This window comes from Haemorhous mexicanus, chromosome 21, assembly GCF_027477595.1.
Source record: "Haemorhous mexicanus isolate bHaeMex1 chromosome 21, bHaeMex1.pri, whole genome shotgun sequence".
NCBI classification, from domain to species: Eukaryota; Metazoa; Chordata; class Aves; order Passeriformes; family Fringillidae; genus Haemorhous; species Haemorhous mexicanus.
Window position 1 is genome coordinate 3,730,934 of NC_082361.1, and position 223,996 is coordinate 3,954,929.

The 223,996-nt window shown below is 50.7% G+C and overlaps 17 protein-coding genes and 4 non-coding genes across 32 annotated transcripts; 9 read left to right on the top strand and 12 right to left on the bottom strand.

The window, feature by feature from the left end:
* Positions 1-1,639: 1,639 nt before the first annotated feature.
* On the top strand, positions 1,640-8,937 carry MYMK (myomaker, myoblast fusion factor). The gene is made up of 5 exons (XM_059865352.1): positions 1,640-1,774; positions 4,103-4,217; positions 6,701-6,849; positions 7,646-7,762; positions 8,767-8,937. The coding sequence occupies exons 1-5, from the start codon at positions 1,640-1,642 to the stop codon at positions 8,911-8,913; spliced, it is 663 nt and encodes a 220-aa protein (XP_059721335.1). The 3' UTR covers positions 8,914-8,937.
* A 20,591-nt stretch (positions 8,938-29,528) lies between these two features.
* On the top strand, positions 29,529-34,428 carry SLC2A6 (solute carrier family 2 member 6). The gene is made up of 10 exons (XM_059865218.1): positions 29,529-29,704; positions 30,230-30,392; positions 30,704-30,910; positions 31,504-31,603; positions 32,138-32,349; positions 32,486-32,638; positions 32,926-33,034; positions 33,274-33,447; positions 33,687-33,832; positions 33,916-34,428. Exons 1-10 carry the CDS (start codon positions 29,604-29,606, stop codon positions 34,069-34,071), a joined length of 1,521 nt encoding a protein of 506 aa, XP_059721201.1. The 5' UTR covers positions 29,529-29,603; the 3' UTR covers positions 34,072-34,428.
* Positions 34,429-34,567: 139 nt separating this feature from the next.
* On the bottom strand, positions 34,568-45,206 carry CACFD1 (calcium channel flower domain containing 1). The gene is made up of 5 exons (XM_059864945.1): positions 44,834-45,206; positions 40,270-40,342; positions 39,736-39,861; positions 39,520-39,627; positions 34,568-39,149 (listed from the first exon to the last, which is right to left on the bottom strand). Exons 1-5 carry the CDS (start codon positions 44,961-44,963, stop codon positions 39,056-39,058), a joined length of 531 nt encoding a protein of 176 aa, XP_059720928.1. The 5' UTR covers positions 44,964-45,206; the 3' UTR covers positions 34,568-39,055.
* A 1,844-nt stretch (positions 45,207-47,050) lies between these two features.
* On the bottom strand, positions 47,051-64,921 carry ADAMTS13 (ADAM metallopeptidase with thrombospondin type 1 motif 13). Of its 3 annotated transcripts, none has more exons than XM_059864989.1 (29): positions 64,707-64,921; positions 64,345-64,411; positions 63,270-63,553; positions 62,984-63,125; positions 62,505-62,641; positions 61,813-61,896; positions 61,611-61,735; positions 61,203-61,349; positions 60,732-60,866; positions 60,070-60,220; positions 59,347-59,451; positions 58,777-58,928; positions 58,613-58,676; positions 57,974-58,100; positions 57,474-57,622; positions 56,011-56,131; positions 55,323-55,403; positions 54,882-55,063; positions 54,338-54,473; positions 52,628-52,757; positions 51,841-52,030; positions 51,503-51,620; positions 51,068-51,197; positions 50,015-50,219; positions 49,240-49,537; positions 48,627-48,773; positions 47,985-48,161; positions 47,483-47,667; positions 47,051-47,228 (listed from the first exon to the last, which is right to left on the bottom strand). In XM_059864989.1, exons 1-29 carry the CDS (start codon positions 64,770-64,772, stop codon positions 47,070-47,072), a joined length of 4,194 nt encoding a protein of 1,397 aa, XP_059720972.1. In that variant the 5' UTR covers positions 64,773-64,921; the 3' UTR covers positions 47,051-47,069. The 3 variants fall into 3 exon arrangements, with proteins under 3 accessions (XP_059720972.1, XP_059720973.1, XP_059720971.1); XM_059864990.1 differs by having other exon boundaries at positions 51,503-51,617; positions 62,505-62,644; XM_059864988.1 differs by having other exon boundaries at positions 62,505-62,644.
* A 188-nt stretch (positions 64,922-65,109) lies between these two features.
* On the top strand, positions 65,110-70,153 carry REXO4 (REX4 homolog, 3'-5' exonuclease). Its single transcript, XM_059864991.1, has 8 exons — positions 65,110-65,443; positions 65,870-66,228; positions 66,509-66,661; positions 67,396-67,589; positions 68,035-68,123; positions 68,394-68,468; positions 68,727-68,801; positions 69,393-70,153. Exons 1-8 carry the CDS (start codon positions 65,249-65,251, stop codon positions 69,492-69,494), a joined length of 1,242 nt encoding a protein of 413 aa, XP_059720974.1. The 5' UTR covers positions 65,110-65,248; the 3' UTR covers positions 69,495-70,153.
* Positions 70,006-81,490, bottom strand: STKLD1 (serine/threonine kinase like domain containing 1). Its single transcript, XM_059865531.1, has 18 exons — positions 81,311-81,490; positions 80,833-80,877; positions 79,468-79,542; positions 78,746-78,850; positions 78,489-78,559; positions 77,772-77,887; positions 77,293-77,405; positions 77,039-77,199; positions 76,472-76,602; positions 75,748-75,831; positions 74,967-75,083; positions 74,290-74,424; positions 73,274-73,402; positions 72,338-72,475; positions 71,690-71,818; positions 71,278-71,415; positions 70,886-70,965; positions 70,006-70,068 (listed from the first exon to the last, which is right to left on the bottom strand). Exons 1-18 carry the CDS (start codon positions 81,488-81,490, stop codon positions 70,006-70,008), a joined length of 2,010 nt encoding a protein of 669 aa, XP_059721514.1.
* An 824-nt stretch (positions 81,491-82,314) lies between these two features.
* SURF4 (surfeit 4) lies at positions 82,315-95,500 on the top strand. 2 transcript variants are annotated; one of them, XM_059865540.1, is made up of 7 exons: positions 82,342-82,453; positions 83,509-83,585; positions 89,450-89,636; positions 90,513-90,589; positions 91,178-91,221; positions 92,147-92,333; positions 92,621-95,500. In XM_059865540.1, exons 2-7 carry the CDS (start codon positions 83,559-83,561, stop codon positions 92,885-92,887), a joined length of 789 nt encoding a protein of 262 aa, XP_059721523.1. In that variant the 5' UTR covers positions 82,342-82,453; positions 83,509-83,558; the 3' UTR covers positions 92,888-95,500. The 2 variants fall into 2 exon arrangements, with proteins under 2 accessions (XP_059721522.1, XP_059721523.1); XM_059865539.1 differs by lacking the exon at positions 83,509-83,585 and having other exon boundaries at positions 82,315-82,453.
* Positions 95,501-95,762: 262 nt separating this feature from the next.
* On the bottom strand, positions 95,763-98,838 carry SURF2 (surfeit 2). Its single transcript, XM_059865541.1, has 6 exons — positions 98,706-98,838; positions 98,123-98,277; positions 97,799-97,902; positions 97,202-97,393; positions 96,495-96,646; positions 95,763-95,866 (listed from the first exon to the last, which is right to left on the bottom strand). Exons 1-6 carry the CDS (start codon positions 98,811-98,813, stop codon positions 95,783-95,785), a joined length of 795 nt encoding a protein of 264 aa, XP_059721524.1. The 5' UTR covers positions 98,814-98,838; the 3' UTR covers positions 95,763-95,782.
* A 29-nt stretch (positions 98,839-98,867) lies between these two features.
* LOC132337212 (surfeit locus protein 1) lies at positions 98,868-103,864 on the top strand. Of its 2 annotated transcripts, none has more exons than XM_059865544.1 (9): positions 98,868-98,975; positions 99,733-99,811; positions 99,931-100,058; positions 100,403-100,485; positions 101,254-101,445; positions 101,950-102,022; positions 102,399-102,561; positions 103,119-103,241; positions 103,402-103,864. In XM_059865544.1, the coding sequence occupies exons 1-8, from the start codon at positions 98,889-98,891 to the stop codon at positions 103,202-103,204; spliced, it is 891 nt and encodes a 296-aa protein (XP_059721527.1). In that variant the 5' UTR covers positions 98,868-98,888; the 3' UTR covers positions 103,205-103,241; positions 103,402-103,864. The 2 variants fall into 2 exon arrangements, with proteins under 2 accessions (XP_059721527.1, XP_059721526.1); XM_059865543.1 differs by having other exon boundaries at positions 103,119-103,200.
* Positions 103,865-104,449: 585 nt separating this feature from the next.
* On the bottom strand, positions 104,450-108,305 carry RPL7A (ribosomal protein L7a). Its single transcript, XM_059865545.1, has 8 exons — positions 108,235-108,305; positions 107,582-107,702; positions 107,170-107,319; positions 106,312-106,452; positions 105,914-105,993; positions 105,478-105,608; positions 105,047-105,116; positions 104,450-104,608 (listed from the first exon to the last, which is right to left on the bottom strand). Exons 1-8 carry the CDS (start codon positions 108,235-108,237, stop codon positions 104,504-104,506), a joined length of 801 nt encoding a protein of 266 aa, XP_059721528.1. The 5' UTR covers positions 108,238-108,305; the 3' UTR covers positions 104,450-104,503.
* On the bottom strand, positions 105,683-105,756 carry LOC132337228 (small nucleolar RNA SNORD36). The gene has a single exon (XR_009489103.1). It is a non-coding gene; the product is annotated as a small nucleolar RNA SNORD36 (small nucleolar RNA).
* On the bottom strand, positions 106,152-106,229 carry LOC132337234 (small nucleolar RNA SNORD36). Its single transcript, XR_009489110.1, has one exon. It is a non-coding gene; the product is annotated as a small nucleolar RNA SNORD36 (small nucleolar RNA).
* On the bottom strand, positions 106,524-106,589 carry LOC132337236 (small nucleolar RNA SNORD24). Its single transcript, XR_009489112.1, has one exon. It is a non-coding gene; the product is annotated as a small nucleolar RNA SNORD24 (small nucleolar RNA).
* Positions 107,388-107,460, bottom strand: LOC132337235 (small nucleolar RNA SNORD24). The gene has a single exon (XR_009489111.1). It is a non-coding gene; the product is annotated as a small nucleolar RNA SNORD24 (small nucleolar RNA).
* A 15-nt stretch (positions 108,306-108,320) lies between the features above and the next one.
* Positions 108,321-114,309, top strand: MED22 (mediator complex subunit 22). Of its 2 annotated transcripts, none has more exons than XM_059865546.1 (4): positions 108,321-108,487; positions 108,966-109,046; positions 109,317-109,525; positions 112,997-114,309. In XM_059865546.1, exons 1-4 carry the CDS (start codon positions 108,365-108,367, stop codon positions 113,193-113,195), a joined length of 612 nt encoding a protein of 203 aa, XP_059721529.1. In that variant the 5' UTR covers positions 108,321-108,364; the 3' UTR covers positions 113,196-114,309. The 2 variants fall into 2 exon arrangements, with proteins under 2 accessions (XP_059721529.1, XP_059721530.1); XM_059865547.1 differs by having other exon boundaries at positions 113,003-114,309.
* Positions 114,310-114,740: 431 nt separating this feature from the next.
* Positions 114,741-117,486, top strand: SURF6 (surfeit 6). Its single transcript, XM_059865160.1, has 4 exons — positions 114,741-114,939; positions 115,338-115,553; positions 116,127-116,218; positions 116,674-117,486. Exons 1-4 carry the CDS (start codon positions 114,846-114,848, stop codon positions 117,343-117,345), a joined length of 1,074 nt encoding a protein of 357 aa, XP_059721143.1. The 5' UTR covers positions 114,741-114,845; the 3' UTR covers positions 117,346-117,486.
* A 3,988-nt stretch (positions 117,487-121,474) lies between these two features.
* On the top strand, positions 121,475-129,179 carry GBGT1 (globoside alpha-1,3-N-acetylgalactosaminyltransferase 1 (FORS blood group)). 3 transcript variants are annotated; one of them, XM_059865203.1, is made up of 7 exons: positions 121,475-121,542; positions 121,929-122,044; positions 122,824-122,886; positions 124,082-124,132; positions 124,232-124,267; positions 126,226-126,360; positions 127,610-129,179. In XM_059865203.1, exons 2-7 carry the CDS (start codon positions 121,980-121,982, stop codon positions 128,292-128,294), a joined length of 1,035 nt encoding a protein of 344 aa, XP_059721186.1. In that variant the 5' UTR covers positions 121,475-121,542; positions 121,929-121,979; the 3' UTR covers positions 128,295-129,179. The 3 variants fall into 3 exon arrangements, with proteins under 3 accessions (XP_059721186.1, XP_059721185.1, XP_059721184.1); XM_059865202.1 differs by lacking the exon at positions 121,475-121,542 and adding an exon at positions 121,553-121,743; XM_059865201.1 differs by lacking the exon at positions 121,475-121,542 and adding an exon at positions 121,556-121,634.
* A 4,421-nt stretch (positions 129,180-133,600) lies between these two features.
* Positions 133,601-187,347, top strand: RALGDS (ral guanine nucleotide dissociation stimulator). 5 transcript variants are annotated; one of them, XM_059865504.1, is made up of 18 exons: positions 133,601-133,745; positions 179,355-179,465; positions 179,874-180,067; positions 180,428-180,502; positions 180,648-180,841; positions 181,163-181,284; positions 181,418-181,633; positions 181,751-181,854; positions 182,183-182,267; positions 182,929-183,006; positions 183,093-183,179; positions 183,468-183,500; positions 183,657-183,778; positions 183,930-184,025; positions 184,159-184,360; positions 184,573-184,932; positions 185,053-185,167; positions 185,339-187,347. In XM_059865504.1, the coding sequence occupies exons 1-18, from the start codon at positions 133,728-133,730 to the stop codon at positions 185,512-185,514; spliced, it is 2,388 nt and encodes a 795-aa protein (XP_059721487.1). In that variant the 5' UTR covers positions 133,601-133,727; the 3' UTR covers positions 185,515-187,347. The 5 variants fall into 5 exon arrangements, with proteins under 5 accessions (XP_059721487.1, XP_059721484.1, XP_059721482.1 ...); XM_059865501.1 differs by lacking the exon at positions 133,601-133,745 and adding an exon at positions 145,914-146,190; XM_059865499.1 differs by lacking the exon at positions 133,601-133,745 and adding an exon at positions 163,462-163,874.
* A 383-nt stretch (positions 187,348-187,730) lies between these two features.
* GTF3C5 (general transcription factor IIIC subunit 5) lies at positions 187,731-195,529 on the bottom strand. Its single transcript, XM_059865505.1, has 11 exons — positions 195,362-195,529; positions 194,506-194,728; positions 194,078-194,276; positions 193,112-193,307; positions 192,471-192,575; positions 191,714-191,828; positions 190,969-191,049; positions 190,368-190,465; positions 189,648-189,730; positions 189,211-189,353; positions 187,731-188,608 (listed from the first exon to the last, which is right to left on the bottom strand). Exons 1-11 carry the CDS (start codon positions 195,509-195,511, stop codon positions 188,451-188,453), a joined length of 1,551 nt encoding a protein of 516 aa, XP_059721488.1. The 5' UTR covers positions 195,512-195,529; the 3' UTR covers positions 187,731-188,450.
* A 548-nt stretch (positions 195,530-196,077) lies between these two features.
* On the bottom strand, positions 196,078-200,584 carry CEL (carboxyl ester lipase). Its single transcript, XM_059865249.1, has 11 exons — positions 200,458-200,584; positions 200,031-200,181; positions 199,668-199,790; positions 199,134-199,331; positions 198,905-199,035; positions 198,382-198,489; positions 198,026-198,143; positions 197,566-197,752; positions 197,117-197,320; positions 196,683-196,880; positions 196,078-196,329 (listed from the first exon to the last, which is right to left on the bottom strand). Exons 1-11 carry the CDS (start codon positions 200,521-200,523, stop codon positions 196,125-196,127), a joined length of 1,689 nt encoding a protein of 562 aa, XP_059721232.1. The 5' UTR covers positions 200,524-200,584; the 3' UTR covers positions 196,078-196,124.
* An 8,813-nt stretch (positions 200,585-209,397) lies between these two features.
* GFI1B (growth factor independent 1B transcriptional repressor) lies at positions 209,398-220,656 on the bottom strand. The gene is made up of 7 exons (XM_059865257.1): positions 220,450-220,656; positions 215,452-215,580; positions 213,985-214,131; positions 213,174-213,436; positions 212,771-212,908; positions 212,156-212,321; positions 209,398-211,722 (listed from the first exon to the last, which is right to left on the bottom strand). The coding sequence occupies exons 2-7, from the start codon at positions 215,564-215,566 to the stop codon at positions 211,544-211,546; spliced, it is 1,008 nt and encodes a 335-aa protein (XP_059721240.1). The 5' UTR covers positions 215,567-215,580; positions 220,450-220,656; the 3' UTR covers positions 209,398-211,543.
* Between the last annotated feature and the right edge of the window lie 3,340 nt (positions 220,657-223,996).

The window sequence follows — 223,996 nt, forward strand, 5'->3', positions numbered from 1 at the left end:
GGGCTGGACACCTGGGGAGCATCAGGGTATTTATGTGCTGGCTTGGAGGGATTCATTTTCACAGCAAATAGGGGCACCAGGGTTTTTTTCTATATTTATTGGTCAAGATTCAGTTTTGCAGAGTTTTGTGGTAAGTTTATAGCCTGCCCAGGCAGGAGGGCGGCTGGAGATGTGGTGTGGGCAGCATCCCACGGAGGGATGATGCCTGCAGCCAGCCAGGGAATGTGGATGGTTCCTGCAGTATCAGCTAAAAACGGGAGCCCTACCCAGCTCATCTGAGCCCCGGGGAAGGCTCTCGGCACAGAGTCAATGCTTTAATGCTCTGTGCCATTCCCTACACACACACACACCCCTCACTCCCCCTCCAGAGCCCTTCCCAACGTCCTGCAGTGGTTTAAAGAGGATTTTTTTATCCGTGCGTGCCTGTCTTTGCTTCAGACCCCCTCCCGGGGGACAGGCGAGCCCGTCCTATCAGCCCTGGAGCTGGTGGCTGCTATCAGAGCTCCCACCCTCCTCCCCAAAGCCGCAGCCACAAAGGCGCTTGCTCAAGCGGAGCATTCCTGCTCCCCGCGTCCCGGGAACAGCTGTGCCGAAAGGATGCCGAGAATCCCTGCGAGGCTCCAAGGAAAAGATATTAACGCAGGGGGGGAGCAGCAGCGATATAATAAAAAGTCATAATAAAAGAGAGAACCACTGAGTGGATTAGCAGCCCAAACGCCGCTTGGCTTTTGGTTTCCTCTCCTCCAGCTTTTCTGCGCCGCACGACAATCCGCTCGAATTCCTCCAGCCCGGAGACGCTCGGCTCCTGAATTTCAGACAGAACTCCTGGAGGTGGCCAGGCTGCAAAGGCTGAGGGCATGGCTGGGAAATGTGACTGCACTGAACTGCACGGAGGGCACGTAGGCACTGGCAGCAGGCGTTGGGTGCTCTGTCGCATCAGCTCCCCCCCCCATGTCTGCACCCACCCAGGTGTGCTCCCGTGGGGAAATCAAAGGCAGGTTTGGAGCTTGGTGTGTGTTTCTCAAGTGCACAAAGGTCATAGGATACATCCCGCTGTTTAAAAACCCTAGTGCCTGCCACATAACAGTTCTTCCTTCGTGGAAATGCAGAGCAGAGAATAATAAAATAATGCAAGGGATCTACAGGGATCACGGAGTTCAGCTCCTGACCCAGCACAGGACAGTCCCAGGTCCTATTCCTGGCCGACAGAGAGGACAGACCAGTGTCCCTCCCCTTTGTGAGGAAAGAAGATGAATTTTCCCTGCTGGACTGCCCCAGCAGCTCTGAGCAGAATGCAGGGTTGGGATGTCCCCATGAGGAGCCAGCAAACCCAGAGTCTGAGCTCACCCACCATGTACCCAGATCCAACACCCAGCACAAGGCGTGCAAGGACAACATTCCCTTTTCCTCCTTTAGAAACACCCAGGACAGTTCTGGGGGCTCAGAGCATCTGCTGCCCGGAGCCACCGGCTGTGTCAAGAATTCGGGATGAGACAGCAGCGAGGGCTGGGGCGGTGGCAGCTGTTCCCTGCCCGCAGCCCTCCTGCCACCAGGGCATTTAAATTTTAAAGCACACTCCCCACTCCTTCCTCCACCATTCCTGCCCAGCTCACAGGAGCTGCTGGCCCACCAGGCACCCATGGGTTCGCTGGTGGCCAAGCTCCTTCTGCCCACCCTCAGCTCCTTGGTCTTCCTCCCCACCATCAGCATCGCGGCCAAGCGACGTTTCCACATGGAAGCCATGGTTTACTTCTTCACCATGTTCTTTGTGGCGGTAAGAAGTTCTCAATTCCCCCTCTCCCTGCATGTTTTATCCTCCCTAATGCCCCCCATAGCACTGAGAAGCTGATTCACCCAAGAGCAGCCAGCACAACCCCTAAAATATCCTTTTTCAGTGATTTCCCACCGTGTGTGGTGCTGAGCAGCTGATTCTCCAGTTTAGGATGTCCTACAGTGTGGCCTTACAGAGATTTAGTGATGTTTTATGACTGAGATTAGGGAGAAGGTCTGGGTGCAAAGAGCCTTGACTGATTTGCAATGCTTTGGAGCTGGCTTTTCTCTTTGTTTTACAGCTGCTAAGTGGCCATGCTGAATTTAGGCTTTAAATTGCCTCCAGAATCTCTTGCTCTGCCTCTGTCATTGTAGCCAAAAGCACATAGTAGTCAAATTATTGATTTTGCAATTGCCAGCTGGGGATGGGAGCAATGCTGGAGTCAGGGGAGTTTCTGCACTGGGAAAGGAGAGACTAAAACAGGCTGAAATAGAATAATTATTAACCCTTTGTGGGTTGAAATGTGTCTTTTACCAGGCTCTGATTCCCTGGCCTTCCTATGTGTGGAAATAACTAGTGAAGAAATGTCTGTACCTATATAAAATATTCCTATTCCTGCTCCCAGCCATGTGCTGCCCTGGGCTTTGTATGCCTGCTAAGTGACTCCATACAGACAGCAGCTGAGCACCCAAAGCAGCATTCCCACTGGAAAAAATATCTCCTGTTTGACAACATTTCAATGATCTGCTAAAGAATATGAAGGAAACAGCTCAGCAACCCAGCTGATGTTGCATTTCCCACTAATCCCCATCCGTCTCGAGGCATCTCATGAGGGCTGCCAGGTTCCTTGTAGAGAGAAACTGAGGCAGGGAGTAGATAAAGGATCTTCCCAGTGAGAAAAGCTCTTCCACATGGCTCAGAATCAGGCTGGTCTCCTATTAAGGGAGACAGAAAATCCTTGACCATTTGAGCTGATTAAAGCACAAGGCAGGGGGAGAAATTCTGCCAGTTCTATAAAAACTACAGGAGCAGTTAATATGAAAACACCCCTGAGCCCCCTGCCCCAGCTCCCCAGGGAAGCCAGACATCTACAATTTCATTTTGCACTGGGTCTGTGTCTGCTCCACCTCCCCAAGAAGTCAGTAGGAAAATTGGCACAGGTTTCGATGGGAGGTGGAACAGGTCCTCTCCGAAGAGACTGAAGAAGCAAAATCTCCCTGAGTGGGGAAGGGAACGAAGGGAAAGGAGGAGAGGCAGCTGCCAGCATGGTGGGGAGGGGGTTGGAAGGGCAGCAGCTGCTGCTGTTGCATTTTTTGTAGCATCCCACTCCTCCTCCAGCAGGAGAGCTGAACAGAGCAGTGAAAGCACATGGCCATGGCAGACAAGTGCCAGGAACACGCTCTGCCTTCCACCCTTTCTTCTCCCCGGGCTCCAGACTCCCCAAGCCCAATCTCAAGCAGCGAGAAGAATTACAGCCATGGTGCAATCTTTTCTAGAAGCTGCAGCCAGCCAGAGGGCTCACAGCAATTCCCATTATAAATTATATCAGCATCCCCACCGGGCCGTGACAGCGAGCAGCGTTCCAAGGGCGCCCGGCCAAGCAGAGCAGGGACTTCTTCAGAAACAGCAGAGCTCCCTGGTGCTGCCACTGCAAAACCTGCAGGGCTGAGGGCTGGCAGGAAAGGGAGAGAGCCAGGCAAGCACTGGGAGCGTTCCTCTGATTGCACTGGAAAAGGTCTCTTGGAGTGGTCTCCATTTATGTTGCATGACAATGGGGTTTTTTGCAAATAACTTAATCAATGAGTTAATGGGCAGGAACTGGTGGTTTTTAAGGGAATGCACTAATGAGTGAATTCCCCAGTATTCAGAGTCTGGCCATATAAACCCTGTTTAGCCTGGACAGTGACCTGGCATCCATACACATTTCATCAGGACACTCATTCTGAATTGTTTTACAAGAATCTTTCGCAATTAAAACCACAACCCCAGAGTCCTCCTTCTGCTGGAGAGGCCGTCCCCCAGCGCCCAGCTCAAAGCAGCTTGGTCATCAGATTGCAAATTCTGGCCAAGAGGCAAATTAAAGCCTGTCTTAGTTTGTACTAAGAGAGAAGAATGCTGATTCTTGGGCAATTTGCAACCGGGAATGATGACATTATCACTCAAATATATTCGTTACTGCATATCAGTGTTCCTGCTGTAGCTGACACTGTTCTGGCCTGGCTGGCCATCCTCTCAGCAGCTACACTATTTCAAACCAGTTGATAAAGCTTTTACCTTACTGGTAAGTGGGTAAGAAACTGGTTTTCTGATAATTTTTTTCTTTTTGAATAGTTTTACCACGTTTGTGACGGCCCTGGGTTATCAGTGCTGTGCTTTATGCGCTACGACATCCTGGAGTACTTCAGCATCTATGGAACAGCCCTGTCCATCTGGGTGTCCCTGATGGGTAAGAACTGGTCTGTTGTGGCTCCTGAAAGCTGCACCAGTGGCAGGAAGGGCTGGATTTGTCAGGATGGCTGATGGGACAGTCACTGGGGACATTCCCAGAAATGCTGCTCGCTCTGAGCTCCACCTGAACTGCCACTGAGACTGTCCTTTGGGGAAGTCAGTCTGTGCTCTGGATTAATCTGGTTTTGTATCATTAACACCTTGGAAAGTCTTTGCAATTGGTGGGGTCCAGACATGGAACTGTCCTGAGTGGTGGCTAGGGACATTTTGCTCCAGGAGATGAAGAGCTGTGGCACCTGCTGGTGCTGTTGGTCAGGTGCTCCTCTGTCTGCACCAGCTCTCACGCATGTCCTCTGCTTCAAATGACAGTAACACACTGGCAGCCTTGTGCTGCAGTTCAAGGCAGGACAAGACTTTGAGATGACTGACTCTGAAACCTCATATACCAGGGAATTTCTCATTTCCCCTCATTTTCCCCATACCAGGCCCATCAGCTTGTCTTGCCTCACTTAGGGGCATTAAGAAATGCAGAATCTCCCACTTCCCTTGGTACATGAGAATCAAAGTGGTTTAGTCAAAACAAATATAACTTCCTGGTTTATCAAAAGCCTGGTCTGGGCTGATGGGAATATTAGATCTGCTTAGAAAAAGCAAAAATTTATTTCACTTCCTTTTTACTATAAATCTTACCCTTTGCCCTGTTATTCAGTTTTCCTTTTCCCCACATTTGCTTCACTCTCTTTTTCCTCATTTTGTTCCTTTTTTGCCAGCAAAACAAAATATCATAGAAACGGAAAAAAATACAAGGAAGACGAAAAGTTCAAACTATCATTTTCCCATTTTGTCACCATGAGTTTTGGAAAGATCTGAGTATTGATGGCAGGAGAAGACAGCAGGGTCAGGGGAGAGAGATGTTTCAACAAAGGTTTTGCTCGAAAATTTGGACCATTTCTAACCAGTGCCACTCCAGACAGAGTTCCCATTTCTCCCCATGATAATCTGAAGTCAGCACCCCAATTTTCAGCCCCAAAATGGTCACAGGATTTTCCCCTCTGCCCCCACCAGGGATGGTACAGGACCTCCAGCAGGAATGGGGTTCCTGCAGCCTCAGAGCCCAGCACAAGCAGGGCTAACACCCCTCAGCTGGCCAAATTCATCCTGTGGGGATGCAGGAGCACCCCCCCTTTGAGGGCATGCAATAGGATAAATTTATCACTCAGGGAAAAATATGTGGAGAAAATATTACCCTTAGAAATGGCTCTGTCCCATCAAAATGTGAGTCCCAAGGGGGCTCCCCCTCTGCCCGGGGCACCTCAGCGCTCTCTCTGCTCAGCTAGAAAAGGCAACGAGGCAAATGATTTCCAAAGGGCATTTTCAGTGGATAACAGCAGTGTCAGGGTAGGTCAGAGCTGATCCAGACACTTTGGCTCCTTGCAGCAAAATTCAACTTGATTGCTTCATTACTGCGTTCAGAAACCTTGCAAAAAAATACAAATCCTGGACTAGGAGGTTTAAAATATTGACCCTCTGGGAAACAACAGAGATTAACATGCGGACATTATCCCTTAGCCAAACTCCCTATAAAAGCACGATCCAAGGACATGGAAGGTGTGGTGACTGAAGCCCAGGGAAGCCTCTCACTGTGGCTTGTAAAGCCCCAGTGCACATGTACGGACGCAGACCCTCGGGCAAACTTCCCGGAATGCAAATCCAGGACAGCCATAACACAGCTGTGCAAGCTGGAAAAGCATGGAGCCCACTGGGATCCATAACTTTTATCAGTTATTACCCCATTCTGTGCTAAACAAAAGCCTCTAATAATTTACTCACACTGGCCACTTCCAGCTTGCAAACCCCGGGCAGGTGCCGGGGTGGCCGGGCAGCAGGGACCCCATGGCATCAGTGGGGGAGTTCCACTGCTCTGGGGTGGTGGAGCCTGTGCCAGAGTGAGCTGGCAATTTTGGGAAGGCTGGAGATGCAGGATGAACCCAAGAGCTGATTGTGGTATTGCAGGGCATGAGGGTTTTTGCAATCACCTCTGAATTCTGGGGCAAGGAAAAGGGAAATCATAGAGGGGTTTAAAGTGGGAAGGGATTTTAAAGATCATCTTGTTCCAGCTCCTGCCATGGACAGGGACACCTTCCACTGTGCCAGGTTGATCCAAGCCCCATCCAACCTGGCCTGGAACACTTCCAGGGATGGGGCAGCCATAGCTCCTCTGGGTAGGGAATCTCCTTTATGCTCCTCCATGCAACACTGAAATAAAACCTCAACAATCATCTCCTGGGCCCACCACTCAGATGCCTCAGGATGGTTTGCTTTGCCCCATGTGCCTCAGTTTCCCTAGCAGTGTGACATGAGGAGAGCAAACCAGACACAGACGCAACCCCGGGGTGGGGAGGAGAGACCCCAGGAAGGCTTTGGGGGAGCAGCTGAAAAAGGGGAGCTGTGACCTGGTGCTCCCTCTTCTTTGTCCCTCAGCCCTGGCAGAGTTTGACGAGCCCAAGAGATCAACCTTCATCATGTTTGGTGTCCTCACCATCGCCGTGAGGATCTACCACGACCGCTGGGGCTACGGCGTCTACTCGGGCCCCATCGGGACGGCCGTGCTGGTGATCACGGTCAGATGGGTACGTGGGGCAGGATGGGCTCTGTGGGGTGCTCCTGCTGGGCAAAGGGCTGAACCCATGCCAGTGATTTCCTCCTCAAGATGCAGCTCTCAGTCTCACAGTGATTCCTCCTTTAACCTGAGCAGAAGGCAGACAGCAGCCTCTGTGATAAATGCCAGATTCGATCGGTCTGAGCAATCTACCACATCTGCTGTCCCTGCATTTCTAATCAGGAGGAACGTATTTATGGAGTTTTTACAGCTACTCAGGGGCAGAGGGATCTGGTAAAGTGCCCCAGATCCGGGGAAGATGTGGATAAAACCATGGTGATAAAGTGGGGAGGAATCTGTCTGCAGTCTGCCTGAATCCAGCTGGGACAGTCGGGCACAACGCTGCAGTCTGTGCCCCACTGTGCTGTGGACCCAGCTGGGAATGAGGTGGGGAAGCCACTGCAGGAGTGGGCAAGGAGTGATGGGATAAAAATTGCAGAAAGATGATGCCAAACATCGTGGAAATACAGTGGGGCAAGCCCCAATTATAAACTGTCACTAAGCCAGCAGCTAAAAGCAAGTGGCCACCATGGGGAGGGGTTGGGCAAGGAGGAGACCAAGGCATGGGAGCACCCTGCATCCTGCAGCCTGCAGATGCTGTGCTGGGATCTGCTCTCCCACAGCTGGGTTTGTGAGGAGGGCACACACTCCCTGAGCCGGCTTTGGGGCTGAATATTTAAAAAAGCTGTGTTACTACAAGGAATGAGGGTGGAGCAGCCAGCTAAATCCAGGTGAATCCACTTGGTGTGCTCTCTCCTTCCTCCCAGCTGCAGAAGATGAAGGAGAAGAAAGGGCTCTATCCCGATAAGAGTGTCTACACCCAACAGATCGGTCCTGGCTTCTGTTTTGGGGCGCTGGCGCTGATGCTGAGGTTCTTCTTTGAGGTACCTGTGTGACACTCACCCTCCCTGACTCTACAAGGTGTGAGGGACATCACCAAGAGAGGGACAGCCCCACTCACACCACTGGGCTGCATCCAGCCCTGCAAAAACCCAGCTCAGGCATGAGGCTCCAGGGGTGGCGTGCTGGGGACAAGGGTCCCTCCGTGCTTTTCCCCATCCCCTGATCCATTCAGAGCAGGTGTGACAGCAAGTGGCACACGGGGTGATGCTCTGTCTCTTTTCCCTCCTTCAGTGAGTGACAAGGACAGGGGATGTGCTTTCCTCAGGCACACGTAGTCCTCAGAATGGCTTTGTCAAGTGCGAGCAGGGATTTTTGGAAACTGGGCACGGGTGACTTAAGGACACCTCACAGCGACGCGGCAGGGACTGGATCCAGCCCAGGCATGGCCGGATCCAGAGCTGGCTCACGCCAAAGAAAAGACTCTCAGTGACTCCCAGGGGCACTTGATGCTGTGTTTATATCCTTCTCCTCCTGCTGCTGGCCAGTCCCCCCATCCTGCTCGGAAGGGTCCCGCCGGGCAGGCGATAACCCCCCGACACAGCTGCCGGCCGTGCCTGCGCTCAGCCCCGCCGTTACGGCTGCTCTGTGCTTTGGGAGCTGCGAGATACAACCTCACAGGCATCCCCAAGGATTATTTTTCAAAGCATTTAGTAATTGCAAATTCTAGCAGAACATAAAAATGTCACTTAGCAGAAGCCGCCTCCCCGTGCGCCCCGGCCTCGCCGCCGCGTCCTTTGCGGGGTAATGAAACACTTCATTCAAGAATCGGGAAATGTGCAAATTAGAACGTGTTAAATCCCCTTTGCTTTAGGGTTCTTTTTTCACTGGAAATCCTTTCTTCTCTGACAGCAAAGGGAGGCAGAAGGTTCAGGAGTATTTTTTATCCCCTTCCTTTTGGCTACTTGTAGAAATTTAATGTCGCGCGCCTGGCGCGAGCCCCCGGCCCTGCTGCTCCCGCTTCTCACGGCGCTCTCCCTGCCCACAGGAGTGGGATTACACCTACGTGCACAGCTTCTACCACTGTGCCCTGGCCATGGCCCTCGTGCTGCTGCTGCCCAAGGAGAACAAGAAGGCTGGGAGCGCCGGGACCCCCGCCAGGCTGGACTGCTCCACGCTCTGCTGCTGCGTCTGAGCCCCCGGGCAGGCCGGGCACACGTGTTCCTGCCCCTGGATGATGGAGGGCTGCAACCAAGAGGAAAATGCCTGCCTGCTGGGTTTTCCTCTGGCATCTTTTCCCACCAGCTCTGTGCCCGCTCTGGGATTTTCTCTCCTGGGAAGTTTCCTGGGTAACCTGGTCTAGTGGAAGGTGTCCCTGCCCATGGCAGGGGCGTTGAAACAAGGTGGGCTTTAAGGTCCCTCCCAAACCATCCTGTGATTCACCTTTCCACCATCAGCCCTAGCAAAGCTTGCACTTCCAGTTTGGTACATATCCATATTCTCCGTGGAGGAGCACTCAGCTGGGCTGTGACCTGTCCCCTGCCCCAGGAGACCCCCGCCCTCCCAGGCCATGTCACCCTCTCCTGGGCTGTCCCATGCACTGACCTGGCAGGACCCAAGTTGTCCCCTCCGTGCAGGTTTGCCCAGCCCATGCACACAAAGCTTGGTTTGCAACATCCAATTAACAGAACCTGTATTTTTTGTGAGATATTAACTATTTTATTTATGCATTCTCTTGATGTAAATAATATATACTAACAAAGACCTTGCCAGTGTGCAATGCCAGCATTTCTTCAGCAGGGTGGGAAACTTTCCAGCTCCACTCAGCTCAGTCGAGGGCAGATGCCAATTCCACAGCAGAGCTCTGGGCACGGCCACCACAGCCCCTCAAACCTGGAGGGACCTGCAACACTGGGCACTTTGTCCTTGCAGACCTGCAGGCACAGGCAGCAGGTGCCTCATTGGTATGGAAAGTACATGGAAAATGAGAGGCAGAGAAAAGAAGATCCTGGAGGGAGGGGGGAGGGCTGTAAGCCTATAACATCTCCTCTAACAGACTATTTACTATAGCAGAAGTGTATGATTTATTTAGACTGTCTGGGAAAAAGGCCAAGACTATATGTCATGGACAATTAGAGCAGTATTGATATACAGAGATGTCCACAGAAAGCCCACATTAAGCCTGGGTTCCTCTGGAAGAGAAATCCACCCCAGTCATTCATCAGAGCAACTTCCTGCGACGGGGCAACAACCAAAACTGAATGAGCTTCCAACAAAAATAGAAATGAATTATGAACCCCCAAGCATCCAAGAGTCACTGGCAATCGGTGGCACAGCTGATGCAGCTGCATGCAGAGGCTGAGCTAGCAGAGAGCTTTCAAAGTGTTCCCCAGCACCTAAACCACACAGCTCCATCCCTTCCCAGCATCCAGCCCCCAGGATGTTTACAAGATGCTCTCAGGGTTTGCGTGCAAGGCTTTCCTCGTTGCTTGCACGCTACTGGAGCTCTCTGCCATGCGAGGGCTGCTCAGGGTGGCCCCAAAAATCAGGCCCAAGTGCTCTGATTTGGAGTGAAAGAAATAGCTCAGCACTGCCTGCAAGAGATGCTTCTGAGGGTGCACAGCAGCTTCCTGAGGGGTCACCCCCATGGGCATCCCATGGCCCCGCTGGCTTTTCTGGGTGTTTGTCACCAAAATGCAAATACTCAACACTGACCCCTCCCAGAATCCTGCCCAGCAGTGCCAGCAGCCTCCCTCTCTACCTGCAGCCACTGATCAGAGCCTCCTTCACCCCAGCAGCTCCTTTTGGGACTGTTTGGTCCCTCCTGGGCTGCAGTGACAGGCACAGCCCTGCAGCAAGCCCTGGGGACATGAGCACTGTGGGCATGGGGGGATCCAGTGCTGGGAGGAGGGCACTGGGTGACCATGACACCCAACTGGAGCATGAGGGACCAAAGGTTGGCAAACCCCATGCAAACACGGAGGGCACATTACCTGAGGAGCAACTGAGTGGATAAAACCTCCTGCTCCCACCTGCCACATATTCTGCTGCAAAACCAAAAAACCCAAATTTTCTTGCACACAGCAAAATGTTTGCTTTGTCCCCTCTTCTCCCTGCTGACGCCTCAGGGTGATGCTCCAGCTCTGCCAACCATCCATCCCTTCAGCCAGCACCCAGCCTTGGGGCTGACACACACCTGGGCACACCCACAGGGTCCCTGCCCTGGCACCAGCCCCGAGCTGATGGCAGCACCTGGCACCCCAACACCAGAAGAAGGTGCAGGGCTGGATCCACTACCCCGGGCAGGATATCCCCTGCAGCACCAATGCAGGGAAATATTATAAACATCTACAGCAACGTAGACAAAACAGTCTCTTGTAACCTTTTAGCGCTGCCGAGAGCTTTGCCTGTAAGAGCTCTTGAGTCCCTGCCAAAAATTCTGGCTGTTTTCATAAGAGTAGGTGTTTTCGTCTAAGGTGCAGTCTGAGTGCTGTGACCTTTGTCATGTCTGCTACTGAAATTTCCTGCTTCTCTGTTATTCTCTTCTTTGGTAAGACGATATGAAACCCAAAACTTTTATTGCCCCTTTTAAAGTGTCTTTATAGCTCCCCGTCTACTTCATATACTGTCTTACTCTTCAATGCTGGGATATTACTTATGGGATCCGGGCTTGATGCTGCAAAAGGCATTTGGGTTTCACAAAGCCCAAACCGCCAGGGCTTTTTTAAGATCAGCCAGAGGGGGGGGAAGAAAAAAAAGGCAGAAAAAAGGAAAAAAAGGAATGAGAGGGGAGGGACTGGGCTTTCCGCTCCGGAGGCATCGGCATCTGCTACCAGCGCCGTCTCCCCCGCCTCTGCCAGGCCTCCCCGGGCACAAAACCCAAAATTTGCTTTGTGTCTGGGTCAGCATGGGGTGCCCACGGGGCCCGTGGGGATGGCATTGCACAGCATCTCTTCCCCTGCCAGCTGTGCCCTGGAGCTGGCAGCTCAGATGTGGCCGGACAGCACAGCTGGTGCCAAACCCGGTGTGCAGCAGCTGGGGCACATCTGCCCTGGAGCTGGCATTGGGGGAGGCCAGCCCTGCTTGGGGGGCTCCCTTGCACCCCATTTCCCAGCCCAGTTCTGCTATCAGAGCAGACACATGAAGGATGTGCCCCTAGGGAAGGGTCGTGGGTGCCAAGGCTCCGTGCTCCCAATCCCGTCCCTCAGGGTGTGGATTGTCCCTGTCATCCTGGTGACAGAAATCCCTTGGGATCTCATCTGCACGCTCCCCGGCATCCCCACTGCAGTGGGAGCAGGGACCTGGTGTGCCAGAGGGGAGAGGGCTGTGGAACTGTCCCCTCCAGGGGACATTCCCCCACACTTGCCTAGGGCAGGGCTGGCGCGGGAGGGAATCAGAACCTACTCCTGCTGGAGAGGAGGCTTCCAGAGATGTCTAGTCAGGCTCAGCGCCAGCTAATCTTCCAGGCAAACTTTATCCAGATCCTTTTGGCTGCAGAAAGTGAAAAACCAGCCAGACCCAAACATAAAAGCCTGGTTTCTGCTGCCAGCTGCATGGGGCACTCCAGAAAAGGCCTTATCACCATGTGATTTTGAGAAACTGCTTTGGGTTTTCTTCCTCATGCTGCTCTTCCCTCCTCACCCTCCCATCGCCTTTCCTCCATGCATTTTCAAGTGTTGAAAGCACCCAGGTTAATGCAGATGGTGGGGCCAAGGTTTTTTCCTCGTGCCCACTTAGAAGCTGTCAGGCCCCAGTGACACCACCCCAATTCAGAGAGTGGTGTTGCTCCATCCTGAGGCACCAGGAGCTCACTGGGAGCAGCCATCTCCCTGGAATTGCCAAAGGAACCAAAGTTTCCCCTGGAAATCCAAGAGTGGTGGTGGGGGCAGGAGCTCTGTGGGGAGTCCAAGGGAGAACTCCTGCCCTGGGGTCTTCCATCACCCCCCAGCTCTGATGAGCCTGTGCCCTGGGAGAGGGATAAATCAGGTCTGCAGGGGCAAAAGGAAGTCAGCAGCCATGTCCTACACAGCTCTGGGCTTCACAGCCCCAGGACATGGTGCAGATGCTCTGTGAGAACCCAGCCTTGTCCATCAGCCTGGAAAAAAGGGAGGTGGAGCAACTGAAGCACCTATTTGGGACCACTTGGTATCTCTCAGCTTTGCTCCAGCTATCCCAGCCCCAATGAACAGCCTTTTTGGATGTAAAAAGAAGATCTCCTGCGCTGCTGAGCAGTCAGAAGGCACACAGGAACAGCAGGATGGAGTTAGGGCAGAGGCAACCACAGGAATCAGTGAAGTGGCACCTCCTGTGAGGGTGCAAACCTGCCTAACCCAGCATTTATGGGAGAAAAAACACATTAATGCATCGGGATTCTGCTTAAAATGCCACACTGTGGTCCAGCACATTTCTCTTCCCTCCTCTTTCCTCTCAGCAAGATTCCCAACCCAACCTCCCAGCCCAGCTGGTGCGTGCAGGGAGCCCCATCCAGTGCCACTTGCAGCACTGGGGTAATTTTGGGGCACTGCAGACTGAGCCACTCAGCTCTGGGGTGTTTTGGGGCACAGAGGAGCTCAGCTGCAGCACCACAGCCAGCCTGGGGTCCTGCAGGGAGCCCCTCACACTCTCCCAGGTGCCTTTTTCCCCTGCAGCACCAGACATGGACATGGCTGCGGACTCAACCCAAGGCACCAAACCCCGGGGCAGGGCAGATGTGACACAGGGATGCTTCCCCAGCTGCAACACCCCTCTCCAAGCCCAGGTTTGGTGTCTCCAGCCTCCCCACTCCTCCAGCAGAGCAGTGCCAGGTCCAAGGCTTTCGGTTTAGGCCAATCTCCCAGAAATTCTGTCATCATGCAGTGCATCACGCACACTGCCGGATCCGCATTACACAGAGCGTGGCTCTGCTCCAGCCCCTCTTAAAGGCAGTGGAAAAACCCTCCCTCCTACAATGGGAGCTGGCTCGGGCCCTGATCTGACAGATAGGAGTTGTTCTAAGCTGGGAATATCTGGTGGCCCCTAAGTTTCTCCTGGAAAGGGACAGGGCAGGGGGTCTGCAGAGCGGGTGCTCCCGACCCCGCAGCCGCCTTCCAATGAGCGTTTAATGAGCCGTCGTTATCTGATCCACGCGCTCCAAACGCAAGGAAAACGCTCAGGTTTCCAACTGCACACATCACCTGATGCTCATAAAACGAGCTGATGTGTCTGGGAAGCCCCAGACCCAAAGACACATTATTTAAATGGAGGGGAAAAAAAGTCAATTATGCTTTAAAAGCACCCGTGTGGGCAGACAGGGATGGTGGCTGCTCTCCCCTGCTTTCCTCTGGTTTTCCAGCGAAGCAAACGTTCACTGATAAAACTCACAATCTCCTTATAAAGGCAGGATCGTTTTGCCTGTAAAAGGGAAGGTTTGGGGGAAGTTTTACACACGTCTCTCCTCTCTTTATGTCTTTATTTGCATTTTCATTTCCACAGTAGAGGAGCTAATCTGAATGGAGCAGGAGTGAGGGTCCAGGTTATAACCAAAGTATCAGGTAGCACCCTCACATCTGGAAGGGATTTTGACACAACTTCTCCCAGACTGTTACAGACAGTTTAAAAGCAAAATCTGATAAATAGCAAATGTTTAACAAGTCAATAGGAAGCTGCATTTGCAAGAACATGTGGCTCTAGCCGGCCTAGCACCGCCGCACTGCCAAGGCCCTCCAAACGCATCCGCACACATCCCTGCAGCACACAGTGAGGGGCTGCCGGGCTCTGCCCCGGCCAGGCTCAGTTACAGGGGAAGGATTAAACACAGATGTGTCTTTGTATGGCCAGACATCTCCAGCTTCAAAGCCTGAGAGGGTCCCGAGCCTCCCTGCTCTGGTGGCAGGGACTGGATTCTCCTTCCCAGCCTAAACTGAGCCCTGCTGGTTTCCATGAGCCCCCAGCCTGGTGTTTATGGTGGGAGGGGGACAAAGGGAGCTGAAGGGCCCAGGAAAACAGCACAGAACCCGTTGTCACAAACCTCCTGATGTGCTGCCCCTGCCACAGGAGGTTTTGGGGCCGATGAGGCCCCACTGGGGTCACTGCACTGATGGTCACAAGCACACAAGGTCTCAGCACCATTTTGCACAGCTTGGCATCCCAATCCACAAGGCAGAGGTGGATCACACCCATTTTATACCAATTTACACCTTTAAAACTCCTTTTCCAACCCTTGGGAGCAACAGCCTCCCCAGGACAGAGGTCACTGGGCACACAGGCAATGCTCTCCTGAGAAAAAGTGCCACAGGACACAAAATCCTTTTCAGTGTTGCAACCCTGCCCGGTTTGGGGAGACATCATTCCCAAAATGTGGGAAGAGGCATTAAAAGGGAGAGAATTATGCAAGGAGGGGGGTGCAGAGGGGGAGACAGAGGAATAAGAAGTGACCAGGAAAACCACCAGAAACCCTCCAGGATGCCTGCCTATATTTAAAGATAATATGTCCAGCCCTCTTGCCAAGTCCCACTCATTTGGAGCCGTGCTCATGTTTTGGATTAATTTTAAGGCAGTTCCTAAAGCATCTCACTCGCACAAGGAAGAATTTTTGCCTCCTTGGCCAAGGTGACCTTTTAAAAAATCTCACTCACTATTTTTCAGCCTCTCACTCATTTAAAATGATCATTGCCCGGCTGCTGCGGGGCACTCAGTGCAGACAGTTTGTGTTCTGGCACCCTCCAGCCCCACAGAGCATCCTGGGTGTGAGGATGGGGAGCCAGGGAAGGATTTCTGAGCAAATCAGAGCCCTTCCCTCAGCTGTGAGCATCACTCAACCAAGCACTGAGAGCAGAAATAGCCCCTCCTGTACACCCACATCTCCCCAGGCCCCCACCGTGGGCTGCTCGACAGTTTTCCCTTTAAACTCTTCCAGATATTGGGGTTTTTGAACTAAAATATTGTGTGGACACATGAAGGTGCTTTTTGTCTGAGGAATGTTGTCCCCAAATGGTGACTGTCCTGTGGCACAGGGGTTTTCTGCTCTGAGCCTCCCCAGAAGGAGCCACCTCAAGCTGTGCCCCAGCTGCTCAGCCTCTGCTGGGAGGATTCATCCCAGAGGTGTCATTCCCATCTCCCAGCCACAACACTGAGACAGTTTTGGAGCAGAAACATGAGAAGAGCCATTCCCCAAACCCCCACCCAGCCCACCTTCTCACCCAGGCATCTGCAGCATCCAAAGCATCCCGGAATCCAAAGTGTCCACGCAGGGATTTCAGATGCTTCCCATTCAGCTCCAACATTTGCAAAATGCTCAGCCACTGACTCACAGAGGGCCAGGACAGCCACAGCCCTCACTGCACCATGGCAGGACTCAGTACACCCGCCCAGAGGGGTTTTTGACCAAAAAAAAGGGATTTTGGGGAGCCAAGAGACCCCAGGTACCACACAGGTTTCCCAGCACACCCAGGGTGTGGGGCATGGAAGATGCTCATTTTTGGTGATCCCAGATGCCACACTGGGGTTTTGAGGGAGTGATTGGAGCAGTGGAGGGGAAAAGCACCATCTGTGAGGGATTGGGAAGGGGGAGAGCTCAGTGTGGGGGTGCAGAAGGTGCAGGAAGGGAATCCAGAGGCTGCAGGATGTCACTCAGCTGCTGCTTGGGCTTTTGGGAGCCAAACAGGTAGGGCCAGACACTTTCTTCACCTCACACCTTGAGCCCTAAAGATCAAGAGACAACAGCAGTGATCGGAAATTGTCCCTTTGGCTGGAAAAAACCCCATAAATCACAAGATCTCGCTGTTCCCCGAGTCCAAAGGCACCAAAAGCAGCATGAGGACATACTTCCCACAGCAGCTCTGCTGCATGAGCATCCCTCAGGCCCTGGGGGAGCCCAGACACAGCCACAAAAATGAGACAGATATTTGGGGTTTCAGCTAAGCACGACCAGCAAGAAAAGTTGAGCTTGGGTTTAACTGGATTTGGGAGATGAAGTTTTAGGGCAGCTTCATGGTTTTATTTAAAGCAGCTCAACCATAACCTCACCCCTGGAGGGAAATGCAGAAATTCAAGGTGCTTCTTGTGCAATAGATGCTGCTCCCTGCTCAGGCAGGTCTGGGATAGTGCTCAGAGTTTTGCTACATCCCTGTCCAGGCTAAAGGAGAGACCACACACAAAACGTTTTCAGGATGCCAGCAGCTGTGCACAAAGCATTTGGTTTACATTAATTATGTCTGGACAAAAAAAATAAAAGGGGGAGAGAAGGAGAGCGAGCGAGTGGAGGGCAGGAGGGATGCAGGGAGGCTTCTGCATGGTGCTGATAAGATCTGCTCTGATCCCACCTGGAGGCCACAGCACATGCTGGGTGTCTTAACACCTCCTGCCACCCAGAGCAGCCCTGTGAACACCTCGGGGAGTGCCAAGCACAAACAGAGCCCTTACACTCTGAAAGACTTTGTGGGACCCTGTCCCCTGAGCTTTGCTCCCCTTTCTGTTTCCTTCTTTCTCCTTCTCTGAGCAGAAATGTTCCCAAGAAAGCCCAAGGAAGGTAAAGCAAATTCTTCTTCTGGCAGCTGCCAGGGGGGAAAGCAGCACATGAGGGAGGAAGAGATGGATGGGAAGAGGAATCATTAAAACCAGGAAAATCCCCTTTGTTCCACAGCTGTGCAGAAAGCCCAGCAGGGGCTGAGCAAAGCCCTTCCCCACCTTCTCTCCAGGGAGCAGTGGGGACTCTGCAGGGCCAGGACCTGCCACCCCCCTGTACCAGACCAGACCTGTGTCCCCCTGTCCCCTCCCCAAGGGCAAAGGAGCCTGGTGAGGTGTAGGCTGAGCCTGCCTTGCCCTGGGCAAAAAGACTGGATGATCAGATCCCCACAAAGTAAAAGATCCCCACCATGAAAGGTCCATGGTGCTGCTCACTGGGGGAGAGGGGAAGTGCTGCTCTCACCTCAGGCTGCACCAGCATCACCCCACAGACCCAACTCCCCACAGAGGATGCCTGCTTACAGGGACTGGGCTGAGGGGCCACAAGAAGCTGCCTGTGACCTCCAGCAACTGCACCCCTGCCATGCCCTGCACATCTTCCTGCCCCCCATCCCCATCCCATGCATCGCCCCTGGGCTCTGTGTGCCCACTGGCACCCCAGCAAGTCCCTGAGCAAGGAGCTTGCTGTGACAGGCGCTGCACAAATCCTAAATCCATTCCCATCCCCCAGCAGCCACCCAGCCAGGTCCTGCTCCAAAACAAGTGATGTCAGGTGGCAGCACTGCCAGGCACAGGCAGCTGCAAGAGCTGTGCTGCCATCCCAGAGGACTGCAGTGGTCAAACCCCTCCCTGCCAGCAGCTGCCCCCTCCCAAAACCCGCTGCTCTCGCTGCTTGATGAATTTTGGCGTTGCAGCGGCAGCAGCAGCGTCTCAGGGGGCCCAGGCTGCGCACGCCAGAGCTGGACTGACCCATGTCAGAGGTGATTAATTTATCAGGCTTTTGGCACCCACCTCTCCCAGCCAGAAAAACAATATCCCAAATTCCAGGCCCTCCCGCCCAGCAGATGTGTCTGCGGCCAGGGCGGCCGGGCCAGCCCCGCTCCAGGAGCCGCTGCGGGGATGCAGCGCCCGGGGCTCCCGGTGCCGGCTGCTTCCTGTGAGAAACAACTGCTCCCTTCGAAAATGTAAAGAGGTTTATTAGACCTTAACGAAAATACAACAAAGGACTGAGTAAGGAAAAAGCTGCAGCGCTGGGAGCTGCCCCTCGTGCACACCACGTGGCTGGGTCGTCTTCAAGATGGATGCTCAGGCTTTTATACCCCTGGGGGTTGCATCAGCCAGCCCTGGCCCTTCCCAAAGTCTGTCAGGCAGCTCTTCTTTGCCATTTATCAGTGCAAACTGCTTTATTGCAACTGGATTGGAGGTTAGGTGTTGCCATGCCCACCCCCTGAGCACCAAGCTTTTCCATTCCCAGCTGCCCCATGCAAGGGACACCTGTGCAGCTTCTTTGTACCTGTCCTAGACAGCCCAGGCTGTCTGATGGCAACAGTACAGGGTGGGTAAAGGGAACTGTGGGGAGAACAGAGAACATCTAAACCACAATAACATTACTAAAGCTTTTCCTAATATTCACACAATAGTTACCTTTTAATTGTGAGAGCCAATCATCTCATTATCCATCCATAACATTTCCCATCCCTGTAGGGAACCCAGGGCACAGCCTCCTCTGGGAGCAAAACCCAGGGGGATTTGTGCTGGGCTGGCACCCCCTGGGCCCAGCCTCTCCCCCTGAGGAGGAGCAGGATGATGGGGTGTCACCTCACCCAGCCCTCCAGCCCAGGATGAGCAGCAGCAAAGTGTCACAGCACTCAGCAGCCCTTGGAGCATGTCTGGGTTTGAAGAAAGCAAGCATTGATTCAGGCCTAATTAAATTAGCATTAATCTGTTATCATCAGGAAAACACGCCAGGCCTTGAAGGGACAGATTAACAAAGTTGTTGTCGTTAGTGGAGAGGGTCAGAGGATGGGGATGGGGCACAGCATCACTGGGGGTGCTGCTTGAGCCCTGAACTCTCCATCCCTGCCTCTAGCAGGGTTTAAAGCAGGAAATCAAGAGGGCAGTGACATCACTCAGATGTTGCAGAGCACTTGGATGTCAGGCAACCAAGAAATGGGAGATTTTTCATCCTCTCCCCCCACTCTGCTGCCTCCCCCTGGGACTCCAAGGAGGGATGAGAGCCCCTTTGGAGCACAGGAGCAGCCAGTCCTGCCTCCCAGCACTGGCCATGGGGAGACCTGCTCCTGGCCCAGCTCTGAGCTCTCCCTGACGTCAGGGTGAGGGGTAGAGAGCGAGGACACGGGCAAACAACCCATCATTTATCCCCAAAAGGTCACCAAGCACCTTGGAAGGGGCTGGAGCTGGATCCCCACGGCCCAGAGGGGACCAGTGTCTCCTCGAAGGAGAGGTTTCACAATTCATCCCATTTGCTCGCTGTGGCATTTTCATCACGGTAGTCCGACTTATGCAATTACATAAAAAACATCTAATGAAATCTCGGTGACACAAAACATGAACGTTTATATTGGCCTCCCCGTGCCGCGGAGTTGATTTTGGCCGGGCCGTCCAGACAGACATTCTGCATTCTTCAGAGATTAAGCACTGAAACGCTCCGGAGAAACCCAGCTGCCCGCTCCCCCTGCAGCCGCGCCGCTAATTCCAACCACATGCTCGGGAAAAGGGAATGAATCCCTTCCAAACACACGGGCACCGCCGGGACCCGGCACCCCGGGCACCCCCCGAGGGCATCCCGGCCCTGAGCACCCGTGGATGCTCCTGAATAAACAGCGCGGTGGGGCTGAGAGCTCGGAGGGAGCGGGGATGAAGCAGATCCTGCAGTGGGATTGTTGTGGAATTAAAGGAGGAATGGGTAAGCCTGCCTGTGCCACACCTCGCTGGGTTATCAACCAGCTTCCAGAAGAAATCGATGAGCCCCAGAGGCTCTGGGCAATGGAACCTTCATCCCGGCTTTGGTTGCCACCTCCCCACTTTAAAAGTTCTTCTGCCTCCCATGAAAACTGAGCTGATCTTTAAAATGAAGGGGAAAGAAGCAGAGGATGAGGCGTGGAGGGCAGGGAGTTTGTCCTCAGCTGTGCACAGAAAGCTGAGCAAGGAGTGACAGCCCTTGGGGAGCAGACACCCCATCCTGATATTGCCACATCACCCCCGAGATGTGAGTGAGCCCCGAGTGCCCCAGAGCACAAACACTGGGTGATGCTTCTTGAGGATGGCCACAGCACTGAGGAGCAGCCACCCTGCTGTCCCCAGCCACCACAAATCCCTGCTGCCCCCATGGCCATTCCTGGGTTTTAAGTCTCAGAGCAGTGATTCCACTGCAAATCCCCATCTCTGTGCCTGTTGCATCCTGAGGAATGCAGCTCATCTGTGGATGGGCTGTCCAGAAAGGCACCTGTCACACCAGGTGACACCACCAGAGCAAAAGCCAGTGCAGCAGTGTTTGCAGAGCTCCAAACCCTGCACAAACTGGTGCAGGACACCTCACTGGTGGCCCAGGACAAAGCAGGGCAGATCCCAGCTCACACCACCAGCAATTCCTCCAAGTATTGGTCAGCTCAGGCACAGGGACCAGCACTGCCTCATTCAGACGTGGCCACCAGGCTCTTGCCCCACACCTCTGACCACATCTGGAGCTCTTGGAAAGCCCCAAACTCTTTTGTGACGACAGAGGGTCTGAAGCACAAAACCCACCAGCCCCAGTCCCTCAACCAGCACGCTCATCTTAAGGGCAGAAAATTTTGACACGGGCAAAACAAGATGTGAGGGCTGAAACTGCTGCTGGCACTGACCCTGCAACAACAAGGGGGGCTCAGTGAGCAGCAGCCCTCTCCCTTGGGCTGTAGCCCCCTCCCTTGGGCTGTAGCCCCCTCCCCTCTGGCCCCACAGGGTCTGCCCACACGGGATATCTGCAAAGGCTCTGGCTTTATCGCCCTGCACAGGAGGAGGAGGAAAGGCTGGAGGGGGGAAGAGGGAGAGGAAAAATAGCCCCTTATTCCACTTTCATCAAGGAAGCATCCAGCCATCCAAAAAATTTAATGTCATATTTTAGCAAGAAAAACAGCTGTTGTGGTACTTTAAGGCCCAGCATATTTTGGCCAGAGCTGCATGTTGTGGATATTGGCTGAGTCAAGGTTAGCTGTTAAAAGGCAGAAATTCTAGACCCATATGAAGAAACATCGCGTTCCTCTATATTCAGATAATATTTACTTCCAAGCCTGTTTTGTTTTGTTTTCTTCTCCCTCCTGGAGCGAGGCCTGGCCCTGGGGCTGTGGCTGCCCTTGGCATTGCTGCTCCCTGGGCAGGACAGAGCAGTTTGGGGGCGATGGGAAAAGCAAGGGAGGCTCAGCCTGGCACCTCATCCTTGAGCTTCACCCTCTGATTTTCAGGCCTGCCAGGCTTTGTTTGAGCCATGCCTGGTGCAGAGGGACAGAGAGAGGGACAGGAGCTGGGATGGAGGTGGTGGGTCCATCCCAGCAGCACAGGCACTGACAGGGGGTCAGTCACGTCCCCATGGTGCCACAGCAAGGATGGGGACAGAGGAGATGCCACTGGTGCTATGGCACAGCAGCCACAGGCCTTTCACCACTCAGCTTGAGTCAAATTTCATTCCTCCCAAAAGGGGAAGATGCCAACAAATCCATGGCAGGAAAAGGGGGAGCAAGGTCCCATGCCATCAGTCCTCAGCTCCCCAGGAAGGGTAGCTCTACCCTGGATAAGGTGCCAATTTTAACCCTACAAAACTTTAGTGTAGTTTTAACAGAGTGTTTTGCAGCTTAATCTTTTTATAACTTTATTCTGTCAGAGCAAATCTATTTCCAAGTTGTCACCCTTTTCAACACCAGTACCCAGTGCTGTCCCCAAACTGGCCATGCCCAGGCTGTCAGGGGACAGGCAGGGTACAAAAGTCTTTGTGAGGCAGCTCCTTCCAGCTCCCACCTGTGCTGTGAGAGCAAACAGAGCTCCTGGGGTGACCAAGGTGGGGCAGGGATGAATTTCTACTGGAAATGAAACCCCAAAACCCCAAAGAGAGGGGCCATGGAGTCCCCAGGTCCCCAGACCCGTGCGAGCACTGTGCCACCCAGGCTGGAAGTGACTCATCTTCTCGTAAAGCTGGTTTGCTAAGGAAGAAAGAAAAGCTTTTGCCACGAAACAATTCCTCAGTGCCTGCCAAGCTCAGCAGGAGCAATCCATGCTGTCTCTGCTTCCCTGGAGCACCCCACTGTGGTGCCACCTTCGGAGCTGGACCCTCATCTCCCTGCAGCACCAGGGTTTTCCCCTCCACTCCCCACCCCATCCACGCCAAACCCTCACCACAGAGCCACTGAACACAGCCCCACATGGATCACTAAACCCAGACACTTGGAGAGGAAAGGCTGCAGGTGAAAAAAAAAAAAAAGGAAAAAAGAAAAAAAAAAAAAAGGATTAAAAAAAAAAAGTCCAAGGTGGAACCGCAATGTTTATAAAATGGGTCACTGAATTATACATAAAAATATTTTCCTTGTGGATGCAATTACTTCCTGGACTTGTTATTCCACAGATGCTTAAGTTTGCCTCAAGCAGCTCCAATAAATGCTTTACAGTCTGCAAGATCAACAGTAGCAGCGCTGGAGCGGATTGAGCAGCGCTGGTTCAAATTTGTCAGAAAACCACACAGTGTTTTCATGCGCACGTTTTAGAAACCCAAACAAAACCATTCCCAACCGTTGTGCTCCCTTTCCTCACGCTCCTTAATGGCTTTCACATGAGCTCCTCCAGACATGGGCACAGCCCCAGGGGCTGCAAACACCCAAAAGCTCCAGGGAGCTGCCGGGAGGGGACAGGGACCGAGGAGGGGTGACACCTGCCATCCCTGCTCCTGGATTTTCACATCCCATCCTCCTGCACGGTCTGGCTCACCCGTTAGGGACCCGGGGGGCAGTGGGATGTGCAAGGGGCTTAGGAGGCTTTCCCAAGGGAAATGAGTTTTGGGGTCAGCCCTACCTGCAGGGTGACCAAGAGTTCAGGGGCTGCAGGGCACAGGAGGCCTGTGGGGTTTAAAAGTGCAGGGACAGCATCCCAAAGGAGCTGCAGCAAAGCTGGTGGGAAGGGAAAGGAGCTCTGTGGCACGGGCACATGGCTCTGAGTTAACTCCCATGGCAAGGACACGTTTTTGGGGTTTTTTCTCCTCTATCCAGTCACAAAATTGAGAGAAACTCAAAGTTGTGAAGGTGCCTGAGGATTTTTCTTAATATATGTAGGGCTCACCCTAAAGGCCCCGGAATAAAATCCTGGTGCACCATGAGCTTCCAAAACCTCCAATCCACTTTGGTTTAAGTGAAGATATTTAGTGTCACTTTCAGTGATATCAAATGGGAAAGCAATTGAGGGCTGGGGTGTTGGGAACAACCCAGGATCACAGGACAGGACACTGTTATGCCATTAAAATAATGTAATATCTGCCCAGAAATCCTCAAGGGTCACTGCAGGACTAACAGGTGGCTGTAACAAGATTATCCTATTTACAGATCTGCAGCAGGGCAGAAATGTGCTTTCAAGTCTCTGCTTTCACTCCAAATTTAATCCACGAGATTTTCTGACAGCAGGATAAACAGGTTAAAAGGTGCCTGTGAGAATGGGCTTATCAGAAGCTCCTGATTCTTCTGCTTTGAGGGTGCAGCTGCCTCCCACTGGCCCTTGTATGGGAATCCCAGCCCATCCTGGCCTTTTTGTAGGATACTGCAGCAGAGGGAGAGAGTATCAGGTCTGCCCAAAATCCCAAATTAGCCACAAAATCAATAAAAATAAATTAACATTCCTGCCCTGGATCCCAGCCAGGGGATGGAGCAATTCAGAAGATGGGGGTGCAGTCACCAGCAAACGGGTGCAGGCTCTGTGGGTCCCAGTGCAAAACCCCAAGGAAATGGATGTGGCCAAAGGTGGGAAAAGCAGGGACCCTGCCCCTTGCTCCTGGGTGTGGCCCTGACAGGCTTCTAAATGCCAAGAGCATTTTCCTTCCCGGGGCAAAGCAGCTGGGGAACACCACACAAAATGTGCCCCGCAGGGTGTGGGATTTCACAGGGGCTGGCTCCCCCCAGCTCCAGCTCCCTGAGCCAGCAGTGCCCGGGCTGGAGGGGTCAGACCTGCCTCAAGGTGTGACTGGGGGCCATGGGCAGGACAGGGCAGGGACAGGGCCCTGGGGACAGCCCAGAGAGCATCCCTGGCACCCTTGGCCAGCCCCTCAGCACCTCAGGTGTCCCCAGCTGCCGGCGTCCCCTGGGCTCAGCACCCCTGGCTGGAAATGGAGCACCCCTGACCACACAGCTCCTGTGAGCTCTCCCTGGCTGCTGGCACACTGCAGTCCCTCTGTCCCTTGCCCTGGCACCCTCCACCCTCCCAAGCCCTCCTGATTTTGCCATTTGGAGCGGCGGGCAGGCTCCAATGTGTTCCTCATTAGGAGGAGCAGACAGCCCAGCGAGTCTGAGCCCTAATCTCCTTTCCAGTTGGTGTCCCTCAGCAGATGTACAACAAGTGCTGGGATATTTTAGTGGGCATGTGTGGGACAGAGCCACTGGGGTTTTTTTTTCCAGCCAAGGGGGATGGATAAAACGCTGTGGCTCCAGGCTGTGATGGACAGCAGGTCCAGGGAAGGCAGCTCTGCTGTGGTTTATTTTACCAAGGGCTTTGCTGGAAGAAGTGGTGATGAAGTTAACAGCCTGCAAGCCATAATTGGCTCACATTAAAGCAAGGAAATGATATGTTTTGTTTTCCTCTTTTTTTTTTTTTTTTTTAATCATATTAAACAGGCAAAACCCACACAGAGCCAAAGAAGGAGCAGGCAGCAGCACTCAGGAATTTAGGGGGGAGAATTTTTTTGTCCCAAGTGTAAAGAAATCCAGTCCTTGCCATCAAAGAAAAAGTAATTTCAACTTCAAAATACCCAGCAGAAGTGGGCAAGGGAAGGGGGATCCAAAAAATTCAGGTTGTGGCATCACAACAGGCACTGCTCCAAAGCCTGGCCCAGCAGCTCCAAAGGGACACAGGAAAAAAAAAAATACAAAAGGTGTACTTAAAATTCTTCTTCAAATACTTTTATTTATCCTGCCACCTGCCAGCAAACACAGGGTGTCAAAAACCTTGCTGGTGCCTCTGGGTGTGCAGGATATTTCCTGCATTTGTTCTTAAAATTCAATTTTTAGCCCCTGTGGCTGCATCCTGATGTGGGCTGAGCCTGGCAGTGGCAGAATCCCCATCCCAAGGTCACAGGTCACCATCAGCCTCTCAAGCCTGCCCTGGAGACATCCCTGCAGGGATCCCCATGGATGTGCAGCCCTGTGCTCACCAAGTTCTCACCCAGCACCCAAATCCTGTCCTGGCTCAGCACCAGGGCACTGAGAGCCACCAGGCCCCATCCCAGCTCATCCTGCCCAGCACTGGATTTTGGGGAAAACCCAACAGCTCAGCAGCCCTGGGGACACCCAGCCCTGCATTTGTCACTGCACAGGTGACCCCAGTCACAGCAACCTTGCAAGGCAGGACAGATCCAAGGGGTGCAAGGACACCCAGGGATCCCTCCCTCTCTCAGGAGCCACCACAGCCCTGGGGACATTCAGGATCCAGAAAAGTGCCCTGCCCTGACACTGTTCACAGCCAAAGCTGTCACTGAAGTCACAGTGAGTGACAAAGTCACCACATGGCACAGGAAGGGCTGGAAACCCAGAACCTTTCCCCACGTCCCCTTTTTATGCAGTGTCCCAGTTTCACTTGTACCCACAGCCACTGGAATTTGTGGGTCACAAGGTTTCATGTGACATCAAAAAAAGTCCCCCAAGCAGGTTAAAATATCCCACTTTTGGTACATTCCCCACCCAGCTGAAGGGCACACACACATCTTCCAGCTCATCCCAGCTCCTCAGGTAGCCAGGCTGGAAGTGGACACTAAAACCCCTCACTCCAAGCATGAGGACATGAACAACTCTTCCATTTGCATGGCAATAAAGAAATCCCTTAAATTCAGCCATTTTCCAACTTATAAACAACAAAAAAACCCCAGATAACCTCAATGGGAAATTCTAACTTTGTTTGGAAATGTCATTTCCAAATGGCACATGAGAAATCACACTCGGACCCAGCCCTGCTGACAGGCAAATATTTATCCCCACAAAATTTCCACATAAACCCATCACTTTTGTCAGTAGGTCTGGACACTGGGAGCAGAGTGGGAAGGCAGGGAAAGGGAAGCCAGGAGGCACAGGAGCACCAACCCTGCCCAGCAGGTCAGAACCACAGCGAGTCCCTCTTAGGTCACTGCAAGCTCCTCCAGCCTCATTCCGAGGCAAGATGCAGCTTTTTCCAATGCATTCACAGCAAAGATTTAATAGGATTTCCAAGCTATTTGCACCTTTTTTCCAATACATGCAGCCCATGCCAGCCTCCCTTCCCAAAACCTGCAGCACTCCATCATTCAGCTCCGTGTTGGAGCGGGGAGGATCCTGTCCCACACACATTTCTCAGTCTATCAGGCAGAGTTATTCCTCTGCTCTGTGTTTGGATACTCACAAAGCCATTACCATCCTTCTCATGCACATCCATCATCAGGCCTTCAAACTCCAGAAAGCCCTAAAAAACTATTTTCCACTCACCATGCAGCCTGCCAGGCTCTGCTCTTCTACTCTGCGTTCCTTCATCCATCGAGAGACGTTTCAGCAAGTTCAGAGTCCGACCAAATAAACAGATGGCAGCCTGAAAGGTGGTGATTTTCTGCTCTGGGGGGGGACTGGGCTGAGGGATTCAGCCAGGGAAGAGCTGAGCTCTGTCTGCCTGGTTGGAAAAGCTAACCTGGGTTCCAGGTGCTGATGCCCATGGGGAGCTGGGGGTGCAGACGTTATTTTCCAAAGCCGTGGGGTTTTGGAAAGCTGTGGGAGGAGCAGCTGGAGCTGCTTCCTGAGCTGGGAGTCCCCCAGTTGCACCTCCCAGGGGTGTATCCAACACCAGGCCAGACCCCAACAAGCACCCACCTTCACCCCACGTGTCCCCAGCAGCCACCAGCCACCTCCTGTATGGCTCTGCCAACCCAGCACACGCTGATGTGCAAGGAATTATTTCATAATTTCACCTCTGCACCACCCTGATGGCTCCTCAGCAGGAACCACACTCCCCAAAATCACCCACCAAACAGCACCATGCTGCAAAACCCCAGCTCTGCCCCAGCCTCAGGATGTGGGGGATGCAGAGAGAACCATTCCTGCCCCAGCCCAGGGCAAACCAGCCCAGGGACTGCCCCAACCCAGCACAGACACCAGGCGTTCTTCCATCCTGATCCAGCACTCACCAGCTCAGACTCACAGCAAGATTTATGAAAGGATGTGGCCAGATGAGCGATAGAGATGGATAGCCCTGAGGAGTGACTGATTTCTCCCTTACAAGAGGGATAGAAATTAATTTATGAATTGGGTTAGTTGAGTTGCCAAGTGGCTTTGATGCTGGTTATTTTTTTGCATATGTTCGTGATCTATCTCCCAGCTGTTTGGGGGGGAGGAAGGTCCTGGGGAGCTGGAGCAATGCATCACTGAGCCGAGGCAGCCAACAGCTCTCAACAAAACCAGATTGCCCTTTAATCAGCCAGGGGTTGCTCTGCTTTCCCAAAGTGGGCACCTCAGCCCTCCCCAGTTCACCCTGGAGCTGTTCTTGGCTGCAGACGAGCAGGAGCCACTGCCATGTGAGGATGGCCAGGCACAGCCCACCAGAGACAACCCTGCCCCTGAGTCTGCTCTCACCTCACCCACCCCTTGTCTGTCTTGGAAGGACCCACAGCAGGTCAGGGAGATCTGGGGCAAGGTGGTGGATCCTTTACTCTTCACCAAAAATGCACTTTTAGGAAAAAAAAAAAACCCACTGGGCAGAGGAAGGATGTGGAGCAAGGAGTTGTTCCACCACACCCGAGGGACCTCTTCCCTCAGGGGACACTCAGGGACAGACCAGCCCAGGGGCTCAGCCCCGAGCCAAGAGCAGCACAGACAGCGGCTCCCCCCGAGCAGCTCCCTTCCCAGAGTTACAGGTGCTTGGAGAGTTTTCAAGACACAAAGTAATTTCCTGCTTGAAGCAGTTGACAAATCTGCAGAGAAACTGGAGAACCCTCTGTGTTTCAGGGATGGCTGCTGCAAAATCATGTAGTGGAAGCCAGCCCAAATTCATGGAGAAAAGTGCAAGGAAGGGAGGAAACTGCTGGTGCCTGCTGATGGAAGGGCACAGGGACCAGCTCCATGTCTGTTGTGACCTCCCTGCTCAGACTAACACAGAGCTGAAAATTTTTTGGATGAGCTGTCCTGCCCACCCCTCTGTCCCACCAATCCATGACCTTTCTTCCTATGGGGAAATCAGAGCCCTGAGTGCCTGAGTCAGCTGTAAATCCCCTGCAGGATCAGACAGCAAAGGCAGCTCTTGGTGGCTGCAGAAGCAGAACCAGTTTGCACAGAGGGAAGACACAGCAGCTCCTGAGGTGTCACTGCAGCCCCCACACGGGCTTGGGGTGCAAAAACCATCCACATGTTCCAGGGGCCAAGGGAAATGATGGAAACAGGAGGTGCACTGTGGTAGTTTGGGGAAATGGAGCTCTTGCTAATTAAATCCAAGTGGCTCTGGGTTCAGAGCTAGCAAGACACCAAGACACAGACGAAGCCCTTTCCTACAGCATGAGTTTGGACCTGCAGATGTCCCAGCACAACAGTGCCCACAGAGCCCTGTGGGGTTGGGGGAGCAGGGTGAGAGGGCAAATCCCCCCATGGGCAGCCCGGGTGGCAGAGGTGCTGCTCTCCCATTTCCATCCTCATCACTTCCCTTCATCCCCATCCCCTGCTCCTGAGCCCACTCCACGTTCACCTCCCTCTGCTTTCCTCTCCTGCCTCTTCCCCACCTCTGTTCCACACTGGAAACCCTTTCCCAGGGTGGCTCTGGAGGCTCCCACAAATGGAATTTTCCCTTGGAAACAGAGGCAGCACTGGGCTGGACTGACTGGTACCAGTTCCTCAATGGGAGAGACGTGGCCTTAGCAAGGGGACACTTCTGCTGGTGATCCCAGCTCTGTGAGAACCATCCCTGCAAGAGTCACTGCAGTGGGAGGGTTTGGTGTCTGTGGGGCTGGGCAGGGTGAAGACTGCAGGACACCTCTGTCATTGTCACCCTGTGGCTCTCCTCCTGATGGTTTTCCGGCCCCCCCAGTTTCCTGCTGAGGGGCAGCTGGATGTAAGCCCACGAGGCACAGATTTCTGTGATTAGGCAACGCCAGGCAGCCTCTCCCCTTTCGCTTTCAGTGCTTCTTCTTCCCCTTCCCGTGGGCAGCCCCAGCATTCACCCCGAGCGCAGCAGCAGAGCCCCGGGGCTGTGTCTTGCACGGCCATGGAGCACAGGGACCGTGAGCCCCTGGTGAGGAAAACGAGCTCCTCGTACCACACCTTCCCCGAGGGCACTGCCAGGAGGCTTGACAAGGAGTACCTGAGGTGAGGAGCAGGCTGGGACCACAGGGTGGGCAGAGGTTGGGCTGTGCCTCCTATCTTGAGGGCAGTGGGCTGGGGGAAGCTGGGGGAAAGAGCTGTTCCATATTCCTGCCGTTGCTGAGCTGCTTTGAGATGGGATCTCATCCTGCCTGAGGTGGCTGGATGAGCCCACTTGGAAGCCTGATGGGTTTGTGAGACTCCTATGGGGGCAAGAGGTCCTGCTGGGGGCACAGGGGCTTGGAAAGAACATTTTCCCTGCTCTCCTGGGATGAACCGGCTGCTGCTGAGTCTGTGGTGCCACCCAGCTCCATCTTCTGCTTTTCTTGCTTTGTTGAACCCCCTGAAAACACCCTGGCACAGAGAGAAGCACTAGCACAGAGAAACCCCACCGGCATGGGGCTGTGCAGAGCCATTCCCCAGGAAAATCCCTCTGTGTGTGTCGCCAGAGCCTCGGCAAAGGCTGGGGGAAGCAGGGTTTAAGTTTCTGCTGGCACCCAACACGTCCTTGTCTCTCCGTGCCTCCCTCAGGAGCCTCCACAACAAGCGGCTCTACCTGGCTGTGTTTGCCGCTGTCCTGGGCAACTTCAGCTTCGGCTTCGCCCTGGTTTATCCTTCCCCCGTCATCCCTGCCCTGGAGGCTCATCCCAGCCCTGCGCTGCGGCTGGACCAGCACACAGCGCCCTGGTTCGGGGTAAGGAGCTGGGGAGCAGGATGGGGCAGAGCCGGGGGGATGCTCGGTGCGATGCCAGGCTCACACAGCGCCCTGGTTCGGGGTAAGGAGCGGGATTATCCCTGCCAGGGTGCGGGCAGAGCCGGGGAATGCCAGGCTCACTCTGCGCCCTGGATATAAGGAGCTAGAGGACAGGATGGGAGCAGAGCAGGGGGGATGCTCGGGGGGATGCCAGGCTCGCACAGAAGGGGTTATAAGGAGCTGGGGGTCAGGACGGGGCAGACCCGGGGGATGCCAGGCTCACACAGCCCCTCTCTCCGCATGCCCCGCAGTCGGTGTTCACGCTGGGAGCGGCGGCGGGCGGGCTCAGCACGATGCTGCTCAACGACTGCCTGGGCCGCAAGCTGAGCATCATGTTCTCGGCTCTGCCCTCGGCGCTGGGATACGCGCTGCTGGCCGGAGCCCAGGGCCTCTGGATGCTGCTGCTGGGCCGGGTGCTGACAGGCTACGCCGGCGGAGTGACCTCCGCCTCCATCCCGGTAATGCGCGGGGGGAATGCGGGGCAGAGGGTGCTGTGGATGGGCAGGGGGTTGCAGGGCAGCGGGTGCTGTGGTGCCCTGGATGAGCTGGGGGATGATGCTGGGGCACCCCGCTGCTTTTCGGAGGAATCGGCAGAGCCCCAGGGCTGTGTCTGGGCGAGCGGCGATGGGGAGGATGCAGCACCAGGGGTGGGGAGGGTGTACCCGCTGTTGGTGCTGGATTTCCTCGCCCGCAGGAAAGACAAGGCAGGTCCTCGGCCCCTGCTCCTCCCAGCAGTTATTTCCTCCCAAACAGCAGGCTCGTGTTTCACAGAGAGGCGAAGGCAGGAGTTGAGTAACACCAGGGCACCTCTTTCCAGTGACGGAGTCACTGCAGCACTTCTCTCACACCGCGGGGAGGAGGGAAGTGGTGCTGCCGGCCGGGCTGTCCTCTCCTCTGGCCAGAAGCAGCGGGACCCACCGGGTCCCCACCCCGAAAGGGCAATTCCCCAGCAATCTGGGTTTCCTCTGGTCATAGGGTGCGACAGAAGGCAGGAGCAGCGGGTGACAAGGGGACGTTGCAGCTCTGTGAAGTGTGTGTTGTCCCTGTGCAGGTTTACATCTCGGAGATCTCCCACCCGGGGGTCAGGGGGATGCTGGGTGCCTGTCCCCAGATCATGGCAGTGCTGGGCTCCCTCGTCCTGTACGCACTGGGTAAGAATCTCCGTGGTGTCCCAGTGTCCAGGCAACACTCTGGGGAGGGGGCAGCTTAAAATAAACAACCTTCTCAGCAGGTGAGGGCTTGTTCCCCTCGTACCCACCACCACAGCTGTGCTGAGGGGGCTGGACAGGTCCTTCATGCCCCTTGCCCCGGTGTGTGTGCTCTGAGGGATGAATTCATAGCCCACGTGGACCTGTGGCCATCACTGTGTCCGCAGATCCAGGTCCTGATGAGGTTTTGCCAGGGCTCAAGGGCAGCACACAATGATATCCCAGTGCATCACCTCCAGCACATGCCCTGGTCGCAGCAGGACCTTGTTGGATACTCTCAGATTTGCTGGAATTTCCCCATATCCTACTGCTGGAAATGCTGCTGTAATAGAGGAGAATACATTTGACATATATTTTTTTATTATTACTATTTTTCCTGCTGGGTTTACTAAATGAAATAACTGGGTTGCCCAGGTGGAGGCAAGGCCAGGACACCCATTCCTGAGTGGTTTTCCCCTAACTGTGCTGCTCTGGCAGGGCTGATCCTGGACTGGCGCTGGCTGGCCGTGGCTGGGGAGGTGCCAGTGCTTGCCATGGTCCTCCTGCTCTGCTTCATGCCCAACTCGCCCCGGTTCCTGCTCTCCCAGGGCAAGGAGGAGGAGGCCCTGAGCTCCTTGTGCTGGCTGAGGGGTGAGGACACAGATTATGCCCGGGAGTACGAGCAGATCAAGGACAGCGTGAGGAAGCAGGTGAGGAAGTTCAGCATGGGCAGAAGTAACGTGAAAACTGCAAAATCCATCCCCTGGGCAACTCCTGAGCCATCCTCTGGATGCCACATGGCTCCTAGAGGTGTTCTCACTTTGTTTCTGCCTTTGTCCCCCCCAGAGCCGTCGGGTTTCCTGTGCTGAGCTCAAGGACCCCTTCCTTTACAAGCCCATCCTGATTTCGGGAGTGATGAGGTTCCTGCAGCAGCTCTCGGGGGTCACCTGCATCCTCGTGTACCTGCAGCCAATATTCAAGAAAACATCTGTCATCCTGGTGAGCCCCGGGCTTCAGCTCCTGCTCAGGCTGCCTGAGCCTTCAGTGAGGGTTGCTCAATGCTCCCACTTCCCTACAGACATAAAACCCTTTTTTAAAGGATCTGCCTTGCAAAACGCTGAGGAGGATAGGGAGCAGGACTGGCCCCACTGTGTCCCCATTCCTCCTCTGAGTTCAGGCTCATCATCTCCAGTCTCCTACTGGGAGAACAGCCTTGGCCAAGCCATCAGCAGCTGTAGGCACCTGCCCCTTCCCCCAGCTCAGCTTCCCCCCCTGGTTTTTTGCAGAAAGCAGAGTACGATGCAGCTCTGGTTGGCCTGGTGCGTCTGTCTGCGGTGACCATCGCTGCTGTGTCCATGGACAAAGCTGGCAGGAAGATTCTCCTGTTTGTATCAGGTATGGCTCTCTCCACTTCTCCCACTGTGTTCCCAAGGGAAGCTCTTATTGAAGGATTTTCAGGAGCTCTTCAAGTGTGCAGGAGTGGAAATTTCAGCCCTACAGGGCTCAGGAAGGGAGGCCGGGAGGTCTCTTTCCCTTGGTGGTGTTTCAGCTCCTTAGCAGGGGCATTCCCAGGAGCTTGGCATGGGGAAATCACTCACCCCTCATTCTCACTGTGCTGCTGCCTCTCTCCACAGCTGCTGTCATGTTGGTCTCCAACCTGACCATGGGGCTCTACATCCACTTTGAGCCAGCTTCCCACAATGGCACCGTGGCCAACACCACCCTGATGAGCTCTGCCAACCTCCCTGCTGAGCCAACAAACTACATCACCCTCATCCCCCTCCTGGCAACCATGTTCTTCATCATGGGTAGGTGCAGAGAGCACAGGACTGGCCACCAGCCAGGGGAGGGTGTTTCTCATCCAAGGCAGGGTGATGTGGAGCAAGGAGATTGGGTTTGAGGGTGGAAGGAAGGCAGACATCCCTGGAGGAGCAAGAAAGGTGGCATGAGGAATGACACAAATGGGAGGGATGATGACTGCTCAGGGTTCTTCTGCACTCCTCAGTGACCTGCAAGGCCTGACCCACCCTCCTCTCCTCCCCTGCAGGTTATGCCATGGGCTGGGGCCCCATCACTTGGCTGCTGATGTCAGAGATCCTCCCTCTCAAAGCCCGTGGGGTTGCCTCAGGCCTCTGTGTGCTTGTGAGCTGGCTGACAGCCTTCACCCTGACCCAGTTCTTCCTCCCAGTCGTGGTGGGTACTGCCTGGGGCTGTCCAGCAGCCCCTCCCCAGCCCCTCTCTTCACCAGCTCACAGCTGCTTTCTGCCCCTTTCCAGAATGCCTTCGGCCTCGAGGTGCCCTTCCTGTTCTTTGCTGTCATCAGTGCTGGGAACATCTTATTCACAGGCTGCTGTGTCCCTGAAACCAAAGGCAGGTCCCTGGAGCAGATTGAGGCCTTTTTCAGGACTGGCAGGAGGTCCTTCCTGAGGTAGGAGCTGCCCTTGCTCAGGCTGAGAGCAAAGCAAATTCGTGCTGCTGGAAGTGGAGGCTGGAGCTCCCTGCGGGAGAGGAAGGGGCAGCAATGATCATCTTGCTCTGGCTGTAGAAGTTGCCAGCTGGAACTTTACCTTCTCCTCCTGTCAACCCTTGGGATGGGAGCAGGTCATCAGCAGGGCCAGGCTGGAGATCAAGGTGTCCTGGAAGAATAACAGTGTGGACAGGAGGCTGTGGTTGCCCTTTGCTCAGCAGCCTGAGGGTCTGAGGGCTTGGCTGGGGCTGAGTCTACAGCTGGAGCTGCTCTGGCAAGAGCTCATCATGTAGCTGCAAGAATAAAACAGTTTTGTCTCCAACTGCAAGACATTGTCTTGATTTGCAGAGAAGGGAGGGATGGGAGAGGCAGAGCAGGACTGTGGCAAGGGGACCACAGCAGCCTGCAGCTCCCCAGAGGAGTCTCAGGCACTCAAGGACCGTGAAAGAGGCAAAGCCAGATTATTTGTATAAAAAGCTGCCATGTTTTATTGCTCTAAAACCACACATTACACTAGAAGCCTAATGAATAAGACCAAATACAGTTCACAAAGAAAATCCAGGACAAAAGAATAGGAACAGACAAACATCCAGCTGTAGTGCAAGTGGTTCCCCATGGGAAAGACACAGTGAGTACTGACAACACTTTGTGCTGGGGTGGGTCCTTCCCACCCTGGGGTTTGACCCACCCCCAAAGAGGGAGGTGGATGTGCCTCCACCTCCATCACTTTGAGATTTCAACTGCATAGTTAGTAGCAAATCAGTCTTACCCCTTTCCTGTGTGTCCTGCAAGATTAAGAACCTTTTACAATTATTTTTTAGAGCTAACCCGAGGTAAAACACGGCTGCAGGAGGTGGTTATGGCTGTGAGGAACAAATGGCCTTGCTCAGTCCAACCTGACTGCTCCCAAAAGGGCAGAGGCACAAAGGCTGAGCTGGGACATGATGTGCCCAAGCATTGCTCCTGAAATGCACTTGGCACCCTGAGGGCTCTTCCTGGGACATTCAGCCTGCTGTCCCGAGGAAGCAGGGGGTAAAACAGCATGTTTGAGCCAGCCCTCCAGATGTGCCAGCTGCCATTCTGACCTCCTGCAGCAGGAGATGAGAAATCACCTAAGAGAAGATGTGCTTTATCACAGCATTAATTTGAAACAGCCTAGGACAGAGGGAGAGTGCTGGGCCAAAATGAAAAACACAGAAAACATTCAGTATTAAACCTACCCTTTGCTGCTGAGACCCTTTTCCAGAAAGATGTTCAGCCCTGGCTGGAACACAACTTTTTCTAAGCATGGCCTGACTACAAGAGGTCTCAAGAGCCTCTGGTTTCCACTGACTTTCTGAAGATCAGGATTTCTGGCAGCCCTGTGCTCGAGCATTCTCTTTCTCACATGGCTATGGACCAGCTCTTGATATCTTCACTTCAGTGAAACCCTTCCCTGAAGACAGTGGATGTTTTTTCCTGAGGAAAAAAATGACAGAGACGAATTGAGCTTCCCAGGGCTCAGCCTAAGGAGGAAATGCCCCACTAGGAAATGAGGTTGGACTCCAGCTCCTGAGAGAACCTCACTGGAGGAGCATTTTCTGAGTGACCTCCTTCCTCCAGCTCAGCGAGTCCCAGGGCTTCTGCTACAACGTTTGGAGCGTGAGAAATCACAGTGGCTCTTTCCAGAGGTAGAATGGTGTTTTTATTCACTGCACACACAGAGAATCGATGGGTGTTACAGAAGCAGCTCCTGCCCAGAGCAGCGAGCTCTGCCCTGCTCTTCACACTCCCTGGGCAGCCCCAGGGGACAAGAGCTGCCACACACGAGTGACAGAGGCATGGAAGGGTGGCACAGTGCATAAACCTGCCCTGGTGACTGGTGTGTGACAGGCCACTGCTCCCCAGGGGTCCTTCCACTCTCGGTGCCAGCAGCTCGCTGTCCTCAGCGTGTCACCCCTGAGCCCTCACATCATCTCATCTTTCCAAGACCTGGGGAGATCTTTCCAAGATCTGGAGCAGATCCTGCTCCACAGAGCCCCTCTGGATCAGCCATCCCACCTGGATGCCCTCAGCAGGGGTTGGGTTGAGCCTGTGAAACCTCCAGAGCAGGGTTTGAACTTCATTTGTCCTCACACAGCTCCAAGCACCCCGAGGGTGCCTCTAAACACAACGAACAACCACCATGCACTGGCATTTAACTACTGTGATGCTACTCTACTCTAAAGCTCCTTCCTATCTCCACCAAACAGGCCCACATGGGGGTGAGACCATCCACTGGTGTCACTACAGCTCTTCCAAGCCACGGGTGCTGTCACCAAGCCTGTCTGCAATGCTGGCAGCAGTTGGCTTGGTTCCAGCTGCACCAGAGAGCCAAAATTCCCCAGGGTTCCCACTCCAGAAGGTCCCTCCAGGAGTCACCACCCTTGGAGCATGGATCTGAGACACCTCCAGTGGTGACAGGCACAGACACTTCAAGCACTGAGGCCAAAGGCTCCAGCTCAGCTCTTTCAGGGGAGTCCCTGAGGCCCATTTTCAGCTCGGGGCTGAGCTTTGCCACCCGCTCATGGTGGCAGATTGATGTGGATTTCTCCCTTGCCTCAGCCCCAGGGTCAGACCCTGCTGCCACAAAACACTGTGACAGCACTGCTGGGGCTTCTGCCTCAGTGCCAAGGAGCAGAGTGGACCCTGCAGGTGCCCTGGAGCAGCACCCACCTGCCCCAGCCCCAGGGACCATGGCAGGAGGAGTGGCAGATGAGGGTCTCACCAGCTCTGTGCTCCCTTGGAGCACCCTGGAAGTCTCAGCCCTTGAGCTCTGCTTTGCCTTTGGCCTCCTGACACTAAAGCTACTGCAGAACTACTCACAGAGCAAAGCTGTCACTACCAGAGACATTGACATGCATCAGTCTGCAACATTCCTCTACTAAACACTACAGCACTCCCCACACCCCCCTGAAATCAAAGCCTGTGCCCATTCCTGAGGCAGGGCTCTGCCCTCACAGCACCCAGAGGTTATTCCCTCTGAAGTACCCCCCATTCCTCCTGCATGGCCCCTGCATTGCATCCAGCACCAGGGATCAGCCAAGGCCTGGGGGCTCCAAACCAGCACAGCTTTGAGGGAAAAAAGCTGCCTTTATGGAAAAAACCCAGGCTGGTGGTGCCTGCTCTGCACCCCAGACAAGGGTGTCGGAGCAATCCCAGTTCAAAGGTGGGGGGAAAGGGGCTTTGCACAAAAAGGGTGCCCACATCCAGGAAATCCTGGCTGGTGGGAATCCTCACAGCTCCTGAGCTCCAGGGAAGAAGCAGCAGCTCACAGGAGCCAGCAGCTTGAGGAAGAGTAGGGTTTAAGGAGAGTTTTCAGCACGGACAGACTCCTCTGTCAGACAGACAGCGCTCAGCCTCCAGCAGCATTTCTCAGAGCACAGCACAAGCCCTCTGTACCCAAGGATTCGAACAGGGACACACAGTGCTGGTGGCTGTCCCAGTCCAGCAGTTACAGCCCAGTTTTCCTCCCTTCTCTCTCCCAGAAGAGGGGGAAAACACAGTTTGTCAAGCTTGTGGCCCAGAAGAAGACAGAGGGGTCAAAGGACAACACACTTTTCCTGAAGAATCTGAGAAACTCTGAAGGCTGAAACTGGATTTTGCAGCAGCCAGGGCTGTCCCTGGGTTCAGAGAGCCCTGGTGAAATGAGGCAGCCCTGTGAAGGACAGGAAACAGAGCACTCCTTTCTCCTATATCCAGAGAAAATGAGTCCCATTAAAGTACTTAAATAACTACAAATAAATTATTCCCCTTTTTCCTAATCAAAACAAAAAGCAACCATATAAAAATCAAATAAATTAAAATCCCCAGGACAAACTGGGATGAGAAGAGGGGGATCTGGACTTAGTGAGCAGTTTTGTACTGCATGGTACAAAGCAAACAGAAATTACAATGTGAAAACCACAGAAAGAGCCTGGAATAGCAAAGTAAAACATCCCAGCTGTCCACACTGAAATGCTGCAGCCTCCTCTCTGTTTGCACAGGGAAGATGTGCCACCTTCCCATACAAAACCAGCTCAGGATGGATGCAAAAAAAACCACAATCCCAAAGACAAAGGCTGTACCGGGCAAGCAGAGCAGGTCCCTGCACAGAGGGATGGAGAGTCCCAGGCTCACAAGGCAGGAATGCTCCTGCACATCAGTGACCCTCATACCAGCAAAAAATCCCACTTGGCTCAAGAAACAACATCCTTTTCAGCTGAGGTACAGCAAAATATTGTTTCCCTTCTGCCCCAGGAAAAGAGTGAAGCTTGAGAAAAGTGCCCTTATTAAGACAAGTTCTCATAATTCAAGTAAATAGCAGTCACTGCCTGTAGGTGTATCCAGAGGAAGCAGGGACTGTGCTTTGGAGGTCCCAGGATCTGCCCAGCAGCTCTGGCACTCCCTTGAAGAGATGGATTTTATCTTCAGATGGATTTTTGCTGGAAATCCTTTCCTGTGCAGTGATGCCTCCAGTCCTTGGTCCCATAATTAAAACAGTGGAAGACCAAGGTTAAGCACCAGGGGGTTTTAGGTGTTGTACCTGGGAAGGGCCATCCCAGGGAGTGTTCCTAAACACGTGGAACCTGCACTGGCAGGTCCTCTGTCCTCCTCAACCATCCAGAGGGCAGTCCAAAATAAAAAAAGAAAGGCTGGGAAGCAGCACTCAGAGAGCCAGCACCTCTGCAGCAAAAAGAGAAGAAAATATTAAAAAATAGGGGCACTGTGTGGGTTGAGGTTTGAGGAGAGAAGGAAAGACGTGCTGAGGTCTGGCTGCTGGTGTGAGGAGAGGACACAGCCTGCCCCAGCCCCTGAGATTTCCAGTTGCTGCAGTGTCCAGGGAAATCGTGGTGTAGCAGGGAGTGGAGAGGACGGAGGGAAGGGCAGAGCAGACTTCCACATCTTCACCACCTCAGTGTCCAGGAGATGCCACCCAGAGCTCGTGTCCTTCAGAGAGCCTGTCCCTCCAGGCTCCCCGTGAGCTTCTCTTCATCCATCTGCTTCTGCTGCTGGTGGATGCGGGCGTAGGAGATGGCATCTCCCCTGTGGAGAGAAGGGACAGCATGGGGTTGGCAGGGACTGTCCCAGCTGGGGCCTGCCTCTCCGTGCCAAGGGATTCCAGGGGTCAAACCACACTTGCTGGCCCTCCCCAGCCCCCAAAAGCTGGGCCCATCCACCCAAGAGCTGCAGAAAGAAGAGTGGGACCCTCAGAACTCCCAAAACTCAGAGCTTCAGCAGCCCCCGGGGCCTTCCCTCACAGGGCCCTGAGGTGAGGGAGATTTTCTCTGAGATGAGGGGGGATGTGGAATGATCCACATTCACACCTCAGCACGGTTTGTGCACGAGGAAAGCAGAGCTTTGGAGCTCCATCCCCCCCTTCCCTGCCCCTCACGAGCAGCTGGACCTCTCTTACTTCTTCCCAAGGGCCGACATTCCGTAGAGCACGCCGGTGGCGAAGGCGATGGCGTTGCCCAGGAGCGTGGTCAGCGTCAGGCTGAGCATGACGGGGAACACAGCCATCCTGCAAGACAGGGGCAGCCCTCAGAGCAGGGCCCCGCTCCCCACGGGCTGCAGGGGGGTTCTTTCCCCAGGGTGTGCCCACCATGAGTCCCCCCAGGAGCTTCCTCACCCGCAGTAGAAGGCTGCTTTCTGCCAGGCCCGCAGCCGGTCGGCCCTGGCGGCCACGGCGTTGGCGAACTCGATGAACTGGCAGCAGAAAGGGGCCTCGCACAGGAACAGGACGAAGGCGTTGAGCCTCCAGAGAGAGCAAAGCAGAGTTAATCCTGATTTTAGTCACCAGAGTTTGGGTCAGCAATGCCCCCCAGGCCCACAGAGAGCGGATATTCCATGCTCTGTGCAGGTGGAGGGAATGGTGAGGCTGGGCCCTGCTCTGCTCCCCCCTCAGTTCTGGATAATTTCCAAATTTCCAAGCCCTGCTGCCCCAGATTTATTTTGGACAAGAGTATCTCAGTATTTACCTAAAAATGCATAAATAAGCCCAACATCTCAAGCTGCCTGATGGAGCAAGACCTGGCAATTCCCAGAGCCTGATGGATGTTTCACTCCCATCCACTGCCCAAGCAGGGCAGCTTTGCCCCCCTCAGTGGGGTCTGCTCAACAAAACCTCCCTCCCAGCAGGAAAAGGAAAATAAACCCTGCTCACATCATCCACACGCCGGCTGCAATGTTCAGAGGGTTGATGGTGACACAGTTCCAGAGACCAGCAAAGGCACAGGCTGGAAAGAAAGAGGTTTTCAGTGACCACCGTGACCAACCCTGAATGCCCTTGGCCAGCACCTGTGGGCACTGCAGGGCAGCACAGGATGGTGGGTGGAAAGGTCTGGTGGCCCAAAAGGAGCCTGGAAGGCAATGAAGAGCCCTCCTCTGGGCTAATTTTTCTCTGAGTGCTGTTCCAACAATTATTTCCCTTGTGTAGAACAACATTTGCCTCCACATGGAGTCCAGGACGTGCACCTGGATTTTATGTGCCAAGGTAGACAAGCAGTGCAGCAGGTTCTCCCTCTGAGCAGCACAGGGCAAGTTCAGCAGAAACATGGCTTGACACAGGAAAATAATAAATACAGCAGAGGTGAACCCAGCCTCTGCCACTCACTGCTGGTTCTGTGCAGCTTCACCAGAGATGGGCAGAAAAGAGCCGAGTTGGGGTCTCTGCTAATACAAAAGGAAATGAATAAAGCCCAAAATAACCCCAGTGCTCCTGGTTCTGTAACTCAGGAGAGGAACCAGGCAGCAGTGACTGAGCTGAGCTGCATCCACCTCCCTGCTGCCTCATTAAACTTGCAGAGTGTTCCTGGCACCTGATATGGGCCCTTCCCTCTGCCAGGGCCAGAGCTGGCACCAGGAACTCGAGATCAGCTGGGAGGGCAGGAGACACACCTCAGCAAACATCATCACACTTCAAAACTCCAGCTGAAATGGATTCCATAGCCTTTAAAGGCTGTCTTGGGGATGATGGAGAGCAGCAGAGCCCCTCTCTGAGGATGAGACCAGCCCTGGATCGAGGATTTTGGGTGTGTGCTGAGGGGATCCCTGAGCAGAGCTGCTGTGAGCAGCCCTGACCTTCAAAAGCCTGGCACATGCTTGCAAGGTTTCTTTTAAGCAGTCACTGCTGAATCCTCAAAGTTCCTTTAAAAATAGTTATCCTTGTTTACCAGGCTGGGAGGCAGAACTGCAGGCAATGACAGGACAGACTTAAGGTCATCCCATGAGCAAATGACCTCCTGGTCTTAGGAAATACCAAAAAAATGTTATTTTTTAACACTTCCTAGACCTAAGTGCACAGGACCCAAACTCTTTTGGAGAGTCCTGCAAGAACAAGATCAGCTAGCAGAGGGGATATTCCAGAGAATGTGCTAATATCTGTGCTCCAAGGGCACTTCTCATCCTCCCATCCCACAGGTTCCATTGTCACTGTCCCCACACTGCAGGGGAAACTGAGGCACGGGGGTGGGGTGATCTGTTCATGGTCACACATGCAAACAGCTGGAGAGGAGCAATGGCAAGCAGGATTCCTGGGAGCTGTGGGCAGCATGGAGAGCAGGGCCCAAACCAGGGGGTTCCAATTCCCTGTGACCACCAAACTCTTGGATGCTGATGGAAGAAAAGCTTGGGGGAAGCACCCCAGGCTCATGGCACTCATTGTCCCCCAGGAAAGGACATTCCTGACAATAATGCTGAGTGACTTTCTGGCATTTTATAATTAGCAGAGCAGCAAAACCTCTCAGCTATCCCCAAAACACAGCCAGGGCTGGGGCAGGACCCCATAGCAGAGCACAGAGGTCCAGGCAGTTCCCAGCAGGTCTCCACCACACAACAAACCAAGGGAAGCAGAATGTTCTTTTCCAAGCAAGTTTTTTTTCCTAATCAAACCAACCAGGGGGTTGTTTGGCCAGGTTTCTGGTTTGGTTTTGTCCCCAAACACTCCAAAACAACCCGGCAGCCCCGTATCCCTGTAGCACTCCTGGCTCAGCAACCAGCCTGGTTGCCAGAGGACTAATGACCCAGGAAGCAGAGCTGAGCAAGCCCCACGTCAGCAGGAGCAGCAGGAAAGGAGTCAAAGGTTTGGGATCACAGGAGCACTGCTCCCAGAGCTGCTGCCAACAGCCACAGAACGACTCAGTGACCTTGGGTCTCCTTTGCAGAGCTGCTTGTCCCACACAGCCTGGTACATGCTTGGCCCACCAGGGCAGGAGCTGATCCCACCCCTGCCAAGCCAAAAATTTATTTTAAAATATTTTCTTTTTGAACAGAGGCCTCCCAACAGGGTTAAAACACAGACAATGCTCCGTGGCACGTAAACTATGGGAGACAGACAGTTCTGCCATTTGTTTAACTGCTGTCCCATCTTGAATCCCTGAGGAAGCACAAATAACTGGGAGCTAAAATGAGGGGGGAAGGACACCCTTCCCTACAAAGGCTCTATTCATTTCCAGCAGCTGGTCACTGTCCTCAACACAAGCCTATTTTTGCTCCTAGAGTGTTTTACAAAAGCCACAGACTCTCCTCATCCCATTACAAACAGGAACACAAGGAGAGAAGGGACTTGGCCAAGGTCACCAAGCCAGCATATGCAGGAGCCAGAAAGAGATCCTGAACCTTGTCTGTCTGGTTCTTGCTCCAGCCCTTGGATTTTTCTGGCTGAAGCAAGCTGTGGCTGCAGGTGTTTGCATGTGGCAGATGTTGTCTGCTGGTCTCACCTCCACTAACGAAGTTTCTCATCCTTTCTGAGGGAATTTTTCCTTCTGTAAGAAATAATCCAGCCCTGTAGCAGCATTACAATCCAGTTGCTCACAATCCTTATAAATTAGTGCTGTTCTTTCACAGCAAGCTCTGAGAACATCAGCAAAGTCCAGCCTTGCTGGTTTATTCATCACCTCTTCTCCAAACCATCCACCTTCAACAAGGTGATGCTGAACAAGCAGCATTTTGAAGAGGAATGTTGGTAGCACGGGGCACTGGTTGCTTTTTCCATAATCCCCCTTTTCCCTGTTCATAAGGAGAGTTTGTGCCTCCTTCTCTGACTGATAAAGAGACAGTCAGGGCTCCAGAGCCAGATGTCACTCCCCAAATCTTTGGCAAACCCTGTTAAGAACCTGGCTCTTCTTCCAAAAGCTTCTCCCAGACTCACCCAAAGACATAAAACTCTCATCTTTCCTGTAAAAACAAGCCACGAGGTCGCAGAGCTGTGAACAAAAGGTTGGGAAAATAATCCAAGTATAATTCAGCTGCTTTGAAACACAAAGACAGAAAGGGAAAAAGAAGAAATTTGCACTTTCAAGCCACTCAGGAGCTGCTGTAGCACGAGGCTGGCAGTGCCATCAGCATGACCCACCAGCTCTTCACCCTCCATCCACATCACCCTGAGCTCTGCATGGAATAAAACTGCAAGAAAAGTGCTGAGGCTCCTGCTACAGCCACAGCCCGTGGGAAAGAAGCTGCTCCTCTGAACCCCCACCTGGGACCTGCTCCACAGACACTTCCCAGCTGGTTCTCCTGGCTGCTGGCCGGGCCAGGAGTGCGGGGGCCTCCGGCAGGGCACAGGGTGTTCAGAGCAGTCCCTCCAAATCCTGTCACACCTCCAGAATTTCAGCACCTAGCACATGGAACGGTGAGAGCAGCACATGTTTTACCAGCCTGGCCAAAAAGGGCTTTCAGGAGCCTGCCCAGTGATACCACAGGGTGCAAATGTCAGCTCCAAAAACATCATGGCCCCAAGGCAAAAGGCAGGCATGGGAAGGGGCAGGAAGGGGGAAAGTGTGATCAGACACAAAGCTCCAGCTGATGGAATAAATCAGGGCTGATTGCACTGGCTGAGAAACCTTCTTGTTTAACTTGAAGTCGTGGACCTGAAGCAGGAGAAATTCTCCATCCTGTGCTCTGCAGGAGATCAGACTAAGCGGTCATAACAGTCCCTCCTGCTTTTAAGAGCTATTAATCTCTCCACAGAATGTAGCAAAACAGCACTCCAGGACAGGCTGATTTCTGGCAAAGTTGCTGAGACTCTTTCCCTGGGAAAATTTTTTTCAGCAGCAGGTAATTCTGAGCTCAGCCAACTCACTCTGCGTCTGCAGCTCCGTTCTCTGTGTCCTACCAAAGCCCTTAAAAGCACACAGCACAAACCAAAACCATTCTTCACCTTCAGTAAAACCCACGGACAGGCCTTCTGCAATCAGCAACAGGAGCAATGGGAAACATGCTCTGACAGTAAGGATGGGGGGAAAAAAACAACTTGTAGGAACATATAAACACCCAAAAGTCAAATAGGATAAACCAAACCCTGTGGCCACTCTTCCAGCCCTGACTTGACCCCCATGAGCCTGGTGCTCATAGTAAAACCATCTAAATTGCCTGCCAGGCACCAGGGCTCAGCTGCTGCTCCCATCACTGCCAGGGAGTGCCACAGCCAAGAAGAACCTTGGGGATTTGCAGATTGCCCCGTGATGTCCCCACTGCCAGGTGCCAAAGTTCAGCAGGCTCAGTGAGCACAGAGCCCATCCCTCGTGTGCAGCTGAACCCACCCTGCCGCAGGCACAGCCACCGCTCTCCCTTCTGCCCCAAACACAGCAAACCAGCACCCAGAGCTGGCACCAACCCATCACCCCAAAACCCTCCATGGCACAGCCAGCATGACCCCCAAAACGGGGTCAGGACCCCGACACGAGCTCTGTCATGCAGGAGGGGGCACACAGAGGGGAGGGGATACTCACACATGCCCCCGATGACCCCGGCAATCCTGCAGAGCCACCTGTACCACCAGGTCATGCCCTCATCGGCCGCTGCTGCCTCGGGGGCTGCTGCTGCTGCTGCTGCTGGGAACTGCTCATCCTGCGAGCTCATCTCCCCCTGCTGCCGGGGGCTCAGCGCCCTGCTACCCACCTGAGCCCCCAGGTGTCACCCCCTCCTCCAGCCAGCCCAGGGGACAGCCCCTAAAGGCAAGCCTGGGCCTGTGCCCGTGTCCCCATGCAGGGCTGGCCCCCCAGGGCTGACAATGGAGGGTGGCTGGCTGCAGAGCGGTGATGCCAGCGGGCCTGGAGCTGCTCCACGGCTGTCTCGAGCTGCATTGTGGGTCCCCCCCGGCAGCAGGCAGGGCTTTGCCTTTGATGTCACTCGCATTAAAAGGCTGTGGGCAGAGCTCTGCTGCTCATATTCATCAGCACAGGCACAGCCACACACCTCACACCAGCTCTGGGTGCCCCCGGGAACAACTGGGTGTTGTTATCCAAGCAAGCCAGTGTTTGCTTTTCCAGAAAGGGAAACAGGAATCCTCACACTGACGGGAACTGAATGCTGTTGCAAAATTCTGCTCTCCAGATAAGAGGGTTGCACTCCCCTTATCTGACTGGAATCAGGTTTGCTCCCTAAAAATGGGAGCAAAAGTAGCACTTTGCAAGTGGATGCCCCAGCTGGCAACCTGGTGGTGTCCAAATGGGGCAGGGGAACACCCTGAACTCTCCTAAATGATGAAGGCAACAGCTGCATTTTGTGCAGATGAACGTGGAACACAAGCAGAGCCCAGCTCTGCACAGTCAATCTGGAACAGCAAATAGCAGTGAGACTTGGGATCCAGAGCAGAGCGGGAAGACAGATCCCATCTGCTAAAAGGTTACAAAAAAGGGATTAAGGAAAGGATGTCTTTTCATTACCATCTCCTGTCAGACAGGAAATGAAGGCCCAGGGCCTGCATCACCCACGCACTGCAGAGGGATAGCTGATGTATCCAGCTCCTCGAGGATCTCACTTCAGGAATCTATTTTCTGGCTCCTCCAGGAAAGGAACGTAAATCTGGAGGCTGGCAAGCAAAAACCTCCAGGTTTAACCAGCAAAAAAACAGCTATTAATTAAGAAGAGTATTTGTGGTTGTAGAAGGATGTCAGAGAATCCAACTGAGAGAAAGCAGGAGCAGGGTTAAAACTGCCCAGGCAGAGCCACTTATTGCATCCAACATGAAGAGCAAGTGCAGATGTGTCCAGCCAGGCTCCAGGTGCAGAAAAGACCCTTTAAGCAGTATATTGTGATTTTGAGGAGGATGACAGATTTGGACCAAAGCACAGTCCAATGTTCAAGAAGCTAAAAAAGAGAAATAACCTAAAAAATTCATTTAAATGAAACTTGTGTATTTGCCACTGCTCTAAAATCCCTCTTCCTGCCACAGCTTGTCCATGCAGCCTCAATCAGAGCTCTTGTCAAATGAAGATACAGATTGATAGCACAGCTACTGTTCTTATCTAAGTCAGACCTGGCATCAAACCTGGCATTAATTCTTTTCTTTTCTCACAAAAGAACTGGTGGTATCACTGTCAGATATCCAACAGCAGAACCACAGGAAGGGTGGCTGGGGAGGGACCTCAGGATGTCATTTAGTCCTCCCACATAAAGCCAGCTGTCACCAGGGCTTGCCCAGCAGTGCCTCGGTTCAGCTGATTTCTGAAAACATTCAAGCTTTGAGTGACCTGTCCTAGGGTGGCACTGCCTACCCCACACACATATCCTTGTGCTGGCAGTTTATCCTCATACACATCTCTGCCTTCTTCATTCCATTCCAGAACTTCACTGTGCCTCAGTTATGAGGGGCATTTACACTGCAAGAGAGTGAATTTAATGGTGTACAGAGGTTTATACTGGAACAGCAAGAAATCAAATGACTCTCCTAAAAGGCCCCACCACATTACAGAGGCAGGACCCTGACACACTCCTGTGCCCAAGTCACCTCCTGCAGACTTGTAAAGTGCATTAATGCCAACCAAATCAGACAGAAAATCCATATGAGGAAGATTTGCTAAATATTTGGGGGTTACATGCCTTTTGTATGATCTTTATCAAGACTGAGATCCCAAAGGAATCAGCAGACATTGCTCTTACTCAACAGATGAGGAAGCAAGAAGATTAAATGTGTGCTGTGGGCAGGCAGCAGTGACCAACTGGGCTTTTCTCAGGGCAGTGCTTTTATTTAGGCTCAATAGCATGATATTCAGCCCAGAAATGGGTTCTGTGATCCTTAACATTCTCATGGAATTCAATTTCAGCTTGGCTTCCTGTTGACTGCCACAGGAACTGCTTCTTCCCGTGGAACACCACTGTCCTCATGGTGCTGACATCTCGGACCTGCAGCAAGAAAAACCAAACCATTTTATCTCAGCAGGCCAGACATGAAATAAGTAAGAATACAGTAGATAGCAGAAACTCTCATTAGAAGAAATACAGTAAATAGCAGAAACTCTCATTGCCATCAGAGATGGGAACCCAACAGAGATCCGAGCCCCTGATTTGTGACTGAACTGTGCATCTGGGTGGCAATCTTTAATGCAGATGGGTTTGTTCCCATCCCAATCATCCCACTGGGGTTCCTGCCTCCTTACCAGGATGTAGTTGAAGTGAGTCTGGTTGCCCTCAGGGCCCAGGTCAGCATTGAGGGCACGGATGGAAATGCGCTGCCGCGGAGCCACCGTGATGAAAGTCCGGCACACCACCCCCTGCCTCTCAGCAGGAAACTGCCCAGGATTCACTATTTCACCCTGGGGGCCAAACAGCTGCTGGTCACAGTCTGAGAGGGCAAAGAGAGAAGAAAAGATGGCTTAGAGAAGTATCCAGCACCTCCAAGGAAGAAATCATTTAAATGAAACACAGGCAGAACAGTTTCTTTAGGGATTTTCAGCTGGAGACTTTCAAGCATCACCAAATACCTGTGGGGGGCTTGCTTCAAAACAAAGGGGGAGTCCACAATTAATACTGAATCCAACATTCCTCAATGTTAGCTGCTAAAAATGAAGCAAGGTTTCCATAGATTTCCATAGTCAACAACCATTCGTGGAACTCTGTGGGCCTTAATCTAAAACAAGAGCAAAGCTTTCAGTACAGTACCTTGGTAATATTTTTTGGTTGCAGTTCTGCTGTTGTACTGCAGAATGACCCCATTTCCTGGCAGCACAACACGCTGTTTCACAATCAGTGTGTTGGTTCTGGAATTTATCAGTGACAGAGGGAGCTTCCTGCAGCCTGTCCTCCACATCATTCGCCCAGAAAACAGCACGACCTCACCTGGAACGGATGAGCACAGAGCCTAGAAACACTCTTCTTTCAAGTAAAAGCCAAAGTCTCTTTTAGACAGGTCTGGAATTAAGTAATTTCTGCATCTTGTTTCTATCTTATCAAAATCTGTCATGAGAACAGGCCAGTTAACTAATCTAACTGCTGATTCCAGCTAGAGGGTACATTAGTTTTATAACAGGCCAAAACAAGCAGCTTTTTAACCCCATAAGCTCCTTTCATCTCATATCTACCAACAAAATAGGTAAGAAACCACTATGTGAGGGGAGGACAAGCAGCATCTTCATTTTGGTCCATCTGGCACCAACTTGGTGTTACAGAAAAACTCAGTAAAATGGTTTCAGAGATTACAGAGGCTCTGAGGCAACCAAAGGTTCTCAAGGCACCAGAAAAGGTGCAGCCTGAGATGCAGCTTTGCCAAAGGGCCAGGCTGGAGCCCAGAGCTCCAGGCAGTACCTGCAGTGCAGTTGAGGGAGCTCTCCAGGATGGTGACCGAGATCTCCTCCCTCAGGGGACGCCCGATGGTCACCGTGCAGTCCCTGCTCTCCACGCCTGTCATGTTGATGATGCCAGAGGCATTGAGAAACAGGTTTCCACAGACACCTGGACAGCAGAGGCAGGTGAGAAACACACCCAGAAGGAAATACAGGAAAACAACTCCCTTTGTGGCACAATGAGCAGAAAAGGTCACATATTCTGGGTAAAGCACAGGAAGAGACACAGAATCCCAGAACATCCTGAATTGGAAAGGACCCACAAGGGTCATGGAGTCCAACTCCTGGCCCTGCACAGGACTATCCCAGGAATCACACCAGGTGCCTGAGAGTGTTGTCTAAACACTCCCTGAAGCCTTGAGCTGCTGTCCCACAGGCTCCCAAGTCAGAAGAGTTTTGGGAAGCATGGGGAAGCGAGTCATTGTTCCTAGCTCAGGTAACATGGACGTGCTGGAACAGCAGGTTTTCCCTCCCAGCCAGATGTCTTCCCTCCCATGCTCCTGTCCCTGTCTGGCAGCAGGATCCCCACAGCCCAGCTGCACACAAGAAGCTCCTTTTGGCTGTGTCCTCCTCACCTCCACTGGGCTTTGTCTGCTCCCGGGGCCCAGCAGACAGAGGCACACCCAGGTCCTTGTGTCTGTGCTCTGGGGCAGCTGCAGCTGTTGGCAGGTGTGTGGCTGGTTTCACAGGCTGCAGCTGTGCCCCAGGGGACTGGGTCCCCTCCTGCTCAGGACAGGGCCCTGCAGAGCAGCCACGCAGCACGATGGCCTTGGGGAAGTGCCGGCAGAAAAGGGGGTTCACAGGCTTGTGGGTCAGAGAGCTGAGACAGAAATCCTGCCTGGTCTGAATGCCATTCCCACAGGATGTTGAACACTGCAGAAGAACAAACCCACAGGCTTTTATCACTTCATTCCAGGTGGTCTTTGGAAATAAATGCATTGATAAGCTCATACATGATCTGGGGGGGGGTTCACTGATGCCTTTCTACCATTTGCCCTGTCAGTGCTCTTGTTCCATCAGCTATAAGATGTCCCACCTTCCAGGGAACCTTCCAAACTATATATTTAAATTGCAGAACCACTTCCTAAAAAAATCCCAAAATATCTGCATTCCAGGAGAAAACATGACAAAACCATTCCTAAGCTGCAGCCAAAACTTGAGCTGAGGAAGGTGGGAAGCAAACCTACGGCTGCTAAACACAGGGCAGTGGAAAGGATTGAAAACACCCCTGAAACAGTTTGGCATTTCTGTGGGAAGCCAACAGACAAGACAAAAGTTGTTATTTCTCCCCTGCAGCCTCCAGGGAAGAGCAGAGCTGGAAAACTTCTGCATCTGAAGGGGATCAGGTACCTCTGACCACTCGCTGAAGCTCCACTCGTAAGAGCACGTGCGGATGACACAGGGGACAGTGGTGAGGGGCTTCTCTGCCACAGGGCACAAATGTTCCTCCTGCAAGACCTCCTGGCCATGGAGGGTCTGCACACAGGTGACCAGCTGCACTGCCAAGCCCAGCCCACAGCTGGAGGAGCAGGGCCCAGCTGGGCTTACCTTCCACCTGACAGGGCAGAGAGGACAAAAAGTGAGTTAGTGATGAATCCCCACCCTGTCTCTCCCTGCAGAAAAGGCACTGCAACTTCCTCACCCTTCCTCCTTCTTCATCCTCTGCTTCTCATGGTCTGTGGTGCTTGGAATGCAGCCTGGAGCTTTGGAGTTGGATATACAGGGCATTCTCATTTTGCCAGGAGCCCACAGATTTCAAATGCATGCTGAATCTTACTCTGTGTCTATCACTGCCCTCCCCAGAGTGACACACACAGAGGCTTAACTGCAGAAACAATCTTATCTCCCTCCAAAACACACACACCACTGAACTCTCAGATCAGGATCAGACCCAGAGGCCCTGGGAGTGGCATCCTGTAAGAAAAGTTGCAGTAGCTTTCCAGTCCCACTGCAAATAGGGCAGGGCAAGCTCACCACAAATCCTAAGGAAAGTGCAATACATTTCCTTCAGTTTTCAGAGTAGCTGTTCCAGATTCTGAGAGTATTTAATTCTTGCTACTTTCCTTCATGCTCTGTGGAAACTGAACAGCTGGCAAACATGTCACCACCTTTTGCAACTAACTGATTTGTTCCTGCTTCCCCAGAGAAACAAGGGATTGAGAGGTTTTCAGTTTTTTTCTCTGGACTCAGACTCTGAGGACTACACTGATTTCTGCCTGAGATGTACCAGCCCAGGAAAGACTCTGAGTTTGCTGAGTATGGAGTAGTGCTACAGTTTTTGCAGCTGGCTGTGCTTCCAAAGAAGGAAAGAGTAGCTTGACCCTTCCTTTACCACGTCCCTGCAGACAGAGAGAGAAAGGAAAGACCCCTCACTGTCTTATTGTCTCTTGGTAACTGCTTTACCTTGGTGGGCAGGGGTTGAGATCACAGACTTCCACCCTGCTCTCTGGCTTTGGCACTGGCTGACAGTTTTCCTCCTGGGTTTCTTCTTTGGTGTCAAAAGCCACACAAACATAGTGCAGCTGAGTCTTACCTAGGAAGGGAAGCAGTCTGACTGTGTGGTTTGGATTCAAGGGTTGAAAATAGGTCAGAAGTGTCACATCTGCATGTACAAAACAAGCAAACTCTGCCCAAGCCATGGCACTCTTCCTGCACTCATCCCCCCAGCTCTGAAGCACAGCCAGACCACCCTCCAATTATTCTGTTCCAAAAAAACCGTGATCACAGCCACTCTTAGAACTGTAGAGGGGGAAAGACCAGCTGGGCCCCGAGGTTCCCAGGCACTGAACTCACACCTACAGCAAAGCAACATTTCCCTGCAGCACAGAAAGGCCTCACCTCTACCACAGGAGACAGAACACTCCCCAGCTACAGGGCTCCAGACATACACAGTCTGATTTTCCAGATGGACATGCCCAAGTGGCTCCAGAGGCTGAAGTAAGTGTGCATCTTCCTCCTCAGAACAGAGCAAAAAACACCATGATGAACTGAGGGATCCAGCAGCATAATTAAAGAGGGATGGAGCTGCCTGAAGTGACAGGATGAGCTTTTAACTCGGCAGAGCAGTGGTGTAAATCACCCTCCTGGCTCCAGGAGTAAGCTGGTGGTTCTTAACTGGTGGATGAAAGTGCAAAGCTCCCAGTGAGGTTCCTGAAAAGCCAAGCCAGCAAACTCACTTTGTCCCAGCCCAAAGGGCAGACATTGACCACACATGGCACAAGGGAGAGGGGCTTTTCTTCTGCTGGGCACAGGCTGTCATCCACCACAGTCTCCAGGCCATCATGGAACTGCACACAGGTCAGGTTCTGCTGGGCAACTCCAGTCCCACAGACAGCAGAGCATTCATCTCTCTGAGACATCTTCCACCTAAATGGGAGGCAGCTGCATCACCCCATTTCCCATCTGCATCAGGGAGGTTTATTACTCAGGACACTGCTTACAGAAATGGGTCATGCAGAATATTCAGCTTCTCTGTTTCAAAAGCCTTGTCTGGATGTGACTGAGAGGACAATTTAAGTCTTTTCAAGGACTAAAAGCACCTAAGCTATAGGCTAGAGTTCACAGTGCAGTCACTTTTCATTGAGCACTAAAAGGTCTCTGAGGGCAACGCCTGGGCAGGCTTGGCCCTTGGTCCTCCTTCCCAAACAATCAACACAAGGGTTAACCCTCTCTGCTGGCACCATCTTGGAAAGGATGTGAGAGGCATCTCCTTAAATATCTTCATTTAGCAGATTACTGTAAAACACTGAAGGACTATTTCCCATTCCTTCAGCTGACATCTCAATTATCTCACAGGACCAGGAATGACAGAACATGGTTTGGGATCTGCTACAAAAAACCAACTTCCTACTTCTCTTTTTTTCTTTTTTTCTTTTTTTTTTTGACCTTGACAACACAAATACAGAGCCTGGGTTAAGTGGCAGAGCAAGGCAGGAATTGAGCTGAGCTCCCAGGAACACCAACCTGTAGAGGCATGGCTCCATGACACAGGGCTTGTGCTCTGGGAGTGGCTGTGGCAGCTCCAGACACCTCTGATCCTCTGTTACTTCATTCTTGGTCTGATCAAAGCACACATGAGCCACTGGCTGTACCCCTGGGACACAAAAAGAAGAGAAATTGAAGTGATAACCAAAGTGAACAGCTCCCCTCTGTTATGGAAGGAAGATGCAGAGATTTTGCTTTACTTGATCACCTGGGTAAGAAAATGGGCTCTGTGGGAATTCAGACTTCCTGTAAACACACAAACCCCTTCTTTGTGATATAACCTCCCTCAAGAGTTTTAAAGTGATTTTCCAAGGTGAGCACCCCAGCAGAGGAGAAGTTTGATTGATAACCCACTGCCAAAATGGAAAGGTTGCTCTAAACTGGCTGTTTGAAAGAACAAAGATATCAATCATAATTTGGAACAAATTACTTCTAATGATCTGAGTGATGAGGACAGCAAAATAAGCTCTAGGAGGGAGCTGGTTTTAAATGCCATTGGGCAGAAGTGACCAGGTAATATCATCACACAGCCCTCGTGCTCAAACAGCACCAACCTCCTCAAAGGCATCAGCAGCAGCCAAAACCAGAGGCACTGGGAGAGAAACTGGAGAATTCCAGTGCCTGCAGCAGGCAAGGAATGAAATATTCATAAGCTACAGCTATAGAGAAGATTTTTAATAATAATGAACATAAAAAGCAAAGCAGGTGAAAAGTCAAACTCCAAGAAATTACAAGCAAAGCTAAAAGGAGTCTCCTTTCAGTGAATGGGCCACAAGGAGAGCCAGGCATTCCTGAATCTCAAGCAGCATGACCCTGAGCACCAAATGTCCAGAATTCATCAGCAGCCTTATCTTTGCTCTACCTTCCTTGTTTTCAAATAATGACTATTGCTGAGGAGGGCCTGTGCACCACTTTCAGCTCTCAAGGTGCAATTTAAGCCCAGATTCCCAAGTTTCTGTTATTTTAAGTCCCAAGTTTCTCATTCTTTTTTCTGTTTGTGGCTGCATTAGCTAGAGGCTCTGGAGCATTTTGAGCTCTTTACTTCAGGGTTTCAGCAATCACTTCATCTGGGGGATTTGCTGGAGAAAAGCTCTCCAGGCATAACTAGTTGTGTAGACTGACTTCCATAAATATTCATTAATGCATTTTCTAAATCCTTGTCACAGAAGTCTTGAGAGGCCTGACAGTGTCATCTGAATTATCTGGTAAACAAGATGTCAGGCCATCTATCAGAGTGAGCTGTAACAATCTGCATTATGATTCCTTTAGGGAGGCAGAAAGGATTAGCCATGGCACAGGAATAGAATTCAAAGAAGGAAGTTTCATAATTAGCTCTGAGGCTTTAGTAAGACACCAGATACCCCTTTGGTCTCAGACTTCTGATGTTTAGCCAACTTCAAATTACAGTCTTCAGTAACTTTGAAAAATCTGAGAAAATTATTTAGTCTTAAAACCAAGAGTGCAGTTAAAACCTATTTTAAAATCCTCTCAATGATCAAACATTTTCAGTATCATTTTGATGATTCAGCTCATTTGCTGATTAGTTAATTTAATTCAAAAGCTCCAGCACTTTTTTTTTTTTGGTTTAGTTGAACACTAGCAATCATTTCCAGCAATCTGCTTTGAAATCCAGCTCAGACCAAAGGAGAAGTCTCCATAAAAAGTCAAGACTGAGTCCTGCTGCCTCACCTTCCCCACAGGTCACTGAACATGGGCCTGGCTGAGGAATCCACACATGGGTCAGGCTCTCCCTGGGGACAAAGTAGCTGAAGGTGATGTCTGGGTTGGTGGCATTGCCATATTTTTTTGTGTACCTCCTGTAGACCTGGGAAAGGAAAAACTGTGGTCAGTGCAGAAGAAAACTTGGATTTATTTCTTAGGATGGAGGAAGGAGAAGTCAGTCTCCCTTCCTTCCACCCAATCCTGAGCCTCACTGCAGTGCCTCAGTCCCAGCCAGATGCAATCAGAGCACCCACCCTGTGAATTCTGGGCACTGAAAGTGAATAAGCCAAGCAGAAGGTTTAACTCAGTGTGGTTTTCCCCACACAATCACCCCCAGTGCCAACCCCCAGCCATTCCCAAGAACAGCAATCCCATCACTCTTCAGTGAACACCATCACCCCTGGCCTTGGACACTGAGTCACCTGAATCCACCACACCTGGATTCTTCAGCAAAGCCACCCAAACCAGGCCACTTCTGACAGCCCCTTCCAACTCTGCTGCTTTAATTCACCTGTATTTCAATTTCTTCCTGTGTTGGCCCATCCACATGGATTTCCTCCAGGCTTGGCAGGTTGTCCTGGGTGAGAAACACTTGGTATTTGATCTGGTTGTCCTCCAGAACTGACGGGTAGGTGACATTCAGTGAGATTTTTCCTTTTCCAGCCACCACGTACTCTCCTTTAACCTTCACAGCTGGAGAAGCCAGAGGAGCAGTGAGGTTAAGAGACATGATATGATCACCAGGATCCCCTGGTGCTGGCAGCTGCTGGCTGCCCACTTGGTAGGAACCAGTTTGATCCACATTTGGCATCCCATGGAGCATGGCTCCTATAGATTCCCACGGGAGAGCATCCCACAAGCAAAATGCAGCACCAAAAATTCCATTTCTTTGTTTGCACAAAGTCCTTTCAGCCCTGCCTGTATGCCCTCCTCTCCTTTTCATTCCACTCACCCAGGTGTGTGAAGAGAGGCTTCCTGTTGGTGACATGGACTGAGGTGGTGTTGTAGGGCAGGGACAGAAATGTCACATACTCTGGAAAGGTGGAGAGGAGAAAGATGTGGTCACCTTCCAGCACTGAAACTCAGTGGGAAAGGATGGGGGCTGCAGCTCAACTTCTTAATTCACCCTGACCCTGCTCCTAGCCTTGAACACAGTGATGGTGACACAGCAAACACAGCTGAGCTGCATCCTGTGTCCTGTTCTCACATTTCTTTGGTTCTTTTTAGGTTCTCTGCTAAGATCTCTACATGAGACTGCAAGAGCCAGACCAGTTCCCAAATTTAACAAATCAGGAAGCATGGACAACCCTCTCAAGGACATGGTGGGATTGGTGGGCAGGGCCAGGAGCTGGACCCAATGATCCTTGTGGATCCCTTGGGATATTTATGGTTCTGTGATCTGATATCACCCCCAGCTCCCATCAATTTATGGGACTTCCCAAACAGTTACATTTCTGACCCACATCCAGAGAATTATGACAAAAAAAGGCATTCTGCCCACCTCCCTCAGCACTGACCACCCAAAATCCATCTCCATACCCTCCATAAAATAAAACCAAGCAGAAGGGAGAAGTCATATAGAGAAGATTTGGAACACAAACAGCACCATGATGCAGAGCCTCAGGGGGAGGACCACACACCTTCAGCTTTCCCTTCTGTGTAGGATCCACTCACTTTGGTGCAGGTGGAGTTGTCACCCCCACAGACCTTGCAGGGATCCATGGCCTTCCTGGAGCCCATCTGGCCATCACACCCAAATGCCTGAGCAGAGGGGAGAGTCTGTCAGCCTGGCCTATTCTGAGAAAACAAGTGAGCAAAAGCAACATTCCTGAGCTCCTGAAAGTGCCCCTTCCATTTGGAATCTGGATTTAGGAACACAACAAAGGAAAAGATGTGTTTGTACCTAGAGCTGCCACTGGGCAGCAGCCTGCAAAGCCAGGGACTGGCAGATCTTAGCTGAGAGCACAACTCTCAGTAACTGTGACATTTTCTTTCCCATAAGAAGCAGCCCAAAAAATCTCTCCTGTGACCTAAACCCAAAGCTCTGTGCTCTCTTCTATGAACTCTTTCTGGAGGGAGGGAGGAAGGGAGGAAAAAAACAAAAGCCCAAGAGGACAGTAAACATGAATGGCAGGTTCTAAAGGAATCTTTAGCTCCCCAGACTCCAAAGCCAAACCTAGCTCACATCACTCCAGTCCCATGGAACTCAGAAGAGAGATTCTATCCCCATTCCCACGAACAAGACTAATTTACACAAAGCTACAGGAGGATCTCAGCAGGCTTAACAGCAAAACATGTGCAACTGCTGAATTTATGCTGCAGCCACTGATCCCAGGCTTTGGAAGCTGCCATAACATGCATATTTATCACTGCTGCCAATGAAAGAGCCAAAATCAGAACAGGTTGTGCCTACACCCTCTGCTGTTCATGGGGGGAAACACTTCACAAAACATGGTGAGCACGAGGATAATGAGAAAAACATAAAATTTACAAGGAGTATTCTGGGAATGTAAAGAAACAACAGAAAACATCCAGCCGGGTCAGCACTGAGCAGTTCCTAAAATGCAGACAGCGCGGGGGAGTTGGATCCAAGGTCATCAGGAAAGAATGCCTTCCTCAGGTCCAATCCAGGAAAAAACTCCAGAAATTAGACTTCAGTTTTGATCAGCAATACTCCAAAAAGCAATCTGTTGACTTGTGATGCCCAGGTTTTGCTCCTTACCTTGCCACCAACTCAGTGATTCAAGTCATGGATCTTCCCTCCAAGACAGTCAGCATTTTATGGGCTAATTACAGCAGGCAAGCTGAGCAGCTAATGATGTCTCCTCTACCAACACATAAACCAATTGCTTCTTGGATTAGGGATGAATAGCCCTGTGTGTTTACTGCATAATTAGCAGAATGTCTTATCTAGAGGGCATTGGATGCACAGACAGAACAGTAGATTTTTGGACTCCATCCAACACACCAAGAACAAAACTCTCTTCTGAGAAGAGCTCACTCTCTTGTTTGGGACACTTTGTTTTTTCCTAGGAGGATTTCCCCTGGTTCCTGTGGTGCAGATCACCCATCAGGGGCTCACCTGGACTTCCCAGTCACTTACTTTGCATCTCCCCGTGACACACAGATGGAGATCCCCGTGGTGCTCTGTGTCATCCTGCTCACACCTGGTTCCATCCAGGAAATTGTCCCCACGGCTCACCATGAACTCCTTGCCCACAGCCCTGCACATGTGCTTGCAGAGCAGGTCCCCTGGAGCAGGCAGGCACAAGGAAGGAGTTATTCTTTCAGGAAGGCATGTGGCTGCTCAAGCAAGCCCATCAAGCAATGGGAAAAAACCCAGAGAGATTGTGGACTCCCATCCCTGGAAGTGTCCAAGGCCAGGTTGGACAGGGCTTGGAGCAACCTGGGATAGTGGAAGGTGTCCCTGCCATGGTGGGATGAGTTTTAAGGTCCCTCCCAACCCAGATCATTCTGGAATTCTATGATCTCTCAGAAAGCACCCAGGTTTCATGTGAAAACTAAACCACTCAGTGAAATAGCCTTTTCATTCCAAAGTACAGAGGTCCATGAGCACAAACTGAGGTTCCAGACATTCCTTACCTTTGGCAAAGCCAACAGCAGAGGTCCAGGTATAAAAGGATGGTGTTTCTACATCAAGGTACAGCGGCTTTAAATTTGTTGCTGCACATTGTTCAGCCATGAAGTCCTGCTGGGTGATCAGACAGGCCTGGATCCCAGAGAGATAATTGTGTAAGGAAAGGAAGTGACTGAGCACTGACATTCAACCCTCTAGCTAAAGGCAAAATGCAGTGCCTGGTGATTAAAACACCCAAACAACTGCAAAGAACGAAAACCATTTTAAAGGAAGGCTGCAGGACATGCAGAGAATTGTGCTTGGAAGCTGATATCTTTGCAATTTATACAAAATAAATAGATAAGAAAAACAGGAACAATACAAGAAAGTCCATCTGAAGAAAACCATCATTGTGAGTCACTATTTTCTCAGCATCTGTCCTGCTATGGGGCATAGAGAAAATGCTTCATTACATGTGAACAAAGCTATTAAATAATCCTGCTGCCTTCCATGGCACAAATACCTCTCCTGCTGTCAGACAGATGGAGCCTGTACACCAGATCTTTACCAGAGCAGTCAGCTGTGGGAAGGACAGTCACAAAACACCCAGCCCTCAAAAGACTCAACAGTGTGACATAAGTTCAGATGCTGCTGAGCTCCATTACCTGAGTATTGCACATCTCTGCTTGCATGCTGGCACCGTGGCACTTCTGCCCCCCAAAAGCAGGCCTGGAAATGACAGAATTCCTCAACAGAGGCAGGTTTGTCCCAAGCAAAGAGGAAGACTCAGCCCCGAGGCCCTGAGCACAGGCAGGTGCCCACATCTCACCTGGGGTTGTTACAGAAGCGCTGCCTCAGCACCACCCCCCCGCCGCAGCTGCGGGAGCAGGGGGAGAGGGGGCTCCAGGCAGACCAGTGCCCATGGACCACAGCCATGGGGTTCAGTTCCTCCAGAGAGCTGCACTGACCCTTGGAGCACCACTAGGACCAAGAACACACAGAACTGGCAGCAGTGAACACAGCAGGGCTGGGATCTAAAAGGCTGGCACAAGTGCCCACCTTTGGCAGGCCAGTAACAGAGAGTCCTGAGGTGAATGAGGCACCTTCTGACAAGGGGCTGAAGAGTCCCCTTCCTAATTAGGGTCTAACATCAGGCTGGGGTCAAAGCAAAGAGCACACAAGTAGAAGGAGGGCTCAGATATCAGGCTATAGAACTGCAAAGCAACTCCAGAGATAAAGACAAGGTGGAAAGACCAAGATCAGGACATAAGGGTACCAGTTTAGGACTGGTTTCAGCCCTTGGCCAAGGGGCAGCGCCAGGTACCTTCCAGACACTGACAGAGCTTTGCTGTCTGAGCTCCACAGCCCCCACACCCAGTCCTGGTGGGAGCCTCCTTACCTTGTTGATCCCACACTCAGTTCCATCCAGGAGGGGCACCAGAAGCCGAGTACAGCTGGATTTGTCTGCTGGCTGTACATGGCATGAGAGAACTTTACAGATGTCCTGGTGTGACAAGAAAATCAGGGAGTTCAGGGAGTCAGGCTCAACAACACAGTCCCAAAAGTCTAAAGAGGGCATGTCCCAGGTTTTCTCCCAGACACCCAACAATGCAAATCCCTTCATTTTTCCTGCTATTGGGCAAAAGCTGTGGGCAAGTCAAAAGATCCTCACTGTAGTGATCACCAGCTGTAATGCTGGAAGATGATCAACTGAAGCAATTAAAGTTTCACCCACCTTAGTGTTTCCTCATTAACAAAACAGGTCCAGATGGCAGCTATTAAACACACTGTGCTTCCCAGACAAAGGGATTTGAGCCATGGCAGGGAAGCTGGAGGAATCCAGTGAACAAAAATTCCCCAAGGCAGGACCCTGAGTGGGTGCACCCAGCACTGCCAGCTGTGCACAACAGCACCCAACTGTGCAAACCTTACAGGAGATTTATGTGGAGGAAGGAGGTGATGAAGAGAAGGGAAACATTTTGAAAGCTTTGCCAAGAAATCTGTGGCAGAAAAGCACCTTCAATCCCTTCAGAATAAAAATGCTGCCAGCCAGTTCTCCCGAATTTTGGCTCCTGAACATTTCCCAGCCGCCCTTAGCAAGACAAACAAACTTTCTACCTACAACATTGGTGTCAGCAAAGCTGCAAGCTGTGGCCACACTCCCAAAGGCAATTTTACACTGCTCATCTGCTCCGTAGTACAAGCCAGGCTTCCACCCCGGGATGCTGCCGTCCATGTCCGGCAGGTCATTCAAGCAGTTTGTTTGGCCTGTACTGATAGAAACATGAGGAATAACACTTTCCCAGCTGTGGGTAGTGAGGACAAGGACATGTTTGCAGACTTGTGCTGAGTTTCACTCTGGGAGTTGGCTGCTGCTTTCCCAGACAACACATGCTCGCTGTGGGCTGGGATGGATTTAGTTGCAGCAGCTGCCTGGAGATGCTCACAGATGCTTCCCTGCTGCTGGAGTTTTATCCCATTCCTGTCCTGCACCCAGCCAGCACAGCCTGCAGTGCCTGAATGCTCTGATGTTGTAAATAAAATGTGCAGGCTGAGCCAGTGTCTGAGAAATCCAATCCAGCCCAGGCACATCAGGCACCAAAAAAAGCCACTTCCAGCAATGTGAAGCAAAACCTGGGTTTAACCTCAGCAACAAGTGCTAAGAAATAAACAAACCCCAAGCTTTTCACTGTTCCTCATTTTTCAATAAACTTTTTTATTCTTTGAGTTTTTCTCTCCTGAGCTGCCAGCACAGGGAACTGAAGAACTCAACCATTCCCTTACCTGGCAAGGGCCAGGAACTGCTCCCGGCTGCACGGAGACCAGGTGAGGTCGATGCTGTTGTGGTTTCCTGCTGAGCCCATGATGTAACCACTGCTGCTGCACAGATTCCCCTCTCCATCGTGGGCAATGCCAAGGCTGTAACAGAAGCAGCACAAAGCCCTGAGAAGAAACCCAGAGGCTGGAGCCTCCCTTCTCTAAGCAAGGACTGAGCTCCCTCTGCAGCCCTTCGTTCTCCTGTTGTCACAAAGGGTTTCTCTCCTCTTTGCAGCTTCTAATTGTCACAGGATGTGCAGGAATGAAAGAAATGCAAGGAACTCTTTCCAAAACAAGCCATGATGATGACCAAAAGGCTTTGAATAATCCATGGGTAATTCCCTTTTATGTCAGAGGTCCTTTTGCTTCTTTCCTAAACTGGAGGATGTTTTTATCTGAATAAAACCTGCTGGGCTGCTCTGGCAGTTTCCTACTGACCTGTGCCCAATCTCATGGGCTATGGTGACTCCAAGGTCAAAGCCTGTGTCCTGGGTAATGACACAGCTCCAGAAGGAGGAGCAGACTCCCCCTAACTGAGTCACTCCACGAAGCTCCTTGTTCCCATCAGGCAACTCCAGGTCAAATCTAAAGTAAGGGAGACATAAAGAAGAAAGAGCAAAGAACCCCCAGAATTAAAAAAGACAGGTCTAGACATTCAGCTGAATTTATCTGAGCTTTCCTGGTCTAGCTTTGCCAGCCATCTAACATTTCTATTGACTCAAGTGCCCACTGCTCAAATTTTATGATGATTCCACATCAAAAAAGCCTAACGTCCTCAGAAAGCAGAACTGGATAAAACAACCTAATCCTGTTTCCCAGTCCCTCCCAGGGCAGGGAGCTCAGCACCTGGTGATGTAGAGGACAATGTCAGCATGCTGGGGGTCAGAGTCGTTCTGGGGGTTCACCTTCTTGCTCCACTCACAGACACTGATGAGGGAGGAGGTGATGTTGGTGGTGATGTTCACCTCTGCCTGGAGGGAAGGCACATGTTGGCACATTCCAAACAGCTTGGAGCTTGGGCAAGCCTCAAACACAGCTCTCCCCTTACCTCTGGCTCTCTCAAAACCAGCATTTGCATGAGGTGAACTCTGAAATGAGCCCCCAGTGAGGCATCTCTGAGCAGCTCTGCTCCCTGAGAAGAGACAGAAAGGATTCAATAAACAAGGGGCCTTGGGGACTCCTGCTACATGTTTCCCTGTTTCTCATTGCAAAGGTAGCCACAACACTAATATATGCATTACAAATGTTAAAAAATCTGTCAAGAGATAAGAAGTGGTTGGATTTGTCAGATACTATGAAGCAGAGAGAAGAATCTGCATGAAAAGTCTCATAGGGTAGAGTGAGTGCTAAAGACTTTTCTGCAGTACACACACAGAAAAATTCTTAATAGCAAAAAGAGACATGAAAATTCTGTAATAGAAATAAAAGTGAAATGTAAAATATAAGATGGAGTCAGTGGATTTAGCTCAATCCCACTGAAAGCAACAAGGTGAGAAAACTCTTTACCTGAGCCGCAACATTAGTAATGAAATTAAGAGCTACATTTTCAATGTGGGTTTTAAATCCTCTAAGATCTCCTTTTACTCCTTGTACAAGGGAATTTGGGGGGTTTCATGTCCAGGGAAGCACAGAGGAATGCCCTGCACATGAGCTTTGTACCAGGGACTGGTGACCCCAACCACCCTGAGGCCCTGTCTGGGGCACAGTCTGGGACAGGATCCCAAGCACAGAGGCACTCACAATGTTCAGGTTGGCCAGGACATAACGCTCTGTGTCCTCTCTGTGGTACAAGTAAACATCTGGCCCTGCCACCACCATCAGCTCCAGATGTTTCACAGCTGCCTCAGCCCTCTTGTGCAGGCGAGGAGGAGCCCACCCTGCTGGACAGCACAGAGGGACACCAGAAGGTTCAAATGCACCATAAGAGGTCCTAAAGATCCACTCCCTCTCCCCAAAGGCTGCAACAACTCAGCTGCAAATCCACTTCTCCAGGGGCTTGCTCAGCTTCCCCACTTCAGGTGGTGTCTTTCACCTGCCAGCAGCTTTAGCAACACACCTGTGCCATCAAAATAGCAACCAGCCACATCAGACACGCTGGGCACACCTCGGCGAGGTGAGGAACCTTTTCAGGTCTACTCCTGTATTTGTAAACACCAATTTTTCCTCTGAGCTCATGGAAGCAATGCTCCAGGAGACAGCTTTTCCAGCAGGGCTGTTACCTCTGGCTGGCTTTGCCTCTCTTGCAGCACTTTTGAAGAGGATGTGGGGGCTGGAGAAGCCGAGGTCCTTCAGCAGAGCCACATCTTTGCTCCTGACTGGCCTGATGTGAATCTTCTCCTCGCCCACGGTGACCACTCCTTGCTGAAGCAGATAAAAATCCACCTCTGAGTTATTCCTAAGATATTTGCTATCCATGGGGATGGCAAGGATTTATTCAGTGGATGGCTCACACATGTTTGGTGCAGGAAGCTGCAACCCCCAGAGGCTGTTCTGGCTCATACTCACCAGCTGCCCTTCACAGTAAGTGACTCTGCTCCTGGCCCCAGGAGGCTGCAGGGCTTTTCCACCTGCAAAGCAGCTCCCTGGGAATCTCTTCAGTAAAATAAAGGAAGAGTTCACCACCTGGCTGCTCACAAAGGAGGAGGAAAGGAGGGCATGGTCCTCTAGGAATTCAAAGGCATAGAGCTGCCCCCAGGCCTGGATGGAGCACTGCTGGACCCGACAGAGCCTCAGCCCAAAATGTTCTTCTTGACAAGGGCAAGCTGGCTCAGCCACAACAAACTCAGGTACTGAAAGAAATGAAACAAGACCAGAACAAGGGGAGCAGTTATGAGAAAGGATGATACACAAAAAACCCAGTGTAAGGTCTATTTCCCCAGGAAAAATACCCTAAAAATCACAACTGTGGCCTCTTGGGCTCATGGTGCCAACAACCAGAGAATTTCTGAGCTTTTTTGTATTCCAAAGTGAGGATAATCTGACTGGGAACACACAACAGAAACTGGCACCGAATTTATTGGAGCTTTTTCTCTCAATAAGGAGAACAGTTTATCTAAAAAAGGCTGAGACAGGTTTGTTCCTGCAGATTTTAACTATTACTGAGGGGGAATTACCACAATGCAGACAAAGACACTGGGACGAGCACTAGGTGAACTCACAAGGAGACAACACCCTTTCTTTAAGGATTTGAGACTTCAAAACATCTTTATTCTGAACTATCATCAATCCAGACCCAGAATTCAAATCTCTTTGTGCATTTATTAAAAATAATAATAATTAACAAGTATTTAAAGTTACCCTTAGTCTAAAGCTTTTGTCAGAAGAAAAACACCAACGCAGAGAATGGGGACTGAGCACAAACGTGCAAAAAGAGGTTGAACACATCTCCTTGAGCAGATCTGAAGCTCTGACACATCTCACACCGAAACCCAGATTGTCTCACTTGCACTGGGACTCAGAAACACCAAATGCTGCTCAGAGCAGAGGTTGTTAATCAGTGTTCTCTGCTCTGCCAGCCACACAGGGGTAGAACCCAGCGGCCAGACGTGCTCTAAACCGAGGGACACTGAGCCCTGCATACCATCAGCCACTGAGCTGGTTCCAAAGTAAGACAGAACATCTCCCGCATCCAGAGCGCCCAGGAATTTCTGCAAGAGGAAGAAGAAGAGCAAAAACAAATGGACACGAGGCTCTCCCTTCGCTGGAGCCGAGCTGGAAGGAACGCCAGCCAAAAGCTCAGCAGTCCCAGTGCCAAACCCTCATGGCTCTGCTCCGCGCTGAGCAAGGGAACAGCTTTATCTTCGTGATTAGCGAGCTCGGACGGAGTTTGGCTTAGAATCGCGTCGTCTCCTCTTCTTTTTCTTTTTTTTTTTTTCATTTTTTTTAGCTTTTCTTAGAAGCCCGGCAGCGTTCCTGGAAGGGCCGTTCCGAGGTCAGACTCACCTCAGGGAGCCAGCACAGCCCCAGCGGGAGCACGGCGAGCGCCCGCAGCGCCAAGCTGACGGTCATGCCGGACGAGCCGAGCTCTCCCAGCCGAGCACCGAGAGATTTCGGCCCGAGGCATCACGTGGAGCGGAAGGGAAGAGCAGAAGCAGCCTCTGAGCAAACAGCCCCTGAGCAAACACGCTGCGAGCGGGCCCGCGGGGAACGCGGCCGCGCCGGCCGCTGGAGCGCGGCTGCCCTTGCGCAATGGCCGCGGCTTCTCCAGCTTGTGCGCCAGCCCCGGCGGGCCAAGGGGCGGCTCGGGGGCCGTGTGGCCCTGGGGACACACCCGTGTGGGGTGGGGGTCACCCCGCGACCACCAGCCCCGGAACCACGGAACCGCCCCCCCCCCCGCCCCGGAACCCAAGCGCGGGCCGGCGTTCCCCGCCGGGGCGGTGCGGCGCTGTGCCGGTCCCCCTGCGGTAGCGCCGGCCCAGTTGGGACTCGCTGTCCCCTGATCCCGGCCCCGGTCCCTGTCCCGGTCCCACCCCGCTGACCCCCGCATGGCCAAGCAGAGCCCTGCGGAGCCGCAGGCGGCGGGGCCGAGCGGCGCGGCCCGCGGGAAGAGCAAGAAAAGGAGGAAGAAGAGGAAGGCCCTCGGGGAAGCGGCGGCCGCGTCCAAAGGCCCCGGCATGGCGGCTGTGGGTCCCCCCCGCGACCCGCAGGAGTTCTCCTCCAACTGGAAGGCGCTGCAGGAGGTGAGGGGGACCGGGGGATGCGGTGGGGGCAGCCCCGGGGAGATGGGACAGGGAAGCAGCGGGGCCGTGCTGGCAGCGCCTGAATGCAGCTCCGCGGTGGAAGGGACACCTCCCACTGTCCCAGCAAACCCCGTCCAGCCCGGCCTTGGGCACTGCCAGGGATCCAGGGGCGGCCTCAGCTGCTCTGCACACCCTGCGCCAGGCCCTGCCCACTCTCACCGAGAAGAATTCCCAAAATCCATCTAACACTGCTTGAACTCATTCTCTGTGTGCTGTCACTCCAGGCTCTTGTGAATAGCCCCTCTCCCCCTTTCCTGAAGGTCCCTTTTAGGTACTGGAAGGACACAGTTAGGTCACTCTAAAGTCTCTTTTCTAGGCTCTTTTCCTTTATCTTTCAATTTATTATTTTTTTTAATGTCATTTTAGCTGCTGAAACAAAAGGCAAATAACTCCAAGAAGCCCATCTCCACGGGTCAAACAGACACCAAAAAGAAGCAGCCACTCAAAGCAGCCAAAAGCCCAGAAGTCCCAGCAGTCAATGGGAATGGGAATGTGGTAAAGGCCAAATCCACAAATAAAATGGACAATGGTGCTGCTAAAGCCAGTCCTTCTTTGGCCAAGCCAGAATCCAAGGGGGTTACAGCAAATAAGAATTTAAATAGCACCAAAAGCAATGGGAAAGGCAGCAAAGAAAAAAAGAAAAATGGCATTGTTGTGAAGGAGAAGGATGAGCTGAAACATAAGAGGAGGAAAACTGAGGAACACGAGGAGCAGCAGCCCAAAGAGTGAGTATTTCAGGCAGCAGCCCTGGATGTGAATATTTATTGTGGGAGGAGCACAGAGAGGTACATTCCAAACAGCTGCAGTTTTCCAGACTAAATTCTGAAAGAAATAAGGAACATTTTGCCCCAACTCCTCAGACATAAGAAACCTGTAGAGGTGCCAGTCATAGACTTAATTTTTCACAGGGTTTATCTCTTGGTTTTAAAAACCATCACACTTTTTGTACAACAGACACCAGATTGTTTTGAGACTGTTAAATGTAATTAAATCTGTTCTTCCCAGGGCTGACATCTGGTTTGATGATGTTGATCCCAAAGATATTGAAGCAGCACTGGGACCTGAAGCAGCAAAAATTGCCAGAAGGAACCTGGGACTTGAAACAGAGCAGTGCCAGTCTGTGGAGAAGGTGCTGGTTAAGGAAAAGGCTTTTGATGGGTGAGTGACATTGCAGGGGGAAGGTTGGCATCAGAGTGTGAGGAATGGGAAGATAGAAACTTCCAGAGACAGTGAAAGGTTTGATCTGCAGCCTTAAAAGAAGCTTAGATTGATAAAAATAAAGTACACAGACATTAAGCAGAAAAACCATAAACTCATGTTCCTGTAGTTGTAAGTGAGAATATGCCTTAAGTAAGTAAAAAACTGTATTGATAAGATAGTGAAGGGTTTATAATGTCAGGGTGTAATTGTACAGAGTAAGCTAAGAGTTTTGGAGTTATAATAGAAACGTGTGTGTGTACATGTGATAATAGCCCATTAGATAAAAGTATACACAGTGCAGTGGAAATAAGCAATAGAAAAGCAAAATAAACTTTGTAGCAACTGTCTGTTAGATTAGAAAGTTATGAATTGTCTTGTAATGAAAAACTTACAATTACTCTTGAGCTATAACCCCTTACCCTCACCCTCATAAATCTCACAGCCCCTGAGAGTAATGCTTATCTGAACAGTAAATTGTTTTTACCCTGACTGTAGTCCCATCCCTTCAATTAAAAAACAATAATAATAATATCAGAGCTATCAGACTGGCTTCTGATAACTGACCTGCACAGTGAGCTGACATCTCCCTGCCTCTGCTGCCAGGCCTTGCCCTGCTCACATCAAGGTGTGACCCTTGTCAGCTCCAGCTGGGCCCTGCAGAGGTGTCCCCAAGGTGTCCCTTTGCCTTCCAGGCTGACCAGGGCCGTGGCCATGGACTGTGAGATGGTGGGGGTGGGCCCCAAGGGCGAGGACAGCATCTTGGCTCGGGTGTCCATCGTCAACCAGTTTGGCAAGTGTGTTTATGACAAGTATGTCAAGCCCACGGAGAAGGTGACAGACTACAGGACAGCTGTCAGTGGCATCCGGCCTCAGAATATAAACTCAGGTACCAGGGGTTCCCCCAAAGAGGGAGGATTCAGTGGGTTGTCACAGAAGCCTCATTGGCTGAGCTTGGAACAGTTTGAGACCTAATTTGGGAAAACAAAATGCTGAGATTTGAGTTAAACAATGCTAAGAAAAATTGTGGGAAGAAGTGTTTTTATACAGTGATCACCAACACCTTTAAAGGAATTAACTGGTGGAATATGGTGTAAAAAAAAAATTTCCTTTTCATGCTGTGCCCTTTAGAGAATTCTCTACACCCTTGAAGGAATTAACTGGTGGAATAAAGTATTAAAAAAAAATTTCTTTTCTCTTTATGGAATTCTTAATGTTCTAGCAAGCAGAGATTTATTGTACTGTACAGTAACTACAGTCCCAAGCCTCAGTTATTTCCCAGAAGAGATGCAGTGGTTGCTCATTGAAAGTGTTTCCTTGTGTGGCATTTTTAGGTGAAGACTTTAAAACAGTTCAGAAGGAGGTGGCTGAGATCCTGCAGGGAAGGATTTTAGTTGGACACGCCTTACGGAATGACCTAAAGGTACATTGAAAATGAACTTTCTGATCCATTGTTCTGCACCAAGGGACACTAAAAATGAAGTTTTTATACATCATTCTGGATCAAAGGAACACCCCTGAGCTCCTGGAAACTCCTGAATCCAGCCCTGCCTCTATGAGCTGGGTCTTGTCCTTTCATGGCTTTAAAGTGTCTCTTACAGTGGATGGGAGGAAACAATGGGCAGCTGCACATTCAGCTCTGTAAAGTTTCATGCAATAACACATTTTAGACTGAAAATGTGATTTCTTCTAGGTCCTACTTCTTGATCACCCTCACAAGAAGATCAGGGACACACAGAGATACAAACCTTTCAAACAGAGAGTCAAGGTAAGAGACTGCTGGGAAGGTGCTCAATTAACAGACTCCAGAGCTGCTGACCCACTCCTGTGCTTGCTTTTACCTGACCCTGTTCCTGCTTTCCTACCTATGCACACACATATCTCCTAATTAATTAATTATTCCTGGTATTTCACCAGCAGAGGCTAAGGGCTAAGATGTGCTATATTTAGAGGAGCATAACATTTTTATTATGTATTATTTCAAGTCCTGTGAGACAGCATGGTTTGTGATCTGTTCTGTCCCTAGAGTTCCAGGCCATCCCTGAAGCTGCTCTGTGAGAAGCTGCTCAATGTTCAGGTGCAGACAGCAGAGCACTGCTCGGTAGGTACCTGCTCAGAAGAGCCAGCTCTGGCTTCTGGTTCAGTCCCCAGAGCTGTGCCTCCATCCCAGTGGAACTCAGCAAGCTCTGCTTGGACTGCAGCAGCAGTGATTGTCATCTAAGCTTGCTCACCGTTCACTCATTTCATAAACAGCTGCACAAGTCAACTTCTTAGCTCTGAATTCTTGTTACTTTAAAATTCCCAGGGGGAAAGGTAATGACCAAGATCTGTTTACCCTGAAAGCAATATTCTGCACTGTGGCAGGATGGATAAACAGTGGGAGAGGCTACACCTGAACCACAGCAGATCCTTTATTTCAGTGGGCAGGAGGCATGAACTGGGGAAACAAAACTGGGAGGGGAGCTCATAGATACCGTATCAATGACAAAATTCTCTTAGGACTTTGCAAGTAACAATTAGAAATGCAGAGCCTTGTGGTGGGCCCTGGACTCTAAATACACCATTTATCCCTTTCCCTAGACACTGAGCCTAAATTTAAAAAGAGATCATGAAATGTTAAATGGAAAGATGTATTAAAACTATGGAAGATCTGGCTGCTGATTATCTCACATCCTTGTCTGTTCTCTTTCAGATCCAGGATGCACAAGCAGCTATGAGACTTTACACCCTGGAGAAAAAGAAATGGGAAGCTGCTGTTAAGAACAAAGCTAACAAGAAAAATTGTAAAACTTAAAAATTCATCTGCAGCATTTGCTGGTATGATGTCACATTCCAAATTTAGAGATAAATCAGAACTGTCAGCAGCTACTTCATAAAATCAATCCAAAGACAATGCTACAATAACCTGGAAGTACAGGAATGCTGCTGGTATCCCTGTGCCTGATGCCTGCTGCTGTGCTCAAACACCTTTGTAACAAATGCCTGCAGTTGGGAAGAACTTCATCAGTTAAATTTCTTCAACAGAAATAGACACTGAATAAGTTAAAAAATTTAAATTATGATAGATGAAGGAAGAAACTCCAAGGATTAAAATCTTTATTTCAAGTATGTTGAGGCCCATAAGGTGAGGTCTACTGCAAGGTGAATTCTTAATTATTGCTGTTAGTTACACGGTTGTGGTACCCAAACCATCAATAAATACCTGTTTGTATATTATTCATAGCCCAATATTCTTTCTTCTGGTGAGAAGAATCCTCTAATGGAGGACCCAGGCTTTTGTATCCAGCAGTGGCCAAGTCTTGTTCTCAGACAAAGCATTTTTCCTTCCTCAGTTTCGAAAGTGTTGCATCCACCAGGGTCTGAATCTCCTGGAGGGAAATGTGAGAATTGTCAGATTACCTTGTTGCTTCACTTATTTTTGTATTCCTTTATTAATAAAAACAATGTGTCTAACATAGGTCTTTGAAGTGGCTGCTGTTACAACAGGAGAGGGAGCTTTCTCCCCTTCTGTGATTATTTTTTTCTGTGCTACCTTGTGGCTGCAGTGTTCACTGAAGGGGTGCAGGCAATGCCTGCAGGAGAACAGTTTGTGACTCTCTTTGAAAACAATTCTGTAAATACATTACTAAAATCAGCAAAACTAAGACTAACCAGTTCTATTGGCTTGATGAACAAACCTAATTATTGGTTTCTTGCCAGCAAGCCATTGCAAAAGAAATATCAGTGTAACACATTAAATAGCTCTGCTAACTTTGCTGGTTTTTGTTTTTTTCAGTGTGACTGCTTAGTGAAATTTAATGTAAATTAAATCTTCCCACAAACTGTCAGAGAGTTTTTATTGGATTTTTTTTTTATTTGTTAAAGATGCCATTTCCAAACCAAAAATAAATTGGATGTAATGTACTTATGGCTTTATTCCTGTAAACTTCAGCCTGGTTTAGCATGAAGACTGTAATAAATTAATGTAATGTTGCAAGAGACCAGAACAGAATTTTTTAAAATTTCAGCAGTAGCAGCAACAAGAAAAACAACTTTCAACCACTTGTTCTCAGTAATTAGAACTATCCTTACAAACTCACTCTTCATTCCACATGCAGCTAATCTCTAAATTTCTGCACTATGATCAAATCCCTCACCAGAAATAATATACAAATATACTTTATTATCACAGAGACTTCTCCATACCGTGCTAAATGGAAACTGGAATTTTATTTCAGACAGCAGCTTTTCCATTTTCTGGGACCTCATATTCAGCATAACCTCATCTGCAGAGCCAATGAACAAGAAAATTTATGTTATAGCACAACTGCCTGTGGAGCAGGAGCTAAAGGAGAACAGGGAGAAGACAGAGCTACACAAGGAAGAGGCAAGATAAGACGAAGTTGAAATGTTTCACCATCAGAGTGGTATTTGTTTGGAACAAGTGGACTGAATTCTCAGGAGGATGAATTGGAGCTTTCTCAGATACAGAGAAAGCAGCTAACATGTCCCTGAGAGCTGCTGTTGTGATTTTACTGATTTTGGGGCTGGGAGAGAGGAGGAGACTCAACAAGTGGCAGCAGCAGCAGCCATCTCACCATACTGAACCATCTCGTTCATCAGCAGGCACAGAGCCTCTGCCACCCCTGGCTCGTGGGAGTGAAGGTGATATTCCTCTTTGATCAGCTCTGTTCCACTGCCCTTTGAATCCAGCAGAATTGCCAAAGCTGCAGTTTCTGCAAGGAAGACAAACACTGCTGGGCTCCTTGTAGCTGCAAACTGCAGGATCTGCTTCCCATCCCCTCACCAGCTGGCTCATGCCATGTTTTCAGGAAGCTGTGCCCATTATTTTCAGTCTTCCTAACAACTATTCTGAAGCATATTTGGGGACAAGTAGAAGACCAGATAGGCAGCTGACACTGTCATGCAGAGCAGAAGTGATTTTAATGATTGTTTTCATGTTGATGGAGCTGATTGGGAATTAATAAAAGCAGAACTGTTGAATGTTACCTGAGAGCCTCACAAGGCTGGCTAAAGCCAGGCAGCCATTCTTCACCAGCACTGCTCTTTCTGGGTTCATCCTGAGTGCATCCAGCAAAAGTGCTGCTGTGGGCTCATAGTCACTGTCAGTTAAGCAACCTTTAAAGAAAAAAAAAAAAAAAAACATACAGAAAAGCCCAAAATTTCAGTATCCTTCAGGCCAAAAGAATAGAGTCCTGAATACTCAACTTATTCTACTGATGGGGAATAGAAATATGATTGCTGAGCGTGTTTTGCTCAGCTCTTCCCAGTGGAATGATGGCACAAGGGCAGGCAGTGGGTAAATGTGACAATAGTGCAAATGATAATGAAAGGTTTTTTCTTTTTTAACATGAAATACTGTTCTAAATCAACCAAGCAAATTAGCTGCCCACCAGTGGACTCCCCATTTTCAGTATCTGGTGATTTAATTGCTATAGCTCATCAAAAATGGCTTCATGAGGGAGCCACAGAGCAAGTGCAGGGAAGAGCAACCAAGAGAGGATGCAAGTTCCTCACTCTGCTGCCATCTGCAGAGCCTCTCCAGCCCAGCAGCCTGGGTTGCAGATCACCACTGACACACAGACATCCCAGCCTTTTCCATGCCCAAGGGACAACAGGGAGACTGGGATCACACACCTTGGAGTGCCAGTGCCCACAGAGCTGAGCAGGCAGCCTCTGCAACGACTCCATTCTGGAGGTGTTCCTGCAGCACTGCTGAGGTGGCAGGGAGAGCACTTGCCAGCACTGCTTGGTCTGCATTATCCTCTGAATTACCTTAGCAGAAAGGAAATGCACCAGGCAGAGTTATTTAATGAAGTAATGGTATCATTTTATGTCAAATTATATCAGTAAAACCTTAATGGGTGCTGGCATTGGAATAATGCAACATTGTTTTAGTCTGGAGGGCAGCAGAGGGAAGGAATCAAAAATGTACAGAACCAAACCAAGTGCTACAGAACTAATAAATAATTCTGTTTATTGGAGAAAGCTGAACTTCTGCAGGAACTAGTGTTCTTTGTCATTTAAATTATGCATAGGGATCACAGCAAGAAGCCTCCAGAAATAACCACAGTTTTGACAGAATCCAGGCTGCAGGATGGAAATTCAGCTGTCCCATAAATCCAACGGGTAATTTGCTGCACAGAGGGAATAAAACACACCAGGTGAAACTGTGCACAAGCTGTGCTTCCAGCCTTGCATGATGATCAGAACACCACACACCTCCACAAGAACACATCACAAACAAATCGGTAAATATGAAATCAGGTCACATCTTGGCCTGAACGGCTCAAATTTGACACCTTATCACATAAAGGGTTGCTAAAAAACTCTGCATTAATTTTTGTTGTTATCTAATTTAACTCTGGATCACAAAGTGATGGTAGCAGTGCTGTGGAAACAACTCTCCAGAATCACAAAATCAGATTGGTTTGGGTTGGAAGGAATCTTAAAGATCATCTCATCCCATCTTCCTGGAACAAGAATGAGAGAAAATCTGAACTCAATTAGGCTCAGTACCTGCTGCTCTTCAGTCACATGGGTGCAGGCACAATACTCCTGTGTTCTACTCACCACTGACAGCCAAGCTCCAGAGAACGGCACAGCAAGAGAAGCAGATCTTGTCATTATGAAGAAAACGTCTTAAAATTGACAGAAGGTCTGGAATGATTCCAACTTTCCTTAGGTTCTCCGCAGCTACTTCTGAAAACCACAGAAATTCTATAGAATCTGGGCTTTTTGTCCCACCCACTGGCCTCGAAACAGGCAGCCCTAACGTGTTTAAACTGAGATAACAGAGCCGTAACATGAGCCCATCAGCTGGACAAAAGGAAGCCAGAGAACAGACCGAATTCTTTAACAAGATGCATTTAACACATCTGATCCTTTCAAATGCATTCCTGGCCATCTTTTCTTCCTCACAGACTTGGAATTCACAGAGCAGGAAAGGAACTGAGAGGGTGTAAATTACAATTTTTTACCTATTTCCATTGTAACCATTCAAACTAAGCTTCAGAATTAGGAAACGCTGGGTAAAAATAGTTCAGTCTTAGACACGACGCTTTGTAATAATTTTTTTGAAGATTTCCCCCTTGCTGCTAAATCCTACTGTAACCATTTCTAAAAACAGTCTTTGATGACTGTTGAACTGACACTGAAAACAACTAAAAGTATTATAAATATTTAGCAATTACAAGTTCAGAAGAAAAGAGAACAAAGCAGAGAAGTTAGGGAGAATGGTTTCAATTCATCATGGTAGAGTCCAAAATAGAATTCAGGTTCTATGCCCTCATTTTCCCAAGCACTGCTATTTGCAGAGCTTGTACTTGTTTCCAAACCAAGCAGAAATACAGAACTGGATCTGTTAGAGTGGTCCTGTAAATCCCTGAAGCCTCAGCATTGTATCTTAAACTTTCAGGGCTGTTATCAATATCTGATCAATCTTACCAATATTACCACTATTAAATTAATAATTACCCACAGACATCCACAGCTCTCAGTGAAATCACAAGTTCTGCATTATATCTTGAATTTGTTGCAAAAAGTAAAAATATATTAAGATTCCCCAAAGAATGAGCAAGGTGACCCACCACTGGCTGAAACCATCATCAATAATGTGCAGAGCATTGAAAGGAACTCTTCATTTTCAGAATGTTTCCTCACTGTGTGTAACAGGCAGCTGGCCACACTCATATCCAGGGCCATCATCACCCCCTTTTCCAGAGCTGTCACCACAAACATTGGAATAGAGCAAAGATTTCAGTGGTTTTGAATGAAATCTGAACCCCCCTGCCCTGCAATCAGCATAGCAAAACATTCAATTAACAGCATTTCTTCACATAAAATAAGCCAAAGTTACTTTAAACTTTCATTTGATGAAACTCAATTCTTAGAATTTTTAAGCTCATGTCATCAGGTGGTTTTGGGGTAAATTGCCATGAAAGTGACAGCAGGGACCACACAAGAGACCCAAAACCACTTCTATGGTTTAAAATTTAAACACCAAAACAACAAGAGTCTTATTTATGCCTTCTAGCACACTCAACATGAAAACAACCTTGGTTGGACAAGATCAGCACCAATATTTAAAATTAACTCTTAACACAGAATTGCTGTGTGCCAGTCCTAAAGGAAGGCCATGAGAATTCAGAAAGCTGCTTAAATTCCTTTAGCCCCTTAAATTCATCCCCTAAAATTGTTCATTGAGCAGCTAATGGGTTCAGTAATCTTTACAAGACCCAGCAGAAGGAGGAAGTCTCAATTGTACCTTGACTAAGAATTTCAAGCAATAAAGTGCAGCCTTCTACTTGTAAATCCAGAGAATCTGTGTGAACCTTCATGGCAAGAGTGATCACTTCTGTGCATGTTAGCAGATGGGGGAATGCTGTGGGGGAAAAGAAATTCTTTGAGAAAGGTTCTTGAATCAAAGAGAACAAAACAGAGTGAATTGTTTTAATCTGTGTGGGAAATGTCTCCTATCAATTAAAGCTAAGAAAAACCCTGAATTTTAACATCATAAGCCAATGCCAGCATTAAAGTGCTGTCAAAGGACAGAGCATTTTATAACTGATTTAACACTGTGCTTTGAATTATGAACCTTGCTCTGAAAGCTTCTTTTGAAAAATGTGCAGCTTCTGGGAGGAAATACACAGCTTTCACCCTCACAGCTTTACAGACACAGGAATTAGCCATGTGTAGCTTCCTTTTGCTCTACCAGCCTTGCAGCCCCAGGAACTACCCCCAGGTCATTCCAGGGCTTGTGGAAATTACCTTCCTCAAATGTCAGTTTGTTGCCAATTCAAATATCCCAGGGGTTTTTTCCCCCAGTGCCCATTTTGATTATCCAGTAAAACCCCTCTGCTGGTTAACAAAAGCATGTACAGAACAGGTACTAACACAATCCCATCACTACTGGCCTGCAGAAACAGGAAGAGAGCAATCTCATTCTCATTTATGGGCACTAGAAATGTTTTCCTCTTCCTATTATCTCAAAATGTAAGGAAGGAGCAGAATAAATAAATAAATAAATAGATCAAGTAGTGCCTTACCAGTTTTATCCTCTACAAAGCTGGCAAGGTATTGAATGCCTTCAGCCTGGACTTCTTCAACATCCCAGGAAGCCTGCATGAAGTCTGAGAAACCAAGGAAGTTCTTCCAACCATTCCACACAAACACTTACACAAAGTACTCGAATTGTCTCTGTTTTGTGCAAGATGTGAATTCATATGAATGGAAATAATGAAATTTGGGATTGTTGAAAAGAGAGAAACTTTCCCCCCCAGCTCATTAAACATTTCAATATTTCCAAGTGTTATGATTCACAATGTATTTGGCATTACATATATATATATATATATATATATTTGGGGACCTGTTGGAATATTAAATCAGAGCAGGGATAGGAGCTTTAAATGCATTATTCCAATAGACTTTTCAGATTAAAATAATATCTTCATTACTTAGAAGGAAAATAATGGAGCAGATCCCTTGTGGCATGAATCAGCAAACATGTTACAAAGCAAACAAAATAAGTGGAGCTCCCAAGTTTTCTGAGGAATGACCTCTGACCCTGTTTAACTTTTGCAGCAGGAATGGCTGAGAACCTTAGGAATTTAGAGGGAAAGTTGCATAGTGATCCTTGCTCAGAGTATCCCATTTTATTGCAGGTAAAATGAGTGGCCAAGAATTTATTTCCAATTAGAATACATCCTGACTGGAAGGGTCTATTTCCTGTGAAAATCACCTTTACATTAATCTTATTCTCCTTATTACCTAGAACACTTTCAACTCCTCCCTGCAAGAGCTCATCTGTAATTGTGGGAGGCAGAGACTTCTTCAGTTTTATTGAGGTCTCACCAGCAAAAATCAGGCATTTCCCAACAAATGGATCAGTGACCAGATCCCTGGAATTTTGAGAGACAAAAGCAGCACCAGTGAGTTAGGACTGGTAAGTTAGAAAAGAAAAAATCTACAGGCATTGTTTCATTTTGATATAAAAAAATCGAATATTACTTCTAGACTAGATTATTTTTGACAGAAATTAAACAATTTACTTCCAGACAGCTCAAGAAAGAGCTCACATTGCACAAGCCATGTTTAGGTGTCAAGTTCAGACTCATAAAATTTTGCATAACGTGAATTTATAATATAAATGCAAAAAGGGACACCTGTTCATCTCAGTGTCCCCTCTGAAGGAACATCAAGTCTTTAATAAATCAGTTTGTTGAGGCAGGAGGATAAGCAATGTAAACCCTTTCCAACAGCAGTGAACATTCCCAGTTTGTGGAGGTAGGAGGGGTTTAGAACAAAATAAATCAAGGGAAGGCAGCCAGAACTCACCTTGCTGTGGGTCTCATGCTGGGCTCAATCTGTAACATCATCAATAAAAGTGGAAAGAAAGGCAAATAGTTTCTTTCTCCATCCTGCATCAGGGTCAGGACTCCCTCAAGGCAGCTGCTGTCCCCTCTGATACCCTGCAGTAAGGATTTTATCTCTTCTGCCTGGGAAGAGCACAGTGTCAGAGAGCCCCACACACTCAGATATCCTGATGAGCCCAGCACCCTTTAAATCCCTAATAAATCACTCTTACACACATTCAGAACAAAGCAGCTCATCATATCAAGGAGGACACAGCCCAAGGACCAGATGTCAGATTTCTCAGTGAAAGAAAACCCAAATGTTTCTGGAGCCATCCAAGACTTGCTTTCTGTAGAAAGAGGAATCATGTGGTGACATTGCTGACATGGTGCTTCCAAAAACTACAAAACACACTGTAACTAATGAACATTTCTCTAAGATGTTCCTGAGGACAAAGCTGAAAAGGATTCCAACTGTATTCATTGCAGAGACTCTCACACATATCTACATTTTTCACTTGTGAACACAATTAATGCTGCAGACAGCAGCCTATGAAAATCCTATTTGGAAGGCAAATAATTTAATGCAGAGAAAGGAGAGGGAAGATAAATTCTTCCTCTTTCCTAATTTTTCTCTGAGGAATAAAAATATTTGCCACAACTGAAACCTCTTAAAAATACAGTAGAAAAGAAAAAATAGCAAAACAAATATCTACCTTCTTCCACTCTGATTTTCCATTTCAGCTCATCATTCATAAGTGTTTCAGTGCTGAAGTCACTCAGCATGAAGGATGGCTCACCAGTCACCAGGATATTTGATGGCTTCAGATTTCTGCAACACAAATATTTCTGTCAGCCTGTGAAATTAGAGTCTAATTACATGTAATTACAAATTCCCTGCATCTTTAGCCCTCAGAAGGTTTGGGTTGGTTTTTTGGGGGGTGGGGAATTGGTTTGGAAAATTTTTGTTTGTGTTTTGTTGTGGTTTTGTTTGTTTTGGTTTTTTTTTTAATATACAAGTGAAAATCAACGAAAATACAATTATTTTCCTCTCTAAATGTTTTAAAATTTGTGCTTGGGACACAAATTGATCCGAGCATAGAATGCAAGGGCTGTCTCTTATTCAGATACACAAACTTTGTCCATCACAGCCACCAAACTGTGAGCATTTACAGAGATGGACAATTTTTTAAATATTAAAAAAAAAAAAAAAACAAAAAAACCAGGAGATAATACCTCAATCAAATGAGTATTCCAGACAAAACTCAGGAAACAGGTAACTTCAGAAGTAAAAAAAACTAATCTACAGTCTGGAACTTCTACCCCCTTCTTCTCCTTTTGGAATAGTAAAAGTCCCTGCCTCTGAGCACTGCTGAACCAACACTGCAAAGAACAGGAGCCTGTCAGACAAAGAAAATGAGATTTCTTCTCACCTGTGCCAAATATTTTGTTTGTGTATGTAAAACAAAGCATCCACCATCTGTCCCAGGAACTTCTGAACCACCTGTGGAGGGAAAGAGACATGAAAGTGTAACACAAACAGAGGAACTTTCAAATATCTTTCAGAAGTGAGCTTCCAAAACCACCCTCCTGTGCTTTGAAGGCTTTAGGGAGGATTTTCAGAAAGAAGGAATACCATAAAAGCAACAAGTCTCTCAGTTCAAACAGGTGCCTCTTCTGTACTTTTTACCATGTTTGATATCTTTTCTGACTTCTGCCTCTTTTCCCTGATTAGAGCTGAGAGATCTCCTTGGCCTGAGTGCTGCATTACCAGGCAGAGGAACAGAGATGAGACCTGCAATAAAACATTGCCCCAAAATTGCTGAATTTTTTGCAGGTAACAGAGACAAAACCAAACTGGTGGGTGTGATGTTCACAGTACAAAAGGGTTCTGAGATGATTATTCTCTCACAGAAGAGACAACATTTAATTTCTTTCATTAAAAATACAGCATGCTCATTGTTTTAGCAAATAAAACAAACCACCACTATCAAGCATCTTATCTGAAGCTGCATAGGATGATTCAAATCAAATTATACATCCATAAAATCATCCAAGGTTCTGTCCAAGCACTGAAGAAAATCTGCCAATAAGTAAGTCAAGGCTTTCAGCTTCTTATGGTCCCCTATAGAAGGGTTTTCATGCAGGCATGAAAATCAGAATTGCACACTAATTCCCATCAGAACATGGGAGTCTGCCACGTGATGGACTCCAATCCATACATATTCACAGCTTTTTAGTGTGTGTATTCAGGAGCCGAAAAAAGAAAAAAAACCCAGGCTTGTTTCAAATCAAAAAACCTTCTTTTTTAGCATCTCACCCCAATGACCCCAAATTTAAATCTCTGAATTGGCTCTGTGCCTAGAACATAAGCCACACATTCCAGTTTAACTAATCCTGTTCCATTCTCACCTCATCATTCCAAGTCAGAAACAATTCTGTGTAAGTACAGATGTTAGAATGGCAGAGTTTTAGCAAATCCATTGCCTGCACAAAAGAAGATAAAATAGAGAGAGCTTTCTATAGCTACACAGTCCTTCCCTCTAACAGGGCCTTAAATAACACCCAAAGCCAGTTCCTCACTTGTTCATGTCACATTTCTGATCCAACTCTCCCAAAGTGCCAGCTCTGTGAAATATTTGCATACACAAATGTGGAAAGAAGGAAAATATTTCACCCAGTGCTGCAACAGCCTTGTGAGATTCAGAGATACAAAGTGATCCACAGGGAGATGATGTGTGAACCACCCCCTTCTTCAGTTCCTAGCATCCTAACCTGAAAACATTTCTTAGAATCTAAGTCAGGATGATTTTTCAAGTGCAGCCATTATTTCCTGTAACCTCCATGCAAGCTTGAACCTCAGCAAATACAATGGCACGAGAGATTTTTATCTCCTTGAAGGTGGTTTCTGTGCAGGGCTCTAACAAATCCTAACCACTTCAGCAAATTTGCTGATTATGTGGAAGATAAAAAGAATTCAGGTCACTCTCCTATAATTGTGTTTGTGGCTGTGCAGGCACAAGGGAAAAAGCTAAAAAGAGCCAGGCTCCCAAATGGCATAACTGCATTTATTTTAATATCAATATTTATTTCAATAGAAAAATTAGAACAAGTTTTACAGGTAATGCAATATTTGGTAGAGAAAGAAGTCAGAAAGGTCTGACCAGGATAAAATATCTGCACAGGCATTTATTCTCCTTCTTTTCCAACTCCAAATGCTGTGCATACTGGACACTGGGAGACTCATCCATCATGTGCTACTGCACTATTTTATTGAAACCATTTTTGGTCTTTTAAGAGTATTTCTGATACTTCATCCTCAAGGCATTATGAGAAAGTTTGCACGAAAAAAAAAGGGTACAACAAAGGGAGAAAATAATTCACAATAAAATGTTCAACTCTGAGAAATTAGCATATCATGAAATATGTTATCTAGACATCGAGTTATTAATAATAAACTACAAACAGACCAAGGTTCTCCTTCAGCTTAAAGGCCAAAAGGATGAGTTTTGCCCTTTGCCTTCACAAAACAAATAAAAAGTCTGAGAAGGAACTATCCTCTGAGAAGAGCTGTCCATTGGAGTTTACATATCCATAAATAACAACAATTAATACAAACTCTGGCCTGAGCCCAAGCAGAGGGCAGAAAGCACACCCCACAAATAGTCCTACCTGATTCACTTATTTACTCAGCTAATCCTTGTAGATAAAAGACTTGGTTCTACCAAGACTTTGGTCTTTTTAAGTGAAGTAGTAAAGAAAAGACTGCACCAATACCTCCTTCAAGGCCACATTTGCTTGGTGTTGGTCAATGCATTCAACCTGCACCAAACAAAAGACAGGGCTGAGACTGTAACAGAAACACCAGGGAACTTCGAGCCAGAACACTCTTACCAAGGTGCAAATGACATCAATTTTCAATGATAGGTCAAATCTCTCATGTTTGGGGCAGTTTTGGTGTCAGGAGATGGGTAAAACAGAGCTGAAAATTCATGTGTGACAGACAGTGTTTCTGTATTGTTAGGGCAGCACTGAGGGGACTTCACTAGGCTGCTGCCCTTTCCCCACTTGGAGCCTCAACATTCCACTAAACTGATGTGAACCTCCCATTTTCCCAAAAAGCAGCACTATAAAAAGCAAGCCCACTCTTACCCAGCAGCTCAGCTGCCCAGCATGGGTCTCTTGCTACTATCACAGTGCCCCTGGAGACAACAAACATGCCACACTCTTGTTTTCACAGCAGCCACCTGCTCACCTGCTTTATTGCATATTTCTTCTGGGTACCCTGGTCTGTTTTCAGCTGAGCCACCAGCACTGTGCCCAGTGCCCCGGGCTGGAGCTGCTCCAGCACCTGCACAGGACACACCCAGAGCACCTGCTCAGCCAGGGCAGAACAACCCAGGCAAAAAAACCCTTCTGTAGAAACCTTCCACATGGAAAACACCTGCAGCTCCCCAGGGCAGGACTGGGGACATCTTCAGCCAGCTCCTGAAAGGAGCACAGGCCTTGGGACACCCCACCTTGGACAGGCCCACCTTCACTCGGTCCCTGAGAGGAGCACAGGCCTTGGGACAACCCCACCTTCACCCAGCCCTTGAGAGGAGCACAGGCCTTCCCTTCCCTCCCCTTCAGGGCATTCCCCATGCTAAAAACACCCCCAGACCCCCCCACACTCCCTCCAGGACCATGGAACACCCCTGAGCCGCTCAACCCCCACCTCCTATGGTCCTGCGCTGCTCCAAGGGTCCCCACACCATCCCCGAGGCCATGGACCCCCCATAAATCACTCCAGCGCCACCTCACCCACTCAGAGCCACCCACACCATGTCCCCAAGGGTGCCCACAGTGCCTGCCCTGGTCACAGGCCCTCCATAAACCCCTCAGCATCACTTTACCCAGTCAGAGCCACCCGCACCATGTCCCCAAGGACACCCACAGCCCCTGCCCTGGTCACAGACCCCCCCCTCAGGGCCATGTACCACACAGGGACCCCTCCAGCACCACCGACACCCCCACAATGCTGCTTATTGCCGGGTAGAGCTCGACCCTGAGGGCAGCACCTCATATTTTTCCATGGCGGGGGCACAGCCCGGCCTCCCACCCGGGACCGCGGGGCAGCGGCCCTGGGGGGGCGTGAGACACTTCCCCCCCGAGAGCGGCGGGGGTGCGGCCTCTTTAAGAGTGCTGAGGGGCGTGTCTGGGGGCGTGTCACGGCGGGGAGGCTCCGCCCCTCGCGCGCCGGCGCGGCGGCGCCTTCAAGGCCCGGCCCGTCCGACGTGGCAGCGCCTGCACCGAGCGCGGCCCGGCCCCGCCACCGCCCCGCCCGCCCCGAGCCAGCCCGGGCCCCGCCATGGGCCACAACGACATTATGAACACCGCCGAGGACTTCGCCGACCAGGTGCGTGCCCGCCCGCCTTTCCCCCCCGCGCCCGCCCGGCGGCCTTTGTGCGCCGGGGCCACGCTGAGGGGCCCGGCTGAGGCAGGCCGGGATGGCGGCGGGGTCGCTGCCGCCTCGGGGCCGCGCTGCGGCGGGGCGGTGGGTTTATGGAATTATAGAGCCATGGAGTGGTTTGGGCTGGGAGGGATCCTAAAGATCGTCTCGTTCAAGCCCTGCCATGGGCAGGGACACCTTCCGCTGGCCCAGCCTGCTCTAAGCACCGTCCAGCCTGGCCTTGGGCACTACCAGGGATCCAGGGGCAGCCACAGCTGCTCTGTGCCAGGGCCTCATAGAGAAGAATTCCTTCCCAAAGCCCAGCCTAAGTTTCCTCTCTATCAATTTGTAGCCGGTCTACTTTGCCTTCTCACTACCTGTTTCTGTTACCATCTTGCCTGTAAGTTTCCTGTAAGTTGTCTCCGAGGGCACCCCGGGCCCGGCTCCCACCGCCGCAAGCCCAGCGGCCGCCCCTGCCCTCGGGTGAGCGCCCGAGCCTCTCGGACAGCGAGTTCTCCTTGGGGACAGCGCTTCTCTCGGGAGAGATTAAATGGAAGGAGAGCAGGAGCCGAGCCGGCTGGTGAAGAGGGCACAGAGGGGTGTGGGGGACTGGTGTGAGCTGGCAGGGGTGGGAGAGTGACCGGGCTATCCAACCTGACAGGGTTAGATGGGATATTAGGGAGAAATTCCTCCCTGTGAGGTTGGGGAGGCCCTGCACAGGCTGCCCAGAGAAGCTGTGGCTGCCCCTGGATCCCTGGAAGAGTTCAAGGCCAGGCTGGACCAGGCTTGGAGCAACCTGGGCTGGTGGAAGGTGTCCCTGCCCATGGCCAGGGTTTGGAACAAAATGAGCTTTAGGGTCTTTCCAACCCAAACCATTCTGTGATTTCATGAAACCCTGATGTATTTCTGGAAGCCCAAACTGGAAAAGGTTGGTCAACACCGTGGTGCTGTGCTCAGGTTTGGGGCAAAAGGAAAGCAAACAAGCTGATGTTGTCTTGTAAACATTCTTACGTTTATTTCAGTGGAGACCCGAGTGATTTCTCTGTTAAATAGAAGTTTGTGATCTCTTACAATGTCTGACAACAGGATTATTTTGAGTGTAAGTAGTTGCTCTGCTGGGGATGGTGTTGCAAAGATCTTCACAGTCATGGTGATTCATCTAATCGACAATGAGAAGCAGCAAGTAATCATATTCAGCAAATTGGCTGGAAAATCTGATTCTGCCTGGTTCTACAACCACTGTGGTTTAGTGTGAGTTGTGTGGTGCACAATAACACGTCACAGCTCTGAGGGGGCTGTGCTGCCTCTGTCTTTCACTGATTTCACTGGGAAAACCTGTTCTGCACTTCCTCCCCACCCCCAGATGGAAGAAGGAAAACTTGATTTAGAGTTTTAGATTAAAGCTTTTTGTAGTGTGTGGAATACTCAGTTTAAGGGATATCTGGATTATCTTGGTCATTCTCTGTTTACCTTGTCCTCTTGCTCTTTTTAGAGAAGAAAGTAAACCATCACTGCAGTGTTCACCTTACTTGCCAAAATTTGCAGTGCTTAACCTGACCTTTTTATAACACCTCTCTATTTATTCCTGTGGGGTTATTTCTAGATGTCCTTAACACCCCTTTTTTCACTCTGCTGAAAGCTCTTTTGTCCAGCTTAAATGTAGTTTGCCTCCTCCTGAAGTGAGTTTTAAATGGCACAAATTCACTTGTGCTTGGCCACATCCTGTTTAAAGATGAGTCTTGCCTTAAGCTGCAGAATTTAGAGTTTTGCTCCTCTTACCAGCAGATTGCAAAAGAATTTTTATGGTGTTCTGAGTAATAACCCCTGTGATAATTCTGCCTGGTAGCACAATCAGAACCTTTCAGTGCTGTCTGTGCTGCTAAAGCTCAGTGTCACACCAATGTAGGAGTGACTTGCTAAACACTAACCTTTGGTATATATTGTGAAGTTAACACTTGGCATTACAGGAGCTGTTAGTTCATCTTGGATTAAAAAAAGTACTTGGAATGTTTGGACTGAAATTGTGTTGAAACTCCCCTGGTGGAGGCTGGACAATGGCTGTTCTGGGAGCTGTATGCATTCTCAGTGATGTTCTTGCTTTTTCCACTCTCTGTACTAGTGCTCAACACATAATGAGTCTTAATTTCTGTAGCATAAAACCCCTGTGGGAGAATGTTCGAGTTAATTCCATGGCTTAACAGGAAATCCTGAATGTCTCTTACAAAAGCAAGAATAATCTGTTCCTTAAATTCAAACAGTAAAGCTTAGCTTTTCTCAGATACTGTAATTTCCCTTGGAATTACCAAATTATGCCCTAGATGCCAAGATACTCAGCAGTAGTAAGTGGCTGTTAATCCAGAGGTGAACTGTGCACTGTCTCACAGGCTGCTAAGCTTGCCAGACAGCCAGTTGTCAGTGAAAGGGCTTGTCCTACTTCTCCCAAGGCTACATTCCCCTTTTCTCTCTCACCAGCACTTTTATCATTGAACTGGGGAGCTGAACTGGCAGGAGAAAAATTTGAGGATTTTTTTTTTCCCACTTGGTTCATTTATCTCCATGTTTAGGTCGAGTGAGGCAATACTGAGGGTAAGATTGCTGGTAATAGGCTGCTCTGAGCTGTTAGGAATTGCAGTGAGAGGACACTAACACCAGCCCAGTGTTACTAACTCAGTAATTTACATACTCAGAAATTAAGCCCATTTTTAGTGATTTTTATTAAAATATTACTTGGCAACCTCTTCAGTGGAGCATCCAAGTACTGAAAATAGCTGTATCTGGGGCCTGCAGAGAGTGTTTAGGATTGTCTCTCCTTTGTAATCCCTTCCTAAGAGGGAGCAGATCTCAGGCAACTTTCCTAGTGTCTGTAATAATCTGTAGGAATAAATCCTTAGGAATGTGGGTGCTTGGTATTTCTGCTGTTCAAAAAAAAAAAAGGGATTGGTGAACAAAAATGCAAGGAGACTCTTGAGTCATTGCACAGCAGGGAGAGGGCTGCAGGGAGAGCCAGACTGGGGGAGTTTATTTAATTTTCCAGGATAAATGCTGATCTATCTTGTCCAGATAATTCTGATATAGAATCACAGAACCATTTGGGTTGGAAGGGACCTTAAAGCCCATCTTGTTCTGCTCCTTGCCATGGGCAGAGACCTTCCACTCTCCTAGGTTGCTCCAAGCCCTGTCTAACCTGGCCTTGGGCACTGCCAGGGATGGAGCAGCCACAGCTTCTCTGGGCACCCTGTGCCAGGGCCTCCCTACCCTCACAGGGAGGAATTTCTCCCTAATTTCCAGCTTACATTTTAGTTTGAACCCATTATTTCTTGGCCTCAGTATCCTATTTTGCAGAAAATGGAAGGAAGAAGAAAACATTTTATTCTTAGTCTGAACTTTGACAGTTAGATTAAAAAAACTGAATTTGGAAATATTCTCTAGAACTTTGTCATGGCAGTGCACTGATTGTTTATCATTATAAGCCAAGTTGCCTGTTCTGGTTAGGCTGAGGAAAAATTTTCCCATGAAGAATGATAGTAAAATGCAATAAATTACTAAAAGTACCATTTTAAAGGTTTCATTAATAAATAGCCTTTTGGAAAAGGGAATTGGTATAAAGCACACTTCGGAAGGGAAAAGCATTGAGAAATCTTCCTGCAATTAAAAACCTAATTAATATTGCTGGCAATGCTCTAGTGGGTCAGAGCCCTCTTCCTGCCTTTGGAAATAAATGGGAAAGCCTGTTCCCAGTTTTTTACAGTACTTTCTAGGCACTGGGCTAATGATTGTGATGGGTTTTGCTGTCCCTGTCATTGTGGGGTGGGATCTCTTTGAGTGAATGTATCCAAGCTGGTAAAAGAAAGTGATTTTTTTTATTTTTTTTTTCTCTGTGGATTGAGCATCCTTTTCCAGGAATGATCAGTGGTGTCCCAGGCTGCTGGAGAAATTTGTTCTCCCAGAACAAAGCAATCCCTTAGAAGTGTTCAAGATATTTGGGATATGCCTTATCAGAAGCTCTAGACTAATAATGCTGTGCAGCTCAGGAGGGTTTCTGTATAGATGAGCAGGGTGCTGTTCCTCACCATAATCAGAGCTTTCCTGATCCATGAATACACAGGAAAGGGCTTTGTGCCTGGACAGAGCACACCTGCAAAAATTCCTAACTCATGGCCATTTATTGGACTTGAAATACCTGTAATTGTACCATGGTATATGGACTTTTATCAAAACAGAGTGGACTTTCAGCAAATTTGAAACTGTTGGAGGTTGGGTCCAAATGAATCACTTTATTGCCTCTCTTTTGGTCAGGCCTTTATGGGTTTGAAAATTTCAGTCCCCCTTTAGAAAAATGGGGGGTTGAGCAGAGCTTTGATTAAGGGATCCCTGGATCTTCTTGTACATCTTTGGTTGTTAAACTTAAAGGAGCATTTAAATCTATCTTTGCCTTTCTAATCCCATTAGAGGGGGAAGTGGCAACACAAAGCCCCTCTGGCATATGTCATTGACTTGGCTGCCAACACAGAACCAGCTGTTCTTCTTTAAAATAGTTTTATTTAGCATTTTCTTGTCTTTTCTCACGATGTTTCACCTCTTCCAAGGAGACAGGACATGTGGAGAGCAGTTGCTGCAAAGCCCAGAGCACAAAAAGCCCTGCAGTTTTTTAATATTGTGAGTTTAATGCTGCCACCTCCATCGGTGGATTTGGATTTGGATGTGTTTCAGGGTGTGTTTCTGGTCCCATTTCTTAGCTGCACATATCCAACTGCAGTTTTCCCATGTGTGCCACTCTATCTGTGTGAATCTTAAAGGAAGCGGGCTCAGGGTGCAGCTTTTGAGCCACACAGTGCTGGTGCTGTGCAGGGCCAGACCCAGGGTGACTGGTGCTATTCACTGAGTCCCACTGCTGGAGCTCTCATGTTTCTTGTCATTTATTCCATCTTTAGTTAAATTACTCGAGTGATTTACACCCAGATCCTCTAATTGTGAGATCACTGGATGCCTGTTACATTCTCTTCCTGTAGTTGTGGTGTAGTTGTTCTCTTCCTTTCTCTCTGGATCTCCTGGTTCCTTTGGCTTGGCTTTTTGTTCCCACAGGCTGTTTCTGAAGCTTATTTGAGCTTGCTGTGTGCAAGGGGTTCAATTTGAGTGCAGCTCCAGGAGCTGTGGGTGCCCAGGGCTGATGTGTGTGCTCTGAGGTTGCCTAGCACTGGAGCAGCCATGGGCTGCACTCTCTGACTTGTCTGGAGCCCATTGGATGTGTGCACTGGTGTTTAATGGCCAGTGTTAAATTCCCTCTGTGTGCCAAGAGAACAGGTAAATGTTAAATGTCTTCTTGGATCCTTCACCTGTGCTCTTCATGGTTCAAGGGCAGGGGAGAATGAGGTCAACTCCCACTTCAAAACAGCAACGATGAGGCCTGGAGGAAGATATTCTCTATTTGCTGCTTTTTTCAGCCTTTCTACAGCACTGTTTTTATCCTTTCCTTACAGATCCCCAGCACTTGTCTTCTTTCATTTCTTTCTAGACCAAAGTTGCTCATGTTCTGTATCTTACAAATGACTTCTGGTTTGTAAGAACTTTATTCTTAGTATTCCTCAGCAAGTTTCCTCGACCTCACAGTGAAACCCAGGAGGGAGGAAAGCTGTAAACCAAGATGTGTGTCCCATTCAGTGAGTGACAAAGATCAGAAATTCTCTTCTGACTCATTCATCCAACTGTTGACATGGCTTAAAAAAGCCTGAAGTGGCAGCCTTCAGGAGGCAGAGTACAGCTGCACTTAAAATGCACTTGATTAAGGTGAATTTTGACCCTTAGACTCTGGATTCAGGTGGTACAACAGTGCAGTTTGTACCAATATTAACTATTTAATTGACCATTAAGAATGTTTGCTGATTTTTTTTCTTGTGATAATCTGTAATTGCACAGTGAGCTAGGCTTGTCATTTGCATAGCTTTTAGTATTGACTGATTGCTGCTGGCAGGAATAAACTGTCAGAAGTGGCTTTTGTCTCCTTCCTGCTGGAAGTCTCAATTAAGTAATAACCAGTGCTGCCTAGAAAATGGGTTGACAATTAGACACCTCTCCTAAACCAGAGGCAGTAAGCTTTCCTGTGCACCCCAGAGCCCTATAGAGCACAACCCTCTAGACTCTGGCAAGTTTGTATTTATTCCTTTAATTGTTGTAATTGCAGAGCAAACTGATCCAGGAGCCTGCAAGATGAAGGGGGCCCAGATACATCTTCCATTCCCAAAAACTAAAGCTCAGCATCTGTTGCATGATGATATCATTTCCTTTTAACCACTGCACTGAACTGTGGCTATAAACCTCTGTTTCCTTTCACAGGAGCAGAGGATGCTCCTTTGAATGGAAATAAAAACCTGCCTAGAGGACAGAGGGTGCAGTTCCATGCAGTGGTTACATGGAGCTAAGATCTGCTGCTGCTCAAGTACATGTGCTTTGTTTGCACTGAGCTGTTGGAGGGAATGAGTTTGGCAAACAATTTAGTAATCTTTTTTAATATGTACAGAACTTCTATCAGCCTGGCTCCCTGAATCTGGGTTGTTGCAGGGTGGTGAGTGCTTGAGCACATGGGTGAGAGCAGGATTGCCCTTTCAGCTCCGGGCTGTCTGATAGCTGAGCTGTAACATGAAACCCTGAGATAGAGAAACTAAAACCAAGGTCAGCCTTCATTAGCGAGAACTCCATCAAAGCACAGTTCCTGTCACACAGAAATGTGCTGCTGGATTCTGCTTTTTTCCAAGTCCTGGTCCAGTGGAGAATAACAACAGGTTTTCCCTGCTGCTCCCAGTGGGTGAAGAAGCATTTCATTAAACCCAAGTCCCAGTTTCTCTCTGGATGTTGGTGACCCTGAGTGCATGAGAACTGCTGATCTCAGTGTGCAGAGAGCAGGGCTGTGTTATCCCTGCAGTGTCCCTTTCCCTGCCTTCCCTGCTAATGCCCTGTGTGTCCCTGCAGTTCCTGAGGGTGACCAAGCAGTACCTGCCCCACGTGGCCCGGCTGTGCCTGATCAGCACCTTCCTGGAGGATGGCATCCGCATGTGGTTCCAGTGGAGTGAACAGAGGGACTACATCGATGGCACGTGGAACTGTGGCTACTTCCTGGCCTCCATCTTTGTGATCCTAAACCTCTTTGGGCAGCTGAGTAAGTGGCTCTGGGGCTGTTCAGGTGCAGGCAGAGCACTCCAGCGTGGCTGCAGTCCTGTTAATCATGGCAGCGTGGGATGCCTCGCTGATTTCCTGATAGCTCCTGACAGCTCAGAAATGATAGTACTACATGGGCTGAATGAATTGAAAGGAACTCTGAATTGACCTGCTTCAGCCTTTCCTGGAAGCAGTCATAGAGATTTCCTTGTGACACACTGCCTCTGAGTCAGAGATGCCAAGAATCCATCAGGACAATCTGGTTTCAGTTCTGTACATGCATCCATGTAAGCCACACCCAGAGTTCTCTAAATTAAATGCTCCTGTTCTTTTAAAGAGGGCAATGTTGAGACTTTGTCAGCCTCCTCTTTTTATGGGCATTCCTCTCCAAGGCAAAGTCTTACCTTGAAGAGGGTACATTTAAGCCTGAGTGAGGTGCTTTTGTCAGAAATTTTTCCAAAGCCCAGGAATCAAGATAATCCCAGAAGGAGTGCACTGCTGTGTGTGTGCTGGGTGGGTTCAGGCTGTCAGAAATGGAGAGAGGAAAAATTCTTTTCTCTTTATATTATGTCCTTGATTTACTGTTCCTGATTGCCAATTTCTTATCTTGTGTCTTGATTTAGATTTTTTGCCCTCACTGTTTTTTGTAGCGTCACCTTAATTAATTGCAGTTGCCAGTCCTCATGTTAACGTGACAGAGGCTGTTGGTGCTTTCTGATGGAAGTTTTGAGAAAGGTTTTGTGTTTTATCCTTTTAAGGAAAAGGAATACAGCATGATGGGCCTAACAGTTATCTCACAAAAGAAAAAGGAAAATCCAAATTAGCACTCCTGCAGGAGCTTTTCCAAGTATAACTGTGTTCAATTTCCCCATCTCAGGTGGCTGTATCCTGGTGCTGAGTAGGAACTTTGTGCAATATGCCTGCTTTGGACTGTTTGGAATTATAGCATTACAGGTAGGAGGCTTAAATCTTCATCCCTTCTAAACTCTACCTTTCAAATCTCTCTTAGTCCCAGTACTCCCAACATGTTTAAATAGAACTTGCAACCCTGGAATTTTTCTCCACCCTGGCTTATTGCCAGTCCTTGATGGCATTGAACTATTTTGCTGCTTCTGTTCTCCTCATTTGCCCAATAGATGTAATTGCAATTACTCAGCTTGGAGACATTCATTCAATACTTGACCTTGACCAATTTAGCAGAAGTAACTGGCAATTCACCTGGATGTCAGTTAATGAGCCAAATGTGGAACTTGCAGTTGCTTTGGCCTTCAGCTGTGTTCCCATCACAAAGGATCCTATCTAGTAGCATTCTTCCCCTTCAAAACCAGGGAATTTTGGGGGCCCTAAAGCACAAATCAAATTCTGGCTTCCCTTCCCTTACATGGACTCATTACCACACTGATGTAATTACCTTGTTTCCCTCACTGTATTGTATTTATAATCAAATTCTGCTGTGGCTGATACCGACTTGAGATTGTAACAGAAATTCAGAACTTCAGTGTCATGTATATGGTCTTTTAACCTGTTTTATTCTTTGCCTAGACTATTGCATACAGCATTCTATGGGACCTGAAGTTCTTGATGAGGTATGCCTGCTTCTGGAAGTTGTTATGGAAACAGAATGAAAACTAACACTTGGGGGCAGAGGAAGTGACATTTGTACATAATATTTACTAGGAAGATTTTACAAGTGATGCATTTATATTAAAGAAGAAATTTAAGCTCCTGGAAAATCAGGAGAGTCTGTGTTAAACTGTAGGCAGCAGGCTCAGGAAGGGAAAGAATAATTCTAACCCACTAGGAACCAAGTGCTTCTGCTGCTAACCTGGCTGAGAGCTCAACCAGCTGTCTACACTTGATCACAGTTGCCTTTATTTCCTAAATGGCTAAAATAGCAACTCTGCTTCTACATTACTAAAGCCATTTTCTGAGAAAACTACAGCATGTGGTCACTGCAGTGGTTTCTGGGATTTTAAACCTCTTAACACCTTCCCTAAGGAGAAGACAAGAATATAAACCTGAGCTTTCCTGTCAGGCCCTGGGTGACGGCTGGCTGTTGCCTTTGCACCCCTCTGAGGGGAGGCCAGCACAAGAGCTACACTCTGGGCTTACTACAGCCCTGTCAATGTGTAACTTTTCAGCAGTGCTGCTGCTCTGTTTTCTCAAAGCAACCTCTGAACTACTTTGGCATATATGGCTAAACCTGAGCTACAGAATAACTTGAACATAACAAAATTTGTGTTGTAACAGCCCCTGAAGCAACTGTGCCTGGATGGTGGGTGCTGGACTTCCCTGGCAGGCTGTGTTCCCACAAATCCTGGGTGTGCTCAGTGCTGTTGGTGCTGGGAAGTCTAACACAGACCAACACATCCCACAGTGCAGAGCAAGTCACTCCTCACTCTCACACAGATCCTTACTGAAATTGTCAGATAAGACTTTACAGATATAGATCAGTGCAAGCTGTACTAAACTGCCTTTTTCTTTTTTTTCTTTTTTCCCCCATTTGTGTAGGAATCTTGCCCTTGGGGGAGGCTTGCTGCTGCTTCTGGCTGAGTCCCGCTCAGAGGGGAAGAGCATGTTTGCTGGTGTCCCCACCATGAGGGAGAGCTCCCCAAAGCAGTACATGCAGCTGGGGGGACGTGTGCTGCTCGTCCTCATGTTCATGACACTGCTGCACTTTGACCTGGACTTCTTTTCTGTAAGTATCTCAGCATTAAAGTATGAATTGAGCAACTAGAATGTAGCACCAGTGCCCAGGTGGGCTGCAGGATCTGCTCAATGCTTATTGAAATCTATAAGTGAAATTAATAGTTTAGAAAATGTTATTAGGTTATCTTGCCATGACAACTGAACTTATCCAAGCTCTGCTCTGGTGTATCTATTTAAAAACTCTGCTTTGGTGTGTCTATTTTATTTTGATGTTGGTGTATCTGTTTAAGAACTGTGTAAGTAAATGGCTTTTTTTCATGGCTTTTTTCCTTGCAGATTCTGCAGAACATTGTGGGCACAGCCCTGATTATCTTGGTGGCAATTGGCTTCAAGACTAAGCTGGCTGCCTTGACTCTGGTCATCTGGCTCTTTGGCATCAACATCTACTTCAATGCCTTCTGGACCGTCCCAGCCTACAAGCCCATGCACGACTTCCTCAAATACGATTTCTTCCAGACCATGTCTGTCATTGGAGGGCTCCTCCTCGTGGTTGCACTGGGTCCTGGTGGAGTCTCCATGGATGAGAAGAAAAAAGAGTGGTAACAGGAATAGCAACACTTCTTGGGACATACTGTACTAAGTCCAGAACTGATTCTCTATGGATTCAACAAAAACTGCCAGCATTTTACACGTACATGCCCCCTTCCTATAAAAGGCACAGATGTTTCGAATTTGATTTACTGTGGCACCAGTAATACAATAGATAAAATCCTATTTCTTCAAGGAATGTTGCCTAGGCTTATTCTAACTTCCTAGATTTGGAACTAACCCAAGGAACCTGCATTTTGCTGATGCTTCAGTGAATTGCAGTAGAACAGTTGCTGTCTGGAATGTCAGCAATGTCTTAAAATTTGCAGAAAGGTGAGCAGATACAGCTGGATCATTCAGTGTGGTGTTGGGTTGTAGCTATAACTAAAAAAGTGGATCCCCTTTCTTGCCCTTATCAAAACTGTCTTGTGCATAAGGAGTTCCATGGCTGGTTATAGCATTGCTTATCAAGGTGAAAAGCAGCATCAAAGAAAACCTAGAAAATCACTGTTATTTTGCTGCTCAGAGGCCTGTAATTCCCTTTTGTTCAGCAGGGAAGGGTCTTTCCTGCTCCTGAACAGAAGGCAAAAAGAAAACCCTGGAAGTAGTTGTATTCCTTTCTGGGTAAGAAAAGGGAGAGGGTTTTCTAACATGTCCCAGTTCTGCCCTTGAGGGGAACAAGGGGAAATCCTGTATTGTTAATCATGAATCCTGTATTGCTAATCAGATTTAAAGGAAGTGGAGGAGATAATCCTGAAGAGACAGAACGTTAGATTCTGTGAAAATTCTGTGCCAAAAGAGTTCTTTATTCTACGTTCTTTCCCCAAAAGTTGCCCCTCCTGAATTCCCAAGAAGGGAGCCAAGTTGTGCTGCAAGTTCCATAATAAAAGCTCCTTTCTGCTATTAACCAGCTTCCATCCATATATACCCCAAATTCATATTTGAATTGCAGGTTAATGGTGAAAATGTCTTGAGAATTACAGAAACTCCCCTTTTCTGTGCACTCAGTACTTGCCAGATGAGAGCAGTCAATCTCCTAATCTGTAGTCTTTGCTTCTTAGAGTCACTTCTGTCAGTCTCTTGGCTGCAAGAGTCCCAGCTGACTGAAGAGCTGGGCTGCTGAGCTCTCCAGGACAGTCCCTCCTCCTCTGCCACCTCAGAGCACCCTGAGCTGTGCAGGGTGGAAGTGTGGAAGTGGCCCCTGTTCCCAACTCTGCAGACGGTTATAGCTGAGCAATGTGAGTGAAGAGCCTGGGCAGTGGAGAAGCAGCCAGGGGTGGACCTTCCCTGGGAGGAGCTCAAGAGGGTGAGGAGAGGAAGGCCCTGTTTGGCTTCTCAGTGCCACGACCTCTGTGCCATGACCATGCTTAGTGCTGCTCAGGGGAGGCCTTGTGTCCTCTCTTAGTCAACTAGGTGTGAACCTGTTTCACTAGATTGTGGAGGAATTCTAGACAGCATGAGCCCTACCAACTTCCTGCCATTACACTGATTCCTTGCTCTGTTGCCTCTCCTGAGGAAGGTGCTCAGCTCTTTGTTCAAGGAGGAATTCAGCTGAACATCTCCAGTGGGAGCTGTTCCCCAAGGTCTCCTGATAAGGACACTCACCTGGACAGTTCAGTTAAACAGTTGCTTTTTAGGAGAGAAAACTGGGCTGAAAGAACTAATGAAGAATAAAAGAGCACTGTTGAAAGTTAACCCAGTGATTTTATCATCTTAAGGGGATAATAGCCTCTGTAAGGGCAAGATGTGCTGCTGCTGGAGGAAGCCAGTTGCTATCCCAGAATAGTTAGGGTTGGAAGGGACCTCTGGAGATCATCTAGTCCAACCCCCATGTCCAGATTGATGGGAGGGAAATTCAGCATTAAGGTCAGGTCACTGATGGCTTTCTTTTCCAGGAAGTTTTCACCTCAGTGTTCTGTGTTCCTGACTCTTCCTGGCTAAACAAACTGATCCTTTCAGTGCCAGATCTGCAGCACAGGAGGCTTTCACTGCTCCACTGCAGGTCTTACAACGGTTCTAGACTGATCAAGGCAGCCACTCAGATACCTGAACTGCTGTTGATGTTCTTAGTATTTATAAATGACAGAAACTACTCCTGCAAGTAGCCCCTTAACTTCCTTGTGTCCTGTCTAAGGAGCTGGATGACAGACTAGTCTGAAATATTGACCAGTTTCCTCTGCAAAAATCAAGTCCCCTTTCCAACAAAAGACCCTAGAAAAGGAACTGTTGCTGTCCCCTGCAGCAGGAATACCTCAGTATTTCAGGGGCACATTTAGGTGGAGGGCATTATCAAATACTTCTAGGCAGCACAATGTGCAGACTTATTAACTGTGAGTCCTGATGCAGAAGATTCTGGTTCCCTACATACACTGCTGTACTTGTGCATCTCCCAGAAATTCAGTGACCTTTCCCCGTGGCTGAGAAGCTCTCACAAGCAGGATGTCAGCTACCAATTGGCTCTGCAAAGTGTTCTGGAATTCATTCTGAATATATTTTTGCTTTCTATGTGGAAAAAAAAAAAAGAAGTATAAATTCTCATTTTATGCTGTATTTTGTACCTTAGTTGTGTTTGAAAATGTTTTGATTTTTGAAAACAATCAAAATAAAACAATGGCATCTTTGTATCCACTTGGGGTGTGTGGCTGGTGATGCTCCACCGCTGAGCTGCTGTGCTTTCCTGCCCAAGAAAAACCAGCTTTCTGTAAAAAACTGAGGTGTCTGGACTTGACTGCAGCAGCCATCCTTCCCTTGGTGTGGGGCTGGCTTGAAGCTCTTGGAATGCAACTTAATTCCAGCCCATTATTCCCCTCCACACCTGTAACAGTGAACTGGAATGGGCAGACACTTCGTCCTGTGCTCCCACTGGAATTACTACACAACAGGCTTCAGGCCAGGTATTTATCATAAAATTTATTTCCCATTGGTTGCTTTCTTGAAGTTTTTGGGTTTTCGATGATGGCTCTTGAATTTCTTCTTTAAAGGGCCTGTCTGTTTCTGTAGAGAGAAAAAAGTTAATCAGCTTATTTCCAACATCCAAATCAAGCCTTGCCTGAGACAGCTGAAACAGAAATTGAGTGTGATCTCCTTCAACAGCCAGAATGAGCCCAAGTCTGCTCCTGGAGCCAGGATCCTGCAGTTCAGCAGCCCTTTGTGATGGTTTCATTAGGTACAAACTGTCAGGCTCCCTGCAGCAATGAATCCTAACTTTATCCAGCCCTAACTTTCTACTTTGACACATTTATAGAGTAAGGCAGTGGCAGAAAAATGGTCTAGAGGGACTCTGTGACTGCAAAACAGTTTAATTTTTAGTGTATTCGGAGAAAATTCCAGAACCCACAGGACACACATCAACTTTCCTTCCACGATGGTGCAGGGCAGGATCCCACCCAAGATGAGCTCTTTGTACAGGCAGGAACATGCCTCACTACCCCAGCCAGGATAAATATTGCCTGGCAGGAATTCACACCTCGGGATGCAAGTCACTGTCTGGCACACAGGGAAAAATCTATTCTCAACAGCTTTGCACCTTCTGCTGGTTCCTAGACAGGAATAGCTGGCACACCTACGGGCTGGGATCCCAGCTCCACAGCCCCTGCTGCTGCAGGCAGTGGATGACTCCCACCTTTCCTCTCTTGCCAGCTGCTCTGCTGCTGTCCCTCCTTGCCCCGTGCTCTCCGTTCTGCTTGGCGCCGTCGTCCTCGCTGTCTGTCACAAAGTCATCGCTGCCCTTTGTGGTCTCTGCAGCTGGTGGGTTTTTTTCTGGGAAGAGTGCAGCTAAAAAAAGATTAAGCTCAAAATCAGTTCCCTGTGCACACAGGCTCTACCTCCCCTCACTTTGCTTTAAAGCTGTTTACAGTCACCACGAGTCACTACTGAAATACTTAAGAAATAAACATGCTGGTGTTTTATTGGAAATGTCCCTTGGTGCTCTTTCTATTCCCATTCTGGGAATGTCAGCACAGGTGGTGCCATGTGTTACACGCCTGCTCCTGCAGCAAAATGGATTTGCACCTCCACATCTAAGTCAGCAGAACAGCCTGACCACCTTCTGTCGAGGATTTGCTGAGAAACATGGAAAGTGGAGATTCCTAAACCAGTAAATCCCAGTGGATCTTGTATCCCTTCCCTCACACCTTGCACGATCCAACTTGTTATTAGCATTAACTATTATTTGGTGGAGGTAAGCTTTTCCAAAAGCCAAGGACTCCCAACTGGATGAAGTCAGGTGCCTCTGGCATACCAGCATCAGGCAGCAGTGTAAAGAAACCAGGAGACAATTAACCAAGCAACTCCCTTGAGGACATGGATGACACCAAGGTTCTCACTCACGTGGGTACAGGTCACTCATGCTGTCGTCTGTGTCCTCTCCATCCTCCTCGCTGGACTTTGGCTCCCAGAACTCTTCTTTCCTGTGAGACTGCCTGCTCCCATTTGTTTGGTCATCAGGGTGCTGTGCCCGCTGCTTCTTCTGTCTCAGGCAGGCAGGGACGTACTCCACTCCTTCCCTCTGGCATTCCTCATCTAAGAGAGAGGGTCAGGCAGCCCTGATCAGCTGCCCAGGCCCTGAGTCTTCCCATTCCCAGCTCAAGCTCATAGGAAAAGCAACTCCAAAGTCCAGCATGCTCCAAATATACATCTACAGTGACACTATGGACCAGGGAAGATGTTAACACAGATTGTGCTGGACACATAAATCACACTTCCTGGGGGAGTTTCAGAGCTGATCCTCTTACGCAAGGATGTTCCAAGGTATTTGCTAGAAGCCAATTGCTCCCTATGTCTGAGCCCTTCCTTCCTAGCTGAGGAGGACACAGTAACATACTGCTGTCAGTTTAAACTGTCCCACCCACTTCAGAGAAAGAGACTGGAATCTCAACAGCTTAGGAAAGAAATGCTGCCTGGTACAGCTTCAGAAAAGCTACTTACACGTTTTCAGGGCCTTCTGGTAGCGCTTTCCTTGGACGTGACGCAGGACATGCTCTGGAAGCTTGTTGATGTGTCTGAGGGTGAGCTTGCAGAACAGCTGGTGTCTGACAGAGGAAGGACCGGCAACAAAGTTAAAATGTGCTATGACTTCAGAACTTCTCACTTCCAAGCACTGCAAGTTGCTCAAAGTTGATAAATACTTTATAAAGCCTTTCCCAGCCTCCCCAAATCCATGAAGACCTAAGAACTTTTTAAAGCCCAACCACTTTATGTCTGCAATTGAACAAAGTGTAAAGCACAAGACACAGGAGGGAGAATACGTACAAATTCTTCGTGCTGGGCACTATGTGGGGCTCAAACGTGCCATAGTCGAACTCTCTGGCTGCCTTTATGAGCCGCTGGTATTTCTTGCCACTGGTGTAAGCCTGCAGCTCCGACAGGCGACAGGGCAGCTCATGTCCTGTCAGCCTGCACCTCACCTGAAAAACACATTAATGGTCAAGAAACCCAGGGGTTTATCCCACTCAATCTCAGAGTCCATTCATTTGTAAAGAAGTTCTGAGATCATCGAGTCCAACCTGTGACCGATCCCCACCTTGTCAACCACACCATGGCACTCAGTGCCTCGTCCAGTCGCTCTCCAGGCACGGGGACTCCACCACCTCCCTGGGCAGCCCCTTCCAATGTCTGATCACCCTTCCCGCATCCATCCCGTGCTGGGGAGAGCAGGACAGACCAGCGCTCTGCTCCCCGGCCTTCCAGCGCTGGACAAACCCCTCGGGGCAGGAGCTCGTTGCGGCCGAGCCCATCGGGTACCACGCGGTGCCGGCCCCATCACGGAGCCTCAGCGAGGCGGCCCCATCCCCCACGGCGCCCCCCAGCCCTCACAGCCCTCACACGGCCGCACCTTGCCCGGCCCCGCGGGGCTGAGCAGCGGGTGCTGCCTCAGGAAGAGCCGCTCCGCCTCGGGCACCTCCGGCACGGCCGCGCCGCCGCCCGGGCCCGGCGCCGCCATCGCGAGGGGCCGAGCCCGGGCGCGTTTCCCGTTCCGGGCCGCGGGCAGGGCGGGGCCGGGCCGGGCCGGGGTGCCATGGCCGCGCTGCTGCTGCGAGCGGGGCTCAGGCTGCTGAGGGAGCGGCGGGGCCCGGGGAGGCTCGGGGCAGCGGGGCCGGGACGGGTAAGCCGCTGATCCTGTCCTTCGATCCTGTCCCCTGATCCTGTCCTTCGATCCTGTCCCCTGATCGTGTCCCATTATCCTGTCCCCTGATCCCGTCTCCTCATCATGTCCCCTGATCGTGTCCCATTATCCTGTCCCCTGATCCCGTCTCCTCATCATGTCCCCTGATCGTGTCCCATTATCCTGTCCCCTGATCCTGTCCCCTGATTATGTCTCATTATCTTGTCCCCTGATCCTGTCCCCTCATCCTGTCCCCTGTTTCAGTGCCCTGATCCTTTCCCTTGATCATATCCAGTCATCCTGCCCCCTGATCCAGTCTCCTCATCCTGTCCTTTGATCCAGTCTCTAGATCCAGTTCCCTTATCCTGTCCCCTCATCCTGATCCAGTCCCTTAATCCTATCTCTTCATCCTATTCCCTCATCCTGTCCCCTGATCATGTCCCATTATGCTGTCCCCTGATCCTGTCCCCTGTTTCAGCTCCCTGGTCCTGTCCCCTGTAGGCCCTTGTTTCTGTCAAGGATAGATGAAGCTGTTGGGTGTTTGCTGATAGCATGAGTTCATTGCTCTGTAATGGAAATTTTATCTTATTTCATTTAAATTATAGCCTAACCCATAATGTTTCACAGGCAGTTGCTCATTTGAGATTTAAATCAATGGATAAAAAAGTATTTCACATAATCATCAATCACTGATATCACCTAAATACAAGGTTTATAATACAGCAACATTACAAAGGATCTTTCTTATTCTGTGTAGGCATCACAGTGCTTGATCAGAACATTTTTTGGATCTCATCTAACTAAGGGAGGTTCTGGTCTGGTTCAAAAGACTGAAGGTAAGAAAATATTTGTCTGGGCTTCTGCCCTGTTTCACCCTAGTACCAAGATGTAATATTTCCTGCAGGAATTTGGCATCTCTTCTCTGAATCCTGTTCCTCATTCTGGTTTTCTGTAGATGTTTGTTTGAGGTTCTGCAGACCACGAAGTTCTACAGCAGCTGCTGGCACATCTGGAGAGGATGCCTTGCTGAAATGGGGCCTTCTCCTCGTCCCTCTGACCACGTTCGGTCTAGGCACATGGCAGGTACAAATAAATATTTAATTTTTTCAAAAAATGAGCACTTGAGGACTGTCAAATTTTTCTATCTGTTTGATCTAGTTCAGACAACAGGTGGGTTAAAGATTTGCTGTTATTTTACATTTCTGTTTTTCAAGTATCCACTTGTAAGTCTTTAAAGGAAGTCTTTGTTTTTTTACACTTTTATTTTACTATTAATATTTCCTCAAATTAAATTCAGTAGCCTCAAATTACCCTGATTTAGGCCAGGTCTGATGAGAAAATTATGACCAAGATTTGAAGGCTTGCTGGGGTTGTCACATTGCTCTGTTCTACCCTAAGGAGTTACTTTTGTTTTTGTTTATTTCCAGGTTCAGCGGCGCAAGTGGAAATTAGATTTGATTGCACAGCTGGCATCAAGGATCAGAGCAGATCCCATCCCTCTGACATTAGAGTATGGAAACAGGGATGGTTTGTTGTCTACAGAGCACTGACTGGGAATATTAGATATGGACTGTGCACTAACAAGCTGGTGCTGAACTGACCTGCATGAAAATGAAGGGATGCAATGGAAATTGGGATGTGCCAGCAAATTAGAAAGAGATCCTGATAATTTATTTATTTTTAGTAAAAGGATATGTCAGTTCTTTCCTGTGGGATACTCTAAATGCATGGGGAAGGATGAGTCTGTTCAGGAGAATGTGGGATGTAATTCATGGCATTTTTAATCCCACTGGGGAAAGAGGACTTGGGTGTCCGTGGTGTCCCAAAGGAATTTTTACTGCAACAGGGAGTCTTGGAGCAACAGCAGGGCATGTGGAACAGTTGTGTCAGATGTGAGAGAGAATTTTAAGGTCACTTGATTGCCTGGCACAACTCTCAGAAGGGCTCAGTTGTTAGATTTCGTGGTGTGGGATGGGAAAGAAATGCTTCCCGTGGCTGGATGCACAGGCAGTGAGTCCACCTGCCTCTGTGATACCTGGGTTGCAGATACTGTGGAGAAAAACTTCTCCATAGATGCTCTTGATCATCTCTATTTGATTCTCTGGGACAGTTGAAATAGATTAAGCCATATTCCATGAGCTGTTTGTCTTCTGCCTCTGTTTGCCAACAGGCTCCATGCAGAGTGAACCGTCAGGGAAAAGGAGAATCCTGCAATAAAATCTCCTGATTGAATTCACCTAGCAGAGCCATGATTTTGTTTTCCTCTTGTTCCATGCAGCCCCATGGAACTGAAGGAGTTGGAGTACAGACCCGTGCAGGTCCGAGGGCGTTTTGACCACTCCAAGGAGCTGTACATCCTGCCCCGCTCCCTGCTGGACCCCGAGCGGGAGGCGCGGGAGGCCGGGAGGATCACGTCCCACCCGGAGAACGGAGCCAACGTCGTCACCCCCTTCTACTGCACAGAGCTCGGGTGAGTCCAGGAGGGCTCTGCTCCACAGGTGCACTCACTTCTCCTTGGAAAATCTGAATCCTGGTGGTTGGGTTGGTATCTATCAGTCACTCACAGAATTCACAGAATCACTGTGAATCACTAAAGATCATCGAGTCCAACCCAGCCCCAACACCTCAACTAAACCCTGGCAGACAGCTCCACATCCAGTCTTTTCTTAAACACATCCACAGATGGTAAGTCCACTACCTCCCCAGGCAGACCATTCCAGAACTTTATCACTATTTCTGTAAAAAACTTCTTAATATCCAACCTATATTTCCCTGTCTTAAAAGGTATTTCAGTCTCTGACATCACTGAGGCTCCATTTGAATTTGTATTTAAATTTCTTTATAACGTGCATTCAGGTGACAGCAAAAGTGGCAGCAAACACGTGGGTTGCTTCTTTCTTTGGTCTTTAGTTCTAGCAGCAGCAGGAATAAATTCCCTTTCACTCCTGAGCAGTGCTTCTTTATGTAACTCTAGGGTCACGATTTTAGTCAACCGAGGATTTGTGCCCAGGAATAAATTGAAACCAGAGACCAGGCTGAAGGGACAGGTAAGGGGGATCCAGGGAATGGGGGGTGTTACTTTGTGCCCCTTGGTTACCCAGAGGCACCACTCACTAATCCAGAAAGGCAGGAGCTTCGTTCAGCATCATGGGAGGTGATTTAATTAGTCATTGCACTTTTCAAAGACAACAAACCTTTAATTCGCACCTTTTTGTAAAGTAAATAACAGGTTTTACAAACAAGGAGCTGTTCTTGTACTGCTCTTTTCCCTGCTGTGTTGCAGCACTGCCCCACTGCAGGGAAAAACCACTTCATTTATGCTCAGACCCCTCAAGTGCCACATTTTCCTGACAGGACTTGATATGTCAGAATATGAAATCAATCTTGAAACATTCATTTTTTTCTTTCTGCACTTCTCCTCAGATTGAAGATGAGATTGATCTCACAGGGGTGGTGAGGTTAACAGAAAAAAGGAAACCCTTTGTGCCTGAAAACGACATAGAAAAAAACCGCTGGCACTACCGGGACCTGGAGGCCATGGCCAAGGTGACCGGTGCTGAGCCCATCTTCATCGATGCAGATTTCAGTAAGTCACAGGGGAGCCCAGCCCCACATCCAATTTACATCACTCTCCCTCCCTTTCCCCTCAGTTCTCTGTGCTCTGCCAGCCCACTGTTGAAGGGGACAGGGAGCCTACAAGAGAGCTGGAGGAGGACTTTAGTCAGGAGCATGAAAGATAGGACAAGGGGGAGTAGCTTCAAACTGCCAGAGGGCAGGGTTAGATGGGATATTGGGAAGGAATTCTTCCCTGTGAGGGTGAGGGGAGGCCCTGCCCAGGCTGCCCAGAGCAGCAGTGGCTGCACCTGGATCCCTGGAAGTGTCCCAGGCCAGGCTGGACAGGGCTTGGAGCAACCTGGGATAGAGGAAGGTGTCCCTGCCCATGGGACACCTATGGCAGGGGGTGGAATAAGATTGAAGGTCCCTTCCAACCCAAGCCATTCTGGGATTCTGTGAACTTGGGAACACCACTGCCTGAGGGAGAGCAGGGTATCCATCAGATTGATCACTTTCTTCCCTTCTTACACACAGTGCAGCTCCATGCTGTGCAGGTAAGGATTTAACTTGGCTGTGTTGTCCCCACAGGAAGCACAGTCCCGGGGGGACCCATCGGGGGCCAGACCAGGGTGAGCCTGCGGAACGAGCACATGCAGTACATTGTCACCTGGTAAGGGACCAGCCCCAGCATATGCAGTACATTGTCACCTGGTAAGGGACCAGCCTGGGCTCCTCTGGAGGAGCCCTCGAACTACAAAAGGCCAGTTTTAACCTCAATAGCTTGTGCCAGGAGGTTTGCCTTGGTTATTGCAGCTGTCTTAGGGAGGGCCAGTCCACCCTGAAAAGGTGCCAACATGTGATTCTCTCACAGGTACGGCTTGTGTGCTGCAACTTCCTTCTTGTGGTACAAGAAATTTATACAGAAGCTACCTCTGTGAGGGGAAGGAAGAAACATCTTTGTGCTACAGTCAAGAGCAGACTTTTATGGATATCAGTCCTAAATAACAGAAGCACCTGGAATTCCAGAGCAGTTTGAGCAAACAAATTATCAAGCTGCAAATAGACTTGAAGCAATCCCTGCAAACTGAGCTCTCAGCAGTGTGACTTGGCTGCAGCTTGGGAGAACTGAACTTCAACAGTACCCACAAAAATACATTTTTCTATCCTGGTTGGTTGTAAGCTACATTCTAACAACTCCTTTTTTTTTTCCCCCTAAGACAAATCCAGAGGATTTTATGAATCAGCCTGTTTGCAGCAAGTTCTTCCTGAAGTCAGGAATGGCTCACAGCAGCTGCAGCAGAATAAATAAAGGCCTTCAGGTCTTTGCCTTGTGACTTGTATCATGCATCTTACATGGAACAGGAGCAAACCTGAATTAGAGGTTACTGTGGACACTCAGGTCTAGCTGGGGAAGGCAGCCAGTGGCTTTGCAAGATGAGGGCTGGCAAAAACAAGCAACTACCACAGCTGGAGCCTTGGTAGCCTCCATCCACAGTGCCACCAGACCAAGTCAGCACTCAGGAAAGTCTTGATTGTTCCCCCCTCAGCCTGCCCTCACTGCAAGGGGCACTACAGGTGTGGAAGGTTGTAATACTGTGTAACCCTTACTGTAACCCAGTCCTAAGTAAGGAGAAATCAAGAGGTATTTTCAATTTAATTTGCAAAGCCAAGCCAGCCTTAAAGCCAGAACTAGCCCAACCCAGTCAACTTCAAAATCCCATGTGCAGCCAAGCTGCTGGGCTGTGTTCAAGAGAGAGGAGTTACTACACAGGACAAGTAATTAAGTTATTCCAAGGTAAGTAATAACCTGTGGAGCCGTTTCTGCCCAGCACTATTCTGTCACAGAATGGAAAGCACAGAAATACAGCAAAGCCACTGTGCCACTCCCTGCCTAGAACACTCCCATGAACAGAGACCACTGAAACAGCTGGGGTTTATTATGTACAGAGAACACCGTGCAATGCAGTACATCTTCAGCCCAGCTTTGTAGCCAGCTCTTTAGCCTTTGCTTTTTCCAGCTTGGCAATGCGAGCCACCGATTTTGGACCCAGGACATTCCCGCCCCAGTGACGACGGATCTGCAAGGAAGGGACAACAGGTTAGAGACCTCATCCATCTCTCACTGTGGCACTTAATTCTGCACAAGGGGAAGAGCTCCCTCAACTAGGAAGTCCTCCACATTTCAAGCATTACACTTCATTTTGTGGCAGCAAGGAGTAAAGCTTACAATCTTTCCCAATGAGGGATGTTGGATTCAGCTATCCCGTAACTCCTGGATTTGGGATATGGAGTTTAGGTAGCAAAAGCTGTTGCCCTCTCTACAATCCTTGCCCTAGGGTTGCTGTTTACTTCTAACCTGGTGACAGCTTTCACATTTTACCCTATCCTCAGGTAGAGAATATGGGTACATTGTAAGCAAACCTAGGTGTAACACACCCAAGTATAAACTGATGTCACTATGTCCCATTTCTCCCTTCTGGGAATGTTAACAAGGCCAGCAGCACACAGAATCTTACCTCATCATATCTGTCGTTGTAGTTGGTCTTCACAGCCTCCACCAGCTTTGCAAGGGCTCCCTTATCCTCCCTGTTGAAGACAGTTTTAGTTCCTTCAGAGCCTTGATTTAACATTTTCCATAAATATTTTGCCATAGAATCTGAGAGCCTCTACTGACAACCCAATTTTCAGGTTAAGCAAAAGCATCACTTACAAAGGGTTAACACTCAGAATCTGCACTGCTTGGATTTTAGAGCAACCACCCTTTTGGTAAACTAAAATAATCTGCACCTTCAGGATTTGATAGACATTTTTTATCAGACACTACAGAGGTGGCATTCAAATTTTACTGTTTCAGAGAGACCCAAGTTTGCTACCCACCTGCCTAGAGCCTGTTTAGGGCAGTTTGCTTTCTCCACAAGACAATCAAGTGAGCTCCCAGAACACTTACGGGTTAACCTGGGTGAAGGCCACGGAGGTGCAGGTCTTCCTGTGGACCAGCCTGCCCAGCCTGGCTTTGCCTTTGATGATGCAGTAGGGAACCCCCATCTTTCGGCACAGGGCTGGCAGGAAAACCACCAGCTGGAAGGGAAGGGAGAGCTGAGCAGCTGAGGGAGAACATGCCTTTGTGCTGGCTGTTAGCCTGGGCTGTGGCAATTGCTCAGTGTTAAAAAGCTCGTTTTGCTCTTCACTGCTGCTTCAGGTGAAGAAATTCAAAACATCATTGCAAGGGCCCAGCCTCACTGTCCAACCAGGACAACTACAAACCTGCACAAGCATCCAGTTCTGGAAAATGTGTAACTTTTTTGTGCATTCTCTTTCATACCCATTTTTGCCTTAAAAGCACTTCTAACCCCAGTTACACAGGTAGCCTGTAATATGCTCACCTCAATGGGGTCTACATCGTGGGCAATAACAACAAGCTGAGCTTTCTTGTTCTCCACCAGAGTTGTGACAGTATTGATACCTGAAAAACAAGTTCTAGATAAGCTTTGATTCCTCTCAGTCCATTTTCAGAGCTATCTTGCAAGCCAACTCTGATTCCATAGCACAGCATCACTACAGAAGTTACAAAAACTTCACAAAACCATCAGTAGCACAATGACATTTCATGGACAATTTGCTAAAGCTCAGGGTTAAAAAGCTCGTCTATTTTGCTCTTCACTTTGAGCTCAGGTGAAGAAATTCATAACATCATTGCCATAGCTTGTCCAAGGCTGGCTGAAGAACCAACTCTTTATCAGTGCCACACTCCCATGTTCCCCCAGCTCAGGTACAAAGTTACCTGCTCGGAGGACTGGTGGCCGCTTGGTTGGTGCATCTCCCTTTCCTGCAGCTTTCTGCTCAGCACGAGCCAGTAGCCTCTGCTTCTTCTCTTGCTTATTTTCAGGCCTGTATTTGTGTGCCAGCTTCAGAAGCTGCGTGGCTGGAAGAGAACACCTACTAATTAGTTGCATGACCTGAAAACTTAAGAGTTCTTTTTAAAAAATACTGCAGTGCATCAGCGATCTTGGTGGTTGTCATCACTTTTTTTTTCACAGCAAAGAGTGATCATCATCTGCACAGTCCAGGAGAAGAGCACCCTGAGAGCCCCTGTTTGCATGCAGCTCTGATGGCACTGAGAGCTCCCTGACTGTCTGGATGAGGAAATGGCACAGCAATTATTGTTAGAGGTGGTGCATGGCTCTTTTAAAGCTAGGAGCATCAATGAGGAGGAAATTATTCTACCCAGGTCCAAAGTGTTTTGCATTCACAGAAGACCCCTAAATCCCTTCTCCTTTCAGTGCCAGTTTTCCCCCAAAACCTGCACTCCCATAAATGTCTCAAGTAATCAGTTTATACCACCCTGGGTAGTTCTACATCAAGCTGGAAGAATGGAATCAGTTAAGATTTAATGCAGGGTTTGGGTCAGTAAACAGAGCTTTAGTATTTTCTAAATCCCTTTTCACAGCAGTAATCCAAGATTTAAACCAGCAAATTGATTTTGACACCACCCTGGTTGCTATTAAAGCCTCCCTAAAACACCTTCACAGTCACAGCCCAGTTTACCTTTGTTAAGGCTCATTTTGGTTTCTTTGCCCTGTTCTGAGGCACATCCCATTTACAACCCAAGCCAAGAGAGCTTTGTGGGGAACATCCTCACCTGTCTGGCGGTCCAGGGCCTGGGTGAACTGGTTGATGGCAGGAGGCACCTTGAGGCGTTTGTAGAGGATGGACCTCTGGCGCTGCAGCCGAATGTAGCGCGGCCATTTCACAAACCGGGTGAGGTCACGCTTGGGCTGGATATCCTGTCCTAAAAAAACACAGCCTTTAGCTCAGGGCTGCCCCAAATCCACAGCAGCAGCAGGGGAAAGGCACAGGAGCATCAGTGATCTTGGTGGTGATGTGTCAGCACGACCACTCAGATAGCAAATATTCTTTCACATCATCTGCGCCTTGTACAACAACAGCACTGCACAAAGTCTGCAGTGGTTTTTTATGTTTATAACTTAAATCTGTTCACTGAACAAGAAAAAAGCCATGGGAGTTACTACCCCAAATATCCACCTACTCACCAATGCCAAAGTTCTTGGGCCTCTTCTCAAAGAGGGGATTGACAACCTTCTTGGCCTCCTGCTTCTTGACTACAGCAGGGGCCGGTGCCACCTTCTTACCCTTGGCCTTCTTTCCTTTCGGCTGCAAAAAAGAAACACACTCGGTCTTCTTTTCCCTCCAAAACTTGCATGCTTGGAATTACCAGCCCACCCTGGAAACGCATTTGTTTTCCCAGGCACTTCACCAGCCCGGCGGCCTCCCGTGTTCGCCCTGCTCTGCTAGAGAGCGGAAATCCTTTGCTTTACACCTCCAATGTTTATAAACCCCCTGGAGAGGGAAAAGGATTAAAGCGGGCATGAGGATCGCTTCCCCGAGAGCAGCCGAGATACCCCCACGGCGCGTTACTGACCACCGGGACCCGACCTATCCCAGGAAGGCTCCACGGCCCGGCCGGGCTGCCCGAGCCGGCAGCAGCCGCAGGCTCCCGGCCCGGGCTGCCAGGCCCATACGCGGCCTTCCCCCATCACCGCAAATCTGGCACCAAACATGGCTCCACCGCCTCCCCCGCCAGCCGAGCACTCTCGCGGCACTACTACAGCCCATCGGCGGCGGCGGATGACCCCCGATGGCGGCGGATGACCCCAGCCCCTCCCGCGCCGCCGCCACCACTCACCATCTTGGGCAGTAGGAGAGAAAGGCGGAACGAGGCATGCCGGGAAATATCTACGGCGCGCGAGGTCTCGCGAGAGCGCGGGAGGGCGGGGCCGGGGCCGGGGCCGGGGCCGTGAGGGGAGGGGGCGGCCATGGCGCAGCCCCGGGTGCTGCCGCAGAGCAAGGAGACCCTGCTGCAGTCCTACAACAAACGCCTCAAGGACGATGTCAAATCCATCATGGACAACTTCACCGAGATCATCAAGACGGCCAAGGTGGGCCTGAGCGGGCCGGTCGCCCCCGTGGGAGCACTCCGGGTGCTAAGCGGAGAAGGGCGGGGGTACGCGAGGAAGAAGGGGCTGTGAGGGGAGAACCTTTCGTAGAATCCCCGAACGTTAGAGGCTTTAAAGGGATCTTAAAGATTGTCTCGTTCCACTCCCTACCATGGGCAGAGACGCCTTACACCAGACCAGGTTGCTCCAAGCCCTATTCAGCCTGGCCTTGGACACTGTGTTAATTGAACTGTACTTCATATATAGATGTAAATTTCACATACATAATGTGTGATCTCATTTCACATCTATAGAAAATTCACACACATATCTACATCTATAGGAAATTCATACACATATCCACATATGTAGGAAATTCACAGACATATCCACACATATATTCCCATATATTATACCTTATAGTAATTATCTATTTGAATTTTAAGTATGTAGAGGTGGATTTGTGTACTTTTCTCTTTAGATCGAGGACGAAACTCAAGTTTCTCGAGCAACCCAGGGTGAACAAGATAACTACGAGATGCATGTCAGAGCTGCAAATATTGTGAGTAGCACTGTACTGTTCAGACATGTGGGCAGCACATCCTGCAGGGGCTGTTGGGTTTATTTTTGGGTCTTTATAACACTCCCAAGGACTGCTGCCCGGAGAGTATCTTCATGTTTGGGGTGGCTGGGGAAGGCTGGGTCAGAATTCCATCAGAATCCTCATATTGTGGGAGTTATTATCCAAAGTTTGGGCCGAAGGAGGAGCTTGGGAGATCTTGGAATGGAGCAGAGCCCTGTTCTGATGTGCAATTTTTCTCACTGCTGCAAGGTCCGAGCTGGCGAGTCCCTGATGAAACTTGTGTCTGACCTGAAGCAGTTCTTGATCCTCAACGATTTCCCCTCTGTGAATGAGGCCATCAACCAGCGCAACCAGCAGCTGAGGAGCCTGCAGGAGGAGTGTGACAAGAAGCTGATTGCCCTGCGGGATGAGATCTCCATTGACCTGTACGAGCTAGAAGAAGAATATTACTCTTCCAGGTACAAATAGGGCAGTGGACTCTGCCTTACAACTCCAGGCCTTTTTGGGGTAGTCAGTCCAGACCATCAAATAGCCCTTAGAGTAGAGGTGTTGAGAATGTTCCCCAAAAATTTTCAGTCCTACTTTTAATTAGGTCAAACTCTTTTTCTTCAACTAAAGCAACTGCCTTTTCCTTGTAGATATCCTACAGGGTTTAAATATCCTGGTGAAGGAGGTGTTCACAGCATCCCAGGTTTGATAGGAAATTTCCTTAGGCTTCTGTTGTAGTCATTAGAAAAAAAAGATTAATTTCCTTGGGGGAAATCCCTCTGAAGGAGCCTCTGGCTCTCTCCCTGCAGAGACCAGCTTGCTGAGCTGGGTCCTGATGTCAGCTGGTGTCACCTCACCTTCGTGGTGAGTCCTTTCACAAGTGACCTGGTCACACATTGTGCCTTTTCCTTCACAGTCCACTGCCCCCAGCTGCCTCCAAGTCCTGCTGGGGTCAGCATTTGCAAGGAGCAAAAAGACTTGCTCAGTTTCATTGAATTATGAAGTATTGTGATAGGATTTTCTAAGGAATGACTTGTTACTGATTTGTTTGTGGGATTTTTAATATTTTTAAAAGCCTCTTATTTAGCAAACAGACTTTAGATAATTCAGACACTTTATTTTTTTTTTTTTTGTCATGCACTCCAGCACTTCTAGTTAATGATGCAGTAAATGAAAGCAGAAGAAAACAAATATAAATCTGGTTATTTTGGCTGCACTTTCTGAGCTAAGTGAAGTCAGTGCAATAATTCTAGGAATTTTAAACAAACACTTAACTTTAAAAAAATCTTACTTAAAATTTTACTGACCAGGTTTACTATGTTTGCCTTTTCCATTTTTCTAAGAATGCTGAATGCCTATAACCCCAGCTAAGTCAACTAAATTGCTCAGTATCTTTGAAAGTAAGGCCATTGTTTATGAGTAATATATGTATTTTAAGAGTAAAAAGATAATAATATGACACAGCTTAGAGGTAAAAACTTAGAGTTATTTTTCAAACTTTATTCAGTTTTTTGAGGAGGTTATGATGATCACAAACCCAAGCACCTGTGCAGGTAGTGGTAGGTCCATGACATAGCAGTGAGCTCATCCAGAGGGATGTAATGGTGGATGAGAGTGCCCCACATGTGCCAGGCATGCGTCCCTCACCCTGTCCCCAAACTGCCACCACTGTGTGCTGGTCACTCTCACTTTGGCCATGCTGGCATGGTCTGTTCACCTGCCTGGCCCCAGGTGCCACGTAAAGCAACCCTTGCTGGCAGAACTAACAGGGAAGCACAAATGTTGGTGTACATCAGATGGGTTTGCCTTCCTGCTCTTTCTTATGGGTCATGAGGTGAGGAAACCTGGCAGCTCTGCAGAGCTGTGATCTGACACTTTGTTATCATGTAGCACTCGGTCATTTGCTTCCTCCCTTCCTGTGCTCTTTCCTGTCTTTTTCTGCACCAAAGAAATTGTGTCTGTGTAAATACAGAAACAGTGATTTATTCAAAGTCCTTTTATAATTAGAATACTGCAATATTTTTAATGAACTCTTATTGTCTAATGTGGGGGAAAGGGTTTCTGTTATGTCAGCCATGTTTCAGTGGCTGTCAACTCAACAGCCTGTTTACCCCCAAGGGGGAGATCCTTGCTGTCCTGGGAATGCCTGGTCTGTTGTAGGGTCAGGTGTTTGCCAGGCTTTTTATGTGCACATGGGGCTTTTGATGAGACCCAAAAGCAGGTCCTTGAAACTAAACCCGAGAAGATTGTCCTAAAGGAATCTTTGTTTTCCTGCCTGTGATCAAGTAGTTTGCTAGAGTGTCCCCCTGCCCTCAGACTGGCTGGGTGCCTCAGGGGAGTACTGAAGTCCCTCCTAGAACAGAGCAGCAGGCTAGCCAGTGCTCCTGAGCTGTGCAGAGCTGCTCACTGAGCTTGACTTTTGAGGAGTGTTAGCTGAGAGGTGGAGCTTAGGCTCTGGACCTATTCCAGCTGGGGCAGCAGGAGAAGCAGTCATGCTTCTGACTCAGCTGAAACATAGTTAGCAGTTCCCCTGCCATGATGTGTGGATGCTGTGGTCAGGTTCTCCTTGGAAATCGTGGCCTCAGGTCCATGACAGAACAGGAGTTGTAGCTCTGGTTCAGTTCTGATGGTCTTTGTTAACTGAACCCAGCTCCACTGTGTTGGGGACTGATCTTCCAAGGGATTTTCCAGAATATCAAACCTGTATCCACTGCCTTCTCCTGCAAAGCCAGCTGGGTGATGCTGCCAGAAAAGAGCTCAGCTTGCACCTGGTGCTTTGTGTGCTTGTTCCCCAAAGTGGTAACTGCAAGTCCAGCTTGCCCTCTCACATCCTAACCCCCAGACCTGCATTTGTGTTCCATTGCTCCCTCCTATGAGATCACAGGAGCTGTCTTGAGTGTGGGGTTAAATCTCACATGTTTCATGTTTGTGCAATATGAACTGTCTCATATTTCTATACTTAAAATATTTCCCTAAGCATCAGTCCATACATTACAAATGTAAATAAAGCTGCAACAACAAAATCACTTGACCCACTGGGTTTGTTTTTCTCTGAATGCAAGCTGCTTTCTGCTCCAGCACTCACTTTGTCTTGGGTGTCTCTTGTGTGTGCAGCTCCTTCTTCTCTTTGGGATTTGTGTTGGTTTTGTTCCAGTTCCTTCCATGTTTCTTTTTAGTTTTGGCCCTTCCACATTGTTTTCCTCAGAGTATGGTCAAGAATTAGCCAGTTGTTTAAAAACCTTATTTTCCCACACTGCTGGTTCATCCAGTGTTGGAGTCCAGCCAGCTGCTTTTAGAAGCACTGTTAGCTCAGGCTCTTTGGGAAAAGGCAGGAGCTGTCAGTATTTTATAATCAAACTGGGAAGCTTCAATGGAAGACCCAAACCTGTGGAGCACTTTTTTGAAAGGGCAGGGGTGCAAATAGGGTTCTTCTTTATTGTGACAGGGACAGGCCCCAAAACAATTCTGGCAGGTTTTTTTGCTGAAGTAAAATTTAAAGCAGGATTTCTATTTTTTCCTCACATAGGTTGCAGTCAAATTTCAAGTAAAATAATTGTGGGTAAGGTCCATGTCTCACTCATCAGTAGCAGAAGTCGCATATTTGGGGATGCCAGGACTTCAGCTCAGATCTTTTCAGAGACTTGGAGTGTCTGGATTAGAATTGAGCCTCTGTTTTATTTTGTAGCCACAGTTCTTCTCTAAAATTGCCCCAATCCTCACCAGGCCCAAGAGATTTTAGGACCAGCCCTAAGGGGAGGTGTCTTAGGGAAGGCCAATGTCACATGACTTAGGATGATTTCATGAACACAGACCTTACATCCAGCATTTTTTTTGCCATTTTCTTAATGCTTTGCTTCTGTCTTGCTCCCTCCACCCTTTCCATCCCTCTCCTCTGTCACCACACCTGCTCTCTCCTCACTGGGGTTGTTTGTTCTGGAAAGCTACAGTTTGTGTGACAGCAATGATCTCCCACTGTGCGAAGCCTACTGGAGACAAGACTTTGCCACGCTGTCCCCCGAGAGCCTCTCGATGCCTCTGGCAGCTGCCACAGCCGAGCAGAGCGTTGCCACCTCGCAGAGTTCCACCCCTTCGCACCCGCACGTGAACGGGCACGGGGCGGGCCCCGCCGAGCATTCCTGAAGAGGATCCGCGGTTCGCCCGGGGATGGCCCCGCGCTGCTGGAAGTCTTCCTCCTGCTGTGCTGAGCAAGCGGCTCCTGCTGCCGGGAGGAGGCACTGGAGCTGTGCTGGCAGGGCTCTGCTCCCTGCATGGCTGCAGTGCTTCCTCCACGCCAGGACCTTGCCAGGAGTGTTCCTGTCCGTAAGACATAGAGATGTAGACACAAAGTGAATCTCATTATAACAAATTAGAGTCAGGTTTGCTTTAACGCGATAGTTATGTGTAGAGTTCTTTAGAAGTCTTAGAAGTTTGTTTCCATGTGAGTGTTGGGAGTTGAATTTCTTTGGGATAAACTTGAGCCAAATGTGGGGGCAGTGAGTGTGTTTGGGTTTTTACTCTGCTTCCCAAGGTTATTGACATTCTGGCTGCTTTAAAGCTCTCTCAGGATGGCATCTGACAACCTCTGGTCTACTGTAAAGAGTCTTACAGTCTTTTTACACAACAGTCTTCACTGTCAAAATGCTTTACAAACTTGAAAGGAGGATCCCAGGACACCCTTATGTAAGAGCAGTGTTCCTCCCTTGGAAGAACAGGCAGACTGAGGGATCAATGACACCACTTGCTCAAAGCCACAAAGAGAAGCAGTGTCATGCTTTAGTCAGTCAATTCCTTCCTCAGTGTTTACACAGAAATTCCTGATAATGTAATTTGAGCTAACATGGAGCCACTATTTATGTTGGCTTTTAGTTTTGTCTAATGAAAAATACTGAGAGCAGTGAGGAATACTGGGTTACTCTCAGTTTCCTTCCAAAGAAACACATTTGGTGCTTGGTCTGCAGCTGTTCAGCAGCTCAGCACACCTTCTGTCCTTTCTTTTTTGGTGGCTCTGCCTTGGCTCGAGCTGTGCAGCAGAAAGGGAGATGGCACTGAACTGAACAGTGTCACCACAGCTAGTGTCATGGGCACCACAGAGCCACCAGGGCATTCCAACAACTGAGCTGAGCTTCCCCAGCTTTCTGCTGTAATGTCTCATTTCTTAGGTGTGAATTTTTGCTATTATTTTTTGGTTTCTTTTTCTTCCATTCCATTTATTTTTGTAACTAGGTGATTTAATAAAACTGACTCTTTTGTATAATTTTTAAGGCGTGTGTTTTCAGCCACGAGGCTTTGTGAAAGTGTCACAACATAAGCGTGCACATGCGAGGAGGGGATGAGCTCCCTGCAGCTGTTCCCGTACAGGGGCTGCAGAAACCATCACGAAACTCGCCCGTGCTCTGGGGACCTCACCCCGGCGCAGGGGGAAGCTCGGTTTTGTCCTCCAATAAAGGGAGGTTTGGCAAAGAAAGGTTTGGCACCTCTGGCGGAGAAGAACCGGGGGCTGCCTGCGGGGCTCCGGGGAGGTGTCTGGAAGGCACGGGGGTCGCAGCCCGCCAGGAGAGCCCCGAGCACCCCTGGTGTGGCTGAGGGACGCCGCCGGTCCGCGCTGGCCGTGCCGAGCCCGCGGCTGCCCCGGCGGGGGCGGCTCCGGGCGCGGCCGCTCCGTGCGCCCGGCGCTGCCGTCACTTCCCGGCCGGCGCGCTTCATCCATCATTTCCTGCCTGCTGGGGGCTCCACGAGGAGAGCCCCGCGCTCCCCACGCTGCCCTCGGCAGCTCGGAGACCCGGGCTGGCAATGGCCAGCCTGGCCGCCCAGGACTCCTACCTGCAGGGCTTGGCCAGGAGGGCCGGCGTGCAGCACGCCCCGGAGTCACGGAAGAGGAAATTTGGTACTGGAACTGTAACGCTTCGGTTCTGTCCTCTCCGGCTGGTTTGTGGGAGGCTGGGCGCGACAGGGGTGCCCCCACGGGGTGCTTGGCCCGGGATTGTGCCGGTTTCTAACAACAAAATAATCTACTCAAGCACGGAGTTCGGAACACGTTTCGCACATTGTACAGGGAGCCCTGGAAATCAGTGGTCTCCATTCATTGTAGTGATGGATGTGGAGAGCTGGGGTTTTACAGAAGTGTGCAAGGATGTTTGGTCTAATTAAATCCTAAAATGTAAAATTTTTGAACATTAAGATATCCCATTGCGATGCTGGAACTTCAGTGTTTTGTAAGAACTGAATGTTATGAGTGGGAATGTAGCATTGTCCTCTTTTGTGTAATTTGTTTTTGCCTTCTAGTGTCTAAGCCAAGCCAGCCCGAGGATTCTGGCAGACAGGTCAAGAAACAGAAGAAAAAGAAGCCCAGGAAGCAAACTGAGAAGAAGAATGCTCCTTCAGCCAAACAGGTGGTTTCTAACACCAGTAAGCCCACTCCAGGACAGAAAGCAGCCCCTCAAGCCAGCAAATCATCTCCACAGGGTAGCACACAGAACAGAAAGGAGAGTTCAGCTACAGGTAAGATTTTCAGCTTTGCCCTGACCTGGGCTGAGCTGCTGCTTTTCACTTGCTTCACACAGGTCTAGTTTGGAAAGCCTAAATTGAGAACATCTTTGCTTATTTCATGTGCCCAGAAGCTTTTGTCTGTGGGCAGGAATTTGTGCCATCACCACTGGGTGGCTCTCTGGAAACGGTGTTTAACTGAACTGCAGAGGTTTTGTGCATGTGAGTAACTTTGGGAATTACACGTGGGTGCAATCCCTGTCCTGCCAGCTCAGCTTTCCTTTATGACCATGAAAAGCCAGATCACAGAGAAAAGATGTCCTGAGCCTCTCTGTTCCACAAGCTTGGTACTTGTCCTTGGCTTGCCAGGCAGCCCCAGGGCATGCCAGGCCACTGCTGGCAGCGTTGAATGATGAAAGGGGAAATTCTAAAGAAACCAATGAAATAGAAATCTGGGTTTGTTTGGATTTTCCGTTCCATTCACAGCATCTAAAGAGTTCCCAGAGCTTTTCCCATAGCCAGAGAAAGTGCTACTGTTTAGCTGGTGCTGCTTTTTAAGTATTTTTATTTTCTCCCTCTCATTTTCAGGAAGTAAAAGTGAACTGAGTTCCCCTTCTGTTTCTGCAATCAGTCTGTTGCGTCAGAGACTCCATGAGAAGATTCAAAAGGCTTCTGGACAGGTATGGGGACTCTGAATGTGTATCCATGTGTGTGTTTGTGCACCTGAAATCCTCCCCAGCTTCCCAGGGCATGTGGGGACAGCATCTCACAGGCTCAGGGTTTGAGCTGATTCCAGCTCGTAAGGAATTGCCTGCAGGGATTGCCAGGTGACCTGTGTACATTCTGTGGGAAAACCTGTGAGAAAAGATGGGGTCAGCTTCAAAGAGAACGTGCCTTTGGTGATTTTTAGGAAAAAGCAAAGTAGTGAGAGCCTGCAAGGGAACAGCTACAGGCTGGTGAGGGAAAGCAAAGGGTTTGAAATGTTGTTACTGTGTTTGGTGTCTCTGAGTCACAGCTTCACATCGCAGGTGGTGCTTCTTAGGAGGAGTATGAAATCAGGAACTGGGGGACAGCCCACTTTTACTTCTGCTTTAACCCTTTAAGGCTTCTCGTTCATGTCCATCCTTCTCCTTAGGATAATGCCAAGGAATTAACCCCTGCAGTGTTGGAGAAGAGGCAGCGAAGGAAGTATGAGAGAGAGAGAAAGAAACGCCGACGAAAGGAGTTGAAGATGAAGGCAAAAATGGAGAAGAAAGAGACTGAGGAGGTACCAGCAGAGCCAGAACCCAAAAAGGAGGAGAGCAAAACTGACATTGTCTTCAACAGGGTTAAAGTTCATGAAGAGAATGAGTTAAACAAGATCCAGAAGAAGAAAGAGAAGAGGAAAGCAGTGAAAGGCAATATCACTCCTCTGACAGGCAAGAACTACAAGCAGCTGCTGAGCAGGCTGGAGACCAGGAAGAATAAACTGGAGGAGCTCAAGGAGAAGGACGAGAAGAAAGCTCAGGAGCTGGAGACCAAGATAAAATGGACAAATGCCCTGTATAAGGCGGAAGGGGTGAAGATCCGTGATGATGAGGAGCGTCTGAAGGAGGCCCTGAAGCGCAAGGAGAAGCGGAGAGCCCAGCGCAAGAAGCAGTGGGAGGAACGGACTGTGAGGGTGGTGGAGAAGATGCAGCAGCAGCAGGACAAGCGCAAGAAGAACATCCAGAAGAAGAAGAAGGAGAGGATTGAGAAGAAAAAAGCCAGGGCCCGGAAGAAGGGCCGAGTTCTGCCAGAGGACTTGAAAAAAGCTGGGTTAAAGTGAGAGAGAGGCAGCTCTCCTGGCACTGGGGTTCCAGGGTCTGTCACACGGGGCTGTGTCACTGTCCCAGGCCACAGCTTCCCAGCATCATCATACTAAAAAACAGTTGTATGTTTGTTAATAAAGTTTTCTATCCTAAAGAAACACCTTTTCTAATAGGCTGATTTCTAATAGGAATTATTATTTTTCTAAAGGGGAAATGTCAGTTGCTGTCACTTCCTCGGATGTGCAGCACAGTGTCTTTGCATCCCCTGGGAATAGGAAAGAGGAAACAAAAAGGCAAAAAGACCAAACATAGGATTCATCTCAACTCAAAGATACTGCAGGTGTCATAAAACCTTTGCTTATATGTACTTGGACTATATCTTTGGACAAGAGAGTGAATCTTGAATTCATTTATCCTCCCCACCACAAGAAAACTGGAAACAATTTTCAATTTTAAGCAGTGCTGTTCATTTATAAGTTATGTTTTATCAGCATTAGGTCAATGTAGACATAAACACACATGTACAGGTGCATGGATTTATTGTGGAGCTAACTGATCTTTTTGGATCATCCATAGGACACACTTACTGATCCTGATGGTGGAAGGATTGGCTCCAAGTCTGTCTTTGGCAATAATAAACAATTAGGTTAAAAAAAAATTTCTGGCAACCACAGGTGCCTGCAAGGATTTCTTCTCTGTGCAGTTCACCAGTGCAAAATTGTATTTGGTCATAACCAATGTTGTCCTTTATTGTTGTTTATACAGAAATACAAATGTGAACTTGAGCAGCTGTTTGCCCAGCTCAGGAGGGAAAGTACAGCTTGGCTGCTGGCAGTTCAGCCTGGGGAAGATTGGTGGGAACAATTCATCCAGAAAATAAAGCAACTCTGCCCCTGAGATCAGTCAAACCTTGCTGATGCCCTCCTGATCTTGGTTGCTGTGAACTGATAATTTGTACTGAGCCCAGGGATGTTATTACTTGAGTCCAGTTGAATTCTTGATTCTCTTGATCTGGCTGTTTGGAAGAAGCTCTTTTTTGCCTTATGACTAAAGCTGGTGGATGTGCTGTGAGGGAAATGCAGGCTGTGCTGTGCAGTGCTTCCCAGCTGGATCCCTGCCAGAGCCCAGGTAACTCCCTGGTGCAGCTGCAATCTGAGACTCTGTGCTAAATTTGTGTTCAAGCCTCAGGTGTGACTGAACACATTCGTGTTCTTGCAGCCTGTTCCACACTGGAGTCCAGCAAGGAAACCTTGGGCACAGATGGAGCTCTCCCCATGGATATCTTCTCTTTCTTCACTTTCTGAACAGCCCAGCACTCACAGTTTGCCACTTCAGTTGTAGAAATCTGAAATCCACGTTTGGAAATCTGAAATAGTTGCTCTGCAAAGAATATTTTCCATGGAACGCTCTACAAGTGAGGTATTTATCAGCTGTCCAGAATGCCTTCCAAGCAGGGCTTGAAGATAAAGTAATGCTTTGTTCTGAGAGGTCAAGCAAGTTCATTTGGAAGTAACAGAGCTACTTTCAGCCATATCCCTTTTAAAAAACTCTGAACAAATTCAAGGAACCTGAGTAACTATTAAAAATGCTTTAGCTGTGATTTCTGTTTGGTTGGAGATTCTTTCATCAGCTGCAGCCACATCTATTTCATTTCTGTTTGTATTCATGGTAAACTGTAAATCAGTTGAGGTAAACCTCAGTGAGATGGTTTTAGATGCAAAGGATGTTTCAATCTCAGCTGGCTCTAGTGCTCTGGCAGGTTTGTACCACAGAAACTGAAAATAAGAGAGGAATGCATCAGCTGTGCTCCTAATGATGTAATATTTCAAAATATGTGTATTTCTCTTCCTGAGGGATTAGATGTTTACTCTGTAAAAAGACACAAGGAAGTGCTCTATGCCCATTACAGCAGCTGAAACTGCACTAAAATAAACAAACACCCATATCTTATTTTATTCTGTGTTAATTTTACTGCCCAATTTGAGGACAACTAGTCCTCCTCTTCTCTCTGTTCTTGATCCTCTGTCCTTCCCCAGCACCCAGATTCTGGGCTCTCAGCCTCTGTGTGCAATGGAGATAAGAGCATGGGTCAGGTGCAGAAAATGGGAATCCCCAGGAGACTCTGCAAAGGGATTGTTTGTGTATCCCTTTATGCTTTGGGTGGAAATGTTGAGAGGATATTTATGCAATTGGAAAGTGGCATCAAGCTGGGAGGGGCTGCAAACCCCAAGGAAAACAGGATTCAGTCAGGGCTTGATGTTTTAGAAAAACAAATAGCCTGAAAATTGAGTTTGTTTCCATGAAGTCAAGGACAAGGTTTTATGTGCCTCAGAGCTGGCTGGGAGAGGTTCTACAGAAAACACATGGAATGTATTTGGGCACAGGCTGAATGCCACCCCAGTGCTGAGGTCCTGCAAAGCAGGCAGATGTCCTGTGGCAATGTGTGAACTGTGACAGCTCCTCAGTTTTGGGGGCAATCCAGCTTTACTTCACTGCTGAGGGCTCAGCAGGGGAATTTGGGGTGCTTTGCTACCAATTTCATGAGAATGGACTGATTAGAGAGAGCCCAGTCACAGCTGACAGAAATAATCCCAGATCTTGAAGTTAGAAAATTACAGAGAAAGATTGAAAGAGGTCACAGGAGAGAGGGAGGAAACATCAGAGCCCTCAGGTATGGAAAGGGAGACTGCCCAGACCTGGACTGCAGCAAGTGAGATCCTGGCTGGAAATTTGGAAGCCTGCTGATGAGAAGGGCTTTCCTACCTGCTCTGTGTGCAGCCATCTCTCAAAGAAAGACTGAAAAGCAGCTGTTTGAACCCCCCTCTGCACATTTATCTGCTTTCCACGTGCTGGAAGCATCAAGCACAAGGTAAGAAATGTGGCACTGACAAATCCTGGTGTCAGCACAGCAGCTCTCATGACACAACTAGCACAGGAATGAGATAAAGCTGGTCAAAACACAGAGCAACTGCCTGAGGGGGGAGGTTGTTTGTACTTCCTTCTGTGTTTGTGGATCTGCAGCATTTTTAGGCAAGGATCCAGAACTGCTCAGCATGAATCCATGAAGGCTTTAAGTGGTGGAAGGCCTTAAGATATATATTTATGTAGATGCACACACATACATACATATATGTGTATGTATATATATATATATATAGTTAGTCATTATTTTTAAGCAGGATTTTGTGATGCTTCCTGTTGAAACTAATTAGATTCTCTCACAGGAAAGTGAGGGAGAAGCACCAGAGAGGATTTCTGTATGACACAGTAAAGCAAATTAAAGAACTTTTTGCCATTTGTCTTTTTCCAGCCAAAGAAATTAAAGCAGGAAAATCACTCCTGCCTGTTCAGATCCATGGGCACTGTCCCATGCCTTACCAAGGGCCAGGAATGATCTCTGGGATTACTCCAGCGCCCTCCAAGAATCATCATGTACCAGTTCCTCCCCTTAGTATAAATGCTACCATCTTTATAAATGGTTAATAAACAGCCTTTTTCTCTTTTTTTTTTTTTTTTTCCTTCTCTGCAGGCTCCAATCACATTCTAGAAAGTAGAAAGCTGTAACTGGAAATACATCTGGCCAGCCTGGAAGAGCACTTGGTGTGGAGGGTTGGGTCCTGGTACAGCAGGAGAACACGGGTTGGGTCCTGAGGAAGCAGAAGAGAACACAGGTTGGGTCCTGAGAAAGGAGGAGAACATGGGTTGGGTCCTGAGGAAGGAGGAGAGCACAGGTTGGGTCCTGAGAAAGGAGGAGAACATGGGTTGGGTCCTGAGGAAGGAGGAGAGCACAGGTTGGGTCCTGAGATAGCAGCAGTGAGATGAAAACCCTTGAGCTTAATCCCCAGCTCCCTGCTGCAGTCCTCACTGAAGGTAACAATGAAAGGAATAACAATGAATGTGCTTGTAACCCCTTTGGGAACTCCACACAAATGCATTTTGTGTTCATCACAGGGACCAGCCAAGGTTCTCACTGTGGGCTTCCCTGTGAGCAGAAAAAGAGATTGATTGGAGCTTTTAAGGTAAGACTGCTGGGCTTGGGAAAGTTGATTTTCATGGCTGTTGTAGAGGAAATAATTTCCTTGGCTCAACCTTTACCCAAGGTGCATTAGGATTGTGAAATGTTCCTTTGCTGGTCTCACACCTCAGTTTACCTTTCCTCCAGGCACCTTTGCAGGGAGTGCCCCTCTTTGCAGGTGGTTCCTGGACTGTGAAAGGTGAGTTAATCAGCTCAGGTGATAACTGTGTTAGCTCTCTGATAGAACAGGAGTGGGGGATTTGATTCAATTGCAGAGGGTGCATGCTTGAGGTGAAAAAATGGAATCTACAGAAAGTGGGATGAAATCAGAAAGGCTCCCCATGCACTAGAGCTGGGTTAAAGCTCCCTGGAATGAAGAACTTGCTCAGGCATTTTACAGGTGCTGCCTCAGTGCCCTGGCTCTTACAGCCTTGATGCCTTCTGTGTTTATCACTTCAGACAGACTGAGAGAAGCTACCAAGAAGCTTCATCCTCCATCTTCATCCTCCTCTGAGAAATGATCAATTTCTCTCAGAGTGAGGTACCGACAGTGAGGTTTATTCCCTTTATGTTTGTTCTTTGCAGAGTGAAAGCTGCTGGAATTCAGAAGCTGCCCTTCCTTCTCCTCCAGAAGATATGATTTCCAGGAAGGGGCTGGTGGCATCTCTTGTCTGCCTGGGTGGTGTTGCTGCAGTTATCTGGTAAGCATTTGCTGGCCAGCTCGGCCATACCTAAAACATCCTGAGTAGATCCTGTGCTAAAACTCCTAGAACACAAAAATAAAGGCTGTAAAATAAAAACTTTATGGGAAACCTCTTTTTGAGCTGTAAGAAAGAACAGCAATTTGTGTAATAGATAAAAGAGCATTGGTAGAGAGAGAAGGCCCTAAGGGAAAGAGGAAAAAAGAGCATTTGGGTGCAAATCAGGCTGCTAACACTGCAGTGACTCACAAACAAATGCTTGAGTATAGAATATTCCAGTTACATTTCAGCTCAGGCCTTAGCAGAGGTGATTCTCTGTCTCTTCACACTCACTCCAGGGTCCAAACTCACTCCAGGGTCAGCAGGGACAGCTGTGTAACCATCAGACATCACAGCTTTCAAACACACAATTTAGTAGCTGAATATTCTGACAACTGAGTATTGCTCATGGAGCAAGCTCAGACATGGAAGGGAATCTGAGATAGGGCATTTCTGTTAGGTATTAAAATATTAATTATTAAATTATTAGGGATTATCACATTTTTATGATGCTGCAATTTGCTGTACTTTCACCTTGTGGGTGGTTGCATTTTGCCTCAGCAGCAGGACACTGTGTTAAAATGTGAACACAGCAGATCCTACACTAATTAATAAAGTAGATATGGAGTTAGCCAGAGTTACCTCTCAAAATCTTTCCCAGGTCCTTAGGTGGTGGTGGAAAATCCTAGGAATGTTTCCTTCAACATTTCCTGCCTTAAAACATTTCTTTGCTCTCACAGGGCTGTAGCTGGGAGTGGAAAAGTGCATTACCTGCCCTACTACCTTCCCTGCCCTGAAATCTTGTAAGTATTTTGTTCTGGGCCTAATGAGTAACACAGACCATTGTTACAGCCCTGCTCTTCCCTGACAACACAAACAGTGATTAACAAGGGGCTGTTCTTTGTTTATGAACCTGTGATTAGTCACTCTTAAAAAGCTACCAATGCTGTTGGGGCCTGCCTGCCCTGCAGGACAGCTCTGGGTCTCACAGGTGAGGGAGGCTTGGTTTGTTGTGGTCCCAGAGCCCAGGACTGGAAGGTTGATGCAGCTTCCTTGTCAGGCTGTAATCCCCACCTGCACATGCACAGCTGTGCTCCAAGTGTCCACTCACTTAGAGACACCTGAACCACAGAGGTGAGGTGGACAGGCACAGGAGGAGCTCAGGAGTAACCTGAGGAGTAACCTCAGGAGTAACCCCCAGCTCTCATCAGGCTCCTGTTCCTCCCTCTGAGATCTGGGCTCTGCCCCCACCCCATGGATGTGTTTGAGCTGTGGCAGCATTGGAGCTCTGCACCTGAGCAGGTGAAGGGGAGCTGCTCATGGGAAATACCTCCTGAGCTGGTACCTGACCTAGCCTGGGTGCCAAGAGCTCTCCCAGAGCTGCACAGGAGAGAATTTACTCTGTGCAGAGGCCAGGGCCATGGCCCCAGTGACCTCCTCACTGCCACATTGCCCCAGGGCTGGGACATGCCAAGCTGTGGCTTTTCCTGTGACCTACTGTTCTTGTAAAAACAAAACCAAACCATGCAAATAGAAAAAAAAAAAAAAAAGATGTTTAATGGAGGTGTTTCTGATTATTCCAGCCCATTCCAAACCATTGTGTCTGGTCAGGTGCTCATTTCTCTGAATGCTGTTGGAAATGTGATGATTTCAGGTAGTTCAGCTCCTCCAGGAACAGTTTTGCAGGGCATGGAGCACATACATGGATATTGCTGACAGTCCCACAGGGATTTTTATCCCTAAACCCCAGTCTGATTTCCTCAGAGACTGGGATTGCTGCCAGCACCTCTCTGTCCCTGCTGTGCTGTGTGTTCTGTCCCAAAGCTGTCCCTTTGGGGAGCCCTGGAGGTGTGTGCAGGTGATGCCTAACCCTGGCCCAGGCAGGGCAGTGTCCCCAGCTGCTGGGGCTGGATTTGGACAGCAGGTCCTGAAGCCAAATTTGGCTGATATTTTAAGAAAAGCATAACAATCCCTTTCTTTTCCCACCCCATCACACAGCTCCATGAAACTCCAATACACAGAAGAGAAGCCAATCCAGCTTTTCCCCCAGTAAGTACTGGCTTTTTTATCTCCTGACCTTTAAACTGCTGCTCCTCTCTTCCAGGCATATTCATGTATTATTCAATGGATATTTCTTCCTTTTTACAGATTATTTTATCTGCAGCCAAGAGTGCTGGAGCCAAAGTAAGTTTCTTTGTTTGATCTTTGTTTCTGCTGAGTTTGGTTTGGGCACTTTGCAGCACTCACAGTTCCAGGGTCCTGGGGCACGCTGAGCAGGACCTTGTTCCCTGAGAATCCAACCACAGGGGTGTGTCAGCAGCTGCCTGTGCTGCTCTGAGCCTGGGTTTGGTTACTGTACACTCATTAACACACTTCCTGTTAATTCCCAATTATTACATTAGCACACACGCTCTGTCATGGCCAGGAACTCTTTTTGAGGTGGCAGATCTGTAATATCTGTAAGTAAGAAATTACTTATCTTATCTGTATGTAAGATATCACAGATCTGTAATATCTGGAAGTGGGAAATACCTTCTGGAACTGTGCTGAGGCTGGGACCAGCTGTGGGAGAGCTTTGAACCCATTTCAGGGCAAAATAAAGCAGGTGCTCTGTTTGGCCTGCAGCAAACACAGCCAAAGCAGGGAGTTTAAGGGAGGATTTGGGACAGCAGCACTAAGAAGTGGCTTGGACAAACTCTCTGTGCAGCTCAGGTGGTTACAGCCTCCTTTGGCCTGACTTTTATCTGGAGCAGTTCACCTTCAACAGCCACATTCCTTTGCAAGCTAATAAACACACCCTGTTGGTACACACACATTTGTATTTTATTTCCTCCACATATTCAGGATGTGCTCAGCCTGAATATTTCTTCCATATTGGAATAAAATTCTGTGCTAAATCAGCTGGTATAAACTGGGTTAAATGAGGGGAGAATCTTGAAGTTTTCCTGCTCTGTGTCTTCTGGAGGGAGTTCACTGGCACTGAGAGGATGACCATGACTCATTGGGAAACCCAGAGCAGCCCTTTAAAATCAAATTTACAAAGCTTAGAGAAGTGAACATGCCTGTCTCCTTCCCTCTCCAACAAAGAGGATAATCAACCCAGAAACAGGACAGATCAGTTAATACATTTCCCCCAACCCAAATTCTTCTTCCTGTGTAATTTAATCTTTCACTCACAGGAAGGAGTGAAAGTGTCATTCTTGTACCCTCTCAAACTGAGAGCATTAGATCTGGCTTGGAGGATCTGGTTGGATCTGCTGCCTGAAGCACCAGGCTGCTCCCCACAGCTCCCCCAGTTTGGTTTTATCTTGGAGCTGTGGCAGGTGGGAGCCTGGCAGCCCCCAGGTGTGGCCACGTGCTGGGTGTGACAAATTTCAATAGCAGAGAGCTCCAGCTCCTGCTCTGGAGTGAATGTGAGCAGGCTGGGGTGAATCCCACCATAAGTGACATCTCCTTTTAGAATCAAAAAGGTAAGAATGAAACCCTGAAAGCAAAGCAGCAAATTGCAACAGCATTGCAGAGCTGTAACAGGGGCAGAATCAGACTCTGCTGCATTTATATTCAGTATTTCCACTTCCCTCACAGGAGATTAAGGATTTTTTTCTAACTTTGTTACACATTTGAATGCTGGCTCACATACAGCATTTTAAATTATATCTGAATGTGTTGGAGCTATATATAAATACTGGAAAAATAAGCTGTCATGCTGCAAGCTGTGTTTTAATAACCCAGCAATGGGCTGTATTTTATAGTCATTTTCATATTATTATTACTTGTGTTTTAATCTAGCAATCTGCATCAGGCTGATAGCAAATAGGCACAGCTTCCCATTCTGAGAGTTCAGTGGTCATTAAACTCTCCTCAGCAGAAAAGTCCTTAAATGAGATTTTAGCAGATCCTCAGGTTTTTGCTGATGTGTTAAGTGCTTAATTTCAGCTCAGGAATTGAAATGTCCATGCTCTGTAACCTCAAATAAGAGGGAAGGGAGAAAATATCTGAGGCTAATACCCTCCATGGCGAGTTAATGCTGATTCACCCACTGCTCTAGCTGCATTTTTTGTGCTTCTTTCCCATTTACTGGCCTCAAAACCAAGAGGAACAGTTACATTTCATGAACATTTCTGGTTTTTTTCCCCCTCCAGGCGCCAGGATGTGCTGACAGTCACACCATGGCTGGCCCCCATCGTCTGGGAAGGCACCTTTGATCCTGAGATCCTGGACAGTGCCTACAGACCCCTGAACCTCACCATCGGGGTGACAGCCTTTGCTGTTGGAAAGTAAGGGAAGCACTCAGTGGTCACAGTTCTTGGGGTGATGCCCTTCCTCTGTGCAAAGATGATTTTGGCTTTCCTTTCCCTGAAATTTGCCCCAGTTTATAGGGGGGTTTTGTGCCCATGCAGTGTGTCTGGAATCACACAAGCCCACAACAACTTGAGGTACCTGAGGTGTGGGCAGTGTTTTTTAAGAATTAGCAGATGCCTTGGGAATTAGAGCTGGTCAAAATGGGGATAATCCACTTACTCCTCACCCTCCACTCCACCTGTTGCATGTGTAGTGAGTGGATTCTTGCAGGGATAATCAGTGAACTCTCCTCACTCCTTGTCCTGCATTCTCTAACGTGCTCTTCATAATCCACCACCCATCCCCTTGGAATCCCAGAATGGTTTGGGTTGGAGGGGACCTTAAAATCCATCTCCTCCCAGCCCCTGCCATGGGCAGGGACACCCTCCACTAGACCAGGTTGCATCAACCTGTCCTTGGACACTTCGAGGGATGGGGCAGCCAGAGCTTCTCTGGGCACCCTGTGCCAGGGCTTTCCCACCCTTACAGGGAACAATTCCTTCCTAAAATCTGATCCAGCCCTGCCCTCCTTCAGCTGCAGGCCATTCCCCTGATGCCTTGTGAAGGCTGACCTAGAGCAGAGACTAGATGGAGCTAGGGAATAAAGTAGGGATTCATTAAGAGGCCTCAATGCCCCACCTTGGGCAGCACAACCCAAAATGTGTACCAAAAATGGACAGCTGGTCACAGGGTCTCTCACTTTTGTAAGTTCTGCTCCATTTGCATATTGGAGTTAACTGTCCAATTACAACTTCAGTTTATGAAGTCCCATCCTTCTTGTTTTTCTCTCTCCAGCCCACGTTGTTTATGCTCTTGGGCCTGAGATTTGGATCATTTGTCCTTGGTCCCCTAGACCAAGCTAGGTCAGCTAGAGAATTGAATAGGATTCAAGTTTTTGAATTGAATAGAATTCAAGTTTCTGAATTGAATAGAATTCCATTTTTTTTGAATTGACTCTTTTCTGAAAAGAATAGAATTCCTTGTTTTGTCTCCGTGCTCTGTGCAGAGAGCTCACCATCCCCTCATATAAAGCCCAGACCCCCCCACTAAAGCAGCACAGAATGTGAAAAATAGAAAATCTACACCTGAGGCAGCACCCCTTTCCTCTATCACCCCTGCCCTTGCAGAAGGCCACAGCAGGGCCCTCCTTGTCCCTGCTGTGCCCCACGGGCTGTGTCTGCTCAGGTACACCAGGTTCGTGCGTCGCTTCCTGGACTCGGCGGAGCAGCACTTCCTGAGGGGCTACAGGGTGAACTATTACATCTTCACCGACAGCCCCCAGAGCATCCCCCAGCCCCGGCTGCAGCCAGGGCGCAGCCTGCTCACCGTGGCCGTGCAGAGACAGCCCAGCTGGCAGGAGATCTCCATGCGCAGGATGGAGGCCATCAGCCAGCACGTGGCCCAGGAGAGCCGCGGGCAGGTGCAGTACCTCTTCTGCCTGGACATCGACATGGTGTTCCACAACCCCTGGGGCCCCGAGACCCTGGGGGACATGGTGGCAGCCATCCACCCTGGCTACTTCGATGTGCCACGAGAGCAGTTCCCTTATGAGAGGAGGAGCTCCTCAGCTGCCTTCATCCCTGAGGGAGAAGGGGATTTCTACTACGGAGGGGCCGTGTTTGGAGGCTTGGTGGAGAAGGTCTATGAGTTCACCAAGATGTGCCACATGACCATCCTGGCAGACAAAGCCAACGGGATCATGGCAGCCTGGCAGGAGGAGAGTCACCTCAACAGGCACTTCCTGTCCCACAAACCCTCCAAGCTGCTTTCTCCAGAGTACATATGGGATGACAGGAAGCCACAGCCCCCCCAAATCCGCCTCGTACGTTTTTCCACGGTGAATAAGAACTACAAAGAGGTCAGAAACTGACCATCCCTGCAGAGAGAGCCTCCAAGAAGCCAAACCCACCAAAATTAGTCCCTCCAGAATGTGCCCCACCTTGAATTTTTGTTCCTGGTAGGAGCAAACTGGGAAGGGAACGTGTGGATCGATCCTCTGGAGAACAGAGTCTAAATGCACTTCAGAAGCAGCAGTCAAAGTGCAGCTGAGACTGAAAAGGTTTCTGGATTCCCACTCTTCCTAAATACATCCTGCTTGAGGCTGTAGCACACAAAAAAGCATCCACAAGGCCAGTTATCCAGTGCATGGCTGTAGCTGGCTTTGCCTGAGTGTTTTCCTGAGGCCTGGTGGAAATTTATCAAGATCAAAATGGTATTTGATGTTCCTGTGGAGGAGAAGACCTTGGGTTTTGGTAAAGACCTTTTCACTTTAAAAAAGAGAACGTTGCAGGGCAATAAGTTTTCCTGAACTGTGATTTAAACTAATGCCTTTGGTCAGAATCAGGAGGAAAACTTGCACTCAGAGCTCGTAATCCCTGACTGGCGTGCAGCAGGATTTCTTGGACATTCTCAGCAGAGAGCTGGTGCCAGGCATTGCCAGTAAGAGCCCTGGTCTGACAGGACAAACAGTGGGAACTCATCTAGCAGTTATCTCCCAAATTCCAGTCTGTGCTTTGGAGACCCAAGTTTAGACAGAACTGGCACAGCTCAGAGCAGACTGAACTTCTCCAGGTTTATTTCAATCACAGATGTGCTCTGAACCTTTTCCCTGGGTCACATGTCTCTGTGGATCATGTAATCTTTTCCAACACAGAAAATCTGGTTTTGAGATGTTCATGTTCCTCTCCATTGCTTCAGCCCTTTCCAATTTTTCTGAGCTCTGTGAAATAAATTGGCGAGGAGCTGCTGGAGCTGACAGCACGAGCTGATGCCTTTCCAGCAAACAGGATGATTTCATTCCACAATGAAATGCTCTGGAGGAGCTGGGAGTTCAGCCTGGAGCTGGAAGTGGGCTGGGGTTAACATTTCCTCTGCTTGGATGTGCTGAGGAGCTGAACCAGGCGTTCAGAGCCTGCCAGCTCCCTCGTGGCTGAGGTCACAGCACAGGGGTGCCTGTGCCACCTCCCTTGTCACAGCAGGGCTGCCATAAACATCATCTCCCTGTGCCACCGAGGTTCTGAGCATGTCAGTCCCTGCTCTCTCGGGGGGAGCAGCAGAGAGGCCACGGGAGCTGCGGGGACAGGAGGGGCAGGGTGAAAGGGTGAGCAGGCTGTTTCTAAGGGAACAGTTGGGGGAGGGGGGAAAGGAAAAAAGAAAAAAGAGGAAAAAAACCAGCTAATTTGGCAGAGAGAGGGAAAATAGGGAAGAGGTGCCTGACTGTTCCTGCTTCTCTTCACATGAGAAAATTGCTGTATGGCAGCGAATCAAGTATGCAAAGCTTTAGGGCCCCACCACTGATTGCAGATGACTTAACGAGCCATTTCAGTCCTGTGAGCAGGCTGGAAATGGCACTTGCCACTGTCATTGCAGGCATTTCATCTTCCAGAAGACTAATTAGAAAAGCTTTCACGGACCCATAATATAGATAAGGTACCTGAAATACCTCCAGCCCCAAAGCCCCAGTGGCAGCTGGGTTGGCTGATTTGTGCTTAATCCAGCAAAGGGTCTTTATTACATTTTCTCCAGACTGTTCTTAGTGATGTGGTGCAGGAGGAAGATGTCTCTTTACATCACTGAGCCAGAACTGAAACCCCTGCCATGTATGTTGGGTAACCAGGCACCTCACCTAAGCCAAAATTGGGAGGAAAAATACTTATCCAAATATTTCCATAAAGATACATTTCCAACCAGCCCAGGATTAATACTGACTGTTTCTTATTTGTTAAATGAAATAGTGCCTCAAGGCCATGCTGAAACTAGGTTCTCATTATGCTAATTAGACATATATGCATATGGATTCTTTACCAGCCAGAAGGAACTGTCCAGTCAAGGCAGATAATTTTATCTCCTGGTGTCAGTACATGGCTGGGCTGGGCTAGACCTCGTAAAAAAGAACTCAGATTCCAAGAAAAACGTGGAGTTCCATAGCAGCCACAAACCCATAGATCAGCTGTGGCAATGGCCAGTTCCCCTCACACCTTAATTCTGCTGGAAATTGCTCTGGGTTTGCAGCCACAGGGCTTCATTCTGCCACGTTAATTACTGGATTCCTGTGCAGATACTCATAAATCCTCTGTGAGAGGAAATTCTGCAGCACAGATGATGGGTGATAGAGGGTGGTCTGTGTTTCTGGGGTACCTGTTTTGAAAAAATTGTGAAGGGCTTGGTCTGAGCTCTGCATCCCAGCTGCCTTTTGGCTGAATCCTCAGCCCTCTGATTGACACCATAATGGCCTGGTTTGTGCTGTGCCAAACGTGTTTATTTTCCTGGCAGGCCTGCAGCTCCTCCCCAGGGGAATGGTTTGTGTTGTGTGACGCAGTTCTGCTCCACAGGGCTGTGGTTTGAAGCAGTACCTACAAACTCCTGGTGCCTCCAGGGAGAGGAGAATGTCTGCAGAAAAAAACCCCACAGCGCTGTGTGGGAGCTGCTCCCTGAATCAGCTCGTGCCCTCCTGTAATTAATGAAGGGCTGGACTTGTGTTGTCATCTCCTGCTGATTAATCCCCTTCCCCCAGCAGCAGCAGCCAGCTTTCCTTCTCCCAGTTTGGACTGTGCAGCCTGAGGCTCGTGTGCACTGTGGGAGCTTCACCAGGACCTGCTTTCTGGTGTGCATTCCCCACCCACACCAAGTGCACAGTGGGGAAACTGAGGCACGTGGTAGGAAGGCAGCACAGTGCCACTCTCACCACGGGGGACAATCTTGTCTTACGTGTTCTTGTGCCAAAGGAACTGGGACTCAGAAACGCAGGGAACTGCATGAAAACTGAGTCACCACATGTAAATAAACCCCACTGCCTGGGGATGTGATTGTGCTCTCAAGGTATTTCCCTCTCAAGCCCTTGACCCAGCCTCAGAGCAGCAGCTTGTTGCCTTCCCAAGGGCCCCTTTTCCCTTCCATCCCTCTCTGCTCAGCTGGAACAGACTCATCATTCATAGTCCCTCTAATTTAAGCACCCATCTGACACACTGTTTCTTTCCTTCTCCCTGCTGCTGTCTTGCCCAGTGCATCCACCCCCAAAGGGCAAATTTCTCTGTGTGATGTGGAACAGAAACTTCCAGCACTGAATATGATTTGAGGTGGGGCCAGACTCTGATCCTCTCTTTCTCCCCACTGATAGGACAAGAATCATTTCCACTTAGCCAGGTTCTTTTCCTCTCTGGTTTGGATTTCCCATAACCCTCCCACAGGTGATGTTCCCTGACAGTTTTGACCAGAAATGTCATTTTGTGCCACACAGCAGCAGTTATGAATGGACTGGCTTAGTCAAACTCTCTGTGGGTGAGATCTGTGCCTGTGGGGCACGGAAATGAGATGATCTTTGAGCAGAGGGGATGAGGAGGGGTAAGAACATCAGTCACACATTCTCTGCACAAAACCAGCTTGTGCTAAAGCCACGTGCATCCGGCTGCCTTCATGCAGCTGGTGGTGGAAAGGAGCTGGAAGGCTGGGAGCTCCCTTCCAGGGCTGCTGGGTTCACTCCCCTGCCCTTTGTCTCACCTGTTTTGAGGGAGGGACTGTCTCTGTCTCTTGTTCTGTGTTTGCACTCAGTGGGGATTTGCTCCTATCTCAAAGGGCAGCTCTTAGCACCGAGGTTTTTATTTTCTCACTTGAATCCCACCTGCTCTGCTTCACCTCCTGCCCCAGCAAGTCCCCGTGGGACCCCAGGGGTGACACACACGGAGCAGCAGCTGTTCTCCAGGTGGAGTGACAGTGACAGTGAGACAGTGACAGTGACAGGCCGTTCTGGGGACAGCAGGAACTGGAGCAGGAGTCACAGGAGTGGGTTGGGTTGTACTTTACTCGCAGTAAATCCCCAACCCTGGCGTTCTGCTCCACATAATCAAATGATTTAGAGAAGCATCACTAGAAAAACCCATCTGAAGAGTGACATTTGAATGTCTGCCTGCCCACCAGACTCCCTCCTTTCCCCACGAGTGTTGCTGTACTGACGTGACTTTTCCTGTGCTATATTTAGCTTGGACACAGATCCACCAAATGTCGCTGTTTTGTGTAAAACTAGTGTAAAGCCTTAGGAGTAAAAAGGCAGTTTTAACCACAAATCTCCACTGCTTGTATGCCCACATCACCCCCCTGCTCCCCAGCTGAACCTCCAGCCAATTTAAAGCGAGCCAGATGAGTACAAATTACATTTAAAAAGTGCTTCATTCCCGTGTGGCTTTTAGTGAGTTCTGCCAGCAGCAAATCACATCGTTCTCGACCTTTTGACGCGCGTGTTTTTCTCACTGTGTTTCTCACTGACACCGTTACTATAATTAGAATGATGCTGCTCTGTAGCAGCATCTAGTGCCAGAGGCAGAGCCCTGGCAGCACCTTTTCCTTTCCTGGCAGCGCTCCCCGGCCGGAGCTGCTGGTTCAGCTGGCCCGGAGCCACGGAGGAGCGGCACGGGCAGGTGCGCTGGGCTGTCCCTTGTCGCTCACTCCCGCTGTGACCCTGCAGAAAGGGAGGTGGCTGCTGGGGCCGGCGCGGGGTCTTGGTGCCCAGGACCAGCCCCGCAGCGGCTGGGAGCGCTCGGCCACGGACGGGCGCAGCCTTCTCCCGACTCCTTCTCCTCCTGCCATCGCCGTAATGGCTCTTGTCATCGGCCTCATCATGACAAACGATGGGCACCGGAGCTGTTTCCAGGGCAACCCCGCTGGCTCTCCGGCTCCCGCACAGACCGTGCGCCCGCGGCTCCGGCAGCGCTGCCCCCCGTGCCCCGTTTGGGTGCCGGGCTCAGCGGAGAGGAGCAGCCGGGGCTCCGTGTGGTGCCCTGGCTCCCTGCTCTCGGTACAGCCCAGGGAGGGTCCCGGGGGTCTCTCTCAGCCACGGTCCCAAGCTCTTCTCCTGTTTGTACCGCACGCAGCGCCGACCCCGCTCCCCAGCCAGAGCGCCCGCTCCCCGGTGGGGTCTGCACGGTGCCTTCCCACGGCTCCCGCTGCCGGGGGAAACACCCCAAAAAGCCAAGGGGTGTCCCGGGTGGCACGGGAGAGATGCCCGCGGCTGCATGCTGCGGACGCGCCCCCCTCCCGGTACCGGGGCCGGGCGGAGCCGGGAGCCGCCCCCTCCCTGCCGGCGGCTGCGCCCGCCCCGCTCCGCTCCCGCCCCCGCCCCAGCTCGGCTCTCCCGGCCGCGCTCGGCGCTCGGCGCTGGCGGCTCGGCGGGGGCGGCGGGGGCCCCATGGCCGGCTCGGAGCATCGCCCCCGGCCGCCGGGCAGCGCGGCGGGGCCCTGAGCGCGGCCCCGGCGGGACCCGCAGCGGGGCCGGCGGCTCTCGGCGCGGCGCTGGGGCTATGAGCGGGGCACGATGATGATCGACAGCCAGGTGAGTGCGCGGGGCACCCGCCGCCTCTGGGCCCCCGAACTGGCCCGGATCGCCCCGTGCGCTGCTGCCGGGCTCGCTCCCCTGCAGAGCCCTCGTCACACGGGGCTCGGGGCGGCCCACGCGTGTCCGCGGCGGTGACTGATGGGGGCGCGGAGCCGGGGGGCTCTGGCGGGGCTCGCCGGGCTCTGTAGCTGCAGGTGTCCGTCTCTTGCTGCCTCTTGGGGCCGGGGTCACTGTACGTGCCAGCAGCCCGGATCCCCAGTCCGCAGTGGGGGCTTTGGCGAGGGAGCAGGGGGAAAGTCTGTTTTTCAATGTTTTTCTCTCGATTTTTTCGCTTTCTGTTTGTATAATGGTTAATGCGGCTGGGAGAGGAGGAGCTGAAGGATGGGGAACGCAAGGGACGCGGTTTGGGACAGGCTCTGAGGGCGCTGCGATGCTGCCGCAGCCGCTGTGCTGCGATGCTGCTGGCGCTGCCGCCTGCTGTGCCAAGCCAGGGCCGGCTCCCCTGGCACCGCTCAGGCCAGGGGGCATCAGCAGCTCCCTTGTCTCTGCCTGCTGTGTTTATGAGGCCAAAGAAGCTAAGTCGAGCCGAGGTGGGCTAAAGCTGTGAACTCCCAACCCCCTGGCGCTTTTGGGGTAGGGGAGGATGAAGCAAAGGTATGAAATTTGGGGATGGCACCTGAGCATGACTCTGGGTTTGGTCCTGATGCTCCTCTGACTTTTTACTTTCTCTTCCTCTGATGTTTGGAGGAAGGGGGGGCTGTGCTGCTGCCCTTGGAGGGTGCTGGGAGTGTAAGTGGGCAGCAATGGCTCCTTGGAGACCAGGAATGAATAGAGGGAAGGGCTGATGCTGTGCTGGAGAAGTGGGCTGGGATCCATTTTTGGACTGGAAAATGTGCGTTCCAGAGCTGCCTCCTGCACCCTGTGGGTCTCTTTGGTCTGGAGCTCGCTCACCTTGGTCCAGCCCAGTAAACAAAAGATGAATGAGCTCTCCTGGGGGCACGTGTGTGAGGCAGGCCCTAGTGCCACACCAGTGTGTGCTAGATGGTGGCATGTCCCTTTGGAAAAGGGGATTGGCAGCCAAACTACTGGAGCTGGGGTTCTGACCCTGCCTAGGGTCATGAACATGAGTTTTCTGTCATTGTGGAGTGGGAAGATTGATCTTGCTGGGAGATGCAGAACATTAAAGGTGTAAGGTTGTCTGGACAGAGATGTCCAAAGCCTCCCAGGCTGGGGACTGCATGTGGTATCCTACAGAATGTTTTGCATTAAGGTCTCAGCTTTAGTCTTCCAGTCACGTTTTTATGCTCACTCCACTTTATATATTTATTTATAGATATATCTTACATGGGTAAACTGAGGCACGTAGAGATATTTGTTCCAGGCCCAGGATCCTGCGTGGGTGGAGAGCAGAGGTTTAAAATCCTGGTTCCTCCTGCTGAAGGGGATGAGCCACTCTGCCTTTTAAGGGGTGCAATTCATTGAGGTCCCGTTGTTTGTGGCTACCAGTTAAGAGGAATTTCCAGCTGCACCCGCAGCCGCACCCTGCCTGAGGGTTCTGAGGGCTGCACAGCTACATTTTTCATGCCTTGTAAATGTTCCTCTCCCTGGTTGCTAAGGGAAAGACCCACACAAACAACTGCTAAAACTGAGTGTTGCAAAGTAAATAAGCTGAGCAAACAAGGAGGTTTTTTTCATCTCTAAGTGCCGCAGGTGTGTTGTTCCAGGTGTCCCGACATGTGAAAGCCAAGGCTCACGTGCAAGAGTGAATTTCAGCCTTTAAAACAGAAACCTGCTCTTGAGCTGGGTCAGAAGGTGGCTTCCATCCTGAACCAAGCTCCCAGGGCTGCAGGCTCATCCCCTCTGTCCCTCTCTGGCCGTTTGGGCGGGAGAAGGGAGCAGATGGTGGATGAGCAGCCTTGGGCTGGCTGGGGGCAGGACGCAGAGAGCGCAGGGAGCTCAGCTCGGCGGGAGCTGCATTCGCCTGTCTCTTCCCTTTCATCTGCCCCCAGCGTCTGAAGTGGCTCCAGCGGCTCGGAGTTAACTCTTGCTGCTGCTCTGCAGGGGCAGGGGGGCGAGTTGGCAACAAGTGACAGCGAGGGAGGGTCCAGCTGGCAGCAGGGGCTGGGAGGCAGCAGGTGGAGAGATGCAAAGTCCCTCCTCGGCATGGCTCAGCCACTCCATCTGGAGCTCCCACTCACGCCCGATTCTGTGTGCCTGGGCTGATCAGACATGAGCAAAGGATGCAGTGACTGCTGCAGGCTCCAGAATAAATCTCTGGGACGTTGTAACAATGGATCTGACATCCCCTAGCTCGGTGCTGTGGGTTATCTCTGAGCCAGTTTGCTCAGTGGAGAAATGAGGGGCTTTTCAGGACTTTGGTTATTCTGGGCATCGTTGGGGTTGCGTTTTTCATCTCCTCCTCGTAGTGTTTTCACTCTGTCATTCCCTAAATGGTGCCTGATTGCTGGACCTGATCAGGGCAGTCAGGGCTTCTGATCTCAGGTGGTGATCTCCAGAGCAATCTGCACTATCCATCAAGATGGATTTTGCTTCTGATACCTTTCCCATTGCTATAGCAACCCATCTGACGAGGATGCCAGCACGCTTTCCAGGCAGTCTGTGCAGGGAAACTGCTTCACCTGACACCAAGTGCCACCACTGGAGGGCAGGGCTGGTCAGCTGGAAGCTGCACACAGGCGCTGAGCCTGGAGGGGCAGAGGAGCTGCTGTCAGCTCCCTCAGGCTGACCCTGCTCTCCCAGGTGTCCCCACCACCACCTGGAGTTTCCCTGGGGCAGTTTTGCGCTCCCCTTGGGATGTCTTTGGCGGCTGCAGTGTGCCTGGAGCTCTGGGCTTTGTCGTTTCCTAGACACTAACCCTAAGTTTCCTTGGAAGCAGCCCTAGGCCAGGGCTGCTTTTCCAGCCTAGGGCTAGGGTTAGGGTTACACCTAGGGTTAGTGTCTCGGAAACCACAAAGCCCCGAGCTCCAGGCACACTGCAGCCGCCAAAGACATCCCAAGGGGAGCACAAAACTGCCCCAGGGAAACTCCAGGTGGTGGGGACACCTGGGAGAGCAGGGTCAGCCTGAGGGAGCTGACAGCAGCTCCTCTGCCCCTCCAGGCTCAGCACCTGTGTGCAGCTTCCAGCCCTGCCCCACCAGTGGTGGCACCTGGTGTCAGGTGAAGCAGTAGGCGTAACTCTAACCCTAGCCCTAGGCAGGAAAAGCAGCCCTGGCCTAGGGCTTCCTCCGAGGAAAAAGCCGTGGAGGCAGGCATGTTGGGGCAGTTTTGCACTCCCCTTGGGATGCCTTTCGTGGCTGCAGTGTGCCTGGAGCTCGGGGCTTTGTGGTTTCGGAGGCACTAACCCTAGGTGTGACCCTAACCCCAGCCCTAGACAGGATGTGGCCGTGTGAGCCTGCTCTCCCTGGGCTGAAAACACCCGAGTCTTCCTCATGGGCTTCCCGGGATTTCCGCTGTCCCTTTTTATCTTTCCTCTGCCGTGCAGTCCCACTCCATTCCCACTCCCCTGCCACAACAAACACCCTGGGCTGGCGGCAGGAAGCAAACCCTGCAGAGCGCTGGAGGAGCCTGGCCGGCTCCGTACGAGCCCGGGAGGTCGAGGCCACCCCTGAGCACAGCCAGCAGGTCCCTTTGAAATCGCCGGCAGCCGCCCTGCCCCGCTCCTTTGGCCCCGCTGGCTCCATCCCTCAGCGGATTTCCCACCGAGTGTTTCCTGCCTGTCCCTCTCGGCAGTGTCCCACAGCTCTTCACCTCCCCGGGGGTGTGACACCCCTGGTGTGAATCACAACGGGCAGCCAGGGGGGTTGGCAAAGCCCAGGGCGGGCAGGAACAGCCTGGTCACACCTGGGGACTGCTGCATGTCCTGAATGACAAGGAGCAGGGTCACAGCCATGGTCCTGAATTGCAGGAAACAGGAGCACAGGCATGTCCCTGAATTGCAGGGACAGGGACACAGCCATGTCCCTGAATTGCAGGGACAGGGACACAGCCATGGTCCTGAATTGCAGGAAACAGGAGCACAGCCACAGGTCCTAAATGGTGAGATCCACAAAATTTTCCAAATTTTTCCAAATTTTCCCTGTGCTGGCACCACTGGCCCCTCCCTGGCCACTGTGGGTGTCACAGCCCAGCTTTTTGGGGCATTTTTGGGGCATTTGGGGCATTTCCTGGGGCTGGGTGCTGCACAGGGTGGCTCTGACTGCTTACACAAGTCCCCTTTGCACTCTTCCCGGTGTGCTGCTTGAAAGGGTGTTTAGTTAATGGGATTATAAAGCTTTCCTGTCGTCAGGCAATGGAAATCAATGGAGGGCCCCTGGGAATGAGCCTCATCCCATTTACAGCCCAGCCCAGCAGGGCTGTGTGGCCAGGGCTGCTGAAGAGGGGACGAGCTGCCCCCTCCCTGGTGTCTCCTACAATGCTGGGGCCTCCTGGAAATAAGGAAAAAAAGGATGTAAAGTGTTCTGGACGCCAAGAACTGGAAATCCTTGCTTCTGTAAAAATGGATTTTTGCAACAAATTTGCCATTTTGGCCTTGAACAAAATGAAGACAAGACTTCAGATATCCCTCCCTATCACCCTGTGTATAAAGATGCAGATTCTTGGTGACCCTGCCCATTCCCAATTACCTCAGGGGATGCTTTTCATCTGTGGAGAGAGAGCTTGTGGAGATATCTGTGGAGATGGAGTGAGCATTTTCCAAAGAAAATGGTGAAGGGCTGTCTGAGGAGTGAGCATTTTCCAAAGAAAATGGTGAAGGGCTGTCTGAGGAGTGGCTGAGGGCACTTGGCTTTTTGGCTGGACAAAAGGAGACACTGATGTCTGCACTTCCCTCACAGGGGCAACTCTGATCTCTCTTCTCTGGGGACCACTACAGCACCTGAGGGAAGGGCTGGAGCTGGATTGAGAAGATTTAAGTTGGACATCAGGAAAGGTTCTTCTCCCAGAGGGTGCTGGCACTGCCCAGGGAATGGGCACAGCCCCAGAGTGCCTGGACACTGCTCCCAAGCACAGGGTGGGGTTGTTGGGGTGTCCTGGGCAGGACCAGGAGTTTGATTTGATGATCCTTGTGGGTCCAGTTTGGGATTCTCTGAAATGCAGAGGCTGCTCTCAATCCACTCGTGCCAGCTGCAAGGATCCAGCTGGGGCAGTGCCTGGGATCCCACAGGCACTCAGGGTACTGATGCAGCCCCTGTCTGTCCCAAAGTGCTGCATGTTCCCTAGCTGCTGTGTGTGCTGCTGGTGCACAGGAATTCCTGGAACCCAGGAGTTTTCCCTTTCTCCAGTAAAAAATGATGGCTTGGCCTGAAAGCCGAGAGCAGGTGCTGCTCTGCAATGCCTGGGGGGCTTTGCCCTCCTCTCTGTGGTCAGTAACATCAGCAGCTTGGCAGGATGGGCTCGTTCATGAATTTGTGGGATGCAGAGGGAGCTCCCACCAGCTGTGCCCAGCCTGCAGCAGGCTCCCAGCCCCTCCCTGCCGGGCTGCACGTTTCACTGCACAGGGGCAGGTCTGGAAAAGCCCCATCTGGCCACAGCCCCCGGGAGGTCGGGAAGGGTCTTTGTGCTCCCTGGGCTGTCTGCACCAGAGCTGACAGCCTCGGGCTCTGCTCAGCCCCACCCTGCCTTGTGCCTGCCCTCCCGCAGGGGATTCCAGGCTGGAATGCCTCTCTGTCCGGGTCTGACCCAGCAGGGAGAGCTCTGCACAAGGCACCGGCTCCCCGTGCAGCCAGGAAAGCCATGGAACCTTCTCTGCCACAGTGGGAGGGTGGGGAGCAGCAGGGAAACTTCCAGAGAAATCAGCCTCCTTCAGGAATCTGGCCGTGCAAAAAGTGTTTCCCATGCCCTGGGCTGTTCGAGAGGGGACTGCACGTGGTGGAGAATTCTTTAACCCCTGGAGGCTGCAGAAAAGGTGAAGAGGGAGGATTGGGAGAGCCCCTGGCTCAGGGTGCAGGGCTGGAAACCTGCAGGCTGCCACAGCTGTGTCTCTTATCTCTGGAGCCCGGGGCTTGCTGTGTGCCAGGAGCAGCGGTGTGGATCTGCAGATAACCCCTTGGCCATGGGTGATGTGGGTTACAGCACGTGAGGAGCTGGGCTGTGTTAGACACCCTGAGAGCGAGCTCCAGGGCTGGGGAGACTGCAACAACTCCTTTGGGTTTGTTCCAGCTCCAGCCAAGCCCTGGAAGATGTGCTGAAGGGAACAGCCCTGCCCGGCGCTGGGGGCTCGGCCCAGTGGGTGAAGCAGTGGGTGCCCCATGTCTGGCAAACTCTGCAGAGTGTGCTGGGCACCAGCTCTGGTTGCCTGCAGGCATGTGCCCACAGAGGTGCCCTGGCCTTGCTGCCAGCCTGCTCCTGCCACACACAGCTGCTGCTCTGGCCTGCTGGCAGGTGGGATGAACCCCTGTGGAAAAATCACCCTGGGTGACAGTGGGGATTGTCCTGGCTCGCTGATACCCTCAGCTCTCTGTTCCCCTGGCATCTTTCTCTTCTCCAGAACAGGTATTTGCAGTGGAAGCACCTGGTCCTGCTGCTGGGCTGGCATGGGCACAGCTGGGCCTTGCTGTCACCTGTGCTGTGCCCACCTGGTCCCTGCAAGGTCAGCGTCCAGAGCTGGCCCTAGAGGGACAGGATGTGCTGGCATTTGGGAGCTTTTTCTCGTCCCCAGTCTGCCTGTGCTGCAGGCTCCCCTGGCAGGCAGGTGTTTGGGGAAATGATGAGGCTTTTCCTTAGGTTTGGAGCTGCAGGGGACATGGTCCCGCAGTGCCAGCTCCGAAGGCTGAGGTGTGTGCCCAGCCTGGCAAGTGGGGCAGCCATGCAGGAGCACAGCCAGCCCAGCAATCCAGGCACCGAGCAGGTGCGAGCCCTGAGCCAGGGATTTCCCGGCAGCAGAGCCACGCCCGGGTCTCCCCGTGTGCTGCACGTGGGGTGGGGACACCACGGAGCTGTCACTGAAAGGGCTCAGTGTGGTGGGAAACCATTCTGGGGTGAGCCAGGAAGGCTGATGGGAGCAGCCATGGACTGAAGGAGCTGTGTGGTCCTGTCCTCCTCCTTCCCCCCCGCACTGGAACAAGGGCAGGAGGGAGTGGGGATCTGCCCAGGGACACGGGGTCCTTCCCCACCTCCTGGCACGGCTGTGTGGTGGTGGAAGGGCAGGAATCCCCTCCTGGAGCAGCCCTGCGCACCCGGGGGCTGCTGCGGGGCTGTTCCCAGCCCGAGCTGTGTCCGCAGCTCCGTGGAATCCCCGTGAGGTGTTGCCATGACAGCCCCGAGCGCGGCTCCCTCCGGTGCCCACCGGGAGAGCTCGGCATCCCCTGGCACCGAGCTCCGCCGGGCACCGCGGGCAGCAGATCCCTTTCCCCGCCGTTCAGGGAAGCAGAAAGGTGTCGTGTGGGTTCCCGGTGCTCCCTTTCCCAGCCAGGAGCCGCGATCCCGGCCCCCCTGCATCCTCTGCAGCCCCAGGAGCACGGCCGGTCCCCGTTGCTGCGGTGACAGTCTCCATGGAGACCGAGCTGCATCCCGGGCACCGCGGCAGGGGATGTGTCCCCCTCCCCACGGGGACACTCTCAGCCCCCAGGGGAGCGTGGAAATGGAAATCCCTCAAGTGTGTGGCAAATGTGTGGAGGAATCCCAAGGAAACTTAATTGGTTTTCCCCCACCCCTCCTTTAATGCTTGTTGGCTTTCACTCCACGCTGGTAATTGCTGCTCTGCACCTATTAAAAGGCCGTCTCATGCTTTGCACGGGCTTGATTGGGAATTAATTTTGCATCTGTATCTATTCTGGGGAGCAGGGGAAGTTATTCAGCATGCTGAATGCCAGACAGGCTTTCCAGAGGTGTGAGGTGCAGCCCGGGCTGTGCCTGCTCTCAGGAGGGACTTTGAGGAAATGACAGTGGCTTCTCCAAAACAATGCCTAAAAACGAGGGTGCAGGGATTTATCAATGGGATTGATTCCCACAACTTGTTTGGGAGAAGACAGGTTGTGGGTGCTTTTGTGTATCCCATTAGAAATCCCTCCTGGATGTCAAGGTGATTTTGATTTTCACTGGGAATTAGGTATCCTACCTGCACATGGTCTCCTGGAAGTCCCACCAGGCTCCATCTCCATGTCTGCCTCTCTAAACCTACCCACAGGCTTTCTGTAAACACCACATTTCTCCAGAGAAATGCTGTTTGGTTGGGATTTCTGTGGTTTTGAAACCAGATTTCCTCTTTCTATTACTGAGAAGTGTCAAAAGGGAAGAGCTGTTGGGATTTTCCATTTGCCATTTACTTGTCATGGCACTTTCTTTCCCCCTTTGCCTTTCTATCAGCCTCACACAGTGACAGTAAACCTGCAGGTTTTGTGTCATTTCTCTCAAGCACCACACTCTGGTGCAGGATGCTGTGATGTTTGGACATGGAGTTGCAATTTCCTTTGAAAAACAAACTCACCATTGTAATTCCTGGGGAATTTCTTTCATTTTGTGGAGGTCTTTGATGCTTGACATCAAGCATTGGAGTCAGTCTTCCTTTGTGAGTCACTGGGTGTCAGGAATGCCCAGCTTCACCGGAGAGGTTGGTCACTGGGTTTTGGAGCATCCCAAATGTTCAGCAGTGCTAAGATCCTCCTGTGCATGAGTTTGTCCCTGAAATCTGCATTCACCTGTGCAGAGGTTCAGTTGTGGGGTGCTCAAAATGATGTTTTTGCAGGGTGACAGAGGCTGTTTGGACCTTAAGGAATGGCTGCATGTCCCAGTGCAGGAGCCATTCTCTCCCTGGGGCAGCAGCAGAGCAGTTGGGAGCAGGATGCACCCAGCACAGGAATTACAACCAATTTCCCCTGCAGTTGCTCTGTTCCTGCCAAGACTCTTACTGGAAAACTGTATTTTCCCAGTGATGGTTGCTAAGCACTGAGCTCTCCTGATGGGCTTTATCTGCTCAGCTGGAACAGCCACAATAAAGCTCCAGAATGAAATGAAACAGAGAAACATCAGAGCCTGAGCTGGGGCTTCCCTGTCCTCCAGAGGCAGCACCAGGAGGAGATTTCCCCTTCCCCCTGGCAGGGCTGGCCCCTGTGGGGCTGCAGCAGCCCCTCAGTCCTGTGCCAGAGGGGAGGGCTGCTCTCTTTTCCCTGCTCAGGGATGGTTTCTGCTGGCAGATCTGGGATCCCAGCAGGGTTTGTGCTCACGTCAGCCAGGCTGGGGGAGCAGGAGGGTGAAGCTGTCGCTCAAACACCTGCGTAGGATCATCCTGTCTGGGCTGGTTTGACAGTGGGGTTTTGTTTTGTGTTTCTGCTGCAGATCTCCCCGTGGGAAGGGCTCAGAGTCACTCTGCTGCCTCTCTGAGGGACTGTTCCCTTCCCTGGTGACTGGGGCAGGTGGCTGGGGACTCTGGTGGGTGGGCATGCATGAGCTGGCCCCAGCAGAGGAGGGGAAGGCTCCACACCATCTCAGGGGCTGTGTGAATGCCCACAGCATCTGGCTGGTCACCTTTGACTGCAGCATTCCCTGCACAGCAGCTCCCATGTCCCATCAATCCACTGTGTCCCATTCCTGCTGGTTTGGGAAGGATCTCTGGAGCATCTCTTCTTTTCTCCAGCCTCTGCTGCTGCTCCTTTGCCTTGTGTCCCTCCTGGGACTCTGCACTTGGAATTTTACTTTCCTTTGCAGCCTGCCTGTGTGGTTTGTGACTTTTCCAGAAGGATTGTCCCTTTTGGCATCTTTATGGCTGCCAGGTGGGAAGTCACTGGGCTGTGGGGGCCAGCAGAGCAGACTGAGCCCTGGTAGAGGTGTGTGACAACCTCTGAGTCTGTCCCTAGCCCTGGAAGTCCAGGAAAGGCCTAGAAACCAGGGAACCAGCAGGTGATGGGACTCCTGCCCCTCCACACCGCCTCTGCAGAGATTCCCATCCCCATGGTACAGATCAGCTGCTGAACAGGATGATGAGTTCCTGGGAATGGTAGCCCTTGGAGACTCTGGCACTTGAGTGTGAAATCTGTGTCTGTCTCAGGATGTTTGGAAGCTGCAGTCTCAGCTGACCAAGCCCTGCTTGTTACTGGAGAGTTGTTGTTGGAAAGCCAAGCTCTGCTGACCAATTGTTGCAGGCAGGTGAGTAACCCGAGCTGGGGCTTGAAGCACAGGTTTGAATCACCTTTCCTGGAAGCAGAGCTGAGGGCACTGCCTGTGCTGAGGGCAGGGTTTGGTGCTGGTGAAATGTGGGACAGTCCTCCGTGGGAATGCACTTTGCACTGAGTCACCAAGGAATCATGAAGGAGCAGGACAGAGACTGCCTGTGCCAGGGAGTTTCCAGGGCTGGGGCACTGCCTCTCTGCCCTGAAAAGAGTTGCCAAAATTCTCTCAGTCAGCAGCAGGGGCATGGCCCTGGAAATTTTGCCTTGTGCACATGTTCCAGCTGTGGTTTCCCCTCTCTCCTCCCCTGAAAATCCATTCCTGGGGCTGCTGCAGTGCTGCCTTCTCATCCTCGCTGCTGCTCATCTCAGCCATAAGGTGGATGAAAAATCTTCCTAATTTCCACTTAAAACTTAATTTATGGTGGTTTTATCCCTACTTGGTCTTGTTCCAGGCTTGCCCATTAGCTCCCATTCCTGCAGCACGTAAGGGCTGGTTTTCTCATCCTTGCATTTCCCCCGGGAATGATGGGCCAGTCCCACACTCAGCTGGGAAGGGGCCCAGCTCCCAGAGCGAGTGGCAGGAGGGTCCGTGAGTGTGTGAGACCCCTCTAACCCCGGCTCTTGGCTCTGGCTCCCGCGCGGATGAGTCAGCCCGGCGCTGGCTTAGCGCTGAGCGGGGCTCTGCCAAGCCCGGCTTACCTAACGCCGCAGGAATGCTTGGCTCAGCGGGGCTCCTCGGCTCTGCTCCGGCACCCGGGCGTGCTGCGAGCCGAGATTGTGGCCTCGGGCAGGGCTGCGTTCGGGAAAGCTGGGAAAAGGCTGCACAATCCCAGACCTTTGCCCTGCAAGAGACTCCTCAAAGTGGGACCCACAAAGCCACCCCGAGGCGCCCAGGAGGAGCAGGGGCTATTCATCCTGTTTATGTCACCCCTGCTGGGCTCAGCAAGAAGGGCAGTGTAAGGACACCAACTCCTGTTCGTCTGGGATTTTCATTGGCATTTCACCCCGGTCCCTCTGCTGGGTGTGTAGCTGGCCCCAGCGTCTCCCCTGGTTGGGTGTGAATCGATGAACCCACCAAACTGCTCCTGTCCTGCTGCCCTCGCGGGGAGGAGACACCCTGGGTGTCACCCCTGCCACTGAGCCCGGCCTCTGCAACTCTTGGGGGTGAGGTGGTGGCTCATGGGCTCGGCCCAGGTTCCCTCCTGGTTGTGAGAGCAATAACACCCGTGTGATCTGTGTCTGCAGGTGATAACACGAGTTGCTCCATGTTGAGACACCCACTCCACTGCTGCTGTTGGTGAAAATTCTGTAGGAAGGTGATTTTCACACCCGATTCTGTGCCGTGCTTCCTTTAGCAGAGCTCCAGTTTGGATTCCCAGGTTCTCTGGTGGGAAAGGCACCTGGGAATGCTCACCTGGGCAAAACCTTCCACACACAATTGTCCTAGAAATGAAGTGATCACCAGCACCGATGGTCTCCCAGTGCCATGCTGCATTCTCAGTGCCACAAGGTTCCCGAGCACTCTGTGGATGTGAATTATTTAAGCCTCGCTGTGGTCCTTGGAGCACAGGAAGGCGTTGAGCTGAAACTGCCTCTGACAATGGAAAACAGGGATGGGAGAAGAAAGGGGGAGGCTCCAGCTCCGACCATTCATTCTCCCTCTGTTTCACACCCTCTCATCCTTCCAGCTCTGCCTGTTTGCCTGTCACAACAGCCAGAGGGAAACGCTGTAAGTGCCGCAGACGCGGTTTGATCACAATCCCAACCCAGCAGCAGGCAGGACCTGTTGTGCGTCTCCGAGACAATGCGCGGGCTCGGCGAGTGCCACGCATGTCGATGAGGCTGGGGAGCTCCCGGCGGGGCCGAGCCGAGCCGAGCTCACCCCGAGAGAAAGGAGAAGCTGGGGGCAGGCAGGGAGCCGGGGCAGGCTGGCCGGGGCCGCTTCCCCAGCCTCGCACACGGGCGCGCACACGGGCGCGCTGCTGGCGGGCGCGCACGCCCAGCTCCCGGTGCAGCTCCTCGCCGCTCTTTGATTCGCGAGGGAGGAAATAAGAGCTCGTAGGAGCGGCAGAAGCAGCAGCTGTTGGCAAGATGTGCTGACAAAATTGGACGAGGGGGGAGAGAGAGATCTCCGATCGGTTTCGCCGCCTGGGCTGGACCTGCTGCCGGCGGAGGAGCGGCGGAGGAGAGAGAGGAGGATGAGCAGCCCCTCCATCCCCGGGAAGATGGAGGCTAAACCTTTGTTCAACGTGCAGAAGGCTCTGGTGCAGCCTGTGCAGATGTGCATGTTGGATATCCCCCTGAGCGTGCAGGATGACGATGTGAGTAGAAGGCGAGGGCCGGCTCGGGGCTGCGGTGGGTGTGCGAGGGGCAGCGAGGTGCCGTGACCCCACCCCGGCACCAGCCGGGGGTGGTGAACTTCTGGCAAAGTTGCCGGTGCCAAGAGCTGGCACCGCCTCCAGATGTGACCGTTTCCTCTCTCAAGTGCCGTATCCTGAGGCAGGCTGTGGCGCTTGCCAAATGCAGGGCACCAAAACGACAGGAGGGGTTTGGGAGGGAGGGGAAGCCGTTCTCGTGTTGTGGCTCGATGCAAAAGGGAGGGTTTGCTGTGCGTGTCCTGGCTCTGCTGCCCTGGAGTGGCTGGTGGGTGTGAAACCCTGGTTTCTTGGTGGCTGCCCTGCCTGCTGTCACTGTCGCTGTCACTGTCACCACCCGTGGGCTTCGGTCCTGCCCTCCCGCCCTGCTGCAGCTGCAGGGTTTGGTTCGCCACGCAAAAATTGGTGTGGATTGCAGCATTGAGGGAGGCAGAGCTTTCCCAATGTGGGTCAGGGGATTCCTGCTGAGGGCTCCTCCTGCCACCTTCCCTCTGCCCCTCGCAGAAACACACCCCGAGTCTGACTGTGCATGAGGGGCCTGGGATAAAGCTACTGGACACCCCAAAATCAGGGGTGATGCTTTTTAGGGCTGGTGGGTGGTGAGTGGTCGCTGTCCCACCTTTGTAAGGGTTCTGAGTGTGATCCAGGTGCTGTTAAAATTCGAGGCCAAACTTGCTTTGATTTTTGGAGCAGGGAAAGCCCATCTCTTGCTGTATGTGCTCAGGGCGTGTAGTGTCACTGCAGGAGCCTTAAATCTGGATTTTCTCCATGGCCACCAACTGTTCTGTCACAATCACTGCTACCTTCTCTCCAGCATTGTCTGTGTGTTTAAAGAGGTGAAATGAGAGCACAAAAACGAGCCCAGTTCCCCAGGAGGAGGGAGCACTTTCCTGCAGGGAGGTGTGTTGGATCCTGGCAGGGCTGGGGAGCTCCAGCCCAGCATCCTGAGTGTCCCTGCAGGGACAGGGCACTTGCAGGGAGCCTCCTATTTTTAGAAACAGCCCGGGGGGCTTTGCCAGGATCGACAGCGTTGCTGCACTAATGAGGATAATGAGGATACCTGTGACGGCCACTGCGGAGCTGCTGGGGTGTGCCGGGGTGGGCAGGTGCCGCCTGCAGCATTCCTGGGAAGGAGGGAGGCTGGGAGGTGGCTGGAGCGGGGGATGAAGAGGGTGAAGCAGTGCCTGGGTGCTTTATTCTCCTTCAGCTCGATTCCTAAGCAGCAGATTTCTCCAGGCTTCTCCAGGCCATCTCCATTCCTGCTCAGCTGTGCAGTCTGGTGCTGGACTTCCCTGCAGCCCCTGCTGCAGCAAGGGGGATCCTCAGGGTTTGCCCGACACAGGTGGAGGCTTCCCTGCTTCCCTCCCTGCTCTGGGCATCGTCTGGGACCAGGCACGGGGAATGCCCTGGCCTGGGTCACTCAGGGACCTCTGCTTGCTTGTCCTGTTCCTGGTTTTTAGCAGAAAAGAGAAGTAATTGTTAAGGGAGCTGTGCAATGTGTTAGTACTGGGTTGTTTTCTCTTTTGGTTGGTTGTTTTTTTAACAATTCCTACAAGCCCTCTGGAGGCTGCTGGGTGACAGCCAGTCCTGGCAGTGAGGCTCTGGTTGGTAACTGGCACATCAGGGTGTCCCCAGATCTCAGCTCATGGCCGGGGTGTTAGTGCAGGACAGGAGAGGTTAGGGCTTCCCTGGGGAAACTCCAGCTGCCAGGGGGGTCACGCTGGGACTGGGTCTCCAGCATCCCCATTTTCACATCTCCCAGCTTTGCTTTCACCCCCTGCCCTCTCCTGCACTGGGCAGAGTGGGATGAAACCCCCAGGGGTGAGCACTGTCTGGCAGCCCCTGTGAGCAGGAGGTGGGTCAGGGACTGCTCTGCCTCTCCATGCCCATGTCCCCCTGCTCTGAGGCTCAATTCCCTTCCTGGAAAGCAGAACCACAGCAGGTCCCATCGCTGGAATCTCCATCTGCTGCAGAACACAGACTGGGAATTTCCCCAGCAGGGAAATCCTGAGTGGCATTTTTGTCTGTGGGGTGATGGAGAACCTCCTGTTTCAGAGCTGAAGCATTCCCCCAGCCAGGCAGGGTTTGGAGTCTCACACCCACCCTCAGGTCCCTGCTCATCTCCTGCCGTCGCTTCCCCGTCTGCGTGGGCAGCAGGGAGGGAGCAGTGTTGGCATTTCCCCCTCTATTTCAGGGCTTTAATTTCTATTTCAGGCTCATTAATTTCCTTTCTTCTTGGAGATGGCAGGTTGGGAAAAGTTTAGGGGCTGCATTGCCTGGGGTTCTTCTGCAGGATTCTGTCTGTCTGTGTCAGTCACATCTGGGCCATCCCTGTGGGAGAGCCTGGCTTTAAAAATGGGCTTTCCTCCTGCTGCAAACCCATTCACTGAGCACACCACTGACTTTTTGCAGGCTGGATTCCCAGGGAGAAAAGCTTTGACTTCAAAAAAGAGCAAGGCAAAGCCCAGGTTGGGGACACCTCACAAAAACTGGAATTTCTGGGTCAAATCTCTTCTCCCAGGCCAGCAGCTCTGTTGGGTTCTCATCTCATATTCCTGTTTTTCAGGGAAACTGCTCTGCCCCAGCAATGGACTGGGTCTCCTTTGGGGACATTTCACCAGCAGGCAGGTGCTCATGCCCACCTTCAGTGGGTGGGTGGGGGTGAGCATCCCCCCAGGTTACCCTCGGTGTGGTGCTGTGTATCAGGCAGAGGAGGCTCTCGTTTCTGCCTGCCTTGATCGCTTTCAGTGGGGCTGTCAATCCCCCCTTTCATAATTCAGCCACAGCAGTTGCAAAATTGCCCAGACTGCCTCTTTTGCTACGACGGGGAGGGATTTCCAAAGCTTTGCTAATAAAAGAGCAACAGTTTCTATGTGTGGAAGGTGGGGAAATCAATGAGCAGGCTGTTGCAAGTGATATAACGGCTTTTTGTGGCATCTCAGGCCGTTCCCTGACATGATGGAGCTTTATGGCTCGCTGTTTGTCAGCTCAATTGGCGACATCCCCTCCCTGCTAGGGCTGGGAGGGAGCAGGGAGCGATGTCCCGCGGCGGTGGGATGCTGCTGCCCGCTCCCGGTGCATCCCTCTGCCTGCTGGGCATCCCAGGGCACGCCAGGCTGATGCCATGCAGCGGGCACAGCCTTGTGTCGTGGTGGAAAGCGCTGGGAAAGCCCCCCTTGCTGCAGGTCAGGGAAGAGCAGCACAGCCGGGGGCTCTGCCGGCACTGCAGAGCGAGAAGAGATCAGGGGAAAATCTCTTTGTCCTGCCTGCAGCCTCCACAGCCTGTCCTGGAGGTCTCCCCATCTCTGCCTTCTCCCTTTCTCCTCTCTGATGTCCTAATAAGTGCAGTCGGTCTGACTTCAAAGTGGTTAGCAAATATTTTCCACTCCAGTGAGCTAATTAGTTAAATTACATTTCACATGCTAATTTATTCCTCTAATATTTTTTTTTTTCCTCAGCATACTGAAATACAGGAGAAGATAAAAGCTTGGTTTGACCTTAGAGCCAGGCTCAGAGGAGCTGGAGATGGGAACTAATGATTAGTTCCCGGGTTTGCTGTAGCACACGCTTATTCCCTGCCGCATTTGAGACCTCATTCGGCGGAATTTTAAGAGTTTTAGCTGCCTGCAACCCGGGCATCCTGGGTGAAACGTTGTCCTGTGGCACATAGAAAACTTTCAGACCAGCAGTAATGAGCTACTAATTTCCAGGTTCATTGTTCCTGTCCGCAGCCCCGGTATCACCTTGGAGCGCCGCACAAACAGCCAATTAATCCTTGCCGGGCTGGGTGGGAATGGTGTTACTTCCCCCATCCGGGCTGGAAAGGCTTTAACTGGGAGTCAGACAGGGCCAGGGAGCTGATGCTGGTGTCAATCCCAGGTTGAAGCTGTCGGGGCTGGAAAGGCTTTAACTGGGAGTCAAACAGAGCCGGAGAATTGCTGCTGGTGTCAGTCCCGGGTTGAAGTGATAGCTGTGGTGAATCAAGGTCTGCCGTGTCTGTATCAAAGGCTGTTTCTTTTCCACTGCGTGCATATGGTAGATGTTATCGAGAGGGAGGAGCTGAAAATGAGCTCTAGGACCATTTCCTGACCACGGCTGCAGTCAAAAACAACAAATCCCTCGATCCCCTCTCTTGGCCTAACTCCCCTTTTCTCTCAGGCTTGGTTTCTTTGGAGATAACGAGAAACTATGGAAAAAGACACCCAGGTTCAATTCTCATCTGTAAGGGCAGAGATTTAGGAGCGCTCTGTAAAGTCTTGGGATTTCTGGGAATTGCCCTGGCAAGGCTAAGGGCTGAGCCCATCCCACACCATTTGTGCACGTCCAGCTCTGAATCCATGAGGCCATGAGCACACTGCTTTGTGCCTCTGGCTGACGCTGTCCCAGGAGCTTTTGGGGTGGTGGCAATCCCTGTTTCCTGCCCTTCAGAGAGGGAAGAGTTGGTGTGATGGCTGAGTCCTTACACTGGTTTCAAAGGGGTGGGGAAAAGGGTCCCCAGCTGCTGCTGTTTGGGTCACTGGTGCTAAAACATCCAGAGTCTTCCTGTTCCCACACTGAATAAACAAACATGAGAAATACAGCCCTGGGAGTGCCAGGCCAGTAATACCAGGGTTGCTACAAATAAGCAGGTAGCAGGGTGGTTGATGCAGACAAGAGTTGCTGAAGGAGAATGAGAGCACAGACCTCTGGAGCCTCAGCCAGCATCTGACGCCGCTGCCAGGGGTACAGCCTGTCTTGGGGCTCATGCTGGCCAAGGGCTTGTCATTATTGCCTGGGCTCTGTCACCTCTGGGACAGGCTGGCTGCAGGTTTTGAGATGCCTGGTGCTCACCAAATGTCTGTGCCTTGCCTGTGTGTGGCCACACCAGTGGTCACCCCACGTGTGCTCACTGCAGGGGCTGGAATTGCCTGCCCAGCTCTCACTGCTGCCCTCAGAGAGTTACTGGTGCAATTAAAGCTGTGCTAATTCTGTGTACTGCGAGGCAGAAGGAGCTGATGTTTCCAGGAATTGTTCAGTCTATCTATTTTCAATGTATTTTTCTAAGTGGCCTGGCTGGGTCTGTGCTTGTGAGAAGAAGAGGTTAAACACCCTGTGCCACATCCTCAGCTGGTGCACATCAGGTCAACCCTCTGGTTTTGGTGGCATTACAGCCTGTCCCTAGCTAAGAATGTGATGTTCAAGGTGACCTCCTGGAGTGTTTCTCTGTTTCTTTGCTCTTCCTCCCCATCCTTCAGCACCAGCTTCTCTGTCTGAAGCTTGAGGGCAATGTGAGAATTGGCTCCTCGTGCAGCTTTTACTCTGTAGCCGTGGTTCTCCCGGAGGTACAGGCTCTGCCTCTTGCACTTTCCCTCTCCAGTGAAATGGGATCTCTTCCCTGCACTTTCAGCCTTCTCTCTCTCTGCTCTCAATTTCCATCCCGACAATCCCATGGGATCAGCAGAGCCTTTTGGGTGCTGCTGAGGTGGCTGCACAGCCAGATCCCTGAAAACCCAGATCCCTGCACAGCCAGATCCCTGAAAACCCAGATCCCTGCACAGCCAGATCCCTGAAAACCCAGATCCCTGCACAGCCAGATCCCTGAAAACCCAGATCCCTGCACAGACCAGTCCCTGCACAGCCAGATCCCTGCACGGCCAGGTCTCTGCAAACCCAGATCCTTGCACAGCCCAGTCCTTGCAAACCCAGATCCTTGCACAGCCCAGTCCCTGCACAGCCAGATCCCTGCACATCCAAATCCCTGCACAGCCCAGTCCTTGCACAGCCCAGTCCCTGCACAGCCAGATCCCTGCACATCCAAATCCCTGCATATCCTAGTCCCTGCACAGCCCAGTCCTTGCAAACCCAGATCCCTGCACAGCCCAGTCCCTGCACAGCCAGATCCCTGCACAGCCAGATCCCTGCATATCCTAGTCCCTGCACAGCCCAGTCCTTGCAAACCCAGATCCCTGCACAGCCCAGTCCCTGCACAGCCAGATCCCTGCACAGCCAGATCCCTGCATATCCTAGTCCCTGCACAGCCCAGTCCTTGCAAACCCAGATCCTTGCACAGCCAGGTCCCTGCACAGCCCAGATCCCTGCACAGCCCAGTCCTTGCAAACCCAGATCCCTGCACAGCCCAGATCCCTGCACAGCCCAGTCCCTGCACAGCCAGGTCCCGGTGCTGGCTCCATCCCTGCCCCCAAGGCTGGGCACCCTGACTCAGGGCAGATCAGCCACGGAGCAGCTGCCTCCTGGCAGTTTGATGCAGTTAAGGGCCTGTCAGTGCAATTTGCTGTGGTCTGTCCCCGTGCAGAGGGCTGGGGCAGTGCTGGCAGAAGCAGCTGCTGCAGGAGTGTGCCGTGAGCGCTGCCAGCGCTGCCCAAGTGTGCTTGGGCAAATCCAGGCAAATCCAAATAAGGCAAATCCACTTTGCTGACTGCTTTGGCCCAGCACAGGCTGTTTGCTGCCTGCCTTGGGTCTTTGCCAGAGCACAGGGACTGTTTGCCCCTGGCCATCCTGCCCTCCCTGGGCGGAGGTGCTGAGTTGGAGGTGCGAGTGTTGCCTGCCCGGGGCTCCATCCCCTCCTGTGCACAGCCTCCCATTCCAGGTCCTGCAGGGACAAGGCTGCCATCACCACAGCCATTGATTCGGAGTGTGCCAGCTGCAAACACAGGGGAAATGGAGGGTTTGCCCCACTCCCAACCCTTAACATCACAGCAGAGCACGGGTATAACTGCGGCCATCTCCCACCCAGGGATTCCATCCAAGATGACCCCAGGTAATTACCCCGTGTTTCAAGGAGCCCTGGGGCTGTGCAGCAGCAGAGACAGCTGAGAGTGGGCAATCCTGAGTGTGCCTGACACACCTTGAGCTGGACCCTGCCTGTGCCTCCACAGAGCTGACACCAGCTGTGCTCTTGTGGCCCGTGGCGTTGCTGAAACCTCCTCCTGTCATACACAGCCTGCAGGGCTCCTCGGGCAGCACTGATGAGCCCCGGGGCTCTGGGCTTGGCTCCAAAGCCATCACACAGCTCTGGAGCATCTCCTGCCCCTGGCTGCTTGCTGGTGTCCCCAGCAGGAGAGAGCAGCTTGTCTCTGTTAGGCATTGCCAAGCACAGAGAGGCACCACTGCTGCCTCCAGGTAGGGCTGGATTTAGCCAAGGGAGCTTCATACACTGCTGAGAAAAGCCCTGGTCTGAACACCTGGATTTGGCCACTGCTGGCTGTTAAATGCTCTTGAATGCAAAGAGCATCTTTGGTTTCAGGGCAGTTGCTCATGAGGTGGTAAAACCCTGCAGGGAGAGGGGACAGCCAGGTGCAGTTTGGTGTTGGCTCTCCCCAGATTCTCCTGCCTGCCCCATCATATGACAATGACAGGACAGGCAGGGCTGCTGGTTCAGTTGGGGCAGTACTTGTGATGTTTGGTATTTTTAACCCTGGGCTCCAGGACTCATGTGTGTGGCTTCACTCGTGGTGTCTGGAGAGGGCAGCACGTGGTGCACCCCAGTGTTGTGGTCCAGAGCTCAGGCTTTGGGCCACTATCTCCATAAAGATGATGGACTATAAGAACCTCAAAGGCTGTTTGCATCCCAAATCTGATTTGCTGATTTTCTTGTGTCACCTCTGTGCAGGCATCTCCTCAGCCCTGTGTTCTCACTCCTCTCCTGGCTTCTCTGAGCTTATGCTGGGGTTCTCCCTGCGTGTGCTGGGGCTGCAGCAGCTTTTGGCAGCAGGATTTTTGCTTCCTCTTGACAGCTCAGGAGTGGGAAACACCCAATCCCATTCTGCTGACAGCTGCCTTTGTAATTCAGGTGCTGTGAACTCCCAAAGGACAGCTGTGAGCATCTGGCCCTTCGCCTGGAGGCACTGAGGAGCTGTTTGGGAGGACAGGGCTGGTTTGGGTGTATTGAGGAGTTGTTTGGGAGGACAGGGCTGGTTTGGGTGTCTTGAGGAATTGTTTTGGAGGGCAGGGCTGGTTTGGGTGTCTTGAGGAATTGTTTGGGAGGACAGGGCTGGTTTGGCTGTGACAATCTTGGTTGTGTCTGGCTGTGATGTTGGTGACAGGGAAATGCAGTGCTGACCTGACACGAGGGGGCTTCCTCTCCTGCCTGCCAGGAAAGCAGCACCCAAAAATCTCCCTTAATAACCCCTTTCTGCTCATCCTTCTCCCTTTAGGCTCCCGTGTACGTTGCTCTGAGTCAGGGGTTTTTCTTTCATCACAGTGCCCTCCCAGCACTTCTCCTTCCCATACTGGAAACCGAGTGTGAATTAGAAACTGCAGCGGAGGGAGGAAGGAGGGGCAATGTGGTTTGTGGTGCCAGAGCCTGGGCTGGCCGAGCAGAGCAGAATGGGAGGCACTTCTGGGGGCTCTGGGGAGAGGAGCTGAGAGCAGGGGAAGCGGGATGGAGGAGCTGTTCCAGCCCTGTGGGGTCTGGCAGTGTCCTGGTCGTGGGTGGGGGAGCCCCTGACCAGGGGGATCCCGCCTGGGCAGCCCTGGAGCTGTCTGGAGGCAGGAAATGGAGGCTAATCCCTCCCCAGCCGGCTGTGTGCAGAGCAAGGGGGAATCAAAAGCAGCTGAAAATCCCGGATTTCCCTTTCTGTTTGGCGGAGAGGGAAGCACAGGGGAGGAGATGGACAAGTTAAGTGGGAGCAGCTCCGCCTGTTCCCGACGCCTCTGCACCCACAGCCCCTGGGGGGAACTGGCCCTCCCAGCCCTCCCCAGCTGTTTATTTATCTATAATCGAAGACCTGGCTGCTGCTGACAGTCCAGCTGGCCTCAGAATGGCAGCAGACCCCGTCTGAGACCTGTGACACAGTTCCACTCCCAGGGACCCTCGAGTGCCAGCTGTGCCCTGGCACACCCGCCCTGGGAAGGAGCTTTGTCAAAGGTGACTCTCAGCCGGGGCTGGGGCAAGGAGGGGAGAAGGGAAGCTCCCCAGGGGTTTGGCTGTTGTGAGAGATGACTCAGTGCATGCCCTGGCTGGGTGGCACCCTCTGTGCCACCGTGTTACGTGCCCACATGTCATGGAAACCCTGACACTGCTCCGTGGCCGCGTGGCACGGGTGGCATTGGGAAATGAACCCTTGGTATGGGTCTGATCCTCACTGCTGGGGTAAAGGGGTCACCCTGCAATGGTGCTGGCAGCTCAGGAAGGGATGGATCAGGCCATGCACTCACAGGCAAAGAGGGGAGAAGCTCCTCAGGGCCCCACTGCTGTGGGTGAGCCCCTCGGGGAGCAGCTTGTCCCACTGTGTGCTCCCTCAGCCTCCTGCAGGAGCTTGGGGGGTGTTTCCTCACTGTTTTCCCTGCAGTTAGGGGAGCAGAAAGAGCTTAAAATCTAATTTCCTACCAAAGTCAGGCTGATGCTGTCACAGTGTCCCTCTGGCTGTGCCCTCTCTCCCCAGATGACTTCTGAACCCGCTGACCTGCGTCACGCAGATCTGGCTCAGGGCTCACAGATAATTAAGTCTATGCAGAGATGATGAAATGAGATGGTTGAGAGGAGGAAAAGAATCTTGTAAATGCCCCAAAACATCTGTAGCATGAGTTCATGTATTATTAGACACCAGCAAATCCACGTGGGAGATGCTTCTTACAAACACTTAACCGCAAAAACATTTTCATTCTCGGTTTGTACATTTTTAGGCAGTCTCGGGACACAAAACCATAGGAAGCAACACAAGTAGTTTCAGTGCTCATGGGATAACCTTTTATTTTAATAAAACCTGAAATTCTTTTGGCCCTCAACGTCATTCCCAGAGCCAAGGCTTGAAGGAAAAACAACATAAATCATGGACTTGGCAGTAAAAGGTTGGGAGGGTCAGCAGCACTGTGGCTGGACTCAGCCGTGGTGTGACTTGGTGGCACTTGATGAGTTTGCTGATATTTCTGAGGGACAAACCTGGCCCTCAGCTGCTGGCACACAGCATTGTTTGGGAGAGCACTGCTCCTCCATGCCAAAACCCCCACAACAAAAAGAGTTCTGCTGGCCATGGAGAGAGGCCCTGCAATAACATCCCCCTCTAAAACAATGCGGAGCGGAAACGTTTCAAAGTGGTAATTACCAAAGGGAAAATAATTTTTTTTCAACATCCTTTGTCTGAGCACCTAACAATACCTGGGAATGCTGAAAGACTTTTCCAATCCTTAATTGACTTTTCAGCCATGTCACTGTTTGTTTCATCTCTGCAATAGCCAGCTCAGGGCAGTGAAACTTTCCCTTTCCAGCTCTTGCCAGCCCCTTTTCCCGACTCTCACGTGGCCATCACCAGTAAGTGTGTGCTCAGGCTGTTACAGCACAATGTTTTCATGTCCACTCACTGCATCCCTGCCCAGCCCGTGGTGAATTTGGCCCAGATGACTTGGCAGGGGCTGTGCAGTGTCAGCACCGGGGCTGCTGGTCCAGCTGCCAGACGTCTCTGCTGCTGCTGCTCCTCCTGCAGCTCCTCTTCCTCATCCCTGAGGCTGCTCCAGCCCTCTGGCTCCTCTCTTGGCGGCTGGCTTTCAATCATATCAGCTCTTCACTCTGCTGGAGCCTGGCTCCAAGGTTTCACTCCTCACTTCAGACCAGGCTTTCCTGCAGCCTCCCGACGTGTCTGGGGTTTGATTGATGCTTTCCCTGACGTTTGTGCGGTCAGAGGAGATACAGGACCATTGTTGGAACATCCTTTTCACATCCCCTCTTAAGGGGCTCTGTTCCTGTTTAACTGGGTTTCTTATTTTCAGTAATCTCAGTTATTTATTGGTGTTATTAATGTTGTGTGTGTGGAACTTTGCTGTTGCCTTGTTTATCCCCATGATCTGGCATTTGAATCTGTTCCACCTTATTCCTGTACTGGGATAACTTTGTGCAAATCTGTTTTATTTCCCTGCCTGTATCTCTTCAGATCAACTCAGCACCTTACAACCTGTTTGGCTCCACTTTCAAGCTGGCCTTTGGATTTAAAATAATCTTGTGCAAGGGATCAACCCCATGTGCTTCTTCCCTGTGCCTGTGCTATGGCATCACTTTTCTCTTGGACTTCTCAGCAGCTCTGTGGCATCATTCCCTCCCCTGTGTGTGTCCAGGCACGTCCTCCCAGCAGCAGGGCAGTGAATGGTGCTGTGCAGCTTCAGGGAGCTGAGTCTGAGCGTGCTGGAGTGGTGACACAGCCTGCATCCCTGTCCCCAGGGGGAACGGCCGTGTGGGGTCACAGCACGTCCCCAGGGGTGCCCTGCATGTGCTGTCACCTGGGCAGAGGGCAGGGGGAGCCTCTCCTGGCCTTCCCTAGCCCAGGAGAGCCAGTGGGAATAAAGCTGGAATAAAACTGGAATTAAGCTGGAATAAAGCTGGAATAAAGCTGGAAAAAAAAGCTGGAAGAAAAGCTGGGATAAAGCTGGGATAAAGCTTCCCTCCTGCTCTCCTTGCTAGATGCACAGGCCAGTCCTAATTCCCCATCTGTGAGGCACAGGTGAGGTGGGTGTACCTGTCCCTGCAGCAGCACAGCCCACCAGGGCTGGGGGTAGGAGCTGAGGAGGAGGAGGAGGAGGAGGAAGAACTGCTCTGCCTAGCAAAGTTTCCTGTTGTCCACTGGGATTTCTCTGTTTATCAGTTTCCAGTGCCTCTTGTTTCTGGGACTCTCCTTTTACACGATTCAGCTGAACGTGTCATTCTGGCTGCTTGTTGTGGGTGGAAAATTGTACTGCCTGCCCTTGGATGTGTTTTTGAAAGGTGAGCAGAGCCAGAGCTTTGCTCTGCTCTGTATCCACCCAGGTGGTGGATGTGTGTTTTCAATATAAAATGAAATCTCACTATTTCATCGAATTTTTCTGGCAGATGAGAAGGAACAGCTTGATTTCAGAACTGAGTTTCCCTTATCCTCAGGGGCTACACCTATTCCCACCTTTCCCTGGAATTTTTTGTGGCTCCAAAACCTTTCCCCTCTTTTCCACCAGTGGCTCTCCTTTCCCTGGCTGTTCTGCAGAGAAGCCAAGCAAGCAGGGATGGAAATTACAATACCGGAGCACCTGGGAGCCTTGAACCCACCACACACTGATTGCTAAGCAACAGGGAGAAATGTTTTTCCTGTTTTCCTTTTGGTTGCAGGCACCTTAGGTGGTATTTGTTAAAAGAGCTGACTGAAACATTCTGGCAGAAAGGTGATAGGGAGATAAAAGCTGCCTTTAAAGACAAACAACTCAAGAAATAATGGTCCTTGGCAGAGGGGCTCTGGAGTGTCTGCAGCAGCTTAAAGCCTGCTGAACCCTGCACTCCAGGGAGAGCCACGTGGGAGAAGGGAAAACGCTGCCACCAGGAGCTGCAGCTTCCTCCTGGGGTGGGGATGTCCCCAGCAAAACTCCCTGGCTGTCTTGTGATCCTGAGCTTTGGTCCCTGCATCCCCCTGCCAGCAGTGCCCTGCAAAATGCTCTGAGCTCTCTCGGTGCTTTTCACACCTTTGGGCACATTTTGATATTAATAGTTGTGTCTTGCCTCTTATCTTTCTGAGTATTTTCTTCTTTGCTGTGAAGGAATCCAGGTGCCTGCTTGAAGTGTGCTGTGGTTGCTTCTTTCTGAGAAAGTGGCTTGGTGTCCTTCCACCTCACATGTTGGCCTTGTTCTGATGAGCTTTCAGAGGTCAGAAAGTTTGGAAAACGGATGTTTGTGTTGTTGCTTGCTGCCCTAACAGAAGCTCCTCAAATACTTGATAAATTGCCTGGAGAAGAGAAGGTTCTGGGGCAATCTTAGCATCCCAGAGCATAAAAGTGGCTTCAAGAGAGCTGGAGAGGGACTTTGTTCAAAGGTCTGGAGTGACAGGACAAGGGGCAATGAAGAAGAGTGGATTTTAGAGTAGATATTAGGAAGAAATGTGCCCTGTGAGGGTGGTGAGGCCCTGGCACAGGTTTTCCAGGGAAGCTGTGGCTGCCCCTGGATCCCTGGAAGTGTTCCAGCCCAGGCTTGGAGCACCCTGGGCTAGAGGAAAGTGTCCCTGTCCATGGCAGGCATTGAACGAGACAATCTTTAAGCTCCCTTTCAACCCAAACCTGTTGGAATCTAAAAAACCCAAACCCCCAAAAAATCTGTGCTTCTGCAACAGCCAAGGGAGTGGTGTAAGGAACAGGATGGAGGAGAAATATTCCTGCAAGCTCTGGAGTCTCCAAGGCTTGTGGAATAATTGCTGAGCTTCAGGAGCCTCGGCAGGAGCTGCCGTGGGCCAGCTGTGCACAGGGGCTGCAGGAAATGAACCACAGAAAGGCTGGATGGAGACTTTTAGATCCTGATTGCCCAGGGATTTGCTGTGCTTCCTCTGCTAGGAACTGACAGTAATTAGGGCCTTGCCTGGCTGTGTTAATGCCTGGTGTGGAGGAGAGCTGTGCTCCCAAATTAACCCGGCTGCCCGTGGGGGTGAGGGAGCAGGGGGTGCTGCAGCTGGGGGAGGGCACAAGGGACAGGAGAGCCTGAGCCAGCCTTCCTCCCTGCCAGCACAGAGTTCACAGTGCCTGATCTGTCAAAAACAGCTCCAAAAACCACCCAAAACCTGGAGGCAGAGTGATCCAACTGCCCTGGATCTGAAATACTCAGCAGAGAACCTCCTAAAATCCATGCCTGCTGGAAGCTGTGGCATGTGGTGGGTGGCTCTCATCTAAAATCTGCATAAATCAGGGCATTGATCATGCTGGGAGTGAGAATTGGGTCTGTGAGGTCTGAGATCTGTTGATCCCCACATTTGGGGGGACCCAGTCTCACATCTCTGTACAGATTGTATGACCAGAGCAGTGACGTTGTTTTCCCTTCTTGCTCAAGCTTTCCCCCTCATCCTGAAGTGGAAGAGATAGTACTGGTTGTTTACTGTTGGATTATTATTATTATTATTTCTTATAAAATAACCTTCCAGCTGATCCTGGGCAATGAAAACAAAAATCTTTTCCAGTTAAAATTGGAATGCCCAAAAGATTTGGATCTAGCACATAATGCCTAACCTCCAGTTAATAATTCTTGTAACTAGGTAGCACTTTTCCTCTAAAATGCCTTAAAAACAGCAAGAAAAAGGGCTTCCCCAGCTGCACAATAGAAGGAAGTGCTGAGGGCTCCATGTCAGAGCCTGACACAGACTTGCCTTGTGAGCTGGTGCCAGAGCTGGGACAGAGGCCGGATAATGTTGCAACTCCCACATAAAGCAGCCCAGTTCCCTCAGAGGCTGCTGCTTTGGGTCCTGGGTCCCTCTCTGGTCCAACAGTGAGAGCTGGAGGTGTGTGATGCTCCAGAGGGGCTCAGTTTGAGGTGGTGAGGGGGATTCCTGCCTTCTCTGCTCGGGGCTGGGATCAGCTCTTTGCAGCTCTTGGCATCGGTCCTGCTGTGGTTTCACTGAGGCTCAAAGGGAATGTGGGATTGTTGGGGGGCTGGCACTGCCCTGGGGGTGCTGGCACTGCCCTGGAGGTGCTGGCACTGCCCAGAGGATGGTGGCAGGAGCCCTGGGATGTTTGCAGGCAGCTGATGCCAGGCAGGAGCAGCTCCTGTGGAAGTGTTTGTGAGCCATGCTTTGGGGTGTGCAGCCTCACTTGATGGCAAAACAAAACCCCACAGGAACACTGAGCACAGGAATTGGGTCACTGTGGGCTTTGCCCTGTAGGAAATGTGCTGGAAAGCCCCACTCAGCAGCAGAGCAGGGAGATGAAAGCAAAGAAGGGCTGGAGGATGTAGCTGAGGGGATGCTCAGACACCACGTGCTGGGGAGAGACAACTCGGGGTCCAGGCTGAGCCCAGTTATTAACCCAGGTCTGAGTCTGCAGGTTCTGACTATAACAGATTGCTTCCCAAACCAGAAAACTGGCTGAAAGTTCCCAGAAGTTTCCCTGTGTTACCCTCTCCATGTTTCTGACCCTGGAGGAAGGGCTGGAGACTGCAGCAGAGGAGCAGAGCTGCTCCAGTGTTGGGCATGTGGGTTTGTATTCATCCAGCCAAGAGCTGATTCCAGAGTGGTGGAAAGACAAAAATTGGTGGATTTCTCACAGCACCCAATTCCTGGGTCTGCCAGAGTCCATGGGACATTTACAGATGACATGGAAAAGCTCAGTGTGTTGTGAAAAGTTTCTGGCTGAGTTTGCCAATTGCAAATTGACAGGATATTTTTTTTAATGAGTCATTCGAGCATTGATCATTTTCTTAAATCCCTGAAATCACATGCATGTCAATTAAACACATTTTGCAACAATTTCTCGACCTTCAAGGATTCTGGAGGGAAACCTGAGGCTTTGATCCTGCCTATTCATTTTCACCTGTGAGCTTAGAGGCAAATAAGGAGCCCTGAAAAGTTATTTGTTTTGAATCTCATGATTTTCAAGAGCCTTGCCCCTGATGGCTGAGTGTTTGGGGTTAGCTACGCAGAGCAAACATCCTGAGCTTGGGCTCCTGACCCTGCTTTGAGTGTTTTGCTTTTCAGACCCAGAAGGTTCCCAAGAGAGGAGAGAGGAAACTGACTGGCTATTTTTAAACTCCTCCAGTTGCTTTCCTGCCTTATATTATTTATTATCCATTATCAGAAGTGTTTTTCCCCTGAAGCCATCTTTAGTGGTCAACCGAGGGACGGTGAAAATTGCCCGTCAAACAGAGCTGCATCTTTCTGCAGAGGTCAGACGAAGCTGGAGGCTCTGGGAGGGCTGAAAATGAGTGCTGCTGTTGTTGGTGGTGTGCACTCGAGCCCTGCCAAGCAATTCCAGGGGTGGGCTGTGATTTCTCTGCCCTAAGACTCAAGCATGAAGCAAAGCAGAGTCTCCCTCCCAAATATTTCACAGTCCAGAGAGGCAATGCTGATTTCTGCTGGAAAGCAGGTCCCTGCCTCTGATTTCAGCATGTCCCTGCCTCTGATTTCAGCATGTCCTGAGCAAAGGGATGCACAGCACTGAGTTTCACAGCACATCTTGCAGTGCCACGTGGTTCCTGCGTGACGTGTCAGTGGGGCTGGGGACACCTCTGCAGGGAGCAGCATCACATCCTTCTGTGGTGGAGAGAGCTGCACTGACCCACCTGGCACTGCAGGGTGCCCTGGGCAGGGATCAGGGCTGGATCTCTGTGTATTGCCCCCAAAGATGTGGGGCTGCCACAGGCAGTGCAAGGCCCTGCTGCTGGGCTGGGTCCCCTTTCCCAGGATGTCCAGGAAGTCCCCTCTGACCTCTTTGGCTCCAGATAAAGCAGGACAATAGGCCACGTTGTCCTGGCTCATCCTTCTGCCTGGTAAACTTTCCAGTTGGAAGCCTCTCACAGCCTGGCAGCTTTGTTAATCCCTTCCTGCCCGGGCAGGAGCTGCTGGTGCCCCGGGCAGAGCTGGACATGTGAGCCTTGGCTCCATCCTCACTGGAAATAAAGCTGCAGGGCTGGAAGGCCCTGGGAGGCCGATGTTATTTCAGCTGCAGAGGGAGCTGAGGCATGAAAGTCCGGGTTTTGGTGGTGTCAGCAGCACTGCCCGGACGCTGGGATGCAGTTTCTGAGCAGTGTGTGAGGAGGGAAGGGGAAGAGCAGGGGAGGGCTGGAGCACGCAGTGCTCAGCACAGGGGGCTGATGAATGACAAACACTTCTGCCCGTTTCCCTCTGCCTCTGAAAACAAAATTATGTTGCAGAGGTTCTCTAAAGTGGCATCTGCAGCCCTGCTGTCCCCCAGGCTCGTTTTGCTTTCCCGGAGTCCCTGCTGGGCCGAGAGCAGGTGCCCTGGCCCCCTTAGCGTGTGCACGGGGGGCTGGCACTGACTCACCGCGGGTCACATCACTCCCTCCCGCAGGGGACACTGCCTGCTGCCCCCGCGGGGCTGTGACCGTGTCACGAAGCCCAGCTGCGGCCAGCGAGGGGCTGGGGGCTGAGCTCACGGGCTGAGATAATGCTGGGATGAAAGCACGTGCTGATGATATTCTCGCGCTGGCAGTTACCACTTTTCCTTCTCCTGGCGGTGTGTGAACCCCAGGTGCTTCACGAGCACCTGGTGACACAAAGCTCCTCTCCCAGAGCCGTTGTCACCTGCGTGACTTTGCTCCCTCCCATCAACGGTAACACCCCGGTGTTCCCCCCACCCAGCTGGGGCTGGAGCTCCGGCCACGCCATCCCGCAGCCCCCCGAGCATCCTCCTCCTCCTCCTTTGTGCCGCCTCGGGGCTTTTCACGCCCGCCGTGTCCCCATCCCCGTCCCCCCTCCCCGAGGGGGCCGAGCCGCGCCGGGCCGGCCCCCGGGGGCGGGCGGAGGCTGCGGGAGGAAATCCAGCGCCTGCTTCACAGCCGAGCCGGCTCCGTCCCGGCCCCGCCGTGACATCAGGCCGCTCTTTCTGCGCGGGGGCGGCCGCGGGCGCTCCCGGTGCCTGCCCCGCTGCTGCGGGCGCTCCCGCACCGCCCCGCTCCGCTCCGCTCCCCCCCGAGCATCGCCCCCACGTCCCCGCTGCGGCTCCCCGGGCAGCCGGGGGGGCTGGCGGGGCCGGCGGCGGGTTTTGGGGCCGGGGATGCGGCGGCCCCGCCGATGGTGAGCCGCCGCCGGGCCCCGCCGCACCATGTCCCCGCCGGCCCCGAGAGGATGTTCGAGGGCTGCCGGCGGGCGAGGAGCCTCTGGGGCGGCGTCAGGCTGGAGGTGGCCGGAGAGAGCAGCCCCGTGGTGCTGCACAGCTTCACGCAGCTCGACCCCGACCTGCCGCCGCTGGAGGTGAGTGCGGGGGTGCGGGGTTTGGGGGGGCTGAGAGCCCCTCGGGGGTTTGGGGGGCTCCTCCTCGCTGGCAGCGTGGGTAGCGCTGGCCCGGAGTTTGTGGGCATCATCAGGGTGATTCGTAGAATTCTGTTATGTAGAATCACGGAGCGGTTTGGGTTCGAAGAGACCGTAAAAATCATCTCTCCCCACCTCTGCCATGGGCAGGGATGCCTTCCACCAGCCCAAGTTGCTCCGATCACCGTCCAGCCTGGCCTGGAGAGCTTCCAGGGATGGAGCAGCCACGGCTTCTCAGGGCACCCCGTGCCAGTGCCTCACCACCCTCACAGAGAATAATTTCTTCCTAATATCTAAATCTACTCTCCTTCAGTTTAAATCCTACCACTCCATGCCCTTGCAAAAGTCTCACCAGCCTTCTTGTAGGGCCCTCTAGGTGCTTTAGGTGTTTCATTTTATTGAACAAATGGGTGCCCTTGCTTGGCTCTTTTTGCTGTGAGTCCCTGTGCCCCTGGGGACTGGCAGGCAGCTGCCAGGCTTGTAGGGAGAAACCAGATGCTCTCCCTTCAGGCACCCAGGGAAAGGGGCAGAATGTTAAAACTTCAGGCTTTTAATATTTCATTTGAGACTGGCTGCGGGAGGCAGGAGTCTGCTCAGATCTGAGCTGTTCGTAAAGGCTCCAGGCATGTCCAAACCACAAAAGTGTCTTCTGGGAAGGTTACGGGCATTGGGACGACTTTCCTGGAGGATGCAAAAATATTTGTGCTTGTTTGCATTCGACCTCGGGTGGTTCAAAGTCAGGCTGGTCCCAGCGAGGCCCGAGTGCTTTGTTGATGGCAGTTGCATGTGGAGGCACCCGAAATAATCTGAGTCAGAGCTGGGCCTTTTATCTCGGTAATGGATGCTCGTCATCGGTGTGGTGGGAGTGTCGCTGGTTGGGAGCAAACGGTGTGTCAGGAGGAGCTCGGCGGGAGGAAGATTTTGCTGTTCAGAAGCCGCAGCCCTGGCGCTGCAGGGGTTAATAGCAGCGAGGGTCAGCAAGTCTGGCTTTGCTGGGATTTAGAGCCAGCTGCAGATGTGCTGCTCTGGATGCTTCCCGCTGGAAAGGGGGCGGTGGAGGGGGGGAATCACCACGAAAGCCTCTCTAGTTGCTGTGCAGATATCCGCTGAGGGCAGCCAGATATCCAGGGGGAGGGCAGCGGCTCCTTCTCCCAAACAATCAACCCCTCAACCTGGGATGGAAAGTCCTGCTCAGGAAGGGATGAGCTCAGGCTCCGGCTGTTCCGCTTCACCTCTGGCCTGGTGGCAGAGCTCATCAGCTCCGCGAGAGTTCATGGAAGCTCCATCCAGCTTGTTTTCCCCGCTCTCCCCTCCCCGCTGGTCTCTCCTGGGGGTGGGCGTGCTGACATGCTTTGGAGTGCATCATCTGGTTCGTGTTATGCCTGGCAGGAAGTCCAGCCTCGGGAGGCTCAGGGGCCGCGCTTTTGTCAGGGAGAGCAGGAGAAGGGCGGGGGAAAGAGGGGGTGATGCAGCGTGCTGCCCCCCTCATCCCAGGGGACAGCCTGCCTGGCACGATGTGCCCCGGCTGCAGGAGGCTCTGGAGCATCTTGGGTGATGTGGCTGTGAGGGAAAAGGGATGGGGCTGAGGGAGGCTTTGCATGGCCCTGAGCCAAGCCCAGCTCACCTGAGCCTGGCACGGGCACAGCTGCCAGCCAGGGCTCCTCCCGAGCTGTCTGTGCCCACGTCTCTGCCCTGGGCTGCGGGGGTTTGTGCTGGGGAATGGTCAGAGCACAGCCTCAGCATCCGCTCCCTCGAGCTTTCCTCCCAGTCTTGAACAGAGAAAATCCTTCCTTTTTTGATTTTTTCCCCCTATTTCCAAGTGATGGTGAGAAAAGGGGCAGCCCAGAGGGGTGCACTGTGACCCACGGCCTCCTGAGCAGCTTGGGGATGCACGGGGTGTTCGTTCATTGCATGACCGGGGAAATGAAAAAATGTGTCACTGTTGTGACAACTGTGGTGGCCCGGTGGGGCTGCAATCCTCAGGCAGAGCTGTAGATGCACACTGAGAGGAGAAGGCAGATTATTTGAATAAGATCCTCCAGGGACCATCAGTGTTTTGCTGAGCCCCAGTGACAGTCCCCAGGACACGCTGGGACCTTTGTCACCTCTGCCAAAGGGAGCTGTGCCGGGTTTTGGCAGAGCTCGTGGGTGGATAGTCTGGTCCTACAGGGAATGGAGGCTCCCTGGAAAGCTGCTGGGCAGGCTGCAGGGATTGTGGCTCTCTCTGGTCCTTGCTGAGCCCCCAGGGGATGGCAGCAGGGCAGACTTTGCCTGTATCCCACAGCAACGGTATCGATCAGCATCTGTGAGCATCACTGGGGGTGAGGCCTCCTGGCCCTGGGAGCCAAGTGTTCTCACCAGGGTTTGAACCACGGGGGATGGAAAATTTAAACTGACTGTCTCAAGTGGGGGATTGACAGAGCAGCTTTGCAGACCTTTTGTTTTGACCTTTTCAGTTCCAGTCCGTTCCATACTCAGCAGTGAGTGTCAATCCTCTCAGTCCAGCAGGAGCCATGGAGTGAATCTGGTGGCCCCCCTGGTCCTGCTGGGCAGGAGTGGCCCAAAACACCACTGCAGATGACACAGACTGAAACTTTCATGCAGCTGATGTTGCTGAACCTCTGAGGAGGCTGGGCTGACTCTTATAAAAAAAGCCCTTATAAAAAAGTCCTTGTAATTCTGGCTGTGTTTGTTTTCTGAACAATTAAGAGATTTTCAGTTGCTAAATGAATCCTTGAAAACTTGAATTGCTCAGCCCAGATGCCTTGTAGGTCAGTGCTTGTTCTTTACAGCTGGGAGGGAGAGGCAGATATCTCTTAAAAGCCATTTTCTTTTCACTTCCTATGGAGCCTTTGGAATAAGATCCTTTTCTCCCAGCCTGTTCTCCTCCCCCAGGCACAACCTGATATGTCCCCTGCAATTTGCCAGATGAACATCATCTGTTGGTATTTCTTGGATGGGGACCTACCTTCTGGCTCCCTTCCAGAGAGGTTTGGTGGTGAGGCCTGGAGCAGGCTGGGATGTTCATTGTTGGTGGCTGCAGGGTGGGAATAACAGAGGTGGGAGGGGTTTTTTTTATTATTATTGTTTGATATGGTTAGAGAGAAGCTGGAGAGAAGCTTCCAAATGGGTTTGTGTAATAATTGTTTTGCTCAAAGGCTGCTGTGGGTTGTTTCCATAAGGGTGGGGATCCCCATACTGGGGTCTTGCTCAGGTTTTAGTGGATTCAGTACCAGACTGGCAGCCCTGGAAACTGAAATCTGTGTTTGTTCACAGGCTGAATGGGCAAACAGCCCCCTAGGCCACCCCTGTGCTTCAGCATCACTCAGCTTCAGCCCCCTGGCCCAGATCACACTATTGCTCCACTGCAGCCTCTCTTTTTGTGGCTCTCAGGGAGGCATCACCAGGCAGGGGCAAGTAAATGCACTCCTGGAGTATTTCCCCACTTCCCCGGGCCTTGATTTGGGTGGTGATGAGCAAAAGGAACATCAGGCCAGCTGTGCCTGCAGGGATGGGTCTCATTTAGCACCCACCACTGTTTGGGATTTGGGATCTGGCTGTGACCACCCCCCTCTTAGGGCCAGAGCACAGCCGGCGTTTAGGCCCCCTGAGTTGGTCTGGCCAGCAGCTCCTCCATCTCCCTTCCCAGCTCTCTAACCAGCCCCTGTGTCCCCCGAGGGAAGTGTAATTGAAGGAGGAAAGAGCTTATTTAGGTCACTCCAGACCACATTTAAGGGCTGGGTATGCCCTGCTCACACTTTCTTTAACGCCCTTATCTCCAGAGCTGCCTGATGACTGGCTTTCAAACGTCCATGCTCCTTTTATTTAAATATATCCTTGCAGCAGGGCTGTCTCAGTTCTCAAATATTTCTTCATCTCCCACGGACTCAGCAAGAGGAGGGAAAAAAATGTGGTTGCTAAGGAGCAGGATTTGGATACAAAGCTGGCTGAGCTGCTGGCGGGGGGCCCCGGGGGGCTCCAGCACAGCTCGTGGCCAGTCAGGGTTTGTGAATTGCTTTGGTGGGGTCTGGGTGGGGAGGACTGGGGTTTGAAACATTCCTTTGGCCTTGGGGAGAAGGAGTTGAGTTGTGGGACTTGCTCCTTTTACAGGTTAATGTGATGTTTGTGTGGGTTAGATCCCACAGCAGCATCCATGGCTGGTCCCAAGTGTGTGTGTGTTGTTCCAGGGGTCTGTGAGATCTTTGTTTTGCAGAGAGAAGCATCTGTGGGCTCAAAGGTGATGCTGGCAGTGGGGTTTGGTGCCCAGGAAGAAGCACCATGCTGAAACTGTGTGGCAGGCCCTGGCTGGAGCATTCCTGGGAACACCCAGCAGCAGGGCAAGGACTGGGATGTTTGGATACTGCAGTTATCAGGTGTCTCAGTGCCCAGGTGGGGACTCACCTGCACGTCACAGCAGCCCCAGTAATGATGAATTTGGACTTTGCTCCTGAGTCATTAGGGAAAGGGAGTGCTGAGCTCGGGCACGGAGCACTAATCCCAGTAATCCCAGTGATCCCAGTGATCCCAGCCGGGCTGCCTGAAGGGAGTCACGGGGAGGGGGTCGGAGCAGGGGCAGAGCTGCAAGGGCTGCTCTGGGGGCTGGGTTAGCACAGGGGGTTTGCAGAAGGGCGTTTGTGGAGGGCCCTTTTGTTCTGATAACACCTGGGAACGGCCCTGCCAGAGGTGCCAGGAAAGTCCTTTCCCAATTCTCAGCACGTGGCAGCGTGGGCTGTGCTGAGCAAACACTGCACTCCTGCTGTGCACTGGAGTGACTCTGCAGCTCCCCAGACCTCGTCCCTCACCTGGTCTGGGTTTGTTTTTGTGATGTTATGCAAATCACCTCTCTGGTTTTCAGTTACCTTCCCGGGGCTGTGCTGGCGCGGGTTCTTGTAGGGCAGCACTTTCACATTAGATAACGCCGAGTTCCCTCTACCTGAGGGTCAGGAGTTATGTGACAGCTGAATGTCACTGGAGATTAAGAACATGCAGAGGCTCCTGGCGTGGCCCGTTTGCCTCGGCTGGCTCCACAGCAGTTTGTTTGCATTACACCGTTGGTATTTGGATGAGCTCTGCTGTCAGAAACATGCTGGGACGAGAAAGGGCGTCTTCCCTCCACATGTGGGGTGCTGGGAGCAGCTGCCTGGGGAGCCCCGGGCTCAGCAGAGGAAGGATGGGGATGGCTCTGTCTGCCAGGCACCAGCCAAGTCCTCAGAGCTGATGGGAGGGGGAAAAAAAGTTGGTCTAACTTGCAAACAGAGCAGATTGGAGAGGAAACTCATCGGAGGCAACTTCATCTGGAATGCTGAGACATTATTTTTAGAGCTGCTTTGCTTTCTGCTAACCACAGTCCAGCAGCTGCACTGAGGGCTTGTGTGGAAACCTGCTTTGCAAAGGGTTCCCTACCCATCTGACCAGAACTTCTTTTCATGTGATGGAGCAAAACCTGCTCCTTGCAGTGGCTGGGTCTCCATGGAGACTCTGAAGCTGAGAGCCTGCCCCAGGCTCCTGCTCCAGCCAGAGTGTTTGTGAAATGATGTGTTTGCTTTGGGTTCGCCTCTAGGAGTCGGAACTGACTTCAGGGAACCAGGGTTTAGCCAAGCTGGGCAAAGCAAAGCACCTTGCCTGGGTCTGGCAGGGGCAAAGCTCAGCTGTGGGAAGTCAGTAAGGGTGCTGAAGCTCCACCTTCACGTGGCTGGGGGGTTCAGGACCTCACCTTCCAGTTTAGGCTGAAACCCCAGGGATTTTGGTCAGACAGCTGTCTAAAAGGCTCAGTTGGTGGCCTGCTGCTGGCAAGGTCTGGCTCTGTGCACTGGAGCAGCAGCAGAGCCTGGGAGCTGGGGGATGTGAGCTGGGGCTGGCAAGGCCAACACTCAGGCTGGTTTAGCACCTTAAAGCAGCCCAGCTTTCCTCCAAAAGCTGCCATTTGTTTGCTTCTGGTTGTATTTTTCATGGCTGTCTGGTCCCAGCTGCAGTTCTGCTGCTCAGGAGCCCCGTGCTGAGCAGTGTGTTGGCGGTGCCCGTCGCTGGTGACACTCAGTGGCATTACTGGGTTTCCAGACAATGTGCTCTACTCCATTCTGTCCCTGTTGCAACAGTGAGAGCTGGCACAAAGACAGGACAGGCCTGGCTGGTTCTTCCCTGCCAGTGCTGGGGTGACTCAGAGCGTAGCTATGGATCACACCAGTGTCATAACAAACACTTCTTCCCTGAGGTGCTTCTTGGGGAGGTATTCCACAAACTCCTTCTCTCTCAGTCCTCATTCCCATGGATTTTGGTGTGTTCCTCAGCAAAAGTCAGCTCTGGGAGGAGGGGGATGTTTGAGGCTTGCCTGGTCTTAATCCAGGGAACATCAAAGGAAAGGAGTCAGGGAATGAAGCTTGGCATCTCTGCCCTCTTCACATTGATGCTGCCCCACAGTCATTGTGCACTTCAGCTTTTTGGGTATCCCAGGGTGTGTCCCCCAAAATAATTGTATTAAACGGGAGGGTGAGCTGCAGGAGTGCTCACCTGTGGCTGCTAATGCCGGAGGATGAAGGGGGCAGGGTGGCAGGAGCAGATGAGTGGGGGTGGGAATGTGCATGTACCGGCTCACCGAGGTGCACGGCCAGGAGGAACAGGCACCTGGGGGTGTTGGAGCTACTCCGATGTGCTCCATGGCCAAAAACCCGCACCTGCAGAGCAGGGCTGAGGGGCTGGCGGGGGGATTCGTCCTCCCAGCCCGGGCACCCGCATTCTTTGTGCCGCAGATCTGGCACACTCAGCGCTCAGGGCAGGACCCGGGGCCAAACCTCACTTTGGTGTGTGTTCAGACACTTGACAACAGCGGGAGTTTTATCCTTTCCCAGTGGTTTTCTTCCCAAAGGTGCCGGTTAATCGTAAAATCTCATTTGCCTCAGCTGTGGAAATCACCCGGAGCTGGCGGAGCACCCGGTTCCCCCCCCCAGGTGTCGGCATGTTGCCACCTGCTCATGTCGCACCTCCTGCCTCGTTGACACCTATTTAAGTAATACTCCCAAGGTGAGATTTTGTTGATTACAAAGCAGGAGCGCTTGCTCTTGCCTCTTCCACCTTCCCACGGGCGCCGCGGGGAGGGGAACGAGTAGCGGGATGCTCTGCCAGGGGAAAATCTCCGCGGAGCGCAGGGGATGGCCTGGAACCTGCAGCTGGGCTGTGCTGGGACACGCTGGGGCTGCGGGTGTCAGGAGGAGGCTGGGACGAGCCCGGCTGATCCCGGGAATCGCAGGCCAGCAGCAAATGGAGGAGCCGCGCGTCATCCCGGCCGGGCTGGGAGCTGGGCGCGGAGGGCACGGCCGGAGAACAAAGCCTCGCATTTATTCCTGCCGTCCTTTCACCGCCAGCCCCTCTCTGCCTCCCCGCGCTGGATTGTTCCTGCATTTTCTCTGCTTCAGCTGTTTACTGGGTCACCCTGGTGCAGACACGCACACAAAGAGCGAGCCGGGGCTGTCGCTGTGCCACCGGCGCTGCCAGCCCCTCTGCGGCCCCGCGGGCACAGCGGTGCCATCGAGCCGGCTGGCAGAGCGTGCCCGGGGCCAGGCTGGGCTGCGGGCATGCGGAGCCCCGCGGGCATCCTCCTCTGCACGGGCTGTGGCCCTGGGATTTTGAGGAGGGGGCCCCTAAAGGTCTGGGCTGGTCAGCTGTGCCCGGTTTGGTCATGCCGGGTTTGGTGGAGGAAATGCCGGTTGACGTAAGGCAGAGTCAACACATGGGTGGACACGTTTATTCACTGGGGCTTAGTTCAGTTCAGCTTATCTAAGCTAAGGATGAGTTAGATTGAAGTTAACCTTGCTCAAATGGAAACAGAGGGGAAAGGTGCTGTTTCTGTCAGCCAGAGTGTGGCCAGGCAAGGCTGTGGCATTTGGACAGCCCCCAGTATGTGCACCTTCACAATTCCAGGGAGATGTGGCTTTGCTGTCTTTTCCCCTCTGCAAGCTGCAGCAGGCGAGTTACTGCACAGACATTTACAGTTTAACCAGGCTGCTGGGGAATACTGGGGGGTGAAACTCTCTGGGAGTGTCAGTGTGGGGCCAGTGGGATCTGGCAGTTGTGATCTTTGCTTTGCCCTTCCTGCACATCCCACCTTGTGTGTGCCCAGGTGAGCACTTCGTTCATGCAGGACATGGATGTGGCAGGGCAAGGGTAAGGTTTGACAAAAGGAGCTGATTTTATTGCAGCTGATACTTCTTAAAGACAAATTTTTGGCTGACTGGGCTGGTGCATGGGCTGAGAGCTGGAGAGTGTTCAAGGTTTTGCATCTCTGGGAGTGTAAAGGCTTTTGTGAAGGTGAAGTCACTTGCAGGTGCTGATGCATGCAAAGGACAAGCATTGCCCTGGAGCTGCCACAGGAGCAAGTCTGTGTGTGCTGGTGAACATGTGTGAAGCCAGAATTGACATTTCAGCTGTGACTATTCCAATCAAGTTCAAGGAACATCATCTCTGGGTGCCAACCTCACCTCCATCCCTTCCCCAGTACACCTGGCAGCTGTTGCTGCCCCAGAAATAACACATTTGGTGCACCAGGGCCCAGCTTCAGAGGTGGAATCGATAGAGTAGCATTAGGTCAGGCTGGAGCTCTTCAGGGCACCTCTTGTGTTTAAATTCACGTTTGAACAAGGCACTGGGGAAACTGTCATGTTGCATGTGACTTCCAGGTGCCACTGTACACCCAGAAAAACATCAATCAGTTTTTGAACTTGTTTCAGTTGTGTTTTTATTGCAGATTTTTCTGTTCCATCTCAGTAAAACGCAAACCGTTTGTTCTGAGCCGAAATGACTTGGGATGAGCCGCTCGATCTTTATTTAACCTCGCAGAGCAGTACCCACATGAATTTTTTATGCACCGTTTTTCACCAGCCGTGTCGTTCTGGTTTCACTTCCAGTAATGCCCCGGGGTGTGGGCGAGTCGGTGGCGCAGCAGTCGCTCTGTGAGCGAGGGCTGTGTCCCTCTGCTCTGAGCCTGCCCCTGCACAGGCATTGGCTCCGGCCAGGGATGCTCCAGGGCCATCACGAGCACGGGGCTCAGGGCTGTGGAGCAAGAGCCAGATCTGCTGTGTCGGCGGGATCTTTTTTTCCATCGTCTTAGAGAGGAAGCAAAACTTGCTGCACTCAGTTTTCTTCGAATAGCCTGCGAGGGGAGCCCATCCCAGCACGTCCCCTGGGAGGGGACAGCAGGGTGTTCTGCTCTGGGGTGCAAATGGCTGGTGGTCATCTCTGCTCCTGGGTGTAGGAAACTCAGGGTTTGCAGTTCATCAGTCACCCCTGTTGTGGCTGGAGTTTGTTGTTCCCCTGGGGAGTCCCCCTGTCAGCCTGATCCCCCAGCACCTGCATTTCCCCACCTCGGGGTGTGATCCTGCCCCTTGAAGGCTGGGGATGGAGTGGCCATGCAGAGTCTTTGATTTCCAAACCACAAAAAGAGTGCAAAAAGTCTCTCCACGTGGGAAGGCTCTTAGTTTGCTCTAAAAGCAAACCAGGAGCAAATGGGGGAGGAACCCTGCTTATCTGCTTTGTCTCGTTCTTGGACCGAGGCTGAGCTCCTAATCCTTGCTCCAGCCACTGACTCACTGCATGTGAGTCACAAGATGCCTCTGTACCCCAGCTGCCAGCTTCCCTTCCCTTCTCCCTGGGCTGCCAGGGTGGAGAAGGCTGCCTTTGGATACCCTCTGGGTCACAGACACAGGGTCAGAGCTGCTGTTGATCTCAGGACCCACAGAGCCCAAGAAGGAGCTGTAAGATCCCTACAAGAGGCACAGATATGGGGTGATGTGACCCTTCTTTCTCTCTGCCCCATCCTGGTGCTGGGTGATGCTCTGGTCCAGGGCTGTTCCCCTGGGGCCCAGCTTTCTGTGCTGAAACATCTAGAGCAGAGTGTCAGGAAAACCCAGCTGTGGAGCCCAGCAACTGCTGGGGAGAGAACAGGCCCTCAGCTGTTGCCACTGGCCTGGTGTCCTGGCAAAACCACCCCTTTTTCATGGTGGGTTTGAGTTCAGCTTCTGGCCCTTTTACTGTTCTTTTCCTGTTTCCCCTTTTGTTGCTGTGTTTTTATGGGCTGCTGGAATCGGTCCTGGTTTGAGGCAGCTCGGAGCAGGCAGGAAGGAAGGCAGGGAGTGTTGAAAACCAAAGGAATTTTGTCTTTCTGCTGAATATCTCTGCATGGGGAGCAGTGGCTGGGTACACCCAGCTGTGGCAGGGGACTGAGCTCCATCAGCTGCAACAGGAGCACTCAGGGGGAAAGGAGACAGTGGGAGATCAACTTGCCCAGCTGGAGAGAACCACCCCAGTGCCACCATGGCCATGGCTGGGATGATGTTTTGGAGCAAAAGTGCTCCTGCCCTCAGTGGGGCTGCTGTCCCAAAGGACATGCTGTGACTCACCAGCGTGGGCACCTTTCCTTCCCCTGAAACAGGGGATGTTTGTCAGCTTCCTCAGCACTTGGGGTAGTCCTTGTAGCCTTCCTGAGCACAGCCAGGGGAAGGAAACTGTGAGTGTCAGGATCCCTGGAGGCAGAGCTCTGGGGGGAAGAGCCACCACAGGGCTTTTTGCCTGGAAGTCCCCACGGGGAAGAGTGATGTGCTGTGTGTGCTTATTTTGGACGTGTAGGACAGAGGGTGCTTCTGCTTTTGTGGTCTTTATCTTCGGTTCACAGAACTGAGCTTGTTTTCCTTTCACTACCCGGGGCTGACTTTTTTCCTATTTCCTTTTACATAATGTCATGCACTCAGCTTTGCAGAAGAGGTCCCAGAGTTGCTGCTGTTCCTTGCAGGGGTTCAGGGTTTGCTCCTGGGGGTGAAATGAAAGTGAGCTGGGGGTTGGTGTTGGACACGGGCCATGCTGGAGCCGGTTTCCTCTGTTTCTGGAAAGGCCCATTTCCCATTGCCAGTGGGAAGGGATTATTCTGAGAAAGGGCTGGGGATTCTAAAGACCAAACCCCCACTTGCTGCTCCTGGCTTTACCACCTTTCATCATGTTCTTTTGAGCTTGTGCAAGCTCGGAGCTTCAATGGGAAACCCCTGGTGACGTCTCCAAGGCTCAGCTCTGCCTTTTCTTGTCTGGTTAGCCAGTGGGACTGTTAATTCCCAACAGGCACACATTCCTGGCTTCCCAGGGGCAGGGTTAGTGTCTGCTCCTCTCTTGTGGCTGCTAGCAGCAGCCCCTTTGAAATCATGCTGCAGAGATACTCTCGGTGCTGCTCTGTACCTGTCTGTAGAACAGGCATTTTGTGTAACTCAACAGAAAAGGGAGCAGAGTAACTCAAATATCTTGATTGTTAAACCAGCTGTGGTCCAGAGAGCATCAGCAAAAGCACTTTAGGCAGTTGTGCCTCCTCCACGTGTACTGAAATTAATACCTTTTTCCACTAACAGTTCATTATTTTTGTGCCTTTGGAGGCTGGTGCACTAACCTGGGGCACGTGGGACCAGAGCTCTTAAGACCTGGTAATTGTTGGGTAATTGTCTGTGTGTAAGTGTGGGGATGCAGCCGTGCTCACACTTAATCCTGCACTTTGCTCCTGTCTTACTAAAACCACCTTTGTGACTGAGCTCAAGCACTTTCCAAAACACAGAGCCTGAGCCAATGTTTTGCTTTGCTGTTTGGTTTTTGCATTTTCCCCTCCTTTCATCTGTCGGGAAGAGCCGAAGGCAGAGTCCTTGCTGCTGCTGCTGCTGCTCTCTGCCACTCAGGGTCCCTCACACCCTTCCTCCAGGCTCACAATCCTTGGCTGCATCTTAGAGCTCCTTATTAATCCTCTGTGTGAAGACGTGGGGTTTGACACCACGCCGAGTACAAGAACATTCAGCAGAGAGCAGGAGAGTTTATTGCACGGAGCAGGAATTCCTCCCTGGTGTAGTCACAAAAGCTTTGAACCATCAGTGGGAGCTCCAGGGCTGGCTGCAATTGGAAGAGGCAGTCCCCAAGCCCAGGGCAGCCATCTGGTGCAGACTCCCGTTTCATATTTCAGGGGATGAATTCCTGCAGAGTTCACTCACGGCTGCTTCTGCAAGAGCCTCTGCTCTGCACAACTGGGGAGAGTTAAACATGTGGCTTTTCCTTGTGCCCCTCCAGCCAGAGGCCTTTTTCCTGGTGTGTGGAGAGGACCAGGATTGCACACTGAGCTGGAGAAATCAAACCAAACCTTCATTTTTTTTTTTCTGGGCATTCCCTTTCCTTGGTGCCCATCTTGAAAAGTGTTGGACCTCACTTTCTGGGCTGCCAGGTCCCACCTGTGTGAATTTGGTGGAAGGGGCAGATGCCATAACCATCAAATCTTGTTGCAGATGTTTAAAGCACTGTCTGGGCCTGTTGGATTCGTCCTTTGTGCCAACAGAAGGGGCTGTTCACCTGTGTCTCACCCTCAGGCTGAGGTGGAGGAGGGTTTGTGTGCTGGCTGAGCCTGACTCATGCTCCCTTCTTTTGAGGGGCAGAAAATTCCAGCACATGTGCAGGGCAGGCAGTGGGGAGCAGTGACTGTTGCCTCCAAGGCCTGGTCTGCTCTGAATCTTCTGAAACAGTGTCATTTCCAGTAATCTAAGTAAAGCAAAGCACTCATCTGTCTCTTTAGAGTCCATTTTGAAGGCATTCAGCTCTGGCTGACTCTCGCTGGTGTGAGCGCAGGATTCTGGGTGGCCAGCACAAATATAAAGCTCAAGGTTTTGAGTCTGTCCCTGCCCTGCTCCCAGCTCACCTGCAAGGGGAGAAACGTGTGCTTGGTGCAGGTGTTGGAATGAGACTCCTCTGGTTCTGTCCTGCCACTGTGTTTTTGCTTTGGGTTGGTTTTTAACCAACGTGCGCAGAATGCACAATCAGCATCTCGGAGGAGCAGCCGTAGGAAAGAGGAAGCTCACACGGAATATAAATAGCCAAATTTTAGAATGTCCCAGTGTAGCAGCTCTCCTGGCTCTTGGCAGGAGCCTGCAGAGCGCTGGGAAGCCGTGGCCTTCGTGTGTGGTTTGCAAAGGGGGAACTTTGGGGGATATCACACAAGTCAGCAAGGCAAAAAAATGAATGAATCTGACAGTCTTGGAGATGGGAAGGAAATGAAATTTGCTTTTCTGCACATCAGAATGGGGTGTACCCCCTGCACGTGACATGAAATGCAGAGTGAAAACCCTGCATAGTTGTGGCAATACTTTCCACTGTAGTTGCACAGTGGTTGTCAGTGATTCATGGGTTGATCCTGAGGTGGTTTTTTCCTCCCATATGATTTAATTTATGAATTTAATTGCATGTCAGCAAGCATCTGATTTTTCTTGATATTTTCGTCTGGGGTTTACAACTGCTCAGCCAAATCTCTTTTCTGAGTTAGACTGTACAGGGCTCTGGTCCTGCTGGACCCAGAGCTTAAGTGGGAGGTACACAGGGGTAGGGCTGACATGCAGGTTGGGTAATGAAGGCTGGGAAAGAGCCCAGGACAAACTGGGAAGCATTTCCATGGATTTTTGGGGGTTTTTTTTTTGGTTGTTTTTTTTTTTTTTTCCTTTTTTTTGGTTTTGTTTTGTTTTTTGTTTTTTTGTTGGAAACAGCATCTAAAGGTGGAAGAAAGGCAACTTGGCCAACTTGGTTAGGTGCTGTCAGTGTAGATGTTTGATCTAGGGTGCACACAAAGCTTTAGCTGTGCTGGCAGCCCTCTCCCCAGGTTGTGCCAGTCCCCAGGGCAGTGTACTTGAGCACAATGTTGTGCCATAATTTATCCCAGAGCACAGAACAAGAGAGGGACAGACACAGGTGGCAGGAAGGATGTTTGGTGTCTGCTGCCTCATGTGGGTGCTGTCAGGGTTGCTCTGGAAGCCAGTGAACCCTGGGAAAGGCTCCTGATGTTCACAGCAGAACCTCTCAGCTCCCTGAACTTCAGCAAACCAAACCTCTCCATAGTCTGGCATGAAGTGAGAAAAGCAGGTTCAGCAGAAAGTGAAAAAGTCAGTAACCCTGCCCAGGGGGATTCTCTGCCCTCATTCATTACAGCCATGAATGAGAGGGTTTTTCAAGCTTCCCCTCAGTCTCTGGGCTGGCTGTGCTTCCCTGCCTTGACTCCTTGTGAGGAACAGCCCTGGCTTGAGCAGGGTGTGAGAGCAGAGCAGTGGGCACTGCTGTGGTGGGGCTGATAAAGGAGGGTGGCTCAGGAGTGTTTGGGTGCACGTGGGATCCGTCAGCTCAGGGTCCTGTGGTCGTGTTCTGCTCCTGTCTCCTGAGGTGTGCAGCCTCTTCTGAGCCTGGGTGTGGCTGTCCCCGTGTTCACAGGGCAGTTTGGAGACGATTTTTTGCAGGGAGCAGCATCACTTCTGGGGCTCCATCCTAAATCCTTTCATGGCAGTTCTTCCTCAGTGTGTTGTGGTCAATGCTCTGGGCTCTTTGAGGGGCAGTTGCAGGGAAAGCTGAGGGCTGGCTCTGGCAGGAGAGGTTTGTCCCCACAGCCCTGTGTCCCAGTGATGGTCACCTCCCCCTCTAACCAGCTTACTGCTTTCAGGCATTTTCTCCTTCTGCTGAGCTGTGGGTTTTGGTGTGTTCGTCCATGTCCTGCCATTTGGTGAGGGGGATGGAGGGCGGGGGAGATCCCTGCAGTGTTTAAAAGGATCTGGATAAATCTTCTTAAGGGAGGCACTGACTCAGCACAGCGTGGTTAGGGAGGAGGAGGAGGAGGGAACCAAATTGTCCTTGTGGGGCTGGAGCTGCTGCTGAGCCCGTGCTGGAATGTGGTACTGGGGGAGGCGTGTGCCTGGAGATCTGCCCTGAGAAGCATCACCCCTTTCTTCACCAAATTGTTGGTGCTCTCCATCCTCCAGAGCAGAAATGGCAGCCTCATAGCTGGGTGCCTGTCACCCAGAGGTGCCTGAACCCTGTGCCCAGACCGGTCCTGGTTGTGTCTGATCCCACCCTGGTGCAGATCTCTGGGATTTCCCTCAGCTTTGAGCTTTGGATTTCTGCCTTATGCCGTGGGCAGCTTGGTTTGACAGTGATTATTTATTAGGGAAGTGCACCAGGGTGCTTGGTTTAGATCACTGAGACTCTGCTCAGACCAGCAGCCAGTGTCACCTCACAGCAGAGTCAGAGGCTCGGGGAGGGGAGCAGCCAGGGCTGGGCACTGGGCTGTGCTGTCACTGTCCCTTTCCCTGCCTTGTGAGGGATCCCACCTTGCACTGGCACAGCCTGGCTTTGCTGAAGGGCTGAGACATGGAGCCAGGGGATGTGGGACAGACCAAGAGCAGCTTCCCAAAGTCCTGGCTCCACCGTGGGCAGGCTCAGCCAGCCAGACACACTGGTGTCACCTGGTTTGCATTTCTGAGCAGGTGAGGGAGACTCACTGCCAGCCAGCTGCTGCCTTTGGCTTGCTGGGATCCCTCGTAGGAGCCACAAAAGCATCTCTGCCACGCTTTGCTCTCCTTATCTCATGGTGTATCTTGTCTTTCCGTGCAGAGCTCCACACAGGAGATCGGAGAAGAGCTGGAGGATGGTGTGATCTACAGCATATCCCTCCGGAAAGTGCAGCTCCACCACACGGCCAACAAAGGGCAGCGCTGGCTGGGGGTAAGCTGGGGGCTCCTCCTGCCACAGGGGAGGATTCAGATGTTTCCCTGCCATGGGAATCATGTGTTGAATTGGGCGCAGGGAGTGGGAGCACCTGTTGCCCTCTGCTGCATGGGAAGGGGTACAGGTGAAATATGCAGCTCCATTTTGAAAAATAGGGCAACTCCGATTTGTATCTGGATTTTGGCAACCCTGAGGCCTTTCCTGGGGTTTCCCAAGTGCTCAGGTCTTCTCAGCTGGGTTGCTGGTGTTTGCTGTCTGAGGAGACTCAGCCTTCCTTTCCCAGGAAAGGAAGATCCCTGTGGGGATCCCAGCCTAGACCTGACCTTGTGAAGCTGCTGGCAACACTTTGCACTTGACGGTGTCTGTCCTCAGCCAGCCCACTGACTTCTGCTCCTGTCCTGGCAGTTTGAGAATGAGTCAGCCTTAAACCTCTACGAGACGTGCAAGGTGCGGACGATAAAAGCCGGGACCTTGGAGAAGCTGGTGGAGTACCTGGTCTCAGCCTTCAAGGGCAATGACTCCACCTATGTCACCATCTTCCTGTGCACCTACCGGGCCTTCGCCACCACCAAGCAAGTGCTGGACCTGCTGCTGAACAGGTGAGGCTGCCCTGAGCCCCAAAACACAGCTGGGGGTGGCCAGGAAAGCCCCAGCATCTTCTGCTGCAGTGCCTTGGGGGTTTGGTGGCTTTCCCAGCTCCATCAGTGTGAGAGTTTTGGGACAGGGCAGGGAGGACAGAACTTCCAGGAAAGCTGGAACTCTTCCAGTGAGGTGGCCAGTGCTGGCTGCTTCCCTTCCTGTAAAGGGGAGGTTGTGGCAGAAGGAGGGGGGAGCAGGACACTGCATAGCAGGTTCACCCTGACCCCGTGGCAGAGCTGGGGGTGATGTGGAGGGAGAAGAGGCTGCTCTGAGAGGCAGCTGAGTGCAGGGTGGTCACTGCCTCCCCTCTGCCCCACCAGGTATGGCAAACTCCACGTGCAGGCGAATGGGGACCACGCCAGGCACACTGTGGACGAGAGGATGGAGCTGAAGAAGTAAGTCTGCCTCTGCTGTGGTGGCTCTGCTGGAGCTCTTTGGGAGGGAAGTGTCATCCCAGCGCTGCTCCTGGGCTTGTGGGCGTGCACACAGGTTTCTCCTGGCACCTGATTCCCTTTGCCTGTGTTTTCCCCCTTCCTGCAGCACCATCTCCTCCATCCTGGGGGCCTGGCTGGACCAGTACTCGGAGGATTTCCGCAAGCCCCCCGACTTTGCCTGCCTGAAGCAGCTCATCTCCTACGTGCGCCACAACATCCCCGGCTCCGACCTGGAGCGCCGAGCCCGCATCCTGCTGGCCCAGTTCCAGCAGCAAGAGCAGAGCGAGGCCGAGGCAGAAGGTGGGGTCCTCCCCTGGCTTGCAGAGCTCATTTGGGGCTGCAGGTGGAGGGAATGCTGCTGGTTGGCATCGAAGGTCTCCAGAACTTGAGCCACGTGGATGAACACCCGTGAACTCTACATGGAAGTTCACTGGGAAGCCAATCCAAGTGCAGCAGAAGTGGGATTTCTGTGTGGATTAGCTAATCTGCCTTTAATCCTCTGGACACTTGCACCCAGGTTTCAAAGCTAGATGGGATGAAGAGCCTGGGAGGTGGGGTGTGGGTGTCTGCAGGGGGTTGGTTGGGCACTGCAGTGCTCAGCCTCACCCTTGTCTCCTGCAGCTGTGGACCACAGCAGCTGCACCTTCCAGCTGGTGGAAGAGAACGGGGTTGGTGATGGGAAGCCAGATTTCCTCTCCTTCTCCCCAGAGATGGTGGCAGAACAGTTCACACTGATGGATGCTGTGAGTAGTCACCCACCAGCTGGGTCAGTGGTGCTCTGGGCATGGGCCTGGCTCTTCCCATCCCTTTTTCCTTCTTGCCTGTTCTCTCCCCAGAGAACACCAAGAAGCCCTTCTCCATCCCTTTATCTTCCAGGAGCTGTTCAAGAAAGTGGTGCCTTACCACTGCCTGGGCTGTATCTGGTCCCAGAGGGACAAGAAGGGCAAAGAGCACCTGGCCCCCACCATCCGTGCCACAGTCTCCCAGTTCAACAGTGTGGCCAACTGTGTCATTGCCACTTGTCTTGGGGACAGGTCCCTGAAGCCACAGCAGAGGGCCAAGGTGGTGGAGCGGTGGATAGAAGTGGCTCGGGTAGGACAGCTCCCCTCCCACCTCCACCCAAGGGATCAGCTTTTGCCCTGCTGGAATACCAGCAGATCCTCCAGCTTTTTTTAACCCCAATCCTGTTATCTCCTTGTCTGCCCTCAGGAGTGCCGCATCCTGAAGAACTTCTCCTCCCTCCGAGCCATCCTCTCAGCCCTGCAGTGCAACGCCGTGCACCGGCTGAAGAAGACCTGGGACGAGGTCCTGAGGTAAGGAGCTCCTTTAGGGTTGCTTCCAAGGGAAATAATATGCTGTGATCCCATTGAGTTTGTCAATGGGATCACCTCAGCTCCAGCATTGCCTCCTGGAGTGTGCCCAAAACCCAGGGACCACTGTAAGGGGTCAGGGACCTCAGGAGGGTGAGGAGATATAAGCACCTCACCTTTCCATGTGAAACACCTTGGAATAGCTCCCAAACAGCAAGTCCCAGATGGAGCTGAGCATAACTGGGGTCATTTGGGTGAGCAGGAGAGAGCCCAAGGAGGAAACCTTGCTCTGGCAGCATTGCTGACTTCTCCCCCTGTTCCCCCTGCGCAGGGAGAGCTTCCGCACATTCCATGAGCTCTCAGAGATCTTCTCCGACGAGAACAACCACTCGCTGAGCCGGGAGCTTCTCATCAAGGTAGGGCGAAGGAGGACCCTCGTTGCCCTGCTCCTGGCAGGCAGCTCAGGTTTCCATGGTGTTCCAGCCACAGGGATGAAACCCTGGCAGAGCTGCTGGAGTCCCAGGCATGGGTGCAGGCAGGGTGTGCTGAGTCTGCAGAGCAGGCAGGGGTTTCAGACCAAGGCTGGAATTTCTGTTTCTCCACCCAAAACTTACTACTTGGAGATGGAAAATCAATTCAAGGAACAGATAAGCATTGGGATGGGATCCTGAACACCAGGTGACAGCTTGTCCCCAGAGGCAGCTGCATGTTAACAGTCCAGTACGAAGTCCTCTTGATTTCAGGTGGGGAGGTGGAGTCGATGAAAGGCTGCAGCAAAAGTGTCTTTATTCCATGTGGAGCTTCTCCACAGATCCCAGCCTAGCTCTGGTTTAGGGACTGAGAGGAAACAAAATGCAGAAAGGAACAAAACATCCCACTAGGGAGGCATTTATACAGAAATGAGAGCAGCAGTTCCTATCTACTAAGGCTCTCCTCTCTGTGAGCTGTGAAAAAGCTTTGATTTCCTCCTCTTTCCTACAGTGAAAGTTATATAAATGAAAATGGGTGTGAATTTTAGCTAATAGGTATTAGTGCCATTTCCCACCTGTCCTGATCCCACCTCTCCCCACCATCCAGGAGGGCACATCCAAATTTGCCACCTTGGAGATCAACCCAAAGAGGGCTCAGAAGCGGCAGCAGCAGCAGCGAGAGATGGTGAGTCTGGCAGGGCTGCCCCTCCCCAGCAGCTGCCCAGGCTGCTCCCAGCTCTGCTGACCCCACTGTCCCTTCTGTCCCCACAGGGTGTGATGCAGGGCACCATTCCCTACCTTGGCACCTTCCTCACGGACCTGGTGATGCTGGACACAGCCATGAAGGATTTCCTGGATGTATGTACCTCCTCCCCGTCCTCCCCTTCCTCCCAGAGCCTGGGCTGATAAAAGGAAGGCTGGTCCCCCCTGTGTCCTGTGTCCCACACTACATCCTGTGTCCCACACTGCACATCCTGTATCCCACATCCCATATCCAACTCTGCCCATCCACCTCTCCTAAGGAAATGGGCTACTTATTCTCAGCAGGGTTACTCACACTGCAGTGGCAGCAAGACAGAGATAGACGGGGAGGGAGCAATATTCTTCTGCCTGCTCCATCCTGACCTTCATCTCTTTCTTTTCCAGGGTGGGCTGATCAACTTTGAGAAGAGAAGGAAGGTGAGAGCTTTGCCCTGGCAGCTGCACAGCAGGGCTGACCTGGTGCAATCCCAGGCTGTGCCAGTCACTTTGGGCTTGATCCCTCTCCCTTTTTTCCTTCGTGTTCTACAGTTTTGGGGGAGGGGATTCTGGTCTTATAGCTTCCATTTGCTGCAGGAGTTCGAAGTCATTGCACAGATCAAGCTGCTCCAGTCAGCCTGCAACAACTACAGCTTCACACAGGAGGACCAGTTCGTGGAGTGGTTCCACAGCCTGGAGCGGCTCAGTGAGGCTGAGAGGTGAGTGAGAGGGGTCTGGGGCTGTGCTGGTGCCTCGGGAGGTCCCACCACTCATTTCCTCTGACAGCAGCAGCTGCCCCCTGCTCCTTTCTCTGTCCCTCACACTTGGTGGCAGCACAGGGATCTCAAACTCTCCTCTCTCCCCTTCCAGCTATGGGCTGTCATGTGAGATTGAGCCACTGTCAGAGTCAGCCAGCAACACGTTGAAGGCCAAGAAAAACACGGGCATCATCAAGAGATGGAGCGAGTGAGTCCCTGGTGGGAGGTGGGGGCCAGCATGGGGCATCTCTGACTGGACATTGCAGGGGACCAGGCAGGCACGGCTGCTGTCCTGCCAGCCAAATGCTCCCTTCTCACCTGCCCCACCTCTCTCCTGGCAGCCGGCAGCCACCAAGCACGGAGCCCTGTGCCAGCGGCAGCTCCCACTCGAAATCCTTCGACCAGCTCAAGTGTGGGCAGTACCTGTGCAGTGGGGACGCCACTGACTCAGTGAGTGTCACCTCTGCTGGCTCGAGCAGCTCCGATGTGGAGGAGATCAACATCAGCTTCATCCCTGAGTCCCCCGACTGCCAGGAGAAGAAGGTTCGTGGCAGTTCACAGGGTCCAGGGGTCCCAGGGCCGCTGTGACCATCGTGTGGGGGCTGTCCCACCTCTGCCCTGGCGCTGGGGTTGGGGGGAGCAGGCGGGGGGCCCGGGGGCTGCTCGGGAGGCCCCTGCCCTTGGCTGCTCCGGCAGCACGGCAAGGCTCTGGTGCCTCCGGTGGCTGTAGTTGTGTCGGTCCCCCGTTGTCACAGGTCAGTGAGATCCCTCTGGCCTCCCTCCCCCAGCGCTGGTACGCCCCGTCTGTGGCCGATGGAGAAGCTAAACCCACTGTGTCCTCCGCATCCCCTCTCCTCCCTGCCCTCCAGTTCTGGGAATCCACCTCCCTCTCTTCCCTGGACACGTCAGGCATCGGCTCAGGCTCCAGCAGTGCCTCCTCCTCTTCCGTCTCCTCCACGCCGGTGACGGCCTCCCGCACACACAAGCGCTCGGTCTCCGGCATCTCCAGCTACTCCTCACTCTCGCTGCCCCTCTACAACCAGCAGGTCGACGACTGTTGCATCATCCGAGTCAGCCTGGCTGTGGACAACGGCAACATGTACAAGAGCATCCTGGTTAGTAACATCCCCAGGAAGGGGTGGGTGGCTTGTGCTGCTTGGATGTGGGCATGGCGCATTTTGGAGGAGTGGGAGGCTTTAGCAGTGTTGTGAGCTCACAGCACTCTGTGCTCACAGGTGACGAGCCAGGACAAGACCCCCGTGGTTATTCGCAAGGCCATGGCCAAACACAACCTGGATGGGGACCGGCCTGAAGACTATGAGCTTGTCCAGATCATCTCGGAGGAAAGAGGTGTGTGTGTGTGCTGGGGTGTAAGGGCTTTCCTGGGCAGCACCAGGCTGGAGCTGGGATGAGAGGTGACAGCAGGAGGCATCCCAGCACTTGGGGACAAACCTTAGCCCCACTCTGGTCCCTTTTCAAGGAAAGGGCACCTGACTGACCCTCATCCTTGTTCACTTCCAGAGCTGAAAATCCCTGACAATGCCAACGTCTTCTACGCCATGAACTCCGCTGCCAACTATGACTTTGTGCTCAAGAAGCGGGGCTTCTCCAAGGGGGTGAAGATCAAGCACGGCTCCAGCTCCACCCTGCCCAGGATGAAGCAGAAAGGCCTGAAGATCGCCAAGGGCATCTTCTAGCCTCAGCCCCACTGCCACCCATCACCGACGGGGCCTTGGGGGCAGCTGCTCCAGGCTTGGCTGTGGCCGCTCCTTGTGCTGCCCTGCAGGGCAGAGGAGTGACCCTCACCCACGGGCTACGGCCGTGCACCTCCCTTCCACACCCAGAGCTGAGAGTTGGGCAACTGGTGTCGGCCTCTGCCTCTCTCTGCACAAGCTCCCGTTCCAATCAGGTCTTTTTTTCTACACAGGAAGGCAGCAGTGGGGGGGGATTTGTCTATTTTTTGTTTTGTTTTGTTTTTTAACCTTCCACGGTGCGACACTCGGCCAGCCCGGCCAGCCCAGAGCTGGAGTCCGCCTCTGCCGTAGGTGCCTTGTGTCTGAGTGAGCTGAGGAGCAGTGACTTGCAGAGGGGCTGTGTGACAGAGCTGAACAGAAGCCACCATCACCCTGGAAGGAGCTGCCAAGCCTCCTTCCCAGCTTTCCCAGTGTTACCTCCACGTCTGTCCTCCCTGGGATCACTGGCGTTGCCACCACCGCACAGCTCTGCCTGTCCTTCCCTTGGGAGAAGCCACGGATGCCCTGGGCTGGGAGGTGAGCTGGAAGGATGCAGCCCTGCACCAGTGCTGAGCCCTGTGGAGGAGCCTGTGGCTGTGCCATGATGGAGTGGGTGCCTCGTGCTCTCCCCAGCTGGAAGCCTGCGTGGTCTCGCTCCTCTCCTGATCCAGCGCCTCCTCCATCTGGACTGGGCCAGTCCAAACTTGCACCAAAGATCAAATGCCAGTGTCTCTTCTGCCAAGGGGGAGCTTTGGGCCATGCCCCCGGCGCTGCCAGCCTGAGGAGGAGGAGAGCAAAGTTCTGTGTGAAACTGTGTAAATAGAGACTTTGGGTCTGTGTGGGCACGGAGGGGCCGGAGAGCTCAGGGTGCTCCAGGTGCCCCAGCTGCCACTGCCTGACCCACAGAAAGTGCCACTCACCTTGGGCTTTAACCGGACTTTTTCAAACACTGACCATGGGAGAAGCAGCAATGAGACTTTTTTTTTTGTATAAAACAAAAAAGTTTACTCTTTTTTTTTTTCAGTATTTATTGGTTGTAAATAGAAGAGGTAAACTTGTACATTTTACTAATCCAGCCTCCCCCTGCCCTGCAGCCCAGTCCCTGTCCTGTGCCCCCCCTGGTATTTAAGGCTGCTGGGAGGGACGCTGGCAGCAGCAGCAGCAGCAGCATTGCTCTGCTGTGCTCATGGGGTGCAGACCCTGCCAGCCCCCCCCTCCCAAATTCTCTACCACTAATCGCTCGAGCAGGGGCAGAGATGCTTGTTTTAATCACTGTAGGAAACACTAACCAAAGGGGGACCTTTTGTTGCTCCTGCCTCCATCTCTGTTTTTAAAGCGCGTCATTCCAGCAGATCTTTTCCGTTTCCCATCCATCAGCGTTCCTGGGTGGTTGTGGTGCCTTCCCTGCTCCAGGACAGGGGCTGGGGCTGGTGAGGAAGAGGCTGCTTGGGTGTGAGCGTGGCTGGCACTGAGCTCCTCCAGCCCCGTGGCCCCTTGGGCAGCGCTGCCCATGATGCACATGATGGGAGCTCCTGGCTCCCTGACGCAGGGGCAGCCTCCTGCCTCCCCCCCTGCCCAAAGCCCCTTCCCCTGGGCACCAGCACCCCTGGGAGGGTGTTCCCTCTGCTCCGTGTGCCTGCCCACCCTGGGACTGTCCCCTCCCCTCCCGCCGGTGCCACTGGGGGGACTGGCTGTACCGTATGTATTTTGTACCACTTCAATGAAGGAGCACACTGCCCGGTGTGACTTGTACACAGCAATGTAATTAGTCTTTGCAATAAAATACTGATGCTCAAATGTCTGCCCCAAGGCAGGGCTTGTCCTGTCCTCCTTCCCCTGAATGCCAGCACCTTCCTGGAGAAAGAGGGATGGACCTGACTGTGGGGGAGTTCATACTTTATGTTCAATCTGGTGGGTTCAACTTTGTTTTGAAAAACAGACTATTTGGCTGAGGGACCAGGGCTCAATTTTGAAATGAACCATTCCTTTGAACCTGTGAATTGAAACTGTTGCATTTTCAGTTATAACTTGTTGGGTTTACCACTTCTGTTACAAGTAATGGCTTTAAAAGCAACTGTAACAGCCCATATGGCCTCCTCAATGGAGGAGGTCTTGACTCCTTTTAAAAAAGAAAGCTTGGCTTTCAGGTGTGCTCAGAACACACTGGAGAATGCACAAGATCTAGAAAACACAAGCTCTTTAATTTTTGGGACTTTCATTTGGTGGGAGCAATGCAGCTGGCAGTGGCCAAATTCTGTGCACCTGAAGCTCTGCCCGTCTGCCAGCTGCCTTCAGTCCTTGTTACCTGCTAGCTGGGGAAGTCAAAACAGACCAGAGAAGTGCATCAGGTAATGAGGACAACAAACACTGCACCCCAGGAAGGGAATTATTCACTGCCAGAGGGTGTATTTTCCTGCTGGCTTTATTTCCAGGATAACCAGCAAGGCTCAGTGCTGAAGGCATGGCTCAGTATTTTCACTCCCTCTGGACAAGCAGAAGGGCAGAACCTGCCTTAGGGACTGCTTCTTCTCCCAGCATCTCCTCAGGCACCATTTCTATTTGCCACATGGCCACCAACCTGGAGAGAGTGCACTCCCACACATGGAGAGATTTGGGAATGCAGCTTCTCCCATGTTCTGGTGTGTTTCCAGCTGGTTTGGATTCTGGGCTCACTCTTGGGAGTTTGTTGAGCTTGCTGGAAGCTTCTCAGCCAGCAATTCTGAAAATGCAGGCAGTGGCTCCCCAACACCCAGAATGCTGCCCACCAGCAGTCAGTGCAGAGAGAACATCATCAGCTTTGTACAAGCTCTGCTTTCCCAGATCCTGATGCTGAACCCTTGGCTCTCAAGGAGCAAGAGCAGAGACAGTTCTGTCCACAGCAGCCACACTGCTCACTGAGTTCACACATACTCCAGAATTTCTGTCTCCATTTCATTTTCACTCCCATCAGAAGGCTTGAAGTCCTCTTCCTCCTCCTCTTCATCATCCTCATCCTCTCCAGACTCATATGCCAGCTGTTCTTTGCCATCTTCACTGCTTGTTGTATTTGAGAAAAGAGCTTAAATTGGGAAGAAAGAAAGACACTGTGATGCCTCTCTCAGTGCAACCTGGGGGCATTTCCAATTGAGTTCACAGAACATGTGAGAGGAAGGCAGCAGCCTCGGGGGCACAGCTAATATTGCTCATCTTAACAGAATTTGATCAAGCCCAGAGCAATCCAACTCCACAGTGCAGGAAGGAGAGCAGAACAGCAGCAGAGCTGCAGTGCTGTGCCTCCTCTCCTGCCTCATTCTGACCCAATTCACTGGGATATTATTGCTTTGTCCCAGCATCATCAAGAACTAATTTTCTCACTTCTTGGTCAATCAATAATATCAATAAAAAGTAAAATGCCACCAACAGATACATCAGTCAGAATTAAGATCTTGATTATCACTGTGCAAAAGACATTTAAAAGCTGAAGGGCTTTTGATACTGGGGAGATGAAATAGAAAACCTTAACTCCCAGCCATCCCTAATGCCACCCCATATTCCCACTGCAGGCCAGCAGCCTCAGCTCCCACACTGGAATGAGCTACATCCCAAAGAACACACAGGGGATGCAGGAACACTTCTGCCTCAGTACCAAGTACAACATCCTCATGTTCAAAGCATCCTTACCAGGTCTGGTGGATCTGATGATCTGCTTTATCATCAGGGACATGCTGTCCCTGAGGTCATCACTTGTCTTGGCAAGGCACCACCCGTCCCGCTCCGTGCATTCCGACTCGGTGCCGTCATTCCGATGGATGATCTTCTGCAGGCTAAAGAGCAGCAAAAGGGAAGGAAATGTTAATCCTCTGCACTCAGGTGTGAGTTTCAAATGAGACACATTGGTTTACTTCCATTTCCTTTCACTGAGCAGGAATAGCACAGTTGGTTATCCAGGGTAATTGTCAGCTGGGAAAGGAAGTTCATGTGTGAAAAAACTTTTCTGTTTTTATTGAGCAACTCAACACCTCTGATGTTCCTGCTCAAGGGGAGAGGGGTGAATGGACAGGGTATAAACAACAGGCTTTGAAATCTGTCTCTAAGACTCAGCTGTCAGAGTGCAGTACCTTTCCACATTTAAGTCACAGAGCTGGTAGAACATCTGGCGGTAAGGGGGCAAGGCTCCTTCTCGGAAAATGTAGACGGATTCCTAAGAGGAGGAAAGAAGGAAAGGATTCATGTGCATGTTATGCTGTAATGAAAGTACTTCCAATGGACTGATTCAAGAATATGGTACTTCCAAGAGAAACAAGTTTTAAGGCGTAGATCTGTATGTGGCAGAAGATAAGGCTGGATGAGGAATGCCCCAAAATGTCCCTGCAGCCACAGTCACAGCAGCACTGCTGTGCAGAGATCACACTTCACCTCTCCAGCCTGCAGCTCTGTCTGCAGCCTGTCACTGCCTAGCAGTGCATCATGGGCTTCATTCCAGCAAAAAAAGGAATAGTAAGACTCATTTATTTTTTCCACCCTGTTGGATTTTGCAGCATGACCTCATAAAGACATGGTGATTTTTTTGCACTTCGCTGCCCATGAAGTTCCAATTTTATCAATTGAAGCAAAATACTCCTCACATCTAAGATGAAGATGGAAAGCACCAATCTCACCTTGCAGCATGTAACAAAATACACTCAGGTGGTGTTCCATACTGCCATATCCAACTGGGAGCTTCCCAGGCAAACCTGAGCATATCAACTCACAGCTGATCCCCTGATGACTGATAAACCAGGAAACATCACTATTTCCCTGAGATATTTCAAGATTTTGGTATAGAAAGTCATGCTTACCTTCAGCTTATACCTGCTGGAGGGGGGCTTTTTTGCCCCAGATGTACCAGCTGAACCCAGCCCCTGTTTCAGGTCGTGGACACTGACTGTGTGACTTCCTGAAAGGAAAACAAAAAGTCCTAATAAGGGACATCTTTCATATTGGACTGTCACTTTTCTTCGTTGATTCAACAAAACCAGACCAACTAGCAACAGAGCATGTGCTTTGCTCATTCTTTAGAGATGTTACTGGACAGTCCCAGGAAAAGTGCTGACTTCGGCAGCTTTTTTCAGAGGCTATTTGTTCACAATTTTAACCTTTTCTACTCTCCTTTGACATAGAAAAGAGAATTCCCCCATTCTCTGCACCTCAGTGAATTCTGGATTCCTAGTGTGGCTTGCAGAACTCCCTCCTGCCTGCTAACAGACATTGTGGCTCAGCCAGGCTCCTACAACACTTCCCAGCAGATTTTTCTCTGGCTTAACAGCAGCAATATTACTACCAGAAAACAAACTCAGTTTTGGCTCAGCTAGAACACAGGAACTCAGCTTTACCACCTGTGATTAGGATGGGGCAAACAGAGAAGCAGAAGAGCCAGGCAGCCCTTCTGGCCCAGTATACCTTGTTTCTTGACAGTGATGGGCAGGCTGTAGTTGTACGTGCTGCGTTTTGCTTTCACAGGCATGTCAGTAGCAGCATAACCTAGAGGTGAAAACCAAAATCCAGTCATGAACTGAGGGCAAGCACTCTGCAGAATATCCCCAGCTCAGGAACACAAGGGCTGGACTGGTGTGGCAAGGGCAGGCTGGCCTTTGGGATATGCTGGTCTTAGCAGGGTGGGGAGAAGAGATCAACAAAACCCTTTAACTTGGAAATGTGATCTGAGGTCAATGAGTGGATGCCAGCTCTACCATGGACTTACTAGATGGCATCAGAAACTCCTTTTCCTCAACTTGTCCTTTGCAAAATCAAAACAGGGAACCCCACATCCAAGGTCTGAGACCAGCACCCTGTAGGAAATGCTGAGGTCCTTGAGGAAAAGCTGCTATGTGAGCACCAGAATTCCTGCTTGGTGCTTCCCCTGAGTGAGGATGAGGATGCTCTGCTACACTCACTTGGGCTTGGAACACATGGAGGAGGAAAGGCAGGGTTTAGAATGTGCCAAATGAGGAAAGACCTATTCCATACTATGAAAGAAAGTATTTCAGGAGTTTTAGAAAGAACTACAGTAAGCAAGGAGCTCAAAAGGTGACGTTCATCAGAGCAGAAATATGGCAAAAGAGTTTGAAAAACACATAAAAAGAAAAATACTACCAGGATTAACCAGAAAGCAGAGAGAGCAGCTCTGTGGGTTGGGCCCTTTTACCATATTTCATTCCACAGCGAATTCGGAAGTCCAGCACTTGATAAATCTTTGCTTCAGGGTGTTTCCTGGGGTCATACCCAAACCTAACCCATAAGCTTCTCCAAGGACCTGTTAACTGCACAAACACACGAGGGAACATAGTTACAAAAAAGCACCACAGTGTTGCAACTTCCTTCAGCAGCAAGGTCCTTGGAAAGTTCTAATATTTCCCACATTGCCCGAAGATATTTGTTTTACCAGCTCTTTGCTCACTTGCCATGCTAATATTTATACACTGAAATATGTTTATACACTTGGCAATCAAAGCACAAATACTTGTGTGCTTAAACAAACCAACCTGCAAGGTCACAGCCAAATGCTTGTGTAGAAAAACTCTGCTACCACTGCCAGGTGAATAGTCACTTGGAGTGACCAAAGTTTTTCTTCTTTTCTAAAGTTCCCAGTAATTACTGTTTTGTTGTTTTGAGCTCCTGAGAATCTCTTGTTGGTATTTTTCCAGTGAGTCTAACTCAGTCTAAATGTCTAATTTGAGAGAATTGTTTGGGTGATGGGGGTCCTGACCTGCAGAGGTGATCAGAACCTACAGAGCAAACAGCCACTGAATCCTCCTTGGCTTCAACTTTGGCTCTAAAGCATTTTCTTCCCCCTGTCTCTTTATATTTAAATTAAGCTCAGGTACTTAGTGGCAGGACCTCAGAAGTGGTAAAGGACCAGAAGAGCAGGGTGATGCTCCCTTGCTCACAGATGTACCACTCACCATGTAATAGGCCAAATAAGGCAGCAGCACCTTCAGCTTGTCTGGATGGACACTGATATTGGCTTTGACCGCATTGCGAGACCACACGGGACGTACTTCAAAGAGCTGCAATGACACACAGACAGCCCCACATCAGTGGGAAGGGGCTCTCAAAGAGCTGCAATGACACACACACAGCCCCACATCAGTGGGAAGGGGCTCCCCAAGAGCTGCAATGACACACAGACAGCCCCACATCAGTGGGAAGGGGCTCCCCAAGAGCTGCAATGACACACACACAGCCCCACATCAGTGGGAAGGGGCTCCCCAAGAGCTGCAATGACAAACACACAGCCCCACATCAGTGGGAAGGGGCTCCCAAAGGCAGAGCAGCTTTCCAAGTGGATTCAGCTCCATATCAGAGCCTTTGGCCCTCAACAGGAGCTATTGGATGGTGATGTGAGAATTCGTAGGGCTTAATGAGAGGTAAGCCACAGATTCAAAGCCTGACTTGCAGAACTGAAATGAACACAGCAGTGTCAGTAGCATCTACTCACACTTGTATCAGGCACTTACAATCACCAAGAATTTCTGGGAAAAATGTATTTTTTCCTCCCTAGCTTGCTGCAGGACAGTGCTCACACAAGGAGTAAGGCACACACCTTTCTGAGTTCTTCCTCCACCTTTTTATCCACAGGATTGGTGCACACTTTCTTCCAGTTCTGTACAGCAGCATCCAGGGGCTTAGTTGGGATTTCTTCATCATCAAAGTTGACAAAGATGGCATTGTGTGGGCGTCTGGCCCTGCTGAGGCCAATCAGGTTCTCACCAGACACCTGGGGATTGTTGTATCCCTCCCTAAGAAACAGGGAAAGACAAAAGGGACTCAGCTGGGTGAGCAATGGGTTGGTTTAACTTTGGCCCAACCTCCCTTGATCACACAGTGGTACCATAAAAGACTCTCATAGCACCACTGAAGAAAGAAAATTTAAATAAATCCCAGAACTTCTAAACTACATCCATTTGCATACTGACAGAGGAGCTCTGCCCTAGCTGGCAGAAAACCCTCCAGCACTCAGGAATGATCTGTATGAAATGTGTTGGAAAGGCTTCACCCTGTGCATTTGTTCTCCTGGAGCTACTGCAGCTACTCACTAGGACAGGGGCAAAGCAAGAGGGAACTGCAGGTACCCACTCAATCTGGAAATTTCTTTTCCTTTGAAAAGTGCCAGTGAAGGCCAACAGTGAGAAAATGAAAGCTGTTTCTTGTGGGAGATCTCCCAGATTGTTCTTCTGGCAAAGCCAGTTGAGGCCAGGAGAGCACAGGAACACATGGCATCAATTCTTGGAAATCCTGCCCTTGGCTCCAACCCTCTGGAAGCAGGCAGAAGCTGTGTCCTGCATCCCATAATGTCTAAGGTGAGCTGGGAGAGGCATCATCTTCACCTCATGCCCAGCTCCCCTCACCTGGCAAATCCTCAAGTGGAATTTTACTGAGGTTGCCACTGCCAGGCAGCTTCTGGTGGTTTTTTCCCTCTGTTGTGCCAAATCAAGAGGGATAAAAGCAGAAGGCAGCAAATTAAAAGGGAGAAACACATGAAAGATGTATCATGAGAAAAGGCACCGACCTGTGCTGTATATCTGGGCGATAAAAATAGTCCACAGGAGTGTCCAGACGTGAGAAAATGGGTGGTGGGATGTAAAGAGGTAAATCTCTATTGAAAAACTCTTCCTTCTCTGGTTTGAGCATCAGGACTTTGTCATACATGGAGGTTTGTTTGCCATCAGGGCCAGAGTGCATTGCCAGGTACTGGAAGTCAGACATTCCTGTAAGAAACAAAAGTTAAAACATTGTGAAGTTCGTTGTGAATCCAACAATAATTGTCACACTGAACTTTCAGGAGCAGGAGTCTGACAAGTTTATGCAAAGCTTTATCCAGCAAAGAGGCTTTAACAACACTTGATTTTCCTTTCAGTCCTCAACTGCTTAGAGGAAACACTTTCCTTTCCCATCACACTCATCTCAAAGCCACATGCACACAATCCCAAGGGTTACCTTGAAATTTGTAAACAGTGGTGACAATCCCAAGAATCTCCATCTCAAACTCCACTTCTGGCTGGATTTGATCCTCGGGATCCAACTGCTGCTTCTTCTTGCTCCTCCTCCTGACCCTGAGCAGCATGGTGGAGGTGGGGAAGCGGTTGGCACACACGGGGTGGCAGTAGGGGTCCTTGGGGCGGAAATACAGCTCCAGCCTTTTGGCAGGGTCGGCGTAGATCTGTCAGCAAGGGGGGCACAGCCCCTGTCAGCATGCCCTGTGCTCCTGTGCCAGCCCCCAGCCCCACACGCTGCTGTGGGCACCAGCTGTGCCCCTCACACAGCCCCAGGGGGATCATCCCTGCCCCACATCACAGGGATGTGCAGCTACTCCTATCCTGGGTATCAGGAAAAATAAATTAAAAATATAATATCCTGGATATGAGGAAGGAATTCTTTCCTGTAAGGGCGGGGAGGCCCTGCCAAAGGCTGCCCAGAGAAGCTGTGGCTGCTCCATTCCTGGAAGGACAGGTTGGAGCAAGCTGGCCTAGTGGAAGGTGTCTCTGCCCACAGCAAGAGAGTGGAATTGAATGAACTTCATGGAACCTTTCAAGCCAAATCATTCTCCGATTTTACTGCACACCGCTTGAATCCCTGCTCGGGAACATCAGGGAAGCGGCATCACCCCCAAACCACCCATGGGCCCCGCGTGGGGACATGCTGGGCCGGAACGACTCACACAAAGGGTCCCACGTGAAGGCCCTCCCGAGCCCCGGCCCCCTCCCGCCCCAACCCCTCGCCCAGGGCCGGTCTCGCCGCCCCTCACCCTCTGCCCAGCGAGCCCCCACCCTCCCCTACCCCCCGCCCCCCTCACCCGCGACACCCCCTGCTCTCCTCCCAGCGTCCGCAGCATGGCCCCGACGTCCCGGACGAGTCCCGGGTACTCCACGCAGACCAAGCGCGGGTTGCGGGGCAGCTCCAGCACGGCCGAGCCTCGCGGGCCCCGCTGCCGCGCCGCCGCCATCGCTGCGCGCCGCTCCCTCCCGGCGCCGCCCCGCGGGCCGCGGCGCGAAGGTTCCGCTGCACGACGGTTCCGGGCCGGGCCGGGCCGGGCCTGAGGGGAGGGCGAGGCCTGAGGGCGGGTTGGGCTCGTCCTGGCCTGCTTGGGCCTCCGCAGCCCAGTTTGTGACAATAAACAGAAGCAGAATCACCTCCCCAGTGGGTTGCTTTGTCCCTGTCCTGCCTGGACAATGAAGGAAAACAATCCTGAGCTGAGCAAATGCTTGCACCCAGCCGTGCATTTCTCTGATCATGCAAGGAGTGTGGTGTTAATTCTCATTGAAACGAGCTTTTGCTTCCTAAGAACTTCAGCTTTCATCTCAGCAATGTTTAATGCCACAAAAGGTGGCAGATGAAGGGTATGAAGGTGAGGGTGAGAGTACAATTTGCTGCAAGGACAGTTTGGCCAGGACTGACTGTCACAGCCGCTGCCCTCAGGATGTTCCATCCTGCCTGACCTTGACATTAGCAAGAAAACTCTGGCACAGCCAACACAGAGACACAGAAAACAGAGAAACAGAGACACTCAGCTACAAGCAAGCCTTTAATGATCTCTAAAACGTGTTTTTTTCTTAGCTTCAGAACGTTAATGCCGACTGGGAGATGTCAGCAACCTGTGGCAGCTTCAGATAGACCGAGTTCCAGAAGGTCACAAAGGTGGACCTCAGGTTCTGCTTCACAGAGTTCTTGTTCATCTTGTGGTTGATATCCAGGTAGTACTTGGCATTGTTGGTGTAGGCTGGCCAGGAAACAGGCACATTTGAATGCCCTGTGTTGGGATCACTGGGAAAAAAGGAAACACAGAAGCTCAGTCTTGCAGATTTTGGTAGGAACCCTGTCTGCTCAAGTCAGGTTTGAAGTGAGAGGAAAAGAGAGAATCTGACAATGGCACAAAGCCATAGGAATTCTGCCTGCCAGGAGTGAGTTGATGACCTGCAGTCTCCTCCCTCCATCCCCACTGGCATCATCCCAGCTTCACACAGGGACTTATGTCTAGCCTGAACACAAAGATTCAGGAATAAGAAATACAGACATGGAACACTCTGATTTTGGGAATGATCCTGAAAACTTCCTGGACAAAACCAGCAGCCTGAAGCGCTGCATCAAGCCCCAAATGTGAAATGGGAATCACTCACCCAGTCCTGGCAAAATTGGTCCAGTAAGCAATCATGGCCTTTGAGAGAGTCCTGTACTTGGGCCAGTAGCCCAGGGGAGTGGCAAAGGGCTTCCCAAAGACGTACTGCAGGTCATCAGCATGGTCTGCCCCCACCCAGCGGGGGTAGAGGGGCATGCGGGACGGCTCAGAGAACAAGTAGCTGTAGGTCTTGCCACTCCTGGGAAATCAAAGAGACTGGCTGAGCAAGGAGAAAGAAGAAAAAGGGCTACAAATCCCAACCAACACCCCAAATACCATCAGGGCCACAGATTCAGAATTGGAAGATGCTCGTATGCATCACCTCACATGGGGTGGTTTCAGGAGAAAACATCCTGAGGCCATTTTTAACTTCCATTTCCAATTCTCACCCTAACCCTCCTCCATGTGCAACATCCCCAGGGCTGAGCTGCTCACTTGGCATTCTGCAGGTGCAGGTCCAGTGCCACCTGTGTGGGAATCAGGAAGATGTAGTCAGTGATCAGGCCCACCACTGTCTTCTTCACAACCTCCTGCTCAGGATTTGCACCCCAGTTCTGTGTGTAGATGTTGTAGGTGGCATTGGCTCCAGCTTCGCCCCTGTCCACGGTGAGGCCTTTGACCAAATCATAGACCTGGTCACTGAAAAGACAAATAATATTAATTAATTACTGACCAGCAGCTTCAGGTAGGGCAGGGTTCTTGCCTGGTCCCTTCTCTTGAAGGTTCTGGACTCGGCAACAAAAGGCCTGGGCACTCAGGCTTGGAGTGACATCCTGTATGGAAGGCTGTGCTTTGTCCACTCAAGTCAGACTTCTTGGGGTTTGGGAGCTACTCTGAAGAGCAGATGTCTCCTGCTGAGGGTTCTAAGGGTGTCTGTCACTCACGCAGTGATCTTCACCAGCGGGCGGTTGATGGCGGGTACATCAAAGCCAGCAAAGAGGTGCCCGTCCATGTCATTGACCCCGGCCAGGTAGTCGATGTCAGCAGCGTTGGCAAAGAGCTCCTCTGGCACGTCTGGGAGGAAATCCCCATCCACAACTGGAGAGAGGGCGAGGGTGTGCACCAGGGGCACTGCAGGAGACAGGAGCAGAGTGTATTTGGAGGTGAGGAAACACATATATGTGGCCTGGTATATCCCAAGTAAAGGCTTAGATGGGCAGTGTTCATCAGGTACAATGTGCATCTGCCCACAAAAAGGTGACTGCAAGATCTCTCATTAATGTCCCTTTTCTGAAGGGCACAAGTACCACCTCAACACTCCTGGCAATTGACCCAGTGTCCTGGGTCAGGTAGTTTGGGTGCCCAGGGTGGCTGATGGACCAGACCACAGGCCAGGGGACTTACTGGACAGGTGGGTGAGCTGCAGGTGGTAGGCCAGGGTCAAGGCTTTGGGGTCAGTGATACGGAGGCAATTGGCCAAGATGGTGGTGTTGTCTGTGCGGCAGCCCATCTTTTCTCCAAGCTGTGGCAGAAGAGAGAGAGAGAGAGAGAAAATCCTAGCATTACTTCCAAAGCCAGGAGTTATTTTTATGCAGTCAGATATGTGGGTTAGTTTTAATCTCATTTTAATCTCAAAGCAGCGACTTTCCACAGTGCTCTTGGGCACTACTCTTGGCCAATCCCTTCCAAGCCAGGCTTTCCTCTAGGAAATTGATTTTTTTTTTCTTTTTATAGTTTTTCATTCATGACTTGCATGTTACCTTTTTGGCCCAGACAAGCGGGTCCCTCTGGATGGCCCAGCTGCAGACCCCAACACCGCTCTGGCTGATGGCTCTCTTGAACAGGCCCTTATTCTTTGGGGACAGCATCTGGGGGGCAAAACAGAAACAAAAGGGGTTTGGGTAACAACTCCTGAGGAGACCATGGCCTGTCAGACCCCACTGATACCCTCACAGCTTGTGCACTCAGCCTGGGGAAACTGCCAGGTCTTGTGGTGTTCAACAGTGTCAGGAGGTAAAGTTCAAAGGTGAAATGCTGAGAAGAGGAGGGGGACATGGAAAGTAAAGGCTGTTTCTTCACAGGACACATAGGTGCACTGGTGGGATTGATAAAGCTGAAGAAGGAGGAGCAGCTACAAAGCACTGAGGCTGAGCATTGCTGTGCTGGCCAGGGCAGGACGTTAATGAGACAGCAGGTGGGGAGGAAAGCAGATGAGTGCCAAGGGGTCCCTCTCTCCCACTGGCAGAGCAGGAGCTCTGATCAGAACCAACGAGGGCCATTCACCTGCAGGGAGACACTGGCAGCACCGGCCGATTCCCCAAAGATGGTGATGTTGTCTGGGTCACCCCCAAAGGCCTTGATGTTCCTCTTCACCCAGGCTATGGCCATGTGCTGGTCCTTGAGCCCGTAGTTCCCTGAGGGACAGAGATCACCCGGCAGTGAGCAGGGGCACAGCCAAGCTGTCAAAGTGGGCACCCGGGGCAGGGTCCCAGGGAGGGATTGGCCGTGGTACCTGGCAGGTTTTCGTCCCCGGTGCTCAGGAAGCCCAGCGGCCCCACGCGGTAGTTGATGGTCACCACAATGACGTTGCCCCGCACGGCGATCTCCTCCCCATCGTACAGGTAGTTGTCCAGGAAATTGGCTCCCTGGGCGCCTCCCACCAGGAAGGCACCGCCGTAGATATAAACCATCACGGGCAGCTTGGTAGAGACTGGGAGGAGAGGAACAGGGGCAGAGTGAGCTCCCACCGAGCTGGGAGGTGCTGCCCCTGCATCCCGTCACCCCATCCCTGAGCACTGCTCCACCTGCCCTGGGCAGGAGCTGACTTGGTGCTCTGCAGGAAAATCCTTGCTCTGCTCAAGAGGCTGACCTTCCCAACAGGGTGAAGGCGAGGGACATTGTCTGGGACAGTTCCCACCTTTCGCCCTGAAAATCACTGCTCAGCACCTGCCCACTATGGAACAGAACTGCTGAGAGAGGCTCCAGCACAAGCTGTGCACACAAGGCAGGTGGGAAAGCCCATCTCAGGTCCCTTCTAAGCTCATACCCTGTTTTCTCCCTTGGGGGACCCAGATGTTCAGGTAGAGACAGTCCTCGCTCCCACGGACATCAGTCTGTGTCATCTTCACCTGCAGGCAGCGGTTTTTGAATTCTTTTGCCTTCAGAGTTCCTAAGAGGGGAAAGAGAAGACAGAATGTCCTAGTTAAGGGCATCAGCTCCATTTTCTGGTTGCAAGCTGTCTGCTCACCCATCCTTTCCTCTCTGAGTCCAGTAAAAGTGGCAGCGAAGCTTCCCCAGCCATTGTCACCAGTCTAAGTAATATATTGTACCATTTCCCATATGTGCCAGATTGAGGAGAGAGAATTGAAAATAAAAACCCAAACCAAAGGCATTCAAACTGGGACCTTACCATCCCAGCCAGGATGAGGCTGAGGGTCTTCCAGAGTCTTTGGAGGAGCAGCAAAGGGAATCCCTCTGAAGATGTCAACATAGCCCCCAAAGAGTCCCAGTTTCTTGTTCTCGCCTTCCACAAATCCTCCCTCGGTGGACACCACACCCAGCTACAGGAGGCACCATGGAGAAGAGAAAATCCATTGCTCTGTCCTTCATAACTCTGGCTTCCCACCCTGCCACACATTCCCATCCCACCCTCCCCATCCGTGCCCTTGGTGCCTTGTGGAAAGCCCACAGGTGCCACCGGAGCTGTGCCTGTGCAGGTGTCCTGCAGGTGCCCTTTGAATCAGAGAGGCAGCAGCAATTCCCCCACAGCCCCAAAGACAAATGGCAGGAGGAGAAAACCTCCAGCTTTAGGGTGCAAAGCCAGCCTTTGTACTTACTGTGGCAGCCCAGGCTACCCCAAGGTAGGAGCACAGGGCCAAGGCCAGGATGTGCCAGCGAGCCATGGTGAAAGCAGCCCTGAGGGAACAGTCCCAGCTGGAGGGCTGTGTTTATAAAGCCACAAGTGCAGGTGTGTGCCAATGCTGTGGGCCAGGCTTGGCTCAGAGCTGAAGCAGGGCAGCCTCCACAGCCTTGTCCTTCGGCAGCCAGTCCATGCCTGATGTGTATGGACTGTGAGAGCACTGCAGGTGCTGCTTGTTTGGGCTGGAGCCCAATCTCCTCAGGTATCTTTTCTATTTTCCACATGGCCACCATTCTGATCAGACCATACTTCCCACACTCAGAGAGCTTTGGGAATGCAACTTCTCTGTTATTTTTCCTCTCTGGTATATTACCAACTCATTTGGATGCTTGCCTCTCTTGGGAGCTTTTTGAGCTTCCTAGAGGACTCATTAGCCAGTTATTATGAAAATGTAGACACCCATTTATCCACAGCATTGATGAACACTTTCTTCCAGGTATGGACAGCAGCATCCAGTGGTTAATTGAGATTTCTTCACAACAAAGATGGCATTGTGTGGGTGACAGGTCCTGCTGAGGCCAATCAGGCTCTTACCCCAAAACAGGGAATTGTTATATCCTTCTCTAAGAAACAGGGGAGGGACCAATTTTGCACTCTGCCTGGCGATCACAGAGACACGGGGCTGCCACTGGACCATGGGAAAATGAAGTTTGTGTTCCAGAGTCCAGAAGAGAAGGGACTCACCTTAGTGCCCAGTAGGTTCATTTAGCTTTGGCCCAACCTCTGCATCAAGGGGCATTGCAAGAGGAAAAAGCCATTAAGTTGTTTTTTTTTTTTTTCTTTAATGAGTGCAGATGAAGGCCAACAGTGAGAAAATGAAAGATGTTTCTTGTGGGAGATCTCCCAGATTGTTCTTTTGGCAAAGCAAATCGGGGCTAGGTGTGCACAGAAACACACGGCATCAATTCCAGGCAGAAAGCCAGGTTTGCTGCATCCCAGATGTGTGGGGTGTGCTGGGAGGGACAGTGCTCTTCACCACATCCCCAGGTCCCCTCACCTCAAGTGGACTTATGCTGGAGTAGCCCCTGCTAGGCAGTTTCTCCCTGTGCCTGACCTAAAGGGATAAAGCAGAGCAAGGCAGCAGCTTCAGCAGATGGAAGTATCCAGCTCATCTCCCCCTTGTCCCTGAGCTCTCCCTTTCCCATGGGGATCCAGCATATGGGACATCTCTGGCACGGCTGAGCCCTGTGTCCCCCACCTCTGTGATTGGTGACAACCCTTTGAGTCAGGGGAGGTGGCATGTCTGTGTTACAGCTGCTGCTCTTCCTCCTGCTCATCCCAGCAAGGTGGGAACTGTGGGAACTCTTTGTGTTCCTTCTGTGAGAGCTCTGGCATGGGGTAGAAACAGAACCAGCACCAAATACCCAGGAGCCAGCCTCCACCCACAAAACCATAAGCCTGGCTTAGAAGTTGTGATTAATGATAAAAGAACTGTTTTCAGCCTGTAGGGTGCAGCAGTAGCACATTTTAATATAAACAAAGAATACCAGCTTGGAGGGGATCTCAGGGATCACCTGATCCAACCTCCCTTGGCAAAGCCTGGTCTAATTAAGACAGCCCAGCTGATCTGAGAAGTGTCTAGTGTTGTGGAAGCCACTGCTTTCCTGAGAAGGTTATTCCAATGACTGATTACTCTCACTGTGAAAATTTGTCCTCTAGTACCCAGTTGTATCTCCCCAGGAGTCACTTGTGCCCATTACCCCTCATTTTTTCCATGTGACTCCTCCTTAAGGGAGTCTCTATCTTCTCTGTAGCTACACTTTAAACATTTGAACTTGGGGGTAAGTTCTCCCTTTTTCAGGTGGGCTGACACTGGAGTTCTAGATCTCACCTTGTTGTCTTAGCATGAGTTCTAACATCATTATAGTGCAAGGATTTCACATCCCCAGAGCTGCGTACCTCCTCGATGTCTCTCACAGGCAGCTCCTCTAAGCACTACCTGTTCCTGGTCCTTACAGCAGTCATCTAACTCCAGATCCCACCAATCCACTCTTTTATACCACTTGTTCTTCTTGGCTACAGGTGTGGCCTGTTAAGATCAGGCCTGCTTCTGATCTTTAGTAATTGGTCCAGCTGCAACTCACTGGGGGATAAGATTACCTTCTGTACCACCTTCATTTACCCATACTGTATCCCCCTACATCACCTGAGTATTGTCAGAGCTGAGGGGGGACTCCCAGAGCTGTGAAAGCAGGTGGCAGCACAGATCAGGGAAATGCTTTAAAAGGAGCCATCCCTGGCACTCTTTACGTGACTTACATAGCAACAATATTCCAGGTGAGCTTGAGGGGAAAGCCTCTGGCCTGTGCCATGGTTTCTTCCTTTGTATTTTCTAGGGAAGAGCAGCAGTGCAAGTATGTACCCCAAAACCCTCTGGGAACAGTTTATCCACCCCATATGTGTCCACAGTTCCTGAGCTTCCCATCCTTCTGTGCTTGCTTTTTGTGTTGCATTAGTTCCAGGGGAAGGCTGCATCTCTCTCACAGAGCCTGGAGGACTCACTGGGCTAAGAGATTCCTCAAATGTGGCATGATCTCTCCATAAATTCCAAACACTTATTTTTCCTAAGATTTCATGGCATTCTTGGAAGTCTGGGCTTTGAGTAGAGTGGAATGTCTTTAGAGGAAATATTACATCTTCTAGCTGAGGTCTGGCTGGAGTTTCTTTTTTACTTTTTATTCTATAGAGCTGTTACACTGACCCTGTGTTTCACCTCAAGCAGGAAACCATACATTTATGGAAAAGGGCTATGACATAAAAATATGATGCAGTGGTCAAAGCTGTCAGGAGTTAAAACATTACTTCCAACTGCCCTCTGCTGATGACTTGCATCCTTTTTTCCCAGAACATTCAAAGTGCCTGGCAAGGGGCTTCCAGATTATTGAAAGTCTTGGTTATAGAGAGAGAAACTCCTCCTGAAAATAGCTTTCTCAGGGGAACTCTGTTCCAGTGTAAACCAGAATGGACTGTTCAGTTCTCATCTATACCAGTACAAATCCCTATCAGCCCTGTGCAATGCCCAGATAGTAGAGGGTAGAATATGCTTCATTTCCTTCCACATTGCGTTCTCTTACTCTTAGCAATGTTCCACAGCATGAAGTATTCAAACTACAACACTTTTTTTCATGTTATTATTGCTTCCCTTCAAAAAATACCCTTGTCTTTATTGGGCATTTTCATCCTTGGCTCATGTAACCTCACCAACTTTTATCTCCCTCCTTCAAGCCGCAGCTTTTCCCCGCTCATCTTTGTAATCTGACATTGTGATTTGTTCACTTGTGTGCTTGTTTTTCTCCTCAAAGAAGATTTGCTGAATCATTAGGGAGGAGGCAAGAGCTGTAGATGCAGCTGGTGGCCAGTGATAAAACCAGGGCCACATCCAGCCTTCAGGGTTTGCAAGTGACAGCCCTTCAGTTGAAGGCCTGAGTCACATTCCCTTCTGAGCTAAGATTGCTGGGCACTTGGGGATTGAGGAAGAGAGGATGAGGAGGTGGTACCCCCAAAGTAGAAATTATTGTTCCTGCTGACTACAAAGTTTGTGTTGTATTTTCTGCAAAATTAATGATGATGCTGTGAGAAAACTTGCAGGCTGGGGTCTAAATCTTGCTGCCTGATGGATGTTGTGCCCTTTTGAAATCCTTAGGCACTATGAGCTACTCAAATGCAAAGTATTATCACTACTGCTGAGTTCTCCACCACCACAGCTGTGGCACTGTGCAGCAGGCACAGGAACATGGCTCTCTGACTTTCCAGCTGTTTCCCTGCATTCCAAGTAACATGAGAAACCTCAGCTGTCTCATGCACACCCAGTCTAAAACACAAGGTCTTCTGCCCTGGCTCTGCCTTTAAGACACTAGGAAATGAATTTTGTGCAGATCTCATAAGTATCATTCAGAAATAAAGTCTTACCAATAGTATATGATACTTTTCCTAAGAAAAGAGTTTTAACTTGGGATGTTCTACTTAGTTTTAATACTTCAAGGAGGTAAGATAAAGTTGGAAAACAAACAAGACTGCAGGTCCAGCTCACCTGAGTTCCATTTCTTGTCCTACTCAAATTTGGGCAAATATTTTAAGGTCAAAAATGCAGGTTTGGCAGATTCCAATGCAGAGACCTTGCTTTGATGCTTTATGGGGTTTTTGTGTGGCTTTTCATGGTGCCACTCCAGTGTATTGCTGTGCATGTGCAGGAATTCTACCTTGCTCTTATCTGCAGATCTTGAAGCTGCTACAGGCTGGATCTAAATAAGGAGCTGAGGCAGGGATGTCTGACTGACACACTGCTTCACCATGTCCACACTCTCAGGATGGGGCCCTCTCAGGAACAGGAATGCTCTGTCATCTCCAACTTCCCCTTCCTCAACTGAGGCAAGAGATAGCTTCTACTTTATAAAGAGAAAAAACCAGTGAACTTGACCACTGCTAAAAATCCCACCAAAGCTCCTAATATAGATGAGCCTGGGATGTGAGATAAAGTCCCATGGCTTCAAAATTATTCAAGAGGAAGGCAGAATCAATGGAGATGGGTTTTTAAACCCCTTGTTCTTCATGAGGAAGCCTTGAATGTCAGAATTGTGTTGGCTGGTGCTGAATGTGGCTGTTGGAGCTTGCTGAGGAGCCCTTGATGCACAGAGGAATTAAATGGCTTAGAGGTTGTTCAAGACCTGGAGAACTGTAGATTATGGGCTGGAGCAGAATCAGCTGTGAGAAACTCAGCCTGAGAGTGGTGCAGAAACCACAGGGCAGTGACTCAGCTGGTGCAATTTCAGATGCCTACAGATACTGGGCTCTCTCTCTTCAGGGAGAGAAGTAGGTGCATACTAGGCAGGACTTCAGCAGGACTTCAGCCCTGGTTTAGAGATGTGCTTTAAGAGAGAAAAATCGTTTCCTAGGTATGTTTCTTATCAAAAAAGGGAGTCTTTGAGTCATCAGGTCACAGCAGAGATCTCCTGACCTACTGCTGAAGGTTTCCTGCCTCATATCCCATGGAGAGCAAGGGACAGCACTGCAGCCAGGCAGCCAAGGATGAGCACATCCTGCCAGCACAGGGGCAGGGCTTGCATCTCAGTAAAATCCCCAGATGCAGGCAGGACCCAAGACACCAGCCTGAACCAAAGGTGGTGGGATGCAGGATGAGGGCTGTCCATATGGTCTGGACGAGCAGTGACCTGATAACAGCGTGGTCTGACAGGTTAAAGAAATGGGTTAAAGCTGCAGCTTTCATCCTGCATGACCCAGCTCCATCAGGGAATCCTGATTGAATCCAGGGCAGAGGATGTGCCCTGCAGGGATCTCTCATTCCCCTCTCTGTCATGGCTGAGGTGTGTGCACAGGGAGCTTGCACAGGTCCAGGAGAGCTCATCTAAACACAGGAGGGTGTCCCTGGTATGATCTTCAGCTGGATTGCTTTGGTTATTGCTGCCCTAGGAGAAGATGTGAAGGGGTATTTGCTGGCTCTTGCTTTTACAACTCAAATAGGAATGGTCAGGATTTCCCCCCTTCTATTCACTCAGGGGTTTTTACTGCTTTTCAGAGACAGAGCAATTATCTGTACACTAAATCTGAGTGACTGGTGCAACTGTGAAGTGGAAGATCCCCCTCCCAGACCTCAGGGAAGGCAGCACAGGGAGAAGCTGCTCTGGGCACCGAGCAGGAGCAGCTCGCTCAGTAAGCAGTGGAACAGTTTGTTGTAAATCTGACTCTCACACTCAGCAGTGCTCTAAGAAAACCTTCCCCATGCACTCCCTCAGGTCCCAGTGTTCACGTTTGCAGCTCCCAGGCTGCACTTACCCAGGTTATTTGCATGGCTGGGAGGCTGCCTGGGTGGCAGAGGCAAAGGGCTGACAGGCCTTTCCTGCCAATCTGTCTGTTGTTCAGATGAAGTGGTTGGAAAGTGCTCACTCTCCAGTTCCCTCTTTGGCTCAGGCACTCTGATAAGGCCTGGGCTGTCCTATCTTGCCCTGGGAGCTGTTCCTCCTCCCTAACAGGCTCCCTTCCCCAGCTGACAGTTAGCAGCCGGCAGTGCTTGATAAACTTATCAGACCAAAGCTGAGCTCAGTGCACGCTCAGCTCCTCCCCAGCCCCAGATTTCCCCATTCCAGAGGACTCTCTGCTCTCTGCCTGCCTTGCTGGCTGGTACAGTGAACACAGATCCCCCTTGGGCCCACAGGTCAAAATCAGCCCAAGGACCAGATTGAGGAGTGCTCAGATTGAAGCAGCACATTCAAAGTGAGGGCACTGAGTGGGATGTTCACAGCTCCTATCCAGCTCTGTCTCTCTCCCTGCAATATTATTCACAAGTCAAAATGCTCTTGTCTGGTTTATCCTCCCTGTGTTGCTGCTCACCCTGTTCCTCTGCTGGTTTTGAGTTTGGTGGGTTCAATGCAGGGTCTCTGTGCCTGCCTGCAGAATTACTGAGCCAGCTCTTGAGCCAGGGTGCTCTGCTGGATTCAGTTCCTATCACTGGTTATTGCTGGCACAGTTGGGCGTTCCAGCCCAGATCAAGGCTCCATTGTGTGGGGTGCTGGATGTGGGAGATAAGGAGGAGCAGTCTCATTCCTGACTATCTTACCGTTGAAATAAACAAGTGAAATGAAGGGGAGAGGGGGGATGATTATCCCCCTCTCACAGATGGGGTGAAGATCTTCGGAGAGCTTCACAGTGTGCTGAACAACTTCAAAAATCCAGCACCCAAGTCTTGCCCAAGGTCATGCAGGAAATGTGTGGCAGATCTTAAGTCTCAGTTTAAAGTTGCAGCCTTAAGATCAGTGTGTGTCCATGGTGACTGTTAGTTTTAAGATGGTGGGCCAGGAATTCTGCAGAGATCTGTGTTCTCTTACTTCTCATCCAGCACATAGATTCATTATCCCTGTATAATTTTTGTGTGGCTCTTCTGGGTTGCCTCCTCTGAGTGAATGTGCTATTCCAGGTGAAAAGGGAAGTTGGGGGGGGGGGGGGAATCTCTGCTTTGTGAGCAGATTAATTGTTTAAAAATGGTTTGTGATGTACTTACTTTTTGTTATTCTGTAGCAGCACTGCAGGATGAGCTCCATATTCAGTCCCATGTTAGGCCCTTAATTGCAGGCAGGAATATTTTCCCTGTGCAAGGAAATGTGTATGCAGCTATTTCTGGGAGATTGCCCCACACCTTCAAGTTTGCTTTTGTGTGCTGTGCTGATGGGCTGGATTTAAACTGCTGCTGTGTCTCCATCACCTGAGACTGAGGAGCAACCTGCTATAAGGACAAGGGACTCTGCTCTTACCTTTTTTCACTGAAAACTCTTTCTTGTGATGTCTAAGGTGGGAAGGAAGCTGATGCAGCAAATAACTTTAACCAGTAGAACCTGCACCCAACTGGAATCTAATTCTTCCCTGTCCTTCCTCTCAGTTCTGTTTAGGACTTCCTTAAGAATTGCCAACACAAGAAAGCTTCAGGTTCTTGCCTTCTCCAGGATTGCGCTCTGTGAGGTTATTACAACCTGGAGATAAGTTCCAGCCTAATGCTGGGCTGGCTGGGAACACCCCTCTGCTTCCTGCAGGTGTCCCCTGGCTCTGTCCTCATTAGGAAGGGAGATTCATCTCGTGTCCATAGTGAAATCCACCCTTAATCACAGCTCTTCTGGGCTGCTGCTCTCAGTGCCTCAAGGCTGTTTGGAAGACACAGAGGCACCTCTCTCCTCCTGACAATGCCCGGGGTTAGTGCTTTGCATGTCCCTCATTTGCTAAACAAAACAGCCCAGAGACCAGGATTTATTTTTCCCTAGCAATAAAGGGAAGAAGTTGTGAAGGGCGCTGGGGAAGTACAGGATACGGAGCAGGCTCAAAGAGAGGCAAAAACAATCAGCTCTTTCTTCAGCCACAGAGATTAGTTGAGATTTTGCTTTTTGCTATCTGTTTCCTTGACTGACTGACCAGAATGTTTGTGATGCAAGGGGAGGTGGTGAGAAAGGGGCTGTACCAGAGTGATCAGAACTGAGGAGGATTTGCATGTTTAGAGAGCAAGGCCAGGTATATCTGGAGTTGGTGACAGCCATGGCCTGGTCCTGAGGGGGTGCTGAGCATCCTTGGGTGCCCGTGGTGCAGATTCAGCAGCCCTTTTCCTGCTCTTTGTAGCAGGTCTGCCCATGGCTGGTGCTGTGCTGGGAGGGAAGAAAGGGCAGCCTGGATCCCCTGCACTGCTCTGGCCACAGTTGTGTTCTCCTGAGCTCTGCAGCAGCACACTGCCTGCAGCCATCCCAGTGTGCTCCTCCCCTCACTGCCCATCCAGCCAAAACTGTCCCTGGATCTCCTGGGATGAGCTCCCCAGGCTCCTCACAAGCACCAGGCTAACAACACCAGTTCTCCCCTGGCACTGCCTCCTCCAGTGTAGCTGCTCTTCAGGAATGTCAGGGCTCAGTAACCCACCCTGGAGTCCTGGGGGAATAGCAGACAGGACTGGGGTGATGTGTGCTGTGTTTGGAGGGAGAAGCTGTAGGAACACACAGGGGAGAAGATCCCAGCTGTCCATTGAAGGTTTTAGCTCCTCTGTACCTTGGAAATCAAGGACAGGAATGAAAATCTAATGGATACAGCAGCTCTTCTTCTCAAGGCTCAGAAGAACCAGCTGTCTGGTTTGGTTTTATGAGTGGTCACAGGCACTCTTGCCAATTGATGTGTGCCAGCACTTGACTCCAAATGGCCAAAATTGGGGAGCTTTACATGAGTCAGACACCCCTGCTGTCCCCAGGGAAGTCTGTGCTGGTGTGCCTGAGTGATCTGGGGCTGGAGGGTTTTGCTCCTGAGCAGTCCAGATGCTGACACCCTCTTTGCATATTTCTGTTTGAAGATTAGTGGAGGACAAGGGGAATAACAAACACAGTTTGCATTTTGGGCAGTAATTTTAATAAGCTGAAGTGACTTTACCTTGAGCAAGGCTTGTGCACATGGGGGTGTTCACAGGTGTGTGTGGGGCTGGGGATCCATTCCATCACAGGTTATGCACCTTCCCCAGAATGGCTCAGGGAAGGACAGCAGGGATTTTTGGGGGGCTTTGGCACTGTCTGTTGGACACACATTCCATGTACCTGGTGTGCCCTCCTGCTCTGCAGAGCTGGCTCTGGCTCTGGGGGGCTCTGCACCAATCTGTCTCCAGGATGAAAGTCTCTCTAATGGGAGCCCTTTCCTGCCTGTGAATTTCCATCTTTATTCCCATTCAAACCATAAAGAGCAATCCTAGACTCTTTCCTTTCTCCTTTTGCACCCCATCCCCACTGCCTGTGTCCCCAGAGCCAGGTGTGAGCCATTCTTTAAATGAGTGTTTTGAACATGAAATACACTGTGTTAGCCCAGTTACTAAGAAGGAACAGATTTATCAGATAAATCCCAGCAGGCCTGTACATGTCACTGTCTGGTATAGTGCAATAAAAATATACATTAGAATAAGTATAAATACATATTTACAGTGTACAAGTAAAGCCAGGAGTACAGACTCTGGGTTTGAGCTTCTAGGTACATATTAATGACTTACAGCTTAGGCACAGCATAAAAGGGGCAAGAACATTTTAGGTCTTAGGAGAATAATTTGGGATTTACAGCAGTGGAACTGAGGGCAGTTTTCTCCTGGTAATACATGAATTTTCCACTTGGATCATTTTGTCTTTGCCCATGATGGGCACTCCTTGATAAGCCTCTGGAGTGAAATGGCCCCAACCTGTTGCCAGGATTTTTCCCACTGGTGTCATTGTCCAAGTCTGTGAGTCCAGGGATGCAGTTATGGAGTGAGCCATGTGCTGTCCCAATTAACTGAAAACACTTGTCTGTGTTATATTAATGTTGTAATAATACTTTGTCCTTCCTGTTAAGAACCCAGGGGACTCCACAAACCTGAGTGAATGGCTCCACTCCACCAGGAGGAGTGGAAAAACAAAAGCCCAGTGCAGTGCCTTGCCAAAGACTATAGAGAGAGAAATTGGCAGAACTTGGAGGGGAACTGGTTCTTTACTTGCTCCAGTGCTTTGCTTCAAGCCCTAGACCTGGCAAAAGGAGGAAATACCACTGCTCTCTTTGTATGACACTTGTGAGGTACTTGCATGCTCTGCCAACATGTACAGGCTCAGTCACTTCCTCCTTGAGGAGAGTGCCTGGCAAGCTGAACTCTGGCCCTTGACATCGATATCCAGGGTCATTCCTGCCCAGGCAGTGACTCAGGATTGCTCAGGACAGCTCCAAGCTGGCATGTGCAGCATGCAGGGAAATACTGTGGGACATACCAGCCCAATTCCAAGACTCTCCCATGGTACCAAGGCATGGGGATTATTATGTGCCTGGTGCTGTGGTCTGGCTCTTCCTAGAGCCTGCTTGGCATCTCTGCAGTGTGGTGTGTCTGAGGAATGTATTTAGAGACCCCTGTTATCTGCTAGGGATAGGAGCTGTTTCTTCAGTATTTTCCTCCCACTCCAAGCTAAAAATACAGCACAGTTAACTTGTCATTTGATCACAGTAAATGCTCTGCTGAAAGAAATGACTTTAAGGTGTCTGTTGGCAGAATTTATGGCCTGGGCAAGTCTCTGCAGCAGGCCTGTCCAGGTTGAACACAGCTGACTGAATGCAATCTATTTGCATGCCCTGGGCTTATCTTCCCAACCATCAGAATAGAACATGGTTACAGCACCAGCTTTGTACAGATTGTTGCTGCCACCAGCCCAGGAGTCCCTCCTCCCTGCTGGGCAGCCTGACAAACTGGATCCTGTTCCTGGTGTAAAGCCAGAGTAACAGTGACCTTGGAGGAATTCCTCTGGATTTACACTTGAGCAGGTGATGTCAGGTCTGGGCTGGTACCTGTTGCAATCAAAAAGTGAAAGCTCCCACAGGTTTCTTTGGGATGTGCAGGGCCCTGTGGTGCCAAACACCAAAGCCAATGCACGACTTGGCCAGTCCCCAGGGGAACACAGGACACCATGGGAGCTTGATGAGCTGGATGGAGGTGCTGGGGACAGTCTTGAAGGTGGAGCTCCAGCAGAGAGCCCTCACTTGAGGCTGTGCTGGGTCTCGCGGTGCCTGCGCAGATCCACCTTGCGCTGGAAGCCCTTGGCACAGAGCTCGCAGCTGAAGGGTTTGAAGCCCGTGTGCTTGCGGCTGTGGGTGATCAGGTTGGAGCTCTGGCTGAAGGCTTTGCCACACACCTGGCATTTGTGGGGCTTCTCCCCTGCAGGGCACAGAAAATGGAAAAAAAAACCACCCCACTTTAACAGGTGAACAAAGAGAGATAGAAATATATTTTAGCAGAGTCAGACCTGCTCGGGCATCAGGGTGCTGCCAGCCCAGCTCTCCTGGTGGTGTGTCTGGATTGTGACCCAGCACCAGAGGGTGGGAAGAACCAGGGACAGTCCTCTCCAGCTGAGTGACCCACTCCCTGCATCCAGGGCTGGGTACAACCCCAACATGCACCACAGGCTGCCCAATAACCACCTCCTTGTCAGGCACATGTGCTTCAACCTCCTGCTGTCTCACCCCACATGGAATAATGACTTTGCAGCACCTCTGGACACTTATCCCCATTCTAATACCTCTGTGTCTGGGGTCTGTGTATGTAGCTCAGCTCTAATTTTGGTTTTCTCATGGAATATTTGGTCTCTCACCTGTGTGGATGTACGTGTGCTTCTTCATGTCTGACTTCTGGTGGAAGCGCTTCCCGCAGTACTGGCAGGGGTAGGGCCGCGTGTCCGAGTGGATCAGCAGGTGAGTGGACAGGGTGGAGGAACGTTTGAATGTCTTCCCACACATCTTGCACTCAAAGCTTCTTTCCTGTTGGGGAAGGAAAATCATGGGATGTCTGAGGCTGCAAGACATGTGACAGAGCTTGAAGAGTGATGAGAATTGTAGATTTGATAAGCAAATCTCCTTGGCTCGTGGACTGATAATGCTGGGTGCAGCACAAAGGGAATGCAGGGAGGGTTAATTATGGAAATGGATCACATCTTGTGATCCCAACTCCTGCGCCCTTTAGCAGGAGGTGAGGCACAGAAGAGCGAGTAGCAATGATCCTCCCTTGCCTTCCAAGGAATTCTGAAGGGCAGACTGAGATTTGTGAGACCAAGAGCTATGACCTGTGGTTTTCAGAGCTCCTGTCCTTGTCACTGTGTGCCACAGGAAAGGCATCACGTTTGTAACCTAGGAAGTGTCACTTCCTCCTCTGTAATGGATTAAGCAAGAGCTGAGGTCCAGAGCTGGTTCTCTGGAGCCATGCCACCCACCTGGGAGTGGATGTTGGTGTGCTGCTCCAGGCTCACAGCGTGCCCAAAGGTTTTGCCACACACTTCACAAGCAAAGGGACGGGTCCCACTGTGAGACCTTCGGACGTGGACCTCCAGTCCATGGGGAGTGGAGAACACCTGCAAAACAAAATCCCTCTGATTTTCTGACATGAGGCGGCTGCATCTCCATCTCTGTTTTCAATTCCTTCTCTTTATTTAATTCTCCCCTCTGTGAGAACTCCTGTGAACTGCAGCGTTCCCACTGCCTTGTTCTCCTGACTGCAGGCCCTGCTCTGAGCCACACTTTGGTGTGCCCGAATGAAGAATGGGTTTCATGCTTCATGTGTGCCATGAAAATCCCTCCAGGCCCTCCCCATCCCAGAGGTTCTCATCCAACACACACCTTGTTGCACTTCACACAGTGGAAGGTCTCCATGTCTGAGGAATAATGCAGGCTGTAATCCAGGGGGGGCTCAGTGCTGGGCAGGAGGTGGCTCCCATACAGGCTCACAGGGTGCTCCAGCAGGGCTGACTGCATGCTGGAAGACATCTGCTGGTAGCTGTATGGCATGTGGAAAGCATCCCAGGAAAAGCCAGCCTTGTAGAAGGTTGGGGTGCTCGCTGTGTTAGTGCAGTCCTTGATCTGCAGCCCTGGCATGGCCATCCCTGAGTTTGCAAAGAAGAGGGAGAGGTGAGTGTCACACCATTGCCTGAAGTTGGGCACCTGTTAAAAAGTTCCCCATCTTGCCTGACCTTGGGAGTTGCAGTTGGTAAACTCTCCTTGATTCAAATCCTGATTCCCCAGGTAAAGTTTCCATCATGACTTTGATTTCAGTCTGAGGAACTTTTATGGCAAAGAATGTCGTGGAAATTTTATGGCCAAGGGAATATGAAGCCCCCTGCTAGCCCTCCTTGATGAGGTGTTTGAACAAGTATCCTGTGGACACCTGCCTTGACCCATGTAGCACAGAGCTGCATTAATGTGGGGAGGTTCATTCACTGGGAATAACAGCACAATCCTTCATTCTTCCTGGTACAGACCAGAATTAGAAAGGGAAATACAGAATGCTCCTGATGAGCTCTGCCTGTGGCAAGTTTGACCACTGATGTCAAAATAAGAGCTCTCATTTACAGAAAATCTGGGCCCAGTTTTAGGGGCTCCATAACCAGCTCAGCCCTGACCTCTTTTGCAATTGGGGTTTTGGGTAGCCAACCTTGAGCTGAAGGGCCTGGCAGCATCCTGCTCAGGTACTGGACAGGGACACTCTCTTCTTTCAGTTCAGGTGGGTCCTTTTCTTGTTTTGGAACCACACATCCCAGGTCCTGTTTCTTGATGTCCTCTGGTGTCCTGTTTCCTGTGGCTGTAAAGAGCAGTGTCACACTTAGGTTACAGTTATGTCACTCTTGCTGCTACAAGAAGAGTCTGTTTAGGTGAGTTTTGCACTCATGTGTGAACTCCTGCCTGGACACAGCAGCCCATGCTCAATTCCCTGAGGAAGTGCAGAGTGATGCAATCAGCATTCAAGGTCTGCCCATTGCTGAGGAAGGGAAATTCCAAGCAGGATGAGATGATAGGATCCTTGACATCTGATACAGTTAGAGAAAATCAACCCTAGAATTACGTCTGTAAGAATAATTTCCCTATTTAAAACCATTTCCATTTGTGTGGGTAACTACCAATCACTAACTTATTAACCTCCCCACCCCTCTCCTGAGAGAGCTGGGTATTGTTAACTTGGATTTATGGACAGCCAAGTAGGGAAGCAGCCTGAGCCTTGTCTCCTCCTGCCCACACTCCCATTTATTTCTCCATGCTTGTCCAGGCCCTTAAAGACACCAACCAACCCTTGTTAAACTTTGTAGTAAAAATCTAAAATCACAGAGGTCCAACATGTGTATCCTTTCTGCTGGAGATGGGCTAGATCTGCTGAAGGACAGTATCTATCTCTTGTCAAAACCTGCCACTGCACCAGAGACACAACAAATGGCTGAAGGATGATGGCAGGGATGGAAATTAAAATGTTACCTCCTTTCTTTTTTATCAAACTTATCTCAGGGCTAGACTCTAATTTGATAGCCAGGGCTAGAACAAAGAGTAAACTGATCCTAAATTTGAATAAAGAAAATTTGAATGGTGCCTGAAGGAAGAAGATAATTACCCTGGCCCTACCACTGCTTGGATGGCTGTGGGAGAGCAGGAGCAGAGGGAGCACAGCAGGGATGGCAGAGCTGTGTTGGGGGGTGTTAACACCAGGAAGAGATGGTAACACCCCAAGGTAGAGAAGATGCAGTCCAGAGGGAATGTGGGCAGTGAACACAGGAAACCAGAGGTGGAGGTGGCAGAGTTGTGAGCTTGTAGAACACTGACAACCCAGTGCAAGCACTTTTCCCAGCTATAAGTGACCTGAAGTTGGTCATTTTTCCCAAATGTGACCAACTCCACACAGCATCTTATAGCTCAAATCTCCCCAGCAACCCAGCAGGAAACAAAGGGAGGATCAGAGTGGATTTGATGCAGAGAAAGGACACACAGAAAGGGATCAGCTTGCCTTTACACTGACATCCCTGTGTGGAAGCCCTTGGATGCTCTTTAGCTCACTCATCCTCCTCCCTTAGCTGCCTACTGAATGATTAATTTACCTCAGTGTGTTCCTACAAGCCCAGGGGATGGACAGACTCACCAGTGAAGGCAGAGGGGACTGGACCCCACGGGAGTACTGGCAGGTCATCTTCCACACAGCGGTGCTGGTGATAGGTGTGAGCCTTTTTGCTCTTCACCAAAAAGGAACGTGGCATCTTCCATTCACCTGCTGGGATGAAACACAGAAAAACACCAGCTAAACCTCTGTGGCTTGGGGAGTAAATTCCCACTTTTTTCAGATTAAAGGCACTCTGTAAAAATCACACTTCAAAATCTACCCCAGGCTGAGGCAAAGGGTTACAGAAATAGAAACAGGGACAGGCTTAACCTGAGATCTGAGTTACAGACCAAAACTGTCTGTGGCACACACACTGGAAGCCAGGACCTGTCTCTTGCAGTCCTGCTCTGACTTTTCATTTTTTTATATCTGATCTTCTCCTCCCTGGCAGGACAGAGGGCACCACAGGTTAGAGATCCCCACTGGAGAAAGTCTGAGTGTTTGTGCTGCACCTGGAAGGGCCCTGTCCCAAACCATGGGCTCTACTGTGAAATTATTATATAAACAATAATGATAGAAACTACACCAATAATAGGGGAGAGACAGGGAAATCCCTGCAGAATGATGTGTGGAGGGTTTCCCTCTTTCTTGAGTAGTTGGAGTTCTGGCTGACAAACAAGAGAGCAGAGGCAGAGCAGGAGGGCTGGGTGAGAAGTCACCTTTTGGACCCAACTCAAATATTACAGACCGTTGAAAAGGCGGGTTAGGGACAAACATAAAATGCTGAAATTTAATCATACCAAATTCTCTTGCAATAAATGTGTTATCTTTGCTACCCAGAACCCAGCCCACCCTGTGCCCACTCCCTGGGGCTGGTAACTGCTCTGATGGAGGCAGGGTGGCAACAGGGACAATGTTGTGTGCACTAATATCAGCTGGTGCTTTATTTGCATGTGTATTTGCATTTTCCCTTGTAATTGTTTGGGATAGAGGCACTAAAAACAAATCTTGCTATATTTCATTTGAAAAGTCAGCATTTAAGTCCTGACTCTCTGTTGACTGGAAACTGTTATTAAGTTTTGTTCCTTCCTGAGAGCAGTTCAGTGGAACTTATTTATTTACTAAAGAAAACCCCCCCAGAATCCACAAAGTTTGCACCTGTTAAGCAGGAATGATATGAAATGTCTGTCTAAGGACAGAGCAGTCCTGATATCCCAAACAGGCAGGGATGGAGAGGTCTGCTCCCCAGCGTTCAGAAGTGCCTGTACTCCCCCCTCATGCTAAATATAATTACAGAGCCCAGTGGTGTTTTGTTTAAAGGTGTGAGGGCCACATTTACAGTGGTGCCTAAAGCTGTGGGACTGCCACAGCCAGGTCTGCTGGGGACAGGGGGATTGCCAGGGTGCCCCCAGCCCAGCTGCCTTTGGATATGCTGCTGTCTTTTTAAATCTGGTCCAGGATTCCCACTGTTCCATCTATGATTTCTGGGATAACTCTTGTTGGCTCTAACCATTTTTTCATCTGAAATGACTCACCTGTTTTTCTTCATCTTTTTCCAAGAAATTTACGTGTAGCTTGAGATGAATAATAGAAAGCTGAGGCCGAGAGCAGACTTTTAATTTAATTTTAGAAAAAGGACAGAACAGCACTGAGGAGTGACTATAAGCAGGCCCTTGAGGGAAGGGGCATTGAAGTACACACGATGCTTTTTGCTCTCCTGGAACTCTCTAATGAGGTTTATTCAAAGATCTGTAAGAGTCCCTGCCCAGTGAAAAGCTGCAGGCACAGAAATAGCTCCAGCTCAAAGACAGGGCTGTTCTGCAGTGGGTTATAACCCTTCAGCAGCTCTGCTCAGCCCCTGTCCCTCCCATTCCAGCAGCACTGCTGAGCTCTTGGTCAGTCCCAGCTGAGCCACCTGTGCACTGACCCAGCCCTGCATCATAATCTGCCCCAAGCTAAAGTGCTGCCCCAAACCCTTTAGACCTGGAATTTCCACTCCAGGAAATTCTCAGGGGTTTTCCCATGTGGTGGGGCAGCACTGTGTCCACAATGAGGGGTATTCACACCAGGAAACTTCACACATCAAATTCCTCTGCCTGAATTAACCAGCTCCTGGTTTCCCTGGGCTTCCTCCACGGTGGAGGAGGAGGGATAAGAGCAGGGTGAGAGCCTGCATCCAGCTGTGCCTGATGGAACAGCCACTCTCCTTGCCCTCAGGCTGGAAAATCCTGGAGAATCCTGTGGCAGCAGCTGGGCAGCTCAGCCAGGTAAATCAGATGGGAGAGATGGGTGGTTTAAGCAACCCAGCAAAGTTTTATGCCAAATACAGACAGCACTAAGTACAGCCCCTCTTTTCCAGTGGGGCCTGAAAGCAGATGTCCATGAATAAAAAGAATCTTTCTGGATGTGTTTGCCCCAGGCTGGGTAAAAGTCAAATTTGGTCCAGTATCCTGAGTGCTGATAACGACTGAGCACAACCATCCTCAATGGACTGAACGTTGCAAAAGGAAGTCACCTTCCCCCACCCCATTTTACAGAAAAAAAAGGAACTGGGAGCCCAAAGCAGAGTTAATTAACAACTGCACTGGACTGGCTTTGTGATTCACACAACCAGGCTAGAGGAAAGCTACAAGCAGAGATTGTGGGAGGAAAAAGGACTGTTTTTCCTCGAAACTCCAGATTATCTGTAGCAAGAGATCAGCTGCTCCTAATGGCTCACTGTACTTCCCAGGAAAAGCAGTGCTGTGGAACCTGCACCCTGCTATGTTTTAGAGTTATTGAAGCTTCTGACAGAATTTAGCTTCAACCTTTTGCTGAAAATTAAACTTTTTTTTTTTTGTTCATTTCAGCCCCTGTGGCAGCTGTTTCTAGCTGGACTGGTTAAGTGCACAAGGGAATTTATTGCTTGGGCAATAAATTCTGTTCAAAATGGAAGTGTTCTGGCATTTTTATTAATTCAGTATAGGATATAAAACCAGTAGGTGGCTAGAATTGGCATTCTTATTAGCCTGCCATTCATGCAGCTGTATAATAAAGTTCTAATGTGCCTTGAGGAAAAGACAGCCAAGGGGAAAAAAGCAGCTTCACTATTTTGGGTACCTCACCTGAAGCACCTTAGAAGGGTTTCTTTCACCAGTTATAAATTCCCCAGTCAGACCTGAGAGCAGATCCAGCATTTGCATGTTCAAACTCAAAGTTCCTCCACCCTCAGCAATGTTTTTGGTTGCTTTTGCAGAGTATCCCAGGTAAAACTCTAATGGGACACTGAAACATTGCAAATGGGCTTGGTTTTTAGTTTAGGGGTGGCTTCTGACTCCAGGATCTTCATTTCACTGGATCCTGTGTTCCTCATGAAGCCCTCACTCTCACTTCACTGCACAACAGCTCTCAGTTCCCAAACCCACAGGACTGGTCCTTGATGTGATTTAGAGGAAATTCATACTCTCACTGAATTAGGTTATGAAGCCTTTGGTGGGGACAGTGTTTGCAGGATTGTGCCACGCTGAACCCAGTTTGCAGTAAAAGCTCCATTCTAAAGCTGACTTGCATTTTTCTCTAAATTCAAGTAATTCTGTTTTCAGATTTCCAAGGTTAATTGTAGAGATTAAATGCTTTTTCTTGCTACACTCAGTGAAATGTTAAATTTTAACTGGCATTAGAAGGTTAGAACTCACTAGTAGTATATTACACCACATCTTCAGATAAATTGATGAGCATACAAAGGTTTAGGCTAAAAAGCAATTTTTCCTTTCCATTGTTTAATTTATATTATTTATATTTATATCTTAATGTTGCCCTTTTTGTGCTTTTTCCCCCTTCTTTTTCTTTTTTTCTGGAAAAAGTGAAGCTTCCAAAAATACAGAATAGTTTCTCTTTCAACAGATTTTAGAAGAAAAAAAGTGCAAAGCAGAACACGATGTGTCTGTGGTTTAAGAAACCAAATAAAATAAAATAAGAGGTTTTATGGACTCTTGACTCTTTTAAAGTAAAATTTGAAAGAATTTCAGCTCTTTACAACAAAATTAATCATTTCTTCACTAGTCCACCCTTGCAAAATCAAATGCACTTGGGGCAAGTAATTTAAACACCACTTTTTTATTGGAAAAATGAACAGGACATTTTAATTCTTGAGGTAAGACTGGATAAATGGACATTATGGCAGGGGAAGCAAATTATGGTGGAAATTTTGTCAAAGAAGTTGAACAGAAATGTTGGTATAGCTGCAACATCCAGAAAAAACCATATTTAGACTGTAATTGCAGCACTTGTTCTCTGGAAAGCTCACATAGCTCCCTGTGATGTTGGGAATGCCACTGGCTTTAGGAAACTTTGCCTTAGGGTTCCATGGATGGAATTATACAATGCAATCTCCCAAATTCCAGATCTCCTTAATGTACAGATGCAATTTCAATTTGAACTTGCAAACCATTAATGTTTTGAATCGATCTTGTGATATGAGAAGCTCCTATAAATAGCTAATTCCATATGCTAAAAAATTGTTAGATTAATCAGCCTATATTCAAAAAGGGTGGAAAAATAACAGAAGATGAATTCAAAGCAAAAATCCTGAATGGGAGAGGAATTGCTATCTACAAAAACTGGCACAGGTGATGGCAGCTGAGGTGTGCTGCTCTCTGAATGTAAAGGTCTGGCCCTATAAAAGAGCAAATAAAAGGAAAAACAGAGTTTCCCTCTCCTCAGTGGCAAAGTAAAAAACTCCACAGCTCCTGCTGAAGGAGTTGGCTGGGACACAGGTACCTGAGACCATTGTCACATCTCTTATATTTTGTTCTATTACCATTTTCACGTTTAAAAGTGAAGCACATGGCATATAATTCCAAAAGGTTCAATTCAAATGAGTCAGGTGAACTATTACCACAAAGGAGCCCTCAGGACAAGTGGCTTAGGCAGTGGAATATATTACATAGTTGCAGACACAAGCAAAGAAGAAGGAGGAGGAAGAAAAAAGCTTAGAAAAACATATCAGAAAAATGAGACAACCAATGCAATGAAAAGGGTTTAAAATAATAAATCCATCACCTGTTTGAGGGACTTTGCTTTACTGGATTTGCCTTGAAATCTCCCCAGACAAGCAAGACGTCGTCCTCTCTCAGGACTCCTCTTCCACTTTTTCACTTGGTCGCAGTCAGTTGAAATAGATACTTCTCCTTTTTTCTCTCTGTTTTTTTTTTCCCCTGTTCCCCTCCCTGATTTTTCAATCAGATTATTTGTGTCAAAATCTGGCGGTGAAGAAACAGCCAATAAGAGGCAGAGCCCAGAAAGTATTTGCTTATCAAAACTTCCCAGGACTTTGACAACTTGAAGAGAATTCACGATGCCCAGCTCGAAGCCCTGGGGGCAGCACCCTTCACTTTTGGGGGCAGCTTTGCCTTCTGCAGGAATACTCCTCTGTCATATTGACAAAAAGCATGACACAGGAAATAATGTACTGAGCAGGCATTTGTTATTTTGTCTTTTCCTTCAAAAAAAAAAAAAAAAAATTAAAAACCCTTAAGAAACCTGTATTTTTACAGACATTCATCCCCGCATCATATCTCTCACAAACAGACACACCATCTGTCTCACACACACACACACTCACATACTTGGGGCTCATAAACAAAACCATCAAGCACATGTGCACAGAATTATTTTATTCCAGAATGGATCTTTTATCTCTCCTATTTCCAAGGAAAAACGAATAAATGCTTGCATGGTATAACCGAAGAAGATGCGTGTTAATCACCCTTCATTTTCCCAGGCATATGTGTGTGCAATCCACACATATTTTAGGCATTGGTCTATCTATATACAGCTGTATACAGGGTATAAATATAGATTTAAGAAAGCTCATTAAGCAAGCTCATTAACAACAGCTTTGCAAAAAGCTCTTCAAGAGCAATAACAAGAATTTGCACTTCTATCGCTTGCTTTCAAAAAAGGTTTGAGAACAGGTTTGCAAATGTGAAATAACTGAGTGTCAAAGTAATGGTCCAGTGGAAGGAGGGAGGATGGAGCAGGGGCAGAGTGACTGTCCCCAGGTTGTTCTCTAGCACAGCTGGAAAACAGTTTTTTCTTTTAGAATCCTTGGGCATCACTCTTATTTGGAGACAAACAAGGAGAGCTGAAATCCCCAAATACCTGGGAGAGAGAGAAGGGGAGTAATTCCTTGATTCCACCTCTTCTCTAGTTATCCCAACCCTCCTGGCTGGGCAGGTGCACAGTGGCATGTGTGTGCCCTTGGATGTCCCCTCCTTTGCTCACAGCTCTCTGTGCATGGTGGAACTGAGAGCGCAGAGATGCTTTCCAAGGAATTCATCAGAGCTAAAGTGCACAGCAGCCGTTGTGTGCTGAGTACTGGACTGCCACCAGCAGGAAAACTCCTCTGGAAATGGAGTTTCCTGCTCCCTGTGAGCTTCCAAACGCATTTCACTGCTTCCTACAGCTGCATGGCTCTGCTGGGTCCCTTTTCCTGCTGCAGCCCGGGGTGGGGAACACCAGGAAGGAACAACCTTTGTTCTGTCCCGGGCTCAGCGGGAGGCTGGGGCTTCCCTGACAGAGCAGATCCAGGGACACTCGGGGCTGAGAGCAGAGGGATTCTGTGCCAGCCACGGCAGGGCCTGCTGTCCCCAAGGCTGTGGCAGCACAGGCACGAGTGCCAGCCGTGGTGGCATTGCCCCACGGCACCGGCCGGGCTGTGCAATGGGACTGATGCAACTCAGAGATAGGAGCGTGGATTTCACCCGCATTGAGAAAGATTCAGATTTTGATCTTAACCCATCTGTCATAATACTGAGCATAATTAATTCTTGTTGTTTAGAGAAGTGAACAATCCCTTCTCCCGCTCCCTCCTCCCCTCCATATTTATCTAGGCGAGTTTTGCATGAAAGAAACGTTCCCAAGGCATTGTGCTGGGGAGCTGATTTGCATCCTCTTAAACACAGGCATTTGAGGGATTACATTTCCCGCTACAAAAACAAGCATTGTAACAGAAACCCAAAATGTACACTGCAGCTTCAGGGTTTCATATGAAGACAGTTACAGGAATTAAACAATCAGGAAAATGACAAGCTGGTGAAAAGGACTGAGATGTAATTTTATGAAACATTGGAGCTGGCTTCTGTCAGCACCCCTGAGCACAGACTTCCCATTGACACAAAGTGCAAATGGCTGCAGAATGTGCCTCTTAAACTCAAGACAGTCCAAGTAAGTCAACCACACAAAAAAAAAAAAAAAAAAAACCACAACTAGAAAAGTAGTTGTGTCAAAATCTTTAAGGTCCTTTCCAGGCCACTCTAAGATTCTATGTTCAGTAAACCCCCCCCAGCCAGCTGATTTCAGAGAACTGTGGAAAAGGAGGATGCCTCCATCTCCAGTGTCAGTAACAGCTGGAGCAGCTCTTCTGCCTCCCCAGGTAGCCATGAGCTCACAAGGCCAGATATAAGTGCAGACAGACTCATCCCTGAGCTAACAGCACAGAAACTCTTATTCAGTACCAAGGTCACCACACTGCAAAGCCTGAAGGGACATGGGGACACTGCTGGGCTTTCTCCAGCTCTCATCCACTCCTTCTCCCTTTATTTTATTTCAGGGATTCCTGTGGAGCAAAAAGCTGCAGGATGGGAGCGCGGTTGGCTTGGCTTGTTTTGTTCACTAGATTTCTGTCTGTGGCTTCTGTTCATCCTTCCACTGAAAGCACCATCAAAAGGTGACTTACACAAGCTGAATTATTATAGAGAGCTGGAGGTGAATTTGGGGCTGGCAGAACCTTTGAGCTGACCCCGTGTGGTCATTCTTATATTCTGTCCTTCCTGTTGATATCATTTTCCCCGCTCTCTCTAGTTCAGACTCAGCAGAGAGAGAAGAGCCACAGCCACAGAGAGCTTATCTGGGCTCCCAGAGGCTTGTTCTGGCCCTGACCCACACAGGAGACAGGGGATGTAGAGAGCCCTGCTTGCACACAAGGACAGTTTAATTCTGTGTGCTGCTGTGAGTGCTCACTATGTATCACATGCTCCAGTGCACCCTAAATAAATAGATTTTTTAATGTACAGCTCAGTAATAATAAACAGGTTAATTCCAACATAACACATCCCTTTTAGTGCAGTTGTTTCTCCTTTCAAATCTAGCAGCAAACCCCTGCTATAGCATCCATGTTTTCTTTGTCATTTTGACTGTTACAGCAATTAAGTTGCAGTAAAATAACACAACTAATTGCTTCCAGCTCTTTTCTGAAGCTCATCTTAATTTCCACTCTTTTCTGTGGCAGATTAAACAAACATGTCTTCTGCACATCAAGGAAAAAAAAAAAAAAAACTACCATCACTCCGTCCAGACCTTAATAAATATTAATTGCCAGGGACAAGGCAGGACTAGATTAAAAATATACTGGTTCCAAGCAACTCTTATCTCATCGTGAAGCTGGACAACCCATTGCAGGTGCAGCGGGAAGGAACTATCTCAGTCCTGCAGGGATCAGAGCTGGGAAACACAAAAACTGCTGCAGAAGTTAAAAACCAACCCATCCCTCTCAGATGGGGCTCTAATCTGCTTTTTTTCTCCTTGCACCTCATTTCCACCTGGCAAA

Coding starts and splice junctions, on each gene's coding strand:
- MYMK (XM_059865352.1), top strand. CDS start 1,640: ATGGGTTCGCTGGTGGCCAAGCTCCTTCTGCCCACCCTCAGCTCCTTG. Junction 4,218..6,700: donor CATCTGGGTGTCCCTGATGG/GTAAGAACTGGT, acceptor TTTGTCCCTCAG/CCCTGGCAGAGTTTGACGAG. Junction 6,850..7,645: donor TGGTGATCACGGTCAGATGG/GTACGTGGGGCA, acceptor CCTTCCTCCCAG/CTGCAGAAGATGAAGGAGAA.
- SLC2A6 (XM_059865218.1), top strand. CDS start 29,604: ATGGAGCACAGGGACCGTGAGCCCCTGGTGAGGAAAACGAGCTCCTCG. Junction 31,604..32,137: donor CCTCGTCCTGTACGCACTGG/GTAAGAATCTCC, acceptor CTGCTCTGGCAG/GGCTGATCCTGGACTGGCGC. Junction 33,448..33,686: donor AACCATGTTCTTCATCATGG/GTAGGTGCAGAG, acceptor CCTCCCCTGCAG/GTTATGCCATGGGCTGGGGC.
- CACFD1 (XM_059864945.1), bottom strand. CDS start 44,963: ATGAGCTCGCAGGATGAGCAGTTCCCAGCAGCAGCAGCAGCAGCAGCC. Junction 40,343..44,833: donor CGGGGTCATCGGGGGCATGT/GTGAGTATCCCC, acceptor CTTTCTTTCCAG/CCTGTGCCTTTGCTGGTCTC. Junction 39,628..39,735: donor AAAGCAGCCTTCTACTGCGG/GTGAGGAAGCTC, acceptor CCTGTCTTGCAG/GATGGCTGTGTTCCCCGTCA.
- ADAMTS13 (XM_059864988.1), bottom strand. CDS start 64,772: ATGACCGTCAGCTTGGCGCTGCGGGCGCTCGCCGTGCTCCCGCTGGGG. Junction 63,126..63,269: donor CTTACTGTGAAGGGCAGCTG/GTGAGTATGAGC, acceptor TATCTGCTTCAG/CAAGGAGTGGTCACCGTGGG. Junction 58,929..59,346: donor CTGAGTGTGGGATCAACAAG/GTAAGGAGGCTC, acceptor TCTTGGTCCTAG/TGGTGCTCCAAGGGTCAGTG.
- REXO4 (XM_059864991.1), top strand. CDS start 65,249: ATGGCCAAGCAGAGCCCTGCGGAGCCGCAGGCGGCGGGGCCGAGCGGC. Junction 66,662..67,395: donor AAGGAAAAGGCTTTTGATGG/GTGAGTGACATT, acceptor TTTGCCTTCCAG/GCTGACCAGGGCCGTGGCCA. Junction 68,124..68,393: donor CCTTACGGAATGACCTAAAG/GTACATTGAAAA, acceptor GATTTCTTCTAG/GTCCTACTTCTTGATCACCC.
- STKLD1 (XM_059865531.1), bottom strand. CDS start 81,490: ATGTGGAAGGTTTCTACAGAAGGGTTTTTTTGCCTGGGTTGTTCTGCC. Junction 76,603..77,038: donor AGCATGAGACCCACAGCAAG/GTGAGTTCTGGC, acceptor TCAAAATTCCAG/GGATCTGGTCACTGATCCAT. Junction 70,069..70,885: donor TCCAGTTTCCATTTAGCACG/GTATGGAGAAGT, acceptor ATTTCCCTCCAG/GAGATTCAGACCCTGGTGGA.
- SURF4 (XM_059865539.1), top strand. CDS start 82,406: ATGGGCCACAACGACATTATGAACACCGCCGAGGACTTCGCCGACCAG. Junction 82,454..89,449: donor CCGAGGACTTCGCCGACCAG/GTGCGTGCCCGC, acceptor GTGTCCCTGCAG/TTCCTGAGGGTGACCAAGCA. Junction 89,637..90,512: donor AAACCTCTTTGGGCAGCTGA/GTAAGTGGCTCT, acceptor TCCCCATCTCAG/GTGGCTGTATCCTGGTGCTG.
- SURF2 (XM_059865541.1), bottom strand. CDS start 98,813: ATGGCGGCGCCGGGCCCGGGCGGCGGCGCGGCCGTGCCGGAGGTGCCC. Junction 97,903..98,122: donor GTGCCCAGCACGAAGAATTT/GTACGTATTCTC, acceptor TTCCTCTGTCAG/ACACCAGCTGTTCTGCAAGC. Junction 95,867..96,494: donor CAGCTGGCAAGAGAGGAAAG/GTGGGAGTCATC, acceptor TTCTCTCTACAG/AAACAGACAGGCCCTTTAAA.
- LOC132337212 (XM_059865543.1), top strand. CDS start 98,889: ATGGCCGCGCTGCTGCTGCGAGCGGGGCTCAGGCTGCTGAGGGAGCGG. Junction 101,446..101,949: donor TTCTACTGCACAGAGCTCGG/GTGAGTCCAGGA, acceptor ATGTAACTCTAG/GGTCACGATTTTAGTCAACC. Junction 102,562..103,118: donor CTTCATCGATGCAGATTTCA/GTAAGTCACAGG, acceptor TTGTCCCCACAG/GAAGCACAGTCCCGGGGGGA.
- RPL7A (XM_059865545.1), bottom strand. Junction 107,320..107,581: donor GCCCAAGAACTTTGGCATTG/GTGAGTAGGTGG, acceptor GTGTTTTTTTAG/GACAGGATATCCAGCCCAAG. Junction 105,609..105,913: donor ACGATGTAGACCCCATTGAG/GTGAGCATATTA, acceptor CTTCCCTTCCAG/CTGGTGGTTTTCCTGCCAGC.
- MED22 (XM_059865546.1), top strand. CDS start 108,365: ATGGCGCAGCCCCGGGTGCTGCCGCAGAGCAAGGAGACCCTGCTGCAG. Junction 108,488..108,965: donor AGATCATCAAGACGGCCAAG/GTGGGCCTGAGC, acceptor TTTTCTCTTTAG/ATCGAGGACGAAACTCAAGT. Junction 109,526..112,996: donor GAAGAATATTACTCTTCCAG/GTACAAATAGGG, acceptor TGTTCTGGAAAG/CTACAGTTTGTGTGACAGCA.
- SURF6 (XM_059865160.1), top strand. CDS start 114,846: ATGGCCAGCCTGGCCGCCCAGGACTCCTACCTGCAGGGCTTGGCCAGG. Junction 114,940..115,337: donor GTCACGGAAGAGGAAATTTG/GTACTGGAACTG, acceptor TTTGCCTTCTAG/TGTCTAAGCCAAGCCAGCCC. Junction 116,219..116,673: donor TTCAAAAGGCTTCTGGACAG/GTATGGGGACTC, acceptor CCTTCTCCTTAG/GATAATGCCAAGGAATTAAC.
- GBGT1 (XM_059865201.1), top strand. Junction 124,133..124,231: donor CCAATCCAGCTTTTCCCCCA/GTAAGTACTGGC, acceptor TCCTTTTTACAG/ATTATTTTATCTGCAGCCAA. Junction 124,268..126,225: donor CCAAGAGTGCTGGAGCCAAA/GTAAGTTTCTTT, acceptor TTCCCCCTCCAG/GCGCCAGGATGTGCTGACAG.
- RALGDS (XM_059865499.1), top strand. CDS start 163,695: ATGGTGAGCCGCCGCCGGGCCCCGCCGCACCATGTCCCCGCCGGCCCC. Junction 181,285..181,417: donor AGTTCACACTGATGGATGCT/GTGAGTAGTCAC, acceptor TTTATCTTCCAG/GAGCTGTTCAAGAAAGTGGT. Junction 182,268..182,928: donor GCCGGGAGCTTCTCATCAAG/GTAGGGCGAAGG, acceptor CCCACCATCCAG/GAGGGCACATCCAAATTTGC.
- GTF3C5 (XM_059865505.1), bottom strand. CDS start 195,511: ATGGCGGCGGCGCGGCAGCGGGGCCCGCGAGGCTCGGCCGTGCTGGAG. Junction 194,729..195,361: donor GAGAGCAGGGGGTGTCGCGG/GTGAGGGGGGCG, acceptor CCTTGCTGACAG/ATCTACGCCGACCCTGCCAA. Junction 191,050..191,713: donor TCGCTGTGGAATGAAATATG/GTAAAAGGGCCC, acceptor TTTCACCTCTAG/GTTATGCTGCTACTGACATG.
- CEL (XM_059865249.1), bottom strand. CDS start 200,523: ATGGCTCGCTGGCACATCCTGGCCTTGGCCCTGTGCTCCTACCTTGGG. Junction 199,332..199,667: donor CCCCCAAGGGAGAAAACAGG/GTATGAGCTTAG, acceptor CTCTCCTCCCAG/TCTCTACCAAGCTGCCCGTG. Junction 196,881..197,116: donor CTGCACCTGCAGAATGCCAA/GTGAGCAGCTCA, acceptor TTGATTTCCCAG/GAGTGGCAAGACCTACAGCT.
- GFI1B (XM_059865257.1), bottom strand. CDS start 215,566: ATGCCACGTTCCTTTTTGGTGAAGAGCAAAAAGGCTCACACCTATCAC. Junction 214,132..215,451: donor AGTCCCCTCTGCCTTCACTG/GTGAGTCTGTCC, acceptor TGCTCTTTACAG/CCACAGGAAACAGGACACCA. Junction 212,909..213,173: donor ACTGTGTGAAGTGCAACAAG/GTGTGTGTTGGA, acceptor TTTGTTTTGCAG/GTGTTCTCCACTCCCCATGG.